The sequence below is a fragment of the Panthera leo genome, chromosome B2 (assembly GCF_018350215.1).
Source record: "Panthera leo isolate Ple1 chromosome B2, P.leo_Ple1_pat1.1, whole genome shotgun sequence".
NCBI classification, from domain to species: Eukaryota; Metazoa; Chordata; class Mammalia; order Carnivora; family Felidae; genus Panthera; species Panthera leo.
The window spans coordinates 100,728,426-101,016,783 of record NC_056683.1 but is presented as its reverse complement, the minus strand read 5'-3'; the positions used below and the strand labels follow the sequence as shown (position 1 = coordinate 101,016,783).

The 288,358-nt window shown below is 37.7% G+C and overlaps 1 pseudogene; it reads left to right on the top strand.

Annotated features, from left to right (window-relative positions):
- The first annotated feature begins 238,630 nt into the window (after positions 1–238,630).
- LOC122220743 lies at positions 238,631–247,366 on the top strand (annotated as a pseudogene).
- Positions 247,367–288,358: the final 40,992 nt, after the last annotated feature.

Below are 288,358 nucleotides of genomic sequence, written 5' to 3'. Positions count from 1 at the left end.
CAATACAAATTTTGACGGATAATTTTATGTGTCAGTCTGACTATGCCATCATTTGCCCAGACATTTGGTCAAACATTGTTCTGGGGGTGTCTGTGGTGCTGTGTTGGGATGAGATTAACATTTGAAGCGGTAGACTGAGTGAAGCACCTTGCCTTCTCTACTGTGGGTGGTTTCATACACTCCACTGAGGGCCTTAATAGAATAGAAAGGCTTAGATAAGCGCTCTCCTGCCTTACAGTGCCAGCTAGGACACTGGTCTTTTCCTGCCTTAAGGACCCGAACTGAAAAATCAGCTCCTTCTGGGTCTCAGCTTTCAGACTAAAACTACACCATTGGCTCTCTTAGTTCTCAGGCCTTTGAACATGAACTCGAACTAGATCATTGCCGCACCCCCGCCCCCTCCCCGGGGCTCCAGTTTGTTGACTGAAGATCTTAGGGCTTTTCGGACTTCATAATCATGTGAGCCAGACCCTTGTAACAGATTTCTTTCCATATATATGTACAGTCTATTGGTTCTGTTTTTCTGGAGAATGTTAATAGCAATAAAAATAATTACTGATATTGAGTGTTTCTTGTACTAGGTGATATCCGAATGCTTTATGTTTCCATATGTCAATCTACATAATCCTGACAATGACTCTGTAATGGATATTATTATGGTTATCATTTAAAGATTAGAAAACTGACAAAATTAGTTAAATGGCAAGTCTAAGACTCTCACTCATACAGTCTATTTCCAGCACTCACTCCCTTCCATCCTGCTCCATACGCCATAATAACAAAAAATAACTGTGGGTAGGAACCATAACGGAAGCAAAGATTATTACAAGGCTCTTGGCAGTCGGGCAAGAGAAGATGGCGGCTGAAACTAGGCTTAGAGCAGATTTTAATCATGTATTTATTGAAGGTACGGTGTGAGAGATACAAGTGCCAAACACAGTAATGGACATGTATCATGTGAAAGAAACTGAGATTTTTGGCGTTGACTTCTTACTCTAGCATACTTAAACTATCCTCACTTGTACAGTAAGCTTGTTTATAATTCGCCCATTATGATTTTGATTTTTCCACATCTTGTTTTAATGCATTTGAAATTTTATGTATAGATACATATATATGTGTGTGTGTGTCTGTGTGTGTGTATATTTTATATAGTTTGTATAGACATGTGCTCATATTTGTGTGTGTGTATATATATATATATATGTATACAATTTGAAGTTATTTCTATACTGCTTTGTTTAAGTGATTATGTGTATTTTATTGAGGGATCTATCATTACCAAATTATCAAAGAGGCTTGTGTCCTTACAAAAGTTTAAGAATGCAGGTTTAAAGAGTCCTCTATCAGGAGTTACTAGGGTACGATATAGACATGTGACCCCCACTAGAGCCATTAAACTCGTTGGTAATGTTCTTAAGTGGAACCTTGATTTCTGGGAGTAAAATTTGTTGGTAGCTTCTGAGTTAGAGCAGATATTGAATGGGATTGATAAACAGCAATTATAAAGACAAGAGGACAGGGAGAAGAGAAGGTTTGGACAAAGATAAGAGTATTGAGACAAAGAATCAGGATGTTCGGCTTTGAACATTCTAAATTTGAAAAGCCTTTATGCTTCTAAGCAAAGAGTCGAAGTGGTTGCCTGGCACTCAAGGGAGAGTTCAGTGTGGAGCCATAAATCTTAGACTTTTCAGCTTATGGGTGATATTTAAAGCCACGAGACTAGAAACCACGTGACTAGGGAGCGTGTTTAAATAAGGAACAGAACGCAGCTCAGCACCAAGTCATTCCAACATTTGAAGCTTTGAAACGGGATGCAAAATTAGCAAAGGAAACTGGAAAGGAATGGATAGAGGGGTCAGAGGGAAATCGAGAAACAGCAGTATTGCGAAAGCCGAGAGAAGAAAGGATTTCAAGGCAAGAGCTCAGCTGTGGGAAAAGGTGCTGCTGAAGAAGTAAAATGAAGGACAAGAAGTGACAGAGGGTAGGACGGAGGCTCAAAGCGAGCTGGATCAGGGCTGTGGAGGGAGCAGGGATGATGTTGCACTGAAGCAGGTTGGGGAGTGATTTGAGGATAGGAAAGCAGACAAAAAAGTGGAGACGGTTAAGCAAGCATATGAAGGATTAACACATGCATATTACTGGCATTATCTAATAAAACTCCAAATTCTCTTTCATTACGGATCTTAAAATTTTCTCGTATAACAGTCTCAATTGGAACATTGCGGTGTGTCTGTGTGTGTGTGTGTGTGTGTGTGCGTGTGTCTAATTCTCCTTTGCTTCTGTTCTTGCCATCTGTGTTTGATGTCTCCAGGACCACCACAGGTCTGGTAATTTACCAGGAGGACTCACAGGGCTCAGTATACAGTCACAGTCAGGTTGATGATTTATTACAGAGAAAGGATGCAAAGCAATATCACCAACGGGAAAAGGCACAAGGAGAGAAGTCGGGAGGAAATTAGACGCACATTTCCAATAGTCCTCTTCCAATGGAGTCACACAAGACATGCTTAATGCTTCCGGCATCGAATTATGACAACACATGTGAAATATCGTCTACCAGGGAAGCTTAGTAAAGACTCATTACCCAAGGGTTTTTTTTCTTTTTTTTTTTTTTGGAGTTGGTCACATAGGCACATACTGCTGAGCACATACCAAAATTCCAGACTTCCAGAAGGAAAGCAGGTGTTCAGCATAAACCACATTGTTTATACAAACAGTCCAGGCACAGTGAACGTCTCTCATCAGTTAGAGATTGGTAGCAACCTTCCCAAGATATGAGTTCTCAGACATCAGCCAAGGGCCAACCTTGCAAGCAGGACTTTGTAAGGATAGCAGTCTCAGGACTGCTATGCTATTTTGCATATACCTTTGTTATGCACTGTATCCTCCCTCCAGTAACATTCATATATTAAAGCCTTAACCTCCAATGTGACGCTATTTGGTGGCGGTGGCCTTTGGCAGGAAATCTCATTTAGATTAGGTCGTGAGGGTATGAACCTTACGATGAGATTATACCCTTAAAAGCAGAAGAGGAAGAGGGCACCTGGGTGGCTCAGTTGGTTGAGTGTCCAAATTCAGCTCAGGCCATGATCTCAGGGGGTTCGAGCCCCACATCGGGCTCACCGTTGCCTGCATGGATCTCACTTCAGATCCTCTGTCCCCATCTCTCTCTGTCCCTCCCCTGCTCGCATTCTCTCTCAAAAATAAACAAATGTTTAAAAAGAGAGGGGAAGAGGGAGAAATCTTTCTGCACACGAATGCAGGAAAGGCCATGTGAGCACGCAATGACAAGGAGGCTGTCTGCCAGCCAGGAGGAAGGTTCTCAACAGAACCCAAATCCGCTGCCACACTGATGTCAGACTTCCAGACCCCAGAAATGCACGAAATAAATGTCTATTTTTTAAGCTACCCAGTCTATTGTGTTTTGTCACAGCAGCTCCAGCAAACTAAGACAGCATCTAAAGTTGATTCGCTGCCCCTCTGTCTTAATACTTTTTAGTGGTATTCTGGCTTCAGTGCATAACCATCAAAGAGGCTGAGCAAGGTAAAAGGTAATTAGCCAGATTATCGGTGTGTCTGGCGACAGCTAACCAGACCCAGACACTGTTCTGAGGGCCAGGGGCACAGCTGTAGCTTAAGGAAAACTGGTAAGGGCATGAGAGGGCCAGAACTTAAAGCAAAAAGAACATCAAACAGCAACATTACTATTTTTCACGGGGGTATTAGTTTATCCCAGCTCCCACCTTTGACCAAGACACTAGTATTTCCAACTAGTGGAAATAAGGCCAGCCACGCCCAGATGATAGGTCACAAGCGGTAGAGTTGAGGTATCATTCACAAAAACAGACTTGCCCTGCTTTAGAACCAACTTGGGTTGCCAGCAGAGAAGTCTGTCCCAGTTATCTCTTGCTACGTAACAAGAGACCCCACAACTTAGTGGCTTAAGGCCACAAGTATATTACTATATCTTAGGATTTTTTGAGTCAGACATTGGGGCAGGGCTGAGTGATTCTTCTATTCCATGTTGTATTTATAAGCCTCACTTGGTGCTATTCAGTGGATAGGACCATTCTGGAGGCTCCAAGATGGCTTTACTCACATGTCAGGCATCTTGGCAGAGGCTCAACCAAGACTATCAACTGGAGAACCTGCGCATGACGTCTTCAGGATGGTGGTCTCACGGTACCTGAACTTCTTATAGACAGACCCAGATGCCCAGAGAAAACACTGTAATGCCAAAGAGGATTGAAGCCTTCTTACATAGCTACAAAAACCCCAGAACATTATTTCTACTACATTCTATTGGTCAAAGAAATCACGAGAGCCAGCTCAGTTTCAAGGGGAGGTCAGTTCGATTTTCCTTCTGGATGGGAAGTGCAGCAAAGAATGTGTAGCTATTTTTAAGCTACCGCATTCACTATTTCCAAATGTATTCTCAATTGTGGTAACGCATGGCTCCCTCTTGCCATGTTTTCTTTCCCATTTCATTTATAAAGGGGAGGCACTGATTTTCAAAAGAAGGAAATATTCTAGCTGTCTAAGAAGCTAGTAAGAAGTTGACTAACGGCTTTAGTTTTTACTTTACACCAAGGAAACATTGATACTTATTTTGAAAACCAAAGAATTTCCAAGAACTGCTCTCAAATCTATATACGAATGATAAATTTGTCTCACATATAAACACTAAGGTATGATAGAACTGGGTCTGTTCTCTCAATAGAATAGGGAATTATTTTTTTTTTTACCACTGGACTCTAAAACCTAGGGTTTAATTTATTGTAGGGTTATATGGCAAGAGAAGACAAAGCATGATTCCTATTTGGGGAATAACAAATTCCTATTTGAGGAGGGTGTTTAATGTGATTCAAATTCATGCTCAGTAGTCATAATAAATGAATATGTACAAGTACATAGCCATTCGTGGTTGGTTGGATTATGTTTTAGGATTGAGATACCATACATTCACTTGTATACATTTAGTAAATATTTTTTTTAAATATTAAAAATCACAACTTTCAAGAAAATGAAATTTCACTAAAGTTTTAAATCTTATTAAATCATTGACAAGATGTAATGAGAACCAATTTGCAACTAGAAAATACTTCTCTGTTTCCAAATGTCAAATCAAAATAAAGAGCATTTTCTTTCAATCTTATTTGCAAATGAGAAGTTTGTCTGCAGTCTACATCGTATAAAAGGTAACATCTACAGGTAAGGCATTGAAAGGTTTTAAAAAAAATATTTATAGGCAGTAATCTCTTAGACATTGGCCCTAGCAATATATTTCTGGATCTATCTCCTCAGGCAAGGGAAACAAAACCAAAAATAAATAGTTGGGACTACATCAAACTAAAAAGGTTTGCTCAGTGAAGCAAACCATCGACATAAACAAAATGACAATCTTGAATAGAAGGAAGTATTTGCAAATGATATATCTGTTAAAGGGTTAATATCTAAAATATATAAAGAATTCATAAAACTCAACAGCAAAAACATAAAGGATCTGATTTAAAAATGAGCTAGGACCCAAATAGACATCTCTTCAAAGAAGACATACGGATAGCCAGCAAACACATGTAAGGATGCTCCACATCACTAATCATTAGGAAAATGCAAGCCCAAATCACAATGAGATATCACCCCATACCAGTCAGAACAGCTAATGTCAAAAAGGCAAGAAATAATGGTTGTTGGTGAGGATATGGTGAAAAGGGACCACCTGTGCTCTGTTGGTGGGAATGTAAATTGGTACAGCCACTATCGAAACTGGTATAGATGTTCCCCAAAAAACTAAAAATAGAAACACCATATAACCCAGTAATTTCACTTGTGAGTATTTACCTGAACAAAACAAAACACTATTTCAAAACAAAATATATGCACCCCTATAATTCTTGCAGCATTAATTACAGCAACCAAGATATGGGAGCAACCCAAGTATCCATTGATAGATGAATGGATAAAGAAGTGGTGTATATATTCAACGGAAAATTACACATCCATAAAAAAGAATGAAATCTTGCCACTTGTGACAACAGGGAGGGACCTATAGGATATTATGTTTAGTGAAGTACATTAGACAGAAAAAGACAAATGCCATGTGATTTCACCTATATGTGGAATCCAAAAAGGCATCTGAGTTTTAAACATCACCCTAATTACTTACATAGGTTCCACTTTAATTATTACTTTTAATAATCACTGGCTCACAATACAAATATACCTCACATAGTTTTTTTGCAAGTTCATGGGAGGAAAAGTCATTTGCCCTTTTAAGAAGGATTTGTCTTTTCTCTCTTCCTTTTGGAGTAAAACTGGAAAATGGAGGAAGTGACCGCGCTCATACAGTAAAGCACCCATTTTTCAAGATGACTTTGGCTTGAGCTGGTCATTTTCTTTTTTTTTTAACGTTTATTTATTTTTGAGACAGAGAGACAGAGCATGAACAGGGGAGGGTCAGAGAGAGAGGGAGACACAGAATCTGAAACAGGCTCCAGGCTCTGAGCTGTCAGCACAGAGCCCGACGCGGGGCTCGAACTCACGGATTGTGAGATCATGACCTGAGCCGAAGTTGGACGCTTAACTGACTGAGCCACCCAGGCGTCCCAAGAGCTGGTCATTTTCAACCCTCAGTCAACACTAGGATGGATTTTAATGCCAAGTTTTATTTCAGGAGTGTTATCCACTGTCCAGTGTGAAACAAGAGTGTTATCTGTGCAGTTTTTAATTTCCAAGCTTAACTCCAACAGCTGCCATAGAAAATATCCTTCTCTTAGACTCCAGGAAGAGTCCTTAATCACCAGGAAGGCAGCTTCCTGTGTTTGAATATTCATTGAAGAGCCAATAGAGACATTAATAGTAGTTGATCTGACTTTATCCTTTCTGGACCCAAAAAATATTGCCAAGAGAACTTTAGTTGCACCACGTTGGTCCAGAGCTACCTCAGACCTGCCAAAGGGCCAGAACTGCCTGGTGGCACCATTTCCAGGGCCTCGCCACATCATGGTCAAGTCTGTGCCTCTGTCCCTGATTCTGGTGCTGTGTGGTTGGCATCAGGTTGCTATGGTTACCAGAGACACCAGTCACCGTGATAAAGTGACCCCTGTCGCATCCACCTGACAACCTCCGGTCTTCAGCAAAGTCTTTATATAAAGCTGGAAACCAAGAAAAATAGAAAAGGGGAAAAAAAAGAGAAGCCTTTCACAGGATATTTTGTTTAAATTTTTACATTTTAAAAATCACTCCTGCTCACACACCTTCTTTTTGATTGGGATTTACTGATCTAGTTAATGAAAACTCTGGTCATTTTTTTGTGAAATCAACCAGCCTTTGAGATAACTAAATGAGAAATGTGTCCTATCACATTAGGGCAATATCTTTCCTCACTTATCTTGTTCTGCAGGTTGAAATGTTGAGTCTTCTGTCAATGATGTTAGCGATCAGGTGTAGAGGTACCATGCCAATTTAGCAAATTGAAAAAAAGGGGGGGATGCTCAATTAAACTTTCTAATAAACAATGTGAATAATTTATAGTATAAGTACATACCATGCAATACTTGGGACACATTTATACTGAAAAATTATTCATTGTTTCTCAGAAATTTAAATTCAACTGGGCTTTTCATTTATCCAATAAATGCACTGCATTTCCATAACTGAACTTAGAAATCTCACTTAATCAAATAGGAGATAAACATTCGAAAGGAGGAAACGTTTAAATGAAAATGAGAGTCACTATATAATAAAAGTCCTTAAAGATACATTAAAATAGCTAAACGTCATATTGATTTGATTATCCTTTTGACTCTCATTCAATAACTTTAAGGTTGGCTGGAATATAAAAAGCAGCTCAGCGGCCTGAGAATTTTATAACACTGTCGAGAGATGAAGCAGTAAATTAGCAAAAATAACTCTTTACAAGAAAAAGTCCCAATTTTGCTGATATCATTATTTATAATTCACAGAAGGATACGTAGAAAATATGACAGGTGTTAGAGGAGCAGAAGGACCCACGGGATATGGGGTTCTTTTTTTTATACAGATCAGTGATTAGAAAAGTCAGACTGAACACTAATTTATCATTTCAGCATTCTCATATAATAGTAAAGAGACACTAACCCTAAACCACAACTCTCATATTCATGATACTTTGTATTAAAATACACTTTTTCCTTCTTATGATAAGTGGTTAACTGAACCAGTAGTAGACTACTGCATATATATTATATACATATATGTTTTGTGTGTATATGAAAGTCTGTATGTATGTATGGATGTATGGATATATATGTGTATATATGTGTAAGCATATGTATGCATAAATATATATATACATACACACACACACATATACACACACACAAAATCACCTTACAGAAGCAAGAATGGCTGCATTTTTCATAAATTTTCAATATGGACCTACATTTTACTGTTGGTAAATACAAAAGACAAAAACGAGATAAACAATAAACTTCATTATACATGTAAAGGAACCACAATTCCACATATGTTTGCCCTTTATGTTTTTAATGCTTACTTATTTATTTCTGAGAGAGAGAGAGGGGAGGAGGGGCAGAGAGAGGGAGAGAAAGAATCCCAAGCAGGCTCCACACTTTCAGCGCAGAGCCCTACGCAGGGCTTGAACTCACAAACCAAGAGATCATGACCTGAGCTGAAACCAAGAGTCTGCTGTTTAACCAAGTGAGCCACTCAGGGACCCCTATGTTTGCCCTTTAAATATTTACATATCAATCAGTAGTTGAGTGTTTTCTATAATCAAGGACTGTACCTCCTTACCTACAAAATAGGAAGTTGATAATGTCTTCCCTTCCTCTTCTATTTTACAGGGCATTACTTTTCTTTCTTTTACCAATCTTATTTTACGGAGAAAACAAATCATATTGTAATGAAAAATAACAGAAAAGGTTTTTAAAAAGCGCATGTGTTACTCTGGAAGTAGCTCATTTAAAGCAAGAGGACTCATTTCAACCAAGAGCCTTTCACACTATCAGAATAGGTTTATTCAAAAGAAAATACATTAAATAAATTAGTAGTATTAGTAATACTATATAAAAAAATTAACCTAGGGGCACATGGGTGGCTCAGTCGGTTAAGCATCGATTCTTGATTTCGGCTCAGGTCATGAGCTCACAGTTGGTGAGATCAAGCCCTATGTTAGGCTCTGCACTCAGGAAGTAGAGCCTGCTTGAGATTTTCTCCCTCCCTTTCTTTCTGCCCCTCCTCCTCTCTCTCGCACATGTGCACTCTCTCTCTTTCTCAAAATAAATAAACTTAAAAAAATTAACCTATATAAAAGGATGTGTGGTCTTAGAAGCAACCATTTGAAAACAAGAACACCAACAAAATTATTCTATTGAGTCTAAAGAGGTCTATTACATCTAAGTATTAAGCTAATTTGTTATTCTTGCTATGGAATGAATGAATCCAATTTTATGATGAGAATATTCTATAATTCTAACTTTATTAACTGAACCTCACTTTTCCTACAACTAGGTTGAATTAGTGACATTTTGATTTTATGTGTGTTTGTGCATGTATGTGTGTGAGTGCGAGTGTGTGTGTATGTGTGTGCGATACCCTTTTTATACCTCTAAATTACAATGGTTATCATGGTCCTATTTGTATGTTTGACTGAAAGGATTTGTTTTCATTGTTCAAATGAAGAAATGTATTACTTTTGCTTTTTAGGGAGTAACTTTCAGTCACTTTAAATATAGCTCTTTGCTTTTAAAAGGATCCATTTGCTTATTTCTGCTAACGTCACCTTATAGGTATGAGAAGACAAGGTATTTCATAAGCAATTAATTCTGAAGAGGATGAGCATTAGGTAAGTAGGTACTGCCTTGAGTATTATGGTTTTAGAAAAATTACAATTAAAGCAGAGGAGATGGGGTATGAGAGAAGGTGATATTTAACTAAGTGATAATTTATTTTGTTGCAAATTTGAAACCCGATTGGAGATTTCCATAAAGTTTCAAACTACTAATGATCCCAACTTTTTACGCTGAGGGAAAAAGTTCTTATTTAGATATTTGACGGTAGAGTGTTAAAAGGTCATTTGTCAGCAGGGTCACTAGCTGTACAACTTGTTAGGAAAGCTTGATAGTGCTTGGTCCCACATTGTTGCTGCCTAAAATCCCATGGGCAGCTAACAAGAGCAATTAGGCAAATTCTGGTTTCACTGAGATTGACCCCTTTCAATATTTTGAAACACACATAAGTGTCTGTCAAAGTGCATCAGCCAACTCTGTATTTAAAGATAAGAGGAGAAGCTGCTGGCAAAAATTTCTACCTCCTGCAGAGAACTGAGATTTAAGGCCAACCCACCCTCCTGCTAAAGCTTTGCCAGGAGAAAGATTATTAAAGGAGGTGGCAGATTGATGTTGGAAAGCTTGCTACTCAACTACACATTATACACATCTCTGCATTACTCTACCCTCTGTGTCCTTTTATGTTCTTTGTAGATCAGAAAGTACTCTAATGCCTTTCTATACTGAGCTCTTTATACATTATCTTATATATTTTAATGTATTCTAGTTTAAAATGGAAAATCAAAATTAAGTAGCAAAGTGTAATCTTGGAAAGTGAGTAATTTCACATTTAATATTGCTTTTGTATTGTCAAATGTTTCATGTGGGGATGAGAGAGAACGCAAGTATGATCAGATTTTTGTAATATCTTTCAAAAGAGATAATCAGATATTTATAACATCTCTCTGCTTGTTTAGGAAGTCAATATTAATTTTCAGGTAAAATTTGAAAATATACAATAATTGAGGTTCTATAAACGAGATCATTTATATTCTGTGAACTTGTTATCTCTTAGATGGTATCCCTAAGTCTCTACAAACCCAGTTGTTGTTGTTTTTTTTTTAAAAGAACTAACCTATATGTTCCTATTATTCATTCAACAAATATTCCTGAAGGTCTATGTGTTTCAGCCACAATCCACAAAAATCCATAAAATCTAGAAAAAGACTGAACAAAACAGAATGGGTCCCTGATCTCCTACAATTTAAAATCTGGTGAGTAAATCTTCGTATTACTGGATTGATCTCAAATAATTCAATATGTAAGTAGAACGTTTTCCTTTGGGTGAACCACGCTAGTTTAAAAGAGATACTCTTGGGGCACCTGGGTGGCTCAGTCGGTTAAGCGTCCGACTTCAGCTCAGGTCACGATCTCACAGTCCGTGAGTTCGAGCCCCGCGTCGGGCTCTGGGCTGATGGCTCAGAGCCTGGAGCCTGCTTCTGATTCTGTGTCTCCCTCTCTCTCTGCCCCTCCCCCGTTCATGCTCTGTCTCTCTGTCTCAAAAATAAATAATCGTTAAAAAAAAAATTAAAAGAGATACTCTTTGGGGTGCCTGGGTGGCTCAGTCAGTTAAGCGTCCCACTGGCTCAGGTCATGATCTCAAGGCTTGTGAGTTCCAGCCCCGGGCTTCGTGCTGACAGCTCAGAGCCTGGAGCCTGGAGCCTGCTTCAGATTGTCTCTCTCTCTCTCTCTGCCCTGTCTCTCTCTCTCTCTCTCTGCCCCTCTCCAACTTGCAGTCTTTCTCTCTCTCAAAAAATAAACATTAAAAAAAATTTAAAAGAGATACTCTTTAATGTCAGTGTATTGAAAGAAATCTTAGCTATAATTTTGTAACACATGTAACCTTACTTTGAAGGAACCAGTTTGTTAATGACTGAAAAAGGCACTCAAATGAAACAATTTCAGAAAATGGACATGTACATAAACACATGCACATACACAATGCAGTGTAAAACCTAAAGTCACAAAATGGTTAATGTTAAATGCCCTTTGACTAGTATATTATTTTTTTTATGAAAACAACCATCTGGACTTTTTCTTAAAAATTATATCCTCAGACAACCTCCCAGATATTATGATTTAGTAGGTTAAGTATGCATCCCAAGATTATATGTTATCAATTAGTCTAATCTGATTCAGATGCCCCATGGCTTACACTTTGAGAATCATTGCCTTAAATAATAAATAGACTGTATTTATGAGTTAGCAAATTAGACCAGGCTATAGGACTTCCATTCCTGTCCATGAAGACTTACCTGCTAAGGAACTTGTTCTCCTATCGTAAAATAACTAAAAAACTAAAAACAAAATTAAAGAGTAGCAGCAGCAACAACAACGAACAACCTCCCTGACCCAGAAAAGATATATAAAATGATGATCTTCATACATTTCAAACAGCAGTAGCAGACTATAATTCCTCAGAAAAAAATAAACGAGATGAGTTGTATGGTTGCTCCCGGTTAATTCATGGAAGTACTTCTCAGAACTAAGAGCGGTAAGAGGAACTTAAACATTCCTGAGATGAGAACATAGGAATTGGACTTTAGGAAAACCGAGCCAGCCAGAAATTGTGGGGTACCCTACAAGAGAACAGGGGAACTGGAAAGAGACAGAGACAGAGGGATGGATGTACATAGAGGGGTTCCTTCTAGTCTTTGGCTGAGTATTTAAACACATGTGGGATAAAACACAATAAGACTGGGAAAAAGAAACACCAAGAATTAGGCTGAATAGTTCCCCCATGCTCACAGAGGGCTGAAAACAATTCACACTCCTGATTCCTCAGTCAGAATAGAAAATATCTCATAATGTACTTATAAAGTATTGAGTAGCATCAGAGAAGGGTATGACCTTAGTAATGAGCTAAGAGAGCCCAAGACTAAAAACTGTTTGGATTAGCCCTAACAAAGTTTCAAAGAAAACTTTGAAAGGATAAACTTGGTCTCAAATAGCTCAACTGAATGCTAGAAAAAGTTCAACACTTTTTAAAGGCAGACAACAAAATCTAGTTACCAATAACATAAAATTCATTAGGTGGGATATTCACACAAAAATTCTGAGGCATGCAGAAAAGCAGGAAAGTATGACCTAGAAGAGATATAAATACCAGTCAATAGAAATAGACCTAAATAAGAGATTATGGAGGTACAAGCCAAAGACAATAAAATGGAAATTGCATATCTAATAAATATGCTCAACAGTGTAAAGGAAAACTTAAAAGTGATGAAGAGATAAACAAAAGATATTTAGAAATAGAACTGGTAGCAATGAAAAATGCAATATGTAAAGTGAAAATACACTAAAGAGGATTAACAGCAGATTAAACACTGCAGAAGAAAAGATAAGTGAACTTGAAATTACTGAAAGAAAAAAAAATCTGTCAACCCTCAATTTTATATGCAAAGAAAATGAAAATGTTCTTTCACAAATGAAGGGAAAATAAAGACTTTTTAGGACAAAAGAGAGATAAGTAGCTTTATTGCCACTAAGCTCTCCTAAGGCAGGAGGATAATACCGGATGAGAATTTGAATCTTCTCAAAGGAGTGAGTAGTGCTAGATGATTAGCTGCTTCAGGCACAAATAATAACAGTGTTTTGTGGGGTTAAATCATACATAGAACTAAAATGTCTGACTATTACATTAGCATCAAGACATGAGAGCAGAAATAGAAGTTTTTTATACCAAAAGGGAAGTGATATAATGCTAGTTAAAGTAATGGTGACAAGTTAAAGGTGTATATTGCCAACCCTATGGGGAAAACTAAAATATAAATTAATATATGCTAATAAACCAATAGTGGAGCAAAACTGTCATCATAAAATAATCATTAATGCAAAAGAAGTCGAGAAGAGAATTACCAAAAAAAATAGAGGAAGCGTTTAGGAAGATGCTAGATTTGAAACTGAACATATCAATGGGGTGCCTTGGTGACTCAGTCAGTTGAGCAGCCAACTTCAGCTCAGGTCTTGATCTCATGGTTTGTGAGTTCTAGCCCCACATTGGGCTTGCTGCTGTCAGCACAGAGCCCGCTTCGGATGCTCCACCACCCTCTCTCTCTGCCCACCGCTGCTGTCTCTCTCCCTCAAAAATAAATAAACATTAAAACTAAACATATCGAAAATCACATTAGATTTGAGTGGTCAATACACTTCAATTAAAAGATAGATATTGGGGTACAAGTGCCCCTATGCATCAGTACTCCTCTATCCCTTGGGTAAGTTCCTAGCAGTGCTATTGCTGGGTCATAGGGTAGGTCTATTTTTAATTTTTTGAGAAACTTCCACACTGTTTTCCAGAGTGGCCGTACCAGTTTGCATTCCCACCAACAGTGCAAGAGGGTTCCCGTTTCTCCACATCCTCTCCAGCATCTATAGTCTCCTGATTTGTTCATTTTGGCCACTCTTACTGGTGCGAGGTGATATCTGAGTGTGGTTTTGATTTGTATTTCCCTGATGAGGAGCGACGTTGAGCATCTTTTCATGTTTATAGCAGCACTCTCAACAATAGCCAAATTATGGAAAGAGCCTAAATGTCCATCAACTGATGAACTGATAAAGAAATTGTGGTTTATATACACAATGGAGTACTACATGGCAATGAGAAAGAATGAAATATGGCCCTTTGTAGCAACGTGGATGGAACTAGAGAGTGTGATGCTAAGTGAAATAAGCCATACAGAGAAAGATACCATATGTTTTCACTCTTATGTGGATCCTGAGAAACTTAACAGAAACCCATGGGGGAGGGGAAGGAAAAAAAAAGAGGTTAGAGTGGGAGAGCGCCAAAGCAGAAGAGATTCTTAAAAACTGAGAACAAACTGAGGGTTGATGGGGGGTGGGAGGGAGGAGAGGGTGGGTGATGGGTATTGAGGAGGGCACCTTTTGGGATGAGCACTGGGTGTTGTATGGAAACCAATTTGACAGTAAATTTCATATATTGAAAACAAAATAAATAAAAGATAGATATCACCAGATTGGATAAACAATTTTCAATGATATGCTGTCTGCATGAAACCCAAAGTATAAATATACAGATAAAAATGAGTTAAAAGTAAAGGGTGCAGAAATATATGCCATGCCAAAAAATCTTTTAAAAAGCTTCAGGATAAGAAATATTACTAGAGGAAAAGATGTTATCTCATAATGATAAAGGAATCAATTAATCAAGAAGACATAAAACCCCTAAATATGCCTGCATCTAATAACAGATTTTTAAAACATGGATGAGGCAAAACTAAGAGAAATCACAGAAGTAAAATTATAGTTGAAAGTGTCAACACTCTTCTCTCAGTAATAGATAAAGTGATGCAAAAATTAGACCAAAAAATTCAATAAGAATGTAGAAGACTTAAAATACACTTTCAACCAACTTTATCTAATTGACATACAGAACATTCTCACCAAAAACTGTAAAACTACACATGGTTTTCAAGTTCACAGAGAATATGGACCAAGTTATTTATACTCTGTTTTGGCCCCTAAAGCAAATTTGAATAAATGTAAAGAAATTAAAATCATACATATGATGCTATTTGTTCACAATAAAGCTAAAAATTAATACGAATAAATTAAGAAAAAGTGTATATTTGTGTATTTAGGAATTTTAAAATATGCAGCTAAATAACTTGAATCAAAAGGGTATAAAAACGAAAATTTGAATGTATTTTGAACGGTGTATCACAATGATACCACTCACATCGAGCACTTAAAGGAAAATTCATAAGATTAAATAAAGGCTTATATTAGAAAAGAAAAAAAGGGTCAAATAAAAGGCCTAAGCTTCCACTTAGAAACTTAAGAAAGCAGAGAAAACCACAAGGCAAGTAGAAGGAAATAAGTAATAAAAGTAATGCAAGTCGGTAAAACAGAAAGCAAAAAAATAAAAGAGAAAAATTAATGAAAGGAATAGTTGGGTCTTTAAAAGTGTCAGTAAGATTGTTAAATATCTAGCCAGACTGATTGAGAACGAGGTCGCAAAGTTGCAGTACCTGGGAAGAACAATGAATACTGAATACACTTTCTATATTGAGAATCTGTTAAGAAAGGAATATCGTGAACACCTTTATGCTTGTAAATTTGAAAACGTATATGAGGTGGCCAAACATCTTTAAAGACACAAATTAGAAGTTCACCGAATAATAAATGGTAATGTAAGAAAACCGTATGTATAAAAAATTGAACTCTTATCTAAAGCCTTCTTACAGAGAAAAATCCGAGTCTGAGGTAATGCAATGATGAAAGTCTGAGGTAATGCACTCCATTTTTCAATAAACAGTAGAGCAAATGGAACTCTTGCAAAAAAAGAGCTGTGAATGTTGACCCCTACCTTACATCATATGCGAATATTAACTTTAATGCATCATACTTCTAAGTATAGGGTAAAAGTTATAGAATTTCTAGGACAAAATAAAGTTAAACAGCTTTCTGTCATGGGGTTAGATGTTAAAAAACCGTAAGAGGAGAGTAATTAACAATTTGGACTTCATAAATTTTGTTTAAACCATCATCAAAATACATTATTAAGAACATGGAAAGGTATATAATGGATTGGGAGAAAATATTTACACAGCATATATCTGATAAAGGACTTGTATCCAAATACATAAAGGATTCTTACATATCAATAATTAGAAGACAATCAAATTAATTTTTTAAATTGGGCAGGAACTTGAACAAATTCTTTATAAGATAAGGTACCTAAATGGCAAATGAGCACATGAAAAGGTATTCAACCCCACCAGTCATTAAGGAATGCAAATTAAAGCTACAATCAGATGCAGCGCTTGGGTGGCTCAGTGGGTTAGGCGTCCGGCTCTTGATTTAGGCTCGCGTCATGATCTCATGGTTCATGAGTTCAAGCTCCGAGTTGGCCTCTGGGCTGACAGCCCAGAGCCTGCTTGGGATTCTCTCTCTCCTTCTCTCTCTCTTCCCCTCCCCAGTTTGTACTCTCTCTCAAAATAAATAAAATAGGCATTAAAAAAAAAATAAAGCTCCAATGAGATGCTACCATATATCCAATAGAATGGTTAAAACTAAACGTAATGAGAGTACTAATTAGTGGCAAGGACATGTAATAACTCAAACACATTGGTATTAACAGAAATGCAAAATGGTAGACATTTTAGAAAACAATTTGCCAGTTTTTCTACTGCGTAAATATTATACAACTACATTAATGTGCCATCTACTTGTACTTTAAATTGGTGAATTTTGCAGTATGCACTTACACCTTACAACATTTGTTTACAAAAAAGACATGCTGGAATCCATCATGCATGAATGTTTTTCTCGTTATGAAAGTATTCATCAAAGTCAGACAGCCTTTAACTACACATAGCTCTTCATTCACTACAAAGGAATGGCATTCCTCTATCCAGCTTCACGGAACTTGGTAGTCCCCGACAGTGCAACGTTATTGAAACACTTTGTTCCAAGAAAATGATTGTTAAGATTGTCATCTTCTTGTTTGATAAGGTAAACATGACTGGTCAAAAGCAGAAATCATTTATATTCAAATAAAGGAAACGCCAAAAGCATAAAGGCTTCCCTGTAATACATTTTTTTTCTCACTTGAAATCATTTCTGGAGGCACATGATATAGTGTGAGGGAGATCTGAACGCACAAATATAGAGGACCTGGTAAAAGCTACAGAAAAAAAAAAAATGATCCAAAGATGCCAAAAACCGCCTGGGAAGAATGATATCACTAGAACCACTTGAACGTCGCTGAGAGGGTGGGAAGTTCCTCTTCTGACCTGCATAATGGATCGTTTCACAACATGGCAATTTCATCTGTTGGTCATTTGGAGTAAGTTCCCGAAAGAACAGAAGGGATTTATAAATCAGGAATTGACAGTAGTTGTTACTTTGATGAAAATTGCGTGGTGGTGGGATTTTACATGTTAATGAAATGAAAATGACAGTGTTTGCTTCGCACTCTTATGAAACCCCAGTCATGCTCTCCGTAAGAATAGAAAAAGAAAACTTAGTTATACCTTTCATCTCAAAGGTCAAACAGGTGGTAAATTCGACCCTCACAGATTCCTTACCTGAAAGTATACAGAGGAAAGAAGCCATTAAATGCAGAGTTATTTTAAGTCTTTAAGTTAAAAGCTTGCACTTTATATCTTCCTCAGAAGAAATTTAGGGAAATGAACAGCATGTCAGCTTTTGAGGGAAACCAATCTGTGCTGGATTTTCAGTCCTGCTATTCCTATCTATAACCTTGGGAAAGGTGCTATGAATTTCAATTTACTTTTCTAAAACACCGGGGAAAGAATTCATGCTTTGCAATGCTCTTGAGGTGAACAGAGAAAATGTATGTGGCATTTAAAATTGCTATATATTGTATTTGCTTCTTATTTAATCTAGACACCTAGTTAGCCCAAAACCTTACCTACAGCAAATTGGAAGCAGCAAATAAGAAAACGAAGTATGGGCAGAAAAAGGGAAAGATCAAGTAGAACCTGTATAATTATATAATGAAGGAAATGATCATCAGAGACAAAGAGCAGAATTAAATTGTCACATTTCATGCATGTCCAAAACTGCCTTATATTATGTATGCCCAAAATGATAATGTACTAGAACTTACTGAGAAAATTATATTGCATTTCCTGTCCTCTGCATAGTCAGATATGAGACGTGTATAAGAATGTGGCAGGAGGCTGATGGAGGCTGACCCTCATGTTCCCAATCAAATTATCATTGAACAGTCAGGAAAATCCAAAGCAACTCAACAATTAACACCACTGGGAAGAAAAGAAGAAAAGGAAGTACATACACCAAATCTGCTCTGTGGATTAGAATGCATATTTTTGCACGACATACGATATGCTCCAACATATGAACTAGAACAAAGACATTGTAAATAAAGAGTAAGCAGGGGGAGCCTGGATAGCTCAGTTGGCTAAACCTCTGATTCTTGATTTCGGCTCAAGTCATGATCTCACGGTTCATGAGACTGAGACCCCTGCATCAGGCTCTGTGCTGACAGGTGGAACCTGCCTGGGGTTCTCTCTCTCACTCTCTTTCTGACCCTACCCCACTCACGTGCGCATTCTTGCACCCTTTCTGTCTTTCTCTCTCTCTCTCAAAATAAATACATGAACATTAAAAATTTTTCAAAAAATGGTAAGCAAGAGCTGTAAAAATAAGCATGAAGAGGGGGGAGGAAGAGGAAGTGAAAGAGAAGGAAGCAAAAGAAGAAAAGGAATAATAATTTTTAACATTTAAATATAGTTTTAAACTATTCCTGTATAATTACTGGGTCAAGTAGAAAATTAAAAATCATATTTCTTATTATTTATAAAATATGACTAAAATGTCAAATCTTATGAGATGCCAGAGAAATTATATTAAGAGATAAATATATCATTTAAAAATGATTTTATTACTAAACATAACGTTAAGTCTTCAAATAAGATTACAGGAAAAAAAAGTAACCTAAATGAGAATAATAGGAGTTAGTGAGCAAGCAGAACAAACTGATTATTACATACTAAAACTATAAAAGTACGTGCCAATATCAATTTTTATGAAAAAATGAATAAAATTTTAGGCAAATAATTTAAGGGTAAAGGAGAATGCACAAAACAAGAAAACAAAAGAAAAACAAAGAACAAATGTTTAAAATATGAAATATTTTCAGGAAGATAAGATCTCAAAAATGGATTATGGAAAGAAAAATTACCAAAATTCTTAGGAGTGGAAACATTTAACACAGCAAAAAAAAAAACTCAAAAGAAACAGACATTAACCTGACAAAAATCACCTCCAAAAAAATATGTGGATAATTATGTTTTATACGTTATCTCTGTCATACTTAAAAAAACAAAACAAAAGCAACAAACCAGGCAGTTCCTATTCTGATGATCTATTTCAGAGCATAGAAAGATATAAGCAGTTCCTTTTAGAAGTATGCAATCCCAGAAACATATACTTTGTTGTTTTAAATTTTTAAAAATTTTAAGTAAGTTGAACATGAAGCTTGAACTCACAATTCTGAGATCAAGACCTGAGCTGAGATCAAGAGTCGTATGCTTAACCAACTAAGCTACCCGGGTGCCCTAAGAAAGGTACACTGAAACATACACTGTGGTGCTTCGATGGCTCAGTCAGTTAGGTGTCCGACTCTGATCTCAGCTTAGGTCTTTATCTCATGGTCATGAGTTCAAGCCCTACACTGGGCTCCATGCTGGTGTGGAGCCTACTCAAAAATACAGGCATACCTCAGAGATATTGCACTTTTGGTTCCAGACCACTGTAATAAAACAAATATTGCAATAAAGCAAGTCAAATGAATCACTTTTTTTTTTCTGGGGCTTATAAAAGTTATGTTTACACTATACTATAGTCTAGTAAGTGTGCAATAGCATTATATCTTAAAAAACCAACATGCATACCTTAATTAAAAAATATTTTATTGCTAAAAAACCGGCTAACCATCATCTGGGTTTTCAGTGAGTTGTAATCGCTGATCACAGATCTCTATAATAAATATAATAAAAATTTACAAGTTCGAAATATTCCAAGAATTACCAAATGACACAGAGACACAAAGTGAGCAAATGTTGTTGGAAAAAATGATGCTCATAGACTTGCCTGATGCCACAAACCTTCAAGCTGTAAAAAGTGCAATATCTGCAAAGCACAATAAAACAAAGTGAAATGAAACAAGATATGACTGTATCCAATTACTTTATTTTTCATTATCAAATAAAACTTTTTGTGTCTCTATGGTGAGATGTGTAATATAAGACACAGGGACCTTCTGCACAGTTTCAGAAGAAATATGCTCTTCCTAAAACCCTTAAGGAATGGACTCTAGTTTCTTTTTTTTTTTTTTTTAATTTTTTTTTAACGTTTATTTATTTTTGAGACAGAGAGAGACACAGCATGAACGGGGGAGGGGCAGAGAGAGAGAGAAACACATAATCGGAAGCAGGCTCCAGGCTCTGAGCCATCAGCCCAGAGCCCGACGCGGGGCTCGAACCCGCGGACCGCGAGATCGTGACCTGAGCCGAAGTCGGACGCTTAACCAACTGAGCCACCCAGGCGCCCCTGGACTCTAGTTACTATTCCGTCATAGGGGACCCTGAAATGATCCTTGTCTAAGCCCATCTTGTCCATTCTAAGGCATGATGCTCTGTTGCTCAAGGCATCCAATTCCTGTCCATGTTATCAGAGAAAGACATCAACATGGCTCCCAAGACCCCGGCACTTGAGTTTAAGTTCCCCCCACTTCAGTGCTGAGGCACACATTCCTTCTCTTAAATGATCCAACCCCTTTTCTCTAAGAGTAAGAAAAAGGAAAGTATCCTTCTACTTTTCTGGAACAAATAAAGCTTTGATGTCAGCAAGCATTGCCTCTGTTTTGTCCTTTTTCTGGTGTGAGGTGACAATGACCCCTCACTCACAATGATGAAACTACAGTGGGGAAAAAAATGAGTTATTCTTCTGCATTCAAATGAATTAAATTCTAAACAGAAAATAAGGATGTCTTGTAAAATTATAAAAAAAATAATTTCCCAAAGTTTTCAACTACAGTATTTGATTGAATTAGTTAGCCAGGATTCTTCTACTAAATTTCAGTTATCAATACAGTGGGTCATCAACAAGTTACAAGTGGAATGAATATAATGCCATATATATGTATATACACACACAGTAAACAATATGGAAAATATTGCATATTTTTCAAAACAATAATGCTCAGCTATTAAGTATTTTGGAGATTGATATTTTAAATTGCACATGTTAATTAATTCCTTCTTTCAACATGTAGTAGACATTGCTGTTGCTTACCAACAAGTGAATGAACGTCACCTCTGTGTGGAAGCATTTCAAGCCAATGTGTGATCTCTCTCCCCCAGTTTGGCCAGCAAGTTCCACATCTTGCAGCTTTAGAACAATACAGCCTCTCTCAGCCTGGATCATGAAATTAGCCCGTGGAGATCAATTGCTGACAGTCTCCTAGACCCCCAGTACACTTGGCTTAAATGGGAGTAAAATGTTAATTGTTCCAAGTCACCTATGTGCTTTGTTTTTAATTATTGTTTCTGTTGTTTGGATTCGTTTTTGTTGTTTGTTTGTTTTTTAGTTACCCCAGCATAAACGAGTTTAATCTTACTAAGATGATATCAGTAACATACTAAACTCGGGTACTATGGAGACTTCTGTCCTCTAGAAAACTAAAGAGGCAAGAGCTCTAATCGGAGAAAGCTGATTAGTCTCTCAGACAAGAGGGCTGAGCTTAGCAAAATGACAACAATCACAGCATCATGCTCAGAGGTGGTAAGTTTCAGAAAACACCAAACTCATTTTTAATAACATAGAATGCTGATTTATGTATTTGTAGAGATGACAAGGAGACTAGCCAATCAAGCCCATGTCCATGATTGAGATTTACTCTTCCATTCAAGAGCAAGATGAATTATAATGAAAACTTTGGTTATGAGACATGAAGGCAGAATATAGAGATTTGGTCGCCTAATCTTAATGGCTACAGAAGATGGACACGCCTGTTTGGGAGACAAGGAATTCCTGGTCAGAGCATCTCTCTCCCAAATGGAAATAAAACACCGTGACCATCCTTATGGTCTAGAATTCCTTTTCCTGAATTCTGTGTAGACATATTCTTTGTTAAGATGTTAATGTCACTGATAAAGCTACAAATTGCTCGTGTTGTCAAAATAGGCTTAGATTCTCATCCTTTTTCAACATGGAATTATGAAGGCATTTCAAGTAATTTCTGTGGAGAATTTACATCACCCATCATATGTTAGTTTTGTTCTCATGCTCTTGGAGATTGAGTAATCCCTCACACTTCTCTCATTCACTGAATGTTTACTGGACATCCGATATTAGGCATAATTCACAATGAATAGGATGAAGCCCCTACTCATGAGACATAGTCTATGAGGGAGACAGTGAATAGATAAACATGTAATGGAAAGTGCCAGAAAGCACTTTAGTAATTAACTTTTCACCATCGCAAATATTTTATTTGCAACGGACATTGGCTTCTTTACTACAGTCCTTTAAAGAAAAATGGGGCACCTGGGTGGCTCAGTCAGTTAAGCATCTGACTTTAGCTCAGGTCATGATCTCACGGCTGGTGGGTTTGAGCCCCGCATTGGGCTCTGTGCTGACAGCTCAGAACCTGGAGTCTGCTTTGCATTCTGTGTCTCTGTCTCTCTCTGCCCCTCCCCCACTCTCTCTTTCTCTCTCTCTCTCAAAAATAAATCAACATCAAAAAAAAAAAAAGAAAAATCTTTCATTCATAACTTTTAGGAATATTAACACATTTAAGGAAAACAGTATGCATTTGCACTTTAAAATGGCTAGTTGTCAAAGGAAACCTTCAACAAAACAAAAAGACAGCCTACTGAATGATGGAAAATATTTGCAGATCAGATATTCAATAGGGAATTCATTTTCGTACATATAAAGAACTCATGCAACTCAATAGCAAAAACACAGAACACAAAAATCTTATTAAAAAATGGGCAGAGGATCTGAATAGGCATTTTCTCAAAGAAGACACATATGGTACTTAAAAAAATGCCCAACATCTTTAATCATCAGTGAAATGCACATCAAAACCACAGTGAAATACTACCTCACACCTCCTGGAATGACTATTATCAAAAAGACAAGAAATAACCAATGTTGGCAAGGCTGTGGAGAAAAGACGGACGGAGGTTCCTCAAAATATTAAAAATATAACTCTCATATGACGCAGCAATTTAATTTCTGGATATTTACTTAGGAAAATGAAAATACTAACTCAAAAAGATATATGCACTAGACAAAGATAAATACCATATAACCTCTTATATGTGGACTCTAAAAGGTGAAAAAAAAAAACCCAACTTCATAGATACAGAGAACAGATCGGTGGTCGTCAGAGGTGGGGAGTAGCCGCGTGAGCGAAACGAGTGAGGGGAGTCAAAAGTTACAAACTTCCAGCTATAAAATAAAGTAATGGGACTGTAATGTAGAGCATGGTGACTCCCATTAATAAAAATGTATCACGTATTTGACAATTTCTAAGAGAGAAATCTTAAAAGTTCTCATCAGAAGAAAAAAAAATTGTAACAATATATGGTGAAGAATGTTAACCATAATTATCGTGGTGATCAATTTTGAATATATACAAATATCAAGTCACCATGTTGTACACCTGAAACTAATATAGTATTGAATGTCAGTTATATTTCAATTAAAAAAAAAATCAGACTGCACAACAAAAAATCGATCCACTCTCATTATTATCCACAATATAAATATGTTGCACACAATGAATTTATCTTTTCCCCCAAATGCATGTGAGCCAAGAAACATTCTATAAATAGTCTAATAATGAACACATTGCACAAAATTAAATTCAAGACACTTACAGAAGTGCTGTCACAGCTCCAAAGCTGTTCCTGTGGATGAAACACCTAAGGAAGATGCCATAGAATGTAGCCACATTGCTTTTGCTTCCTATTTCTAGTTTTGCTGAGCTATAGATAGATTCAAAAAGAGTTTACAAATAGCAAGGCTGCAATGCCATGCTGATTTCTTGCGGAAGCACGATTCATTTTAATTAGCGTTACCTTAAGACAGGCGGTATTTGGATGACAAGAAATCATATCGCTAAAATATCTGCTGGAAAATCATAGGCTAGTAAGTAGTCCTATACCAAATGGCAATGCTGTATCCTAAACCACAAAGAAACAAAAAGGATGGGTCCTATGCATTCTAAGGGACCTCTGAAATCCCTGTGAGACTGATATGCTCTTCTCTAAATATCATGGAAGGTGTAATTTCTGACATCTCTGAAGCAATCGGAAGCAAACAAAACTACGGAGTAACTGACAAGACGTGGTGCATAGGTTACAAAACAGGAAATGGAGAGACATGTTTCACTTTTTTAAGAAGGAAGAAATAGAAACTGTTACAATAACTCAGGTGTGATTTAGAGTGTCTAAATGTGGATTTGTCTTTAAATCTCAGCTCTGATTCTATGCCCCACAAAAAAAGCAAAGGAAATCTGGCACCCTTTCTTTTTTTTCCCCCACGCATTCTTTTTGTTTAGTTTTGTTTTGTCATTATGACAGAACAACAAGTGGGGACATGAACCAACTCAAGAGAAATATGTCTAAGGAGAGAAAGACACTCTTATCAAAAAGTTAAAGGAAAAACCGCCAAAGAAAAGATGGCACACAAATTGGGAAACTGAGTGAATGATGCCAAATTAGCAGTGAGAGTCAGCTGTAAATAAAGGAGTTCACTATTTCAGGGACTGCCCAACCTTCTCTGGGAAGGACTAGTAGTAAAAGTTTTAGGTTTTGAAGGCCATATTGACAGGGTTTTGGAGTGATGGGGTCTGGAGCTGATGGTCCAGAAAGAATTCTCGAGACATCCTTCGTCCACAAAGGTGATTTTATTAAAGCACGGGGACAGGACCCATGGGCAGGAAGAGCTGCACTGGGGTTGTGAAGAGTGACTGATTACATACCCTCAGGTTGGGAGGGGGTTAAGGATAGCATAAGTCTCTAACGTATTTTAGCAGCAAGGTTTCCAGGACCTTGAGGGGTTAGCTGCTGCTGTTAGTACTGTTTTAGTAAAAACTCAATCATGAGACCCTTCAGATGTATATCAGGGGGCCATAAGCTTGAAGTATGATTGCCAGCCTATTTCTTGGGGGAGGTAGAGATAAAGGAAGTTTCCAAAGGAATTTTTGTATGTTAAAATAGACTTACAGGATGCTGGAGGTTGGGATAATGTTAAGCTAAGATTGCCTTTTGCCCTGAGCAGAGTGTCATCACCAGGCAGGTGAGCTCCTAGAGGACAGTCACTCTGCCTATTTCAAGGACTTGTCAATGGGCTTTAGACAGTAAGGAAATTTAAGTTTTAATTTGCCGGTGTTTCCCACACCAAAATGGCCTCAGTTGCAAGTAATCAACTTTCATTATAGTGTGGAAACAAACATATAAGTAATATCTAAATGAATGAGCATAGCTACGTTTCAATAAAACTTCATTTATAGACACTAAATTTGAATTTCAATTTTTTTGAAATTCTTTGCTCACAAGTCATACAGAAATATGCCATGGAGCAGATTTAGCCCTTAGTTTGCAATACCTATACTATCCTAAAGAACATAACCAGAATAAAGGTTATGTGAAAATTTCTGTTTATTTTATGATGCTCCGAATGTTTTATGTTTAATAAACGTGCAAAATACATTAATAGGTTTTTTTAAGGTGTGACTAGGAAAAGACAGTCCTATTTCTTATTTTGGTCAAGTCTGTGTGGTACGTACATCTAAAATCTTTAATCCCTTCATGGTATTAGATCCAAAATAGATTACCTAACTAGTAACCTGAGTCCTAGAGAGTCAAAACCGAACATCTGGGCCACAGAAGTAAAATCTTCAAAGCAATGCCAAAATGTGCATAAGAGAGAGAAATGGCCATTGTCGGTATATTTTTATTACGTCTGATATTTAACCACAGAAAATCTTCAGATCCTCAACAGCAGTTGATTACTACGTGTCCCTATAAATTTATTCATTTTGGATTTCTTGGTTTTCTATGTTTAAGTGATTCTTTTTTTCTGGAAACCACAGTCCTAGAGAAGGAGATCTTTGTGGTCATTCTTGTCCAACCAGGTGTAATCTGGGGACGTGAGTCCTGGGGCTTCATGCTGCTTTCCATGTTCTGACTTACCTAGTGATGGGACGTTGTTAGAAGACTCAACAGTGAAGGGGTCTTGTAAGAAACTTTGATGGCTCTTTTATCCAGGAAGATACTGGCAAAAGTCGTTACATTTAATTTGTACACGGGGGTGGGGGAAGTGTTTCTGGAGGCTTCACTGTGCTGCAGAGTAATCAAGAGCAAAGCAAACAAAGGAAAACCTCGTCCACAAGAAGTACTAGATATGTTACCGGGAGGCTCAGTGCTGCCTGAAATGAAATTCACTTGCATCATTAGTTTTTCCCTTTGTATAATTTTAATGTCAAATTCATTGGTTTTCAAACGTTTTTTGTTAGGTTTAAAAAAAAATTTTGTGTTTATTTATTTTTGAGACAGAGGGAGAGACAGAATCCGAAGCAGGCTCCAGGCTCTGAGCTGTCAGCACAGTCCATAGTGGGTCTGCTCAGGGTAACTCTGGATGAATCTATTGCTTATAATTCTCTCTTCTAAGTCAGTGGTTCCCGGGGCTCCTTAGAATACAATCTGACAGCTGTTGGTCTTTATTCTTTACTATTTTACCTTTGCTCTGCTTTGCTATGCAACAGTAAAAAATTTTTTCCAGCGATATACAGAAATGACAGTCTATTACAAATGTTCTGTTTCAGAATAAAAGCCCACACAAAGTTGTTATAAAGTTATGAAGGATTTCAAATTAAGACCTGTTCAAGTTCCTTTTCCCTTTCCCCACAAGAAGTAAGAATCCTGCAATATGGCCCACTGTAGATTACTGTGCGGTCTGTTTCTTCTTTCGGTTGCTTTTGGAAAGAAAGTCTACTTTATTTCACAACACTCAATCTTGGAAGTATCCACATAGTGTATTTTTCATGCACAGCACCTACAAATATTCCTACAGAAGGCAGAAGCTTCAGGGTGGGGGAAAGAAAGAGAGAGAGAGTTCTTGCTAACAGGAAGTATCTCAATGATTCAACTGGAAAGATTTCTAGAGAAGAGAGTGAAACTAGGGACAGAAAAGCAACCCCCAACTGTGAACAGTCATGGGAAATTGAAAGATAGGAGGACATGCATAATTTAGCCTGGCTGACAAATTAGCATTCATTCCAGTCTATGAATACACTGCCTTGGCCTGCCCACAATTAAAGTGCCAGCTTAGCTTTTAATTCAAGGGGCATTATAAGATCAGAAGAAAAAAATAACAGTTTCTAAAGTCTTTTATTCAGGGCACTGAAAACATCTTGAATTAAACTGAAAGAACAGCTCATTTACTTTCAACTACTTTTGCCACTTGTTTCCATAGACCAAGAGAAATGCAACATGGAGATTGGTTGGGACAGTCTTTGGGGCTCCAGGAATTATTGGTGTCTGCTCTTGCTGCTGCTGGTTATTTGGCCTAAATGTTTAAAATATAATTAGGACCCCAATTAAAATTTAGCCTGTCAGTGTTAAATGTCACTGAATGCAGCTATTTTCAAAACCACAAACTTTGAATTTAAGAAGTGGGGCACAAAGTATAATCATTTAGTAGCCCTTAACATAAACAACATTTTCAAAATTAGATACCTGGTCCATGTGGGCTTACAAATGCAAAAGAGGGCACATCTGGAGATGGAATTATATATTAATTTGTTCCTTGATCTCAAGCTGCTTCCTCAAGTTTGTAAGGATGTCATTTATTGTAGATTATTTGGACTTCTTTCCAAGCTGTTTTCTCGACCCGGGAGGTCAACGGAGGGAGGAGATGGTGAACAATAGTAGTCAGTTAGGGAATTGTTATTTTTTTAAATAGAAAACTTCTGAGGTTGCATATTTATCCCAAATTGTGTGTGTGTGTGTATGTGTGTGTGTGTGTGTGTAGGGTATAATGTAAATTCACATTTCTACAATATATTTTCTTCTAAAATCATATAATAGCATCTCCTGAGGATAGATTTGGGAGTAGAAAGAAGGAAGATTTATTTATTTGTTGACAGTTTCTTAAACTAAATCCAGTTTCCATTTTTCTAATAATTTCTCAATGTGTTAAAAACATATTTTACATGTATTTGTGTGTATATATGTGAATATATCTATGTCTATGTATCTCTCTCTCTCTATATATATAGATAGATGCTATATATATTTTTCTAATAATTTCTCAATGTGTTAAAACCATAGAGAGAGAGAGAGAGAGAGAGAGATACAGAAAGAAATATAAATACAGACATATATATCCTGACTGTATGCTATTTGTGCACCTTTATAAACTCAGTTCTATGTGAAGGACACTGAGAAAGCATCAGCTTTTCATGTAGCCTGTGGCACAATAAAGTGTACCAGATAATGAGCTAAAAATATATTTGGCTGTGATTATGAGGGATCAGAGCATGCTTGCTGAAGGGTCACCAAAATGGAGTTAATTCTGAAATAAAAGCAGGGTCTTCATGGTATGAAAACACCCAGATGACAAGTGAAAATCAAGTCAATCACCAAAGCAATTGAACAATGTTTTACAGCTGTAGTGTTGTTTATCCCAAGTTCAGAGCTTACACATCAAAGGAAGAGGCATTTCTCAAGCAAGCGGAAATTCTCACGATCACCTAGAAGATTGTTAAATGCTTCAGAGACAAAAATACACACATTTTACTATAAGAATCAAACAAACAATAGGTTAATAACCAAAGAACAATGATTAGAAAGGAGATTGGAAAAGCCATGAACCATGGGTTTTCTTTCCACAGCTTAATTTAATTTCAGTGAGGAAATGGTGATTTCAGCCTCTTTCTAAGACATTCCTTATTTACTTATCCTTATCCCTGATCTCCAAGAATCCTGTAGCCCTAATAGACAGAAGAGTTGGCTGGAGAGATTGATATATTGGTAGGAAAGAAGGCATTTTTAATATTAACGTCCCAATTTTAATCCTCCCAAACATAATTGTGTGTAAGTAAATATAGATTCACTGCTAACTATGTCAAGGTGCTGTGTTTGGCATCACGAGAGAGAAAGGATAAAGGTCAAGGATCTCCGTTGTGGGAAGCTTGCTGTCTAGGGTCAAGCTTCCAGGCAATGGACCACATACACGGAGGCTTGGAGATGCTGAGCCTTTCAGCAATTGGGGCAGCCATGTGGTCCTTAGAGAAGATAAGGCCCAAGGCCAAAACCTCCAGCTGTACTCAATCTTTATTTTGATTTCCTTGGAGATTATCCTAAGCTGGATGGCACTCCCTATGGTCCCCGTGATCCACTAAATGATATTGAAGAAGTTCTCTACCAAATAGACATCTACTTCTGAAACCAGCAAGGGTTTGTAGGCTACTTGGATGGGTTCATCTTCCAGTTATTTCATAGATCCCTCTTATCAGATAGAGGGAGTTCCACTCTTTTCCTACCTTTTGGGATTTTTTTAAAATTTATTTATTTTTGAGAGAGAGAGAAAGCGTGAGTAGGGGAGGAGTGGGGGGGAAGGGGTGTGGGGTTGGACAGAATCCTAAGCAAGACCAGCGTTGTCAGTGCAGAGACAGGTAGGGGCTGGAACGCCAAACCATGAGATCATGACCTGAGCCTAAGTCCGACTTTCAACTGACTGAGCTACCCAGGCGCTGAGAGTTTTTATCATAAATGAACATAAAATTTCGTCAAATGCTTTTTCTGCATATGCTTAGAAAATCATATAGTTTTCCTTATTCTGTTGATAATTCTGTTAATATATTAATATCAGTCAGCATTCGTTGACTTTCAAATGTTGAACTTGCATTTTCTGGATAAACCCCACTTGGTCACAATGTATTACCCTTTTTACATATTGTTTAATTCTCCTTGCAAAGATTTGATTTAGAATTTTTACTTCTGTATTTACAAAGAATATGTGCATGTAGGTTTTGATTTTGTAATACCTTTATCTGTTTTTAGTATCTGAGTAACATGATCCTTAAAAAATTGAGTTGGGAAATATCTCCTCCTCCTCAATTGTCCAGAAGAGATAAGAGTACAATTGATGTTATTTCTTCCTTAAATATTTGGTAGAATTCTGCAGTGAAGTGCTCTGGGCCTGGAATTTTCACTGAAAAAAATTTTGACTACAGATTCAAGTAAGGCTATCCACATTATCTGTTCCTTGGGTGAGTTTTGGTAATTTGATACTTGGTCTTAAAAAGATTTGACATATTTTATACATATTTTTATATTTACTAGCATAAAGTTGTCCACAAATTTTTCTCATCCTTACAAGATCTGTAGGATCCGATATCTTCTCTTTTCCCTGATAAGTTATTTGTGTCTCTTTTTTATTTTCCCAGTTACTTTGGCGAGAGATTTACCAATTCAATTGACCATCTTAAAGATTGATATTTTAGTTTACTGACTTTTCTATTGTCTTCCTTTATATCTGTTCTTATGTTTATAATTATCTGTAATTATTATTTAATTATATGTCTGATCTTTAGTAATTATTATTCTATCTCTACTTACTATTTCTCATTTCTTCTACTTTTGTTGGATCTATTTTGCTGGGTTTTTTACTTATTTTTGTAACTGGAAGCTAAGGTCAGTAGTTTGAGATCTTTTACCTTTTCTAATGTAAGTATGTAATTAACATAAAGTATTTAAATTTTTTTCTAAGCACTGCTTAAGCTACATTCCACAAATTTTGGTATGCTGTATTTTGATTTTTATTCAACTCAAAATACTTTTTTAATTTCCTTGTGATTTCTTCACCGGCGTATGTGTTATTTAGAGGTAAGTTATTTAGTTTTCAAATATTTATAACTTTTCTAGGTACCACTCTGTTGTTTATTACTAATTTAATTCCATTTTGTTCAGAGAACATACTTGAATTATTTTAAATTTATTGAGACTTGTATTATGGCCCAGCAAGTGATCTATCTTCATAAATATTCCATTTTCACTTGAAAAGAATTAGTATTCTTGCTGTTTTATGGACGGATAGCCTATAAATTTCAATTACATCAAGTTGTTTACACTGTTTTCCTCATCTTCTCGATCCCTATTGATGTCTTGTCTAGTGTTTCCATCAATTATTGAGAGAGGGATGTCGAAATCTCTGACTGAAATTGTAAATGTGTCCATTTTACTTTTCAGTTTTATCAAGTTTTGCTTCATAGATTTTAAAGTTCTGTTGTTATGTGAACATTTAGATGTTATAATTTTTTGATGAATTAGCCTCTTTATTATCAGAAAATGACCCTCTTTCTTTCATATAATATTCCTTGCTCTGAAATCTATATTTTATATGATTACAGTCATTCCAGCTTTCTATTGATTCATGTAAACCTGAAAACATTTACATTAAACATATTTATATATTTTATTTAAAATGGGTGTATTATATACAGCTTAATGTCAGCTTTTTTTTTTTTTAAGTTTTTATTTATTTTTGAGACAGAGAGAGACAGAGCATGAACGGGGAGGGTCAGAGAGAGAGGGAGACACAGAATCGGAAGCAGGCTCCAGGCTCTAAGCTTTCAGCACAGAGCCCGATGTGGGGCTTGAACCCATGAACCACGAGATCATGACCTGAGCCGAAGTCAGACACTTAACCAATTTGAGCCATCCAGGAGTCCCTGATGTAATATTATTATTAACATTTTCCTGCTACTAATATTAGACAAAAACAATCAACCTGAATCCATGATGTACACATTACCTTCAATTTAGGTAAAGGGAAAAATATCTTTAATACGAATGGGAAATTATAGTAATGTATATTAATAATTAATATCTCAGATAATTGGAATTTCCACAGTTAAGAAATGACTTTCTCTCCAACTCAGATCATTTTGCCTGTTAATTCCAAAGAATTTTAGAAATACAAGACAGTTCATTTGTTCCACAAATAATATCATAGTATGTCTTCATTTGACAGAGGAATCATCTCATAATATAGAATTAAGCTTGAAAAAAGTTGAAAATTTTCAAAATCTTAAAAATGAACTAAAATGTTTCTTTTATTTTTTTAAAGTTCATATTTTTATTCTATAACCACAATTAAATAGAAACTCCAAAGCTTATAACCACCGAGGACCGTGAGCTGGGTTTTTTTTGTAGTAATTATTTTGTTTGATGTACAAAATATATGATATGAGATATAATTAAAGTACTTATAGCACTTTGGTAATGGAATAAATAGCATGAGATTTTAAATGAGTTTTGGCAAATAGTTTTCTGTAACTGAATTTTGTCAATTCTACCCAAGTTCATGTCACCCTACTTGTGAATTTAATCCTAAAGCTTATTGAACGACAATAAACTTCTATCACTGCTGATTGTCTCACTGCATTTTGTAATTTAGTGTCACAGCAATACTCACACAAAGGCATTATTATCGGGCCCATTTTATATGCAATGAAATATAGATGCTAGGATCTCAAACCTCCTAGGAAACAAAAGGTAAGGAATAGTTTGGAGTTTGAGGCACAGTCCTGCACATAAGCTTCATTTTCTGAGCTGTGTGATTTTACAATTCACTTTTCTTTTTCTTTTCTCATCAGTAAATGAGGTGAGGATACTCTCTAACTTACACAGTAAGTGAGAAGTAAGTTACTACGAGGTTTGTGAAAGTGCCTATCCCATGACGGATGCCCAACAAACATGAATTTCCTATTCTTTGTCCCCAGTAGCACAAATAATAAATTCAGATAGTGACTCGAATCCTGATCTCTTGATTCCAAGACCAACTACTATATTCTACATGGTTGATTCATCCTCTACTCATATATTTCGCTAAATCAAAATACATACTGCATTCAATCAGAGCCTATCCTGCCAAACACAGGGGAACAGGGCCTATCATGTCTGCATGATTACACTTTGTGCCAGAAGCTGTGTGTGAAAAAAGCTGTCATTGCTTGACCTCTGGATCATGGGAAACTGTTTACATTTTACTTATCTTTCTATCATTCTTCTTGGTGGTATGTTAACCTTTTTGACACACAGGCTCTTCTTAAAAAAATTTTTTTAAATGTTTTATTTATTTTTGAGACAGAGAGAGACAGAGCATGAGCAGGGGAGGGGCAGAGAGAGAGGGAGACACAGAATCGGAAGCAGGCTCCAGGCTCTGAGCTGTCAGCATAGAGCCCAACGCAGGGCTCAAACTCACAAACCACAAGATCATGACCTGAGCTGAAGTCAGAGGCTTAACTGAGTCACCCAGGCGCCCTGACACACAAGCTCTTCTAAGTACATGTACGCAGCGAGCAGTCAGGGTACTTACCAACAGTACCCTCCTCTCTTCACCTCCATAGTCTACCAGGCTTAGATTTCAGGGTCCGTTATTTCACAAACTCTCTTGCTTTTACCCCAGATTCCCTCGACCATCTGTCTTTTTGGCACACGGCTCTGAAAAATCACAATTCTGTATCAATCCAATAACCCTCTTTTTCTGTGCTGGAGGAAATCACAGGAAGCAGAAAGACTAATTCCATTAAAATTCATGAACGCCAACATCGATTAGATCTTTACCAATTCACCGGACTTGCCACAACATGATTTCAAGGTCATTTCTGCGGACTCCTTTCATCCAACTCTACTTTCAGTAACCTGTGGGCTGCTACATTGTTATACTGGAAAATGAGGGAGTTTTTCTGAGCTGGTTAATATTCTCAGCCTTAAGTCTCTGTGATTCTCTAATGATCAATGATCAAATGGGCAGACATAGTTGTAAAAGGGCTTATGAACTGAAACTCTCTCCACACGTGTTAGTGATGGCATTGTCACCATTATCACATTTGTTGGTTTGCAGATGAATGGATGATTCAGCTTTTTACTGAGTCAGGGAAGAGTAAGGCTGAGTTTGGGAGAAGAGGTAGAAAATCTTAAACCCTGAATGAATTCTACAAGTATATTATATTTCTATCCCTCATATTCAGTGATCTTTCATCTCTAAAACTCATTTTGCTAAATGACAAAATACCAAAGACGATTTTGACAGATGCATTGAAAATAGTTGCAGCCAACCCCTGGTCTCTTCCTTTATCGCTCAAATCAAAAGGATCTTTGACCACAACTTAGATTGGAAAGGAACGTATTTCATTTTCATTAAATATCAATGCAATGATTGGTCAATGTTCTGATCTGTTTTGACAGCAACTAGGCAGAGTGCTATTTTTTCCTAAGATATGTGGAAGCATTATACTAATGATGCATTCATCCATGACACATGAAGGCTATTCCCCTTCAAAGATACTAAAAATGCTCTTAAGAGCAGGAGGAGACAGAGAGAGAAAGAGAGAGAGAGAGAGAGAGAGGGTGCATTATTGGTAATATTCAAAATATAACAAAAATTAAGCATAAAGAACTTGTATTTGATTTATCCAAAGATGCATGAAAAGCAGTTAGTGGATCTCAAAACAACCTAGGTTCCCAGCCACCTCTAAGAAATATTTTCGCTCTCAAATTACATTTCTTTTTGTGAAAACTGCCATTTTTGACAATGAAAAGTAGCTTCACGTATCTTTTTCTTTTTTTAAAGAGAGAGAGTACAAGCAGGGGACAGGGGTAGAGAAAGAGAGAGAGAGAGAGAGAGAGAGGGAGGGAGACGATCTTAGGCAGGCTCCACATTGATGTGGGGGTCGATCCCATGACCCTGGAATCAAGACCTGAGCCAAAAGCTAAACCAACTGAGCCACCCAGGTGCCCCATCTTTCATTTTTACGATATTTGTCTTCTCTTATATACTAATGAAGGAGATATCCTATTCTTGAGCAACAAGTAACACTTGCTTTTGACCCACGGCTCCTCTGCAGGAGATGAAAAAGGTCTATTTTCAGGGAGAAAAAAATGTCACTTATTGAGCACATATTATGAAAGATCAATCTGCTCTTCCTGTTTGCAATACACTGTCTTTAAATACTTACCAAACATGCCCATTTGGTGCTCCTCCCACCAAACATAAGTATAAAATATGGCATCGGTAGATTAGTTTCAAGGGTCAGGTATTCTCTTATCTGACTGTTTCAGATAGCTGCGAACACCAGAACTCTGCTTAGTGAAAACTCAAACACTCATTGTATATTCTTTTCATACAAGAAGCTGAGGGAAAGACACTGTTTGGACTGCTTCCTGCTTTCTTGCCGTACCATTTTTTGCATGGGCTGCCCACAGACGTCATCTCTTCCCTCTGTGAACAAAGGAAGAAAGGCAAAGAAGGCCTTGGTAGACAGTGGGCAGACACTGGCTACAGGAAGCTGCAAGGGAGCCTGGGAATTTGATGTTTCGCTTTTACTTGAGGAACAGGCAAAGAAGAAGGGGAGTGGAATAGATCGTAAGTGAGCAAACCCACACTTTCTGCTCCACATTCTCTCTACCGTCGCCCAATTCCATCTTGTCTAGTCAAATTGAACAGACAGCCACGGACTCAAGAGAGGAAATCGGGAAGATGCTGTGGGAGTATCATCTGGAAAACTTTCCAAAATTCGTTCTTAATGAATGGCTGTTCAGATTCTCTAGTTTCCAGAATCATAAATTGATTTTTCTCACAAAGGAATCATCCAAACATTGTGAAAGAATTAATAAAAGAGCTATGCAAGTTATACTAAAAAGCAAAGAAAAGTTCTTGTAATGGACTACCCAAGATATCCTTGATAAGGGGTATATTAAGTAGTTACTTGTGCTGCATTTTCCACACTCTCAGTTTGCCTACTGTGTGTGTATTTAACAATATGGACACCTGCAAGCAGCAAGGTCCCTGAGCCACCCTCGTGAGGATATTTTTATCCACATTTGTAAGATGACTTCCTCCTCTATTCCACTCAGGATTACCCTGCCTCCAGGAAAAAGACTGATGTCAGAATCATCTAAGCATGCTTAGAATAATACAGGATGAAGCTTGTGGCACTTGTCATGTGGCTTTGAACAAGGTACTAAATCTTTCTGAACCCTGCTTGTATCATGTATAAATGAGATCTTTATAAATATACCAGAAGGAAGCTATGATTGTCAAATAAACAAACATTTGTCACTGTAAAAGTAAGGAATTATTACTAAAGCACCATTTCATTCCCAGAGAACAGTTCTGGAAACTTAGTTAAAAATTCAGACGTATCGGGTTGGGGTGCCTGGGTGGCTCAGCAGGTTGAGTGTCTGACTTCGGCTCAGATCATGGTCTTGTGGTCCTTGAGTTCGAGCCCCATGTCCGGCTGTGTGCTGATAGCTCAGAGCTTGGAGCCTGCTTCGATCCTGGGTCTCCTCTCTCTCTGCTCCTCCCCTGCTTGCACTCTGACTCTCTCTCTCTCTCAAAAATAAATAAAAAACATTAGTAAAAAACATTAAAAGGGACACCTGGGTGGTTCAGTCAGTTGAGCATCTGACTTGGGCTCAGGTCATGATCTTGCAGTTTGTGAGTTCAAGCCCATCGTGGGGCTCTGTGCTGACAGCTCAGAGCCTGGAGCCTGCTTCAGATTCTGTGTTTCCCTCTCTCTCTGCCCCTCCCCTGCTCACGCTCTGTGTCTCTCTGTCTCTCAATAATAAATAAACATTAAAAAAATTTTTTTAATGGAAAAAGAAATTAATAAAAAATTCTGATGTATGATAATGGAAAGCCAAGAATAGACCTATTATTATTATTATTATCATTATTATTAACACAGCTTCTGTGTTTTCCTTTATGTCAGATACTTTGCTGCAAATATTACTTTGTTCCTCTACTTTACAGATGGGGAAACTAAGATTTGTGAGATAAGTAATAAGCCCAAGATCACCTTACTAGTAAGTGGTGGCCCTGGATTCATAACTACATTTTTAAAATTTTTTTTAACGTTTATTTATTATTGAGAGACAGAGAGACACAGAGCATGAGTAGGGGAGGGGCGGAGAGAGGGGGAGACACGGAATCTGAAGCAGGCTCTAGGCTCTGAGCTGTTAGCACAGAGCCCAACGTTGGACTCAAACTCAGGAACAGCGAGATCACGACCTGAGCCGAAGTCAGACGCTCAACCGACTGAACCATCCAGGCGCCCCCATAACTACATTTTTTAAATTGAGTCAAATGATTTTCTAGCACTTAATATATTACTCAGTAAAAGAATCTGAAATTATTCCATCCTGTTTTTTTGTCTGTGAATTGTGCGTCTCCCGATGTGGACTATGAGCTCCTTAACCAGCATACAACACGGAAATGTGGTTCGTTACCATATCCCTCCAACTTAGACAGTGTTCTCAGTGAATGAATGAATTTGTGGCTGAATGAATGTCTTGCTATTAACAATCAGCGTGCTTAGGCCTTTCTTTCGCTCTTCTGGAAAATGTACAACTTTTCACAATCTCCTCAACGTGTAGCAGAGATACTCACATATTGAATCATAGGAGTAGAAACATGTGTGGACTATTTCTTACCTTTAGAAAGAGTTATCTGAAAAATCTCCATAGCGTTCCCCATGTTATTGGTATTTATAACCAATATGGTGTTATATTAGACACTTTGGAAATTAACAAAATATTTGACTACAATAAAAAATCAGTAGGATCTAAAAATATTTATATAGCATAAACTCGAACGTGTACACTATTTAAATATGCGCGCATGATAAAAAAAAAAAAAAAAAAAAAAAAAAGGCTGGACCGGACTTTTCCCAGCACAGGAAAGGCAGCAAAGACATGGGAGACTTCTCGGAGAAGGAGCACTAACAAACATAAAGGAGCAGACGCTAGCAAATTGGAGGAAAGAACACCCAGTTTTGTGTGCCCAGGGGCCGGCTGCAAGCTTGTAATAAAAGACAGTATTTGAAATGCTGCTTATAGTCAGATGATAGAGTTACATGAATGTCAGCCCCAAAAGACCGAATTTTACTTTTGGAAGTTTTGGAAGAGGTTGGGTAGAAGACGGTGATAGCATTTGTGGTTAGCTTGAATTTTCACACATTCGAGAGGAGGCACCAAATGGCAATTGTAAAGATGGATTTGAAACTCAGTGAGGAGATTTGCGCTGAAGACAGAAATGTTGTGTGACATCAGTCCCTCAGTGGATGTGATGCCCCAGGGAGGCAGCACAGAGTGGGAAGAGTAGAATCTTGGAGCTGAATCTTGTAGGGCCACAACAGCTAATGACCGAGTACAGTGAGGCTCAAAGGAAACCCCTTAAGAAGCCGGTTAGTAATCCATGCAGTGTCAATGGAGATCTGATCTGGCTTGACGACAGTAGAATTGGAAAGAAAGGGAAAAATAAGAGGACACTTCTGTTATTTTTTTTCTTTAAATTTTTTTTAAATTTTTGTTTATTTATTTTTAATTTTATTTTTTATTTTTTAAAATTTACATCCAAATTAGCACGGAGTGCAACGATGATTTCAGGAGTAGATGCCTTAGCGCCCCTTACCCATTTAGCCCATCCCCCCGACCAGTACGTGAATGACCAGTTGTGTCTATGCCAGAGATTCCCACGGCCACCAAGTGGACATGCCTTTAGTAACGCAAACTCTTAACCTTAACTTTTCCCCACTCTTGCCTCCCAAATCTGATTCAGTTGGTTTGCGATGGGATCCAAGAGCTGGTAATTTTACATAGCTCTACAGTATATCAATGAGCAGCTGGATACAAGAACTGCTGATCTAAGAAACCACTTTGCACCCCATTCCAGCCCAGTATCTAAATGATCCTAACTGAAGTCGACATTGTTGTGTGAGCATGTTCCTCAATGGCATGAATAGTGGCCGTGGACTTGCTGAAGCACCCTTTATTGGCTTCCTTCTTTTTCTAGTCTCACTTTGTCTTTACCTTCAAATGGTTCCTTCACCTTTCACATAAATGACTTTCACTCAAATCTTTGCCTCAGGGCCTGTTTCTGGGAAGCCCAAACTAGGCCATCTGGTTTCGACGTGCAGAAATAGTATTCCGGGCCACGGTATGAAAAGAGGATGGGACATTACAGTCTAGAGGCTGGTGGCCGCAGATACAGTGATGGGACAACAGAAGTACCATGATCGACAGTGGGGACCCCCAGCTGGCGGAGCTCCAAACAGGTACCTCAGGTCTCTTCAGGTCTACGTTTGAATTCCACCCATGACAATTTTACTATGTGCACATACATAGGCACACACACACGGAGGCATACTCACAGTTCCAATGATTTCTAGAAGGAATAACTAGAGAATGGAAGACTACGGAAGGACTAGATTTTGTCAGTCAAGTGAGTTTTAGATTTTTGTGTGGTATCTCAAATAAATGCCATATGCTTGTTCTCCCCATTGGTAAGACCTGAAAATCACATGTTACATATATAAAATGTATATGCATACGGTAAGAGGTCAACATAAAATATGCTGAAATCAATGTAACTTTCTTAGGCTGATTCCATTTTTTTTCCTTCAAAATTTCTTGATCATAAAATGACAATAAAATCAGACCTACAGACGACCACGTGCACGATTCTTTACCTGGAAGGGAGAAAGACGATGTCTGAGGTTTGTGTTTGACAAATGATAGCAACTTCTTGAAATCTGTCAATCTCTTGACCCGGCTTAGATCTGGGTCAAGCAGACATAGTCACTCTGTGGGTTAAGTGAATTTCCTGCTTTTCCTTAGACATGCACAATTCCTCCACTGTGAAACAAGCTCCAATGGTTATAAATGCCCACATCAAGGCTTTTGGACCTGAAGGAGAAGGGATTGCATCTCCTGAATAGTGATCTCTCACCGAGCTGGCTTTATGGGCATGCAATCTGTGATTGTAGATTATGTAGTTGGTCCTGAACACCAATGTACAATTATGAATATTCCCAGTTATTTTTTTAAGTTATATATTTATTTATGTTGAGAGAGAGAGAGAGTGCATGAGCAGGGAAAGGGCAGAGAAAGATGGAGAGCGAGAAAGAATCCCAAGCAGGCTCCACGCTGTCAGCACAGAGCCCGATGCAGGGCTGGTACTCAAGAATGGTGAGATCGTGACCTGAGCCCAAATCAAGAAGTTGGATGCTTAGCCAGCTGAGCCACCCAGATGCCCCTGAATGTTTCCAATTACAGCGCATGGGCTGTTGCAAGAACATAATTGTCTATTAGAGGGAAGAAGCCCAAGGAAGAGGCTAGCTGAAGACAGCAGGAGGGGAACTAAGAGCAAAGCAAGAGGTGTAGTTTTTAAATGATAGGGGCGCCTGGGTGGCTCAGTCGGTTAAGCCGCCGACTTCAGCTCAGGTCACGATCTCACGGTCCGTGAGTTCGAGCCCCGCATCAGGCTCTGGGCTGATGGCTCAGAGCCTGGAGCCTGCTTCCGATTCTGTGTCTCCCTCTCTCTCTGCCCCTCCCCCGTTCATGCTCTGTCTCTCTCTGTCTCAAAAATAAATAAAACGTTAAAAAATTTTTTTTTAAATAAAAAAAAAATAAATTATATGTATACATTTCTCTACTTCATAATGTGAAGGCTCTGATCCACTGTCTCCATGATTGCAGCATGCTCAATACCATCATTTGGGAAGTGTGATTGGTTACAGCATTGACAGAATCTACAAGAGACCAAAGTGTAGTGGTCATGATATAGATTTCCAGCTGTGCTTGAATCAAGGAAAAGTCAAATGAGTTTTTGTGATGCTTACCTATTTTTCAGGAATTATTATGCTTTTTTTTTCCAGTCTTACCTGCTCTTTCTATTGAAAGGAGAGTTGTGCTGATTTCATGTCAAATGCGTTATGCAACCTATATTTGTCTCAGTCTCCCTGTGCAGAATAGAATGAAAAAGTCTTATGGGGATTGATCTGAGATTCATCCATCTATCCATCTATCATCCATCCACAAAGCCTTGTCAAATATGCTACTAGATTTACAAATATCTTTCTAGAATGAAAACTTGACACTTATTTTTAGAATTTTGGTAAAATGAATTAGAATATAATCAAGTACTGGATAAAAGCTTGAAAAGTACTAACAAACTTAACATTTTAATAATGATTATATTATTTTACTAGTTATTAGCCAAATATACTTTTCAGAGGCTCTTGGCATTTACTGTTGATTAACATGGTCTAACCTGAGATGGTAATGCTAGCTTTGGTTTCAATGGCTTTATAATTCTTGTATAATTGGTTAAAAGTGATGATTTAGCTCATGTTGCAAAATTATGTAATTGCTATGTGGGTTAGTCATTAAATCTTACTTTCTATGTGGACATGATTTTACCTTAGGTCACTAAATTAAAAACAGACAAAAAATAAAAGTGAAATTAACCACTTTATAAACTAGTTATTATTCAACTCTAGATTTACTGATTAAATGAATCATAGGATATTTGCATTTCTGATACAGGTGATTATAAGCAGGTCTTCATTATTGGCAAATTAAGAGAAAATTATCTATTAGACTACTTACATAAATGTGTGTATGCTTCTAGTATTGAAAATAGAAGATCTAATAGCAAAATGTTTGTTTTTACATGAAATAAAGTAATTATACAGTTTCAAATATTCATTTCAATTTGTATTTCCATGCCAATTCCCCCAAACAAATTGTGTTTATATGAGAATCCCTTTTGAGAGTGTTTCGTAGACAGTGTTTAGGGCCAAAGCAAAGGCAAAATATGTGTTATCCATTGACATCTGGAAGTCTCTGTAAACTATAGTCTGGCTGGAGGCAAAAGAAAAAAAAGAAAAAGAAAAAGAAAAAAAGACCCTTGACATAAGAAGGCCCAGCCCTAGCGTCACTGCAGCACTTGATAAGAAAATGGGGTTGGCAAGATGCCTCATTTTCATGGTCCCAGTTTCTTCACCCCAAAATTAGGAATAATCATGTCTACTCTAAAATTTCCGTTTCAGTGTTCATAAATGCTATTTAGAGAATTAATTTTATCAGTAACCTCTCATATTAGTGATGAAATATAAAGTATGCATAAATTCCAATGCTAAGAATAAAGTGAAATAATGAACAGAATAATGGCTAGTAAACCACTCACTGTATAGGGTACATATGATGTTAATATTATTATATTTGTGTAGTTAGCTTTTATTACCTTGCAAAAAAGAAAAATAGAAGTATCTGCAGACTCCAGACTAATTAATATATGTGTGTATTTCATTGCTATACTATTTCTGAGATATTTGTAACAGAAAACCGTGAAGTCCATTTCTGGTACAGGGCTGGCAACAATAGTGGGGCTCCTCTTAATTCATTTTCTACCACAGGCATTACAGTTTTTAAAGGGTGGCGTCTCTATAGAAAATGAGATTCAAATTCATCAATCTGGGTCACAGTTTATGGTATGGACAGGGGCTGAATCACTATTAGGCTCATTTGAATATTGTAGATTAACATTTGTCCAATAGATGCTTATTGAATGGTCGCTTGCCACTTAATCCTCCCAGAACCCAAGCTTCTCGTGTAAAACATTTCTTCCCAATAGTTGTTTCTAAATAATCAAGGGTGGAAAAGAAGTCGAGCAATTTATTTGATCTCCCAACCCCCAAGAACATTATTTGTCTCTATGCAGTCTAGATGATTAAATGGTCTGGTTGCTCAGAGTGAATTAATTTTCATCTATATCCACCTCTACATATTTTGAAGAATAATGATATTCAAAGAGATTGAGTACTCAAGCTGTAATTCATTTCAGGCCTGCCTTAAGATCTATACAATAATAGGTTTTCCGCATGGTTGATGGAGTAATTCAGGGAGGATCTGATCAGACTCTCCAATCATTCTTCCCTTTCCAATTTAGTTTCCTAGTACAAGGGAAAGTGGATTACAGTAAAACAAATATCAGAAGATCGGGAAATCTGTTCAAATATACGCCCTCCTCCAATACTCTGTTAATCAGTGCAGTGCTTTAAATATCAAAGATTCGTTACTTCTTCGTTGCACATTGCTCAAATGCAAATCAGATTTCAGGAAGTAGTCTCTTATTTTCTTAAAATGGAGGCTGTTCCATTATATACGGTGTTTTGGTATTTTGTGCAACATTTTGTGAAGTCAAAATTAAAATGCTTTGGTTAAAATATTTCTGTATATCACCAACAAGAAGAGAATATATTTCAGATAACTTCAAATAATATGAAGACAACCTATGTTCAACCCCCCCCCCCCCCAATTAGGACCATGATAATAGTGATGCAAAACAAAGCATGCAGAATTCATAGTATAAAACCCTCTCTGTAAGAAATTATTGTGATATCTCATTTTTTTAAATAATTTGTTAGAATTCTAGCCAAAACACAGTTTTTTAAAAAGCAACATAAACACTGTGTTAAGAGATCTAAATGAAATGTAAATACGTATAGACAATGTAAGTGAAGTGCTACATAATTGGAAATGCATAAAACAAATATGCAAAGCAAATTTTTGGGTCTCAAAAATGTCTACATTTTAATCAGTTTATTCCAATACTAGTATTTGGAAGCATTTAGGTCATTCATTCTAAATTGAGTAGATTTTAGCAGCACTCTCAACAATAGCCAAATTATGGAAAGAGCCTAAATGTCCATCAACTGATGAATGGATAAAGAAATTGTGGTTTATATACACAATGGAGTACTACATGGCAATGAGAGAGAACGAAATATGGCCTTTTGTAGCAACGTGGATGGAACTGGAGAGTGTTATGCTAAGTGAAATAAGTTGGGCAGAGAAAGACAGATACCATATGTTTTCACTCATATGTGGATCCTGAGAAACTTAACAGAAACCCATGGAGGAGGGGAAGGAAAAAAAAAAGAGGTTAGAGTAGGAGAGAGCCAAAGCATAAGAGACTCTTAAAAACTGAGAACAAACTGAGGGTTGATGGGGGGGGGGGGGGGGTGGGAGGGAGGGGAGGGTGGGTGATGGGTATTGAGGAGGGCACCTTTTGGGATGAGCACTGGGTGTTGTATGGAAACCAATCTGACAATAAATTTCATATATTGAAAAAAAATAAAATAAATAAAATTGACAGAATTGTTACATACAAAAAAAAAATAAATTGAGTAGATTTTGCAGTGTACAGTTAGACATATGGGTACCACAATGTTAAAACTTTTGGGGGTAAAAATACTAGCTCACATTTAGAATCATACTAATATTGGGACTGTAGAATTCAAAATGACTGTCCCTTTTGGAGGCAGAAGAAATACTTCTGAATTTTTATTTTAAGTTGGAAAACATTATAGCAAACTTGTGGAAAACTGAGGCAAAGAAGTCAAGGTGACTTATTTGTTTTGTTCAGTTTTGATTTTTCACAAAATTTTGTTTTTATCTGCCTACTAGTATCGTGTAGTCATATTTTTAAATTAGTACCACTATAGATAAATATCCTGTAAGTTTTTGTCAATTATCCTTTTGTGTACATGCATTATTCGATATCTCATCACCAAATAGTAAGCTAATAGGGTGAGTGTAAGGTTATGGCAGACATTATTGTTTTAAATATCTTATTATTCATCAAACTTGAAAAATAAAATACAGACGGTAGAACAAAATGTCATTTTTCTGTAGTCTGAAATGTTCAAATCAATATTTTCTTATCACATGGAATGTGCATTTTAGCCAGTTTCAATTAGAAGCATAGTTTTGTCCCCCTTTTATTACAAAATCCATACAGATATTCAAGGAGTAGTTCTCTAAATAATTATGGACCTCTAGATAAATATAGAGGACATACCTACAACTATGTTAGTTGCTTTCCTGTTTCTCATTTTCTTTTCCCTCCCTGATTTATCTTTCTAATTTTTTTCACTTTCTCTACCATAAAAAAAAATTTTTGTTTGCCACAAATCAAGGAATTCTAAGTAAAGTTTCAGAATCAAGTTTGTAGTTTGTTGTTCAGGACCAACATTATCTGTAAGTGAGCAGAGTTAGCATTCTAGATTCCTAAGAAATTCTCCCAGATCCATGTTCCCAATTTAAAACGGAGTCAGCTCATACTCAAATCACATGCAGGTTTAGGCGTGTAATGGAGAAAGCAAACAGAGGGAAGGCATTGAGGGCCCGTTCTCCCACCAAGTGACTTGCTAGAGTCACTTGGCTTCCTCCTTTCTTTTCAGTCCCTCTCATGGAATAGATACATAAGGCTAAGCATGTGGCTACTTCTTCTTCCTGTATCCTGCCCGCTCTTTTGTTCTACCCCCAGAACCACACCCCATCCCGCCCCACCCCCATCCCATGATCCTGATTTCATAAACAAAATCTTTTGGAGTAGCTTTCAAGAAGGCGGAAGGTTATTTGTTAAGGTCCCACAAAGATTGAATTGGTCATGTTGTGACATAGTTTCAAGGTCCTACAGTGTGGATGGGAAAGGTGCATTCCAGGTCAACAAGCCTTATATCTCTAGTAAGCAGTAACATTCAGAAAAAGTATGGCAACATGGAGTTCAAAGGGGTGCACATTTTTCATTTGAAGGGTGAGTGGAGCTGGATGGTTCACTTGGAAAGCTCCTTCTGCAATGTTTCATGTTCACCAATGTGCGTTTACATGCAGCATAACATAAGCAAATACAAACTCTTAAGATGATTTAATAAGACTTGGAGTATTTGCTATGTAGGGGTGCAGCAGTAAAGCATATACCTATGTTATTTTATAGCTACTCCCCATTCTGACCTCAGATATGGATTCCACTAAATAAAAGTAGTATCAGTTGGCTAATCTATTTTATCTCTATTTCCTAGTCGAAATAAGCAGGAACACATTTGCTGGTGGGACAGTGGATTAAGGGACACCGTAGTGTCTGACGTCTTCTGGCTTCATGTCACCAAGTCATTCATTAAAAAAAAAAAAAAAGAAAAAATGAACAAATCTGAAAATCAAGCCACTTCCATAGATTTCGTTGTGATTCATCAGGTTTGAATTTCCTGTGAAGGTATCTTTGAAGAGTTGCTCTAGGCCTTTTACTTAATGTTTAATAGCCACTTGATTATTGTTTCTCCCTTGAGGGATTCTTGCTGTCATAAAGCAAGCATTTCTTGATTTGTACCATCCAAGTGTACCCTTCTCTTTGGTGGTGTAATTCCCTCCAGCCATTACTTCTCTTCACAGTGGAAATTATCTGTACCTTTGCCTAACTTCCTGTGAAAGGCCCCTCCAAGCTCTTTCAATCTATGTGCAGGTACTGAGTGAATGTGTTCTGGATGTATGTTTTACAACTCAATTTAAATTAACTTTTGCTCAGGCCAAGTCTTTAAAATAGCAAAGTAGTTGAAGCAATTAAGCAATGCTCTTTGAACCATGACTCAGCATCTTGGTTTTCAGATGATAAGATAAAATCTACCTGTTTGGGCTATTGCCTTTGCAAAAATATAAAACCATCTGATATTCATTTTAACAGTGCATAAATCATGGCAACATACATAAATCAAAGAAATGTTTTCAATTTCAGACCCCAAGAGCCAAGAGAGATAAGCTGATCTTAAAAGATCCAAGTAAACGAGGGAAACAGATGTCAGAGACCTTGCATTTCAGACTTTTTTCCTCTGGAAGAATGTTAATTTCTCTGCTTGTTCATAAAGCCATAAAACAGGAAAAAGTTGCATGCTTACCTTGTCATATTAAGTGCCCCATCACTTGGAATTAAAGCACAAAGAAGCAGGGCTAAACTGAGAATATAGCTAAATGAGGGATCAGAAACATTATATCTCAGTTCTTCATTTGTACAGAATGCTCAAGAATATGGACCTTCTTCATGTGGCTTTCTTTTGAGAACTATTTAATAAGATGCTTTAGAAAACAGAATATAAACACACTATCTAAAAAACTAACTGTGTAGGGTGCCTGGGTGACTCAATACTTTAAGTGTCTCTCTCTGGATTTCGGCTCGGGTCACAATCTCACCATTCCTGAGATCAATCCCCATGTTCATGGAGTCTGCTTGGGATTCTCTCTGCCTGTCTCTTTGCCCCACCCCCACTTGTGTGCTTGTGCTCTTTCGCTCTCTCAAAATAAATAAATAAATTAATTAATTAATTAAAAAAATTTAACTGTATGTATTATAATATGTCACAGGTATGTGGTATACAGCTTAAGATAGCAGTAATAATAGTATGTTGTAAAAACAAACAAACAAACACTGGAATGTAAATCAGGAAATGTGGATTCTAACCTTTACTCTTTCACTGTATGAACCATGATCCTCAAACAAGTCAGGTAACACTTCTCTTCTGCTCCTTTAGCCCTTAAATTAGGATAATAATATCCCTGCTAGCTGATTAGGATGGATTTTGTGAGAATCAAACGAAGTAATTATTTAAAAGTGTTTGGGAAATGTAAAATATATATAGCAAATATTTTTAATACGAATTCATTTTGTGGTCACCACCAGCAATTGTATAGACGAGGTCAATAATTGAACTTACTCATTCATTTGTTCATTTAATAAAAATGGATTTTTCCTTCCTGTGTCGCAAGCATAATATATAATTTAAAATAATAATTTGGAGATTCTTACAACCTAGTACAGAAGGCAGGCAGGCATATAAGTCATTGTGTTACAGTTCAGTAATATTTCACGTTATATTCCATACTTCTATGAAAGTACGGATGCAGGATCCATGGTGTACTTTCATCAAAGAGGAGGCATTTAAGAAGGTCTAGAAAGATGTGGAGGGGTCTGACACAGAGAGAAATACAGAATCAACATGAACTAAAAGTAAAAGCCGAGTGAAGAACCTTTTGGAGAACTTTAAGAATTTCAGTGCATACGAGACATAGATTGAATACAAAAAGTGTAGTTGTTTCAAGGAAAGGAGTGAATACTGGACATATTGAATTGGGGTCGCTGTGGGATAGCCAGATGACCATGTGGTCTAGAACCCAGCGGGGAGGATGTCTAAGTGGAATAGAGGTTCCCAGTCCACAACGCAGCTGCAGTGGTCTGCATTATCAGAGTAGGTATGATGATCCAAGAGTGTGGGATGGCATCCCTAGTGCCTCTGTCATGCAAAACAAATAGTTTTTAGGGGCGCCTGGGTGGCTCAGTTGGTTAAGCGTCCGACTTCGGCTCAGGTCATGATCTCGCAGTCCCTGAGTTCGAGCCCCGCGTCGGGCTCTGTGCTGACAGCTCAGAGCCTGGAGCCTGTTTCAGATTCTGTGTCTCCCTCTCTCTGATCCTCTCCGTTCATGCTCTGTCTCTCTCTGTTTCAAAAATAAATAAACGTTAAAAAAAAATTAAAAAAAAAAACAAAAAAAAACAAATAGTTTTTAAAACTTTTTATTTTGAAGTAACTACAGATTCAAAGGAAGTTGGAAATATATAACAAAGAAGTCTTCCAGATCTATCATGCAGTTTCTCCCAGGTGCTGGAATTTACACCGCTATGGTGCAATATGGTGCAAAACCAGGCAACTGACATTGGTACAACGAATGTGTATAGCTGTAGGTCAGTGTATCACATATGAACATTGGTGTAACCACCATTAGAACCAAGATATAGAACTCTCCCATGACCGTGAAGATCTTCTTTGTGTTTCCATTTGATAGCCCCTGAGCCACATTATCCTCTTATCCGTAGGTTAATCAACCAAGGGGCATTTACTTCTTTTTAAAAATAATTTTTTAATGTTTATTTATTTTCGAGAGAGAGAGAAAGGGGGGGGGGGAGGGGCAGAGAGAGAAGGAGATACAGAAACTGAAGCAGGCTCCAGGCTCCGAGCTGTCAGCACAGAGCCTGACGCAGCGCTTGAACTCATGAACCGTGAGATCATGACCCGAGCCGAAGTTGGATGCTTAACCGACTGAGCCACCCAGGTGCCCCTGGAGTATTTACTTCTCATGGAATGGAAGTGAGCCTACCACAAACTCTGAAAAGTTGCCAGTTAGATAAATATGTTGAGATTTCTTTCAAAGAGATGAAATTGATGCTCCATTGTGAAGATCTGTCATACAAGCTCCATCAGGAGCCTCTTAAGTGAGAATCCGAATCCAGATATTTGAAGGGGAACACTTTAAAACCAAAATTCAGATTAACTTCATAAAGAAGAAAGAATTAAATTCTCTCTCTCACACATTTGTGTGCACGCCCATGCATGCGCACGTACACACACACACACACACACACACACACACACACACGGGTGCACACACATACACACAAACCACAATTATGAACAGTTTCTCATTTCAGCAATTCTCAGGAGAAACTGAGTGAAGGAACATTCGATTAAATCATATTGACTCTTTTACTAGGCCTGGTATCGCTAAATCTGAATAAACATTGTTTCCCTTCATGTGTCTCAATCTTACGACTTTCAGTCATCAAGATTAAATAACAGTGGGCAGATCTGACCGAGCCTTTTGCTTTTATACAAATATTATACTTTGTTTCCCTGATTCTACTACTGCATTCTATATTCTTTAAAAAACAACCAGAGCTATCATATGAAAATGTAAATCAGATTATAATACCTCATTTTGAAAACTCTTCAGTGGCTTCCCATTGTGCTTGAAATAAAATCCATATGTGCAGATGTCCCTTCAGGAACAAAGCCCTTATTTCATGAGCTGTTGGGAACATGGCCAAGCCAGCCCTCAGGTATCAGCCTTCCTGGTAGATTGTCTTGGCTGAAGAAAACTGCTTCTCCCAAAGTCAGGCTTCCTTTCGGGAGAAGCCCATATCCACTACCTGATGGATGTTGCAGGACCATTTGGGACACTCTAAAGAGCCGTCCCAGCTCCAGTGCTCCCGCGGAGTTGGCGAATACCTTTGTTGGAACTATAGTGCAGCTTATTGTCTCCTTTTGCCCTACCCCCAATCATCGCAGCCTTCCAAAGTTGATCCTAAGAGTACTCCTAACAAACTCTTCCATGAGGGTTTCTGTCTTAGAGACTGATTCCAGGGGAACTCAACCTAGGGGGCTCTGACCACAGCCTACAAAGGATCTGCATCGTCTGGGCCTTGCCTACCCCTCCTATTTATCTCACTTCACTATCTCTTTGCCTGCTGCTAGATACAACACCTTCTTTTGTTTCCCTAACTGCACCACTCCTTGAAGAATGCTGCATTTTTCTTCCTTAGCTGGAGCGCATGCCAGGCTCTTTTTGTGCCTGGGCATTTTTCATTTTTCAGGCATCTGCTTTTCAAACTCCTTTCCAAAGCACCTTATCTCTAGGAACCCCTGGAAATGTCTACTTCCCAAGTCACACTCTGCTTCTTTTTTCCTTCATTTTATTTATAACCTTGAAATGATCTTGTCTCCTTCCTCTTGGCCAGAAGCTCCAGGATAGCAAAGATCATGTCTGTGTGGCTCATCATTGTACCTATAGTGCCTAGAAGGGTACCTAACACATAAATGATCAGTACATATCTACTGAATTAATGGAGAACTCAAAATTGCCTCACGAAAAAGTTTTATTTTTATGATCTCTTAAGAAGGCTTTATTTCCAATTTTAAGTTTTATAAGTGGTATAATAGAGTCAGTAACAACGCACACCGCGTCCCCCCCTCCCCCCCCCACACCCTATACACAATCTATCTTGGTATCAGGCGACTGCATACAAACCCCCTTAAAATGTGGTAATATTTTCAGTGGAAACATTCTTAATTTGACTCATTCAACTGGACTCGTGTATTTAGCATTCTTTTGGAGTTCCTGGACTTTTTCGAACAGCCTGCGATCATTTTGAATTACGAAAACATTATTTCTCCGGATTGTGCCATTATGGAAAAGTCCTTCAATAGGTAGAACGCAGCTGTCTCCACCCACTTCTTTAATGTGAAGGGATTATGCAAACAAGTGACAGAGAGCACAACCTCTGACCATGAGAGAATGTGATACCTCCGGGGAGGCAGAGGACATAGAAGCATGCCATAGAATAAAACAGGTCAGGGACTTGAAACATCCACATGTGAGTTCACTTATGGGAATTACTTTTTTGATGAATCAGAGCGATCATCTGAGACACCTAGATTTAAGGTGAAAGGTAGGGCCTACCCATGAATTCTGTAGAATTATGTACCTCAGAACTTTCCTGGGGCCTGGACCAAATAGCAAAGATCTACCTGCCAGATGACTACAGCTGTGTTTCACTACCAGGTACCTAGCACGCACATGCACGTTCAAGTTGCTGAGACTCATCTGTGTCCACATGCTTTTTGATCTCATGCTCCCATTTTTTCGTGCATACCAACACCTGGCTCTGGTAGGAAAACAGAAATAGTACTCAAGGCAATTCTGTGCCATCAGTGCGGACTACAAAAGCGTAGTGATGGATATTTTACTTATGTTACTCCCAAGTTTGACTTGCAAAAGGCTGAATAAATCATCCTGACATCAATACACTAACATCCTTCAAGATGACTAATTTACTTTGCAACAGACGAATCTTCCTGAAAAGAAGGCACCTTTTGATGGAAAATAAATTCTCTCTAGACACATATTTCTGAAGTGTGAATATTAATCACAGTTTGGACCTGGAAAGAAAATATGATCATTTTTTGGTGAGTATCTAGTTTTATTAATAGAGACATACATGATTCAATTTTGGCTTTATTCCAGCTCTTCCTCGGCAATCAGTTCCTCTAACAGTGACAGGATATTGTTTTCCTCTAGGGTTCTAACATGGAAAGAGCTCTGTTCTATATAGATCTTATCATATTTTTTAAAAACCCACAATTTTTAAGTCAAATCAGATTATTGAAGATTATTACCAGTAAGAGATATATTTTGAAATTAAATCTCCTTTAGTTTTACATACTTGGAAATATTTTCATTACACGCTTCAAAATGCGTGGCTCTTTTTGATATGTCCATCAACCAATATCTCAGCACTTTTCATAAAAGTCAGTCATTGAACAATAAGAGGGGAAAAAATAACCTAATGTTTAAGATACCAAATGTTTTAAAGAACAAAAAGGTGGTCTTGCCCAGCGATTGTTAGAGTAATATATGTTAAGTCATGGAGGTAATATAATGCAAATGATCAGCATTTTATGGATAAAGTTCAGGCTTTTCTACACCGCCCCTCCCCCAGTTTTAATTAGTGCCTGATACAAGTGCAAATAGTTATTCAGAGATATTTCCCATTTATCTAGCTTTGGAAGCTCAGCTTATACTAAGTTTTATGTATTAGTCACAGAGAGACCTCAGACATCAAACTATAATGGGAGTGAAAACAGTGATGGAAAAAGATGCTGAAATGTCTAATCTTATTCATCATTGATGGAATGATAAATATATGCACACACAAATGAATCGATATTCCTTCAAAATATTGAAATAAATATTTTAAGAAAAATGAATAGTATTACATGTGGAAAAGGGCAATGTATATATATAGCAAATGTTCAAAAGCTGCAATTTCCTGTTGTGTATTAGATACCAAGGTAATACACAGTGTATTACCATGGTGCAAAAGGGATGTTGGAAATTTGGAATGGAGCTAATTCTCCAGACGGGGCTTAAAGTTTCCTGAGCAGTGTTCTGCTGTAGTGATTCTAAGTAATTTGTTTGCTACTTGATGTAGGGTAACTCTTTAATTTATTGTCCAGACCAGTATGTTATGTGGCACCATAATAATGACACTGTTGGAGTAAGTGAAAGCTAGGGTTTTCTCAGGTACCCTGGGATGGGGGGAACCCTACCGATTGCAATAAACCAGAGATCATCATGACAGCTTTTCCATTTCTGGATTATTATATTGCAGTGGCTTGAAGAAGAGATATGTCTACTCATATGGAAAGTAATCAATAACTTTTAGTTAAATTACAAATTACTCATTTTAGGGCACTAAAAGACTCTCTGGTATTAAAGATAATCAGTAATTGTTGCTGGGACATGATCAACCCCTAGGCCCCATCTAGGACACAGGTGCTGGCTTCTCTGCAGCTGATTGTGGCCCCATGACTAGCTCCAATAAATAAAATGTGAGCCAGTACAAGGGTATGATTTCTGATTGACCCGATGCTGAGCTTCTCTCTTCAGTAGATGGGAAGACAAAGAGTGGAACAATCTTGAAGTCATCCATTGAAGACAGCACATCTATCCTGAGACTGGATCTCTGAATTACCATCTGGAGCAGAGGTATCCACTCACCTGAAAAGTTCACTTCAGAACTATTACATGAGAGAGAAGTAAACTTTTAGGTTTCTCAACCACAGTATTGGCTAGGTATCTTTATTAGGCAGCCAAGCCTTTAATCTTATCTCAGGCAAGGCAAGAACTTGCACTGATCATCTTTCTTTGATTAGGAGCAACTGACTCAAAGCCAAAGGGCTGGAAACAGGAAGTTTCTTTTGGAAAACATGTGTGCAGTTATAACAACTCAAGCATATCCTTAGTCTATTGCTATGAGAGTCAGATGAATGAGACTAAAGATGACATTGTATAATTTGGGGAAGCACCTTTCACATAGTCTAGGTGAATAATGCCTCCTGGAATTATCGGAGGCCCAGCTCTGGATAGACATTTCCAGAAGCCCAGCTCTGTCAGGCATTTCAAATGACAAAATAATAGCACCATGTTGCCTATTCTAATTTGTCTCCTGGGAATGCCAAGCCAACCTGGATATTTTTTTTTCTCCTATTCCTTGACTGTGTATCTATAACCTATCACTTGTTTCATTCATTCTTGATTTGCAGCTTTTAGCAAAAATTAGTATATCCTTTAACCTATCTTCACACGCATCATTTCTGTTCCTGTTGTCTGAGCTTTATTTAGGCCTGTAGCCTCAAATTAGCCTTCCACCTTGCTTCCTGACCCATCCTGCCCCTGAACTACCTTTCCCAGCCAAAGTTGCTTTCCCCAGCACAATGGCTGTGGAAGACATGTAGGGATGATTAAGCTGTAAGGAGCTAGAGGAATTATGGAAACTGAATATCAAAGCAGTTGTTCTACTGAGTTGAACTGGAAGAACGAAAGACTGTACCTGAAAGCTCTCAAGGTCTCTTAGATGCTCTACATAGCATCTGAGGAGAGTTAGCGATGATCCTCGATAGCCTAGAGACTTGCTATTAATCCTAAATGTGGTCCAGCAGCATTGGCATCACCTGGGAGCTATTAGAAGTACAGAATCTCAGGCCCCAGAGCTCCAGAATCAGAATCTGCATTTTTACAAGATTTGTATTTTAACAGGTGATTTGTATGCACGTTAAAGTTTGCAAAGCACTGGTTGAGGAACCAGACTGGCTGGGATGAGACATGGAGGCAGAAGATGAATACAAAGCATAGACCCATGAAAAGATTGCCAATTCAGCACTAAATCAGCCAGGCAGTGACATTATAAGAGCAACTCTGTCATGTATAAGCCTTCCAGCTGGAAAGGATATGTTGCAAGATGATGGGTAACTCTTCCTTAAACACTGTAAGGACATAGTGAGACTTAGATCCTTGAATTTTTATTTCCTAAGTAATATATTTTTGCTTCTTAATAAATGATATTTTGATGATATATGGGTCAGCATGCTCCCAAAGTGGAAGGCAATTCTAGGGAATGATTTCTCCTGTTTATCCTAGAAGAAACCTTGAGCCAACTGAAGAAGGAAAACCTGAAGCTTAGTCTGGGACTGATTATCACATATGCCTCTAACGAGAAATAGAAGAGGCTTTTTTTTTTCCTGTCTTAATACTCACAGTAAAATGCTATCACTTCAGATACATTGTTAGACTGCAACATATTAGATACATAAGGAAATACAGCAATAGGAAATACTTATAGGAAATATTGTACCTATCAGTTTTGGTGAGAAAATACAGTAAAATCTTGTTTTGCAAGCATCCCGGAAATATGCTTGTAATCTAAAGCACTCGTATATCAAAGTGAATCTCAAGAATCATTGGTTCAGTTGTGATCATGTGATGTTCGGTGTCATATACTACTCGTATTGCAAGACATTGCTCATTTATCAAGCTAAAATTTATTAGCAACGTTTGCTCGTCTGGTGGAACTCTCGCAGAACAAGTTACTCGCAATCCAAGGTTTCACTGTAATTCAATCGAGACTAATTTCCTACAAAATCACTATTTGCCTGCATAAGAGGCACAATGACAGTAGTAGGAAATGTAGTTAGAAAGTCATTAGTTTCAAGTTTAATGCATTTACTAGGGCTTACAAATTTTCCAGTAAGGGTACCGTGGTAGCAGTATGGTTAACACAAAGAAATAACGTCATACAGAAAGTGAGGGACGGTTGTGAAAAGCATTACGTTGCTATCGAGAACCCCAGCTCCTCCTATGTTTATTACATGCACACAAAAGCAGATTTGAGAAGCTCTGAAACCAAATAAACCAAACTTCCTTTCAACCGCAACTAGACCAATTCCAGAATAGTAGACTCTGTTGGAAGGGTTGGCAACTATATAGAACACAGAAACAAAAGAGGGACGTTAGGGATCACTTCACGTGACCATAAATCAAAGCAGCTCACGCTGCAGAAATGCCTTTAAAGTAAAGCCAGTGAGAAAAACAGCAGGCCCACCAAAAGGGTTCTTGTGTGTCTTTTTCTTATTCCTCCCTTTCATGAAAAAGAGATGACTAATATTACTTTGTTGAAAGTAACAATAATTTTTAAATATCTTAGGAAATTTTAGCCATGCTACAGATACCACTCCACAAAAAGCCACGAAAGCTCGCTGGTGCTACATTGGGAGGAAGTTTCTTTCTTGGCTGGTGTAGAGAGTAGAGGATGTGAAAAGGTTTTATAGATAATTAATGTCACCCTGATACCAATCCAGAGGTCGGAGAATCGGACTCGTTAATTTAATCATACACTTGTTGAAGTTTCCAGCACTTCCTCCTTAAATGTATCTACTACCTTTGAAAAAGTTTTCAGCGAATGCCAATTTTGAGAATAAAGAAAACTTCAACACATCACAGCCCTGCCAACGACTTGTGGGATGCTATTTTGAGCATTTCTCTGCCTTTTAAGTGGAATCCAAAGGAAAATTTTCAAACAAAGGGTCTTGTTTTGAAGCTTTTATCCTCTAATACAAACACCAAAACAAGAATCCCAGACAACGGGCTCATCTTTCCAGCGCACATTCAAGTGCACAGAACGGGATAATGGATCTGCCCTAATGAAGGATGAGGGAATCCATCAAAAAAGTCTTAGGAAAGTAAGTGAAATGGTGTGGCGAATTCTAAATCCTAGTGCTTTGGTTATTAGGGCTTCCTGCTGGAGATGAGGAAATACTTTGGTGAGAGAGGTTAATGACGAAATTGCAGGCTGTCAGGAAATGCCACGGTCATAGACAAACATAATGCTACTATCATACTTATCTTGTTGGCATGATTATATCTTGCACAAATTATTTGAAAACAATACAATAACATTAAAGAGAAAATAAAAGCAAACGCGTTCATTGGATTTTTTGACTATGCAAATACAACTGTTTTGTTAGCAATGTTCCTTTACTTGTGCAGGTACATTCATAGAATGTGCAGAATGCAAATGTCCTTTTGTGTTTGATATTTTCATTTGAGAGAGCTGGTATAATGTTTACTTCTTTTAATTTTTACAATTTTAATAGGTATATCATACTTTTATTGAAATACAGTGTGCTAAGTAATTCCCCATAAGACAAATAGACTATTGTTTGTTTTCCCTTATATACTATAATTAATTACATTCGCATTTGTAGCTCATAGATTTTTTTCTTTTTGCTTATTCAGAATTATTTCCTTAGTATGAATGCCTCAGTCTTGAATTTCCTCAGTAAGAGATTTATTTATGGTTTCTTTTATAAAATGTCTACATTGCTTTTCTAGTTTTTCCCAATTACACTCCTTACCAAACAGTAAGGGTAGCACTCTCACAAGAATCACCTTAATGATAACTATCCTAACCAATTTACCTTATACATATGCACATTATTTTTCTTTAGCTTAGATTATTTTATTTGTTTGTTTGTTTGTTTGTTTAATTTTTGAGAGAGACTGCGAGTGAGTGAGGGGCAGAGAGAGAGAGACAGAGAGAGAGAGAATGAGTCCCGAAGTGAGGCTTGAGCTCATCCAATGCGGGGCTCAAATTCCTGAACTGTAAGACCATGACCTGAGCCAAAGTTGGATGCTCAGGTGGACTGAGCCACCCAGGTGCCCCAAAAAGGTGATTTTATTAAAGCACGGGTATAGGACTGGTGAGCAGAAAGAGTTAAATGTTTGAGACACATTAAACTTTTTCTCACACTCTTCCAAAAGTTATGTATGTATACAAATAACAATGAGTGAAATCAAATATTATTGAAATTATAATTATTGTATTTATAAGATCATGCATGTTTCCTTTTTATGAAGTGTTTATGTTCTCAATGCATTTATAATGAATATTAAATTATATTTGTAATCCAAATGAATTATTTTTATGCTGTGCTGTAATACCATCTATAATATTAAATCTTTCTATAATATTAAATGAGAATATTTTTCCTGATCTGTTTCTCTAGATTTCATTACATTTTAATATAGTTTTGCTCATTGTCTTTATTTAGAAAATCTAAAGTTTATGCACACTAATTTGTTAATCTATTTCATAGAGAATGCTTTTTAAACTTAAAGGTAATACAAAGAATATATTCTGTGTGTCAAAACATACAGTTCAAAGGTAAACAAAAAAGCACACAACAATCACAAGAACTTGCTTGATAAAATGCTAACATCTTTTTTTTAACTTTTTAAAAAATGTTTATTTGTTTATTTTGAGATAAAGGGAGAGTGAGCAGGGAGGGGCAGAGAAAGAGAGAGAGAGAGCATGTCAAGCAGGCTCTGCGCTGTCAGCACAGAGCCCAACATGGGGCTCAGTCTCACCAACCTTGAGATCGTGACCTGAGCCAACATCAAGAGTCGGTTGCTTAACCGACTGAGCCACCCAGGTGCCCCAGCATTAACATCTTTTCTGTCACATTTTCACACAAGTTGAAACTAAAAACCACAGTAGATAAAAAGACAAAGGAAAAAAAAAATCTCAAAAGGAGAAATGAATGCAAGCCAACAGGTAGAAATACCTTTATTTGTGCCAATAATCAAACAAGCAGATTTGAAGCAGAATTAGCTACCGTCCGTTGCCTACCCACAACCTGGATGTGACAGGGCAGCTGAACCCTCCAGGTCCACGTTGTCAGCCCCTCCCCCTTCTGCCTCCAGCTGTACTATTGCAGAGACCAGAGGACAGCACTGGCCAGAGACAGAAGGCAAGACAAACAGACTAGGTATGTAACTACCTCACTCCTGCCTTGTGGGAACCAACATACATAAACCGTGGGAAATGCAAATAACAGCCAGAGGAAAAGGAGGGGAAAATCTGGCAGAAAAAGTAAGGAAGCTCTGAGATGGAGACTTCATGTTGGATAAAGAGCAGAAGTTTCACAACTGAGCTGAATTCAAAACTGCTTAACTCTTCTGCTTCTCCGGATTAAAAGAAGCGTAGTCTTCCCATGCCCAAGAAGGGATAAAGAGGTCAAGAAACGTAAGCAGTTACAAGAATAAAGCATGTCCTATCAGTGTGGTCACTGTTGGGTTGTATCCTATATTTATATATCATTACCCAAGATTTTATTTTTTACTCTGAATAGTCAATCCTGTCAAGATGCAGTTGAAAGTGGGACTCACGTGCACCGTTGGAGAGAATGAGATGGCCGCCACAGTTCTCCGAGTTCCCAGCTTCCCCACTGGGCTCCATGGCCCCTGACTGCCTGACTGTGGCAAGGTTAATTTTTCATCCCATCCCAGATTTTCCATCATCTCTTGATATCTAGCCGATCTTCCCTTTGCCCATAAACAGCTCTCTCCTTCTCAGAGTTCAGTCCCTAACCCGCTATGTCTCCAAAAGGAGGAGATTCTCTCATTTCCCTCAGAGGTCCTTAATTGTCTGCTCTCTTACCACCATTGACAGCGAATCTATCCATTCTCTTGGTGGAACTCCACATCTCTGTACTAGAAGTTGGGTTTGTTCCAGGCTTCCACTAGGACAAGCGACCCCACTGTAGTACTTCACATCTTCTCCGAAGCAACTGTGTTTTGGTTTATTCCCCATCCTTAGGACTTCCCAAGACCAGCAAGCAGGTAATTGTCTCAAATCAACATACTCAATGACTTCCCTCCAGAAAGACAGATTCCCCCCAAAAAGTGAAATTATGATTTTATCCTAGATAATCAAACTTTTTAAATGATCAATCCATTCTTCCCTAATTGTAAAGGCCCAGTGTCTCCTACATCTCACGACATAAAAATTTCTTAAACAATAATGAAAATAGCTACCATTGATCTGGAGTGCTCATTTTCTGACAGGCAGAGTATTAGCCAGTTTTTACATAATTTTCACATTTCACAGCAAGAACTGAGCTTTAGATAAGTTCATATGTTATGTTTCTATTTCACAATTATTACTTCAGAAACTAAGTAGCTTATCTAAATTTCATAACATAAATTTGCGAGGCAGTGAGAAAGATGTCAGTATCCACTGTATATAGACAAAGAAATAAGCGGTTCGGAAAGATTTCAAAATTGAGTTACCAGATGTTGCCTAACTAGTAAGGGGCCCAGTTAGAATTCAGCCGATCTAATTGCACAGCCCTTACTCTTTTCTGTCTGTATTGAGGCAGTCTTTATTGGGAAGGTTATTTCTTGGTGCCTTCTCTGTGATGATTCCTTTGAGGAAAATATGTCACGTTTATTGAAGATTTAATAGTGGTTGATATTAATTAATTTCGTTATCAGGACTACCAAAGAAAGGAAAGTTCTAGAATATGCCTTTATTGTAGCAGGAGAAGCCACAGAATTCTCTACTGAAGGATTCCTGCTGAAAACTCACTGATTTTGCTAACAATGATGGTGATTCCAAGCTAAAATACAATGTGTTTACATTTTTTCCTTGGTTGAAAATAGATCTTTTAGAATCTGCGTATGGAAAATGTACTCAGTCTTTTTTAAGAGTCTATTTCTGTTTGATAGATCATTTCTCTTTCATAAACATAATTTCCATTTGAAATCAGATATCTTCCTTTGCACTAGAATCCTGTGTTCACATTCCTGGTCTTCCTGAGTGCTTAAAATATTCTCTGAGCAAAGAAACAATCCTAAATAAATAATTCACTGCACTGCTTTCACGAACACTAGATTTTAATTAGCTTTTTATTTGTTTGTTTACATGTTTGTTTATTTCTCTGCTTGCTCTTTGGAGGAGAGCCCAGTGCAAACAAGGGTTAATGTAAAACCTTCAATTTTTTGTAAAAGGAGCTTTCTTCTTTGGATCTGAATAACAACATATCTGTCCTGCAAAATAAACCACTCAACTGTCTCAGATATTTGGGAATGAATGCTTATCCACTAATTGGCTTCAGCTGTTTTTTCTCTTCATTATTTGAACTGAGAAAAACAGCTGTTTTGGCAAATGGTTAAGCCCTAAGTCCCATGGTTAGTGATTTATGCACTTCAACGTGCTAATGGATGCCTTCTAGAGCAGGGTTTTGTTTATTTGATTGTTACAAGCTATAGTTAATGAATCATGACTTTCTTTAGACACACAGTGAACCCAATCTCATGGAGCAAGCAGCTCTTAATCTGGGGGGGGGGGTTCATGTTCAGATATTTTTTCCAGCTAACGATAATTTGCTTGATTTTACCTCTCCAGCATAACAAGAAAAGGAGGAGAAATTGGAGACAAAGATTTATGTTTTTATGAAACCTGATGTGCTTCCAAGTGAGCGGGGAGTCGGTTATAACAGAACACAGTACAAGTGGGGGAGAAAAAGAAAACAACACAAAACAACTGGTCTTTTGAAGTGGGTGAGCTAGCCATACTTCTTGTGGAGTTTTTCTTTGAGCAGGCTCATTGGCATTGGGTTACATTCATCTCTTAGGGCACTGATTTAACTGGACTGGGATGAAATCATTACTTATCCAGAAAGGCATTTTCTTAGTACTATGATCAGAGGAGGTCAATCACAAATGCTGATGCTTTCTACAATTAAAATAACTTCTGTTATCCCAATAATAGTAGTAGTAATAATAAGAATAATAATATTTTTGACTAGGTTTGATGAGCTATAATCACAATCACAGTGAGCCAGAGATTAAAGCAATGAGCAAAAGAGGAAAATTTAAGATTAGAGATTTTATTTTCAAAATCTGAGGTCTTCAAGCAGATTTTTTTTCTTTTCTTTTAATGTTTTATTATTTATTTTTGAGAGTGAGAGAGAGCACAAGCAGGGGAAGGGCAGAGAGAGAGGGAGACAAAGAATCCAAAGCAGGCTCCAGGTTCAGAGCTGTTAGCACAGAGCCTGATGCGGGGCTCGAACTCGTGAACTGCAAGTTCATGACCTGAGCCGACGATGGCCACTCAACTGATTAAGCCACCCAGGCACCCCAAAGCAGATTTTCCTTAAATCATGCTTAGAGAGTTGAGATGATACTTTTCAAAGATTTTCGGTATAGGTCACTTCAATCGTCTCAAGTAACTAATTCTAGCCTTTAATCCTTGATGTCAGAAAATTATCATCTTCCCTGACAAGATTCATCTGATTTTTGAGCAGTTTATCTCTCATAGGAGGATACCATGCTACTATTTGACAGAATATTAGAAGTCTAATAACTCAAGGATGTTAATGTGTTGTCCACATATAGAAGCAGGCAAATTCGCTGAAAATTGAATAGTCCCAAGTTTTTAGAATATTTTTAAGGTTTTGGTTTTGCATGTATGCCGTGGCCCTGCCCTGCCCTTGTTTTTGCCTCTGCCCTAGTTATGCCCAGTCAGAACTGGTTGGGATGAACTTGCAGGCATACAGTTAGGGGAGCAAAGAGGAGAACAACCGAGAACTGGAGTTCACAAAAAGGACTGAGAATCACCAACCTGGAGATCAGAATCATCAGATGGTGGCTCGATTGTTATTGACTAAATATTAATGACATGGATGAGTCTTGGAGTTTGAAGGGGTTGGAAATGCTAATTTACATGACAATCACACATAAGGCAAAGATGAAAGAAGAATGAATGTGGCCAATTTGAAGAATGGAATAGATTTTCACGTGTTTTTATTGGTGGACATGAGTGTCAAGGGGCATTTGTGAATCTCATGTGTACATTTCCCTTCCTGCTCCTCGAGTTCCTCTCTTCATCCTTCATCCAAACAGAATGGAAATGCAAGTGTGCCATGGGACCAAAAGTAAAAAGTACAGGCATAAATAAGTACAGTAGGTCTTAGGATGCTTGATGAAAGAACAAAACTCCCTTGGAAGCAAAGGAAGAAACACATCATTGAATTCTGTCCACATAGCATGTTCTGTGTTGAACACTGAATCCTCCAAATTCATTTCATTTCTGGAACCTCAGAATGTGGCTTTACCTGCAAATAAGATCTTTGCAGATGTAATTAGTTAAAATGAGGTCGTTCCAGATTAAGGTGATCCCTAAATTCAGTATCCTTAGAAACAGAGAAGAGATGTGCAAACAGATACACACAAAAAGAAGCTGGCCATGTGACAACAGAGGCAGAAACTGAAGTGATGCTTCCACAAGCCAAGGAATGCCAAACATTGCTGGCAACCACCAGAAGCCAACAGATGCATGAGAGGACCCAGCTCCACAGCCTTCAGAGAGAGCGCAGCCCTGCCTGCATCTTGATCTTAGACTTCTAGGCTCCAAAACAGAGACAATAAATTTCCATTGTTAAGGCACCCAGTTTGTAGTAGGTTGTTATAACAGCCCTAGGACATTAATTCACGGGGAATGGCAGGAGGTGTGGACCTTCAGCAAGATTAAGTGATTCTTTGGTTTAGGCAGAGAACCCAAAAGCCTGAACAGTGAATGATAAATTCTTATAGCAAAAGACCTAGACTACACTGGACTCCTAATGTCAAAGACATATAAACAAAAGAAGGGACAAATTATAAAGAGGAAAATGTTCTTAATATGTAAGAGACATATAGAGATGTCCTCAAAACGTAAATATCTCTTATAAGAAAAAGTGAGTTCTCTAACAGAAACTTACAAAAAAATTTTAAAAAAGAAACTCAAATTAAAATGCAATATATTTTAGGGGCACCTGAGTGGCTCAGTTGGTTGAGTGTATGGTTTTTGATTTCTGTTTGGGTCATAGTCTCACAGTTTTGTGAGTTTAAGTCCCACAACGGACTCTGTGAGTTCAAGTCCCCTATCGGACTCTGACAGTGCAGAGCCTGCTTGGGGTTCTCCCTCTCTCTGCCCTCCCCTGCTCGCATTCTCTCTGTCTCTCTCAAAATAAATAAATGAACTTTATTTTTAAAAATGCAATATATTTTCTCTATTTAATTGGTCATCAAAGATGGGACAAATTGCTAAATCTATTATTAATAAGAGTGTAAGGAAACAGACCCTCCATACTGTGATTCAGAGTATGATTCCCCAGGTCTTTGTTGCTGATTCACAATTAGAAAGACACACAAATTGAAAGTTAAGAGTTTAGAAATGCTTATAACAAATCAATCTTGCTATCAAATCCCAATGAGCTATTGGTAGACATGTCTGCTTGGGAAGGGAGACAAGCTTGTCTGCTCAAAGTTACTTGGTAAGTCTCATGTCTTCTGAACTGCATACAAATCAGGAAAATAGGACCATCTTTCAACAAGCAATATTTTTCCCAGCTTTATTGAGATAGTACAGACAAATGGCATGTGTAGGTTTAAGGTGTACAATGTGATGATTTGATACATGTACATATTGTGAGATGATTACCACCATAAGGCTACATATCCCCTTACATAATTACCATTTTTTATGGTGGTGATAACTTTGAAGCTATACTCTCTCAATAACTTTCAAGTATATAATATAGTTAATTATAGTCCCTGTGCCCTGTGTTAGATCCCAATTCTTAGTCATCTTAGAGCTGGAAGTTTGTACCCTTTGACCAACATGTTCCCATTTTCCGCACCCCCCAGCCCCTGGCAGCCGCCATTCTACTCTTTTTTTTTTTTTTTTTTTGAGTTTGGCTTTTTTTTAGATTCTACAGATAAATTATAAAATATAATATTTGTCTTTTTCTTTCTGACTTGTTTCACCTAGCAAAATACCCTCAAGATCTATCTATCTATCCATGTTGTTACAAAAAGCAGGATTTTTTTCTTTTTAAGGGCCAAATAATATTCCATTGTATATATGTATGCATGTATATATACATATCATTTATGCCACGTTTTCTACATCTAATCATCTCTTCATGAACACTTAGGTTGTTCCCATATTTTGACTACTGTGAGTGATGCTGCGGTGAACATGGAGGTACGGATATGTTTCTGAAATAGTGATTTTCTTTCCTTCAGATAAATACCCAGCGGTAAAATTCCTGGATCATACGATAGCTCTATTTCCAGTTTTGTCTAGTTTCTCAAACATAACTCAGAAACATATATATAAAATATTAAAGATGTAAGTAAGCATTTACATGTTAAAACTTGTATATTTTACAATCAAGTTTTTTTTTTGAGAAATACTTATATCATTTTTTCTTTGTTTAAGTTTTTATTTAAATTCCAGTTAGTTAACATACAGTGCAATATTAGTTTTAGGTGTATAATATAGTGATTTGACACTTGCATACAACACTACCATCAGTTTCTTTTAAATCAAATCTATTTTTTAATTTATGGCTCAACATTATTAGCTAAATGAGAGAAATTATATTGATATTACTTATTTATTTTGTCTTAGAGAGAGAGAGAGAATGAGCAGGGGAGCGGCAGAGAAAGAGGGGGACAGAGGATCTGAAGCAGCCTGTGTGCCGACAGCAGAGAGCCCGATGGCAGGGCTTGAACTCGTGAAATGTGAGACCATGACCTGAGTCAAAGTCAGATGCTTAACCAACTGAGCCACCCAAATGCCCCTACATTATTTTTAATTCTAGTGGCAAAACAGTTTTCCTTTACTTTTTTGTAAAGGAAAACACCTTTTTCTGGATGTGAAAGGAGTCATAAATCAAATAATCATTGTGTAAATGATTTTGAACAAATAGAAACTGTTCACTCAGGTGTATGTTCCTTCATATACATGTTGAGCTTTGTAGCTTTATTTAATGATGAAATGTTAACACAATAGTATGTTCTTTATGGTAGTGTATTAGCTAATAAGTTAAGAATGCAATCCTTAAAACTTAAGATTTATATATAAAATATAAGGAAATAAGGTGAAAGTAAAGAATTTTTCAAAATGAAGAATATTGATTAATAATTTTACTAAAGCAGATGTTTAGTGTTTCACATATAAATATTAGTCCTTTTTAGGTTTCTTTCCTTTAAGTATGTATTTTTTTCATCATGATAAGTGTACTCTTTAATCCTCTTTGCCTACTTCACTCACCCCCTCCCTCCATCTCCCTTCTGATAATTATTAGTTTTTTCTCTATGGTTAAGAGTCTGTTTCTTGGTTTCTCTCTCTTTTTTTTTCTTTCACTCATTTGTTTCATTTATTAAATTCTACATATGAGTGAGATCATATAGCATCTGTCTTCCTCTGACTGACTTATTTCTCTTAGCATTATACCCTCTAGCTCTATCCATGTTGCTGCAAATGGCAAGACATCACTTTTTTTTATGTCCGAGTAATATTCCATTGTATGTATATACCACATATTCTTTATCTGTTCATCTGTTGATGGACATTCAGGCTTCTTCCATAATTTGGCTGTTGTAAATAATGCTGCATTAAACATGAGGGTGCATGTATACCTTAGTGTTTTTGCATTTTGGGGGTAAATAGTAGTGCAATTACCAGATCATAGGGAAGTTCTATTTTTAATTTTTTGAGGAACCTCCATACTGTTTTCCACAGTGGCTGCACCAATCTGCATTCCCACCAACAGTGCAAAAGTGTTCCCTTTTCTTTAGATCATTGCCAACATTAGTTGTTTCTTGTGTTTTTCATTTTAGGCATTCTGATGTTGTGTGAGGTAATATCTCATTGTAGTTTTGATTTGTATTTCCCTTGTGATGAGTGATGTTGACATCTTTACACATGTCTGTTGGCAGTCTGGATGTCTTCTTAGAGAACTGTCTGTTCATATCTGCTGCCCATTTTTTTAAATTGTATTATTTGTTTTTGGGGTGTAGAGTTGTATCACTTCTTTATATGTTTTGGATACTAACCCTTTATTGGATATGTTATTTGCAAATATCCTCTCCCATTTAATAGATTGCCTTGTAGTTTCATTGATTGTTCCTTTGCTCTGCAGATACTTTTTAATTTGATACAGTCCCAATAGTTTATTTTTGTTTTTATTTCTCTTCCCTCAGGAGACATATCTAGAAAACGTTGCTATGGCCCATGTCAGAGAAATTATTACTGCCTGTGTGATCTTCAAGGATTTTTATGGTTTCAGGTCTCACATTTAGGTCTTTAATTAATTTTGAGTTTATTTTTGAGCATGGTGAAAGAAAGTGGTCCAGTGTCATTCTTTTGCATGGAGCTGTCCAGTTTTCTTAACACCATTCTCAAAGCAGCACTAAAATTTGCAAAGTTAAATAGCCATATGAAATAGCTGACACAATTGGTTAAAAATTACATTAGTAGGAGATTGTTTGTGCATGTTGGGTAAATCGGGACAAAGAATTAACCTTAAGCACTACTTTGCAATGACACAATAGCTCTCTCTACCAATTAGAAAGTAATTAATTATATGGCAGACTGGCTCATAAAACTAATAAACTAGCAAAGCATTTTTCAAAGTCATTTGAAAAAAATACACATACTACAAAGATGGAAATTATTTTGAGTATATGGGTAACCTGAACATATTAGGGTTATAAAGGGAAAATCTTTTTCAGTTCATTGCTAATAAATACAAACATATCTAATTGTATAAACTACAAAGGATTGCACTGTCAAATAATATTTTAATTTTGAGTAGGAATACCTTCTGATGATACAGTTGCAAAGAAAGGAAATATTCTGAAGTAGAAGCCAGACTAAGATTTGAATATAAATTAGTATAATACTTCCTTCATTTTAGGAAAATCTTGTATAAAAATAATGTTAGATTAACTGAACAATATGCCTAGCAATGTAATAAAATATATGAAGTAGATAAAAAGTGTGTTAAATTCAAGGTTTTTCTTTCTATAAAACTATCAGTCTCCTAATCATAAACAACCGATATTATATCCTGAGGTATAACGATTATCAAAGGAAACAGCTCTTTGGGGAATTAGGGTAAAAAAACACAGTTTGGCCTCAACATTTTAGATTCATGAAATATTCAACCAGATTGACTTATTTGTCTATCTGGTATTTTTAATGATCTTAATACTTCCCTACAAGGAGGAATACAAAGTGTTTTTCAATGGCCGATCAAAAAGTTAAAACCAAAATGTGGAACTTTGGAAAAACACAATTTATGCACATGTGATGATACGTTACATAATTTCACAATTATCAGTGAAGTAGGTAATGATCTTGATATTGCACATCTGCCAAAAGTTATCACCAAACATCTTCTAAATTTGATATCACCTTTGATTTTATTTTCCGTAAAAGAGCAAATTAGTCTCTCAACTCAGGACACATCAAAATTAATCACAAGGTCAAGGTAAAAAGACTAAATTAGAGATATAAATAAAATAATAATGTAGCTATGATATCAATTTACACATTCTGAATACAGAGACTATATGCTCTTTTAACTGATGTTTATTACCTATCTATACACACACCCACACATCTACACATACATGCTGGAAATTTAAAAAACAAAGACAAAGTAGCTCCATGATGTTCTTTTTTTTAATTTCAAGTTTTTATTTAAATTCTAGTTAATTAACACATATGGTAAAATTGGTATCAGGTGTGTAATTTGGTGATTCATCACTTACATATAACATCCGGTACTCATCACAAGTGTCCTCCTTAATGCCCACCACCCATTTAGACCATCTCCTGCCCACCTGCCTCCATCAACCCTCAGTTTGTTCTCTATCATTAAGAGTCTCTTATGGTGTGCTCCCTTCTCGCTTTCCCTGCTTCCCCTGTTTTGTTTCTTAAATTCCATATATGAATGAAATCATATGGTATTTGTCTTTCTCTGACTGACTTACTTCACTTAGCATCGCACACTCTAGCCAGCCCTGTCATTGCGAATGGCAAGATTTCATTCTCTTTTATGGCTGAGTAATATTCCATTGTAGGCATATAACACATGTTTATCCATTCATCAGTCAATGGACACGTTGGCCCTTTCTGTAGTTTGGCTATTGTTGATATTGCTGCTATACACATCACAGTGCATGTGCCTCTTAGAATCTGTATTTTTTTAATGATCAAACATAAGTAAAATATAAGTCAAAAGCTGGCAAAATGTCTCAGGATTCTTTCTATACAATGCTCTAATTAGGAAAAGGAATAGATCCAAACTTTTGTTAAGGGAATTACGAAAAATCTCTCAATTAAGCAGTGGGCATTTTTTTTAAATTTTTTTTTAACGTTTATTTATTTTTGAGACAGAGAGAGAGACAGAGCATGAACAGGTGAGGAGCAGAGAGAGAGGGAGACACAGAATCTGAAACAGGCTCCAGGGTCTGAGCTGTCAGCACAGAGCCCGACGCAGGGCTCGAACTCACGGACCGTGAGATCATGCCCTGAGCTGAAGTCGGACGCTTAACCAACCAAGCCACCCAGGCGCCCCAAGCAGTGGGCATTTTATTTTGAGAGTTGATTTATAGAATAAAACATATCCATTGAAAAACCAGAAAGTCGCTGGCTTACTACAAATAGGAAACTAATGTGATAACTCAGATATGATTGTCTATCAGTGCTTCACAAACTATGGACCAGAAGCCGGCCCTGTTTTTGTAAATGAAGGGTCTATTGGATTATATCCATGCTCATTCACTTAGCTAGTCTATGGCTACTTTTGCACAACAATGCAGAATTGACTAGTTACAAGAGAGACCATCAAGCCTAAGATATTTACTATATGACCCTTCATAAAAAAAAAAATTTCCTCATCCTGGTCTAGGTTCAGTTTTTAAATTCTCACGCTATTTCATGCATTTTTAATGCTATATATTGATAATGCCACAGAAAGCTACTTTCTCATTATACATCATGAGAGAATATGCTGATCAATACTGCTTTTCAAAAAAATCTATAATAAAAGAAATGTAAATTTAAAAGTATTTTATGTGAATCCTTACATCACGAACATGATATTTGACATGAATTATTTTTAAATCTATATTTACAGGAATTAAATCATACTTATAGAAAACTAAAAACTATTTTTTTAAAAAATAAGACCATCTTAAGATAGATCCATGAGCAAATGCGTACGTATATTTTTTTTCTTCATCATCAGCAGCAGCAGCAGCATTATCATCAGCATCATATCACACAAGGAGATGGACTCTGATTTTTTTAAAGTTCCTTTTAATGCCCTCAGATTCTACTCTTCATGGATTGCCGTCAATAAACAAATCTCTGCACTAGGCAATTACTACACAAAAATTTGTAATTTTTTTTCTATGCCCTGCAAAGCTTTGCATTTGGTTTGAAACACAAAATATACACTTAAAAAATAAGCAGTGATACAGGGCAACCACGCTGAATGACATGTATCTTGCAACAGATGGAAGAACTCACCCCAAACAGGGAAAGGAGGAGAGGGAATCCCAAGCGGACTCTGCACTATCAGCACAAACCTTGACAGGGGGGCTCGATCATATGAACTATAAAATCACGACCTGAGCAGAGAGCACGGGTCAGATGCTTAATCGACTGAACCACCCAGACGCCCCTGGAATATTTCTTTTTTTAACATCTCATTTAAAATGTCAAATTATATATATATATATATATATATATATATATATATATATATATATATATATCAGCAGAGAAACTAATGCTCGACTAGAGTAAAGATGGGCCCAGACCACAAGGTTAGTATATGAAGAAGGCTGATAAGCTCAGCACTGCTGACTGCGATGTTCATCATACTAAATAAGATGGGTTTTTCCATAATTTGGCTATTGTGGAAAGTGCTGCTATAAACATTGGGGTACAAGTGCCCCTATGCATCAGCCCTCCTGTATCCCTTGGGTAAATTCCTAGCAGTGCTATTGTTGGGTCATAGGGTAGAACTATTTTTAATTTTTTGAGGAACCTCCACACTCTTTCCAGAGTGGCTGCACCAGTTTGCATTCCCACCAACAGTGCAAGAGGGTTCCCGTTTCTCCACATCCTCGCCAACATCTATAGTGTCCCGATTTGTTCATTTTAGCCACTCTGACCAGTGTGAGGTGGTATTTCAGTGTGGTTTTGATTTGTATTTCCCTGATGAGGAGTGACGTTGAGGATCTTTTCATGTGCCTGTTGACCATCTGGGTATCTTCTTTAGAAAAGTATCTATTCATGTCTTCTGCCCATTTCTTCACTGGGTTATTTGTTTTTAGGGTGTGGAGTTTGGTGAGTTTTTTATAGATTTTTGGATACTAGCCCTTTATCTGATATGTCATTTGCAAATATCTTTTCCCATTCCATCGGTTGCCTTTTAGTTTTGTTAATTGTTTCCTTTGCAGTGCAGAAGCTTTTTATCTTCATGAGATCCCAATAGTTCATTTTTGCTTTTAATTCCCTTGCCTTTGGAGATGTGTCAGGTAAGAAATTGCTGTGGCTGAAGTCAGAGAGGTTTTTTCCTGCTTTCTCCTCTAGGGTTTTGATGGTTTCCTGTCTCATATTAAGGTGTTTCATCCATTTTGATTTTATTTTTGTGAATGGTGTAAGAAAGTGGTCTAGTTTCATTCTTCTGCATGTTGCTGTCCAGTTCTCCCAGCACCATTTGTTAAAGAGACTGTCTTTTTCCATTGGATATTCTTTCCTGCTTTGTCAAAGATTAGTTGGCCATACGTTTGTGGCCATTTTTGGGTTCTCTATTCTATTCCATTGTTCTATGTGTCTGTTTTTGTGCCAATACCATGCTGTCTTGATGATAACAGCTTTGTAATAGACGCTAAAGTCTGGGATTGTGATGCCACTTTGGTCTTCTTCAATATTACTTTGGCTATGTGGGGTCTTTTGTGGTTCCATACAAATTTTAGGATTGCTTGTTCCAGCTTCGAGAAGAATGCTGGTGCAATTTTGATTGGGATTGCACTGAAATGTGTAGATTACTTTGGGTAGTATTGACATTTTAACAATATTTATTCTTCCAATCCATGAGCACGGAATGTTTTTCCATTTCTTTGTATCTTCTTCAATTTCCTTCATAAGCTTTCTATAGTTTTCAGCATACAGACCTTTCACAACTTTCGTTAGGTTTATTCCTAGGTATTTTATGATTCTTGGTGCAATTGTGAATGGGATCAGTTTCTTTATTTGTCTTTCTGTTGCTTCATTATTAGTGTATAATAACGCAACTGATTTCTGTACATTAGATTTATGGAGAGAGCCTAAATGTCCATCAGTTGACGAATGGATAAAGAAGATGTGGTTTATACATATGAAATGGAATACTACTTGGTGATGAGAAAGAATGAAATCTGGCCATTTATAGCAACATGGACGGAACTGGAGAGTGTTATGCTAAGTGAAATAAGTAAGGCAAAGAAAGACAGATACCATATGTTTTCACTCATATGTGGATCCTGAGAAACTCAACAGAAGACCAGGGTGGGGAGGGGAAGGGGGTAAAAAAAGTTACAGACAGGGAAGGAGGCAACCATAAGAGACTCTTAAATACTGAGAATAAACTGGGGGTTGATGGGTGGTGGAGGGGAGGGGAAAGTGGGTGATGGGCATTGAAGAGGGCACCTGTTGGGATGAGCACTGAGTGTTGTATGGAAACCAATTTGACAACAAATTTCATTCAAAAAAAAAAATAAATATACCCATATAAAAACCCACCAGGGAGAAATAAAAATAAAATAAAATAAAATATAAATAAAATATAAATAAATAAATAAATAAATAAATAAATAAATAAATAAGACGGGTTTTGTTGAAGGAGAGGAGCGTACTGTGAAATGGGTTTAGAAAAGTAGAAAGATTTGGGTCAGAAGAATCTAAAAGATCAAAAGTTTACAGTACAAGGTTGGAAAAACAATTGACAATCCTAGGCAAGAGAGAGGAACGTCCATTCCAGGAGATGAATCATGCTGCCATTGGAGAAAGTGCAGTCCTGTCTGAAAACCTTTCAATTCAAATGTAGCTTTTGTAAAAGGAAAATGAATTTTCATCATAATTCTTTAAGGAAAGTTTCTGTTTGGTAAGCTTGTACCAATACAATGATGACCAAACGCAGTGAAGAGACCACCTACGGTTTTATTCTGTCTTGAAAAGCTGGTAGCATGTTCATTTCACCTTAAGTTAGCTATTTGCTTTCTTACGGGTCCTGTGGGTGTATTTATAGCTCCCTCAGGCCCCATTTTGAAAAGATCCTTTCAGATTCTGTCAGCTTATTATGAGGATAATTCATGTTGAAGTGACCCTGACCTCTGATGTCAGGTCCTCCCTTGTCCCTTGACCCATCCTTTTCCAGTATTTGGGACCATGGGCCAAGCTTTGCCATAAAAGGAAAAAGTTAAGGAAGAAATAGCTCAACCACTTAGGGACTCAGCCAACCATTAGTCTTAGCTGCTAATTTTCCTCTGATCTTCTACTCCGTTTGTAGTCTCTGTTTCTTTATTTTCTTTGCTCTGATAGAACTGTGGTCCTGATAATCTCCTCAAGACCCTAGTCCTTTTAACTGTAGGCCCTCCAGTCTCATGCTTTATTCTAGTCCTTGCAAGGATGAGCATTCAGCGCCTATAATTGCCCTTCAGCAGAAGCCCCACTACGTGCAGTCAGGTCTTAGTGCTAACAGCTTGCTGCTAAGGTCTTTCTCCCATTCCTGGGTAAACTGCAAATGTGCTCTAGAATGATGTCACCCTTGAAATTTTATTCTGAATTTAATTCTTTGTGTCTTGTATTCTTAATCTTTTCCTATTATATTTATATATAACAAACCAGCCCACACTTTCAGGCTTAAAACAACAGACCTTTATTTCTCATTCATGCATCTGGGGATTGGCTGCGGTGAGTCTGCTCCAGGCGGTGGGTTGGGTACAGGTGTGTTCCATGTGTCTTTTCACTCTAGGACCTTGGTGAGGGGCGCCTGGGTGGCTTGGTCGGTTAAGCGTCCGACTTCGGCTCAGGGCATGATCTCACGGTCCGTGAGTTCGAGCCCCGCGTCGGGCTCTGTGCTGACAGCTCAGAGCCTGGAGCCTGTTTCAGATTCTGTGTCTCCCTCTCTCTCTGCCCCTCCTCTGTTCATGTACTGTCTCTCTCTGTCTCAAAAATAAATAAACGTTAAAAAAAAAAATTTTAGGACTTTGGTGAAAGAGTTGCCCCCATCTATGATGCAATGATGTCATGGCAGAAGGGCAAAAAATGGGGGCAGAAGCACAGACTGCCTTCTAATGCCGTGTTCAGAAAGTACATTGTCAATTCAGCCACTTCCATTTGTCGGAGCGAGTCGTAAGACCAGGCCAAAAGCCAGTGGTGTGAAGAAATATACTGTGTGCATGGGGAATGCTATCAAGGAAAGAGAAGGGAGGAGAACTGTGAACAAGTACCACAGTCTACCGCAACACATGTAAACTAAGTTCTCTAAAACCAGACGATGGTTGCTTGACGTAACTTGAGAATACATTCTTAATGCTTCGCTTTGCACATGGCCAAACAATCAGCTTTTTCAAATAGTCTGGAAATAAGCTTAACTGGAAGACATACCGTTCCATTTTATATGATGGATCTTTCCATAAGAATCTGTTGAATGCGAGTACAAGCCTGAAATTGTAGGTAGTATTAATGAAACAGTGATAGGACTGGTTGTGTGTGTGTGTTTTAGAATTGTTAGAGTTTGGTCTCAGTCTGCTGCCTTGCCTGCCAGTAACCGCATGCATCAGTGTTTCTCAATTCAGTATGCATTTCTTTAGTAGAAAAGGGTAAATGTAGAAAGGTAAAAATTCCTGGGATCATTTCTGGGCTTTTTAACTTAATAACACGATACTTCTTCCATTCATTTATTTTTAACTAAGTTCTTCTGCTAAAACAGTTGAATTCTAGGAAATCAACCTTTGCCTTTTAGCACTTTGCACCAAAATGAAGGGCAAAGGAAAGAGCCCTTTGGAATTTGCACTTTTTAAGTTTATTTATTTTTTTAGTATTCTCCGCACCCAATGCAGGGCTTGAATTCATGACCCACGTGACACGGAGATCAAGCGTTGCATGCTCTTCAGACTGAGTCAGCCAGGAGTCCTGCATTTGCATTTTTTAGCTTAATTCTTCTTTTTGTATGGTGGGGGAATTTAGGAGAAACTGTTTAATGATATAATGAATAATATCAAGCTAATCCACAGAAATAGACCCCAAAAGAACCTTAAGAGCTCACCAAGTTGATATCAAGCTTCCCTCCTTACAGCTTATTATCATGATCTCTTTTCCCTAGGACAGAGTTCACATTCTTTATGTGTTAGTAGTGACATTCTCCAATTTGCCAGCATTTAAAATCTTATCTTACTAAATAAAATAAAACAGAAGAACATAAAAAGAAATGCTTACTTAAAAAAAACCCACGTGCTTATTGGCTATCAGGCTTTTTTTTGTTTCTTATGTAATTTGGCTATAGTATAAGAATATTTCTTAAAAGCAAAGGACAAAACTTAAGCATGTTTGCATAAATTCACATATTTGCATATTTACCACCAGAATACTATAGAAACAGTTATTCCAGGAAAATATAAGAAGAACAAGAAAAATGTGTTTCTTTATCCAAAGATACATAAATATAGGATCTCAGGATATAACAAAAAATCCTTAGAAACCGAATTAAAACCAAGGGAAATTTTTCATTTAGGGAGAAAATTAAGCTAGAAATTGTCTTTGTGGAATGGTTTCCATCAACTTCCTAAAATAAATGGTAGACCTGGGGCGCCTGGGTGGCTCAGTCGGTTGAGCATCTGACATTTGATTTCACCTCAGATCATGATCTCACAGTCTTGGGATGGAGCCCCATGTAGGGCTGAGCATGGATCCTGCTTGGGATTCTCTCTCTGCCTCTCTCTCTGCCCCCACCCCTACCCCACTTGTGCTGTCTCCCTTTCTCTCTCAAAATAAATAAATAAATAAATATTTAGTTTAAAAAATAAACAATATACCTTAGTGTTTGCTCCTTCTGATATTCAAGATCTGGTGTTTTTGGTCTCGTATGTGTTAAGAAAGAAAAGGAACTTTTACTCAAAATTAATTCAGCTTCAGGAGATATCAATGCCATATTTAAGAACACACACACACATACACACACACATGCACACATGTACACATACACACATGTACACACATTGGAAAGCTTTTTAAGTCCTCTAGATTTTCCCAAACTCACAGGACAAAAGTTTCTTGAATGATAATAATTGTGATGAACAATATTTTTCAGAAACAAAGAAAGGTAAGCCCTCCTTACTCGGAACAGGAAAGTTATATAGTAGATTCTATAATTTAAAACAAACATAAAACAAACAACTAATAGCTGTTCAAAAGGTACTATTTGTTCTTTTATTTACAGAATCCCGTTTGATTTTACATTTGAAATTTTTCAAATGAGAAGTGGAATATGGACACATTTCCCTTCTATCTCTACCAAATCAGTGGACTTAATGAGATGGTTACAAAATCTATCAGTATGGCAAATGAGAACTGTGTAATTAAGGGCGATTAGTAATCATTTAAGTATTTAAAAATTCACATTTAATGATGATAAGTCTCCCGTTTGTTCATCATCTATTATAAAGAGGCACTGGGATAGATATTTTTTTCATATTGTAATCCTCACAATAATCCAGTAGGTAAATATTATTATACTCATCTTATAGATGGGGAAGCTAAAATAAAATGAGTGGCTTCTCCAAATCTTTTAGCGAATTAGTGTCCTGTGTTCTTTCTATTACACAATGAAATCTGTAAGGAAGTGAATTATTCATTCCCTATTCCAATTACTTGTGGAAGATTGTTATGGCAGCTTATAGTTGTTTTTGAGATTTGGTACCTCTCCTAAAGTGTCCATAAGCTCCCTTTTCATGTTACCGTCATCTGTTAGGTTTTCTACCATAGGTCTAGACGTTAACCTTGAACAATGGAAAAAACCTGTAAATTAAAGTAACAGATACGATGACAATTGCAGTTTTGCCTCCCTAGCTGTGAGAAAATGCTGTCTGTCAGTGTCAACCACTAATCCTATTAATTAAAAATAAGAAGCAGCTACCATATTTCATTTCAGATCATATCAAGTGTGTAAGATGCCCTTTACATTACCTAGTCTATAAATAAAATGTGAAGATGTTTATATTGACTTGTTTCCATAGTGATGGAAGAGTCTACCCTTGAGTTGTCAAGGCGATGTGCAGTAGCCTAGCAAATTGGACAAGCACAGGAGCTATTTGTCAAGTATTAGGTTTAAGAAAAGTCAGAATAATCCAATAAGAGGTGGCCTAGCTATAAATAGAAGCATGAATCTCAGAAAGTGAACATTTGTGACCCGCTAGCATCACTTCTTTCCGTGAAACAAATGTAGAGCCATAATAAGAAAGCATAAGACAACATGGTCATCCAGGTAGCCGTGTTATCTTTACATTAACAATGACATCGTTTCTCCAGAGTAGCCAAGCTTTTGTTGTAGAAGAGCAGTCAGAGCTCTCCTAGCTCTCAGGCTTAGTTGGCATGGGTGAAAAGCTGACCAACAAATTCGATACCCATTTAAAAAAAAAAATTTTTTTTAACGTTTATTTATTTTTGAGACAGAGAGAGACAGAGCATGAACAGGGGAGGGGCAGAGAGAGAGGGAGACACAGAATCTGAAACAGGCTCCAGGCTCTGAGCTGTCAGCACAGAGCCCGACGTGGGGCTCGAACTCACGGACCGCGAGATCGTGACCTGAGCCGAAGTCGGCCGCTTAACTGACTGAGCCACCCAGGCACCCCTCGATACCCTTTTAAAAGGATTTACTTTGAAATCAACTGAATCCTCAAGTACGAAAAATGAGAAAAATTCCTCGGGTGAGTTGTGGCAGGAAAATCATTGAGCAAACAACATGTATTGTCTCTCTGTTTTGATAGAAGTGTAAATTAAACAACGCACAATTAATTTTTCTATTTTTTGGCACACGGATGCTGGTTATAACTGCCAGGTTTGTTGGGACCTGCCACAAGAAAAACAAATGAACACAACATACCTCTTTGTTTAAGTTCTTCTAGTACTTTAATTTTGTTATTAATACATAAATTGAAACAATGAGGTCAAAAAAGGAAGAACCCCTTTTTTTTAAATTTACTTATTTACTTATTTATTTATTTCTTTTGAGGGAGGGAGGGAGGGGCAGCGAGAGACGGAGGGAGAATCCCAAGGTGACTGCACGCTCAGCCTGGAGCCTGACACAGGACTTGGTCTCAGGACCATGAGATCATGACCTAAGCTAAAACCAAGTGTGGGATGCTTAACTGACTGAGCCACTTAGGCACCCTTATTTTTTCAGAACCAGTGGGTATAGCAATTTAGTCCTGCCTGACTGACAGAATAGATGACACTCATCTTTAAGCAAATGTTATGGGAAGATGACTGTAGTTCACACGAGGAGAGAAATAGCAGACTAAGGAAATTACTCCGTTATTGGCAATAAAAACAGGCCGCAAAGGACTATCCAGCTAAAGCTAAAGCAGCAAGTTGCTTCCTAACAAAACTCAAAAAGAAAAAGAAACATGTTGGTGACAATGACTTAAACAACTACAATAACTAGAATTCTTGTTCAGTTTACAATAGGAGCACAGCCTAACATCATGAAGCCATTTCTGAAACATTTTCTTCAATAATGTGCAATAACGTAAATAATTTTTTAGTGACCAATTTCCTTTAGTTGTCTACTTATGCCAATGGTTGGGCATTGACATGATTAAGTAGTCTGGTAATTTACCATAGTCTGGTAATATGTTCCAATTTGCAAATGCAAATGCATTCAGTATTTGCAAATGCATTCAGTAGAAATGTAAAGGACATGGGCTGTTTTAGTCTGTCCAATATTGTGTCCTGTTTTGGGGGTGACAGCAAACACCCTGTCCTCATTTCTTTTGGAGAACTACTTGATACCAGATAATTCTAGGGGACTGCCACAGTTTCCTACCCTCCTGGCCACAATTGCCAAAGAAGCGTTGCAGCCATGACCCAAGCCAGACCAGTTAGAATCTTCTGGAATTTTCTATAGGATCAGTGAAAGAAAAACGCCCTCTCATGGCTCTGTGGACACTAGCTGAGGTAATGCTAACCACCATCACCACGCTCTTGTTCCTCTTGGAGAGATCCATCTTCAGTAGAAGAGAACGAGCCGATACTTAACAAAAACCAAAGCCGAGATGTGAGACAGATGGGGACACGAGAAGACCCAGTAATAGCATTTGAGTCCCTGGGTGGATTAGATTTAACTCTCTTTTCTTGGGTAACAAAGAAAATGAATTCAGTTATTTTCATTGTCAACACGGTTTTAAGTGCGATTTCTCTCATTTGCAGAGCCCTGTTACAAAATATAAAAACTCCCTTTTTATTCCTTCTAAGTACTCAAAGTAAAATCCATAAAAAATATATTTACATGGCAGCATGTAATTTCCCAAGGATATATCTTCCTTGGTTACTTTTATTTTATTTTGCACAGAATAATTTGCCTCGCTCCATCTTCAATCCTTAAATAAGGTCAAGAGATACTCGTGGCAAATGTCCTTAAGTCCATCAATGTTCTGTCTCCTTTGATTAAGCATTTAAAGATATTTGAAATAACTTGGCAAGGTGATAGACTGTTGTTATTTTTACCCACAGATTAGTTCTTAGTACAGAAGTTAAAGTGACTTTTCTTTGTCAAAATAATTTTGGGCTTCATAGAAGACGGTGACTTCAAGGGATAGGAAATTTTAACCTAAAGATTCAGTCTTCAAAGATGGGGGAGGGCTGGAAAGAGACAGGAGGGGGGGAAGGAGAGAAGTAGAAAGAAGGGTGGGGAAGAGAGAACAGGAGAAAGAGAAGACAAGAGAAGAGAAGAGGTCTTACATAATGATTGTATCCAATTTGTTTTCTGACATTCCCTATCTCAAACAAACAAGATCCCAACCCATGTTCTCAAGTCAGAAACCAGAACATCATTTTGGAGACCTCCTTCACTTCCTCAGCGTCCTCACTTAATCAAGTGCCAAGTCCTATAGCTCTAACTTCAAAACATCTTTCACATCCAATTGCTCACCTCTTTCACTGACACTGCCCAATCCAGGTCACTATCATCTCTTCCATGAACTACTAAAGAATTTACTGGCCGGTCCCACACTCTCCCTTTTGATTTCTGGTAGCATCCCCCAATACATTTCCCATTCTTAAACCAAAAGAGAATTATACAATGCAAATCTTGAATGTTTTCAACCCTGTGGTGTTCTACATCATGGTATAGGCCATCAGATCTGTTCTTTACCTTTCTTCCATCTCTTCTCAATGAGTCTGCTTAGTGCCACATGTTGCAGGAAATCTTTTAACAGTCTGGTCGTGGTCTAGGTGCTTTTCTGATTTGCTCATCTTCTAAGTAACCTATCACAATGTATTATAATTGTAGGTTTCCTTGTCCCTCAGTATACTATAATCTGCAAAATATTAGAGCAATTGTTTATTTGGTTTCTTTTATTTCTAGCAGTATCATTTCTAGGATATATGTTAGATTCTCAACAAATATTTGTGAAGTGAACAAATGAATAAATAAATGTTTTAGTTCTCCTTTTGTCGTTTCTCTATTGAAATGGACAACGCACACCAAAGGAAAGTTAACCTTAACAAAACGTTAACTATTTTTTTTTAATTTTTTTTTCAACGTTTTTTTTTAATTTATTTTTGGGACAGAGAGAGACAGAGCATGAACGGGGGAGGGGCAGAGAGAGAGAGGGAGACACAGAATCGGAAACAGGCTCCAGGCTCCGAGCCATCAGCCCAGAGCCTGACTCAGGGCTCGAACTCACGGACCGCGATATCGTGACCTGGCTGAAGTCGGACGCTTAACCGACTGCGCCACCCAGGCGCCCCAAACGTTAACTATTTTTGTGGTGAGCACCCTTGTTAATATGATGTTCCTACATAATAAATCAAAAAGCTATTGCATCATTTATGTGTCACTTGACAAGAGTGTAATGATTTAGCAGAGGTCAGTGTTTAGTATTAATCACTTTTAATTTTATTTTATATTTAATTGAATATAAAATCTAGTTTCGGTTCTGTGTTTTAAATGTTTATTTATTTTTGAGAGAGCACAAGCTGGCAGGGGGTGGGGACAGCCGAGAGAGAGGGAGACAGAAGACCCAAAGCAGGCTCTGCGCTGACAGCAGTGAGCCCGATGCAGGGCACGAACTCACGAACAATGAGATCATAACCTGAGCTGTAGTCAGACGCTCAACTGCCTGAGCCACCCAGGCGCTCCTATAATTTAGTTATTTTAATCACCTATTCACCTAGAGAAAAAACATACCTTGGGAGGAGGAAAAAGGAAAGTATATTCTAGAACAACAGATGATGACTTTCTTTTCTTACCCACATCTAGAAATATAGAGAAATGCTAATGGTATATATGAATAGCCAGCTGTAAATCCTTCAGAAGAAAATTTAATGCTGCCTTAGGAAACGTCTAACAATTCTGAGTACACCTGGTCTAAAGCTTATGATTTTCCAGTTCTCTTTTCTTTAATGACCACTTGACAATTAAGATAGATTGGATTTCGGATCTTTGATATCGGGTTGCTTCACTGGCACCCGATTTGCATTTTCCTCGGAGTTTCATTGGTTACTTTTCTTCCCACGTTTGTTTAGGAGAATTAGTCAAGTGTTTATTAATCTGTTCTTTATTGACCACTACATTACCAAGACCTGTCTGTACTTCTAAAGTGTGGTGACATGAATGTAGACACAGAGCATGAGCCTGCTCATGGGTGAATCTCCCAGCAGGATGTCCTGACCTGGAGCATGACTTTGGTCACACCCACCCTTCCCCTGGACAGTATTCAAAGATGCCCTCTCAGAGTAAACCTAAATTACTTGTCTATTGAAAAAAGAAAGACTAGTAGAAGTTCAAAGATGAATATAACATCATAACATAAGTACATGAAAAGAGGGTCACAAAGGAAAAATTCCCAGAAATCCAGAAATTCTAAAAGCCACAGAAAGTTCTTTCAGCTATGTTTATAATAAGAAAACAAAACAAAAGGAACCTGAGAAGTAATTTGCTAAAAGCAGAACCCCTCAACAAACAGTTTGTATATATCTTCCCCAGAAAGATTGGTTTTGAAATGGAAGGGTGGGACGAAAAGAAGAAACACAGAATTGAAATCCAAGCAGGTGAGGAGCATGTCAGCGAATACATACCTACATTAAATGAGTTTAAGTTTCCATCTCTGGGAAAACTCGATCTCAGGATATAGCAGTAATTTACAGGTTTTATCTCAAAGGAACTTTCAGCAATATTGAGAAAATATGAGTAGAGGAAAGTTTTCAGAAAACTAAAAAGGAGGGCAATTACCAGGTAAGCAGAGGAATCACAAAAATAGCACACAAATAATCCTGATGCTAATGCTTGGTTGCAGACAAAGAGAATGAAGGAAAAATTGGCTGATCAGATATCTACTTTTTAGTTGACACATTTAATGTAAATCATCAGTGTTTTCTGGTGGGTAAAAAAGCTTCTATAATCTTAGTATTAATTACAGTTTTTATGATTGTGTATCAAAAACTAAGTTCGCTGACTTTCTTTGATGGTTAAGACCAATAGAAAGGATTGTGTTCGATTCTCACCAAATGTTTCTAAAAGAAACATTCATAATTATGAATGTGTATAGATAAGGCAATCATGTTGGTAAAGCATTTAGAACCAGTGACAAAAGAAAAAGCGGAAAGAAATTATCTCTGAAGAGTCTAAGGAGAAATAAAATAACTTTAACCATCTATTCAAAAATTTCACTTGTAGGAGCACCTGGGTGGCTCAGTCGGTTAAGGCTCCACTCTTGGTTTCTGTTCAGGTCATGATCTCACAGTTCATGAGTTGGAGCCCCACCTCAGGCTCCACGCTGACGGTGTGGAGTCTGCTTCGGATTCTCTCTCTCCTTCTCTCTCTTCCCCTCCCCACTTGCTCTCTCTGTCTCTCTCTCAAAAATAAATAAATAGACGTTAAGAATCTTTCACATGTAGAACATACCATTTCTCTTATGTGAGAAGAAAGCAGAGAAGAGGCCAAAGGAGAGAGGGGGAGGGGCCAGGGGAGAGGGAAGGGGAGGAGAGAGGGGGGAGGGAGAAGGGAGGGAGGAGAAAGGAAGCAGGAGAGGGGCAGTGAGAGAGAGAGAGGAAGAAACCACTTCCTTTTAAGAAAAAGCCTCAGCAAGCTCTCCTACCAGAAAGTACCCTATGCCCTGTCCATTAGCAAAGGTGGTACTGTGCCCTGAAATTTTACCAATTAGATTAACATTCCCTTGTCTTTAGGGAAGACTGCAAGAGGATATGAGGAGAAGATTGAGAGCCTCCACCTGGATGTGACTTACAACGCTTGCATTTTCAAAATAAAGCGATGAGATTTTAAATGGGCTACTAATGATTTATCCATTCGACATAGAATTTTTCCGAGCATAAGTACATCTTCGTTCTGTCTTGGCGACAAGGAATGTGTGAAACTGCACTTAGATTGTCAGATTTATATTTTCTTCATACTCCATGTTCTTTTACATGTGATTCGTGTCATTTGTGAGGTTAGAAATTTAAAAAGAACTGAACCAGGAATATCCTAGTTCCACACTAACAGGAAGTATAGACAAGCCAGGACTAAGAAACACCTGGCAGAGTTACTAAGAATTGATTTCAGAATGATATGAGCACAGAAGGTATATCAAGGTTTTCTCAGGCTGTAAATCTGCCATGGCTGTGTGTCCCATGGCAACATTGTAGGCTGCGTGGCAAAAGCAAAGATCTGATTGTGTAACCATCCTGAAAGACGTGATCTGCTATAAAGGAGCAGGCTCTTTATGTTGGAAACCTCAATTCCCTGTTGTATAAAGCCTCCAGTGCTTTCCATCCAACCATCTGAAAATAAGATTTGAATGCAAGCAAGTTCAGGCATGCTAATTTAACACTAGAAAATCATCTTATTGAATGACCTGGACCATGTGATGAAACACAAACAAACAAGTAAACAGGCATGAGGTCCTCACACTTCATTCTGTTTTCTAGTGAGATCAAACTAATTTATCCTAATGTCTTGTACCCATAAGAATGCTCAGTGATTCATCATGCTCAGCACCAATTTGCTGTTCTCCTCAATGCTACATTTTACAATTACTTGTTCTAAATAACTTTGAGAAACACAAATTCTAAGGGGTAAGAGTTCATCATAAGCTATTTGTGTATCTGAGCTACAACTATAACATTTAAATCTATCATATTTGTCTGGAAAGACACATTATTTTTTTCAGAACTAGCATGATACTGAAAAGCCAGATCCCCTGCAGGAGCAAGACAGAAATAATTCTCTTTTGATAGCACCATCCAAAAAAAAAAAAAAAAAAAAAGAAAAAAGAAAGGAAAAGAAAAGAATAGAAAGAAAAGAGAAAAGAAAAAAAAGGACAGAACACTTATAATTCAGATTTTAACATTTAAATAACCTAAGTTTTAAAATATTACATTATTGGGGCACCTGGGTGCCTCAGTGGGTTAAGCGTCTGACTTCAGCTCAGGTCATGATCTTGCAGTTCGTGAGTTTGAGCCCCGCATTGGGCTCTGCGCTGACAGCTAGGAGCCTGCAGCCTGCTTCGGATTCTGTGTCTGCCTCTCTCTCTGCCCTTCCCCTGCTCACACTCTGTCTCCCTCTATCAAAAGTAAGTAAACATTAAATTTTTTTTCAAATAAAAATACAATGTTACATTACCCTTCCATCTGCTTATGGTATAAATCTCCTGAGCTAGTCTGAAGACTGAATTGTGATCTAATTCAATCTAATTTGTAAACTTTCTCTCCCATTATTCCTTTTCATGAGCTTGCTAATTCATCCGCATCGTAATGCACCAAGACCGTGAGTGGGACTTTTCCTGTTGCCCTGGAATCGATGACTAGGACTCACAGTTGGGGACAAGAAGCATCAAGTACTTTACCTTTTAAAGAGAAATTTAGACATGAACCGCCCCAGTCATAACCTGCACACCCTACCCCCACCATACACACACACACACACACAGACAGGTGCACACGTGCGTGCATGTGCACATATACATACACACGCACAGATTTCTAAATCCAATTAAGCAGGAATTGGGGGAAAGAGAAAAAGGGAATTGCTGGGGCTATGACTCCCCAGTCTTGCATGATACTTAGTAGGTTTTTCCTAATACATCCCAGCAAATTATCCACAGGGACCTCTAGAAGGCGGCATTGGCAACTGGTTCTTCTGTGGCATTTAGGTCGAAGTGGTAGTTTGGTTGGTCGGTCCCCCGTGCCTTCTACCAATACCTGGATTTGAGTTGACCTGTTGGTACCTCATGCAAATTGCAGGGTAAAAAGTCCGGCAGCAAAAGGCTGGGCAGGATAATATCGGGTATACGTGTGCGCAAAGGTGAGACGGTTTTGAAGCGGAGTTGTTGAGAGATCTCTCACCACACTCTTGGGAACGCCCCATATCCACAAACAGTACCTCCACCCCAGTCAATACCTCGCTGAAGAACTCCTTTATGTGTCCTGAGAGAGGAAGCATTTGAATGTCTGTTCTCAGAGCGCCTCAGGGCGCTGACGGGCACCCAGCAGTACCCAGAGCAAGAGCGGCAACCAGAATGCAATTCACACCAAGCACTTGGAACCAGGCCGGACACAGAGTAAGTGGTCCACGAACATTAACTATTATTATATCATCCTTGGAGTTCTATAATATGATATAATATAATATAATATAATATAATATAATATAATATAATATAATATAATATAATATATAATTAATATAGTATAATATAATAAATATAATATAATATAATATAATATAATATAATATAATATATAATATATAATATAATTCTTGGAGTGTTTTTTTTTTTTCATGATTGGCTCAGGAAGTATTTGTCAAAAAGGTAACATTAAATATAATTAATCGACAACTGACAGGTAAGGACTTAAAAGATCGGAGGCACACCGTGAAATACATACGTAAATTTCAACCCCTCAAGTGTGAGATTTACTGTTTCTGCTTGAAACTATGAAGCATATATGTTGTCACCACCAGACACAGATCACAGCATGGAACATATGACCGTTATTAAATTAAACGTAAGTTCCATCAGAGTGCTTAAAACCACGGCCTTTGAGTATGATTCCCTGCCAAGATTTATGGAGTCTTCAGGGTAAGTTATCTTGTTTTTCTCCTAAACCTAATTAGATATTTTGAATAAACATGGCGCAGAACTTCAGTCAAACCAAGTTAGTATGGGCCAGAGCTAATTTCACTAATCTGAAAGCTAAAATTTAAGGGGAAAAAAGTTACAATTCACTTCGAAATTTTAAAGAATTAACAGATATATCTTTTTAGGTCACAAAGAAATTGTTTTTATATACTTTAACAAGTGAAAATGAATAAAGATGCACTTTAAATCCTGTACCTCATTTCCTCCAATTGCTTTGATAGTTACGTACTTAGGTAATATAATCTAAAATTTCCCAAATAACAAAGTTAAAAGAGTATTTAAAAACTAGAAAGTAGACATCTTTTCATGTCATATATTTTAACAATGTTATTAATTTAAATATATTATGAACAAGAATGCATATTAATTCTCTCAGGAGTATATAATAATTTTAATTATCTTTTAATTAAAGTCTGGGCTCACTTTGCTTTTCTAGCCTCATGAGTGTTATGCTGCTAATTGCTAGCTCCAAAGATTGTCAATCAGTCTTAATCTCATCATGACACAACACCAAGCAGCGTTGGATCCATTGTCAAATGTCTTAAAAAATGTTTAAAAGAGTGGGGAATTTGGGGCACCTGGGTGGCTTAGTCGGTTAAACATCTGACTTCAGCTCAGGTCATGATCTCACGGTTCATGAATTTGAGCCCCGCCTCAGGCTCTGTGCTGACAGCTTGGAGGCTGGAGCCTGGCTCGGATTCTGTGTCTCCTCTCTCTCTCTCTCTCTCTCTCTCTCTCTCTCTCTCTCTCTCTCTCTCTCTCTCTCTCTCTCTCTCCTTCCCCAGCTCGTGCTCTCTCGCTCTCTCAAAAATAAATAAATAAAATAAAGAGTGGGGAATCTGCTCTAGAGCACTGCTGTATTGTGGAAGGCACTGAAGTTGGAGACCAGAGAACCTACTCTGTTAAATGTTTACTCTATCTAAAGGCATTTGGGGGGAAAGGGGGGGAATGGACACTTAAATTTTATCACCCAAGCCTCTCCAGGGTGGTACCTAGTTATGGATGGAAGTATTGGATGATAACTTCTGAGTAAGAGTCACATCAGAACTTTTGGAAGCTCCATTGCCCTATTTAAGCCCCGTCCTACAATATGAGGTCCCTAGTGGTTCTGCAAGTAGGCTGGGTTGAATATGCCGCATGGACTGCTTCCTCTGAGTCAGGTGTAGCTCATAAATCTCAGTGTTACCCAGTACACCTGGATGCAGGGCAATGGCTCAGCATGAATTATTCCTCATTTATTATGCTCACCCTCCCCAGGATAACACATCCCAGGCCTTACACTTTCCTGCATTTAGAGTTTCCAAATGAGAATAAGGGTCAGCCATGTCTGGGAGATACACTAACAGACTCTTAGACCCATGATAAAACTTATAAGCTTTCAAGGAATATTAATAAATACCTCCCTGGGAATTTCTCCATAGGCTCCTATGCTCTGTCTTCCTGGCTGGGGGGGGATGGGGGGGGTGGGGAGAAACTCGGAGATACACTGATGTTCTAAGACCAATGAGTTCACCGTCACTTCTACTTATGTATAATGAATAGGGTTTTAAAAATAAATTCTGTTTACATTCTTTCAGAAGCATGACGGCGAAGAAAAACAAAGTGCTTGTAACAATATAAATGACCAGTATACTGTCATTCTTTTTAAAAAGGCCTAAAGAGGCCAAATTTTTCTTGCCAAACTAAGATTCAGGCAATGGAAACAAATTATTTTTCACAGAACCACAAATAACACACATATAATACAAAGATTTATTTCATTTCAATTATTATTCTTGAGTTTTAATAATCTGAGACATCCTTAAAAATAGATCCTGAAACATTTTAAAGAATCGCACGTATGAAACCTCTGTGTGGTACAACTCTTTGTAAGTCATTCAAAACTATAAGCTTCATTGAGAAAATTCCTAAATTTTCATCCAGCAGGACAAAAGTATTAAGCGCCTCCTACATTAGATGTCACTTAAAATTTGATGCATTCACTTAATTTTCTGTACAGTCCTAATTTAATAGTGGTATATTATTCATACACATTCTCTCCACTAGAGCTCATTTGATATCATGGTTTGCCACAAAGCTGTTACAGGTCTAAGTAGTATATAAAATGCTTTCATTTGTTTCCATTTTATTTTTATAAAGGATAAACTCTTTCAAAAGCTCCATCCTGTAGGTCCTAAAGACCTGCCTTGTGACTGGCCAAAGATTTTTAGGTACAGAACCTTCTCTGCCATCACATCCGAATCCCCATCATACAAACGCAGCAACACCATGACAATGGCAGCTGAAGAGAAGAAGTAGGGCATATAAGCAAATCTGAAATAGTGAAAGAATGAAGGCATGGGAGAAGAAAAACTCAATGAAAACATTACTATTTTCATCCTGTCTTCTCACAACGTCCTGAAAAAGCTTCTGCCATTCAGAGGATTAACACAAGCTTTGATAATATCTGCCATATTCACGTGATCCCAGGGAAAAGCAACAAGGCTAAATATTTAATGAGAAAGACTAGAAATAGTATCATCTCTTCCTGCTTAGACACAAAAATAATAGAAATCTCTTCCTTTTCAAAGTCTTCGTGTTTTTTGTTTTTTGTTTTTGTTTTTTGGGTTTTTTTGTTTTTTGCCATGTAGGTAAATTCTACATAAGTAAATTATTTACATGCATTTCAGGATTGGGTCAAGACTGAGTGAAGGGATTTGAGCTAGAACTAGCTAGAAAACTATCTAGATGATTAATGTATAATACTTAAACTCATTTGTCTATTTAATCTGGTATCATAAAAGGAGGTGTTCCATGCACAGGAGACCAGCATCAGAGTACCTGGCTGGCTCAGTCAGTTAAGCATCTGATTCTTGATTTCAGCTCAGGTCATGATCTCAGAGTTCCCGGGTTCAATCAAGTCAAGACCTGCTTCAGGCTCTGTGCTGACAGTGTGGAGGCTGTTTAGGGTTCTCTCTCTCTGTCCCTCTTCCACTTGTGTGCTCTCTCTCTCAAAATAAATGAATAAACTTTAAAAAATGACCAACATCACTAGAGTTTAAATATTGGCAGTCTTAATCAGGATGTATCAATTCAGTCTTAGAACACTCTTAAAGGATAACCTGATTAGACACAAAAATAGGAATGAAAGAGGTTTTCCCCTTTTCCTAGATTAGAATTCTAGACAAGACTGTTCTATCTATAATAAGTTGATTTCAAAATTTATTTATGCTAAAATTATTGTATATTAATGTAAAATTATCTCATTCAAAAAGTAATTATGGTAAGCTTTCAGCCCATATAAGATGGCATAGGATCATTTCTCCCAGGTCTGTCCTGCTGAACGCAACTCTTCACCCTGAAAATAATGCTGAGGAAATCAAAGAAGGAGGCTGAAGAATGGGAAGAAGAAGAACTGGTTAGAGACCAAGGACTGGAGGAATAAACATAGCAACAGGTGATCTTATGACAGAAGATGGCTATCCAAGTCTATCCAGGCCTGATGTACCCTGACTGCCAACCTAGCAACAGAAGAGCCCAGGTAGACTCATCCCTCTCTGGATGGAGCAGAAATCCTGCTGAAAACACCAAGCAAGACCAGCAGAACAAAGAGGATTCACCAGGGACTCTACTGACAAGAAGCAGCCAAGGGCAGTGCTATCCTTCCCCATGAGCCTGAGTACCACCCACCCCAATCCAGAGAGGCTGAGTGGCTGGAGGGCAATGGCAAGAGGGATCCTGCCACAACCAGAAACCAGTACAAGAAGCCTCCTCACCCTCATTGGCTTCATTTCTCCCACCTAGAAAACTGATGTAGCCATGTGGCACCTGCAAGGATGATCTTGCTGAATACGTGGTCCAACCTGGGAAGCATACTTTTCTCCCCCAACAGGCCAGAGATTCCTTTCCCCAGCTAGAGGTCCCTGCAGCTGGGCCTAGAGAAACCCTTCCTCCTTGCCAGGCAACACCAATGAGAATCAATGGGAGCCCCAGGGCCACCAGATATATATACCAAGCAGACCAAAATAACACAACAAAGCCTCTGAAAGTTAAACTGTTGAACCATAGCCCACAAATGTAGGCCAAGTCTAAACAGTGTGACTGTGCTAAAATAAAAGATTAAAATAGGACCCGGAGTCTCCTTTCATCAAACACCTTCCATGTTTCTCCATGTACCCACTTTGATGGCTTCATGTTTCTAGAATGCTGTAAGAGGGTCTCATAGAGAAGACCCTTTCAAAGAAGCCAAGTCATTCTGAACTGTCTGCACAGATCAGGGAATGTGAATCTGATGGAGGCTTAAGAACGGTGTACCAGGATCAGTAGAGATAGGAGGAAAAGGAGGAAGAATCCTCGCATAAGCCATAGGAAGGAAGATTTTTCTTTCTTATTGTGAAATCATTTTTCAAATTGACTCTATCTTGCTAACTATTAACTGAGTGCAAAAGATACCTGGTTTACCTATTTGTGGTAAATTGTAGCATTTTTTTCTCCTCTCTTTCAATAACTTTTTGATCAATGATTCCATTTTCATGGCTTAATTCTTTTGTAATTGAAAATCTAGACTCTGTCTCTCTTAATGCTCCCTTGCTGAATTTAATATTTCCCTATTTCTGAGATATTTTATGCATAAAACCTCTTCTAAATCAAATGTACTTCGCCTACCTAAACATCACTCACAAAGCACATGCTAGAACATCACTCATTGTACAGGGAACATATGATTTCAGCAAAGCCACCGCTTTGCATCATCTAATAGCAAACTAATGAGATTTTTAGAAGATCGCACAATTTTTCACCAGATGAATTGATTTAAGTAGAAGCTTCATCACATCAAAGCAAACAGGATTTTTTTTTCTTTAATGTATCATGACATTTTAATATTTGGTGATTAATCCATTCACCAAAGTGTAGGATAAGCCATTAGCGTCTGTAAAACAGTGAGTCATTACATTGCCTTTTACTAGGAATATACATCACCTTGAATTCTAAAAGCTCAGTTTTGTCCTCAAGACACTTGATCCCTTCCTTCTTTATGTTAATAAATTATCAAGTAACAGGAAACAGGTATAAAAAATTTCTACTAAACTGGAAAAACTCATCTTGAATTTCATACTAAGATTACTATAAAAACTTAACCTTGTGCAAGCATACAAGTATCTGATATGCAGCGAGGTACATTGAACTCTTCACCCGAATATTGACCTGTATGAGAAATAGATGCATCCCTTTATGTAATTTAATTCACTATGAAATGTGTCATAAAGAAACGCTTAGCAAGATGAAGAGCCTTTAAAATCCCTGAAAAGCTTGCCTCACTGAATGAAAGCCAAGACACCCCTTGCTCTATTGATTTCTTTTATTTGGAATATATGATTCAAGAGTAAGTTCACTTTTTCATAAATGTTACGGTTTCAACTTACAGCCTAAATGACTACATTAATTCCTGTGTGTGTGTGTGTGTGTGTGTGTGTGTGTGTGTGTCTATGTGTTGAGGTGGAGTGGGGGATAAAGAGCCAACCACAGTAGGGCACCTGGGTGACTCAGTCGATTGGGCGTCCAACTTTGGTTCAGCTCATGATCTCGTGGTTTGCGAGTTCAACCCCTACATCAGGCTCTCTGTTGTCAGTACAGAGCCCAGAGCCTGCTTTGGATACTCTGTTCCCCCACCCCCTCTCTGCCCCCCCCCCCCCCCGCTTGTGTGCATGTGCTTTCTATCTCTCTTTCTCTCTCTTGCTCTCTCTCTAAGAAAGAGGGGGAAAAAGCCAACAACAATAACACCAACACAAGCAGTTGTAACTACACAATAAAACGTTAACGTATACTGCCACAATGAGGCTGTCTATGTAAGATGGCCACCTATGTTGGCAGAATACTATCCACATTCATAAGGTCATGTGTCTGTAATTCAAATTCATGGAGGCTTTTGTCTGAAGACAATAAGATAAATCATGGAGAAAACATGTCTCCACCTCACTCATGGGCGCATAGGTGAAGTTTGTTTTTCAGTCCTGGATCTGGGCAGGCAAGAGCTTCAGCCATTGCCATAAATAAGCAGCATGCCCTTGAACTACCTTGGATTAATTTCACAAAGTTCCTGGGTAGCCTTATGAAATAAAAACCTCATGTGGATTTTATATTTTGTAATGGTGTCCTGAATGGCTGTACGATATTGTCTTCTTTGTCCTCCACGCTGCCTGTCACTGAAGCAGGCTGTTGGACAGTTTCTTGTCCTGTAGTTAGAGTGTAAAAATCTTGCCTCTGCCCATGGGATGTAAGAGGAAAGCCATGGAGCACTCCTCCTTTGCCGGGGTAGGACCACAGCCCAGCGTATAAACATTTGGGTGTATGCTTGCTAAATTTCCGACCTTGAGTCAGCCTTGGGGGCTCAGTTGTTCATGAAAAGAGATGATGCAAATTTCCTTTATAGCTGTTCTGTCCACAGTTTTTCTTCTTTTTTTTTTTTAATTTTTTTAAATGTTTACTTATTTTTGAGACAGAGAGAGACAGAGCATGAATGAGGGAGGGGCAGAGAGAGAGGGAGACACAGAATTGGAAGCAGGCTCCAGGCTCTGAGCCATCAGCCCAGAGCCTGATGCGGGGCTCGAACTCACAGACCGTGAGATCGTGACCTGAGCTGAAGTCGGACGCTCAACCGACTGAGCCACCCAGGCACCCCCACAGTTTTTCTTCTTAACTGCATCTTCTGGGAAACTTTTATTTCTTTTAACAATAGTAAATAAGCTAACCTTTAGGTATCTGGGTTCATATCCCAGCCGTCACCACTCTGTGTGATCACAGGTAAGCTACTTAACCAGTTTGTGCTTCGATTTTCTATACTGTAAAATGGGAGTGTAATAGTAATCGCCTCATAGGTTTTCTCTTGAGAATTAAACAGGTAAATTATGAGAAATCCTTAAGATTTATCCCATTATAATCAGTAACCATTATTATTATCATTAAAATAGAGTCCCAGATCTGACCAATACTACAAAGATTTTAGTACAAATTAAGTAGAGAATCCATAAGCAGAAGAGGCATACAATTCTAAGTAATTTCCATGTGAAATTTTACTAAAATATCTTATCATTTCCCATGGATCCAATGTTTTAAAATTTTAAACAATTATTAAGTGTCGGATGGCATGGGAACTGCATTTTTCTTTCTACCATAAAACCCAAATAGTTAAGCACATGCTGTATACTGTTTGAAATAGTTCCTTTAAAAAGAATTATTAAAGTTTGATTCATGGTGTGTATGAAAAAAATAACAATCACTAGAAAACACATGGTTTTATTAAAAACAAATAAGTTAAAAAACAGAAAAAAATATTGGTATGAGGAGACTCAAGTTCAAAAATAATATGTGAAAGTAGTGGTGAAGCGTATGGTTGGGGAAATTTCTTTTCAAAGGTTTAGGTCTTGGGTCCCAAATAAATACTGCCTCACAGTACTGGGAAGCCTCACAGACTGTATCTCCTTGATGGTCTGCAGGTATGTGCATAGCAAAGGCAAGATGAAAGACATCAGATAACAACACCAATGTTACCAAACCCTCAGTCCGCGTTCCCTCTGTTACTTAACCCTGAGAGAAACATTGCGGTAGAAATGATGATCCCATTTGGGGGTTGAAGAAACCTAAATGATTTGCTCAAGTTCATACTGTTAGAATTTGAGGTCAAGACTGACTTTATTTAAAGAGTTTCCTTTATTTTTTTTTTTTTCAGTACAACATGATGCTGTTTATATATCATGTTGCCTGGGAAGATTCTAGACTAAATCATTTTTTAAAATGTCTCTTGGCTTTTGGAATAAAGACCCACTGATCCCTTGTTTCTAAGGAGAAGTGATTCCAAACAACTCTTACTTACTAACTTCTCAGGGGTGCTGAACAGATAGGGCAGAGGGACTCTTAGAAATCATGAATCTGGATACCAAAAAGGCATCATCTTTTATTATAGTCATTAAAAGGAATGTGTGTAAGTGAGCTAATGGTATAAATAAGTGAATCTGAAATTGTCTGAAGACTATAAACAAAATGTGTTTAATATGGATCAAGGCAAATCTTCAGAAAATTATTTAAGGACATCAAAGGTTTATCTTTAGTAGCACCCAGCTTATGCAGTATTTACCAATGATTTTGACAAGTATATTCATGGCATTCTGATTACATATGAAGATGATATGACCCTGAATGGTACAAGAAATAAACTGTGTGAAATAATTAGAATCCTGAAAAGAATTCAAACCATAGGAACGATATAATAGATCTAATTAAATAAAGCTTAATAGGGATAAATGTAAAGCGCTCACTAATAGCTCAAAGAAACTGACTTAAAAATTATAATTTGGGGTGCCTGGGTGGCTCAGTCGGTTAATCGTCCGACTTTAGCTCAGGTCACGATCTCGCGGTCCGTCAGTTCGAGCCCCGCGTGGGGCTCTGTGCTGCCAGCTCAGAGCCTAGAGCCTGCTTCCGATTCTGTGTCTCCCTCTCTCTCTGCCCCTCCCCTCCTCATGCTCAGTCTCTCTCTGTCTCAAAGATAAATAAAAACATTAAAAAAAATTTTTAAAAAATTATAATTTGGGAGACATGACAATTCAAATATAATAACTGAAAATCAACTCAAAATTTTAAAAGGAATTGTGTGGCTGAGAGAAATCTAATGTGATCCTGGGTTACATTAAAAATATACATAAAAATATACCTCAGTTGGGTAAGGGTCCAACTCTTGGTTTTGGATCAGGTCATGATCTCACGGTTTGTGGGATCAAGCTCCATGTAGGATTCTCTCTCCCTCTCTCTCTTCCCCTCCCCCATGCTCTCTCTCTCTCTCTCAAAATAAATAAAACTTTGTATCAGGTAGGTATTAGAAGTGGTGACAGTTCTAGTCATTCTATTGACCAAACTACATCTGTATTATTTAACTACTTTGTTTGTTTGTTTGTTTGTTTGTTTGTCTTAGCACTATTATTTCAAGGAACATAAATCATCACATGCTCAGAAGCAAGACCAGTAGTTATTTGAGGAGGCATATGCCATATCAGTAACATTTGAATGTTACACTGGATGAGAAAACTTAAAGAAAACTACGATTTTTCCATGTGTGTGTGTAACTTGTAAGGATAAGTGATTGGAAGTTGTCGAGAGATGGTTTTGTTTCCCTACAAGACTGAGCCATTTACCAACACAAGCTGTTTGATGAAACGGGCTTCCTATGATCATAGAACATCCCACTTCAGGGCAAGCACTTAAGAACACGATAGTGAATAAACAACGTATGACATATTCATTAAGCAGAATTCTACTCGCTAATTTAAAAGAAGGATTTGCTGACACGTACAGCAACATGAAGGAATCTCAGACACATTAGGCTGAGTGAAATAAGCCAGACTTGAAATATGACATACCATGTGATTCCATCAACATTAACTCTGGACTAGACAAAAATATTCCATGGTGACAGAGATCAGAATGGTGGTTATGTCATGGGGCCGATGAGGGTGAGTGGACTGGTTGATGTGCCTAACTGGGATGGGCACAAGAGGACATTCTGGGATGACAAGACTGTTCTGTATCTGTGTGAGGAGTGTGTGTTGCATGGGAATGCATCTCTCTCTCCCTCTGCCCCTCTCCCCCACTCACACACACACACTCACTCTCTCTAAAATTAATGAAATAATTAGTTCATTACTTAATTAAAATTAAAAAAAAAAAAAAAGAAAAACCCAAGGGTCAATCCTCATTCCTCCCCTCACTTGATCCATCAGCCACACTTGGTATGGTGGATCACTCCCACCTCCTTGAGACTCTCTTTCACTTCACTTCTAGGACACTTTCTGTTTGGTTGGTTTTCCTGACACCACACTGGCCACTCTTCCTTAGCATCTTTTCCTGGATCCACCTCTCCCTGATGTCTAAGTATTGGCACCTTTTAAGGCTCAATTCTCAGACTTCCATCTAACTACACTGATGCTCTAAATGGAAACATTGAATACTATGACTTCAAAAGCCAATTTTATAGGCCAATGATTTCCTAATGTATACTTTTACCCCTCACCCTTCCCATGGATATTTGACTCAGTTATCTAACTGCCCATAAAACATGTCTCCATAGAATTGGTTTCTCAATCTTGAAATGTACCAAACAGAATTAATGGTTCCCTACACTCTACCGAGATCTACTCCCTTTCAATTTCCTCCATCTTATTTATGCTCTGACCACTCACTAGGTTGCTCAACTATATATCACTGAAATTCTTGTACAGACATATAGAAACTATATACGAGTAATTACAGAATGTTTCTGTTTTATCCCTGAAGGCTGTCTTCTTTGACTGAACAGGTCGCACATGTGAAACTATAAGAAAAGGAGATACATTAAGCCAATCGAATTCTATCAAGCCAGGTCATCAATGGGGGAGCTATGTCTCAACAGCAGTTCTCTTCCACATTACCAAATAGTGAAACGTGTGCGCGCGTGCACACACACACACACACACACACACACATTTATTCTACAGGTGAGATTAATCATCCTTAATATCTAAACTTGATTTGGCTTTATAAAATCCAAGAACTTCTCCAGTTAGTAGTAGATTACTGACTTGGAGGAAGGAAGGGAAGGGCTACTGCATTCTGATAGTTGGGATTCCACTGCCTCATCATCAATGAATATTATATATATCCATTCTCAAATGCTCGTTTACTGCTGGGCAAAATGGTAAATGGTAATCAGCGCTGATCATATAACACTGAAAGAAAGAATTCCTTTAAGCAAAATTAATGGGAAATATGCTGTTTATGAGGTATTAGAGTCAGATATTTTTATTAATATTCTATACCTTTTGTGCTACGGTTAAAGATAGAATGAGTGTTTTGGACCTGCTGATATGAGTTGCAACTAGAGGTCTAAATGGAGAAAACACTTAGACTGTTGGACATTGAATACATAGCTTTGGAATTAGTGGAGAGAAATAAACAGAAGTATAAAGTTGAGAGCATCTTAACGTAGGGCTCCCTAGAAAATAAGCCTGAAGCAAAAGCATGGCTCGTTATAATTCACTGAGGAATAAAATCCGAGAAAAATGGTTTGAAACAGTAAAAATTGCTTGAAACCATAAAATCAGAAGAGCTTATGTCACTGAGGAAGATACACAGGGACGTAAGAATGGTAAAGAAAAAGCTTTAACATTTAACCATAGCTTTAACATTCATGAAACAAGGGCAAGGGAGGAAGTGGAGTGGAAGTAAGGAAGAATTTGCAAGAAGGATGCTGACTGTGATGCTAAAATCAGTTGGGAGGATGTTTTGAGTTAGAATTTAAAAAGAGTGCATCGACCTTGCAAGCTCGAGATTATCTTGGTTTCATCTTCTGCTCTGATTCTTCTGACCTTCAGATGAACTCCTCTATTCAGAGTGTCACTTCTGCCCATTAAAAACAAATACAAAAATAAAACCAAGTGAAACAAAGCAAACCCCAAACTGCCCTTATTCTTTTGGTAGCTTTTATGAGTAGACTGAAATTTCTGGAAATTTTAACTGCTTGCCTTGGGTCTTCAATCTATCACGGTTGCTTGTCCCCACCAAAAGTGGCAGCATGGCCACAGGGAACAGGATAGGGGACAAAATAGTTAGCCTGGTTTTTAGCGAGGGGTAGTTAGTTGGTTAGCATAGGTGTAACAGTGTAGAAAACAAAGCTTCTGATCACATAGACTTCACAGTCTCATTGGAAATATAGAAACTTGGCAAATAATCCAAAGCACGCTGAGTGCTACAAAGGACAAGTTTGGGATGCTCTGAGAGTTACTCTCTAATATAAATTGGAAGCTCATCAGATTCTTCTCAAAGAAAGAAGCATAAAATCTGAGACTTGGAAGAACAGTAAGAATTTTCCAGGCGAATGTGCTAAGGAATAAATATTCCAGCATGTGTGAAGGTACTGAGGTGGGATAGAGTATATTTGACCGTGAAAAGGAAAGAAGTTTGGTGTGGCTGGAGTACAGACAGCAAGAAGGACAGGAATGGAAGATGAGATTGAGGCTGTATGCAAAGTCCATGGTATACATATACGTGTAGGGCCCTGTACACCATACTAAGGATTCGAGATTGTATTCTAAGCCAAGGGGCAGGTAATGAAGGTTTGACAACGGGAGATACTGGATGAGATTCACGCTTATGGAAGCGTTTGGGGCCCCTGGGTGGCTCAGGCGGTTAAGCGTCTGACTCTTGATTTTGGCTCAGATCATGCTCTTGCAGTCCGTGTGTTCAAGCCCCGCATCAGGCTCCACACTGACAGTTCAGGGCCTGCTTGGGATATTTTCTCTCTCTCTCTCTCTCTCTCTCTCTCTCTCTCTCTCTCTCTCTCTCCCACTCTCTCTCTGTCCCTCCCCCCACCCACCCATTCTCTCTCTCAAAAATAAACTTAAAAAAAAGAGCAAAAAGCTTTTGTGCTAACATTTAGAGAATGAATTGACAGACACCTGGCATGGATTCGGGAGAGACTAGTTGAGAAGCTATTACAATTGTCCAGGTAAAGGCTGGTCATACTTGGACTACCATGGCAGCAGTGAGATACAAGTAAATGCACAGAATAGAGAGGTATTTGACAGATACTATTAACAGCAATTAAGGTCTAATAATATGTAAGAATTAATAGAAGGACAAAACCGTAATGACCCCCGGCCTGGAGGCCTGAGCAATTGGGTGTTTCAGGATGTAATTTATTAGACAACGACCCTGAAAAAAGAAGTATTATGGATCTAGGAGGAGCAGAAGTGTTTCGGATCTGCTGGTTTGAGATGCAGCTAGAAATCCAAGCGGAGAAACCAAATAGACAGCTGGATACTGGATATATGGCTTTGGAACACAGAGGAGGGAAGCAGAAGTACAAATTCGGCAGTGTCTTGGGTTAAGTGCCCCAGAGAATAAGCCCAAAGCAAAAGTGTCTGTCTTTACACTTCACAGGAGAATAAAACCCTAGAGACATATGGGTGAAGGGAGGTGAACAAGGGAGGGGAAAAGAGTAGATGTTGGAGGGCTATTACACAGCTGGATAGCTGACTCCTCATGGATGTCTCCAGAGAGCCCTACACGTCCTGCACTCAGGACAGACCAGCCAGCTGAAAACATTTATCTGATGGATCGCTACGCTCCATGGCTTCCATTGGCCAAAGTCCACTTATCGTGGCAGCATGTTACTCCTCTGCGCTTCCGATGATAAATAACATCTGCATTCTCAAGGAGCGTGGCAGGGAATCCAAAGGCCTTGGAGGTCACTGCAACCAGCCAGCAGGCCTGTGGGCGGGCCTTTGCCATTTGGCATTGCGCGCAGAACTTCGCGCTTGATCTTTACCAAGTGCGTAACAGCAGTAGCAGCAGCGCCCTGGGTTGGTTGCAGGAATCCAGGTGCGGCACGAGCAGATCTGGGCGCGGGGGGGGGAATGCAGCAGCTTGGTCTGCCGTGGGGAGTCTGGCAGGAGGATGGAAAGCAGAGGTGAGAATGGTGAACTCGCCCGGCAAAAGAAATAGATGGAAAGAAGATGGGACCCCGAATGGAGGACTATGTGACGGCAAAGGATACACTGGGGAGTAAAATGGTGGGGAATGAAACTGAGAATGTATCCATGCCTTCAGATTCAACTGGGATTTTAGAAATAAGTGGATTTCATTTTGGAGAAAACAGACCGGACTGAAACACAAAAACAAACGCACAAATAGGGCAAAAGCAGATCAGTCTAGTGCCAGCGAGTACGGATAACGTATCTTAGAAACGAAAAATGTTTGCTTGTTTATGGAATTCTAGGGACAGAAGCCCTGAATGTTTTCAAACAGTGAGAACAAAGTTAACAGGTCTTAGAGTTTTCCGTAGAGAACACATCAGAGTGAAATAACGTCATCAAGAAACCAAAACCTCCCAGGATTTTAATTTCATAAAAATTCAAAGAGGTCACAATAGTAAGCAGTATGGGGGATCACTCAGACCGCTCCCAAGAAGATCTAGGTGGAAACGTCAATATCAAAGAAAGACGGTCCTTGTATGATTCCTAAGTTTAAGTGTGTGTGTCATCAGTCTACAAAATTCTTCCAGGACTGTGGTTTTTAAATTATTTTAGCAGCACCTGATTGGGAAAACAGATAAAAGTGATACTTCTCCAGGTGGGAAGGGATGAGGTACCCAGGGAGCTTCAGGTAGTGCTATCATGAAGGTATATGCCCTATTTTTTTTTTAAATCTAGGTTTCCAAATTCTGTGCTCATGCAGAACAAAGCACAGATTAGATGGGTGTGCAGGAAGTCGTCGTTGATAGCTCTCAGGAAGAAGTTTTCTTTAAGATGCTTGCTCAAAAATAAGATTCATTCAAATTCAAAATTGGCTTTCATTCTCCCAGAAACTTCCAACCTGGTTTGCTGATTGAGAAAATACAGTTGATTGCGATATGAACAGGGAAGGTAACCAAAATAAAATTCAAGACCATTGCGGTCTGGTCTTCAAATGAATCATGTTCAAGTTGAAAGTAAAGGGATGTGACTCTCCAGCTATAAAAAAGCTAGAACCCACTTTTGCTAGAAAATGTGTTAATGGCCCAGCCTTCACAAAACACCACAGTGCTAAGCAACTGCCCTGAATACCAACAGGTTTCCTACTGAGCTAAATCAATTCAAGCAACTGTTAGCTTTTCAGAAGTACATTTGACCCTCCTGGAGGTAGGGTGTGACCGTGCAGATGGGAAGTGTGTTTTTCTTCAGTCCCTAACAAACTGAGGCTCTCTTCTTAAACACACACACACACACACACACACACACACACACACACAGGCTCCAGATTAGTATCTGATGGGTGTACCTGCTGTTCAACAGAATATTCTGACACTGCTGTGAAAGGTGATTTTTAAGAATGCTCAGAGTAAATCCTTTAATCAATGGGAACTCACTTTTAAAGCTCTGTTTAATCCTCTATTTAGTGAAGGTGGCCGATTTTCGAGATTTAATTCCCTGTGATAGAAATTGTTCAAGTTAATGTCTCGACACGAAGGCAGGGTTCCTCATCCAGGGCCTATTAATGGCAGGCCAACAATTGCAAACTGGGTAAGTGGAACAATGCAGAGGGGATGGCCAGTCAGCCTGTATGGCATTAGAAAGGGGCAAAAGTGGTTGGTCTATTGCAGGCTCCCAGATAAATTTCTGTGCACTTGGCTTTCTATAATAAAAGACTCTCTTAACAGGAGTATTTGACGAATCTGGTATGTGTATGGTGAAACTCCACAATTAATAGAATATGTACACCGATTGTGTATCCTTTTGTACTTTGTGACATTATCTAGTCCCTATGCTCTCTTGACAGCTGCAGGCATTAAAGTCTTAAATAATTTTGTGAAGAAAAAAAAAATAAGTGAGTTATTGAGAGGTAATTTCTGCTGTCTATCTAGATCTTAGAAACGTGAAAAATGGAAAATTAGTAGTGAAGGATATTAGTTAATTTTATCGCTGCCCCCTCCATTTTCCAGATGAGGAAACCAAGACAAATAAATTTCATCATCAGCATCAGGCACCTGCTTTTAATCTCCCTCTTCATGGTTGCTTTAGGTAATAAAGGTTTCAAGGAGGTTTGTCGACTAAGGTTCGTCAAAAAAATAGAACTAAATAAGCCATGGAAAGTGAACAGGTGATTTTTGATGGCATAGTTTGAGTTAAACCCAGATAAAAAGTATGATTCTGACAACCTTTGAAGGATCTCCTTCCATCCACACTAGAATCTTCTACTCAGGACTATTAAAGAAAATGGCCTGGCTCTCAGGCTCTGTCAAAGGTTGACTCCAGGAACCTCCCCTACCCTGGCCCTGCAACCTTTCAGCCCTGCCTTCTACTTCCTGTGTCCCCAGGCCATACTCACAGTGCGTCGGTTGTCACAGGGGGGAGGGTGGGGGAGCTTTGCTCTAGCACCTTCCTCGGTTAAAGAACTTCTCCTGGCTATTAAATAAATGGGTCCATCTCATAATTCAGAGTTCAGATTAAATGTCAGTCTCCTCAGAGACAGAAGCCTTCCCTGACCGCTCTCTGAAGCAGCCTCTCTCTTTCTCCCTACTCTCGTTTATTTTATTTAATACTTCTTACTTTCTATAACAATACCGCCTATCTGTTCAGTGTCTGTCTCCTCCACTTAAATGTAGTTTCATGAGGCCATGGACCTCTTCTATTTTGTTTTGTTTTTTTCCCTCCCAGCTTTATGCCTAGCCTCAAAAACAAAACATACATGTGTTGAGTGAATCATTGATTCAATAAATGGATGGGCTCTTCCTCCTCCCTACTCAAAATCCAGAATCTACTAGATCACATTTAATAATTGCAATTGCAGACACTGCTTAGGGCTAGTGTTGTCCTCTCTGAAACTCAGAACTTGTACAAAGGCAGGATAGCATAGTGGTTAAAGCAGATTCTGAAGTCAGTGTACTTAGGTCAAATTAGGTATCTGTCACTCGAAAACTAGGAGACAATTTCATCTCTCTGGCTCCGTTTTCTCATTTAAACAGTTCTATCCACCTCATGAGATTTTTTGTGAGGATTAAATGAGGGAATACATTTGACTCAACAAGTGTTGGCACATTGGCACACAATGTCATTATTTCAAGTACTATTATTGCTAGCGAATATTTCATACAATTTTTCTGTTTCTACTACTTTTCACTGTTTTGTTTATTCCAGGCCCCACAGTCAATACAACTCTCTTGTTCCCACCCCCCCGCCCGGGCTCCTAAAATGGCAACACCCTGTCTCTACCCAGCCTTTCATCCTTAATCTGGGAGAAGAGTTTGAATACTCCCTCGACAAACCTTGAAATTAGTCCTTAGAAATGGGTATCTCCATTATACCCATATTCATATTAGAAAATTGAGGTTTGAAAGAAAGTAAACCAGTCTCCCAAGATCACACAGCTAGTAAGTATCTGAGCTGCGATTCAAATCCGATTTTGCAACTTAATTTTAATTTTTTTTTAACGTTTATTTATTTTTGAGACAGAGAGAGACACAGCATGAACGGGGGAGGGGCAGAGAGAGAGAGGGAGACACAGAATCGGAAGCAGGCTCCAGGCTCTGAGCCATCAGCCCAGAGTCCGACGCGGGGCTCGAACTCACGGACCGCGAGATCGTGACCTGAGCTGAAGTCGGTGCAACTTAATTTTAACTACGCTTTCGTTTGAAGCGCCATTTCTGTACTATATGCCCCTGTGCCTTTCATATTATCGCCACTGAACACAACATCCCTAATGTTTCTGCTGCACTTACCCAGTAAGCCTGCAAAGATTTTTTCTGAGCATAATAACCCATATAAAGCAGTATTGTTTTTCAGAGGAAAGGGAAATTAGGATTTTACAAAAAATGTGCATATGTAACATAAGAATGATGTTACTTCAGAGGTAAAATTTAGAAAGGCCGGGTATTTGATCAGTCCAACACAAATTTATAGAATTAATTGGATCTGTCAAAACACAAATGACAATAAATGCCCATTACTGCAACATTTCAGGGAACTGATCTTTATTTCTGGCTCCTGCGATAAATAGAAAAAGACCACAAATGTGCAGTTTGGGTGGTTTTTTTAACAAAAGTTTTAGAGTAAATCTACATTTTCCTAAAGGGTTTTCTCTTATGCAAATAAGTTAAAAGTTCTTACAATTATGAATAATGTCATTATGTAAAAATAAGGTGCAATGCTTGTATTCTGCAACTGAGTGCCTCCATTCTAATAATCTCTTTGTATTATGTTATTTGTTAAGATTTTCTGGAGAAAGAGATTTCGTGCAAGGATCTACTCAGAGGAAAAGCTCAACCTCATGCTTCCTATGCAAATTTTGGGAGATGGAATTCATTTTGTGTTGCAAGAATTCTCAATTTCTATTAAACTCTGCTCCCGAATAATTGCCTACAGGTAAATTACTGCATGCCTGGGCTGTTTTTCCAGTGGTCCTCATTATCAAACTGCAAATGTATTTCCATGTAAAGTGTGTGCTTCACTAGGAGAATAAAAATCATATCTAAAAAGGCATGAAAAAGAATCACAGTTATCATTAATAAAATACTGAAAAACACTGAAACTACAAATACCAGAAATTATGATTAAAGATGTTACAAGTTTAAGAAAATGTGAACACTACATTTTCTAACCCTTATGTCATTAAAATCTGCAATGTAGGCTCTCTTATTTTTGGAAGAACAGTAATGAAAAAGATATGATTAGATCAAGACAATCTTCCCTATTCTTTCCTTCACTGCTCTAGAGAAGTCATATACAAAGTGAGGCAAACTTCTAACCATTTTCTTTTCCATAACCTTCTTCATTCTCTAAATATAGGACAAATGACTCTTGGCTTATATATCAGGTATCTATTGCCACCATCCTGCTGTGTAATAAAACACCTAAAATTGCATGGACTTAAGACAATAGCAAGTGATTTAGCCCATAGGTCTCAGGTCATCATTTGAGGCTATGGTCAGCTGGGAAGTTCTTCTAGTCTAGGCTGGGTTTGCTCCTGCATATCTGAGGTCAACCGTAGGTCAACTGTGGTAGGATGACCTTGGCTGTGACAACCAAGTTTTGCTTTCTACCTGACTTTGCTTTGCACATCTTCCCTTCCAGCAGGCTAGCCTGGGGATATTCTCAGTATAGAACTCCAGACGTGTTCTTGTGGGGATTTCAGAGATGTAAGAAAAAACAAAGCTAGATAAGCAAGAGCAAGTCACCTAAAAATGTAATGGCTTAAAATGACATCTGTTGCTTTTTGTTCATGAGATTAGGGATCTGCTGGGTAGTTCTACCAATCTTGTCTGGGCTTGCTCATGTGTGTTTAGTCAGATGCAGACTGAGTTGTATGATTTTAACTGGAAGACCTAAGCTCCGTTCCATGTGTGTCTCATCTTCCAGCAAGCTGGCATTCTTTCATGGTGATTACAGAGGAAAAAAGACAAGTGAAAACATACAAAATTTTTTCCAAGTTTTGCTTGTATCATATTTCCTAATATACGATTGGCCAAAGCAAGTCACATGTTTGAGCCTCAAGTCACATGTAGTGTGTGGCAGAAACTAAAAAAGAAAAATCAGATTAAATATAAAGGCAGAAGAAAGAAGAAAAAAATAATAAAAAGAAGAGCAGAACATAATGAAAGTGAATATGGAAAAACAATAGTGAAAACCACGTCTCTCCTGAACACGGATGCAAAATGTTCCGCAAAATATTAGCAAATTGAATCCAGACATATTTAAAGAGTATAATACCTGATGACTATGTGAGATTTATCCTGAGAATGCAAGTTTGGTTCAAAATTTAAAAATCAACCAGTATGCCTCACCATATCAACAGACTTACACAGAAGACTATAGAATCATCTCAACAGATGAAGACATAACATTTGAGAAATTTGATATGAATTCATTACAAAAAAGGGAAAAGTTAAGCAAGCTAGAAACGCACTGGTACTTCCTCAGTCTAATTAAATTTTGCATCTCTGTGAAACCCATAGCCAACCTGATGCCTGAAAGTGAAAGAATGACAAGGCCAGGATGTTTTTTCTTTCTTCTATTCATCATCACACTAGAGGTACTAGCCAGTATGAGAAGGAAAGAAAAAGAAACAGAAGGCATACAGATAGGGAAACATTTCTCTATTATCTGCATAGCAAATCTTGAAAAATCCTCAAAAATCTTACAAGAAATAAGTAAGGTTGGCATGGTTTAATGTCAGTGTAGGAAAATCCACTGTATTTTAATATACTAGCTTTGAATATTTGGTAATTTAGCTAAGAAACACAGGCATGGTAGCACCAAAAACAAGTTCTTAAAAAATATAATTCCAAAAAACCTATACTCTACATTATGAGAGATCAAACACAGTTAAAGAAATGAAGAGATGTACCATCTTCATAAGAGCAAGATTCAATATTGTCAAGCCTTACAAAATTACTTTTTGCAATTAATGTAATCACAGTAGAAAGTCTGAAAGATTTTTATGGAAAATGACAAGCTAATTCTAAAATTCAAATAAAAAAGTAAAGGCATTTGAGTAGCTGAAACAATTTTTGGGAGTAAAGAGTTAGAGAACTCACTGTAGCTGATTTCAATATTTACTCTGAAGCTGAAGTAATAAAGAGAGGGGGTTACATAGATGAATTAAAGAGCAAAACCAAAGTCCAGAAATCAACCTACACATGTGGACCCTTAATTTTTGACAGAAGTGGGAAAGCTATTCAGTGTCGAAGGATTCTCAGGTCAACAAATTGTTCTGAAAAAAAAATATAACTCAATCTCTTTTCCTGAAAAAAAAAAAAAAGAATTTTAACATATATTTTAACTACATATTTAAGTCTAAATATAGGCCTGAAACTAAAAGCCTTCTAAAGGAAAATGCACGAGGAAATTTTTGTCACTTTAGGATCAGTGATTTTGTTTTTTAGATACAATGCAAAGCATCATTCACAAAAGAAAGACATTTTAGCACTGTTTTTATCAAAATTTCAAACTTCCACTCTTTCAAAGATATTGTTTGGAAAAAGATAGGACAAGCCACCGACTAAGAGAAAACATTTGCAGAAAATATATCTGAGAGATGACTGAAATTCGGATTAAATAAAAAAACTCTTAAAACTCAATAATAATAAAATAGCTCCTTTTTAAAAAAGATTTTTGCTCAAAAGATTTGGTTGGGCTCCTCACCAAAGTAGACACATGGACGACAATTGCACACAGAAAAGTACTTGATACTGAGAACAAACTGAGGGTTGGTGGGGGGTGGGAGGGAGGGGAGGGTGGGTGATGGGTATTGAGGAGGGCACCTGTTGGGATGCACACCGGGCGTTGTATGGAAACCAAGTTGACAATAAATTTCATATTAAAAAAAAAAAAGAAAGGTACTTGATATTACTAGTCATACAGGGAAATGAAAAATAAAATCAGAACTAGATATCACTACATACTTACTACAATGGCCAACATTTTTAGAATAACAATATTCACTGATGAAGAGGGAGAGGAGCTAGATCACTCTTACTCTGCTAGTGGAAATGCAGGATGGGACAGCTGTTTTTTTTTTAAAACACTTGGAGAGATTTTCGTGAAGTTAAATATCCACTACCCTACAACCCAATCATCCCTGTCCTAGCTATTTTTAGCTCAGAGACATGAAAACATATTCACATAAAATCTTCAATATGAATATGTATATGTATAAAATTATTTCATTTAGAATTGTCTACAGTTGGCAATAATCTATCTGTCCATCAACCAGCAAATGGATAAACAATTTGTGATACATCTTTACAAGGTGATACTACTCAGCAAGAAAAAGGAGTAAGCCTCGGATGCGTGCGAAAACATGGATGAGTACCATATTTCGCTCAGTGAAAGCAGCCAGACTCAAAATGCTACATGTAATGTGGTCCCATTTCATACGCCATTCTCAACAGGGTAAACTCCAGAAAGACCGCAGTGGTTGCCAGTGGGCGCAGGGGAAGGGACTGGCTACAATGGTGCACGTGGGAATTCTTTGGAGTGATGGAAATGATCTGCGTCTTGGATGTGATGATGGGTATGTGACTCTGCGTTTGTCAAAATGAACCAGATTGTGAGTCTAAAAGGGGTGAATTTTACTCTATGTAAATTATACCTCCACAAACCCGACTTCCAAAAAAAAAAAAAAATCTATCAAATGTTTTGCACTATGGCGGTGCCTGGGTGTCTCAGTCGGTTAAATGTCTGACTTCAGCTCAGGTCACGATCTCACAGGTTGAGTTCGAGCCCCGCATCAGGCTCTGGGCTGACAGCTCAGAGCCTGGAGCCTGCTGCAGATTCTGTGTCTCTCTCTCTCTCCCTCTCTCTCTCTCTGCCCTTCCCCCACTCACACTCTGTGTGTCTCTCTCCCTCTAAAAAATAAATAAACATTACATTTTTTTAATTTAAAAAAAATAAAAAATAAATGTTTTGCACTATGAATCTGCTTACGTCACTCGGAAAAAAATGCTGTTACTGTGCCAGCATCGTCTTGTAATTAAAATGGTGTACTCCAAGATATATTGAAACTGTCTATTTCAATTTGACTAAAGTTAAACTCTTCAAGGAGAGAATCTGTTATTTACTTAAATCAATTAAGGGTAAGGCTGCTCTTTCCTTGTAATTCATCAACATGTAAATGAACTTTTCTTTCAGTGACTCAGTGGGTCCTGTAGCTCTTTTTCTCAGGAGCACACAACAGAGGCAAAAAGGAATGGAGTAAACCTGTTTTGTAATAAATTGTACTAGCGACCAATAATCTTGTACAAATTCTTGGTTTTTTTTTAAATATTTAGTTAATAGACATCTAATCCCAAAATTGAATAAAGAAGGAATGAAGGGGGTGTCTGGGTGGCTCAGTGGGTTAAGCATCCAACTTGATTTTGGCTCAGGTCATGACCTCACAGTTTGTGGGATCGAGCCCCATGTCAGTCTCTGCACTAACAGCATAGACCCTGTTTAGGATTCTCTTTCTCTTTTTTGTCTCTCTGCTCCTCCTCTGCTTTCTCTCTCTCTCTCTCTCTCTCTCTCTCTCTCCCTCAAAATAAATATTTTTTGAAGTACAAAAAAAAATACAGAAGGAATTAATAGAGAGAATCAAAGTATAATTTGAAGAATGTTTAGCCATTTTCCCCCTTTATTCTTAAGGATAGGAAATCCGTCAATACTCACTCAGAAATACTCAAGGTCAGTGCTATCCCTCCCCTAATTGCTGAGGATAGTGACCTATCTCATTCCTTTACTATTCTTGGTTTGTAATATACAGTCAGAATCGAGTATATAAATTAGAAAATAACACCAGGAAGATGGTAGAAAAATCATCTGTAAATACCTAGTTTGAAATATTAACAACAAATTAAACTAGTGAGCGCTTTAAAATAGAAATTTAAATATAAGTAGAGTTAAAATACTAGAGTTAAAGTAATACATTGTTGCAGAAAACACTTCTAATTTTAATCATGAATATTAATATGTGGTTTGAAGTACGACTTTCTACCCTTGAATTCAGGTAAATATAGAGAACGTAAGACTATTGCTAGCAAAATACAGAATAGTGAACCATCACAGGATTTTCTCAAAACTTTGTCAGCCTGCTCAAATTGGTCGTGAGATGGCAAAAATCAGTAAGTAATAGAATAAGTCAGCATGACTGATCTGCACAGCAAAACTGTACAAAATGATAATGAAAAAGGCTTGTTCGGCTCTTGCCAGGGCTTTGATAATCCATGCAGAACCGGGACAACATATTTGCAGCTTTTGAATCTGATTTACCACTGCCTTCCAGATCTAGCTGCCCAAATGAGATTCATGTAACCACAAGACCATCTGTAAATGTGAGTTTACATTCCAGTTATCCCCTGGTGAGGTGCAGTCGATGAACCTCACCGCCCTAGGCAGATGATTAATCTCATTATAATCTTTTGGTTAGTTTCAGAATCTGCCCTCTGCTTTCCAAACTTCTCTCAAGAAATGTGGAAAGTATTTCCATCTGCCTAGGTGAAAGCAAATATTTTTACCATCAGACTTACCTTTATTAAAATATATAACTTTACTAAAAGTATTTAGCAAAGACTACATCTGACTTGTTTCTTCCAATAGCAATGTCTCCTCTATTTAACTTCCTTCAACATTTTAAAATAAAACACTATATGACTAGGAAGATATCCAAGTACAGCAATGGTCTTTAATAAAACTTCCAATGATAAGCCTGGTGACTCTCAGTTCACAGAAATTCTGACACAATTCTAATGTTTAAAGGACTACTGATGTGGAGTCCCAACCTCAGTGGAACAAGTAGAGTGGAAGTTTCTAGAAGGTTAGCTAAATGCATTACTACCTAATTCATACCAATCTTTATATATTTTCTCTGGCATAATCAAAGAACAATGACTGAAAAATACATCAGAAAGTTCTTTTTATTTCCTAAGTTGAACTAGAATATAATAATTTAATTGAGTTTCCCATATCCATAATAAATTTTTATGTAGTATACAGACCCAAAGAGACCTCAAGTATCTTTGGAAACACTGTGTTAAAACATAAATAAATGAATGCATAAAAATGAATGCAAGAAAATAGTTTTTGAAATAGACTGGAATGACCATGTATTAGCTGGAAGCATCTGGCTCTTGACTTCAGCTCAGGTCATGATCTCACGGTTCATGAGTTCGAGCCCCGCGATGGGCTCTGTGCTAACAGTGAAGAGCCTGTTTGGGATTCTGTCTTTCTCTCTGTCCCTCCCTTGCTCGTGGACTCTGTCATTCTCCCTCGCAAAATAAATAAATAAACTTTACAAAGACACACTGTTTAAAAAAATTAATAAATAAAAAATAAAATAGATGGGAATAGTCCAGTCTTAACCTTTTTCAAAAAATATAAGATTTAGATAATATTAAATAATATAAAAACAGGGAGGGAGACAAAACATAAGAGACCCTTTAATATGGAGAACAAACAGAGGGTACCTGTAGGGGTTGTGGAGGGGAGATGGGCTGAATGGGTAAGGGGCATTAATTAATCTATTCCTGAAACCATTGTTTCACTGTATGCTAACTAACTTGGATCTAAATTAGAAAAAAAATTAAAAAAAAAATCATCGAAGGGGCGCCTCGGTGGCTCAGTTGGTTAAGCATCTGACTTCAGTTCAGGTCATGATTTCATGGTTCGTGGGTTCTAGCCCCCTGTGGGGCTCTGTGCTGACAGCTCAGAGCCTGGAACCTGCTTCAGATTCTGTGTCTCCCCCTCTTTGTACCCTTCCTCCGCTCATGCTCTGTCTCTCTCTCTCTCTCAAAAATAAATAAGTTAAAAAAAATTAAAACATGGTCAGAGATGCACTAAAAAATATAAAACATGCTACAATTTGTGACTATTTTACTTCGTGCATACCCTATTAATTGCATACCGAGATGCATTTCAAGTAATTCAAAAAGTCAGCATCAAACTATCATAATATACATTAGCATATTTATTAACATGCATTTGCATATTTATTCTGTGAGTCATAAAGACAGCTATAAAAACAGGATCTATGCAGAATCTGGAAAAACAATAAACAGTTAGGGAGCAAGGGTGTGTTTTACTATACATATTATTAGTGGATTTAGCTATAAGGCATGTTCGCTGAAAACATCTGTTTCTCAGTTGTACTCTGTGTTCAATGCTATGATTATTAGTGGTCTTGTTACTTCCAAAAATATAAAGTTAGTTATTAACTTTGATAAGTATATAATTTCACTTTGCTCTTTCCATATGTGTTACTGACATAAGATGTATTGTTTGTTTCCATTTCAATTTGGCACCACTTACCATTGTTTTTGGTGAACAATTGAGTTACATTTTGAATGTTTCCCATGCCGATTGTGAAGTACGCAATTGTAACTAAAGTAGACCCCCAGCAGACTTTTGTCATATCATATAGCCCATAAAATAATAGCTAAAAACAAAGTAGTGGCTCTGAAGACAATATAGAAGATTTTTACCTCAAACAAAAGTAGGAAACTGAGGGTTGATGGAGGGTGGGGGAGAGGGGAAAGTGGGTGATGGGCACTGAGGAGGGCACTTGTTGGGCTGAGCACTGGGTGTTGTATGGAAACCAATCTGACAATAAATTATATTTTTTCAAAGTAGGAAATAATTTTTTAAACATTAATTTGTTGTAAAGTATGTAGATGAATCATAACATGGTTGGTGTACATTCATATGCGTCAAGGAGTTGAGATAAGAAAATCTACGTGATCCTTACCATTACTCATACAATTCTCATTTTGTAATAATCAGTAAACACCAGGGAAAGAAAATGGTTCCTTGAGAAATGGGCTACAGTTGTTAACAACTTATTTTAAGTATTTTCTTATTTTAAAATAACACATAGAGGGGTGCTGGGTGGCTCAGTTGGTTAAGCATCCAACTCTTGATTTCAGCTCAGGTCGTGATTTCACGGTTGGTGAGATCGAGCCCTGTATTGGGCTCCACACTGAGGGTAGAGCCCGTTTAAGATTCTCTCTCTCTCTTTCTCTCTCTCTCTCTCCCTCTGCCCACTCTCCCACCCCCTCAAAAATAAATAAATAAATAAATAAATAAGTAAAATAAAATAAAATTACACAAAGAAATATTTATTAAATATGTCCTTTACTGAGTGCCTCTGTACTGAGGAGATAGCAGTTAGTGTAGTTAATAAAGACTGGAACAAACAGTACACGTTAAATTCAGAGGGCTCACTGATCCTAGAGTAGTTAGAAATGTTCTGATAAAGTGTTATGTAGCCTAAGACTTGGGAATGACCATGAATTAGCTAAACAAGGAAGTGTAGAGGAGGGACAAAAATATATGTGGAAGAAAGACTAATTCTGAACTTGGCAGTGAGAAGAGCACAGCACAGCAGAGGAGCTGAAATAAAGCATGAGACTGTGGTGTAGAACATGTGATGACTCAGTGGTAAAAGGTGATGCTGGATGGGACAATAGGGGACATAATGTACAATGACTCTCAGATGAGTCAGATATTTAGAATATGACACACAGCGTGTTACTTGTGGGGAGATGAAGGCATTGAGGAGAGAAAGAAGTGATCAATGGTTGCCTCATGGAGAATGGATTAAATCAAGGCAGGCACGAATTGGGAGCAACAGATTATGAGTGTGTTTCAGAGGCCCATTCAAGGCACAGTAATGACTAGACTTGAATGGTAGCAGGGGATAAATAAATGTGGGTGGATTCAAATATATGACAGAGAACCTACAAAACTCATTGGCTACCTTTAAGGATAAGTTAGAGTAAAGATAATTAATGATGGTTTCTGGGACTCTGACTCTCAAAACTCAGATGTTTTAATTTTCTACTGTCGCACAACAAATCACTACAAATCCAGTAACTTAAAACAACACCCACTTATTAATGGACAGTTTTGCAAGTTAGAAGTCAGGGATGGCATGACCGCAATCCCTTCTCAAGGTATCACAAAGCTGAAATCAAGATGATAGTTGAGTTGAATTCTTGTTTGAAGTCAACCAAAAAAGTCCTCTTTCAAGCTTACTCTTGTTGGTGAGTTTGTAGGACTGAGTTTGTAGGACTTTGAGTTTGTAGGACTGAGGTCTTCTTTTTTTTTTTTTTTTTTTTTGCTGCTCTCAGCTACTAGAAGCCACTCACATTCCTTGTCAGTCACATGGTCTTTTCTATCTTTAAGCCAGCAATGGTGTGCCAAATCCCTCCCATGCTTCCAAACATTGACTTTCTTCTCTGCTTTCAAAGGACTCTCGTGATTAGATTAGTTCCATCTGAATAATCTCCCTTACTGAAAGTCAACTGTGCCAGATAACATAACTCAATCATGAGTGCGAAAACCAAAAATCCCACAGGAATTGCACAGGGTGGACGACACCATAGAGCCCTGCCTAACACAGACGGTGACACAAAGGAGGTGATGGATATGGAGTGGGAAGAGGCTGGAGAAAAGAAGCTGGGCTGAAGTTTGGAAAGAGGAGTTGAGGAACCCGTGAATAATCAGGTGGAGATATGAGTATCCCACTGGACATGCACCTCTGGAGTTTATTTAGCAGGATGATATGGACTAGAGAAAGATAAATGAGAGCACTTGGCATCTAGTTAATAATTGAACCTATAAGAGTGGATTATATCAACTATGAGGAGATATATATGTCCTAGGACCAAGCCCTGAGGAGCTGCAATATTGACAGGATGAGTAGAAACAGAAAATTGGTGCCCATGAGGAAAACTAGCACAACCTGCTGACACAAATTCTGAAAAGAGAGATAACTGAAGGAAGCAGGATTTGTTATCTGTGTTAAATCTTGCTAAGAAATCTAGTATGAAAAATACTCAATATACTCCTGGGGGTGTAGTGACATGGAGATAGGGGTTACTATGAACAAGGCTATTTCTACAAAATGGTGGATTCGGAAGCCATACTGTCTGAAGAGTGAAAGCAGGGTGAAGTCTGGAAATGGAATCAATGAGTTTTAGACGATTCTTTAAGTAATTGGCTATCAGAGAAAGATTATATACAGAGATTTTGTTTTGTTTATTTGTTTCTTTCTTTTAAGATGTGAGAGACTTCGGCAAATTTAAGCTCAAATGAAATGAAAAGAATTCAGCAGAAGAGGCTGGAGAGGGCAAACAAAACCCTTGGAATAGATAATTAGAACCCAGTTGGGAAAGTAAATTTTCTAGAAACACCTCTATCTTTAAAATTTGACCAAGAGAGGGAAGGGTGGGTGTGGAAGCAGAAACATTGGTGACATAATGAAGATACTCCCAGCTCCTTTCTAAGTAAAGTTTCTGAGAGTAAATAAGAATGGACTAAAGCAAAGGACTGAAGGTTTGAGGAGAAGAAAGTTTAAATTTGCCTTTGTGGTGAATTGGAGAGGAAGATGTACAGAGAAAGCACAAGATCACCTGATAGGCATTAGGACCTGAATAAAGTCTGATTAACAGAGGAATCAATTGGTTTGCTTGCACATTTTCTCCTGTAGCATGTAGCCACAATTCCTTGGGCTACCAATGGAAACTAAAACAATTCTATTCATTAATCCAGAGTCGGGTCTTTTGCCAAGGGGCCAAGGGGCCAAGGGGCCAAGGGGCCAAGGGGCCAAGATGGAAGGACAGTGGAATAAAGGAATTTCAGGTACTCCCAAGAAAATGGCCGAAAAGATGGATCCTGAAATCCATAACAAATAAGAGAGAAGGCATGACAGAGATAGGCAATGTGTAATGCATAGGGAGAAAATGAAATCATTTTGCTAAGACCCAAGGGCTGGTTTAGTAAGAATAATTGATAATTCTAGCTGAAAGAATGAATACTGATGGACTGCAATGTGTGCATCAGTGATTTCAGGGCAATACTGGCTTTCTATCATGTCATTATATTTAAGCTTTATTTACCCTTCTTTCTATGTTTATATGATTTCAATGCTCACTGCATTTTCCTTTTATACTGAAATTTTCCTTTTTTGAATTGGCAATTTTGTTTCATCTCTCAATTCTCATATTCTAGTCGTGTTTAAAATAATTGTGTGTGCATATATATATATATATATATATATATACACACATACATATATATATGTATGTGTGTATATATATATACAATTATTTTAAACACGACTACAATATGAGAATTGAGAGATGAAACAAAATATATATATGTATATATATATATATACACACACACACATACAATATATATACATATATATCTTAGAACATTGCAGTCACTTTACTAAAAATGTGCATTTTCTCATTTCATCTTCACAACAAAGAGATGAGGGTGTTAATTTAACAGATTAAGGAATTACATAACTAGAGAGTTTAAGCAACTCGTGCTAAAGTAGTCTGAAGAGCTTGTGGTGTTAAAAGGAGAGCCTCAGAAAGATTTGTCCAAATTCTAACTTCAAAATTTTGTTCTTAAACACTAAGCTACAATTGAGTATATAGTCTTGAGCCTTTATATATTTGAGCATCTTTCTGTTTTTTACATATGAATTATAGATAGACTGGTATATAATCTGGAAATATACTTAAGCGTTTCTCAATAAGCAGATTGAAATAATTGCTAATAATTCCTACAAACCCAATCTCTTATTGTGAGGTCCTTCAAAAATGACAAAGGAGTATTTGAAAACTAACTTTGGAAAATTGACAGGGCTCAGTGACAAATTGGTTATATCTAGATAGACATTAACCATTCAAAGGCAAATTCAGGGTTTCAAACCATGTCAATGTTGATGTGGAATATTGTTAATCACCCCCAAGTTCACCAAAACTCTTGGTTGTGTTCAGTGGTTCTTCACTGACCCCTGGTCAGATGACCCTCCCACACCCCAGGATTGCTGCTTCTCCAAACATTCACTTCCTTTTTCAAATCTCTGATTCATGCCTCACTCCTCACTCTCCCTCTCACTCTCAGGTCTTATTTCAGAGAAGGAAGTCAGCAGAACAGTTTCTTTCTGCTTCTTCCTGTATCACTTTTAGATTTACTTACTTACCTTAGTACCTGTTCTTCCCTCCTTCTTTTTGCCTCAAGTCAGAAAATACCTATGCTGTGCAACATTATTCTCTCGCCGAAAATATGGATTTCATCTCCTATAGTTCAAATCTGTAGTTTCGGTTAATTGTATTCTATTAATTATCGCTACCTTCCTCCCATCAGTATTCCACGAATTCCCAATTCCTTGCCCTCAACCTACCCAAACAAAACACACAAGCAAACAAACTAAAAATATTTACAGTGTCCCCTAGGCTCCCCATTTCACTGTCACCTGTCCCTTTATCATATCTCCAAGGCACTGGGGCATGGGGGAAAATGAAAAAGTTTTGAAAGCAGACCATGACATATTTGTGGAAACCACTCCCCCAGTTTTGCACCGTTTTCCACGCTATCCCTTCACTTTCTCTGAGACTCTTCTTCTGAGATCAATTTCCTGATCTTCAAAACGGGAAATAACAGCTACCATTCGATAGCATTATCTGCAAAGCCTAGTAGAAAATCTGTTACTGTCTTTTCCAATAAGAGTAGAAGGTGGATAAGGGAAATGGAGATTAGCAATGGCTTTTGGATAGCCAACTCCCTATATTTTCATGGCCAAAATTCTTGTTTTCATTTCTAACTCTTTAATTCCTACTTGTTCCCTAGTTTGTAATTTATTACGCTTTGACCTCTGGCATCACCACTGAGCAGAAATCATCAGAACCATCTGATATTTAAATCCAAGATCTCTTTAGCAGTCAATTTAACTCTCCCTCAGCTTTTGTGCTCCCCTGCGTTTCATCCTTTGTCTCATAAATTTAGAGAATCTGCAGCATCTCTTTACCTCTAACGTTTCAATAACAGTATCTCAGTTTCAAATCTCTCCTCTAGCCAACTAGAGATTCATATTACAAATTGCCTACCAAGTATCAAACATGAATTCAAAACTATCCAAAGGGTAATTTCCCATAAAACCTTGTTCTTCTGAATTCTTGAATTTTTTGCTTAATGTTGTCCCAAGTCACCATTCCCCAAACAGGAAACCTTGAATTCCCTCTAGGTCTCCCCGTTCATTGCTTCCCTCTGCCAATTGCAATTTGGCACAGTGTTCTTACAAAGTCAGTTTCAAAAATGTAGATTAAGTTTGTAAATTCATTATGTTCTAGCAACTTGAAACTTTGTCTAAGGCAAAGATTTCTGTTTACTGGTTCTGTAATCCTAGCCACAAGAACAATACCTACAACATAATAAATAAATGTTTCTATCAATCAAATCAATTGTGATGTATAATACAATTATCATTCACCAACAAAAAATTATCAAGCACTCCCAGGATTTCTAGCACTGTTAGATACTAATACAATTTTATATTGAAATCAATCCTTGACTTAATGTTTATTTTTTTGTGAGACATGCAAATTAGAATATTAAATGTGCATATTTTAATAAAATATAGACCCTTCTGAAGTTGACAAAACTATTTTTATTTTTCTTTCATAGATTGTAAACAGGAAAATTTCTGATGCATAAATGAAGACATTTGTGCAGAACTGACATTTAAAATTTATTAACACAAAAGAAATTACATTACTACATGAGTAAAAGTGAGTTCTTTGTTCACTGATAACCAATTGAATGCTTGGGGAAGTCCCCGATTATTCATACATCTGACCTCATTTAAATATATGGCAGTCTGTTAAGCCATTTCAGGAATTGTTAAACTTGGATATCTTCCTTATTTTTTCTAAATGAAAGTATATTTATACAATATTATGTGACAAATGAATACACTGTACTTTATTCTTTAAATTTCAATTCTCCTGTTACTTGAGAAAGCAAAGTATCTTTATGAATTCCAAATACTGAATCTGGAATTCTTGTCTCTATTGACATTTTATAGTGTTTATAGCATAATGAACAAAGCAAAGAAAGACGGATCAGACATTTGGGAATTTTACCAAAGTTAATACCAACTAGTTTTATGTCTTTAGAAAAGTCACTTCACACTCTCGACTTGTGCTTTTTCATTAGCTCTGGTATAGAAAATTCTATTTGAAGCCTCACATTATCTAGAACTGCTAGTCACAGTCCTGTCCTCCATATAATATGTTGGCTGAGATTTTTAGTTTCAGTCTAATAGCGCAAATGTAGATTTCCCTTCTTCAACAATCACCCAAACATAAAAGTGAAAATGAAGAATAGAAACTCCACTTTCCTTGAAACCATGGGGTTGCTAAGACTGCAGTATGAGTAGTAACAAGAAGGTGGCTTCCAGAAGCTCTGAAAGTCTAAATGGTGTAAGAAGACGCGGTTCAAGGAGGCCTGCAGCTCTAAATCCCATAAAAACCAGACCAAGTGCACTTCTGCAAGCAAGCACCACAAAGATGTTCATTCCAGGTAAACTTAGCAGTTTATTTTTTTTTTTTTCAACGTTTTTTTTTTTTTTTTTTTTTTTTTTTTTTTATTTATTTTTGGGACAGAGAGAGACAGAGCATGAATGGGGGAGGGGCAGAGAGAGAGGGAGACACAGAATCGGAAACAGGCTCCAGGCTCCGAGCCATCGGCCCAGAGCCTGACGCGGGGCTCGAACTCACGGACCGTGAGATCGTGACCTGGCTGAAGTCGGACGCTTAACCGACTGCGCCACCCAGGCGCCCCAAACTTAGCAGTTTAAAACAACAACCATTTTATTATATCTCATGAATTTTTGCTCAACAACTTGAAAAGTGTTCATCTGAGTCATTTTTCTGTTCCATCTGACCTTGACGGAGGTTATTCAACGGTCAGCAATTGGTGGATGGCCTGGCATGTCTGAAGTAGCCTCACTCTCCTGTCTGCTGCCTTTGTTGACCGGCTGCAACCATCTGCACTTGTACCTCAGGTGGCTTTTCCACTATGGCGACCTCAGAAGACCCAGCCTTCTTACATCTCAGTTCAGAAGTCTAAGAACAAGTTTCCCAGCAAACAAGGCAGAAGACACCTGGTCCTTTATGATCTGGCCTCAGAAGTCACATAGCCTCGCTTTCGCTGTACTCTGTTAGTCAATAGCAGTCACAGACCCGCCCAGATGGAAGTGAAATCTCCAAGTCCGGATGAGAGGAGTCTAAAGAATGTGCAGCCATGTTCTAAAACTGTTACAGTGCAAAACCAATAAAATGTTATTGGCCACATGGAAAACATGTGAGCAGACTGCTGCTGTTGAGAGCTTCACCACATCTGGTTTGGTTATGAGGAAAAGCTGAGTCGGAGCTGAGCAGGAAAACCCACAGACAGCCCTTCTGGCGGAGATGATGGAGGAGCCAGATGCAGCAATATGAGTAGCCTTGAAGCTGCTAGTCCTGGCTGGACAGTGAGGAATAACCTGAAAATAGTGCACTAAGAACTGTTCCTGTAAGGAAAATATTTGTCCATAAGATGGTCCTCATCCTTCCTCACGTAGCTAGTTCAGAAAGTATGAACTTCATTTAAAGATGGCCAGTCAAAAGAACCAAAACAGCATAGTAAAGACAAATAAAAAGAACCGGAAAAAGCCAAACAGTAAATGATAGATGTTAACGTTTTTAAAGTTGCTAAAATTGGTATGGTCCAGAAGAAAACTGTACCTGAACATACAGGCACCTGAAAAGTTACAGAACAGTCACTTCTATAATAGAAGAATAGAAGATAGAACTGAGAATGATCAGGACAATATGGCGAGGTTATTGAAAGGAAGAATATATAATCTGGCTGAACTCATTAACGACATGGAAGAGAAAAACGAAACCATCCCAGAAAAGAAGCCCACATCGGAATCTACTCTGAAGAAAGAGGTATTACTGTCAACACAGGAAGAGACATGCAGGCCAGGATTTGACTGAAGTTAACAACAAGAAATGAAGCCAAGTGTTTAAGTGGATTATGGTGAAAATATTATATGTGGAGCGTACATCCAAGAAATGCACAAAGTTCAATAATTGGAGTCGTAGAATACAGTTGAAAATAATGGAACAGAAGAAAATTATTCAAACATATAATTCAAGAAAGTATTCCAGAAACAAAAAAGAACTTGAATCTGAAGATTGGAAGGGTATACTGTATCCCCAAAATGTAGAATGATCACTACCAAGACATATCTTAGAATATTTAATGGATATCACAGGTAATAAGGAAATGTTTCGGTTGAACAGGCAAATGATTATGGGATCTGTTGTGGAGAAAACATTGTCAAACTGGCTGGTGTCTGGTTTCTCCACAAAACAGTCAACTTTGAGGAAAATGGAGTAATTCTTTACAAAACCAACAAAAAACAAAACAAAGCCCAAGAATTTTTTTCCCAGAAAAAAAAAATGTTTAAGACTCGAAGGCAAAAGGAAAACATATTTAAATAAGCAAGAGCTCATGTATCAGATTCCAAGTTCCCTCTTGAAGAAAGTACTGAAAAACACACTTCAGTCAACCAAAAACTGATAAACAGTTATAAAAGGAATGATATTAAATACTGAAACTATTTAATTCTAAGATTAAGACAAAATCAAATGTAGTGATTATGGTGATAGGAACAGAATGTAAATGGTATAAAACCTTTGTAGAATTGAAATGGCTGACCAAAGTCAAGAAGGGAATAGGCAAGAAGGTAAATTAAGTGTGCCAATTTTATAATTTTTTATATCAAAAAGAGGATCAATAGATAACATTTAAAATTATTAAATATAATAATAATATCAACATAAGTTTGTCTGAAATAGAAAATAAATATGAAATATATGAATTAATGAAAATATTCTGGGAAATGGAAAGGACAGGAAGAGGAAGAAATTGAAAATGTACCGACTTCATCATGGTTTATCAAAGTTTTAGTAGGAAGTCAGTAGTTCCATGACTAAAAAGTAAAAATGAAAACATCATAATCATTAGACCAAGAGAAAGTTTGAAATTATTTTTTAAAAACTCCTTTACAACCTACTCACACACCAGCTGGGAAAATAGAAAGCATAATATAAACTATAGTAACATAACTAAAACCAAGCCTCTTATATAAAAATATAGAGACATTAAACACAGTCGTCAAATAAAAAAAGCTTTACAACTACATATTACAAATAGGCAGCAAAGCAATTTTACTTAGAGGTTTCTTACGTCACTGTGGATCTGAAGGAGGAAGTTACTCGAAAAGATTGAAAACTAAGGAACTGAGGGGCTCCTGGACGGCTCAGTTGGTTAAGGGTCTGATTTTGGCCCACGTCATGATCTCATGGTTCATGAGTTTGAGCCCTGTGTCGGGCTCTGTGCTGACAGCACGGAGGTTGGAGCCTGCTTCAGATTCTCTGTCTCCCCCTCTCTCTACCCCTCCCTCACTCATGGTCTGTCTCTCTCTCTCAAAAATAAATAAACATGAAAAAAGAAAGAAAGAAAGAAAGAAGGAAAGAAAGAAAGAAAGAAAACTAAAGAACTGAAAAGACATACTAGACAAACATAAACAGAAATCAGAGGCTGTGATTTTAATAGATGAGCTTGAATTTGGGGGAAAACCATTAAACCAGACGGAGGCTAGACTCCAGTTTCAAACCTCATGAATATCTAACCATAGGAGTATATCCATACCAAAGAGCACTGTGTTAGTAAACATAAAGAAATAGAGAAGAAAAAAAAGGAGAAATTGAAATATATTAATAGTAGAAAACCTTAGGAGTGCATGGGAGGCTCAGTCGATTGAGCGACCAACTTCAGCTCGGGTCCTGATCTCGTGGTTCATGAGTTCTAGCCCCACGTTGGGCTGGCTACAGTCAGCACAGTGCCAACTTTGGATCCTCTGTCCCCCTCTCTCTCTGCCCCTCCTTCCCCAATGCTCTCTCTCTCTCTCTCAAAAATAAATAAATATTAAAAAAAAAGCAGGAAATTTTAATTCATTTCTCACAGTCAGTGATACTTCAAGTGGACACAAAATTAGTAAGAAAATAGAAGACATAAATAAACAGCATGACGATTTTTAAGGTAGATCTAATTAACATATATCAAGCTGGTTATCTTGAAAACAGAAATGACAATTTATTTTTAAGAGCACATGGAATATTCACAGAGATATTTATAAAAGGTAAAAAAAAACAAAAAACAAATTAGGGGCACCTGGGTGGCTCAGTTGGTTAAGCATCTGACTTTGGTTCAGGTCATGATTTTGCTGTTTGTGAGGGAAAGCCCTGTGTCAGGCTCTGTGCTGACAGCTCAGAGCCTGGAGCCTGCTTTGGATTCTGTGTCTCCTTCTCTCTCTACCCCTCTCCTGTTCAAGCTCTGTTTGTCTCTCTCAAAAATTAGTAAACATTAAAAAATATTTTAAAAAATAATAAATATACGCATATATATTTGTATGTATTTATGTGTGTGTATATATATATGTATATGTGTATGTATATGTGTGTTTTATATATAGAGATATATGTATACACATATGCATCATTTTATATATATATATATATGTATATGTATATGTATATGTATATATCAGCTTTCCCAATTACAATGCAAAAAGACTAGAATTTTAAGCCAAAAAAAACAAAAACAAAAAAAAACAAACAAACTTACTATCTACAGGTTTTACTAACATCACCCTCTACCCACCCACAAAAATCTTCTCTTAAACAACTCTAGGGTCCAGAAGAAAATAAAAAGACAAAATAACAGAATATGTTCTAGTTAGAACAAGGCTACAAAGAAGACATTCCATATCCTTTTAAATAAGTACACTAAACATCTAAATAAAGAGCATAGAGCATGAGCAATCAAACAAATTTATAAAAAGAAGAATTTAGAAAGCAGTTAATTGGAAGCATTAAAATGGTAGAATTATTTTTAAGAGTAAGTATGTTGCATTTAAAGAATAACAAAACAAGGGGCACATGGGTGGCTCAGTAGGTTAAACGTCCGACTCTTCATTTTGGCTCATGTCATTATCTCACAGTTGGTCAGATCTAGCCCCACTTTGGGCTCTGCAGTGACAGTGTGGAGCCTGCTTGGGATTCTCTCCCTCCCTTTCTTTCTGCCCCTCCCCCACTTGTGGTTGCTTGCTCTCTCTCTCAAATAAATAAACTTAAAAAAAAAAAACTTAAAAAAAGGAATAACAAAACTCAAGTAGGCTTAACCAAATAAGATAAAAAGGAGAAAAGGCCAACTTAACTGTATAAAAATGATGAAAAGGAAATATCAACAATGAAAGAATTATAGAATCCTAAGTATCCACTTTGATTAATTCTATGGAAAAAAAAAAAAAAAACCCTGAATGGAATGGTTTTCCAGGAAAATATATATTAGAAACCCCATAAGAACTAGGAAATATAAAGATATCAGTTAGTCTGGAAGAAGCAGAGGCAGTTATCATAAAATGACATCTTTCCAAAAGACAGTTGGCTACGCATCTGTATTTGGCTCAGGTCATGACCTGGTCACGTATGATTGTTTTACAGGCAACGTAACCTTTTAAGTATAACCCCTAACCTTTTAAGTACAGATTTCAATGCTTTCACAGTGATCCAGAACATAGAAAAGAAAGGAAAGTGTCTAAAATGTCTTCTTAAAGTAATACATTTATTGCAAAATCCAATAAGAGGACACCAAAAAAGAAAATTAATAGTTCTCAAACTGTGGTCAGCCAATCTCTAGAGTCCCCCATGACACTTCCAGGGAATTCGGATGGTCAAAACAATTCTCATATAGGGGCACCTGGGTGGCTCAGTCGGTTGAGCATCTGGCTTTGGCTCAGGTCATGATCTCGCGGTTTGTGGGTTCGAGCCCCAAGTAAGGCTCTGTGCTGACAGCTTGGAGCCTGCTTTGGATTCTGTATCTCCGTCTCTGTCTGCCCCTCCCCTGCTCACACTCTCTCTCTGTCTCTCAAAAATAAATAAAGATGTTAAAAAAAGATTTTAAAAAACAATTCTCACAATAATCCAATGAAATTGTCACTTTGACCATGTGGACAGTTACACTCACGGTAACCGTGCTGGCAGCTTCGCATGAGTCAAAGCAGCGCAACCAACTGTATTCTTCACAGCTGTGCACTTGAGCTAAAAAATGAGCCAGTTTCACTTAAGAGTATTATTGAGTAAAGATTATTAATTCTATTAAATCGCAAACCTTGAGCACGGTCTTTTTAATATTCTGAGTGAGAAAATGGGAAGAAGGCATAAAGAAATTTGACTGCAGTCAAAGCACAATGCTGTTTAGAGGAAAAGTACCTGTATGATTGAATTGAGAACCGAACTAGCTGATTTTTTTTTTTCCCCACGGAACATGCTTCAGACCTGCCAAGGCATGAAATGCCCAATACTGCCCCACCTTGAGTTCTTCCCCGTCAATGTGAATAAAGGGCAAAAAAAAAAAAACTAAGAAAAGGGACTCTGTAATTCTTTATACTTTTCATGGAGTCACTTTGCAGGGCATAAGAATATTTCAGTAGATTTCTAAATAAATCATGTCTTAAAATTTGTTGACAGTAACATATATAGTTAAATGCAGAAGAAGGACATTTTCACCACTTTCAGAAAATTTATTCTGTGTCCATATCATGGCCACTATGCCAGAAAGTCTGGCCTCAGAATTTCTTCCACATATTTTTTTTAAGTTTACTTATTTATTCTGAGAGAGAGAGAGAGCAAAAACACAAGTCAGGGAGAGGTAGAGAGAGAGAGAATCTCAAGCCGGCTCCACACTGTCAGCGTGGAGCCCAACACAGGACAGGAACTCATGAACCATAATATCATGACCTGAGCTGAAGTCGAATGCTTAGCCAACTGAGCCACCCAGGCACCCCTCCCATATATTCTTAATTTTCAGAATGTGTTCAAAATATCAGTTATGTTTAGCTTTCAATAAAAATATTGCCTAGGCATTCCATGATAAAATTAAAAATTAATATGTTCAAATATCTACATGTCACCCTTTGTACTTCAGCATGTTGCCAACAATCCAGCCACATACAGTTTCTCTTGAACTTCCTAGTTATAGAAGAATATGCTGCTTTGAGAGTAGGCTGAGAATGGCCAAGTCTGAACCACCCCCTGGAGGTTGCTCATGAGGAGACTGAAAAGGGGTGTTGTGGTTCTGTTAGTGTTTTGCTTTAGGTTTTTGTCTTAAACCTCCAGGTACAGGGCAGATGATTCCATCTACTTGTTATCAAGGTTTGTAACCTTTACAGCTCCAACTTTTCAAATCTGTGAAAATCACTTAATCAGGGAATTGACTCGAATTTAGTATCATTGCATCTCTGTCAGTTTACAAATGGGAGCTGGGAATTTTCAAGGCGTCCGAGGACTGCCCCAATATTACAGGTAAGTAACGGGCCAAGTAGATGCCAGAATTTACGTTCTCACATCCGGAAATCGAGATAATTGGAACAAATGATCATAAACATTCATAGCCTGCCTCTCCCTCCACCATCTTGGGACAGCAAGAGTTTGTATCCTAGAATACTCAATTTGTGTGTGGGGGGGAGGGCAGGGGAGATTGCATATGGATAGTAAATATGCATTTTTACAAGAGAAGGCGCCAATTAAAAAATTGAAGTTATTATAAACCTCAAGGAAGGAAAACTTCAGTTTATTTAAATGCAAATACTGCAGGACAGCAAGGTCTGCCCAAAGCCTCTGTGTGATGACTTATCTTGACTTTAGGAAAAGCCCTCTTCCCCTTGCTCTTTAAAGAAAACTGTTCGGTGGTTTTATACAAGTTGGAGTTACATTACCACGCTCTAGTTTATACCGTGACTTTGAGATCAAAGAAGGAAAAGGAACTGATGCTTGCTAGATAGATAGATAGATAGATAGATAGATAGATTATATAAAATAAGCAGTTCAACAGCTGAGAAAGATAGCATATGGCAGTAGAAGCAAAAGTTGCTTTGATTTGGGAGAGAGAAGTGAGAATTACTCCTGAGTCAAAGCTCAATGCCACCTGAATGAGATGATTTATTTTTGTGCAGCAGGATGAACTTTGTGTGGGTACAGATTTATGGCAAATACACAAACACCTACACAGATCTCATTTGGGGTTTGAAGAAACACCATATTCCCCTGACAGAAATGATTACATGTGCAATAATAATAGCATTTTCATTTAATGAAAGTGGGTTTCTTCAAATCCCTAAAAGCATAAAGCATTTGTTAAAATGAATTAGCTTATTTTCAGTAAGCTTTTCAGCAAAAGACGGGATAGATGAATGATAGGTAAGGTTGGATTGACGGGCTTAAACTCTAAAAATAATAGAGCTCCAAGTAAGCTAAATTTACTCCAAGCAATCAAATAAAATCACACCAATGGCTCTCTTCCAATACCTCTTCAGAAGTTTTCTATCCCAGCAACTATTTTTTCTTACAGTTTATAAAGTAAGATTTGAATGACACTCTCTGGGGCTTCTCCAGCACTCCTCAAACTGCTTTCAAAATTTAAATTCTTGATTAGAAACATTCTTTCCCTCCTGGCTTACAAGAGAAAGGGAGACACTATCACCCACATTTGTGTGTTTCACATCATCCCTTGTTCAGGTTTGCTTCATTTTAGTGTTCGAAAGTCGTGCGTATGAACTTTCAGTATCTCGCGAATGGCCACAAACCTGAATGGATCAGCAGAGTCAGGAGGCGACTTTTGCTACGCTGGAGGGGAGATGTCTGTCTACTGCAACCCAGAGAAGGAGTGGTGACTCCACTAGTAAAATGACGGCACCAGTATCATGAGCCAGGACCCAGCAAAGGTGCCTATGATTGAAACCTGACATTAATACTGTCCTCATCCATTGTGACACGATACACAGAAGTGTCAGGATTCATCACAACCTGGTCACAAGGATAATCACAGACTACCTTTCCTTACAAACTTGTGAGTGTGGATGAAGTGACCTTAATGTTAATAGTCAAAATTCAATACTCAACATTCAGTGGGCATCCGTTCTTGTTTTTGCCTATAACAATCTCAGCCATCTCTGCTACATAGTCACCCCCACTACAAAGTGGGTCTTTCCAAGAGACCCCCAAGGGATATCACATGTGCTTCCAGGATTTGTGCCATAGCCATGGCATGGCATCTACAACGTCTGTTTGCCTGACTCTTCGTTGATGTCAACTGCCCATAAAGCCATGGGGGGAACTTCATCAATGCTGCTGCCGACAGTACCCCCTCAGAACAATGTCAGAACTCCTGCCAGAAATGTTTCCAAAGGCACAGACTTCATCTTCCCCAGGGGTATGTGTTCCATCCATTTTGTTCTCCAGCCTACATTCAGCATCAACCAAACTGCCCGCAATAAAGTAGACAATATCCAATGAATAAAAGAGGAAAATCCTCAAAATTAGGTGCTTGTCTTAAATCACCATGTTTTTGAGGCACTGCAAAATTCCCAAGTGAACTTACTTGGTCTTTCGTGTGACACACTGAGAATTTATCTTCCGTTACAGTAGGAAAGACTAATTCACTAACCCTTGGTAAATGCAGTGATGCATGAAATCCTTTATAGAAGAGCCCCAACACGATCATTTGGATGAGTAGGGTTTGCTTATTGTATCCTCTCATGGTCTGTTGCACAAATATACAGATGTGCTTAAGCTTCTCTAAGTGACCTTGGAATCATTTACCTCCTTTTATATGTATTTGGATCACTGGCCCCTTTCATTATCGTCCTTTTGATGAACTAACCTGTAGCCTTCCTGTAAAGTTATTTATCCTAGATTTTACCCTCTCACAGAAGTCTTCATGACCTTTTCTGCCTTTCCAATGTGCTCTCACAGCATGCTTTATTTGGCAATTTCTTAGCCAAATATGGTTCACCTGTGTTTCATGATGTATATCCTCCTCTAGACTCTAGACACTAGAATATGTTCTTTGAAGGAAGAAAATGCTTCTTAGTTCTTCATTGTATTCTCAGTACCTGGAAATAGCCCAGGAGATGTTTGCACTCCAGGAGTGTTAAGAGAATGACCTACAATGCATCACTGAGAAAACGTCCTAAACATATTAAATGTCTACAAGACACTTAAAGTTAAAAATTAATTTCATTAGTCATAAGGAACCATATTGATTGAATCCCATTCAATTAGAGAGCAATTTATTATTACCTCTGGTCAATGCAAAGTAAATTACACTCTTGAACTACTTTGTTAAGACTTATTTAAACGGCTATTGTAGCTCATTTTGTACGCCAGCTATTTTCTCTTAGGTCTGGTGTGATTCAACTAAATAGAGTTCATCCTATTCAGTCACTATTGCTTCCTTGTTATTCGTTCTTTAAAAATACAGTTGTTGCGGGGAGCGGTGGGGAGCACCTGGGTGGCTCAGTCGGTTAAGCGTCCGACTCTTGATTTTGGCTTAGGTCAAGATCTTGCAATTTGTGAGTTCGAGCCCCACATCAGTTTCCACACACTGACAGTGCAGAGTCTGCTTGGGATTCTCTCTCTCTCTCTCTCTCTCTCTCTGCCCCTCCCCCACTTGCTCTCTCTTAGTCGAAGTCTTTGTTTACTTAGTACTTACATTCATGTGGATGGCAAAAGACAAAAAATAAATAAATAAGCAAGAATATAAACACATAGTGATAAGTACTAACGTGGAAGGTACTTTGAGAGAGTGACACTAAGGGACTTCAGTTTAGGCGATCAGAAAGGTTTCACTGAAGAGGTGACATTGAATTTGAGGCTTGCCAGCTGAGGAAGCAACTAATGCAGGAACTCTAAGGTGGGACCCAGCCTGGCACATTCCCAGAAGGAGAATGTCTTCCTTCCCCTCATTCTCACACATTTAAGGTGTGGGTATGCTTGTCTCCGGCATGTAAATATCTGTGTGTGACATGGAAAAAATACAGAAGAAGCCTCAGGTAGAAAACAAAACTTTAAATTTTATGAGTTAAATTTTAGAAAAGAGTTTCTGAGGAAAAGTTTTTATAAAAGGCTGGGGGTTCAGACGAGTGGCCTCCATTCCTACCCTATCCTTCTTTTGGTTTCCTTTAATATAATGGGGACAAGCCGACATAGGTCTAAGTGTTCCCAGAAGGTTGGCGTCACCCCCCAGACACCTGGTTGGCCTATCTGATCCAGGCTGCCTCTGGCCAAAGTTGATTCCTTCTGGTCCCCAATCTGATCTAAAGCTATGCCTTGTCTCGTTACCAATAGATTAAAAACATTCGTCTTTCTCAAGTTTTCATATTTTCCTGATTTGAAATTACCAGTGAATGCCTTCCTCTAAATCAATGTAATCTGTCTGAGAGACAGCTTTATTCAGAACTGATGAACAGGACTATGCTAAAGTCACAGCAATTCATATCTACCCACTCTACAATGCCCCTGAGCTGTGACATGCCCCACTCAGGCATTTCTTATAGGGGAGTTAAAGAAGTATTTTCTCAGCTCTCTTTATTTACTTAAGGAGTCTAAGTAGCCTAAACACATTCTGAGTAGTCGAAATGTCTTTTTAAAAGACCTACTTTTAATCAATTAATCTCTTTGTACAACTTTGTCTTATTAACTTATTTGGTCAAACCAATGAGAGTGAGGAGAAACTGTACTTGGGAAGGAACATTATGAACCATCCACATTTATTATTATTATTATTATTATTATTATTATTTCCCCCCAAAATCAAAATGTGAATAGAATTTGAGTGAGGAAAATAGGAACAAATAAAACTACACTTCTTCCTCTTCTTCTTCCCCTTCTCCTGCTCTCCTTCCCTTTCTCTTCCTTTCATTTCCTTCCTTTTTCTTTCCTTCACTTCTTTTCCTTCCCTTCCTAAACAATTCATTCCCCAAGTATTAGGTAAGGAAGGGCAAGGTCAATGTTGGAAAGAAGAGGGAGAACAACTCAGATCAGGTAATAGAGGTTGAGAGGGATGGAAGCTCACACAGTGGGGCAGGCTAGCACAGAGTGTCGGAGCCCATGGGGCTGAGAAGGATATCAGAGTGAGAGAGTGGCCCAATATGAGGCCTCAGGGCCCAAACAGGGGAAGGAGAGCATCTGTGTGGGGTGGGTATGGTCTCAGATTGCTTCCACACAGGGGACTGATCAGTAAATAAATACACCAAGAACATTGAAAGCCAAGTGTCTCACTGTTGGAGATGAGAGTTGAAATTATGGTAAGGGAGAAAACTCAAGTAAGTCTTGTGACTTTGGATTGAAATTGAAGGCACTAGTGTGAACATGTCGTTTTCAATATATACAGATAGATGTATCAATAGAGTTGTAAGTGTGTGTGCCTAAACGCATATATCCACAGGTACACATATATACATATATCCACAGGTACACATATATACATGTATTATTTTCATGGTCAGTTCAGGCCACTGTAACAAAGTACTGTAGATTGGGTGGCTTATAAACAACAGAAATTTATTTCTTACAGTTCAGGAATCCAGAAGGCTGAGACCAGGATGCCCACATGGTTCAGTTCTGGTGAAAATCATCTAAGTTTCAGACTGCTGACTTCTCACTGTGTTTTCACAAGATGGGGAGCACCGGGAAGCAACAAGCTCTGTGGTGACTCTTATAGGGGAAGAAATCCCATTCATGAAGGCTCTGCCCTCATGGCTTCATCTAATCCTAATCACCTCCAAGAACACCACCTCCTAATACCATCACATAGGGGGATAGGGTTTCAACATACGAATTCTGGGGGACACACATATTCAGTTTGTCACAATTATCTAGCTCTAGTCCCTGAGAGATCCTGGGAACAATAAATTCCAGGTAACAAGAAAGCACGCCTAATGACCACATCAAAGTTTCTGAACAACATTTCCACCTAAAAAAACTGGGGCTTGTGGGAGAAACAGTTGATTCTAGGACTGGGGCAGGGAAAGTACAAGATAATTCCAGAACGTCTGTTTTGTTCCAGAAAGTAGAAAAAACAGAGACATTCAAAGAATAATGGAATCTTATGCAAGTTCACAGGAACCAACTTGAAAGATTCCCCCTGGCCAAATATAGGACGATTTAAACATCAACTAAATAATGATAACTAATGAATTATTTACCCATTGGGTAAAACAGAAATCTATACTTACACAAATAAATTAAATACACTGAAAATTTGATGAGAAAAGGGATATAAACATGGCCTCAAACTATCTTCCTGCAAATACTCATTAACTCAATACCCACTAACTCAGAGGAAAAAAGGAGTAACTTCACAGTGGAGAAGCTTGTCAGATACCACTTTGATCAAGTTCACCAACCTTAATGTCAGTGGTATCACGGTAACAGTACAGATCAAAATTATAGAAGTGAAAACATTTCTGAGTTATTTCTGTCAAAAATGCATAACCTGAATCTCATCATGAGGAAACATCAGACAAATCAAGTTGAGGGATGTTCTATGAAATAACAGGCCTATAACCTTCAAAAGTGCCAAGGTCATAAAAGTCAAGGACAGACTAAGGAACCACTCCACACTGAGGTAGATTAACAAGCTATGAAAACTAAATACAGCATGTGATACTGGACTGGATCCCTTGACTATGAAGGATGTTATTGGGACAACTGGTAAAACTCTAACGGAGTCTGGCAGTTAGATGGTAGTGATATGTCTGTGTTAATTTCCCGATTACGATACTCCGAGGGTGGTTATGTTTGTAGGAAATGCATGCTAAAGTATTCAGAGGTGATGGTGCATCATATTAGCAACTTACTCTCCAGTGGTTCAGGGAAAGAAAAAGATTTTTGTACTAGCAACTATTTTGTGGGCTTGAGATTTTTTCAAAATAAGAGAAAATGAGTAAATAAAAGGGACACATGCGGCTCGATCCTACTTTTTTTCACTGTCTTCTTCTCTCTTCTAAGGGTAAGAAATGCCTAGAATTAGAGAATTTTTTTGCAACTGAGATAAGATGCCCACCTACCAACCATACTGGTGCATAAAAATGTAAGTGCTATTTGTTTAAGCTTCCATGCCAAGCCCATCCTGAGTTCTTAGCTTGGGTAAAAATAAGATTCCATTGATTATGGAAATAAAGAAAAAGAAAGCAAGGAGAAATAAAGATAGGAACAAGTATTTCTTTCGCCAGGCACATATGTCTTCTTGTCTAATCTTCTCGGTAACCTAGTTTAATAAGTATTATTATCACTGCTAGCTCTTAAATCATTAAACTGGGGCTCAAATAAACTTTTTGGTGAAAGCCACACACAATAAGCTGGTAATCCATCCTGGTTCTGCCCATTGGGGGAAGGGCTGGTTGATGGGCACGTGTCCATATTTATCCATGTGAACTTCTCATGAAGGGTATGGAAATCTCCCAGCTCTGAGAGAAGCGATAGTAGGGATTCCCACCTGCCAAAAGCATGATCCCACCTTGATATTTGAAATGATGTGCTGTTACTGTTGATGTGATGGGGAACGGGAAGCCTGGAGGAGGAACAGAGGAAGGAAAAGTAACAAATTAATAGATGCACTACTGGAAAAAGCACTGCCTACTGAAAAAAGATTTGTGAAATGACATTTTTCATGCCCAAAATGAAGACTGAAGGCAGGGCAAAAATAAGGAGTTTCTCCTTTTTATTTATCCAAAGATTAAAAATCGGTGATTTTATTGATCTTTAATTTAAAAACACTATGCTCTTTTTTAAATATTTATTTATTTTTGAGAGAGAGAGAGAGAGAGAGAGAGAGAGAGAGAGAGAGAAAGAGGCAGCACGAGTGGGGAGGGGCAGAGAGGGAGGGAGACACAGAATCTGAAACAAGCTCCAGGCTCCGAGCCGTCAGCACCGAGCCCAGCGTGGGGCTCGAACCCACCAACTAAGAGATCTTGACCTGAGACGAAGTGGGACACTGAACCCACTGAGCCACCCAGGCGCCCCAAAAACCGCTATGCTCTTGAGCAGAGTAAAAAGGAAACTATCCGTTCTTACATTATCATCAATGACATTGATTAATCAGCCACAGAATGCAGGTTATTATAAGACCTTACAACCAAAATATCTTTTATTTCAACACAATCACCGTTCCATCCTCAGTGAGTAGGGGAGGCAAGGAGTGTGTGTGAAGGTGAAAACAGGTTCGTGTGCAAAGGTGCTCGGACTTGGCGTCCCTATCATGTTACACAGAAATAGCAGTGTTTAAATTATTTATGAATAAATGAAGGAATTTAACTCACAGTTCGCCCGTTTTCAGCTGAATGCACCTCCACTTAGTCTGCTTTACTGGGGTCAAGTGCCTCAGCATGAATGCATTCTTTGTCTGATCTATTTATAAACACTCACATACACCTGTAGCAGTTTATTTGTGTGTTTCACAGCTTGGTTCAAGTTGAGAAACATTGTATAGAAAAGATGCCTAATTGACTTGGCCTTACCAACCACGGCCAACGAAATGGGCACTACACTTTTATTGTGTGAAACAGTTCTAGAGCCCTTTAACACTGTGAGGAACTAACTTCCATTTCAATGGTTTGTCAGGTACTACTACTTTGATTTGTAGCAACAAACACTGACATTTTCATACATTACACAATGCTAGACAGTGTCTGTAAGTTAAAGAGAGCAAAGGGATTAAGGTTTAGAGAGGTTAAGGGAGAAAAATCAGCTACACAAAAGTTTTTTTTTTTTTTTTTTGCATGTTTTAAGACTATTTTAAATTCCAATTGGCCTGGAGTCATTTTGCATCTGTCTTTCTAACAAAGGAATCTAAAAATTTCAGTTTTAGAGGGAGGTTAAAAATAACACCTTGCTTTAAAAAGGACAAATTTGCAATTAGTTAGCAAGTAGATTTATGCTTTAGAATTTCCTAAACCAAAACTCACTCTGTGTGTGTGTGTGTGTGTGTGTGTGTGTGTGTGTGTGTGTGTGTATTTAAGGCCAGTTGCCACTGTAATCAAATAAGCCGCCCTGGGCCCTCTCACAGCGTCACTGTCAAGCTGATCACGTTTTTATCACCATCATTTTTCAGGGAGGTACTTTAATGAAAGTCATATTATATTTCACTGCAAGTTAATAAAGATCCAACAGCCATTAATTTCCCAGCAGTTGTTTTTAATGGTTATGAATTTCGTGTCAGAATGTAAAATGCCAGGATACCATCGTCACGGAGCCCTTTTGGGCAGAGCACCCCCAGCTGCAAGAGCAGTATGTTACTGCCCTTCTTAACTGCGAGGTTCATAACTATTAACCTCTTGGTGAGAATGGCCAGAGCCGCCATGTGGGAAATCCTGGCCCCCTACGATCAGGCAGATTGAAAAGAGCCCTAGGCAGGGACAGCATGGCATCAGCAGCCCAGCTCAGCCCAGCCCAGCCCAGCCACCGAAGGCTTCCTCCTGGCTGATTCTTTGGACTAATTTTAAAACGAAGTGCTTCAACTCTTTAATCAGCATCACACAACTCTGAGGAACAACTCTAAAAATTGGGTTTCCATGGTAACAACGGGAGACTGATTCACAAGTCCTCATATTGCCTACCTAACCTATTTAATTACGCAGGAACCATTAAACTGTGTGTGTGTGTGTGTGTGTGTGTGTGTGTGTGTGAAAGTTATATATACATATATATTCCTGCCTGGAATTAATGCCGCATGGAATTAATTGCTAAGCCATATTTTAATAGGATTTAAAAATACGTATGTCTGGGAAAACCTTCAACATTTATGAAAAAAGACGCAGAGAATGAAATCCCAAATATTTGTTTTGGGATGTCATCTCAATTGATTTACAAGCTCTGCATAAGCTAAACCTTGTATGATAAAAATTACTTCGGAATGCTTGGTGTCAATATACCTAGAAATATTAAATTATTTACCTGAAAAATAAGGACCAATTATCCTTCCTTTCGATTCACCTGAGTTTAGCACTAAATAAATACATAAATAGAGGAGATGGGCAGGGCAGGGCAGGGGGAGCGATAGGTTATCTGCGTCTCTTTCCCTTTGTCTCCGAAGCGTTCATTTACTCTTTCAGCACACATCAATGTGCTGATCAGTCAGTCAATGTGTGGATATCATGGAGTCTCCTGCTCTGCACACGGTTCAGGGGATAAGTCAGGAAAGACAGACAAGCAAATAGTTCATGCTAAAATTGATGAACATGCCGTGTGCAGTCTGTAGGGGTGAGCCAGGAAGACTTTCTGGAGGAGGTGAAATCTGAGCTGAATTTTGATGGATGAAGAGGAATCTGTATTCTTGATACATGGATGATGAGGGAAGGATCAAAGGCATCAGAAAATAAACAGAAAACGCCAAGCAAAGAAGACACTTCAAGGAAGTGCAAGCGGTATGCTGTGGCTAGAATGTGGGGTGCACCAGGAGGGCAGGCGGTCTGGCTGGAGGGACAGGCAGCCATCACTCAGGGTAAGGAGAGACATGAAAGGGTTTCTAGAGTATCTCCATTTTAGAAAGGTCATGCTGGTGGCCATTGAACAATGTACTGAAGGAGGGCTACAGTTGAGATGTGCTCTGTAAAAATCCAGAGAGAGATGGTGAGGGACGTATCTGGAAAAGAAGAGGTAAAGACGCCAGGTTTGGTGATTGATTTTATCTGGGCAGTGAGAGGAGCAGTTTGGGGGGTCATCCAAGTTTTGTGTTTGAATTACTGACTTCTTCAAAGAAATATTGGCCATTATTATCTCCCATTTTCTCATATTACCCCAATTTCTCAAGCCACTTAATTCAGGATTCTGCCTCTGCCAGTCTACTAAAATAATTCACACTTAATACATCTGACTTCAATGTTGCTAAATCCAAAGGATCCTTACACTGTGGGATAAATAGCCAATAATGCAGCATGAGGGTAGGCTCCCCACCTGTAAGCTTCAGAGTGGGTGTATGCTGTCCCTTGCAAGTGTACTTTTCAGAATCAGACCATTTTTGCAGTCTACATTCTCTCCTGCCTCAGTGAGAGCACCAACCTCCAATTTTCCATGACCGTCATCACTGAGCAATCTTGGCCCTCCTGCCATCCAGCTGCCATTCTGGCCTGGACAACACGCAGGAGACAATTAAGGTCACCCATTCCATAATTGGAGCCACAGAATGCAGAGCTCAGCAGCCAAAGAAGAAATGAACACCAAGATTGTATCTGAAGAAAGACTAATGAGCAATATGTTCACTGAAAATAAAGACCAGCCGTGCATTTAAAGAGACAGCTCCAGTCCTGAATTACGAAGTAACTTGACACGTTTCTTGTCTCCCAAACCCCAAAGCATATGGCTAATGCTCCAAGCAGGGAGTTCCCATTCTGAGTGATCTAATCCACTTTCCATTTTGTATTCCCCTGGATCAAGAAGAGTCCTTCACCAAACCTAATTCTTGTGTGTAAATTAGTGTTGATTTACTGAATGGCTTAAATTATTTTCTTTTTGAAATCAACATTCAGGTGAAATATCTTCAAATTCACTATGTGTTGAAGGTTTCCTGATTCTTCGTTTTATGCTTGTATTGTTTCTGGCAGTAACACCCAACCCTTTGCACTTGGAGAGCCACTTAATCCAACCAGCATGGCTGTGGAAAAGTGACATGATAATGCTGTCTCAATAAACTTTCACTGATACGCTGACATCATGTTAATGAGGTTCCCTCACGAAGAGATTACAACGGACTCTTATGGACTTTGTAAATTAGGTGATTGTTTCTTACATTTTCTATTTCATGTTCAGCTATATAAAAATAAGTAGCCGGTAGCAATAAGGAATTTACTGCTATTTTTTAGTAACAGAATAACAGATTGCTCTCTCTCCTGTTCCAGATGTGTCATATTTTCACACAAATCTCTGCATGCAGAGATTCTGCAGTAATGGCTCCAAGATATTGGCATATCCCATTCAATTTAAGGCCCAGCAATATGATGGGAATAGTCTTCTTAATTCTCTTTCTAACCACCTAGCCCAGGAGAAAGAGAGTTATAGGATTAAAGCCACTGCTGTCACATAAGATTCATATATCCACACATAAATTAGATTCAGAACATAGATCTCTCCTATACTCTGGGCTGTACCGAAAAAATAAATAAATAAACAATAAAAATCTCCCCAGTGGTCAGATAACTGGACATTACACAAAATAGGTTACAGAGAAGATATATGAAAACAAGTTGTTGTGACACATCTTAATGGAAGGATAAGACTGTAGAAAAAGGCATAAAAAAGGTCATACAGGCATTCCTTGTTCTATTGTGTTTCACAGATACTGCATTTTTTTTCTTTTACAAATTGCAAGTTTCTGGTAACTGCATCAAGCAAGCTATCAGCTTCGTTTTTCCAACAGCATTTGTTCACCTTGGGTCTCTTTGTCACATTTTGATACTTCTTGCAACATTTCAAACGTTTTCATTATTAGTATATTTCTTACGGTGATCTGTGATTAGTCCTCTTCGATGTTACTATTATAACTGTTTTTGAGGCACCATGAACCGTGCCCGTTTAAGGCAGAGAACTTTATTGATGCGTGTTGTGTATGTTCTGACTGTTCTGCCGACTGGTAGTTCCCCCATCTTTCTCCCTCTCCTTGAGAAAAGGAAAAGACAAGGGGGACCAGGAGTTGGCAAGGGCAGAGGTTATGAGGCCTCTAGGTGAAAGGAGGAATCAAAGAAGCAACAGAAAGATGGATAAAGGGTAGATTTAAGATGCTTTACCATGGAAAAGGATCTTCTCCATCATAAAACACAAATAATGAACCTGTCACCTTCGGACCTGTTAATCTATAAAGACAAAAGTAGCCTACTAGTAGTAATATAACTCATTCACAAGAAGAATTCTAGCTAGCTAGCCCTACTTCAAGTATCTTTAAGTTTTGACATGCAGCCATAGAGCGGCAGGGAAATAGCATATTGAGAATAATTAATGATGAAACAGGCCAGCAGTAAAAGGTTCCTAATAATTGAAAGCAAGCTCCATTGGAAAAAGGGCGATATATTTTGCTACTTTTCTGATGTGATGAAGAGGAATTAGCATCTAATGAATTTCTATGATGCCGTGTTTTTTCTCATGGCATTATCTCAGTTCCTGAAAAATATGGGAGGAGACAGTGGGACAGAATTGGAGGTCAGGCTTTAGCTCATTTAGATTTCAATGTCTGGAGTAAGAATTTTTTCTAATTAAACGCATCATCACAGGGGCGCCTGGGTGGCTCAGTCAGTTAAGCATCTGACTTCAGTTGAGGTCGTGATCTCACAGTTTGTAGGTTCGAGCCCAACGTCAGGCTCTGTGCTGACAGCTTGGAGCCTGGAGCCTGCTTCGGATTCTGTGCCTCCCTCCCTCTCTGCCCCTCCCTGGCTCATGCTCTGTCTCTCTCTGTCTCTCTCTCTCAAAAGTAAATAAACATTAAAAAAAATTTTTTTTAAATAAATGTATCATCACAGGCCAAACAGTGGAAATTCTGAACAGAATTCCAATTCCATTGGAATTCAAATGCAAATTATATCCAGAATTTCCATTGTTTGACTAAAGAAACATTAAAAATATATTAACTGCAGGCCTGATAAAGTTGAAATTTTGCTTTCCTAATAAAACATTTGACGTGAGAAACATTGAAGACTCCTTGTCAACATGGATCTGTAAATGCAAACTCTGGCTTAATTTTCTTTGTTGTTGTCATAGTGATGATGGATATAAAATAGGAATTCCAGAATCAAAACCTCTCCACTGTCCAGAATAGAACAAAAACCTAAAATGATGAGCGGAACAGAAGGCAGAGACCCATTTGGCTCCTCATTGAGGAGTAAGCTCTTGGGGCCAGGCTTTGGGTTTTCCTGGGTAGAAAAAGTTGAAGGGGTTCTGGGTGAGTGGGAGTTTTAAGAGCTAGAAAACGAGAGCCAAAATCTACCTGAAGCCAGGACCTCAAGAGTTACTAGAAATAATCTGCTGTGGTTTGTAGAAAGATACCGGGCCCCCAAGAGACAAGAATCATAAATTCAGGAAACTAACTCAGTTGCCCATTTGTTTGGTACCAGGATCATCATGATCCCATTATCCATGACGGTGAAGGATCACAGATGCACTTATAGGGTCTGATTCTGGACCGGCAGCCCTGGGAGGCTGGGGGGATGCAATCACAAAACTCAAAGCCAGAGAAGTGTCAGCAGAGGACAAGAATGAGCAAGAGAAATAAAAATAGAAGAAAAGTAAAAAGCGAACACATTGCATTTTTTTCTACTCAGAATAAGACTTGAAAACCAATATTCTAAAATGTCTAATGTTAAATTTTTAAAAAATCAACTACCAGCTCATGTAATTCATGAAATTACATTTATATAACAAGCAAAATTTCTTATAATATTCAATCGTCATAAATTAAATTTTAATAAGTATAATCAGAACACACACAAAGTAGGAAACTAGAAAATAATTTCAGGGGCGCCTGGGTGGCTCAGTCAGTTAAACATCTGACTTCGGCTCAGGTTGTGATTTCGAAGTTCGTGAGTTGGAGCCCTGTGTTGGGCTCTGTGCTGACAGCTCAGAGCCGGGAGCCTGCTTCGGACTCTGTGTCTCCCGCTCTTTCTGCCCTTCCCCTGCCCATGCTCTGTCTCTTTCTCTCAAAAATAAATAAACATTGAAAAAATTAATAAAAAAAGAAAAGAATTTCAAAAATTATACGTCTACTTTAAAAGGTTGCATCTAGGCAATTAAAACACAGAAACACTATTACATTAGTAACTTTTTGAAATTCTGCAAAGTTATTAGTGAAATAGTGATTTCTCTTTCTTAAATACTTGGAGATCAAAGTATATAAATAAATATTTGAAGCTTTGGATGTGACAGATGGGCTCGCTTTTTGTGTATTAACTTATCAAGTTTGGAATTACTCCTCGCAGGGAGTAAAGTAATGCACGCTAAAATGTTTCATGTATTTTGTTTTAATTACATTAGTAGTAGAGAAATTAAATTCACAAGAAGTCTCAGGATGTTTTTTTAGCTTTTATCCAAAATGAAGCAAATAACTGAATTTTCAAATGCCGTATGCAATTCTTCACTGCTATGCAGATTGAACAATTTACATCACAGAGTTATACCTAGTTTTAAATTAAACTCTGATGGAACAAACTGGGGGTTGCTAGAAGGGAGGAGAGTGGGGGATGGGCTAAATGGGTGATAGGCATTGAGGAGGGTACTTGTTTGGGGGCGTCTGGGTGCCTCAGACTCTTGATTTTGGCTCAGGTCATGATCTCACCAGTCTTGAGTTCAAGCCCTGCATCAGGCTCTGCGTTGACAGAATGGAGCCTGTTTGGGATTCTCTGTTGCCCTCTGTCTCTGCCCCTCCCCTGTTCATGCTCCCTTTCTTTCTCTCAAAATAAATAAATAAACATTTTTTTAAAAAGGAAGGTACTTGTTGGGATGCGCACTAGGTGTTATAGGTAAGCGATGAATCACTGGGTTCTACTCTTAAAACCAATACTACACTGTATGTTAACTAACTTGAATTGAAAAAATAAATTTATATCAATTAATTAATTAATTAACTAAAATTAGTTAAACGCTAATGAAAGAAGTAGACCTAGAGCCATGATTTTATTTCTACATATGATTTCTTATGATAAAAAAGGAAATAAAAATATTCTACTACAAAACCTCAGTCTAATCCTGAGAAAATTTGAGATGAACTCAAACTGAAGGGCATTGTACAAAATACTGCCCTAACTAATACTTCTCGAAATTATCAGAGACATGAAGGAAGGAAGGAAGGAAGGAAGAAAGGAAGGAAAGGAGGGAGGGAGCAGAAGGAAGCAAAAGAAAGGAAAAAAAATAATTCAAGGTAACACCGAGAAACTGTCACCAATCTGAGGAGACTTAGGAGATATGACAGTTAAACGTAATGTGATAAACTGGACTAGATCCTGGAACAAAAAAGAAACATTGGTGGAAAAACTGACAAAATCTGAATATAGTCGGGAATTTAAGTTTAAAATCATACCAAACCCATAGATGTTCGGCGATAACTTTTTATAGATGTGCAATAGCAAAACAATACCTTATTTGTTTGGCAAGTGACATTAATTTATGAAATTTATAATAATCTGTAGAAACTTGTTTTGCCTTCTATCTCACCTGAAATTGAGAAATATGAATGTTCCTTCCTTTGCATGGAGGTATGGAGATAATTAAAAGTAATGGGTTATGCGATGATTAAGCAGGACTGACTGTCCAATTCGCATGTTTAAAAAATTAAGGCCAAATAGATTTCTAATGTTTTGGAAACAGCAAGAGCTCATGCCACAGTTCTAACATTCTTAACAGAACACTTCCCCTGGAAAACAATCATCATTACCAAGCACAATGGTTATTTATGACTGGCTATCATATTATTGCATAATAAAGAGAATACTTTTAATTAACACATTAGCCTTCATCTAATCCATAATTCTATGGCATGAAGCACAGAATTCCCTGATATTACCTCTCAAAAACCATTGAATCTAGCATACAATATCAGTAATTCATAATAGTTCTTTTTAAAAACACATATGACTGAGAACTTAAATATACAAATATGAATAAGTTGTTTAATAAAGGTTAAATCATATTGGTCATGAAAAAGCATTTCAAATTGAATTTAAAAGGACAACATATAAAACCATGTTAATTATATTGAAAGCAGTCCAAATAGAACAAATCTACCTTGAAGTACATATATTTTTAATTAAGAAAGATTTAAAAAGTGATTTCAGCATTTAAGTCAAGCAGCTAGCAAAAGAACAAGAGAGGCAACACATAAACAAAAATAAGATAAGAACAAAAATTAGTAAATAAGATAACAATTGATACAATAAATTTGGTATTATCTTTAAAAAGCTGAGACAAATACAGATGCTGATCAAGGAAAAAATGACTTAAAACATAAATGAAAGGAAGACCCAATTTTGAAAATTTTTAAGGATGAAAAAATTTGTAGAAGCACCTGGGTGGCTCATTGGGTTAAGCTCCTGACTTGGGCTCAAATCACAATCTCCTGGTCCATGAGTTCAAGCCTCACATAGGTCTCCTGCAGGGACTGCTTTGGATCCTCTGTCTGCCTCTCTCTGCCCCTCCCCTACTCATTTTCTTTTTTTTTTTTTTTTTTTTTTTAATTTTTTTTTCAACGTTTTTTATTTATTTTTGGGACAGAGAGAGACAGAGCATGAACGGGGGAGGGGCAGAGAGAGAGGGAGACACAGAACCGGAAACAGGCTCCAGGCTCCGAGCCATCAGCCCAGAGCCCGACGCGGGGCTCGAACTCACGGACCGCGAGATCGTGACCTGGCTGAAGTCGACGCTTAACCGACTGCGCCACCCAGGCGCCCCGCCCCTACTCATTTTCTATCTCTCTCTCTCTCTCTCATTCTCTCTCTCTCTCTCAAAAAGAAAAATAAACATTTAAAAAATATTTAAAAATTTGTATATAAATTTCCAAATAAGGGCAAAATAATTAACCCTAAATATATGAACTGTGCAATCTGCTCAAGAAAAATCACAAACTTAAACTAATAACCAGTGAATCATTTGAACTGATAACCAAAAATCTTACTCCCAATGACTTTGCTCTCCCCCGAAAACCTCCAGGTTCTCACTGTTTCTATGCATTTCTTTGATAAAGTAGCAAAGAAAAAATGATAATTCCTATCACAACAAATTGTTTCAAAGAATTTCAAAAGTGGGTAAAGTGCCCATTTTATAGGACTAGAATAACTGGAATATAGAATCAGAGAAAGTATAAGACAAAAACCATACAGGCCAATCTCACTTTTGAAGAAAAGCAAATATACAATATAAAACTCTCATATAAGATGTATAAAAAGGACGATGAATCATAAGCAACTTAGTTGTTAACCAGGAATGCAGGGAACAACATCAGAAAATTTAATAACAGAATACAGCGTTAAGATGGCAAAAGAGAAAATCCATAGATCATCTCAGATGTCGCTAACTGCACAATACTGCAAAGAACTCATTCAATAAGGAAACCTATTGAACTCATTCAATAAGGACTAGAGACTCCTTGGACAGATAAAAACCACCTATGAAAAACCTAAATCTAAAGGAAAAGTTAACGATGCAATTCTAGAAGCATTCCTTTTAACATGAGAAAATAAACAATGCTTCTAGTCAACATGATACTGGAAATGTTAGCTATTGCAGTAAGACAATAAAGAAATAGAAAGCATACGAATTGATGAATGAAATTAGGCCCAAAAAAAAGCTTTTACCTTGAAGATGATATGATTTTTAATGTTTTTTTATTTACTTTGAGAGAGAGAGAGAGTGCAAGCATGGGAGGGACAGAGAGAGAGGAAGAGAGAGAGAATCCCAAGCAGGCTCTGCACTGTCAGCTCAGAGCCTGATGCAGGGCTCGATCTTACAAACTGTGAGATCATGACCTGAGAGGAAATCAAGAGTCATATACTTAACCGACTAAGCCACCCAGTTGCCCCAAAGGTGATATGATTTTACATAGAAAATATGAAACAATCTCTGGACAGATTGTTAGAACTGACAAAGCTCAACACGGTTTGCAGATGCTAGATGAAAATTAAAAAATCAAGAGTGTTCTTATACATCGATAGTAAATCTTTGGAAACAGCCAAAGAAAATAAAATCGCTTTAAAATAGCCACAAAAATCTTACCACAAGTAGAAATCGATTTAACATAAAATGAGAAAATTCTTTATGGAAAAATTGCAAAGCCTTAGAAAGGTTATAAAATAAACTATAAATGAGCAGAAACATATTTTATATTATGATGATCGAAAGATATCATTTCTTTCTGAATTGTAAATTCAATGCAATTTCAATAAAAATCCAGAGTTTTTCTTGGAACTTGGTATATAAACCTCAAAACTGAAATAAAAATGATAGGGCTAAATATAGACAATTTTGTTTTGACGAAGAATTATTTGGCTTACTAGGGATTCATTCTTTTTTTTTTTTTTTAACGTTTATTTATTTTTGAGACAGAGAGAGACAGAGCATGAACGGGGGAGGGGCAGAGAGAGAGGGAGACACAGAATCGGAAGCAGGCTCCAGGCTCTGAGCCATCAGCCCAGAGCCCGACGTGGGGCTCGAACTCACGGACCGCGAGATCGTGACCTGAGCTGAAGTCCGACGCTTAACCGACTGAGCCACCCAGGCGCCCCCAGGATTCATTCTTGATACAAAGATAGAAGAATATGCAAGTGGAATGGAATAATGTGGTAAAGTCAAAGATGCTCCATGCTATCTGCTTTCTTCAGAAAGGACTTGTCCAGCTGACGCTAATGCTACGTGCAGATATCTTCCAGAGTCAGTTCCTTCAGGATTTGCCTCAGCAGAGGCCTGCTTTCCCAGAGTGACCCACATCCAAGGACTGATTGTGGAGGATATAAAGCCAGAGATTTTCAGCCATGGGACAATTTTTAGGGCTTTGAATATTCAAAGCCCCCACAGTGTTGCTGAGTCTTTCCTGAACCTGTGTTGGCAGGTTGACTTCCCATCTGTTTAATCCTACTTTCTCTTCCTCCTTCCACCGATGTCAGTCCCTAATAAACAACCTGCACACCAAACTCCAACTCGGCACTGCTTCTGGACCTCCCAACCTGTTATACAGAGCCAGAAGCCACACAAAGGAATCCTGATAAATGACAAGGGCCGCACTGCAAATCAGTGGAGAAATATTTTGTTCAGCATACAGTGCTGGGACAATCGACCGTATGGGAAAAATTAATTATATCCCACATTGTATACATTGCACACAGCAATCTATTGATTCGTAAATTTGAAAAGCAAAAACTTAATATGTTAGGAGACCGTACAGGAGATCATTTTTAAGATCTTGAATAGAAGCTGTGTATGACAAAAGGCGCTATAAATAAAGTTGAAAGAGAAACCACAAGCTGAGACAACATATTCAATGCACATGTAACTGAGAAAGCTCAGTACCTGAAATTTATAAATAACCTCTATGAAGCATTAAGTAAAGGCAATCAAATCAATATATGAGTAAAGGCTATAAATAGTCCATTCACAGGGGAAGAAATTCAAATTGCCAATGACCTTGGCAGAGAGATGTTCAAATTCATGAGCAATCAGGAGGAAACAAATTAAAACAAAAGAAGACATCATTTCTCTCCTACTAGCTTGGGAAGAATTTAAAAATCTGATGGCATCTAATGATGGAGCAATTGGATTTCACATACACTGCTGGTGGGACCGTCTTTATTAACCTTTGGAGAGTGATTTACCAATAATTCCTCCATCGAAGTACATGCCCTAGTGATACTCTACTGCATTTTCACAAATAAATCCAAACCAAACCACTCATTTAGCATCATTTAGGAAGAAAAAGAAAGAAAGAAAAATTAGAAACGATCTACAATTGACCCTTGAACGAAACGGCTTTTAATTGTGTGGGTTCACTTACAGGTAGATTTTTTTTTTTTAAATACAGTACAGCACTGTAAATGTATTTTCTCTTCTTTGTCATTTTCTTAATATTTGCTTTTCTCTAACTTGCTTTATTATAAGAGTACATTGTATTTACAAATATAACATAAAAATATGTATTAATTTACTGTTAATGTTATCAGTAAGGCTCCCAGGTAGCAGTAGGCTGTTAGTAGTTAAGCTTCTGGGGAGTCAAGAATTATGTTGGGGAGGGGTGTTCATGCCCCTTACCCCATGTCGTTCAAGGTCAGTTGTACAGGTCAATAAATAGGAAATGGATAACTATATTTGGCATGTTCACAAAGGAATATTATATGGAAATCAATCTTCATGAAGTAAAATCTCTTACATGCTCAAGAAAAATGATCACAAAATTACTGTGAAGGGAAAAGTTACAGAAATATCTGTACATCATATTACCATTCATTTAAAGTTTTAAAATAATCCAAACACTAATATATACTGCTTTTGGGTACATATAGAAGTAGAAGTAGTATAAAAACATAATGTAAATAACAAATACCAAGTTCAGAGTGCAGGTTACTCTTGGGTAGGAAGGGGAGTGAGTGGGATGAGAGAAAGGTATAGCGTGGCTTCAACTCTATCAGAATGACTTATTATTTCAAAATCTAAAGCTGATGGCATTTTTTAATGCTAACTATAATGCTGATATGTACTATTTAATCTGAAGCTTATATGGCAAAAAAAAAATTAAGCGTTAAATGAGTATCAAGTTGTTCTCTAGAGTTGTTTCTTTTTAACAACAAAAAAATAATGTCTAAAAAATATAAAGAAAGTAAGTTTAATAGTTACAACCTACTTTAAAGTAGATTGAAACACTCCTAACAGTCCTCAGTGAGTCTGTGCTGGGTCATGTATTATCTTTAATTTTCAACAGTCCATGATTCTTTTTTTTATTTATTTTTTTTTTTTTAAATTTTTTTTTTTCAACATTTTTTTATTTATTTTTGGGACAGAGAGAGACAGAGCATGAACGGGGGAGGGGCAGAGAGAGAGGGAGACACAGAATCGGAAACAGGCTCCAGGCTCCGAGCCATCAGCCCAGAGCCTGACGCGGGGCTCGAACTCACGGACCGCGAGATCGTGACCTGGCTAAAGTCGGACGCTTAACCGACTGCGCCACCCAGGCGCCCCACAGTCCATGATTCTAATCCCATGTATCACTGGTTCACTCCAACAATAATTTTAATCACCTTTACCTACTAAAACTGTTCTACATTGGGGTTGAGTCCTTATGTAAACCCAAAACAATATTCTGTGTTTTCAAACCTGGAGACTTTTGGCTGTAATGAATTGGTAAGTGGAAGTTATTAGGTCAACTAATCAATATATACTAAAAAAAAAAGGATCTTCAAATGTTGAGAAACAGCATACTGGCTGCATGCACACAGCTCAAAATAAAAATTTTACCCTTTTTTACATAGTGTTGATATGGTTGCAATCTTCATTTTAATTTCAAACACTTTTCTTAACTTTCTTGAAGTAAATGCTATTTACTAATTATCTGGTATTGAAACAGAGCAAGATATGATTTTGGGTATGCTTGGGTATTCTCTAATTAATTTCTTAAGTAAATTCAATATTACAAATGCTTTTTCACTTCTTGATAAATTGTTCAATGAAAAAGAATTCTTAGGACATGTTCTTGGATAAATTGGGTTTAAAATGAAATATTTCTGCCAATCTGGTGGCATTCTCTAAATATATAGCAAACTTTAACTCAAGCGATTCTTGTACTTTATTTATTCTGAATTATATTTTCCCTCTTCTCATTACAAAAAAAAAAAAAAAAAGGGCGGGGGTGGGGGGGGGGGGTGGGGTGTGGTGCGGCGATCCGACATGGCAGAGAAGTAGAGGGACCAAAGTTCCCTCATCCCTCAAACACAGAAGTGTTGAGGCCAAACGACTTTGAATTCCAAGGGTCCAAGCTGCAGAGTGACACAGACGTCTCCAGGGGCACACGGGGACAAACTGGCAGGCCATACGTGGGTGATTGCGAACTGGGAGAGATAAAACAGGTGGTGTAGGCATGGATGGGAAGGATCCCCTTCCACAGAGAGATAAAGTGAAGAGAAAGAAAGGTTGGGGAAGTATAAGACTGTATCTGGACAAAAGAAAAACCACGGACCAGGACAGAGAAAGATCCAATCTCGAACTGCTTTCTCCAGACTGGAGATGGCTGCCCTCTTCACGCACCTGCAGAGGAGGGGAGCCAGCCCTGGGCTTGGTAACTAGTTCAGAGGCACAGTCAGCAGTGGGAGAAAACAATCCCCTTCCTGGAGTGTTGTCAGAAGAAGGTATATAACCATTCAAAGGACAAAGATTGCCTGTGCCTGCCAGCCAGAGGCCATATATTGGTGGTGCCGAGTGGCACTTCCCTGGAATAGGGGTGCACGGAGAGAGACCTTTTAAGACATCAGGGTTTAAATCTCAGGCGAGCACCAGGGAGGCACAGGACTTGGCAGGGTGGGACAAACCATCTTGTTCCTGCCCACGGCACTGGGAGGTTTGGGACACCCAACAGAGTGGTTTGGGACACCCGGTGGGTAGAGGAGAGACTACAGTGTTGCTATTTTTCTTCCCATCACCAACAAGGTGAGGCATCAGGGAATGGACACGGAGTCCACAGTGGAGGCGGGACCTGCCTATGGCAAACCACGCCCCTCTGCGCCTGGTAACTGCATATCTACTAGAGTGGGATTGACGCTGACCAGACAGCCCCCCTCCAGACCACCACTGCCACTGGTTCCAAGGCACCCAGCAGTTTTGTATTTCCTGATTTAATTCTTGGACAATTCTTATTTTGTATATATATATATATATATATATATATATATATATATATATATACATACATGTATATTTGTATATATATATGTGTATATATACATACATGTATATTTGTATATATATGTATATATACATACATATGTATATATATGTATATATATATATACTGTATATATATATATATACATATATACATATATATATATATATATATATATATATATATATATATATATATATATATATATGTTGGGGCTTTTTTCCTTCCTTTTCTTCTTATTTCTCTTATTTCTTCCCTCCTCTAGTCTGGTCATTCTGGTGGTTGGTTTGTTAAGCAGACATATTTAATCTATTCTCTTTATACCTGTTCTATATCTCCTTCTATATTTTCCTCTCTCCCTTTCTCTCTCTCTCTGGATTGGGCCATATAGTTTTCTGCCTGGTCAATTTTCTTTCCTTTTTTTCTCCCTACCCCTATCATGTCTCTCTTTGTATGTTATAAAGCCTCTTCCATCAACACTGCCCCCACCCTGTTGTTTTGCTGTTGATGGTGTTTTTGTTTTGTTTTGTTTTGTTTTTATTCTCTCTGTTCTTTTTTGTTTTGTTTGTTTTTGTGTTCTATTTTCCAGGGCTACTTCAAGGAAAAAATCAAAGCATACCTGGTGGAGGGTCCAAAACATCACTATGAGTAGGGAGATAAAGCAACCAGTGTCCACAACAACAGAGACCAAGTAACGCACTCCAAAAAACACCTTCTGAAGGGCCAGGCCCTGGACAGTGTATGACCCCTCTTTAATATGGTAGTGCTCACAGGTGCAAGACACCTAACAAGCTTTTAAAACACATAAGGGACAGAAACAGAAAACTAGCCAATGTGATGAAATAAGAATTCTCCTCAAAAGAAATTCCAAGAAGAAATGATGGCTAAAGAATTGATCAAAACAGATATAGACAATAAAACTGAGCAAGAATTTAGAATAATAGTCATAAGACTAATCACTGGGCTTGAAAAAAGCATAGAAGACTGCAGAGACTCTATTGCTGCAGAGATCAAGGAACTAAAAAATATTAGTCATGATGAAGTAAAAAATGTTGTAAATGAGGTGCAAAATAAACTAGCAGCAGTGACAGCAGGGATGGAGGAAGCAGAGGGGAGAATAAGTGAAATAGAAGATAAAATTTTGGAAAAGGATGAAGTTGAGAAAAAGAGAGATAAAAAAATTTTAGACCACAAGGGGAGAATTAGAGAAATAAGTGATTTAATGAAACATAATAGTATCCATATCATAGGAGTTCCAGAAGAAGAAGAGACAGAGAAAGGAGTGGAAGGTGACTTGAACAAATCATAGCTGAGAACTTCCCCAATCTGGGGAAGGAAACAGACGTTGAAATCAGAAGCACAGAGACTCCCTTCAGACGTAACAAAAATGGATCTTCTGCATGACATATCATAGTGAAACTGGCAAAATACAAAGATAAAGAGAAAATTCTGAAAGCAGCTAGGGAAAAACGGGCTTTAACCTACAAGGTAGACCATAAGGGTAGTAGCATAACTGTCCTCTGAAACTTGGCAGGCTACAAGGGAGTGGTAGGAAATATTCAATGTGTTGAATAGGAAAAATATGCAGCCAAGAATCCTTTATCCAGGAAGGATGTCATTCAGAATAGAAGGAGAGATAAAGTCTTTCCCAGATAACCAAAACTAAAGGAGTTCATGACCACTAAACCAGTCCTGCAAGAGATCCCCCTCCAAGGGGGACTCTGTGAGTGGAATGCTGCAAAGACTACAAAGAAGCAGAGACATCATCACAAGCATGAAACCTACAGATAACACATTGACTCTAAACCCATATCTTTCAGTAATAACACTGAATGTAAATGGACTAAAAGCTCTAATCAAAAGACACAGGGTATCAGAATGGATAAAAAAACAAGACCTATCTGTTTGTTGTTTACAAGAGACCCATTTTAGACCTAAGGACACCTTCAGATTGAAAGTGAGGGGATAGAGAACCATCTAAAATGCTACTGGAAGTCAAAAGAAAGCGGAGTAGCCATACTTACATCAGACAAACTACATTTTAAACTAATGGCTATACCAAGAGATGAAGAAGGACATTATATGATAATTATGGTTTCTATCCATCAACAAGAGCTAACAATTATAAATGTTTATGCACCGAATTCTAGAGCACCCAAATATATAAAACAATCACAAACATAAGCAATCTTCTTGGTGAGAATATGATAACTGCAGGGGACTCTAATACTCCACTTATAGCAATGGACAGATCATCTAAGCAAAAAATCAATAAAGAAAAAATGGCCCTGAATGATACATGGGACCAGATGGACATGACAGATATATTCAGAACTTTTCATCCTGAAGTAGCAGAATACACATTTTTCTTGCATGCACATGGAACATTCTCCAAGATAGATCACATACTGGGTCACAAAATAGACCCCAATAAATATAAAAAAATTGTGATCATACCATGCATATTTTCAGATAACAATGCTATGAAACTTGAAACCTACCATAGGAAGAAGTGTGGAAAACCTCCAAATGCATGGAGGTTAAAGAACATCCTACTAAAGAATGATGGGTCGCCCAGGAAATTAAAGAAGAAATTTAAAAATATATGGAAACAAATGAAAATGAAAACGAAAACATGACAGGCCTAACTCTATGGGATGCAGCAATGGCAGTCCTAAGAGGAAAATACATTGCAATCCAGGTCTATCTCAAGAAACAAGAAAAATCCCAAATATAAAATCTAACAGCACACCTAAAAGAACTAGAAGCAGAACTGCAAAGAAACCCCAAGACCAGCAGAAGAAGAGAAATAATAAAGATCGGAGCAGAAATAAACAATATAGATTTTTAAAAAAGCCAGTAGAACAGAACAATGAAACTAAGAGTTGGTTTTTTGAAAAAAATAAACAAAATTGATAAACCCCTAGCCAGACTTCTTGAAAAGTAAAGAGACAGGACCCAAATAGGTAAAATCAAGAATGAAAATGGACTTATCACAACCAATCCCTCAGAAAATACAACCAATTATCAGAGGATACTATGAAAAATTATATGCCAACAAACTAGACAACCTGGAAGAAATGGACAAATTCCTAGACACCCACACATGACCAAAACTCAAATGGGAAGAAATAGAAAATTTGAACAGACCCATAACTAGTGAAGAAATTGAATCAGTTATCAAAAATCTTCCAACAAATAAGAGTCTTGGGCCAGATGGATTCCCAGGGGAATTCTACCAGACATTTGAAGCAAAGTTAATACCTATCCTTCTCAAGCTGTTCCAAAAATAGAAACGGAAAGAAAGTTTCCAGACTCATTCTATGAAGCTGGCATTACCTTGATTCCCAAACCAGACAGAGACCCCACTAAAAAGGAGAATTACAGGCCAATATCCCTGATAAACATGGATGCAAAAATTCTCAACAAGATACTAGCAAATCGAATTCAATAGCATATAAAATAATCACTCACCATGATCAAGGGGATTCATCCTAGGCTGCAGGTCTGGTTCAATATTTGCAAATCAATCAATATGATACATCACATTAATAAAAAAAAGGGATAAGAACCATATGATCCTGTCAATAGATGCAGAAAAAGCATTCGACAAAATACAGCATTGTTTCTTAAAAAAGCCCTCAAGAAAGTTGGGATAGAAGGAATATACCTAATCATCATAAAAGCCATATATGAAAAGCTCTTGGCTAATATCATCCTCACTGGGGAAAAACTGAGAGCTTTTCCTCTGAGATCAGGAACATGACAGGGATGTCCACTGTCACCACGGTTGTTTAACATAGTGTTGGAAGTCCTAGCAACAATAATCAGACAATAAAATGAAATAAAAGATATCCAAATTGGCAAATAAGAAGTCAAACTTCTACTTTTCACAGACGACATGATACTCTACATGGAAAACCCAAAAGACTTCACAAAAAGCCTGCTAGAACTGATGAATGAATTCAGCAAAATCATAGGGTACACAAGCAATGTACAGAAATCAGTTGCATTTCTATACACCAATAATGGAGCAACAGAAAGAGAAACCAAGAAATTGATCCCATTTACAATTGCACCAAGAACCATAAAATACTTAGGAATAAATCTAACCAAAGATGTAAAAGATCTGTATGCTGAAAATTATTAAAAACTTATGAAGGCAACTGAAGAAGACACAAAGAAATGGAAAAACATTCCATCTCATGGACTGGAAGAACAAATACTGTTAAAATGTCAATACTCCTCAAAGCAATCTACACATTCAACGCAATCCTAATCAAAATCACACCGACATTCTTCTCAGAGCTAAACAAATAATCCTAAAATTTGTGTGGAACCACAAAAGACCCTGAATAGCCAAAGTAATATTGAGAAAGAAAACCAAAGCAGGAAGCATCACAATCCCAGACTTTAGCCTCTACTACAAAGCTGTAATCATCAAGAATAGACACATAGACCAATGGAATAGAATAGAGAACCCAGAATTAGACCCACAAATGTATGACCAATTAATCTTTGACAAAGCAGGGAAGAGCATCAAATGGAAAAAAGACAGTCTCTTCAACAAATGGTGCTGGGAAAACTGGATAACAACACGCAGAAGAATGAAACTAGAACACTTTCTTACACCAAACACAAAAATAAACTAAAAATGGATGAAGGACCTAAATGTGAGACAGGAAACCATCAAAACCCTAGAGGAGAAAGCAAGGAATAACCTCTTTGACTTCAACCGCAGCAATTTCTTGCTGGACCCATCCCCAAAAACAAGGGAATTGAAAGCAAAAATGAACTATTAGGACCTCTCCAAGATAAAAAGCTTCTGCACTGCAAAGGAAACAATCAACAACACTAAAGGCAACCTACAGAATGGGAAAAGATGTTTGCAAATGAATATTGAATAAAGGATTAGTATCCAAAATCTATAAAAAACTTACAAAGCTCAACACTCCCAAACAAATAATCTGGTGAAGAAATGGGCAGAAGACATGAATAGAAACTTTTCCAAAGAACACATCCAGGTGGCCAACAGACACATGAAAATATACTCACCATTCATCATCAGGGAAATACAAATCAAAAGTACACTGGGATACCACCTCACACTGGTCAGGGTGGCTAAAAGTAACAACTCAGGAAACAATAGATGCTGGGGAGGATGTGGAGAAATGGGAACCCCCTTGCACTGTTTTTGTGAATGCAGACTGCTGTAGCCTCTCTGGAAAACAGTGTGAAGGTTCCTCAAAAATTAAAAATAGAACTACCCTATGACCCAGCAATAGCACTGCTAGGAATTTATCCAAAGGATACAGCAGTGCTGATTCATAGTGGCACATGTACCCCAATGTTCATAGCAGCACTTTCAACAATAGCCAAATTATGGAAAGAGCCTGAATATCAATCAACTGATAATGGATAAAGAAGATTTGGTTTGTATATATAATGGAATACTATTCGGCAATGAGAAAGAGTGAAATCATGCCATTTGCAGCAACGTGGATGGAACTGCAGGGTATTATGCTAAGTGAAATAAGTTAGAGAAAGACAGATACCATATGTTCTCACTCATATGTGGATCCTGAGAAACTTAACAGAAGACCGTGGGGGAAGGAAAGGGGGAAAATAGTTATAAACAGTGAGGGAGGGAAGCAAACCCTGCAAGAGGGAAGAGACTCTTAAATACAGAGAACAAACTGAGGGTTTATGGGGGGGTTTGGGGAGAGGGGGGAATGGGTGATGGGCATTGAGGAAGGCACCTGTTGGGATGAGGACTAGGTGTTGTATGTAAGCGATGAACCACGGGAATCTATCCCCCAAAACCAAGAACACACTTTATATACTGTTATGTTAGCCAATTTGACAATAAATTATATTAAAAAAAGAAAAGGTCAATATCCAAACTCTCCTCAGTATGAAAATGATGATATACTTTGCTAGAAATGTCTGAGAAATCTATCTTTGCCTTAATCTTCCCTAAATTCTCATCATTTACCCTACTTCTGTGTTGTATGTGATCTCCGTTCCTGTGCTAGTTGATCTCTGCTTTCTTGTATTAGCATTTGGATGTCTCCTGCTGAAAATTCTCCATATACAGTGTTCAGATTTTGAGCATAAAGTGTTCATCAGCTATCCTTCTACAACCCTCATAAGCCCACTCTTTATTTGCATTGCAGAACTCTTTGCAACCCTAGAACATAAGGGAAGCTTGTTGCTGTTACTGAGTTCTGAAAAATGCCCAGAGCAGCGTCCACTTGCCAGAAGCTGCTGTTCTCCTTCATATAATGTGTTAGTAAATGGGTTTGGGATCGCACAGTCCTGGCTTCAAACACCAGTTCTTCCACAAACAATTTGCATCACCTTGGGAAATAAAATTAACCACTCTGATCTTCAGCTTCCTCACCTAAAAAAATGGAATAGTTAAGACCTTACGAATTTATGGTGACAATGAAATAAGGCAATGAATAATATTAAATATTGAGCACAGTGGTTGACTAAATAGCATCTCAAGTACTGTCAGATATTATTGTTACTTTTGATGATTATTGTTGCTACTTACGTCTTTGTCACGACAGCTCCGGAAAAGTGTGTAGATAGGCCATTTTAACTTTGGCAAGATGAGAATGGTTTGTAGCCAAGAGACTCACTAAAGAAGCCCACAACATGCTTGACTCTGTGAGACACTGTGAGTATAATATGGTAAGCAATTCCCTGGCCTATAAGACCGGACAAAATTTTACTCTTTGACCGCTATTTGTTACATGTAAGGAAGAAAATGAGAGAAATAACATGAATCGGAACTGTGTATGTGCCTGCCACACTAAGAGGAACTTCACACTTTAACTTAACCTATCTGAGCCTCAGTTTCCTTACCTCTGAAATGAGGATGAGAGGAGCACAAACCTCAGGACACCTAGGTGGCTCAGTAGGTTAAGCATCCAGCTTCGGCTGGGGTCATGATCTTGTGGTTCTTGGGTTCAGGCCCCATATCAGGCTCTGTGCTGACAGCTCAGAGCCTGGAGCTTGCTTTGGATTCTGTGTCTCCCTCTCTCTCTCTGCCCCTCCACCTCTTGTGCTCTCTCTCTCCCTCTCTCTCTCAAAACTAAATAAACATTAAAAATTTTTTTAAAAAACAGCACAAATCTCATTGTGTTACTGTAACAATTAAATGATATAATGGATTTAAAATATAGTACTTGAGTAAACAATTACTGTTGATAATGAGATATAATTAAGGTAGAAATATATATATAATATTATATATCTTAAGGCATAATATATAAGGCATATATATGTACGTACATATATACACATATGTACATATATACATATATGTACATATATACATATGTATATACATATGTACATGTATATATATGTACATACATATATATGTATATATATATATCTCAAGAAAATTACAAATAAGTTAAAGTTCATTTGTCAAGTTTTAGTGAGCCTGAGGAACTAATTAGAAAAGTGAGTAATTTACATAAGGTCACACTGCCTCTAAGACATAGAGCTTTGACTCAAATCTAAGTCTCCCTGTGCCTTTTTAAATACACTGCTTCCTCCCATGGATTCATATTTTAATTATTTGTTATTAGTCAGTGGCAACTAGCAGTTGAAAACTTTTAGTCTCAGGACTCTTTAAAACTCTTAAAAATTACTGAGCATGTAGTACTTAGATCTTGGTTTCTAATACTTTTCTCCAGTAAAAGGAAACAGGTATTCTTAGAGAAATGGCTGATTCCAGGATGGGGCAAGAAATATACAAGTTGGGCCTAGAGTATCTTGGAATGCCAGAAAGTAAGGGAGTGATAACAAACAAATAAACAAACCCATATTTGTAATAGTATTTCCTAGGTACATAAGAGCCAATGGAAATATTGGTCAATGATCAAAATTGGAACCATTTTAGCAACAAAAATAAATAAAATAGGAAGGAATTATAACTCAGTATGAAAAATAAGTATTCATGAGTAGTGCTGATATAAACAAACAAACAAATGGAAAAGAGACAAATCTGGCATGTAGTAGAATTCCAAATAGTTTATGCCTTCAAGGATGGGGAGCCCTCAACTGTGAGCTGCATGTAGACTTTCTTCCAAAGAAAGTCCGGAAAGGTGAGCGAGGAAAGGATAACTTTACATAGAAGAAACCTGACGAATATCACCCCAGCCAGGTGACCAAGGTCAACATCAAAGGTGATAAATTATATTGATGGTATGTACCTTGGTATGATGAACATGACACTTCACCTCTGTGTTCTTCATCCCCAAAATATGTTAACTGTAGTCTAACCATGAGAAAAACACAAAGCAAATTCCAGTAGAAGAGTATCCTACAAAATATGTCACCAGTACTCTTCAAAACTGTCATGGTCACTGAAACCCAGGAAAGTCTGGAAAACTGTCACAACCAAGAGACACCTAATGAGACATGAAAACTAAATGTAATGTAGTATCCTTAATGGGATCCTAGAACCAAAAAATAGCAGTACATTAGGTAAAAAAATAAGAAAATGTGAATAAAGTATGGACTGCACAAAATAATAATATATCAATATTGGTTCATTAATTGTGACAAATGGACCATAAGATGTTAATAATAAGGGAAACTGGTACAAAATACATGGGAACTTGTTCTATTACATTCTCAATTTCCCCGTACATTATAAACTGTTCTAAAAGATCATCAACGAAAAAAGACCTGAAGCAAATATGAAAGATATTTATTAGAACTGAGTTGTTGGCATAAGTCTATTCATTACATTATTTTTGTACTTGTAAGTGTATTTGAAAAATTTTCTAGTAAATATATTTTTAGAGTATATTTTTTATCAGAAATTCCCAAAAGGAAGCTAATTCACTAAAAGTCACTTGACTGAAAGAAAACAGAAATCTTAGATTCACAAACCCTAGCAATAAGAACTACCAGAAACTTCTGGATGTTATTTAAAATTAAAAAAAAAAAAGATTTTATAATAAGAAAAAATATTGAGGACTCCAAAGAGCTTTTGTGTATGTGTGTTATTCCTACCAGTACGGTACCTTACTTACAGGTACAGTACCTTACTGTAAATTAAAACCAAGAATGTTTTAAAACATGAGAACACATGGGGCGCCTGGGTGGCTCAGTCGGTTAAGCATCCGACTTCGCTCAGGTCACGATCTCACAGTCCGTCGGGCTCTGGGCTGATGGCTCAGAGCCTGGAGCCTGCTTCCGATTCTGTGTCTCCCTCTCTCTCTGCCCCTCCCCTGTTCATGCTCTGTCTCTCTCTGTCTCAAAAATAAATAAACGTTAAAAAAAAAATTTAAAACATGAGAACACATGAGCAGCACAAATTTCATTGGCTATCAAAAGTACATTGTTGTCACACATCATGTAGTCTCTGGAAACACCACTAAGCATTCACAAAAGAATAAAGTGAAAAAAGAAACCAATAAACTTTGTAATTTGGGGATAAAGCCCAGCTGGTCATGAAGTATTTTTTTATTTTATAGATTGTTGGATTTGATTTGCTAATTTTTTTGGCATTATCAGAAATACTGCAATAATCATCTTTTTATTTCTGATGAATGGTTTCCCAAAAGTGGGCTGAATGGTGTGAGCCTTTTGATTATCAATGGATTCTGTCAGATTGCAGTCCCAAAAGTTTATAGCAATTCATTCTTTCCTCAGTCTGTGAAAGTGTTTTTCCATAATCTTAACAACATTAAAGGTTATCAATATTTTTATCAATTTTTATTAAAGAAAATTAAATCAGGAATCTCTAGTTTTGACATAGTGATGTTAATACGTTTTTATGGAACAATGTGTAAACATTCCGTGCTTAGAGCACGTACACAACTATGAAATAAAAATCAAGATTACAAATTAAATATAAACTAAAAACCCAACACAATTAAAACATGAATTGAAAGTGACAGATGCCATTGATGTGCTAAAACAGATAGCAGAAGTTGGAGTTAATATTAGAGAAATGTAGCCTCAGGTCTGTTTCTACATTTAATCTGTTTCCTTGTTTTCACTTCAATTATACTAATGTAGAGAATGAACGCCTGTTCACATTAGCATGCTTTACAAAATGACATTCATAACTTGAAGGCTTTGTTGCTGGTTTATGATAATCAAACTCCACACTTAACTAAAATTCTGCAGTAACCCATCTGCAAAGGCAATTTTTATTGTAGCATCATTTAATTCCTTAACTCTCATGTGAAGGTAAGGTTGTCATAAGGCTCCACTAACATCTGCATGAAGTATTACTAACTGGTGCTTTCTTGGTTTTGTGCCTTTATCTTCTTATTAGGTTGCTTGTTCTCTGATCCTTTTTTTCACTCCCACAATAGAATATAAACTCCATGTTTACTGCTATATCTTCCCACCTAACCCTAGCCCTGGCCAAATAAATACTTAAATGAATGAACAAATATGCAATTTAACTATTGCTGAAATTAGGTGCAGAAACGGCCTCCTTGCGTACTGGCTAACACAGTCAGAGGCAATGCATTAAGTAGTGGTATGTACATAAACATAGTTCATATAATGCATTTTTTTTCAAAATTTAGTTTTAGCCCCAACTACTTCAGCACCGAGAGCAAATCTAACCTGCCAAATTCAATCTTAGGTAGATATAAATAGAACAACTGAAATTGCCTAGCCTTGCTCCATTATAAAGGCGATTATTTAAATGACTGAGAATTAACATATATTAAGGTGTTATTAGAGATGAACATTGAGATGAAAGCTAAAAAAACAAATAAATGAAAAAGAATTCTCAAAGACAATAAATTTAAGAATTTGCTGAAGGTCATTCCGTCTGTTTAGGAAACACGAGTATACAACGTATATGCATATTGTCGTTTGGTCTCTGTCGGAGAATTCTTTTTTCCTCCAGAAAATGTATAGATTCCATATTCAGCAGCAGTTGCATTCAAACTGTGGAGAGGGCTCGCGAGGTCAAATTAATTTGAGCAATTATGGATGGTACAACTCAGGTAGAGACAAGGGCCAATGGTGACAACCCCAGAGTTCAGAGCTGCACGTAGAAGGTCAAGGTCAACTCAGTCTCCCAAACCTGCTGCTGGGAGTCAAAATCCTAAAGGAAGATTTTTTGATATAAGGATTAAAGGTAGGCGGCTTCTGGAGAATATCTTTTTCTTCTTTTCACATCTGTGGAAATTAAATTTCTTGACCTGTGAAAGGTGTTTGGACTTGATAAATCCGCAAAGCCCATTCTAACTCTATGGAGTTTATACAAAATTCTATCTATTTATAGACAAAATTAATGAGAACTGTCACTTGTAAGTTATTTTGCTACCTATTTCATATTGGATGAACAAGGTCTCAAAATTATGCGTAAGAACCTCAGAACTATTTATTAGATATTCATTTTATTTGAGTGTTTATACAGTATATTTCTTTTCATCTTTATAAGTTCCATATAAGCTCCACAAGTTCCATGTAAGCAAAATCTTAGTTTCTTCAAGAATTCTAACTAGATTTTTAAAGTAATCATCACTAACAAATGTAAATTTCATCTCATGGAAGACAATTTATTTTCTACCACTTTTATACTTGTACAATGTAAATAGGCCTAAATTGCAATTCATTTTAATAAAATTATTTTTAATTTTCTTATATGTTTTAAAGAGTCATCCTTGCTAATACTTTTAAAACAGTATCTTCTAATACCTGTAAGCTGGCTCATATTTATAAAATTTTCTAATATCTCAATTTTTATGGCACTTTGATTAAATATACATTCTATACTTATCATTGTCATCAAACTAAGTAAAACCATTAGCTACCAATGACTCTTTATTAATTAGAGAATATGCATTCCAAGCTATCATTTGATCACCAATGTAGAAACACTCAACTCCGGTTCTGCCTTCTGTCTTCCAAATGGCTATAGGAACACATTTTCCATATTAAAAATTAGTGGCTCAGTCATTAAGTGTCCAACTCTTGGTTTCATCTCAGGTCATGATGTCACATTTGTGGGTTTGAGCCCCGAGTTGCAGTGGGTTCTACGTTAACAACGTGGAGCCTGCTTGGGATTCTCTCTCTCTTCCTCTCTCTCTCTCTCTCTGCCTCTCCTCCGCTCATGCTCTCTCACTCTCTCTCTCTCAAATAATAAATAAATAAACAAAATAATTAGAATACCTGGTCTGAAATGAACATTTGTATTAAGTTTATAAAGGAAAGTCTTGGAGTAATTTTGACAGTATCTATGACATTTTAATGTTTCAAGACGAATAAGATAAAATAAGTTGCATTAAGTTAAAGACCGTGACTGGCATGTTTCTCACTATATCCCCAGTGTGTATATATTATAGGATATCAATATATTTGAAAATAATAAATGAATGAATGAATGACAATGAGAACAATAAGGAGGAGAGAGTACCAATGCTCGGGAACTATATGCCTTCCAGGAATCACGGATGGAAGGTAGAGACTCAATTTTAATGGATCAAAAAGGCAGAATAGTACCCCGTGACCAGCCAACTGCGAACAGGGTCTGGGCAGTGGTAAAGAACTCACAGATGCTCAGCCGGACCCCATCAGGAATTTCTCAGATAGAGTTCTCAGTTTCTCAGATAGAGCTGTTGTGACCCATCTGCAGATCCAGCCACTGAGCATGGAAGACAGAGATAGAACTGATAGTCCGAGCTGATTCACGAAGAGCAAATAGCATGAGGAGAAGAGGGATAAATGGAAAGACAATGTGGCTTTTGTCAAGAGAGATTTCACTCCTTGCGTTTAGTTAGAATGCCTGTATAAAGGAATTTTAGAAGGCATGAAAAAGGGCTCATATTACTCCATTTGAACATTTCTCACTGACTGATAAGTTCTACCTTTCTCCCTGCCTGGAAGGACGATTCATTTAGAAAATGTCAACATGCTCCCTTGCTCTCCAGCCTCCACTTGTCTTTGGCCAATGGGGAGCCCAGGAAGACTGAGAGTGGACAGGGAGGTCAGGGTGTTTTTCCCCTCGGCTCCTTCCCTGCAAGTTCTCCTACAGCTGTTAGTATCCCTTCACCAATCACCCTGCTCCTCTCAAGACAGTCTCCTCTACCTGATGTCTCCTTTCCAGGTTCTAGTCATCCCTTTTTGTCCTTAATGCTGGACTGTGCTTCTTATTCACTTGACTCTTTAAATGGGAACTTTGTGAAAACTTTCCTCAAATTGTCCTATTCCAGGTCAGCCCGTGTATCCTTATTGGTCCTGGATTGACAGAGCAACATATTGCTTTTTTCTGACTTTAGCTAACTTCAGTCTATCTGCAAAGTTCCACCACTTCTCCATCTCCTCCGTCTCTAATTTCTAAGAGAAGACGAAATAGTCCTTGTAGCCTGCATCCCATTGGAAGTCTCATAATCGGAGTTATCACTTAGATCACGGATTTCTTAGGTTACACTGGGATCAGAAAGCTTAGGTTTGAATACTTTCTGGGTTGGGAAACCAAAGCACCTGCGGAGAAAGCTCATTTTCTCTTCAAAAGTACGTCTTTTATTTATTTTTTTTAAATTGAGCCGGAATCTATCTTCTCATAGCTTCTCTATATTGGTTTCATGCCTAGTTCTTTGGAAGTGTACAGAATATGCATATTACATTCCCATATGCTCTTAATGACAGGAAGAAGATCAGTATTTGTTGAGGGCCTATTAATTGCCATATGTTTGCTCTCCGTTCACCACCGAGCATGGGGCTGTTACTGAAGAGGCACTGGTTAGGTCATATCCCCTGTGTGTACGTCACACGTCAGTTGCAGATCAGTTTTTCTGCCTTCAAATCATACACATCTCCCCTGAAGCCATACTAGTTCTCTTCAAATATCTGAAAACCTCATATTTTTCTTGAGTTAAAAGTGTACAATTGCTTAACCTTTCCCGTATAATACCATCGTTAGTTGCTTTTCCACTTGGCCACTATATTCTCTATGTAGTCACAAAAAATATATATATTCCTCTCCACTTTTTGTGTCTAGAAGGGAATGCAATTCATCGGGGACAACCACGCTTTTGTCCTGCATGCTACCCTCTGAACGTGCTGCCCATAAGTACCTGTTCTTTGAAACCCACATCACACATATAATTCATGTTAATCAAAATCTTTAATTATGTCTGATATTTAATACAACCTATAATGTTTCACTTGGAATTTGAACCTGAACTCTGAACAACAGGCTGTTTTTCCTTTCAGCATTCCCTCTAATAGTCCGACCTGTCCTCGTGACTTCCGGAGCTATTTGCACATTCTGAATCAATGTGCTGTTAATGTCACGAAGTCAAACAAATATGTGTCACCAAATTCAAATAAACACCAGCATGACCCCAAGAGCCTTGAAGGAAAAGCTCTTAAATATATTAGGAATTATATTATATTAGCATTATATTAGGAATACTTCTCTAAAATCATTATCAAAAACATCTCCCTTTCCCCCAAATCTCGCCCTTATGGCAAGTACAGAAGTCTCATCTTTTATCCCTTAAGAATTTACTCATGGCCCTCAGACCATTACGATTCACTTCCAGAAGGTCCCATCCTCTCTCCACAAAGTCCTTTACCCCCAACACTCCTCAGAAGCCCATCACCTGTTATGTGACCTTCTTTCCTTCCCACTCTGTTTTTCTCCCAGTGGTAGGTCTCTGGATTTCCGAGGAATAAATGCTCTTTCTTTCTATCCAGTATCATCCTAAATACAGCAATGTTCTTGTCTAACTTCTTATGTATTGAGATGAGCTCATCTTTCATATCTTTTTTAAAAATGTTACTTATTTTTGAAAGAGAGAGCACAAGCGTGGAGGGGCAGATAGAGAGGGGGACAGAGGATCTGAAGCAGGCTCCGAGCTAAGGCGGAGAGCCCCATGCGGGGCTCAAACTCAACAGACCTTGAGGTCATGACCTGGCCCTAAGTCAGACGCTTAACCGAGGCACCCCAGTCTTTCAAATCTTTATCCAACTCAGAGCTAGAAATCTTTGTCTAGTTATTTACACCCATGTCGCTCCGAAAAAAGCTTAAGAGGAGTTTAACCTTACAATAATATCTATCCATTAGTAATAAGCATATAAAGTCAAGGCCATACAAAGGAAAGGAAGCAATTAGAGCTTATGTAATTATAGTCTGTGAATGCTACACTTGGTGCTAAGCATCCTGGCAGCAAAAGCAAACAAGAGAAAGATTCTAAATACTATAATTTCCAATATATGACAAAAGAAAACATTCCAATTCTTTGGGAGAAATAAACATTTCCTCACAAAGTGAAGCTTAACAAATGTATTCTTTGTGACAGCCAAATAGATTTTAAGCTCCTTAAAAATGGGGACTATTTTTAGTGCCCTCCTCTGTCCCCATCTCTTTCTGACTTCTGCTTGCTGAAGAAGAGCATGATGGTAATACCCGTTGTTTGACAAGAAAGCTAGGCAAGTGGCTCTTTCCCATGTGTGATATAAACATGGGGGGAAGTGGTTGTGGTTTATGGAGACGTCCATTGTGAACGAAGTAAAAAAGATGACCGGGACCATGAGATATTCCAGAGACTAAATTCATCAGTCAGTGCCAGAGATACAAAAAGAAGGAGCAGAGTAAAAAGGAAAGATACAAAGCTAGAGTGAGAAGAGAAGGGAAATGGGTCCTGTCAAATTTGGGGAATAGCAGAACTTATACTGGGGCAGAAGCAAGTTCAACTGCAATGTTGGAAGGTCTTAAATGGTTACGCATGGCCAGCATCCATTCATGTTGTTGGTAGCTCCTGTTTAAAGAGTTAATTTGACCCAGTTACCATGGTGTTCGACTTTGTCCGACTTCCCACACCTAGTTGAAATTCTTTTCTTTCTGAAAGCTATGATGTTGGACAAAACAACACATCCTTGTAGGGTACTCATTGGATTTTAATGAGCATCTGGGCAGATCCTGGGAGAGAGCTGTGTTCTCACAGTGCGAGGGCAGGCTTGATGCTTTCAGCTGTTGGCACTTCTCACAGTAGATAGTGTTCTCAGGAGAAAGAGTGTTAGTAAACCTTCATTTGTGTGTGTGTGTGGCTGAAGAGAATTGGCTGCAAAAAGAGAAGTTCAATTCTCTTGTTTCTGAAAGCAGTAAAGAGGTTTCCAAATGACTTCCTCTAATGCATTTGGTAAGTTGCCCTCAAAGACTATTGCTTAAACATCTCAAAATACAGGCTTAAAAAAATCCCCCCAGTGTCTATCATTACCAGTAATTTGTTTAATATTTAAAAAGATGAGTGTGTTAATAAATTTCACCACTTTCCATATCTGGGAATAATATGATATGCTGAGAAATCCTGGAAGAAGAAGATGAAGAATGGGAAATTTCAGTGAGAGTTGATATAATTTATCCAATATAAGAGCTATCCAGAAAAATTCCTTTGACTACTCCACCATGCAACAATGGACATGCCAATGGTGTCCATGCTGCCTACTCAGGAAGAGAAGAATCACATACAGCCAGAGGTAACTACAGATATGGAGTAGCTCATTATGTAACTTCATATACCCTACTCCATTTACCTAGAATATCTTCCTTACCCTAGGCCCTGTTGTTGTTGTTGTTGTTGTTATTGTTGTTTCACAAACTCTTACTCATCCCTCAGACTCTAGCTCAGTTTCTACTTCCTCCATAAAGCTTTACCTAGGCGTCTTAGGCAAAACTTGCCTGTCCCATTCTTGGGCTAAGTCCTATGCGTTCCCAAAATAATTATATCATACCTCAACAGAAGGCCTTATATTTTCTACTCTTTCACTTAAAGATCTTCCCTCTCTCAGATTGTGAAATCGTTTAGAACATTTCAGTTTTCATTTATAGTACAGTACATAATATTGCTGAAAGGACGAGTGAATGCATAACTTAATTTCTAAAAAGGCAGGACAGAAAAGGGCAAGACAAATGAAACTGAAGAGAGGGGACAAATGAGGAAGGAGGAGCAAACAGCATAGACTGAAAGTATGTCAGACTGAAGAACCAGACCAAGTTAAGAAAAGATAGAAAGAAGAAGTTTGTATGATGATATATGTTAAAGGGCAGTCAGTCTATATCATAAACATAAAGAACAGAGAGAACATGGAAATTTCCTGAAAATCCAGAAATTGAGAGGCACTGGGCTACCGCAAGACAGAGCAGAACTGTCAAAAGAACTTAGCTCCTTACTGGAAACCAATCTGGTGACCTACAAGCTGGAGCACTGGACCCAGAGACCCTGGCAGCAGTTAGAGCAGTTCAACTTGACATCTAGGGGAAAATGAGACCATGAGAAGAAAGCAGTTACTTCTAAGGACAAGAAGAGATGTACACCAAATCTTTATCCCATGCCTACTCTGCTTTAAATAAAGGATGAAGGGGCCAATGAGGCTGTTGCTTAGTTCCTGAGTACCAGCCTGCTACAGGGAAGTTCACCCAACTCTGAAAGTGTGCTCTGTATGTGTGGGTTATAGGCCAAGCCCTGCTTTACATGGGGTCTCCTCCAAATTTGGGGCAGGGGGAACAGTTTTTCTATTTCTATCTTGATTTTCCATCAGACTGTATTTTCCTCAGGAAAAGCGACTCGGTGTGTTTCTGGAATTAATCCTGGCATGACATTAGTAGCCATTTCAAAAATTGGTTGGTTCAACATCATGCCGGTTTTGTTATTGCTCTAATTTGGCCCTATAAGTTAACATTTGATGTTTCAGTCTCAGCCCTTTGAGAACTCCTTTTCTCATTGCTTAGTCCCTGTCTCTAATCAGTCCGTAAAATTTTGTGCCTACATCATTATTCTCATTTTTTTCCAAGCTCTCCATGCTACTGTGAGTTCTACAGTCCCATTTTCTTCTGTAGAGGCCTGCTTCCCAACACCTCCTTCCTTCTCTTGAATGCTAGCCCTCCAAGCTGCCATAAGCCAGTCATGCAAATTCTCTTTCCTTTCATTGCTTTCTGGTGTACAAATAGTTTCCTGGGTCATTCTTTGTCTTAGTCAACACCATTATTTTGTTAATGTGCATCCTCAGATTTTTGAAGAATGAGTATTTGGCATATTAATTTTCTTAATTTTATACAGGCTACACTTTGCCACTGCACTTGAATGGTATTCTGGCTATGTTTAGGATTCTCAATGGGAAATGATATGTCTTCATTTCTTGGAGGCATCATTCCTCTATTTTCTACTGCCATAATATAAATGAAATATCATGGACCAGTCTGTCATTCCTTTGTAGCTTAACTGCTTTTTTCTCCCTAAAATTTTCTAAATATTTCATTTCTTTTTTTTTTTTTTAACATTTATTTATTTTGGGGACAGAGAGAGACAGAGCATGAACGGGCGAGGGGCAGAGAGAGAGGGAGACACAGAATCGGAAGCAGGCTCCAGGCTCTGAGCCATCAGCCCAGAGCCGACACGGGGCTCGAACTCACGGACCAGGAGATCGTGACCTGAGCCGAAGTCGGCCGCTTAACCGACTGAGCCACCCAGGCGCCCCTCATTTCTATCTTTGATGTTTTAAAATTTTATATTGATATGTCTAGGTAGGGGTCTTTGGCAGTTTATCAGTACTCAGAAGTACACAGGCCCTTTAATGATATATCTTTTATCACTCTGATAAATATCTTTGCATTTTTTCTTCCTCAGTTTCCTTTATTGTCCTTTTATTCTACTCTTACTATTCAGATAGTAGATCCTACTATTACATTCTAGTTGACTTCCCAAATGTTATCTTCCAATTCTTTTTTTTTTTTTTTAATTTTGGCAAGTAAATTTTTAAATTACCAATAGCTCACCTTGTTCTCTAAAAGTTCTTTTTCATAGTACCTTGTTTTTTTTCATGAATATAAAATCTTCTTAAATCTCTCTAATTCTACTAATTAAGGTAAATGCATATTAGCGTCAAGCAAGAAAAAAAATCACTAAAAATTTAGGCATACAGTCATTTATTTGGACAACTAGAATTGCAATTTGGGAGACACAGATTCAGGCAGAAACTTGACTCATGTTCTCAGGAAGACAAAGAGGGGACAGAATTTTAAAGACAAAAGGTCATGAGCACAGTTCTCCTTTAGGTCCTCTATGCAAAACAGGGATTGAAAATAACTTAACTGGGATTGGTTGGATTAATATGCAAATGAAGGATTGAAACTTGTCAAATTCTACGGACTCTGTTTGAAGTGAAGAATTCCAACCATTCAGTTTTATGGTAAAATGGTAGTTAAATCCAGGGCTTGCAGCTGCCAAAAAGTTCACAGTTTCTTCTGTGAGGGCGTGCATAAATTCCTTCTCCTTTATGGCCTCCCAGCACTATTTTAAAAGAGACTCTCAGACACTGGGATGACTCAGTGGGTTAAGTGACTGACTTCAGCTCATGTCAGGATCTCTCTATTCTGGAAGCCGAAGCCCACATCAGGCTCTCTGCTGTCAGTGCAGAATCCACTTTAGATCCTCTGTCCCCCTTTCTCTCTGCCCTAACCCCTACTTGCATGCATGTGCTCTCTCTCAAAAATAAATAAAACGTTAAAAAAAAAAGGAGAGAGACTCTTTTAGCCAAGCTTGTTTATTCCATTTTGAAATTTCCTTTTATGTTAATTTATTGCTGAAAATTGTTTTCCATTGCTTGCATTTTCTTTTTCTACTGGGACCCGTTTTTTTTTTTTTCAGGTTGTTTAGCTACATCTTCATCTTTTCTATTGCACAATTTCCTTGACGGTTAAATGAACCATAGTTGGGGGCGCCTGGGTGGCTCAGTCGGTTGAGCATCCGACTTCAGCCCAGGTCATGATCTCGCGGTCTGTGAGTTCGAGCCCCGCGTTGGGCTCTGTGCTGCCAGCTCAGAGCCCGGAGCCTGTTTCAGATTCTGTGTCTCCTTCTCTCTCTGACCCTCCCCTGTTGATGCTCTGTCTCTGTCTCAAAAATAAATAAACATTAAAAAAAATTTTTTAAAAATGAACCATAGTTGACTATATACTTAAAAATTAAAAATATGAAGAGTAGTGGAAGAATTTGTTAATGAGACAGACTTCATTTTAACATGAACTGGTAGAGGGCTACCTTCAACACTGCAGGGATCCTAATCACCAGAATGAAAAGGAATTAAGCAAAATTCAATTACTACAGGGAAGTCTTATGAGGACGGGGTTTGGTGTGGTTGTCTCTTCTCTCCACAGACCTTTAACAAACAATGGAGACTGAACATAAGGATCCAGAAAGATAGAGGGCAGAGGGAAAATAGTGTTTAGGAAGCCAAGTGAAGGATGAATTTCAAAAAGGAGGAAATGGTCACCCCCGCCAAAGTAACTTGTTCCATGACCCTCTCTCATGGCCAGTACTGATTGTTCTATGGGTGGGGCATTTCACCAAAACTGGGCCAATGAGTAGTCCCTTTTCTCTTTTTGATCTTTGTCTTTGCTTATTATTTATTTTAGATAAAGGAAAAAAGAATTAGTGCGATATTTCTCTACTGGCTTTGGCCATAAAAGGCAACATTTAAGATGCTGTCATTGGTCATGTTTCAACCATGTGATTAAAGCTAGTCTGCAGTGAGAGAGAACACGGAGCCAAAGAGCAAAAACAAATGGCAATGAGTGGCAGAGAGCATCCAGGCATTCCTTGAGACCCTCTGGATTTTCCCTTCTCACCATGCTGCCATTTTTAACCTCTGGTTTCTGTGAGGTACCCAAGCTAGTTGTTAATACATTTCCCTTTGCTTAATCAAGCCTCCGCTGTATTTGTGTCATTTGCAATTGAAAGAGTCCTGATTAAAACAGCAGTATTTGTCTATCACTTTTCTCAAATTTAGAATTTCTTAATACACTAGAATATCTCTTTAAAAAATCCAAGTAGGGACGCCTGGGTACCTCAGTATGTTAAGCGTCTGACTTTGGCTCACGTCATAATCTCACAGTCTGTGGGTTCAAGCCCCACATCAAGCTCTGTGCTGACAGCTCAGAACCTGGAGTCTGCTTTGGATTCTGTGTGTGTCTCTCTCTCTGACCCTCCCCCACTCAGGCTGTCTCCCTCTTTCAGAAATAAATGAACATTAAAACAAACAAACAAACAAAAAACTAAAAGATGCCTAAGTGAAGGAGAGAAACTTGAAATGGCAAATGAAAATATATATGACGTTTTCCTAAATGTGGAACATGAGATTGTAAAAGCAAATTTTCAGAAAGGTACCAACCTTCCAAGATGATAGAAACATTATAAATAAGTTATAGGTAAGTACATGTTGGGGTTTCATATTTGGTATAATTCTAAGCTAATAAAAAACCGTACTTTTTTGGGGCGCCTGGGTGGCGCAGTCGGTTAAGCGTCCGACTTCAGCCAGGTCACGATCTCGCGGTCTGTGAGTTCGAGCCCCGCGTCAGGCTCTGGGCTGATGGCTCGGAGCCTGGAGCCTGTTTCCGATTCTGTGTCTCCCTCTCTCTGCCCCTCCCCCGTTCATGCTCTGTCTCTCTCTGTCCCAAAAATAAATAAAAAACGTTGAAAAAAAAAAATTTAAAAAACCGTACTTTTTAGCTTCCAATATTACATAGGACATGATGTGTGTTTAAAATGGACAGAATTTTGCTAGGAAAAATATCTGAGGTCTATTCATTAAGTCTTAAGAAACTCACAAATAGTAGTTCTCAATGTTGACCACTTGTTTTTTTTGTTTTTTTTTAATGTGATTCATTGCCTTTCTCAAAAAACTGTGTTTGTAAGATACCTACAAGAGCAGAGGAAAGGCATTCTTTAGTTGCTGTGGCAACAGCAGACCAAGTAAAGCAACATGAAAGTTAAATACTTAAGCTTCATCAGGAGCCAAAAGAGTGGGGGGGGGGGGTGTTTCATTTATATTCTGATGCACACACCAGCTAAATGATTATTTCTGCTAACATTTTGGTTCCTCAGGATACTTATTTATGGACCTCATCAGTTACTATAAGAAAAAACCCAAGAGGAAACCCCACGGCTTCATTGTTTACTAGCTAGAACTAGATTAAATCTATGTTTATGCTTCTATTTATCTATCATCTATCTATCTATCTATCTATCTATCTATCTATCTACCTCTTTTTATTTCTCTCCATATTCATACAGGAAAAGACACAGTACCTATTTATTAATAACCCCTCTATGCCTGTGTTTCCTCTGGTATAAACTAGAGATAAAACAGTAGCCACTTCATAGGGTTATTACAAAGATTAAATTTGTTAACGTATATAAAGCACTTAGAATTGTGTCTGTGACATAGAAACTGCTTGTAAGTATTGACTTTTATCAGTAGCAAATCAGACCATAGCCATTGATAATGTCAACCTAAAGAATAGAAGGATAGAAGGAGGGCTGGCAGCAAGTAGCCTGACCCTGAGAAGACAGTGCTGACTACTGCAAGCTTCTGGGGGTTACTGTGTATTCAGTCTACAAATATATATGAAACACATGTCATAGAAAAGTACAGTTCTGCGCAGCAGAGGAAGTATAAAGATGCATGTGACATGATTCAAATATTCTTTAGGGACAGAATAATAAAAAAGCTGAAACCATAAAAGAAAATAGGGGGAAAATGATGACATATAAGAGAAGGCAGGAATACATAGCATGAAGAACACAGGTGGAAAAATTGGCCTTAAACAGAAAAATAGGCATTTAATCATTGGTGTCTGGACAAAAGGCATTAAAGATGAGAATAGGCTTTGCCAGGGTTGTAGGTTGGCTGGACAGGCCAAAAAAAAAAATGGAAATGAGATCCCACCTGATGGGCTCAATTTTCCCAATTATGCTTGTAAAATAGGTGAGTTATCTGCAGAAGGACAAGTGGAAGAGAGTCTTATGGTAATTTGAAGACAAATGGTCAAAGTTTGAAACAGACATCGAGGGGAGTGGAAGGAAAAGTTAAAACAGGAGAAGTAAAGATATAGAGAACCCCTGGGGATCCGGGTGATGTGAAGGTCTTGATTTTATAGGGACACCACTCAACAGATTTACATTGTTTTCCAAATAGTTTTCTACTGATTGGATAGAGTAAAGATAATGTGGATAATCACACTGACCCAGGGTTGGGAATTTGCCTGGTATGAGGAAAGAATAATAATAACACTTATATAGAATTTGCCATATGCCAAACATTAAACACTAGATGTGTATTAGCTCCTTAATCTTGTCTCCAAACATTTACCCCCTTCTAAGTAAGAGGCTCATTGACCTGTGACCCATAGTGCCTCCTGTAAATCTGTGGCTCTCTTAGGCCAGTTGAATGTGAGAAGTGGCAATGTGCCAGCACTGAGCAGAAGCTTCAAGGGGAGTCCTGATTCAGCTAGAGCACTTGTTCATTTCCCATATCTAGACAGGATTGGTTCCTTTGTCTGAGTCTCAGAACGAAAAGGCACATGGACCAGATCCATGGCAGCTGACCCACAGCTGCTAAGGTACAGCCTGAGCAAAAGAAAAAAAAATGTTCTTTAGAAACCACTGAGACTCGAGAGGGGAAAGGTCGTTTATTACCCCTCTATTACATGTAGATACTAGACATCCCTGTTTTACATAGTGCCTCTCTACGAAACTGAAATGTAGAGTGTTTTTTGACAGGCAGCATGTCAATAAACACTCTGGGCACTTATGTAACATGATAGGAGGGATAACTAAGATCAATCCTACTTCGTGCCTTGGAGAAGAGACCCTGACACCACTTAGGAGACGATTTCAATTCACTGAACAACAGGTGCAGGGGGTCCTGGATTCTGGCACGAGCAGAACAATGGAGAGATGAAAAGAAATTAGAATGCATATAAGAACAACTTTGATATTTCAGTACAAATAGTATAATCAGCTTAAAGTAATCTCAGAGCAGAAATTGTATCACGAGGATATTTTAAAAATATTATTAGGGGTGCCTGGGTGGCTCTGCCGGTTAAGTGTCTGACTTTGGCTCAGGTCATGATCTCACGATTCATGAGTTCGAGCCCCGAGTCAGTCTCTCTACTGACAGCTCAGAGCCTGGAGCCTCCTTCGAATTCTGTGTCTCCCTCTCTCTGCCCCTTCCCCACTCACACTCTGTCTCTCTCTGTCTCTCAAAAATGAATAAATTTTAAAAAAAATATATACATAGATTATTAGATCTCTTGACCAATTAAAGTTGATGCTGTGCCATTATATCTCAGTTGCGGAACTTATGGCTTTAGAGTTCTTTTGAATTAATTCTCTGCTGATGTTTTCACCAACTCATTAGTTCTTATTCTTCAAGGAGAACCATAGCCAGGAACAAAACTATGTGAAATAATGAAGAGAAGATCACATGATTTATCCTAAACTCAGAGTAACCCAGTAAAAAGTTTATTTCGCGCAATACAATCAGAGGTTAGGGTGTGGATGGCGGGTCCAAACTGTGTGTTTAGGGAAAACTTGGCCTTTTACCTAAAACCAGCCTGAAGGGTGGTGCCAGTAGGATGTGGGACTCAAGGAGAGACGGAAGACTGAAGGTGGGAGGGAAGGGAAGCACACACCTTCTTACAATCTGGGACTCAAGGCTCAATATTTTCTAGGAAGTGCTACAGATACCCAGATGCAACCAGCTTTGTGCATAAATGCAAAGTAATTCCAACATTAAATAAATACCTACTTACAAGCTAAGCATTCTCTTTATAATGTTCTGTTGCCTGGAACATTCCTCTCTAGATATTCATGTGACTCCGTCCTTCCCTTCCCTCATGTCTTGCCTCTGTGTCACGCCACAATAAGACCTTCCCCAAGCAAGCCCTCGCTCTCATTACCAAACTCCCTTCCCCTGCTATAGCTTTCTTTTCTCCTAGAGCTACCTCAGTCTGGCTTATTATATTTTTACTTGTTATTTATTGTTTGCTCCCCAAGAACGTCAGCTTTGTGATGGCAGAAACTTGGTTTTATTCACTGTTACATTCCCAGTGTACTAGAACAGTGTTGGGCATTTGTTGGACACTTAACCAATATTTGTTGAATGAATGAATGAAAACATCCACAAACCAAAACCTATAGGCTTGATAATAATTCTGGATAAAACTACTTTATTCTATGTTAAAGGCAAACACAAAAAGAAAACAAAACAAAACAAAATTTAACTCCTTCGTGAAGGTCACCATGAGGAGTATAAGGAATGTAAAATGTATTAATATGATATTTAAAACAATTAAAACTTTGGGGTGCCTGGATAGATATGTCGGTTGAGTGTCTGTCTCTTGATTTTGGCTCAGGTCATGATCTCACAGTTGTAGGATTGAGCCCCACATCAGAGATTGAGCACATCTCTGTGCTGGGCGTGGAGCCTGCTTAAGATTATTTCTCTCCCTCTCCCTCTGCCCCACCCCTGAGTTCTCTGTCTCTCTCTCTCTCCAAAAATAAATTAAAATTAAAATTAAAAAATAAAAAATTCAAATTCTAGTAATATGTCTTATAATTTCCCATCTACTTTTGAATACACCTTTTTTTTTTTTTCTGGTGAACTTTCCTAATTAGTTTTTTGTATGCATTTATTTTGTTTTTGCCTATTCAATTGGACCAAGACCAATTTTTCTCATGTTCTTTATCATGCCTTGAACTCTTATTCTGTAGAAAGGTTGTTTGAAAACATGAACGTTAGGGGCACCTGGGGGTCTCAGTCCGTTAAGCCTCTGACTATTGATCTTGTCTCAGGACATGATCTCATGGCTCGTGAAATAGATCCCCACACTGGGCTCTGTTCTGACAGTGTGGACCCTGCTTGGGATTCTCTGTCCCTTTCTCTTTCTGCCCCTCCCTCGAACTCTCTCTCTCTCTCTCTTTCTCAAAAATAAATAAATAAACATTTTTATCAAAAACGAAACAAAACATGAAGGTTAAAGCAAAATGATCTTTTCTGTATTATCATCCTTTTAGTAGAATTATAAGAATTTTCTGAATTTTCAAAAGAATTGTTTTTATTTGAAATAAATGACATTTCTATGGCTAGTAAAAAATATAAATATAGCTGAAAATATAAAAGATATGATTCTGTTTTTAGGGTGAGTCTAGGCTATAATTAAACTGTTCCACGGAATCAGTGAATTCTAGTAACAAACACTTAGTACATTCTTTTTCTCATGCATGAATTTGACCTTTGAAAGGAATTGGCTATTAAAGCTAGTAAAATAAATTGCTTCACTAAATCCACCATTTCTTCTCTCAAAACAGCTCCTTCTCTGTATCAATCTGTATTCAACCACTGTCCAGTTCAGGCCATTTCAGGTGCCTTCTCATCACTAAACCCACATACATTCCACCAGGTCCCCGCCCTGAAAATGTGTTCCTCACCTCCCCCATATGTCTGTCTCTCTCCATCCCAATCTCCAAGATGTTAATTCACATACTGGCCATTTCTCCCCTAGATTCCTGCCACAGTTTCCTGACTGGCGTTAGCCTCTGCTCTCGCTCTCCATTGATCAAATTCTTTTTTAACACCAGAACCAGGTAATCTTTCCAAAACCCAAGCCTCATGATATACCATTTCCTTGCTCCAAATTCTGTAATGGTTTTTCATACCTTTGAGAATAAAGTTCATACTGTTTGGTTCTCTCAGGAAGATCTTCATTGAAGATCTTCAGATCTGTTGAGGTTTCTAACTCTAGAATCATCAAGTATGATGCCCTCACATTCTTACTTTTTAAGTCTACCCATGAGGATTGACTTGGGTGTTCTGAGTACAAAAAAAACCATGTCCTGGCACATTTTTTTTTTTCTGTTGTATTCTTACTTGCCTCACTTCCTTCAGGGGAATTATTTCCATGTTCCTGTCTGTCCTTCCATGTGTTTAGAAACCACAGGCAGTCCTAGTTGGGCGACCAGCAATGCTGCATTTGCTGACAGAGAGGCAAGCTGAGGGAAGAGTGAGATTGCTTCAGACAACAGAAAAAAGGGGGAGAAAACAGCTTTTCCAGAGAGGAGGTAGAAAGAAGGTGCTTTTAAGAAGCTGTCAGTCAAATAATAAACATATCAGCGATATTTAAAGATGATTTACAAAAAGCTTGTTGTATGGAAATGATGAAATCACTGTCACCTCACAAAAATCCTTCACCGATAATATTCTCCTTTAGATGGTGTTTTTAAAACATTGTATTTGATACATTATGTGGGTGTGTACATGGGTATATGTGTGCTCTGAGAAAGAGCTAGGGCCATCTGATTCCCACTGCTTGAGACTCAGCCCCCTTATATAGGATTTCTAACAAGCAAGGCCCAAGGGGTTGAATAAGCATGCTCTGAGGTGAGGCCCCCAAGTGTCCTTCTAGTGGGAGAGGACAGATCCCAGGAGGAATCTGGAATCTCTCAGTCAGCCCGGGTGCCTCGCAGGCTTCAGGACAGAAGGCTAGTCTGGTGTCAAGAGGAAGCCAGAGCAGATCAGAGGCCACCCACATGAAACATCTCCTGTGGTCACTGGTCTAATGAACTGCCTCACTGCATATATCATAAGTAGCTTCAATTCGGAGTCAGCATTACAGTCATTTGATATCCAAGAGTTCAGGACAAAAAAATATTTTTTAAATGAATAAAGTATCTAACCTGGCCTGGAACCTATCATTAGTAGTATCAGGCTTAGTTTATGGAGAATGGAATTTCCATAATGTTTACAATTTTAAAAGCTTTACCTAAGAAATGACAAGTATAATATGACCATCCCTGGGCCCCCTTTCAAAGGCTCAAGGTCTAGAAAGTGTAACTATTTTATGTTAAATATCCAGACAGAATAAATATGGGTTTCTTTAAATTTCATGAGGAACCAATGCCTGGGTTCCTAATGTGAAAGCCCTTTGTTGTTGCTTCCATTAAAATTCCGAAATGATTGTCAGGTGTTCTTTATTTATGCAATACCCTGAAGGGGTGAGGGGAGACATGGTTCACCCTGACAAAGAAGAGAAGAAATTGTATGACGCTCCTGTGAGTTAGTACCTACTTCAGACATGGAACAAAGAACCTCTTTGAAATCGCTTTGACATTGAGAACCATGGTTTAGTCTCAGAGCTGAGATTGAACATTATTAAGCTCTTGGCTTCCATTTCTTGGTTCAATCCAAGATTCGAGGTTATCTGCAATTCATTATCACAGTTAACCTAAGTATTACAACATACTTCCAGTTCTATGAGGGAAGACTCTTAAACTGTATTCACTTTCCACTTTCCATCATAACATTTTTTTTTACTTTTGATGACATTTAATTCATCTATCCCATTCTAACGCCTTTGTAAAATCTGGAGATTTTAAAGCTAGTCTTATTTTGCTAATTCTTGCATTAAAAAGCGATTATAATGTTTTCAAAACTTGTTACTTATCTTACATTTCTATCTTCACGATTTTTGTCATGTCAACGTGTAAGTGGTATTTGCTTCTGGTTTTCCATAAGTGAAATCACCTTTACCACATTTATCTTAAAAAAAAAAAAAAACCTTTATTTCTGTAAAACTGAAAAACCTCTATTGTTTATTGTAAATGGAAGATAAATATAAATAAGATTAAAATAAATGTTATCAAACAGGAATTAAATTTAGAGTATAAAATAAAATGCATGTAATATTGAATCTTATGAATTTTAAAGCAGAACTGAGAATGTGTTTCTCAATAATAAGAATAAAACACTTTAAGATCACTCAGTAATGGAAGGATAACAGCTAGATATCATTCAGTTTAAGATAAAAATGAGGTTTTATATCAATCGAATAATTCCATCTTTAGTTTTCTTGTTATTTATCACTGAGAATTTCATCTCACATGTGTATATTCTAAAATGGTAGAAGGTATTTCACTGACTTTTTTGATAGGATTGGACACTGAGAAATCATTCCTAACCAGACTGTTGTGACTGCCATTCAACAAACTGAAACAATATCTTGAATCTGTCTTATGAATATGCCAAGTTTGGATTTAAAAAAAAAATGGTAAAAACAAACACAGCTTCTTAGCCACACACAGATATGGTCTTGTTAGGGAAAATGACTAGAAAGTTTGTATATTGTGTGTTTTTTAGCACTTCGTCAGACTCAGGAAGTGTTTTCAAAAATCTCCCTGGAGGTTTTCAAGGAAGGAGAGCTCTCTTACACGTACAGGATTGAGTGGGATTTGTTCCGGGTATGCCCTCTTGAATTCAGAGAAATGCCCTCTGAGCAGAGAATTCAAATCACTCACAACCTTTTATGTTGTAATTCATCACAAGCTTACCAACAGGTTAAAATTCTCTTCTTCAGGTGTACGAATTATCAACTTTGGCAAAACAACATATGCTAATGGATGCTCTTGTATTCAGCTTGTATTTGAAAGAAAAATATTACACAGAAGGCTGAGTTCACAAATACATGGATCCATCAGTCTACACTGACTTTATGGCATAAAAGTTTATATTTGGCCAGAATTATCAGGCTATCACAATCTGTGTTAGTTTATAAAATCCCCAAGTCATCTTTTCCAACATTTATTTTCTAGAAGTTTTGGTAAGTGTCCCACCAATATTATTTGTGAATATAGATCAAGCAGCAATTTTAAACAATCGGTTCTGAAGATTATGCTGGTTTTAATAATTTGCAGTCTGGGGCGCCGGGGTGGCTTATTCAGTTAAGATTCCGACTACGGATTTTGGCTCTGGTCATGATATCAAGGTTTCGTGAGTTCAAACCTGTGCTGATGGCATGGAGTCTGCTTGGAATTCTCTCTCTCCATCCCTCCCCTGTTCATGCTCTCTCTCTCTCCCAAAATAAATAAATTTAAAAAATAATAATAATCAAATCAAATAATTTGCAGTCTTCCTCTCCCACCAAAACAAATCAACAACATGCACACACACAAAATCCTGTAACAAGACAGAGAGTGTATTTCCAGTTTTTGTGGGATTTGTGGTCTGAGCGAGTGGCTCTTGCCTTAATTTGTATGTTACACTATAAATAAGGCTGCTCTTGGGGCGCCTGGGTGGCGCAGTCGGTTAAGCCTCCGACTTCAGCCAGGTCACGATCTCGCGGTCCGTGAGTTCGAGCCCCGCGTCGGGCTCTGGGCCGATGGCTCGGAGCCTGGAGCCTGTTTCCGATTCTGTGTCTCCCTCTCTCTCTGCCCCTCCCCCGTTCATGCTCTGTCTCTCTCTGTCCCAAAAATAAATAAAAAAACGTTGAAAAAAAAATTAAAAAAAAAAATAATAAGGCTGCTCTGGATTTTGTCCTTCTATCCTCCTCATATTGTGCATTAACGATCAGAAAGCTTGATTATCTATCCTTTCACTTTGCTAAGAAAAATCCCATAGTTTTTCCTGGTGTTCATTGTGTGTTTCAAAATTACACTTGACTCTGGACTTATACTAGAATTTGAGAGTGTCCCCAAACAAAATGGAACATGTTTACTCTCTTACCAGTTAGAGAGCATTCACATTTCAAATAATTTTCAGCAGATTTGTCAGAATTTCTACTTTCCACTTGGTAGGACGATCAGTAAGATTCAGACCAGTTCATTTATTTTGTCCTCACATCTATCTGAAGGCATGTGGCTGACTGCATCACATTTGCCACTAGTTCTAACATTTATATCACAACTGTCACCTTCTCCAAACTTGAAAATGTCTTCTCTATAGTGGATAATATAAATCTATCATAGAGCTCTGATTTAAAATTATGTATATTGATACATTTTCCCCAATACCTAGTAATTTCCAACATGTGGAAATGAGATGCCAATGAGCTACACAGATGTAAAACTGGGTGATTCTGTCTGGGTACGTACACACAAAAAGGCACAGAGCACCATTCTTTACACAGAGATTGGAGAGCAGACTGGTTTTGCGGAAAAAGTGTCCATATGGGCTCAGTGGAAGGATATGAGATACTACATGCCTTGGACGCAGACAACTCTGTAATTTCCAGTTCTTATCTTGCCTGAGACTTGATGGCACTTTCCCCCTTGGGTTCTAAGAGATAGTTTAATATCCTAACAATAAATCCCCCATTTTTTACTTAAAATGGTTCAAGCAGATTACTCTTATAAGCAAAGGAACTTCTTCTAAAGTAATTGTTGGCCGACCTTTGTGTTTGGCTAGGTTAACTGAATGGCCATATACTCTCAATCCAAAATTAAATCTGTTTTTGTATATTCAGGGTATGAAGCCTTTTAAGAATTGTTGGTATGAGGGGCGCCTGGGTGGCTCAGTCGGTTGAGCGTCCGACTTCGGCTCAGGTCACGATCTTGTGGTCCGTGAGTTCGAGCCCCGCCGTCAGGCTCTGGGCTGACAGCTCAGAGCCTGGAGCCTGCTTCGAATTCTGTGTCTCCCTCTCTCTCTGCCCCTCCCCCATTCATGCTCTGTCTCTCTCTGTCTCAAAAATAAATAAACGTTAAAAAAAATTTTTTTAAAAATTTAAAAAAAGAATTGTTGGTATGAAATTACACTATTTTCAATAATAAAATATTTTGACAGAAGCAGTAGCACTTTCCACCCACCCCCCCCCCCCAAATAATAACGAAGTAAAAGATATTCTTCAATGTTGTGTTAGATTTGAGGCTGAGTCTGAATCAGGGAAACAGACATATAAAGTGAATATGGCCAACATTTGAGTTACGGAACTTTCTCTGGAGATGTGGCCTAGAGGAATCTCAAGAATCCTCTGATAATTTTGAAAGACTGATGTAGATTTACTACACAATATTCTTAAATTCACGGGAAAGTTAAAAGCCAAAGACATCAATTCTTATAATCAATGCAAGATTTCACTATAAATTCTTTAAAGCCCTGGCAGAATTTACAACTGCCTGTGGCCATGCATCCCTCTGACTGTCCAAGAATTCGAGGTAGATGTACACCATGTGTTCGGCTCATTACAAAATCAGGCCTACAAGTCTGTTTTAAAAGCATATCATTAACCACTGGTACATTTTTTTTAATCACAGCAAATGTCTTAATACAAGGAAGGAATTCTAAAATAATGGAATATACAATGTATTGGCTTAATTTCAGCAAAGCCAAAAAAAATAAAACTAGCAAAAACCCTAATCATGTTAATATCTCAATGCAGAAATCAGTGTCCACATCCATTCTCAGAGCTAATAATGATGTTATATAAAACCTCTCCATTAAAAAAATGTTCTCAAATGACCCACACATGTTAGACTCAAATAAACATTACTTTATTTTCTTTTGGTTGAGAGATTAACAAAATTCTTTAAAGGATAGAGATTACAATTTAAATTTTCCCACTATGAAAAATACACTTGAATGGTGAAAGAACTGGCAAAAATAAATAAACAAAAATCCAAATTTATAAACATGGCTTTGTAATTAAGTTCCTCTCTTAAAATAACCAGATTGTTTTAATTTTATACTCTCATATTTGGATTTAACTCATTTTCATCTTCATGGAAACTGAACTGAACTCCAAAACTTCAAGGTATGACTGCATTTGCATGTTTTATTTCTTTCTTTTTTTTTTTTTTAAGAGAGAGCGAGCCATGGAGGGGCAAAGGGAGAGACAGAGAGAGAGAGAGAGAGAGAGACAGAATCTCAATTAGGTTCCATGCTAAGTGGAGAGCCTGACACAGGGCTCTATCCCAAAACCCTGGGATCATGAACTGATCTGAAATCAAGAGTCAGACACTCAACCAACTGAGCCACCCAGGTACCCCTGCATATTTTCTTCTAATAGCACTAGTCCTTTTTCCTTAGTGATCATCCCTAATGCTAGCTGGAAGAAACTCTCCAAAATAGAGCCTTAGGTATTACTTAAATAATTATGTTAATTCACAGTTCTGATTTTAATTTAATTCTTTTTTAATCTATAATCACAATACTCATTAGAAGTTATATTACATCCAAGAATGTGATTTTGAGAAAAACTCTGACTGAATACATGGAGAAAGGGTTTCTTTAATTTGATCCTTAAGAGCTCAATCTCTGACATGTATGTTTTGAAGCAGTAAGCTTTTCCTTCCCTGGACTCCAGCTATAGAGATATGTGGTATAGTACTCATTTAGGTCAGGCACGTATTTTATAATGTAAAAACTAATCATGGATGGAAGAGTCCGAGCTAGGGGCAAAAAAAAAAAAAAAAAAAAAAAAAAGTAAACTCTATTGACCGCAAATATACATTTAAAGCAATTCCAAAGATTTGGAAACCATCCCTATATTTTTGCAGGAAGGGTTCACCTGGCCATTTTACCACCTGAGAATAGCTGAGTCATTCGGAACAGACTCATCCAAAGGAAGTCCTGGCTCCTGGTTTACAGTATTACCCTGGATATGGGAGGAAATGGAATAGGGCTGATGAATGAGTTGAATGAAACTTCATCAAGTTCAGTTCAATGACAACTCAGAAATTCCGAACACTACCGCCATTCCCAAGCCAGCTGCTCTTCAGTCTGTTCTGTCCCTCATCCAGTGGGCCTGCTTCTGCTCAGAAAGCCTGGATATCCTAGGAACCCTGTACACCAGAGTCTGCTAGAACCACAGTAGATTTCACAAAACTTCTTGGACCAATTAGCCTGTATCTGTATGTTAAAGAGCAGATCCGATGCTAGTCTCAGGCCTCTGGAGGTGCCCTGCACACTAAAACAGTAGCTAACATCAGCTCCAAGAATTTTATTTGCCTTAGCAATTAGTTTATGAAATAGGTAGCAAATGTAAATATTCTATTCATATTTATAAATATACTCAGGACACAAAGGAAGAAACTTGCCTGTTCTTGTAATCTAAATTATAGTAATATAAATTCTAGCATACTTTCTAATACTTCCAAAAGGAAGCTGTCATTTGTTCTAATTCAGAACACATTATTTCTGGTCCTGGTAAGTCATTGAAACCATATTTCACATGGGTTGAATGTGCCCCCACAAAGTGAGATCTGTTTTTATAAAATGCAATTTAAACAACGACCCAAATTATACCCTCCCCTGACTCCCCACAGTGTACAATGAACCTTTGAGTTGCCCTGGATTCTTGCCTTATTAAAAAAAAAATTGAACAAAACAAAACAAACTACTTCCATGTTATACAATTCAGTACACTTTAATGAAAAACCCACTTTATTGAAATCAGCATTTATTTAAACTACTATGTTCATTTCCAATGATTCACTTTATTTCCTTGTGAAAAATGAAATCATAATTTGGGGCTCGTTTTGGTGCTTCCTCTAAGAACTCAAGTATTAAGACAATCTCATTCACTCAAGCAAGGCATGTATTTGAGTCAAATGTTTTTGCTATAGTTTACTATTAAGTATTGCCTATTAGAATCAAGACCATGTCCTGGGTGATTGATTTCATGCCACTCATCAAAGAATGTGAATAATGCTTCTAGAGAATGATAATGATGGTCATAAGAAAGTAGCTCTACTCAGTTACTGAGTGGTAACTTCATGATGAGAACCGTATAAAAAATTTAATTATTTGAAGCTGATTCTACCATATGACTTATTCAGGTGAATATTAAGAATATTTCCTTGGTCGTTCAACTTGTTAGAATTCCACGCTAGTATTATTTTATTTTAACGTGGATTCTTTGGACATACAGATGTGTAGAAGTTAATTACACTGGTAGAAAGGCAACCTGGCTTGAGATACAGCAGTTCTCAAATTTGAGCATTCATCAGAAGCACCTAGAGGGGTTGTCAAAACAAAAATTGCCGCATCAAGTGTGTTTTTCAATAGGTCTGAGATGGAGCCTGAAAGTTCTCAGAGACTGTACCTTGAGAATCACTGAGGTAGAGAGCACATAAAAATTTCTAAGAAAAACCCAAGGAGGAAAAGTGAAATTTTTTTTAGAATAGAATTTAAGTAAGTTAACTAAATGTTAGGGTTGCCAGATAAACTACAAGATGCCCAGTTAAATTTGAATTTCAGATAAACGACAAATAAATTTTGGTATAAGTATGTCCCATATATTGTAAGGGACATACTCATACTAAGAAATAGTCATTATCTATCTGGAATTCAAATTTAACTGGATGTCCAGTATTTTTTCCTCCTAAATCTGGCAACCCTAACCTATACAAGAGTTTAGCAATTTGTTTCTTTATTGTGAAGTCATGTATTAAGAGATGTATTAAGATCTCATGCTGCTTTTCTACATTGCTTTGGTGTATACCTTAATTATGCTCCTATTTTTCCATAGGATACAACAACAGAACCTTTGACACCTCAGAGAGGTGTAAGGTCCCGTTAGTCTCTACTCCTTAGGGAAGGCTTAGACAAAAGGACTTACCACTTTTTGAGTAAGAGGCATTTATATACTCCCTGGAAAATGCTCAGGGGCACATATTTATTCCTAAAAGCTGTGCAGAATGTAGAAGAAACAGAAATCTATAGAGTTGGAGAAAATGTTCCATAAGAAGTTTGTACCACACACACAAAAAGAAAAGACTCCATTTTCCCATGGCTCTATGTGTCAGGAGCATGGGGTCACATGGTCTCTCCAGGTCTCCTCTGGTACCAGACAGAACTAGACAACAGGAGGGAGAGGGACAAGAGGGGAACAGAAGGAATAAATGAAAGAGGCTGAGAGAGATAAATAAATGAGAGAGATCATGAAAAGATTTTTTTTTTCTTTGTGGTCTGTAGATATGAAACTTTGGAGAAAAGTAATAACATCTAGAAAAAATCTCAGGAACCTTCTGTAAGATACACCATGTAAAACCACAGGCAGCTCCTTTGAAGAAAACCAGTTGCAGTGATGAACATTATACATTCCATTTGCCATCCGTTCTTCTTTATATATGATTTAAGCCAGAGTCTGTCCTAAATTGATTAAAGGTAGGATTGAGTATATATACATGTTATAGTCAGGAAGTAGCAATTATAAGGAACTTGCATCTAAATTTTCTCATTGTGCTGCATCTTGAATTAAAATATGTGTCCTTAAACTTGGTTGTACGCTAGAATCACCTGAGAAATTTAAGTATATAAAACCTGCATCTTCAAAGATAATGATTCAGTCTGGAATGGGACTTGGGGAGCCTGAGTCTAGAATCAATGAATTTAAATTATCAGACTGCCCAAGAGTATGTTTTCAACATGACCATTACGCTGGTGGGATAACAAAAACTGGGTGCCAGGCAAGCCCCAACTATAATGATAATTGAATAACAGCAGTAATTCAAAGGAATGTCACAGAGATGATTCTAAAATTGGGGTTACAACTTTTGGGGCATGTTGTCAAAATTGCAGGACTAGCTAGAGAACCACACTTAGGCTGTGGTATGTGAGTTTATCAAGTGGAGGAAATCTATAGAAATCCATAAAAAATTACCCATGAAATCGTTTCCCCCATTTTCCATGGTTATCTGGTTTCTGTAGAAATTGGATGATGCAAGGAAATTAATTTCTGATCTGCTGATTTGCTAGAGCCTTCTACCCACCTCTACCAGCTAGAATGGATCCCCCAGAATTAGTCACAACCCAGAGTCTAGAATTAAGGAGGCCTTCAATCTTCTGCTATAGGTTAAGTATAACCATAAACTTGAACAACGCATGTATAGTATGGTGTCAGAGGCAAGAGAAAAGAACATGAACCGCGTTGTAACATGCCATGGAAACAGTACAGAGATAAATAGATTCAAAGGTCAAGATGGACTATCATTTATGTAAAAGGCCATGCACTGAGAGTGTATGTGAATTAAAAGTCCTGAAGACAGGTATTCCTGTGCAGAATCATCTTACTGTCCTAAGAGGGCATAGTCAGAAGTTCAAGGACAAGGATTCATATCCTTGTGTAGTGAATATGAAAAATATGTTCCCTTTTCATGTTCAGAGTAGAACTATTTCAGTAAGCTGTTTTCTCCAGGTCAGTGGAAAGAGACATGGAGGCTCAAAAGTTTAGTTCACATAAGGTAGGAAGGAAACTTTCCTTCATAAATTTTTAAAAATGACTGAAAATAGCCAAGACCCATATATAAATTCTCCAAAGACCTATTGTATCACCTGAGGGGAAAAAAATCCTGAAACTTTTATGTAATTATCTGTTCGCATTTAGAAAAAGTCTTCATAGAAGGTATGACTTAATGCCTATAAAAGAGGCCTTGAATAAAATAACACTACACATTATAGGACAAAAAAAACTAGAAAGTTCTGTAAAATATGAGAGGTTTTGTCTACAAATAGTATTAAACCCAGTTCAAAGTGATTTAAAAGTAGAGAGTTTGTTAACTCATGGTATCGGAACTCTAGAGGGAAGACTTTCAGAGTTGGCTTAATTTAGTGGATCTTGTTCAATTTCTTTGTGTTCTCCCGACTGAGCCTCCTTTATCTGTTGACTCATCCCCCTACTAATTTCCTGAGTAGGAAAATTTGGTGTAGCGTTCCAGGCCTTATATCTACAGAGGATGGCACTCAGAGGAAAAGAACACTTCTTTTCTGATACCTCTCTCTTAACAATGATGAAACCTTCAAGAAGCCCAAGGAAACTTTCTTCCCATTTAGCTGGATTGGATCACATACTTGGTTATGAATCAGTTTGGTGGGGTGGGGGGGGGGGGGGGGGGGGGGTGGGGGGAGGGGATTAGAAACACCATATGTTGAATTACTTACTGTGGAAAGGAATATGTGATTACCCTTTAAACAGGTCCATTCATCCTATCCCTATTCCACTAGGGAAGGGATAGAATTCTCCTGAAGCTTCTGTGCTGCATGGACAAGGATTAGGCTCTGAATGAGCACCAAGACACCATAATGAAGGGGGAAGGAGGAATTGATAATTAACAGGTAACAAAAATCCACTTCAGGAAGTCTCCTTATCCACAGAAATATCACCTGGTATTTTCCAAGTGAAGAAAAGGCAGGAGCCATTTGATATCTCAGCAATACATTTGACCCCTTAGATGTTCTGCATCATTTGATAAAAGTGCCTTATTGACAAGTTTGCACTCCATAGATTTCATGTTTCTATGCATTCTAATGTAATTGTGTTAATACTCTACAACTAAGGTGCAGTGGGTTCAGTTGCTAAGTGCCTTTCTCCTTGATGTATCAGGAACGAGAAGTTTTGGAAGCTCACTTGATTTTTTTTTTTCTGAGTATGGTTATTTATTTATAATGTAAAAACCTTCCTGGTTATAGCAACACTAATGTTATCTGATAGGTAGCCCCACATGAGAATTGTACTCTCTTAAAGATTCAGGCAAAGTTTGGTAACCTCACTGCATATTAATAGACAGAAATCATATTCTGCAGGAAATTCTATAGTAACTCATCCATGTGACATTTATTACCAATTTCAAATATTCCGACTGTTATTATAGGGAAACGTTAAGAGAAAGTTGCTCTGTCAACTATGTTCATGGATGCTACAATACCATAACATTTTAAGATAAGTCAAAATGAAATTTATTGATAGCTTATAGCTTGAGGATGCCTACAATAAAAGCTTGTTATTTTTTTAAATAGATATTTTGTATAAGACCAAATATGCCTTTGAGGTGAATACTGCTGTAAGAACTGACTTGTGGCCGAAATCTTAGGCCTACTACAGGTATTAATTTGGTAAGTAAATGATATGTTTATTTATTTTCATTTTTTTAACTGATGCTTTTACATAAATTAAGAAGACATTTCTTTGTTAATACATCTAAATAGGGGCGCCTAGTGGCTCAATCGGTTAAGCGTCCGGCTTCGGCTCAGGTCACGATCTCTCAGTCTGTGAGTTCCAGCCCTGCGTCGGACTCTGTGCTGACAGCTCAGAGCCTGGAGCCTATTTCAGATTCTGTGTCTCCCTCTCTCTCTGACCCTCCCCTGTTCATGCTCTGTCTCTCTCTGTCTCAAAAATAAACATTAGAAAAAAAATTAAAAAAAAATACAACTAAATAAAAATATTAACCAATAATTGCAATCAGTATATTACAAAAGACTATGCAAACAGAACCAAATTAGGGAAACTCAAGTAGCTGGTTTTTTTTTTCTTTTTAATCAATCTTCAATTATAAGAAGTCATTGCTTACTTTAACTGTTGTTTTCCCCATGCTTGAGTGCTTTTATAAACTTTCCCAGAATATTTATTTTTCTATTCATGCCTCCTTTCAGAAATATACATACTTCAATGTTTTATTCTCTTTGAATATAATTTAGTTTTTACTCCTTGGTACCTTGTCTTAAGGTTTCTCATTTAGAGGGTGTTGTTTGAAACAATGTCTGCCTAAGCAGCCATTGTCTTCCTATATTTCAACAGTGGAGAGAAATCATCTTTTAAGCCAGTTTTCTGATAAAAGAAAGGGTTCTGATAAATATCTGTATTGGCCCAGGAACCAGTAGACTTGTATCCCAGCCACATGTGATTGTGCATAATGGGGGGAAGCCAAGAATAGGATGGTTAGAATTACAGAGATTGGTCATTTTAAGAGGAGCATTTCTTGAAAAGCATATGGTAGAGACATGTGATGAAATAAAAGAAACCATTAAAATAATGATGCATAGCTAGATTTGTTAATCTACAGAAAAGCTAGGACATATCAAGTAAAATAAGCTTTAAAGAACCATATAAGGGGCGCCTGGGTAGCTCAGTCGGTTGAGCAGCCGACTTCGGCTCAGGTCATGATCTCGCGTTCCGTGAGTTCGAGCCCCACGTTGGGCTCTGTGCTGACAGCTCAGAGCCTGGAGCCTGTTTCAGATTCTGTGTCTCCCTCTCTCTGACCCTCCCCTGTTCATGCTGTGTCTCTCCCTGTCTCAAAAATAAATAAAATGTTAAAAAAAAAAACCATATAAAATATGCCTCTGTTCTTATTTAAACCCACACATATTGTTATACAAATATTTTGTTAATAGCATTTATCCCTGGAGGTGATTAAAGGGGATTTTTGTTTTCTTTACACTTTTTTATATTTTCTGAATTTTTAAAAAGAACATGTATTAATTTTCATTCCAAAAAAAGGTTATAATTCTATTTTCTTTTTAAAGTACAGTTTAAGGCTTTTAAGCAGAAACATAGATAAAGTTTTTTAAACAAACCTAGTAATTATGAAATCAATTACATGCTGTTGATCTCCCATCTCACCTAAATTCCACTCTCTTTATTAACAGTTGATATTTTTGTGTTTTTTTATCTGGTAACAAAGGATAACCACTATTCTGGGCAACAACTCTGTATCATACAACAATGAGTCTGTAATGCTTTTCTATCCTTGAATTAAAATCATCCTTGGTTAGTCTCAAGCTGCCTTTCAAATGAAAAGACATGTTCTTTACCTAATGCGTGGACTGTTATTTTCCAGAAGGCTGACTTGGCTGATGGGTCAGCTGCCTCAGCTTTTTATTAGCTGCACTCGGTCTCTTTCCTTCAGATATAACATGTTTGCCTCAACATAAGGAGCAAGCAGAGGAAAGAGCTTCAGTTTTCTGTGCCTGTGACCCTTCAACCATGGGGTCTCTAGAGGTTCCCGGCTTTCAATCCCTAATTTAATGGTTTGCTTCCTAGGAGTTCTAGGTAAATCTATAACATTGAGTAACTGTTTCTAAACTCTAAAATGCCCACAGTAAGTCAGACTTCTGGGGTTGCTGCTAGTAAAATAAATATTTTGCTGTATTTCTTCTAGCTGGACATTGTATTTCTTTGTTCCATATTTCATTTCTTTTCTTTCATTTAAACCTTTAACTGCTAGATTAAAAACATTGACATTAACACTCCTGTTAATGTGCCTGGCAAGACAAAGCAGCACAACGTTGCAAAGGCAAAGTGTACCCCCAAATATGTCTTCCACTCTGGAGTCAGATGGTCTCAGGACCCCCAAAGACAGTCCTGTGTAGTGTAAGGGAAAGACATTTCAGGGAAGGACAATCACTGCTCTTGGGAATTCAGCAGGGATTCAGGTTAAGATGCTCTACCCCAAACGATAAAAACTAGATCCTATTATAGCTTAGCAGGATTATTGAAATGTTGATTTTGTATCTTCTCCTATAGAAAAGTAAAGACTACTAGGCAATACCCTGTAATATGGACCAAGAAGGAATCAGAATATATCACAATGAAAACCCTCAATGCACTCCCCTCCCCAGTTTTAATGATGATTGAATTAAGAGTCCTAAAACATTTCACAGTAATTTTTGAGAGATATTACCAGAGTTTCTTAGGAAAAATACTAGGATATCTCTTATAATGTGCTCCCTTTTAGAAAAAAAAATTAACTGATGTTCAACCTTCCCTCAGCTTAGGTTTCCCAAAGATTCTTTGTGTGTATAGATATTCTCAATTCCTTTTTCTCATCCATAAAAGTCACAATGAAGCTAATAAATGCAGGACTTGTTTTGCCATCTTTAGAACTGAGGTGGCAGTTCTAAAGTGTTCTACAAAACACTCAGTTTTGTCAACTTCTTTAAGAAGACAGAACCCCAAACGTTCCAGCCATGCCTAACATTCCAGTGTCAGTCTAGAGACCCCATAGTACAACTTTCTTATGAAAAACTCCCAACTTCCATAAAGAGCTTTATCTAAACTACTTCCCTTAGAATAAGAGGGCCAAGAAGAGAAAAGGGCCTTAAATGAAACATGAGGTGGGGTCAAGAGTCTCATTGATCATTGGCAGAGTGCAGCTCCTTAAAAATTAGGAGACAGATCAGTTTCTGATAGAGAATGGGCAGATGGCTAGAGTTCACTGGAGGACTGCATGAGGAAGGGGAACATGGGTAAGACAGAAAATCCACTTGTGTGGAATGAAAAGTTGATGAGCTGCCATTGGTTCTGTCCCTGTCCTCAGTACAGGGGCTGCCTGATTCAGCTAACAGTGTGGACCTAGAGGGAGAAGGAGCATCAATACACATCAGCCCTTGAAGGGAGGGTGAGGTCCTGAGCCTGTGCCAGAAAGTAGGAGTAGCTGAATGTGTTCCTCTCTAATTGAGAAGTTAAGTGAGAAGTGAGTAGGGACAGGGACTAGGAAAAAAGAGAGTCGTTTTCTGAAACACTCCAGAAAATAGTGTGTTTACTGGTATTTTGTTCTCTAATGTAACCTGAGTATTGTATAAAAATTTTGGCTGGCTTTGCTCCTGATTCTTCTGAGGGACCCATTAAACCTTTGGGATTTTTTGAGTGACAAGGATATGTTTGTTATTCATGGTGCCCCCCTGGGAACTCAAGGGCTTATGCTAATGAGGTGACTCATGGTGGGTCCCTAGTTTTAAGATAAGGGGCTGGCTATGCTGGAAGGACCAACTACATGATCAGAAAGTTGAAACTTTGATGTAGCCCAATCTCTGGGGACGAGAGGGGTGTTGGAAACTGACTTCAGCCACATAGCCAATCATATCTGTATTGGAACCCTGATAAATCTCCAGACACCCAAAGCTCCAGTGAGCTTCCAAGATGGTGACCTGTATCCATCTTCCAGGAAGGTGATGCATCCCTAGGACATGAAAGCTTAGCATTTAGAACCCTCCCAGGGTGAGGTCTGCATTTCTTCTTTTGGTTAGTCCTGACTTGAATTCTTTTTAATAAAATAAAGTACATACAGTGCTTTTCTGAGTTCTGTGAGTCAGTCTAGCAAATTATCAAGCCAGAAGGGTAGTGAAAAGCTCCAAATTTATAGCTAACTGGTCAGAAGTACAAATGGCCTAGGAACCCCAAAGCCTGCAGCTGGCATCTGAAATGAAGAAATATTTGTAGAGGTTATACCCTTAACTTATGAAATCTGATCTAACTCCAGATACAGTCAAAATTTCTTAGCATGAGAAAGTTTTTGTTACTCTTGAGTGGCTTCAAGATTATTTTTTCAGAACTAATGTTTACAAATCAAAGCCACAATGAGCTACCACCTCACACCTGTCAGAATGGCTAGAATTAACAACTCAGGAAACAACAGATGTTGGTGAGGATGTGGAGAAAGGGGAACTCTTTTGCACCGCTGGTGGGAATGCAAACTGGTACAGCCACTCTGGAACACAGTATGAAAGTTCCTCCAGAAGTTAAAAAATAAAACTACCCTACAAGCCCACAATTGCACTGACAGGTATTTATCCAAAGGATACAAAAATACCGATTCAAAGGAGCTGGGGCGCCTGGGTGGCTCAGTCAGTTATGCATCCGACTTTGGCTCAGGTCATGATCTCACGGTTCGTGAGTTTGAGCCTCGTGTCGGGCTCTGTGCTGACAAGTCAGAGCCTGGAGCCTGCTTCAGATTCTGTGTGTCTCCCTCCTCCCTCCCTCCCTCCCTCCCTCCCTCCCTCCCTCTCTCTCTCTCTCTCTCCCTCTGCGTCTCCCCCACTCACACTCTGTCTCTGTCTCTCTCAAAAATAAACAAACATTAAAATTTTTTTTAAAATACTGATTCGAAGGGGTTCATGCACCCCAATATTTATAGCAGCACTATCAACATTAGCCAAATAATGGAAAGACCCCAAATGTTCATCTACTAATGAATGGATGAAGAAGTTGTGGTCTATATCTTTCAATGGAATATTACTTAGCAATCAAAAACAATGAAATCTTGCCATTTAAAACAACATGGATGGAACTTGAGGGTATTATGCTAAGTGAAATAAGTCAGTCAAAGAAAGACAAATATCATGTGATTTCACTCATATGTTGAGTTTAAGAAACAAAACAGATGGACATAGGGGAGAGGAAGGAAAAACAAAATAAAAACAGAGAAAGAGGCAAACCATAAGAGATGCTTAAATATAGAGAACAAACTAGGGGTTGCTGGAGGGGAGGTAGGTGGGAGGATGGGCTAAATGAGTGATGGGCATTAAGGAGGACACTTGTTGGGATGAGCACTGGGTGTTATATGTAAGTGATGAATCACTAAATTCGACTCCTGAAGCCAATACTGCACTATATGTTAACTAACTAGAATTTAAATTTAAAAACAGTAATAAATAAAACTAATGAATCATAGCATAAAATAAAGCATCTCTGCATTAAAAACTAGAGATAATGTTTAAGGCACTAGGCTCTTGAAATATCATCCGACATTATATTTGCTAAATTTCTTAGTATCCAATTTTCACTTGAGTGTTCACAAATTAAACTCAGCCTACTTCTATAGTAACTAACCTACACCCTTTGCAGGCTAACAAACAATTCATCTTGGTTCCCCCACTTTTGGTCACCCCGCAACATTCATTATTTCTCCCATTTATGTTCAAATATTTCCAAAGGAAAAAACATAGAACTTTCTTCTGTATTTACTCAAGTTCTTATTGAACCTCTGCTCGTGGTGTTTAGAGACAGACTAAAGGGCGATCCTCACTTTAGTGTATAACCTTTAATTCTGTCCTTAATATCAGGAAGGATGGGTAACAACAGGCCACGACTCAAAAAGAAGTCTTGCCATTTGACTTTCTTACTACCCTTGAGGCCCAGGGGTTGTGTTAAACATTTCTTTATGTTGGCTGTTGAGTAAGCACTCAACTTGGGGGACCTCATTCAGACGGACATTCAAAAGTCCCTTCCCTCCCTGATCACCCCAGTCTTTTCCCTTCTCCTTCTCCTCCAGCATATCCTATGCCCCTTTCAGGCTCCCTGGAGAGAGTAGAGAAGCAGACCCACCAGTCTTCCATTCCACAGAAGGTGACTTTACATCCTTCAGTTTCTTCAGAGATAAACACCTGCAAGAAAAAACACACGTCCTGGGGAGCTGGGGTGGCTCAGTCGGTTAAGTGACCGGATCTCGACTTCTACTCAGGTCGTGATCTCACAGTTCATGGGTTTGAACCCCATGTCAGGCTCTGCGCTGACAGTGCATAACCTGCTTGAGATTCTCAATCTCCTTCTTTCTCTGCCCCTCCCCTGCTAGTGCGCCCTCTCTCTCTCCTTTCAGTAGCAGAATGACTTAAATTAACAGAGTCAGTGTCTCTTTCTCTCTTTTACCAAAAAACAAAACCAAAAAAACCCTCCAAGAGGAGGAGAGGAAGAAAAAGAAAGAAAGGGATAAGTAGGTAAGAAAACCCGGTAGAGTGTCAGGACTGTAGATTAAAAAGGTCAGTAGTCACTGCATTCACTGCTTCTGACTCTGGCCCTATCATAAAAATTACACTGCACTAGCTAAAAACACTCTCCAGGATGTAGCAGAATGGTCAACCATACACAGAACCCTCTTCCTTCTCAGGATTTAAGGACTTGGCTTGGTGACAGAAAAGAACAAGTAGCCGCAAAGACAGGCAAATACAGTAACTATCTGAATCTTAGTTCTCTCACCTATAACTTGAAAATAATAATAGTAACCTTCTAGTATTATTATAAGAAAAAAAAGAGATGTGTATAAAGAGTATTACCCACAGTGGGCTTACAAAAAAAGAGTAGCTTTTTCTATTGCTACTTGTGTAGCAATACACTGTTTGTGTGGATTTTTGTTGTTGTTGCTGTTGTTGTTTTTTACTTTTTAAAAATATCCTATTGCCATAGCTAAAATTCTCAGTATAATGTTGAATAGAAACAGTTTGGTCTCTCATTTAAAAAAATGTTTTAGGGGCGCCTGGGTGGCTCAGTCGGTTAAGCAGCCGACTTCGGCTCAGGTCATGATCTCGCGGTCCGTGAGTTCGAGCCCCGCGTTGGGCTCTGTGCTGACAGCTTAGCGCCTGAAGCCTGTTTCAGATTCTGCGTCTCCCTCTCTCTGACCCTCCCCCGTTCATGCTCTGCCTCTCTCTGTCTCAAAAATAAATAAACGTTAAAACAATTTTTTTTAAATAAAAAAAAGTTTTAGATTTGCATATTTAGAAAATTATATTAGGATAATATTATATTAAATACCACTATAAAATTAGAGTTTTATATAGCATATTTTTATCTGTTCAAAAGTGAGAATGGTCTAAACATTTCTTATCTTGTACTATCTCTGATTCTAGTTTCAAGTCCTTTTGGTCCTATAAAATGAGGCACTGTACCCATTTGTAAAATTTTTTGAAGCAATTTGTTGTGATAGGAATTACTATTTTTTCCTTTGCTGGCTTGGCAAAAGAAATATATAAAACAATGGAAGCCTGGAGATTTGCTGGGGGAGAGTGAGATCACTGGGGGTAAGATTCTTGATTATCAACTCCATTGATTCACTGGTTATTAGTTTATTCAAGTTTCCAAGTTTTCTTGACCAGATGCTCAGTGGTTATAAATATAAGCAGTATGCTTAACAGTTATAAACAGACTGCTCTTGAATCTGGCAGCACAAGGTTGAAGCCTGTCTTTTCCATTCTCTAGCTATTGACATTGACCAGTTTTCCAAGCCTCTCTAATCTTTGATTTCCTCATCCATAAAGGGAGGATAATAAATATTGCCTATTTCATACAGGTGTTTTAAGCATCAAACGAGATAATGCATATAAAATATTCACCATAGTGCTTAGAAGATTGTGGACATTCAGTCAGTGCTAACTACTATTAGCAGTGGCTGTGCTGTAAAAAAAAAAAAAAAAAAAACAGTGGATTTTGGAAAATAAATTCATTTTGATTAAGAACTCACACATTTTGCACATACAGCCATTTAGCTGGGTAATTTGGGGGAAGGCAGGTGCTGGCTAGACAAGGCAACCTCTCGAACTGGAGACATTCTGCTTCTGAGCTGCTTACTTTGCATTTTAAAAACTAGTTTCTTTCCTTCTGATTCTAACTCTTCTTCCTAGTTATGACAGAGAGACACATACCCCTCTATTCATGCCCATCCAAATTCAAGTACACCCAAGATACGATTACACGAGGACTTCTCTTTCCTCTGCATGGAGGCCCCTGGTTGTACAATATGGATGTTAAGTGGCTGTATTCCACTTCAGCGTATATCCAGTGAGGACAACTGACCAAGGCAGATTCCACTGTTGATCCCAGCGTTCCCTGGATTCACACAGAGCCAGGCCTGGCTCTGTCACCTACCACTCAGCCTTGGGCAGGTTACTTAAGTCCTTAAACATCAGTTTTCATTCCTAGAGAATTTGAGTACCGGTTGCAATCCTGTATTGAAAACTCTCAGGGCCTAATGTATTCTGAAGCTGCGACTTGCCCAGATTTTAAAAAGTTAATAGGGCACACATACCATATAGGACGTACCATTACATTAGCCGGGGTCTCAAGCGGTTCCCCATAATCACACTAATATTTCAGAAGAGAAATGCAGGGTTATTTCAATAAATCAAATAAAGATAACAAACAGCTTACTACTAGTTCAGTTCAGGCCAGGTCAGATTTTGCTACCAAATGAGTCAGGAAAAAAATTTTCCATGATCAGTGCTTTCTTGGATGTCTGTACAGCAGGAAAGGAACTGTGCACCTGGAATATCGTTACCTCCCCCATGGTGTTTTTGTACACACTGAATAAAATTGTACACAATAACGTGATCCTAAACCGTATTTCCATCATTGGGTAGTGCTGTTCGAAGAGTATTTATAACCCCAGGGGCACTCAGTGCCATACAGCATATCTTCCTATGATTGATTTTCATATAATTATCTTTTTACAATCTTTCTCTTTATATATATGTATGTATATAATGAAATATGAAATATATACATGAAATATATACATATATACATGAAACATATATATGAAATCGTTTTCTAGCATTCTAGCTTGACCATGAGTAAAAGGAAGCCTCAGTGTTCCATTTGCCATAGACCACTGTTTTAATCTCCTCCTTCCCAGAGAAGGACTAAAGACAGAGCTTCCAACCAAAGTGTGTTCCATGAAAATGCTGTTTCCTGTGCCTTTTCACCACCATTGATGGAAGGAAGAAAAGGACTTCAAATTCTGCATGCTGCCAATAAGACCCAACCCTGGCCTGCCTCCCTGGCACACCTAGTCTCACCACCGTCTACCTTGGCACTTTCAGAACTAATCTTATGATCAAAGCCTAGAGGGAAGACCAATACTTCCAGGCCATCTGTCAGTCCTAAGACTCTAATGCCCATATATGACTCTATCTCCCAATCCCTTCTCCAACTCCAACTCCTGAAACTCAACCACCGTCCCCTCTGACACTCCTGGTCAGTTATCCACCATATTCCCTACATCTTAAACATTCCCTTCACATTTTTTCTAGCTCCAACTGGAATCACAACATTGCTTCCCTCGTAATTTCTTAGAAGGTGATTTCCACTTCCCCAAACCTAGTATTTCATTGCAGCTTCCACATCTCCATTCTCTCCTTTCTAAAAATCCCAGTTTTGAATCCCACATTGCCAGACTATAGCATTCATTCATTCTTGTTATAGTCATGCCCAGAGCTACAAGTTACTCTGGCTCATGCCTTGAGGATATTAGCTCCTGGCTCACTTTTTCTCTCATTTAATTATTGTCATGACTCATAGAGATCTCAAAATGTTCCTGTGTAACGTCTCTCCTATCCTGTCATCTCAGCATCTTGACCATTTTCCCTCCAAAGATCTTGTTCTTTACCCCACTAAGCCATGAACTTCTATCATTCCCTCTTGGATTATTTTGTTATCAATAGCTGCAACCCCTCCAAAATTCAATTACAAGCAACACACTTCCTGTATACCCAGAGTATTTCAACAATTCTCCAACTTACTGAAACCTAAAACCCATTTATTGACCTATCTTTTCACTTTCTGTAACTACCTTGACATCTAATTCTTCTTTACTCGGCTTAAGTTCCACAGTTCTTCATAATAATCACTTCCTTGAATGATCCCAGCTGCCTTGTCCCTTCCTTCCTTCAACATCCTTACCTGACAAAAGCCCATTGCTGTTGAATCCGACTCTCTACTCACTTTGTAGTTTCACACAGCTGAGCATCACTGGAGTAAGCAATACAACCACACTGAATGGCTTCAGGTTAAATTCCTGACCTTGAATTCTGACCCAACGAGTCTCTTGTCTGAGCCACTTTGGTCCCAATACCATCTCACTGTTCTAGACGGCTCTTTCCTACATCTCTTCTCTCCTGAAGCCTCCATTTCTACCGTTATCACTCTCAGATGATATCCATGCTTCTTACTTCACTAAGAAACAGAAATACTTGGTAAGAAGATTTCATAAGCTCCCACCTACATCTACCTAAGTATCCACATCTAAATTCTCTGAAGTCCTCTGGTTATGAAGGAGGTAAAGTGCCACTGAGCTCAGTTCTTGGAACATCTGTTTTCTCCAGCAGGTCTCACTCCCTCGATGAATACAGATGGCTTCTCAGCATCTCCACTTGGATGTCTAACAGATGCTTCAACTCAAGCCACCCGAATCTCAACCTCTCACTACCCCTTCCCAATAAATCTGCTCTTCCTTTAGTGCCCCTCATCATAGTAAATGGCATCCCCATTATTACAGTTGTTCAAACTATAAAGTTTGTGTAATTCTTAACTTCTTTCTTTCCTCTCCTACCACACATCTGAATCCATCAGTGAACCCTGTCAATTCAACTCTCAATATGCATTCAGACAATAAGTACTTGCTGACAACCCCAAAACCCTACTCTAGTCCAAGCCGCCATCATCTCACCAGTAATGCACTAGCCACCCAACTGTTTGACAAGATTTCTTCATTGCCTGCTACTGTTTGTTTTTTCTTTATAGTTGCCAGAGTGATGTTTTCAAAGCCTATCCAAAATACAGTAAACCCTTAAAGAGCTTACTTGGAGAAAAAATAAGTTTCCTACAAGGCCTGTACAATCCAAACCCCAATCCTTCTCTCAGCTCTGCCACTGTTATTTTCCCTTTTGCTTGCTGCTCTAACCACACTTACCTTCTTGTTATTCCCTGACCACACCAGCCACATTCCTGCCCAATGGTCTTTGCACTGACTGTTTCCACTCTCTGGAGCACTCTTGCCCCGACAATAATGTCTCTTGGTTCCCAACTTCCTTCAGGTTTTTAAATGCCATCTTCTCAGAAAGTCTGCTTTGATCCCTGTATGTTAATTGTAACACTCTTTCTCATTAAACTGCCTCCTTTCTATGCACTTTGTCTCCATTTATTCATCATCCAATACACCATGTATTTTACCTATTTGCTTACTATATGCCTTTCCCCAGTAGAATAAAGCTTCACAAAGGGTGAAATCTGGGCAGTTTTGTATACTTTTTTACCCTGAGGTCTTGAACAATGCCTGGAAATAAATATTTACTGAGTGAATGATTAAACTGCAACAGCTCTGTTAATTTTTAATACAAGCATGAGGTTGAAAGAAATGTTCTGTCTCTAGAGTACTGAGTGCCTCTCTTACCTCTCCAGGCCCAGCCTTGGTAGATTCATCTTCCTTGTCTTCTGCCACCAAGCGTTCTTTGCTAGAAAGTTCTGAGGAGGTTCCATGTGGTGCATTCAATCCCAATACTCATCTCAGGATCACTCGATAGAATCCTTACTCAGACACGAATAAGGACTGATGTACACAGAATAGATTTTGGCATCCAACTTCATTATTTTTTAAAAATAAAGCAACATATTTTACTTGAGGGCTAATTAACACTATCCAACATAGAACCAATGAACTCTTATTTATGTACAATTCCTACAATTGTACCCAGCCTCTAACAGAACAAAAGTAAAGTGGCTGTAAGAAAAGGCAAACTGGCAGGGGGGGAAATATGTGTCTAAAAATTTTAGTAAAGAAGAAAATGGAAAAATTCTTTAATCCATTAAGCATGGGGACAAACTAGCCAAATGGATACCCCAATAGTAAAACAAAGTACAATATCTGATGTTAATAGTTTCAATTCTGGGGGTACCTGGGTGGCTCCATCAGTTAAGCTCTGACTCTTGGTTTTGGCTCAGGTCATGATCTCACAGTTCATAAGTTCAAACCACGCATCAGGCATCCACTAACATTGTGGATCCTGCTTGGGATTCTCTCTTTCTCCCTCTCTCTCTGTCCCTCCTGAGCTCTCTCTTGCTCTGTCTCAAAATAAATAAAGAAACTTAATAGTTTCAATTCTGAATTACTAAGAAAGGTTGACATGAATGTCAGCAGATTCTTTTTTTTTCAAGACCAAACATTGAACCTATATTTTTATATAACTGCTTTAAGATAGAGTTCACACAGCATGCAATTCATTTGATGTATACACAGGCACCCGGGTGGCTCTGTCGGTTAAGCATCTAACTCTTGATTTCGGCTCAAGTCATGATCTCACAGTTCATAAGTTCAAACCCCATTTCAGGCTCTGCGCTGATTGTGCAGATCCTGCTTAGGATTCTCTCCCGCTTCTCTTCACTCTCTGCCCCTTCCCTGCTCTCTCTCTCTCTCTCTCTCTCTCAAAATAAATAAATAAACATTTAAAATATGTTGAGTGGCTAAACCTGTGAAAGAAGGTCTTTCCAGCAGAAATCTAGCTGTTTTACAGATACAGAATTAGCTAGTATAGAGTATGGACTGATAAGTGGGGCTAAAAACTGGAGTTAATTGGAAGTTTTAGAATAAGATAATACCTCTCCATACTAAAAGTGGGGTCACTCAAGAATTTATCCCTGGCAAGAATGCATAATATATACCTACATAAGAACAAAAATTGAGAGAGAAGATAAGAGTCTTAGAGAATCTATGAAGAATGTCCCACATCCAATCATTACGTTTTCCAAAGAGAGAAAACAAAGAAAAAAGAGAGAAGAAATTAAACAAAATGATAAAAGAAAAATTCACAGATGTAAAGCCATGAGCCTTCAAACTGGGAGTACCCACTAAATGCATGATTAATTTTAAAAGATTTCTTTGGCACATATGATGCCCAGGAAATGTTGGAAAGAAACACTATTTAAACAAAGTGTTACAATTCATCCCTTCCCTTCCCTCTTCTTCACAAAAATCAGGCATCAAAAGTAAATTGTTCATTATAATTGTTTATACAAGTATGCTATCAAAAAGAAGTGGTAAGTAGAGCATTTGCAAGTCAATGAACTTTTAAAATTAAAATTCTTAGGCTATAGGACACAAAGAAATAATCTTTAAATAGAATTTTTAGAAAATGTATATGAATATGAAATTAGCATTTTAAAGAAAGTAACACAAAATACTATTATGAGTTCTGGTTCTGTGTAAAATGTGTCCACGCATAAAGGGAGACACAATGTTTTCTAATTTGAGAATGAACATATATCTGCCATGAACAGAGTTCGTTCTTTTAAAAAGGGATTCGAGATTATCTCTATCATGTTTTCAACCTCAAGTTATTCTAGAGACACTAAACAGTGTACTAAAGAATGAATCTATTACACAGAAGACCCAGAGCTCTAATCTGTGTTGTCTCAGCCATGTGACATGCGGAAATAACGCAGTTTGACTCTCAATTTCTTCAGCTGTAAATGGGCATAAATCTCTGTTCTACTTATAACAGTATTGTTACACTGTGTTTGTTTATCAGACACATATTTATCCAGTGCATATTACATGCACCTAGTAGACAGGCTTGCTGCTATCCTGAGTCTAGTGGAAGGAAATAATGATAAAATTCTCATTGAAGTCTTCTTAAATTGTTTTAAAATGTAGGTGCCAGTAAAATAATAATTAAATTTAAATTAATTTCTAGGTTGATTTTAGGCTTTCCAAAGCTCTTGTGCTATGCTATGCTAGGATTTTCAATAAGCATATATATTTTAGTGTATGCTTTCATAGGTACTAGGCAGCCTAAAGCTATTTACATATCAATCTGGCTTAGAAACTTTTAAGTAAACCAAGGTATAAATTAATAATCATAATAAATGTAGACATTTTAACAGCACATTAATGTTAAAAATAACCAGAAGTAAATTATCTTTGAGAGATTTTGAGAGATTGTATTCTCTTGCTTTTATCTCCCAAGTAAGCATGATATTTCTAATGCTGTTCAGTTTAAGGTTATAAAAAGAATTGATTTGCACATTAAATTTCATCTAAAATGTACTATAATTCCTTGGGTCATAAAACATAGACATTCCATTCGGTTTACAATGCTTAAGCAACTTGGAGGCTGATTTTTTTCCTTTTGACCAAGGGAGTTTGTACTTCACCCTCCCCCCCCCCCTTTTTTTTTTTTGAACAATAGATCTTTTAAAGACAAGAATCCAACGACCTTTTCAAGGGTCATTTGGAACCTTGGGCAAAATGTAACAGTTCTTCCTGATGGATTTCTACACAAAGTTACTGGAGACTCAAAGTCTATGGTAAATAGAGTCTAGGGAAACACAAACCTGGATCTGTCTGCCAGCTCATTATTAATACATCTGAATGGCCTGAACCCCTGACCTATGCACTGAGTCTCTAAGCAAAATTTCCCTTCTCTCTCTCTCTTCTCTATGCACTGTAGTCTTACTGGTTTTGCTTATTTCCTTCTATACTATGCATTCATGCAACCCCATTCCAATACCAAGTCAGATTTATTTGGTTTCCCACATCTGTTCTTCTCAGCCCTAATGATAGCACTTCATGGCAAGATGAGCTAGGGAAGGAAAATAAGCAGAACGTGTGGGGTTGTGAGAGTAAAAATGGAGCTCTCTTTGATCCCCAAGCCATGTTTTCCCTGCAGAGTTTCCTCTGCACATCTTGGCAAACATTAGCTGCTGAAGTCACACTACTGTGAACTTTGGGAAGAGAGAAGGAGAAAGAACAGACCACTGAAGTCTCTGGAATTCAAAATAAGGACCTTAAATATTAACCTCAATATATACATATATATATATATATATATATATATATATATATATATATACACACACACACACACACACACACACACATATACATATATATGTATATATGTATATATGTATATGTATATATACTTAAAAATCCTCTCTCTCTCTCTCTCTCTCTCTCTCTATATATATATATATATATTTAAAAAAAACTCAAGTGAATGTGTAAACAAAAATGTTGACATAGCTATGACTCAGAATGTAAGAACTATTCAAATGATTATCTGACAGAAAAATTAGAGTTCTATCATCAACAGGAGCACATTCATATTGCTACAGAATTTGAAATCTTCTGATATTCCCTATTAATATTGCAATATCAAAGCTTCAAGAATTTGTCTATGATGGTTTATCTCCACAGACTTCATTATTGACTAAAAAAAGTAATCATCAGTAACAACAGAGACATGTTCATTGTCCAATTGATTCATAGCTCTTTGACTGGCTTAACTGTGGAAAACTATATTGTAACCTATATATTTTCCTAAAAGAATGAACAAAAGTTATCTGGGCATTGCAATCTGTACCCAAAAGTGATTTTAATTCTGCCTCACTATTATTTTAGTCCCCATTTTCCTTCAGGTGAAAAAAAAAAAAAAAACTATCAAATTGTAGTTCCAGTTTTATCCAGTTATTTTGGCCCTAAAGAGATTATAGTGAATCATTTTAAAAATTTAATTACATTATTGTTAGGCAAGAACAGTACCACTCCTCCCCTACCGCTCCCTTCAAAAAAATCCAGAAATGAGTTCACGGCTGTGAATGTGGACGAAGTTGTGCAGAGTGTTCAGAAGTGTTAAATCTGAGCTGAGAGAAAATTAGTCCTTTTGCAAGCAGTGAAAAACCAGGGAATCATTTCATTGTCACGACCCAGTGGCCACCAGATGCTTAGAATTCCATGTATTTTAAGGACAAACCATTCAATGACTCCTTTGACACCCAAAGTATGCCAATAATTCAATGTATTAGTTGGATGCAAATTTTATACAATAAGGTATGGAAAGCACACTGTAATTGGGAGTGCCAGAGTGAATGGAGCTCTATCCTTCGACAGAGCCCATTGTTGAACTCCAGCCTGAACCTCCGACCCTTTACTTTGCAGGGATACAATAGCCTTTGATATGAGATGGTGGGAAACGGACTTAGAGACTCATTTCACATTCAGTTGCAATTCATCAGTTTGGCGAGGACTTTTAGCAGCTTTAATGACCACAGCAATTGATGGTTAAATCAATTTGTGCCGGTGACAGCATGGCTGGCCTCTAGACTGTAACAATCCAGGATTGCACCAGGCAGAAAAGACTCTGTTATTCAGATGTGCACGGCTCCTACTCAGACCAGAGTGAGAACGACGGGGAGACAGTCTCTCACAGGGCAGGCCCTGGAGAATGCACACATTCACTCCAGTTGGCTACACAATGCCGGGGCTTCTTTGTAAAGTGATGCAGTAGATTTTTTTTTTTTAAAGTATTGTTGCAAGTAAAAATATACAGTAGAGACAAAGATTTCTAATATTTAACTATATCCTAAGAGAAAGTAGCAAACCAGAAAGAATTTAGCCTTTGTTTCCTGGATCGAAATGGGTGGTCCTATTCCCGCCACCACTAGACACCCCTCCCCCCATTAAAAAAAAAAAAAATATAAAGAAGGGAAAAGAAAATCCACAGCAGAGATTATGACAGAGGAGGTTTACATTTAGGGGGAAAAGAAGGTGAAATAAGAATTTTAAAAACAATACTCCATCCCGCGTGGAAAAGGAGGAAATACTGCTCCCTCTTCTGTTTATCAGAGGGATTTTTTTCCAAGTTGTTGGAACACGTATTTTTTAAAAATGTTTAAATATAAATATTTATAATAAAAAATGGTAGTGTCAGCACGGTGGGATGACTGGCATGGCTTATCTGATTTATTTAAAATAAAATATGTTAAGTAAATAAATTCTTTGCTGAGCCTACTTTTTAATGTTTGAGAAATTTGTAAGCAAAATTGACACTTTTCAAGGTGGGGGGCAGGGACAAAAAAGTCATTTCGCCAACAAAATGTTTTGTGCCAGAATAAATGAGTGTAAGAATGACTAATTAAACCATAGGCAATACTTTACATGTCTGCATAAAATGTACTAAGGCTTCTAGGAATAAGTACACATAACAGGAATGTCAATATATTATTTAAGCATCCGACTTATAATGATTGGGATAACCTAAAGGCCACAGATGTACTTCAGTGGACCTCTAAGGTATGAGAGCTAACTTAAATAACTGTTTTGGATTTAATGCTACAATTTTTGCAAAACAGATATTATCTCCCAAATTACCAAAATAATGCACGCATATTAAATTTAGAATTCAATGAAACTGACGACAAGGATGAAATTCTGTGATCCTGAGGGTTTTTTTTTCAGACCTTATTAAAAATCAGACCAAATAATGTAATATTTTTTAAAGCTATTGTAGGAAAAGGGATCTCTTTTAGAACACGGGTAGATCCATGGGAAATGGATTGCACAAAACGTGCCGCTATAGCACGGCGGAAAAAATGTAAACAACATTTTCCACCAGATTTGTCTAAACGTTGAAAGAATATTGAGGTTGTACAGAGGAGGTCTTGGCACTGAGTCCAGAAGCTGTACTTGGTAACTGGGGAGGGGGAAGAAAAGGAGGCTAGTTTCCATGGCAACGCTGGTGCCGAGAGCAAATGGAACAAGCAAGCATCTTCCCAAGGGAGGAAGGGAGCATGAAAAGTGGAAATGGAGGGGGAAGGGCAGTGGCAGCTTCTGAAAGGCTAGTTTATGCTGAATAAGTGTTTTGTGTAAAGCTGTGACGTGATCCATAACAGAGTGTATATTCTGAGAGATCTGACATCCTCTGGTAATGCACTGCTTCAGTGATTAAAGATCACTTTGCCTGGGAATGTATGTTTGGCTTACAGTTTTCAGCTTAAATGTATAAAGATATTGAATTCATCTTGATGTGTACATTGTCTTCTGCCTTCGCAATAAAATAATATGAGGTGACTAGAACTTTGCGTGCATTTCTCCTTATCATTGTACTCAGGAGTGAAGCTTATGGGGGGGGGGGATGGAGGGGGGAATTTTTATTTCCTTCTCTTAAGAAGAAGAGAAGGACATGTAAAGGCAGATACATATGGTTTCTCATACTTTTGACTATACACCTTGGTTCACAATCCTGACAACAGTGTTTCATGTGTCAGAAGGCAGTATATTGTTCCTAAGGAATACAACTATATAGAACTGTATTTATCTGATGAAAATGATCCTTATGAGTATTTTCTTCTGATTATAAATGGCTTAGTGTAAAGAGTAAAATAGTAATGGCACCAAGAGGAGGTGACAGGTGGCTGACTAACTCTCCTCAATGCTCTAAAAATAAGCACATTACCACTGAAGAAAAGCCCTTTTGTTAAAGGTCAGATTATATTGCAAATTAGCACTAAGTAGAAGTGCCCTGATAAATTATGGGCTTGGTTGTATAGGAGTTAAACTTATGCCACCATCCAATGATTTAAACAGAAAAGGTCTGGATCAGAATATTCACTGGTCTATATACTGTGAGGCTGCCAGTTATGTCCACCTTTCTCACATAATATTCCCAGCACCCCCACAGAGCCTGCCCATAGCAGGTGCGCAGTACCTATTTGTTGACTTTTGAAAGAGTAAGATGAACCATTTTTCAAGACTGTGAGACACAACTTGTAAACGCACAGGAAAGGAATGAACCTTTATTTGCCATCTCCAATATAACAGGCAACATGCTCATGTTGTCTGATTTAGCACTCACCAATACCTGGGAAGAGAGATGTTATCATTCCCATTTTATAACTGAGAAAAGTGAATTCCTGGAAGGCTAAGTTACTTGCCCAAATTTACACCACTGAAGAAGCTGAGACTCAAACCCAACCCACTCATGATTTTTCACTTTTTCCATATTGCTTACTTTATACCAGAGAGCATTGACTATAACTCCCACTTTGTTCTAACCTAAAGAACTAAAATGCAAAGGATTTGTCATCATCCTCGTACTGTCTTTGGGACCCCTCTAAAAGCCCAGGGAACAGTGCTTCCGATTTCCCTCAGCTCTGCTCTTTGGAAGACCGTGAAGGCCAGGACCTGAAATCCAAAATTGGATTAACAAATACCACGCTCAGCCCTTCATATGTAACAGAGTTAAAACTCTGTGGAAGTAAAAGTAACTGTGCTCCTAAGTTCTAATGGAATCTTGGTGCAGCCCACATTTCTACTTTCTACTCTTACCTGCTGCTTCCTGCATTCTGTGATCCAGACTTTGCCAAGACTGATCCATTGCAACCCCTACCCTTTCCCATCCTCCTTCTGTTGACCCCATTAAAAAATCGATTTCAGTGAATCCAATGGTACCACCATTTCTTTATCAATCAATGTATTTGACTTCAAAATTTATCTCTTCATAGAATAATTTTTCCACTACCTCTTCATGATCTTCTCTTTCCTCTGAGTAGAAGCTGTTTGTTTTTGTTTTCCCTATATTCCAAGGATCATAACACTCCCAATTTCCCACCAACATTTTCAGGTCATTACTCTTTCACCCTTGTTTGTTTGTTTGTTTATAATTTATTGTAAGTTAGCTAACATACAGTGTATACAGTGTAGCCTTCACTTCAGGAGAAGATTCCCATGATTCATAACTTACAAACAACACCTAGTGCTCATCCCAACAAGTGCCCTCCTCAATGCCTATCTTCACCCATATTTAAAAAGGTGTTATGAGCAGCTACTAACATGACAGGCATTGTCTGAGGACATTGTTTTGTTTTCCATAAATCTCACTTCACTTCATTTTTATCTCCAAATAACACTCCTTGAAGGTAAGTTTCAAACAGCTTAGAGATCTGACCTCATTTCTGAAGTGGACTGGAAATTGAACACCCATTGAGATTCTCTTCACAGCATCATACTTCCTCTCTGTCTGGTTAATCCAACCGACTTCCACTCTTACTTCTACCACCTACCAATTTTCATATACATCCACCGTCCCTGAAGACTCTCAGTTGATTCATTTTGCTCCTCTCCATTGCTGACGTCTTAGGGCATGCCAGCATTCACCTTGAGCACACATCTGAGTACCTCTCTAAGCTCTGCCCTGTTAACCTTTTCCTATATTTCAGAAACCTACTCTCATTGGTGTACCTTAAACTGTTTCTCAAAATGTGGCCTGGAAGACCTTTGATGATCACCAATGATGTCAGCAAATGTGTGGCAATTTCAAGCAAAAGACAATGAAGCTATCTTGTTGACTTTCATTTCACAAATCTCATTCAATTTTTCCATAAATACTATGCGCCAACGAATTGCCAGACCCTGAAGATATAGCAGTGAACAAGACACACAAGATCTTGTTTTCATGGGACTCATGATCTTAGGGAGAAAGAAATAATTATAAATCATTACCAAAAGAAAGAAAAAAAGCAACACAGTATCAAGTAGTCAAATGTAATATTCATCTATTCAACAACTATTTCCTTGAGTTCTTACTCTGTATCAGTCACTGCTATACAGAGTGGGGATGTAGCAGTAACCATAAAATGTTAAAGCCAGAGAAATATTCACTCCCAAGAGAGATAATGGTATAAAACCTATCATATGACCTCATCGTTAGAGTAGAAATTATTTTAGACAGAGTTGGTCCATGATGTTCAACGTATTGCAAAAACTTGTCCTTTATCATTGCCAAGGTGTCTGGGATTAAGACATGCAGGTGTTTGTGTAATCGTCTGTATAAGGATCGTTGCTCAAGTGTTCAGCTGAGAACTCCTTAGCCATGATTCTCCTTAGCCATGATTCTCCTCAGCCATGAAGTTGAGAAGGTCTAGGGTTTCTTATCTACTGAACAGTGTGGTGTTTTTCATTTGTTTTCCCCAAAATGATCAATGCTCCTATTCTCTTGGAGACTCCTTTTTAGTGGAGGAGATCATCTATAAGCAAATAGTAATAAATAAATTTATTTCAGAGGATAGTGCCTGAGGAAATAAAACATGTGATAAATAACATGTGATAAATAAATAGGTATGTGATATGAAAATAATGTGATACAGATGAGGGTTAGGGTTTGAGGTGTGGGAAGAAGAGAATAAATATGTTGTTTAGGGAACCCTTCAGAGAGAGAAGACCTGAGAGCTGAAAAATGAGAAGTGCCAGAGATTCTATTGTTTTTAATAATCATCATATGTTTAAAGGACACACGTGTACAACAACTGAAATAGTCTCTATGTTTTATCCAACATTCAAATTTAGAGTCATCTTGTACCATCTTGTACCAGAGTCATCTTGGCTAATACATTGTTCAGAACTTGTCTGTTTCTGTTTGCAGTTGTTATTATGCTACAAAACATCTCAAAGTCAGAAAAAAAATGGATCAATGACTCAAAAGTTGTTTATTAAGGCATAAAAGTGGCAAAAATAATCAACAAATCACTACAACCAAGAAAGTCATTTATAGTATACCCAATTCCAGGATATCATCTTACGTGAACCTCTCTGTGCAAGACAAGGGAATCTTGAAGTGTAATCACTTCACATAAATAAAAGAGGACGAAACAAAAATACTCTACATAATAATGAATATCTAACAATTCAATTTTATTGAACCAGTGATCAATTAGTCTCAGTGCATTTCCTGGTGAAAGTACATCCAATAATGGTACAAAACCATAAAAACTTTTACATTGTTTTCAAAAAAGCACTGTGACCTCTCTGGTAAGCCAATTGAATTTTTCCAGAATGAGGAACAAATATTGGTTTCCAGTATAGAATAGATGAATTTGCTTGCCAGAGACAGAGGAGGAACTAAAACAACAGATGCAACATTCAAAGTCATATGCCTCATAGCACAAACAAGTATAAACCTACTATTACTGGGAAGTTTATTAGACTATCAGCAGAGTCAATTTAAGAGAGAGAGTGGGAGAGAGAGTAAGCGTGTATATTGGAAAGAAAGTCAAAAGAGTTACACAAAAGACACCAGCATATTTTGCACATATAACAATGTATAATTTAAAGAGCAATTGCTGTTATGTTTGTGTGCTAACCAGTATTTTGCTTTGTAGTTCAACAAATATCACTAATATGTAGAGTATGAATTAGGTCACTAATATGTAGGTATGTGTGGGATGTGTATGAGAGAAAAGTACTAGGTGATTATTTGTTCTGCTTATCATTGAAGATCTACAATGACGAAGATGTGGTTTTTTTGTATATAACGAATATTGTTCAAGCCGGATGTAGACTGGCAAAGTCCATTTAGATCAATGCTGACAAATTTCAACCATGTGTACAGCAACAGGATATGTTGCTACACAAATAAAACTAATTGCACCTGCGTATCGAGCAATACACATTTTCATTCACAGAGACTGTTGGTAATGAGCACTATATCTCTTGATGTAGGTTCAGTATTGAAAGAAACATGAAACTTTGCGAACACAATTAAATGAGATTCCTGGGTTTATGATTTTTTTGAATACCTTAAGGAGAAATAGGTTGGGCAGCAACTATACAAAAGTTCACTGGTTGTTGATGGGAAAACTATATCTATTTTTGAACTAGGGAGTAAGTTATAAACACTGATACCACTCACAATGATTTCCAGTGGAATACTCTACTTTGAATAACCTGCACTTAAATGTAAAAAATCACACATTTTAATGTTGAGAATCGTTTGAAAAAACTACCAGGGTTTCTCACCAAGATGGAATCGCTGTATTAACAGCTTGGTTGCTCAAAGTTTCATGCTTTCCCAACCTTTCATCATTTTTTTTTCACTCACTGGAGAAAGTGATATCATATAATCAAGCTTTTCTTCAAAATATGTGGTAAAAAAACCCACAAAACAAAACTGATCATCCCAACTATTTTTAAGTGTTTGGTAGTGTTAACCATATTCATATCATTGTGCAACAGATTCCTAGAACTTTTTCATCTTGTGAAACTGAAATTCTATACCTATCGAACAACTCCCCATTTCCTCCTCTTCTCCCTTCTTGGCAACTATCATTCCACCTTACATTTCTAGGAGTTTGATTACTTGAGGTACCTCATATAAACAGAATCATACAGTATTTGTCCTTTGGTGAGTGGCTTATTTCACTTGGTGGAATGTTCTCAAAGTTCATCTGTGTTGCAGCATGTGACAGAATCTCCTTTTTCAAGGCTGAATAATATGTTAGTATAATGTTTATCCATTCATCTATCGATGGACATTTGGGTTGTGTCCACCTCTTGGCTATTATGATTAACACCACAAAGAACATGGCTATATAAATCTCTTCAGGTCCTGCTTTCAATTCTTTTGAATATATACCCGGAAGTGAGAATGCTGGATCACAGGGTAATTGCATTTCTAATTTTTTGAGGAATTTCCATATTATTTTCCGTAAGGGCTGCACCATTTTATATTTCCACCAAAAGTATGCAAGGGTTTCAATTTCTTCACATCCTCACCAAGCCCTGCAACTTTCTGGTGGCTTGGTGTTTTGTTATTGTTTTGATAGTCATCTTGATGGGTATGAGATAATAACTCATTATGGTTTTATATTTTCCTAATGATTAGTGATGCTGAGCATGTTTTCTTGGCTTGTTGGCTATTTGTATGTTTTCTTCAGAGAAATGTCCATTCAAATCTTTTGCTCGCTTTTTACTTGGATTGTTTGATTTTTGTTGTTGTTGAACTGTTGTTCTTCATATATTCTGGATAGTAACGCTTTATCACATGTATGATTTGCAAATATTTCTTCTCACTTCGTAGGATGCCTGTTCACCCTGTTGATTGTTTCTTTGGATGTAGACAAGTTTTTAAGTTTGATGAAGCTCCATTTGTCTATTTTTACTGTTGTTGCCTGTGCTTTTGTTGTCGTACCCAAGAAACTACTGTCAAATCCAATGTAATAAATTAGCATTACTCCTGTTTTCTTCTGGGAGTTTTACAGTTTCAGGTCTTACATTTAGGTATTTAATCTATTTTGACTTAGCTTTTGTATACAGTGTAAGGTAAGGGTCTTACTTTATTCTTTTGCATGAGGATATTCAGTTTTCCCACCACCATTTGTTGAAGAGTCTGGCCCTTCCCCATCGTGTGCTCTTGCCACCCTTGTTGAAGATCATTTTACCATATATGAAAGGGTCTTATTTTTAAACCACATTCAAATTCTTCAAAATGAAAATCTAGTTTCTAGAGATAAATGCAACTAAAGAATGGATTAGAAATGTTTTTGCATGTATCTCCCAACTTCTACTTTGAGTGGGAAATGTTTACTAACAGCACTGAAAGTAGTTTAAGTGAGGAATTTCTCTCGATTTCTGAACACGTCCAATCTGAGTAGTCAACGCTATGTGACAGCTGCCAAATAATTATTTCCATGCTGCAAACTCATGATTGTGAGGACAGGGGTAGGATCAATTTCATACAAATAAAGACTGAGAATAGAAAACTGTTGAGCATAGTTCCTGATCTGTGCATAAAGCTATAACTCAGCTTGATACCAAGACTTTGGCGAAAAGCTAGGAAAACCCCCTCACTAATACTAATCAATAATCATCATTCTTCCCCCCCCCAACTCCATTTCACTCATTTTGCCCATCCCCCAATGATCATTATTCTTAATACACATTAAAATGTTGTTTACTCTTTATGTTTTATACTGTGATAACTTTTCTACTTATTTCCATATATCAGTCTATTGTGTTTCACGTATCCATTAAATGATGTTAAGACTACATTTTGAAAAGCTCTGTCTTAAATCTTTGACTATACGACCGCTTTCAACTACTTTCAATAGAAAATCAATATAAGCTGCCTGTGTAATTTTAACTGTTTTAGTAATCATGTTAAAAAAATAAGAGATAACAGGTGAGATTCACTGAAATAAAATCCTTATTTTTAAATGCCCCAAATATTATCATTTCAACATGGGATAAATATTTTTAAATATTTTAAAACATTGAGATACTCTGCATTCTTTTTTTCATACTAAGTCTTCCAAATCTGGTCCATATTGCACATTTACAACACTTCTCATGCTGACATCTCAATTTGGAGCAGCTGTCTGTGACACGTGGCTGCTGTACTGGGCTGCACAGTCCTGAAAACTTAACCTTAGAAATAAGATTGTCCACGGGCGCCTGGGTGGCTCAGTCGGTTGAGCGTCCGACTTCGGCTCAGGTCATGATCTCACACTTGTGAGTTCAAGCCCCGCTTCTGGCTCTGTGCTGACAGCTCAGAACCTGGAGCCTGCTTCGGATTCTGTGTCTCCCTCTCTCTCTGCCCCTCCCCTGCTCATGCTCTGTCTCTCTGTCAAAAATAAGTAAACATTAAAAAAAAATTAAAAAAAAAAATAAGATTGTCTGGTCTCAATCTTCCACCCGTTTACTCCTCCCAATATTTTTTTTCTGTCATTAAACCTAAAGGTAAACCCCAAAGAGACCCTTTACTTTGATGCTACCCTTCTCCAAGTCCAATGATTCCCTTTAGCCCTATGTTAGGAAAGCACTCAGTTAGGAAAGCTCTCTAGCCGATGTGCTTCGCTTGCCAGAAAATTCTGCAATGCCAAATCAGTTTAAGCATTCACTTTCCTATTTCTTCTCCAGACCCTGGGCACTACTGAAGAGAGTACACAGCCATGTTGGTTGGCATCATCTCACATTTATCCCTTTTACCCTCAGCAGGTGTGAGTGGGTCTTCCACTCTCCATTATATATTGTCACTGTAGTCATTCCTAGCGGGATTGGTTTTTCATTCCTTCAGCAGACAGTCCATATGTAGGTAGATCCCTCTTCCAATGCCCCATGCTATTCTGCACCTCAACCCCCAAAATCTTAACAGACCGTCTAGCTCCTTATTTTGCAGGAAGTAGAGGCGACCAAGCATGCACAACAGGCAGACACGTGCCTCTTCAAGGCAAATCCCTTCCACCTGATCTCTTCAACCCATCCCCTCCAAGATTTCTCAGTGACTTTGTGTTAAAAAACAAGAGCACCAGATGACATCCAAGTTAAGTATTGATGTAATCACTCAGCTCCTTAAGGAAACTTTACATTATTGTTCCCATTCTGGCACTAGATATGTGACTTTAAGCAAATGTTCCCATACCTCGGTGTTCTCAGTGTTCTTTAAAGTCAGACTGGGTGAGGGGCATCTGGGGGGCTCAGTGGGTTAAGCGTCAAACTTTGGCTCAGGTCATGATCTCACGGTTCGTGAGTTGGAGCCCTGCCTTGGGCTCTGTGCTGACAGCTCAGAGCCTGGAGCCTGCTTTGGATTCTGTGTCTCCCTCTCTCTCTGCCCCATCCCCGCTCATGCTCTGTCTCCTCCTCTCTCAAAAATAAGTAAACATTAAATAAATAAATAACAAATAAATAAATAAATAAATAAAAATAAAAATAAGGTCAGGCTGGGTGAATTCTGTTGTTTCTTTTAGTCCCAGTGCTTTAAACTCTATAGTTCTAGCATAATACAAAATGAGCTTTGAAGTGCTGAACAGATACAGAGGAGAGGAAAATGAGTATGTGTAGAACCAGGTGGCCTCTGTTCTTTTCTGGCTGTGCAGCCTCACATAGACCTGAACCTTTTCAGGATTCTGTTTGTTTCATCTATAAAGTTGAGATCGTAGTAGACAATTCGCAGAATTGCTCTGAAAAGTTAAAGGCACAGCCCCGGGTGGGCAAGTCTCTCTCCGAGGACGGTGCCTATGCCAGAGCAGGGACTCAACTTCCGTTAATTTTTTCCTGCACTGGCAGAGGCATCATGGTGCTTGTTGCCTGTCTGCACACATATGCAAGTGTGCCCTGTTCCTATAAACTACATTTCCCAGGCTCCCTTGCTAACTGCCTTTAGCATATTTGGCCACTCAGAGGCACTAGTAGATGACTGAGGGTGGAAGGAGGGAAAAAAATAGAGAATTTCTCCTTCTTTCTCCATGTCTCAAGGCAGCATTTTACATGATTCCAGCTCCCTGCCAGACATCCCGTATCTTTATGGTCCTGTGTCCTTGGTCACAGAGATAGTTCTTAATTCTGGGTTCTGCTAACACCACCTACTGTGCCCCTCTGCCCTTGCTGAGGTTCATCCTTTTGTTTAAAATATTTAGTGAGTCCTGCTTCTTAGCTGGACCCTGGCTGACACTGCCATGATAGGTGAGGATTTTAACACTGAGAATAAAAGAATGAGCCAGGTAACTTATTAAGACCCCTAGTCAGTTTCAGTCATCTAATTCTTATACTTTGTTACATACAAGTATTCATTACACTCATTTCACAGACTAATGCTTAATTTCAAAGTTTGTGCTGTGAGGGTTCACAGAAGGAGCAAAATTTGGGGATATAAAATTTGCCCAATGCACCACAGCTGGTCTTAATAGCAAAGCCACAGGGTAGAAATCTTAAGCCTCAAGCTACGCTGTGCCAGACCAACTGTATTTTATGATCCCAGGTCCGGTTTTCCCACAGCATATCCTCCCACAGCTAATGGCTTCCATGATTTGAAACTCTTTCCCCGTTCCTGCAGGCCTTGCTACATTGGAATGTTGAGGTTTCTAATGCTAATCTTAACCACATTCTCCCCTCTGTGTGCTGCACTAGGATGGATCAAAGCAGATGCATATATGAAAAATAAGATTTTTCGGGAAATAAACCTCAAACTTTTCTCAGACTAAATGAGAATTCATTTCTTCTACATCACATTATTTCTCAGAAATAATGTCTTGAGCTAACAGTGAGTTGCCTTGCCAAAAGTTCAAATCTCTTAGAAAAGTCACATTAATGTTTTCCCCTGACCTAACCTCTTTGCCTCTGTGCTCCTCTGTTGCAACATCAAACATTCCATCATTGTATCTAGTTGCTTCTCCCTCCACTAATAATTTGTCTAAGTTCCTATATAGCTGACAATTAAAAAGCTTTATATAGAGCTTCTCACCTGGAGATAGAATTAACAGTATCGTATCTTATTCTAATATTCCTTGTGTAACAATCCCCACTGCACAGTTTTCAGAATCCTAACCAATATTTTTATTTATTTATTTATTTATTTATTTATTTATTTATTTATTTATTTATTTATATTCATTGAATCAGGTACTTTTCTAAGCTCTTTATACACCTTAGTTCATTTAATATTCGCAACCACACTACAAGAAGCATTATTGTCTCCTTTTTACTGGTAAGGAAACAGAAGCATTTAGAGATTGATTAGTTGGGAAGTTAAACAGTTAGCAGGTAATAAAACTGGAGTTCAAACCCAAGAACTGTGTTGCCACAATGTGCATTTTCAATCAACTACCCTAACGGAGATCTAGGTTCTTTAGTAAATGTCTCCATGGCTGTAATGCTTTTTACCTAAAATTTTTTGATTTAAATTTTAAATAATTTCAGACTTACAAAAAAGTTACAAAAATTATATAAATCATTTCTATATTCCCTTCACCCAGACTCCCATAGCGCAATTACCTAGATGAGGAAATTAATATTAACACAGTACTAATTGATTAATACCAGTACTAATCTATGAATGTTATTGAAATTTTGCCAACTGTCACATTAATGACCTTTTTCTGACCCAGGATCCAATCCAAGACCAAACATTACATTTAGTTGTCATGTCTCCTTAGTCTCCTTTATCTGGAACAATTCTTCTATTTTTCTTTGTTTTTCATGATCTTGATACTTTGACCCCATTATTTTGTCAACTGTCCATTTGATTACCCAAAACAATCTTAAGGCTCAGGAAAACTGGACTTTCATCAGTGAGAAATGCTCACAACATCACACAAAGATATAGCACGGATATACATCTGACGCCATATCTGATGGGGCACAAGACCTGGCCTCTCAGGGAGAATCCATGGGTGCATCTTTGTGGCAAGTAGGATCAGCTGCCCTCTACTGCAGGCACCCTCCTGAGCAGCGATCCTTTTTCAGAGCACTTCTGGTTTGAAATGAATTAGAGACATATTTCATTCTACTGGGTAATTTGTATGAATATGATCTCTCAAGCATTTTCTGCCCTAAACCAATTATCTTGAGAGGCCTACAAAGGAATTTAGTTTGTTTTCCTGTATATGTTCTTCCTGAGCATTTCCAGATAATTGGCTCCAGATGAATTCCTTGCATGGATAAAAGCCATAAATACCACATTTCTATTATGATCTAGGTATGACATGCAGTGTCCCCACGTTTTATAATCTAAATTAAATACAGTTATTTTCCAGTTTTATGTTATGACCTTTTTAATTCCTTAGATGGTCAGGGCAATAGAGCAGTTGATGTTACTTAGGCTAATCCCTGAGTCAGCTATAATTATCACACTGGAATTTTTCACAGAGGACATTCTAAACCCTGAATGTAACAATATGGGGGAAGGGAAAAGATTCTTTTACATGTTATATAATTGATGTAATATAAAATAGGTATGCTTAAAATTGGCGACGGCTGAGGAGTGAGGACTTGTCATACAGTTCAATAAAAAATGGCTCATTTCACCACTATGACTGCTCTCGGTTTATATTGTCTCTTCTTGGACTTGATCATGAAAATTATCATTCATTGGTCCATGAGCTTAACTCTATACTTTTCCATATTGATAAGTAAGACTACATGAATACTTTGTAAAGCAACAACAGTTCTAATGTTTATTGGCTTTAGGACCCCTGTATGCTATAAGTTTTTCTAAAATTATGGAGAACTCCAAAGAGCTTTTGGTGAATTGGGATATCTCCATTACTATTTACCATAACTGGAATTGAAACTGAGACTATTTATCAACTCACTTAAAATAATTATTCTTCTTTGGTCATCCAAAGATGAGCAATACCGTGAGTTCATAAAGTCCTTAAGCAATCTGTGTCATACTTTCCTGTTTCCAAAAGACATCTTTTATTTCCACGTTTAGCACATGCACTTGGAAGATATAACATTTATTGGAGGAAACAATAGGTTAGGACCCACAAAAAAACTTTCAAAAATAAAAGTAGGACTAACCTGATCAGGAAACTTTATAAGCTGCCTCCAAGTAGCCAAAGGGTGGCAATGTTTTGGATTGTATCCCACTGCTCTGAAATTTGTTACCAAGATTTATTAAGTCATCTTCCTACTGTATTTTCACTTATCAAAATCAAATCCTAAAGGCTTTGCTGCCACTCGGTTCAAATACTGTGTCATATTGTAATTTCTTATGTATTCCTAAATTTTAAATTAATATCATTTAGCTTTGATATTCTTCACCTATAACATATGACTACTTAATTGTCATAAACAAAGCTTATATCTTTATGAAAGTCCTTTAGAAAATGAAAGAAAGGCATATTTAATAGTTTACTTTTTATTATTTTTATTTTAGAGAGATAAAGAGAACATGCATGAGTGGGAGAGGGCCAAAGGGAGAGAGAGAGAGAGAGAGAGACAGAGACAGAGAGAGAGAGAGAGAGAGAATCCCAAGCTGGTTCCATGCTCAATGGAGCCCCAATGCAGGGCTTGATCCCATGACCCTGGGATCATGACCTGAGCTAAAACCAAGAGTTGGTTGCTCAACCGACTGAGCCACCCAGGTGCCCCAAAAGAAAAGCACATTTAAATCTCCAAGCCACAGAAAATAGATGAAATAATACTTTAATCACCACCATTCCACTGGTCTAAAGCAGCAGGCCTGCAGAAAGTTCTTAGCTCTGCATTAGCCTGGCTCCTGACCCAACCATTTCTCATTAGAGACTCTATGTAATGTTTGAAGTAATTAAATAGGTTTCCAGAGCATAACACAACTCGATAGAAATAGTCTGAACCAAAGCAGTGTTTTTAGTTGTAAAGTTATCAAATCTTATGAAAGATTTCATAGTTATTTATGGTATATTTCTTCCAGAAATCACCTTTTGTATCACCACTACCACCACAGTTCCCAGACATTTTTAATAATAGACTGACAGGGCAAAGTCTAGGCCTCTACTTCTGTATCTGTCCTTATAATTACTGCCCCAAACATAAACTGTTTATAGGTTTCAAGTCAGATTGACATACGCACAGATGCATCATTTCCAATTAATAATCAAAGCATACGTTTTTAGTTTTTCTAATAATCTTCTCTCAACCTAATTGGGAAGTCTCCTAATTAGAATTCTGGTTATAAATGACAGAAACCCAACCCAAACTCTCTTACAAGAATAACAGAGTTCATTGGGTGTATACTGGACCAATTCATTAAATTGAGAAGGAAATTCAGAAATGAAGACAGTTTTACAGACTTTGGGGACTACCATCAAAAATTCAAATGATGAAGGTATTATCTCTATCTCTCTTGGTCCCTTTCTGGCTCCTTCTCTCCCTCTGTGTGTGTGTGGTGAATGCAGACTCACCTCACCTTGACTGCCCTCCGTTTATCAGCTCTATTTTCCCACCACGTTTCACCTTTGCCAGGAAACATGGCCACCAGCAGCTCTGAGGTTCCATCCTTGAAACTCCAACAACAGAGAAAGAAGGCCTATCTAGTGTCTTGTGCCCACCCTTTAAATCAAACTAGCTCAGGGGTGCCTGGGTGGCTCAGTCAGTGAAGCCTCCAACTCTCCATTTCTGCTCGGGTCATGATCTCACAGTTTCTGAGTTTGAGCCCCACACTGGCACAGAGCCTGTGTGGGATTTCTCTCCCCACCCTCTCTGTGCCCCTCCCTGGCTTGCTGTCTCTTGCTCTCTCAAAAAAAAAAAGAATAAAATAAACATTAAAAAATTGAAAAAGCAATCAAGCTAGCTAGAAGCTGAGAACCCCTGATTGCACAAGCATAGTGTGACCACCCACAGGACGCGACGTGGAGGAAGTCCAGTAGAGCTGCCCCCCAAACTACTTGGTTGGAATCAAGGATGAAAACGTTCTCAAGAGAAGATTTAAGGTAGTTCCAGAAGAATAAGGGAATGTGGTGCTTTTCAGAGGAAAAAAAAAAAGATATCAACTATAGATGGCTTCTTTTATCTCCTACAAATACTGACTCTGGAATTACCATGTGTGCTTTAGATTCAATTAATCACTCAGTTCCATCAACTTTTGTTTTCCTTAAAATAACCCATCTTTTTCCTTTACTCCTCATATCACAACCTCTACCCTAGTACAGTCCCTCAGTGTTTGGCCCATTCAGATGTCCCCAGACTAACAGACTGAATTCTCTTCATCTCTTCATTCGATTCCTTAAAGCCTGACTTTCACACATATCCCGCCCTCGTCCAAGAGGCCCCACCAATAGCTCTTCCTGACAAGGTCCTAGTTCTTGCACTTCTCATACCCTAGAATACCTTTCCCTCCCCTACCTCTGTTTTCAATCTTGAACTCTTCCTTTAGTTACATCTATCAGGTTCCAGTCCCCTATGAAGTTTTCCCGTTTAGTCAGCTCTGAGTTTCCCCCTCCTCCTGCCAGCATATATAATTGAGGGTGTATTATATAAATCTTTACTGTTGCAATTCTTGTGTATTAGGCCAGCAGCCCGAGGAAAGGTGCCATAGCTTTATATCTGCTGCTATATCTGCTTAGCCTACAACTCTTCAAGCTCTTATGGATTCTGAGTTTACTTTCATCATACTTTTCTTAGGTTTTATGTTTGCCTTATATATCATTGTTACAGGTTTTATTATACTATTTCAACAGAATATTCCCTAATCAGTGCAATCAATGCGTTAGTAAACCTTGGATAGCTGACTCTAATTCCAATGCAAGACTTAAAATGCTCTACTTTTTAAATCACATTTGCATTATTTGGATTATATGTGCTTTGCCTTACTATAATGCATTACTAAGACTTCAACCCTCATTTACTGAATAAGCAAAATAATGTGTAATAAAGGAGATAATTTGAGGAAGAAAGAACTGGAAATATGCAATAGTGGAATCTCATAGTACAGATCTGGATTTATTTCAGACCTAAGAATATGGAGGAAAATGAGATAATCACTAAACACAAAATATATCAGTTGTGGGGGAAGGTAAGAGACAACATGAAGTAACCAGAGAAAGAAGTAGAAAGGATTATAAAGCATCATCTGTCCTCCAGCTTCCATGATGTATCTGCTTTGAGCTTTATAACTTAATGGTTTTTTCTTCCTAGAGCAACCATCCCACCTCCAGCAGTTTCTGGATACTACATTTAAAATAAAAGTTAGCATTTAAAAAAATTTTTTTAATGTTTATTCATTTTTTTGAGAGACAGAGCATGAGTTGGGGAAGGGCAGAGAGAGAAAGAGCCACAGAATCTGAAGCAGGCTCCAGGCTCTGAGCTGTCAGCACAGAGCCCGACGCGGGGCTCAAACCCACATACTATGAGATCATGACCTGAGCTGAAGTTGGACACTCAACCACCAAGCCACCCAGGCACCCCCAAAGTTAGCATTTTTATGTGTTGCTTATATTTTACCTCAAATTAAATTGTAGCTATCAGGTAATAAATAGAATCCCTCCATGCCTTTCACACACTAAAATAAAAGTTAAACAGTCAGAGTAAATTAAACTACCTCACTTTTATGGTGTGAACCCTTAGTACATACAATTCTGATGACTGTTGCTGTTTGGTAACTAGTCTGGTGATGCCGCACGCTTACAATTTCCCAACGTCTGTATGCTTTTCTCTGTGCCATTGGATAGGTATGCCCCAAACTCTAGCAATAGGATACGTGTGAATATGTTTCATGTTGGACCCTCGACAGCAAGACCTCCTAAGACTCAAGCAAGCACATCAAGTGTTCTTTCTCTTCCTCTTCAGCCACCACGCTAACCCAACCTGACTGATATTCAGGGCAGGGCAAACCATCAACTTTGTTTTGCTTTTTATAATTCTCCCCCCTGCCATTTAGGAAACTAGGACAATACTTGGCATGATGAGTTGGTGGCATTCTTCTCTTTTTTGAAGCAGAAAGCAGCAGATGACACTCTAGCTCTCGTCGAATTGTAATATGACATTATTCAGAGTCACAGCGACACTTAGATCATTTAAGTCTAGAACCTGTCCAGGATTTGCCTCCAATAACAATCACTGCTCTGCAGAGCAGTTTGTTAGGTGGGGGAAAATATATTACACCCATTATTTCAAATAGCACTCACTGATGTGAATAAATTAGAAAAGGAAAAAAAAGGAAATCTTCTCGTGAAGAGATCTTAATGCGATACTCTGCTAGTTTAGGATGCTGTGGTCTATAATGCGATGATAGATTTATGAAGTATATAGTCTACAGAGGTGATAGTGTGAAGAGACCCTTGGTATAACACTGTTAGGTGTCTTTAAAATAATTTTTTAAATGGAGTACAGTTCTTGCAGCACCCTGCTTGAGTAGAAGGAAAAGTAGAAAAAAAAAATGCCTGATACTGGTTGCTATGGCAGCAAGTGCAAAAAGTGAGTCTGCATTCTGTGTCAAGGTAATGAATTTAGCATCTACAGGAAAAGAAATGGATTTCCTGTCACACACTGTAAATCCACCACAGGAAATGAACACATTGTAGTCATTTTGGGATGTTTAAAACCCATTTAAGATGTGCAAAAGTGGTAGAAAGAGTGCATCAGATTACCTCAAGGGGCTCAGTTTTTCCCCATCAGTGTATTTTCATCCATGTCTGTGATAGGGAGAAAGAAAGAATCTTCCATGTGAGTCTGGCGGTTTGTATGTAGCAAGTCCCAAAGTGAAGATGCCATGGCCACGAGTTTTCCTCAAGGCCTTAATGTTGCTCTGGACTGCTGAAAATTTCTTCTCAAGGAATACTCTTCCCTGAGGGAGGCATTTCACCCATTCCTTGACTCTTGACGATTCTCTAGTTTTTACTCCTGTCAATATACAAGGTCATCCTTTAATGGGCTTTCCTAGGCCTACTCCTAGGCTCTCTTCCCCCCTCACAAAAGCAGTGTTGTACTATTTTTGTCACTGCTCTGCTAAGTTGGCAACTGAATAAGCATTTTCAATATAATAACAACAACACCAACAATAATATGTGTGTGAACATAAATTATGTATCCTATTAAACTGAGAAATAGACATAGATTAGGGAGTGCCAGAGATTCATGGATAATCCCCTTGAAGTAATGTTCACTCTTGTAGATAGAATGATAACTACTAAACTAGAATTATACCTTATATGTAGTAATGGAGGAATGATTTAATATGGGTTCTGCAACAGACTTACATCTCAGACACTTAATACTAAAAGTCTTAATTTTTTATCGATGGCCTGCCTGATATGAGTAGAGCAACCCCCTTACTGTGTAGCTCTGCCACCTAAAGTACTTGATCTCCAAGGTTGACCTGGGAGGGAAAGAGAGAAGGTCGAAGGGACAACCCTGGAGGTGGCATACTACTTCTACCCATATCTCATTGGCCAGAAACCAGTCAAAAGACAATCAGAACTGCAAGAAAGCATAGAAAACATATGTGAACATTAGCAGTTTCTACAACTATGGTTTGCTAATAGAGACTTTGTTAGGCAGTATTTTGTATTTTGGAAATTGGAGTCACTGTTGTTATTGGCTGAAGAATACACACCAGACTTGGGTAAAATGATATGGCGGTTTCAAAATCTACATGACAAACAAATGACCTGTATTGGTAGCTGCATTGGGCCCTTTTATGCCAACATTAGTCCTTCTCCATGATTTCTTTATGCCTCATCTATTTTTTGCTAAAACATAAGGGTGCAAAAAATTATCTCTAGACTTTATTAGAAAAATATTTCTGTATTAGACAAAATATTTCTGCAAGGAACAAGAGACAAGGATAATGGTAATGATAGCCTTTCATTGTACATTCAGACAAAATTAAAAACTTGCAATCCTAGGAGCCTCTTTCCCACCTTTCAACTACCCTTAGACTTAATCTTCAAAGAAGTCCTCACAGAACAGCCATTATCACAAAATATCTTCACATCGCTTAACAATTCAGTAACAGCATACTGATGTCAGTGTAATTGTAATAAAGTACCTTTGCACCACTTTTATTTCTATTATCTTTGGGGATAGTGCAGTCAGAATAAAGTAAAGCATAAAATCAAGTACTTTGTTAATTGTTGATATTGCTTTATCAAATACTAAGTAAAGACCAAAACAAAGCAGAAAGTATGAGTTGTCTCAGTCCACTTAGAGATGGAAAGCAAAGACACAGAATTCCCAAGTATAAACTTGGCTGAACCATTTGGAAGCCCAACTTGCCTATTGCTTTAGAAATTAATGGACTACAGATGTTACTATATTTTAACAGCATATTGTACCCAGATCAGAGACTATGCATGATCCCAGTAGGACAGATGTTTTGTGCAGTCAGTGGAAAATTCAATCAAATAAGCTGTAATTGCAAAAGTAATTAAAGTTCATTACTTACAGTAAATATATTCAGAAAACTTCAATAGTTAAGGAAAAGCAACTTTCTTCTTTTAACATCATACGAGATAAAATTAAAAATGAAAGAATTTGATCACTAGGACAGGGCAAAGAATTCTCTTCCAGTCTAGAAATAAGTAAATATTTACAAAATAATAAAAGTTAAGTTAAAATAGTCAATGATGCTTCGTATAAAAAATAATCGAGTTGAAAAAATGATGGGCATGAAATATCATCAAATACAGTTGAGAAAGATTTAGGCATATAATAAATTTTAAAATAGTTACATAATTTCAAAATTGTACCATTGGGAATATTACATAAGAGGTTAAAAATATGATAGATCTTGCCAGTTTTCCCCAAGTTCAATATCTGGTCTTTTAGAATAGTTCTGAAGAGTTGTGGAAGGTCTTTTTTTGGTCCTCAAAAGTTCAATGAAGTGTCACCAATTATGCATATTATAATAGTAAAAAAAATAGCATTTTTACCTACTCGTTGTGTGCTTAGCATTGTGCTAAGAACTTTACAATAATCCAATAAGATAGGCTTGTTATTTCCCCATTTTACAGATGAAAATAATGACCTTTAAAGAAATTAAGTAACATTCTAATATCACACCTAAGTGGAGATGTGGTAACAAACTGATGGTTATACTCCAGAGGCTACACTCGATTATATTGCCTCAGAAAGTCAGGGTTCTTATTTATTTAAATGCTGTTTCCGGGGTGCCTGGTTAGCTTAGTCAGTTAAGCATCCGACTCTTGATTTCAACTCAGATCATGATCTCATGGTTCGTGAGTTCAAGCCCACATCATGCTCCATGCTGGATTCTCTCTCTCTCCTCTCTTTCTGCTCCTCCCCTGCTCATATGAGTGCACTCTCTCCCTCAAAAATAAAATTAATAAGCTAAAAATACATACATACAGACAGACACCCATACTATCTATTTCCAATAGTTATTTGAGGTAGTCATAACATGTTTAAAAATCACAAAAGTCATTTATGAACATTTAAAAATCTTTCTTGAACTTACTTACATTTTCACTCTGTAATGATCATTATATTGTTATGTAAAGTGTCTTTTTTGATACTTACTACTACTTTAAGAGGCAGAGAGCCCCTTTATTTTACATGCTCTGTATTTGATGAATTAGGGATCTTACTCACATTTTCCATTAATTTAAAATTTTTAGGTATGTCTTCATTTACTCTTGTGTTTCTTTTTAATTATTTTTATTAAGCTCTATTTTCTCCCCATTTTGTACTAACACAGAACCCATTTGTCCACTTTATAAAACTTATTATTATTCTTCAAATTATTCTTCATGAGTTTTCACTTCCTTTGTCTCTTAACAGATAGCACATTGGAAGTACAAAAATTCTTTAACTTTGAGTAAGGCCAAGCTAGTATTTTCCATTTTGTTCTTCCGTGGTAATGCATTTTTATTGTAATAACACACTGGGTTAGGAAATTCAAGAAAAAGGCAGCTACTTCTTCCTCAAAATTTTTCCTGGGCTGTAATTAGTAATACATTAGTTTTCGGTTATTTTTCATTTTTTCTAAGCATCTCATAATTACCAACATAAAAGTTTTAAAATTTCCAATAGTATTATCCTGAATTTTTTAGATGCACTAATAGCAACAAGTTTTTTTGTAGTAGAAATTCTGGTTTTTGATGATATTATTGATTCTTTTAAATTTATTTCTGTACATGGTAGCTTAGGTAACATTGAGGTAACTGCTTTCAATTATGTTTTCCTAGACATAATTTCCCCCCATTGGAGATAATTTACAAATAAAACAAGAGAAAAAAAACCAAAGTGCAAGTTAAGAAAAACAGCCTGAAAAATTAACCTCCAAAACTGTTGAGATATAGATGTTGGGTTAATCCACTGCTTCCTAAATTATGGCTCTTGGAACACTAGCTCCATAACACTAAATGAAACAGCTCTATTGTTTGGGAAATCAGTAATTAAACAAGTTAAACAAGTTTCTATACCCCAGATCTCAGTTCTTAAATTTTACAGAAGTTCATTATGAATTTCCAGGGGAAAAACATAATACGAAATATTTCCCACATTCCTTTGGCTTCAAAGCCCTTGTATTTATGCAGTCACTCTCAGTTCTAAAGTTCTATGGAACACACACTGGAAATCCAGAGGTAATTAACATGTTCCACAAGCTGCAATTATAAACTAGAATGATTCCTACTTCTAAAATGCCTAGCAGTGGATATTTTAGGTACCGTTATTATATAAGGATTTATTCCAATTGGAAGGATCTTGGAGATGGTCAACACAGAAGGGACATTGCTGAGGAGAGGCGAAGCATTGTTGACGGGCAACATGTACTATTTATTACCGATATAACCTCAAAACTTAATTGACTTTATTGACATTTCTCCTATTTTCAGTTTTTCATTCCAATGTATTTGAAATCACCAAGATGTTTTTTTTCACTATCAACATTTAGCTACTTCCATTATTCTGTAATATATATTAACACAGAAGTGAAAAATATATAAAAAGATTGTCCTTTCCATTTAAAGTATTTAAATTGTTAAAGCACAATGTTAGTAGTATCTGTGACAGAAAAAAAAAAAAAGAACTGTGGCTCTTTTTCAACAGAGTCAATGTCCAACTAGCACCTTGTTTTGTTTTTTTTTTTTCTATCAAAACTTATATTTCCTAAGATTCTTTTAAAATCTACTGGGAAACTGGGTACCTGCCAGCTTTATAAAAACATATCATTCTCAAATATATTATATCAAATTGTTGAATGTGTATGGAATTTGTTTCCACTATGTGCCAAGCAATTAAAACGGGAACAAATGTTCGTCTCTTGGTGACGGACTGAAGGAAGTTAAGAAACACAAATTATTAAAGGTTTGTAACTTTTAAATGTTGATACTACTAGCACTTTTTCTTATATAATATTGAAAATGCTGCAGGGTAAATGCCTTTTCTTGTCCAGCAAGGTCTCAGCTTCAATAAATATCCTCGGTTCCTAAAGTAAACTTTGATGTACTATCTTTAAAAACATTTTTTTGGTCAAAGGGGAGAGAGATATCCAGACTTAAGGTAGGATTTGAGCAGCTTCTGAGCAGGACCAGTACTTGGAATTTGACCTTCTTGCCCATCTCTTTACCTTCATAAACAGCATCATTCCCTTTGATATTAAAGAAGATTCTCTCTTGAAGCAGATACTATTATTATAAATACAAATACCCTATAGTAGAAATAACGTCAAATGATAGGAGTCAACTAAGAACAAGTTCCTTTGCTTAGAAACGATGAGAGGGCAGAGGGGAGGGAGAAAAATGGTATGTATGGAGAAAAGGTTTACCTCCTTAAAAAATATCTTCCTAATGAACACAGAATTTTTCACCTGCAGAACCCCTAATGGCAAATAAGATTGCAGAAAAGATCCTGGAGAAGCAGGTGATGGGACCCAAGAAGAGTCCCATTTTTTTACTGTGTCCAGCATTATTTTGCATGTTTAAACAACAGCCTTTTTAAATGAAACAATTTATTAAATTTGAAACATTTTTTTTATGTTTGAGCGTTAATATATCAACCCAGGAACCAGAAACTAAAGCAGAAATAAGACCACAGAGCTGTCCATCTCATGTGGCCCACCCAGAGGTGAGTTGTTGGGCTGATTCAGAAACCAACACTTGACCCGTGGGGGCAGAAGTAGACCCAATCCCTGCTCTGCCCCACACAAAGATCTGAAGGAGGATCTCTTTTTCTGCCTAAATTTAGTGGAAATTTCACAAGGACACCAACGGTGAATGAAATAAAATAGGTAAACAAAAGTACATTATCAATCGTCTCAGGAATGGAAAACCCAAAGGAAATACCTCTGAGTTAATGCATCAGCACTGAACGTAAAGTGAATACAGAAAATCTTTGTTAACACAACATTAAAATATTTCATACAATTGATGGACCTTAAAGATTAAGTAATGTGGTGAATATTTTTAAAGAAAATGCTGTCACTTCTTGGGGCGCCTGGGTGGCTTGGTCGGTTAAGCGTCCGACTTCGGCTCAGGTCATGATCTCACGGTCCGTGAGTTCGAGCCCCGCGTCGGGCTCTGTGCTGACAGCTCAGAGCCTGGAGCCTGTTTCAGATTCTGTGTCTCCCTCTCTCTGACCCACCCCCGTTCATGCTCTGTCTCTCTCTGTCTCAAAAATAAATAAACGTTAAAAAAATTAAAAAAAAAAATGCTGTCACTTCTTAAATTACTAAAGTGTTATCAGCAGAACACTTAAAAATGAGATCAATTACTCCTTTTTGTAATGTACATCTTAAACCACCACACTTTTATTACCATCGGTTTTCTCAAGGTACGAATGCTGTTCAAGGATAAAAATTCACTTTTTCTTCCTAATTTGGGGAAAAAAAAATATATATATATATTTACACACACATACATATTTAAATAGAACAACCATCACCCATGGAACCACCACTCATAATTGAGTCTGCCACATGTGACACTAAAATTTTTCTTCACTGGAGAAAATAAAATATTAAAATTAAATCAATATTTCCCCAGTTTTATTCCCTACCCCTTCTCCATAACCCCCCCCCAAAAAAAAACATTAACCAGAATATCCAGGCACTCAAAAAAATAATCACGCTTCACATGTATATATCCATATATAATTTTTTTACTTTTAAATTTTACTTGGAGGACATCATTGCTAAATGATTTTGTGCAAGTTGGACTCTTATTCAATATTATTTTTCATCTTATCTGTCCATATTGGTACATAGATCTAGTTTATTCATTTTAACTGCAGCAAAATACTCAAATTTTATTTTTGATTTATTTCTCAACGAATTTATTTTAAATGAGTTTTAAATCATGACTCTTACTCAATATTATTTTTCATCTTGTCTATCCATATTGGTACATAGATCTAGTTTATTCATTTTAACTGCAGCAAAATATTCAAATTTTATTTTTGATTTATTTCTTAACGAATTTATTTTAAATGCGTTTAAATCATGACTTTTTCTGCCTCCTTGTTTTCCTCCCTTCCTGTCCTCTGATCCCAACGTACACAGACACACCGCACACTCACTCATTCACTCACTCACTCACAGTTTTTATTTCAGTCCTCCCAAACCCCAAATTCTGTTGGTGACTGCTCTGGAATCATCCCTCCCTGGCTTTAAGGATACAATAGCCTGAGATACAGAGTTTGGCCAGGAAATACCTGATCTCTTGTCAAGTTTTGTCAGTTCCCGGACGCAGTAATTACATGTAACTCAGAAACTTTCTGCAACTGGATGTAAGCGAGTGAAAACTTGGGGACTATGTTTGGAATGTCCTGTTAGTTTTCCCAAAGGGTTAAGAGGTAAAATGGCATTTTAGCAACAAAAACTAACAGATAGGGTGTATGAATCACTGACTTCACAGGGTGTTTCCATTAATAATGGTTTTCAGCTGTATACTTTGGAAAGGGAAGTGAAAAGGAAGGGGTGCTCATCAGCTCACACAGATAACTGAACTCTCTCATAAAGCTTTGCTGTTGGAGTTGACATTGTTTTGGATGAAAAAAAATGCTACAGCTTCCCTGTCCCTAGTTCCCATTACTTCCATTTCTGGATTTAACTAGTATTACATTCTCTTCTTTCACACACACACACACACACACACACACACACACACATACACAACGAGTACCTACAAGGTCAAATGACAAACCTGGATGTTCCAAATAATTTATATTTTTATGAGTAAGATTTTATTTGTGACAAATCTGTTACTTCCACCTATTCATGCTTCAGTACTAGATGTCAATCAATTAAAATAATTAAGTGCCTGGGAAAAGAGCAGCTCAAGCTAGTTTTCATCCCCTCCCCTAAAAAAAAAAAGATTTACTTTTTAATTACCCACAGGCTAATAATTATATTTACAGAACTTCCTATATCACAGTGATTTTACATTGCACGATTTATGGGAGCGAAACTGTCCTACAGAACCTGTACAATAAAACAAACAACAACAAAAAGCAAAAATGAACCTTGTTCTCGGGGAGTTTACATTCTAATAAGTGAAATGACACAGCCAGATATGAAAGTAGCATGGACCGTAAACATACTTTAATAGGGAAGAAGAAAGAGTTCTATCAACTATACTCATCAGGAATAGAAGCATCTGGACACAAGATAGGATAGGAGACTCAGAATTCTAAAACTTTAGTTGCTATCCTGGCTCTACTCTTACTGATTAGCAGCACACCTGACACAAGTGAACCCCTGTTGATTTGCTGTATAGACTTGAGAACATCACAGCCTCTCAGACTCTTGGTTCCTATCCCACAAAAGGGATAAGAGATAATTCATAAAATTCTTGTGATGATCAAATAAAATAATGTGCATGAAAGCCTATTATAGTTAGTTTTAAGGTACTAGAAATATACTGCATATTCTCTGAGTAATTTAAAAATATTAGTCACAGAATTATTAAAGCTTGTGCTTCATAATATGAAGCTAACTGTCCTACGAATAGCCTATGGTTGAGAATTTTTTTAATGTTTATTTATTATTGAGAGACAGAGAGAGACAGAGCATGAGCAGGGTAGGGGCAGAGAGAGGAGGAGACACAGAATCCAAAGCAGGTTCCAGGCTCTGAGCTGTCAGCACAGAGCCTGATGCAGGGCTCGAACCCACAAACCGTGAGATCATGACCTGAGCTGAAGTCAGACGCTTAACCAACTGAGCCACCCAGGTGCCCCTATGGTCGAGAATTTAAAAAAAGAAAAGACACAGCTCATTGTTATCCTCTTTCTGTGGCTGCAACCATTCCCCAGCCCACCTCCCCACACTCCCCTAGGGGTTAAGAGGTAGCTGACCTTCCAATCTTGCAGCTTCCCTTTCCCTGGGTGAGTAGGACTTTTCCAGGAGAACATAAAGTACAGATTACTTCGATGTTTATAATCTGACCCTAAATTCAAACCAATCAGTGTCTCCTCTGTCAGCCCCAGTACCATGGCCTTAGAAAGGAAGATTTAACAACTGGATTTTGTAAAGCTGTGGTGTCATCTGTGATTTTAAATATTCATTCTAGACCAAAGTTCTTACTAGAAACAATGGTGTATACTACCTACAATTTCCATGTTGTGTGGTAGCCTAATAGATGCAGAGAAAGCATTTGACAAAATACAGCATCCTTTCTTGATAAAATCCCTCAAGAAAGTAGGGATAGAAGGATCATACCTCAAGATCATAAAAGCCATATATGAACGACCCAACACTAATATGATCCTCAATGGGGAAAAACTGAGAGCTTTCCCCCTAAGGTCAGGAATAAGACAGGGATGTCCACTCTCGCCACTGTTATTCAACATACTATTGGAAGTCTTAGCTTCTGCAATCAGACAACACAAAGAAATAAAAGGCATCCAAATCGGCCAGGAGGAGGTCAAACTTTCACTCTTCGCTGATGACATGGTACTCTATATGGAAAACCCAAAAGATTACACCAAAAAACTGCTAGAACTGATTCACGAAGTCAGCCAAGTTGGAGGATATAAAATCAATGCACAGAAATCGGTTGCATTCCTATACACCAACAATGAAGTGACAGAAAGAGAAATCAAGAAATCAATCCCACTTACAATTGCACAAATACCATAAAATACCTAGGAATAAATCTAACCAAAAAGGTGAAAAATCTATACACTGAAAACTATAGAAAGCTCATGAAAGAAATTGAAGAAGACACAAAAAAATGGAAAAAGATTCCATGCTCCCAGATAGAAAGAACAAATATTGTTAAAATGTTGATACTACCCAAAGCAATCTACATATTCAGTGCAATTCCTATCAAAATAACACCAGCTTTCTTCACAGAGCTAGAACAAATAATCCTAAACTTGTATGGAATCAGAAAAGACCCTGAATAGCCAAAGCATTCTTGAAAACGAAAACCAAAGCAGGAGGCATCACAATCCCAGACTTCAAACTATACTACAAAGCTGTAATCATCAAGACAGTATGGTACTGGCACAAGAACAGACACTCAGATCAATGGAACAGAATAGAGAACCCAGAGATGGACCCACAAACGTATGGCCAACTAATCTTTGACAAAGCAGGAAAGAATATCCAATGGAATAAAGACAGTCTCTTCAGCAAGTGGTGCTGGGAAAACTGGACAGCGACATGCAGAAGAATGAACCTGGACCACCTTCTTACACCATACACAAAAATAAACTCAAAATGGATGAAAGACTTCAATGTAAGACAGGAAGCCATCAAAATCCTCAAGGAGAAAGCAGGCAAAAACCTCTTTGATTTTGCCTGCAGCAAGTTCTTACTCAACACGTCTCTGGAGGCAAGGGAAACAAAAGCAAAAATGAACTACTGGGACCTCATCAAAATAAAAAGCTTCTGCACAGCGAAGGAAATAATCAGCAAAACTAAAAGGCAACCGACATAAAGGGAGAAGATATTTTCAAATGACATATCAGATAAAGGGTTAGTATCCAAAATCTATAAAGAACTTATCAAACTCCACACCCAAAAAACAAATAATCCAGTGAAGAAATGGGCAAAAGACATGAACAGACACTTCTCCAAGGAAGACATCCAGATGGCCAACCGACACATGAAAAAATGCTCAACATACTCATCATCAGGGAAATATAAATCAAAACCACAATGAGATACCAACTTTACACCTGTCAGAATGGCTAACATTAACAACCAGGCAACAATAGATGTTGGCAAGGATGTGGAGAAAGAGGATCTCTTTTGCATTGTTGGTGGGAATGCAAGCTGGTGCAGCCACTCTGGAAAACAGTATGGAGGTTCCTCAAAAAACTAAAAATAGAACTACCCTACAACCCAGCAATTGCACTACTAGGCATTTATCCAAGGGATACAGGTGGTCTGTTTCAAAGGGACACATGCACCCCCACGTTTACAGCAGCACTATCAATAATAGCCAAAGTATGGAAAGAGCCCAAATGTCCATCAATGGATGAATAGATAAAGAAGATGTGGTATACATATAATGGAGTATTACTTGGCAATCAAAAAGAATGAAATCTTGCCATTTGCAACTACATGGATGGAACTGGAGGGTATTATGCTAAGTAAAATTAGTCAGAGAAAGACAAAAATCATATGACTTCACTCATATGAGGACTTTAAGAGACAAAACAGATGAACATAAGGGAAAGGAAACAAAAATAATATAAAAACAGGGAGGGGGACAAAGCATAAGAGACTCATAAATATGGGGAACAAACAGGGTTACTGGAAGGGTTGTGGGAGGGGTGATGGGCTAAATGGGTAAGGGGTATTAAGGAATCTACTCCTTAATGAAATCATTGTTGCACTATATACTAACTAATTTGGATGTAAATTTAAAAAATTAAATTAAAAAAAAAAAAAGAAAGAAAAGATATCCAGATCTGGAAATAAGGCACAGCACCATAATGACAGTGATCAAGAGATAATGAGAAACCTGTTCTCACAGTTTAAATATCTGACTCACACCTTCAGAGATAACATGTATTGTCCAAGAATAGGAACATTCTGAGCATTATGGCATTGACCAAACTTTCTATACAAGTCCTCAAAACAGGCATTGTGTGACTGCATCATGTCAGTGGACCATACTTCATGTACTAGTCTATAACATTTCAGTAATGGTATAAAAAAGAAGAAATGTGACTAAACCTAAAAGGAAGATGGCAAGGATTATCTGAGAAGGATGGGACGGGGAAGGGGAAGGGGAAGGGGAAGGGGAAGGGGAAGGGGAAGGGGAAGGGGAAGGGGAAGGGGAAGGGGAAGGGAAGAGAACGGGAAGGGAGCGGAACGGGAAGGGAGGGGAGAGGAGGGGAGGGGAGGGGAAGGTGATGGGATGATCCTGAATTGAGCAGGTAAAACACTTTAACAAAAAAAAAAAAAAAAAAAAAAGAAAAAGAAAAAGAAAGAAAGAAAAAAGAAAGAAAGAAAGAAAGAAAGAAAGAAAGAAAGAAAGAAAGAAAGAAAGAAAAAGAAAAAGAAAGGATAATATTTGGTGATCAATCCATCTTGGCATATATAAAAGACACTATTTTATTAGGATATTTTACTATTGACAGACTTTCATTTAAGTGGAAATTGTGACCATATTAGTAGTCACCCTCCACATATAAATCAACCTGTTTCCAGCTACATGCAATTCTGCTCAGGCCAATAAAATGCTGGAATTTCAGCAAAAATTGAAAAATCAGTACGGCCTCGTGAACAATGTCATTCATTTATTATCACTCCAACTATTTAGAACTTTTTCAATCTTTGGCTTAAAATCTTGCTCCTCATATATAGCATGCATCTAATCTGTTTATCATTATGACATTTTGCACAGTGCTCAACCCACAGTGTTTGTTCTCTTCTCCTGGTGCTCATATCTTTCTGTGGTATCTGCCTAAACTGGTACGTTTGTGGTGCCATAAAACAAAATAGCATAGATAAGAAGTGATTATGAAGAATAGGGGTGATTTTAAAAATATAAAAGTTCTTGTGTCGGTAGTTTTGAAATAGTAAACGGGGTTTCTGATAATATATAAGTTGTTTTTCTGAAAGTACTTTCCGTATTTCACCTGTCACCAAGCTCGCATTTTTCTGCCTTCTTTCTGTCTCTACTCCCCTCTACTTTCAGATGACCCTTTTTTCCTTTCTTTCTCTACTATTTTTTTTCCTTTTTCCCTCAACATTGGAGACCACTACTTTCAGATTGTTTTCTCCCTTCTTTCTCATAGGATCTTTCATGGGAAGTCTATTTGTGGGTGAACCCCAGCTTGGTTAGATGTAAGCAGAGGAAGACAGTCCAGATTCTCACCACAAGCCACATCTAAAAGTGAATCGCTCTCAAGCAGATGGAGTTTCCCATAGGAACAATGTACTGTTTAGGGTTGTCATTCCAAACCAGAGTCAGCCACAAAGGAATCATAAGCATGACCAACAATATGTCTTTTAAGTAAACATACAATAATTATCAACTACTGGAAAAGATCATTAAGGTCCAAGTCCCAAGAAATAAATTTTAAACGCATAAATTATATTGGTAGTTATAATATGGATCCCTATTATAACGTGAGCATCCAGAAAAGACAAAGGGCTGTATTTAATTTAGTTTGAACCTAATGTGCTAGGTATGAAAGAATTACTTTAAGTAAACAAGTGGAGAAAAATTAAGCAGTTACTCATCTGAGTAAAAGGCATGTGTGTGCGTGTGTGTGCCCACACACACACGCACACACATACACGCACTCAGCTTCTCTAAAAGTTTGAAATTACATACAAATTTAAAAGTATATAAAAAAACACAGGTCACCATCAGCACTCCAAATTACCAACCATCCATTTTGTCCAGGAATAAGAGGTATCCTTGGGTGTAAACTTGAATCATTGGAACCAGGAAAGTTCCCGGCAAACCAGGGCAAGTTGGTCACCTTATTCCCCAAATACAGGATGAGAATTTACATTGGACATGGAAGAGAGGAGTTTCCTTGCTGTTTGGTTTGAATGCTAAGAATTCCTTGTGCATTTACAGAAGTATAAAAAGAAGACATGAATTGCACTGTTAAGAGTGTTTGGCACGCTGGAGTAGTAACTTGTTAGGGGAAATTATGGAAATTGATATTTACTGTGCACCCTCTTTTAAAAGAATGACATTTAGCTTATAAATGTGTAAGTTCAATCATCAGAAAATACAATCAATATGCAAAACTCTGTATTTGCATATAAAGAGATTGCCTCTTTATGTGAAAGACTAAAAGAAACCAATTTCCCTCATGCTGCTGTTTAGTATCTAATGAGGGATTTCAACCTATTTGAACTGAGATCACTCTTTAGCATCCCATCCAAAGCAAAGTATCATAGCCGGCATGCACGATACACTGATTCTAAAGGGAAAACAAATGAATAGCAAAATTGTATTTTCAAAACACTTTAAACAGCTTTGATGCTTAGAAAGTCAGTTCATTTTTGCCAAAAGTAATGCCCATTTTTCTTTGATCTTAAAAAAAATTCATCTTTAGGGGCATCTGGGTGGCTCAGTAGATTAAGCATCCAACTTTGGCTCAGGGCATGATCTCATAGTTCATGGGTTCAGGCTCTGCATCAGGCTCTGTGCTGACAGCTCAGAGCCTGGAGCCTGTTTCAGATTCTGTTTCCCTCTCTCTCTGCCCCTCACCTGCTTGCACTCTGTCTGTCTGTCTCTCTCTCTCAAAAATAAATAAACATTAAAAAAAATTAATGCATGTTTAGAGAAATGTTCTCAGATTAGTATATATTTCAGTTGAGAAAATTTTTGAAAAAGAGAGGCCAAAATCTCATCATATTACTACCATAAGTTCAGCATAAACCCATCTATAAATACACGTGAAGCTAAACGTAAGAAATTCTGAAAGATTTTTCTGCAACATGTCTCAAATACCTGCCTTAAAATTCTCCTGCAAAAGAAGCTAGTAAATAAGCTGTTGAATTTCACAAATATCTTCACACAGATAGTTTCTCCCTGCCAGCCTACAAACTACACCTCTCAGACTTTGGGACAAAATGTAAGGAATAGCATCCTTTACTTCTCAAACTGTAGTTTTGCTTTTGGAGATGCAACATTGACTAGAGGAAAGTAATTCGGATCAGTGCTTTCAAGGAAATAGATGAAGATTTCTAAACCTGGGATCCACAGATACAGTCTCAAGTATCAGGAGAGTACTGAGAGAATTTTGTGCATACGCATTCTTTCATTTCAGAGATAATGTCAATTGTTTAAACGAAGAGTCAGCACACTCTTTCTCTAAAGGACTGGATGGTAAATGTTTCAGGCTTTATGGGCCATACAATCTCTATCAACAGCTACTTGACTCTGCCATTATAGCAAGAAAGCAGCCACAGGCAATAACAAAAAAAATTGACGCATGACTATGTTACAATAAAACTTTATTTAAAAATCGTGCGGGGAGGGGGGATTCAGATTAGGCCAGTAGACCAAAGTTTGATGACCTCTTATCTAAGTGAACATTTTACAACAGAATACCGTTATGAAACCTCACTGGTGTTTAGATTGTGTTTCGGAGAAGAATAGAGCCAAATAACATCAAGGCACAGTGTGTGAGTACGCCTTTATAAGTGATTCAAAAAGAGTAAGGTAGTGGAATAGGGAGTTCATTACACAGAACATGGCCTTAGAGGCATGCCAAACTAGAAAGCTCCTGTGCTCCAAGAGAGCAGTTTCACGTTCATATTGCTTTGTGGAAATACTGTCCCTATGCATGGCAACTTTCAATAATTTTCCGTCGGTAAATATATAAATGCAGTGTAAAGGACTTTTTTCTTTACCAGTATTTTTTTTTTTTTGGCATCATTTCGGGGAATATATGTTTATATTGATTTTCTCAACAAAACAGTTGAGCGGTAGTTAAAAGTAACTTTACTGTCACCATCATCACCGTCATCATCATCATTATCATCAAAGTAATAAAAAAAAAGAAAGTTTCATTACATAGGCATGATTGATTAATCATTGGCTAGGTGACTGAATTCATTTTCTAACCTCCCTTTCCTCCAACAGTATTGGGCTGAATCAAAGTTCCCACCTTCTAATCTGGCGCTTGTTCTTTTCAGTGAGCAGTTGTCTTCCTGAAGCTATCTAGTAGCCCACCTTGACTCACCTCAGTAGCATAATGAAGACAGTCCTATCACTTAGGAAATGCCAAGGGTTTTCCTGTGCCAGGAAATGAGGACAAAGACCATATATATTGTTTCTTATGCCAGAAAACCTTTAGGAAATGAAAAGAATGCCAGTGAAAGTAGAGCCTAGGAAGCAAGGGAGAATGGTGTAAAACAGGAGTTGCCAAACTTTGCTGCACACTGGAATCATGTGGGTATCTTTAAAAAATAATGATGTCTGACTGCTACCTTCAGATATTCTCATTTAAATAGCAAAGTGTAAGACCAAGGCATCAGGATTTCTTTTCTTTTTTTTCCCCTTAAAGCATACCATGTAAATCTAATGTCAAAAATGTTTGGAAACCACTGATATAAAGTCAGGTTGAAAGATAGACAAGGACTAAATCAGACATAACCTTATAGGGCAGGGTATAAATTTCTTCTAAGTGCAATGGGAAACCACTGGAAGTCTTAAGTAGGGAGTGATAGAACTCAATTTATTTTTATAATAGCTATATGATATACTGTGAAACACAGTGAAATACAAGAATAAGAATGGGACAATGAAGACCAGTTAAAAGGGATGCTAATGTTAGAGTAGACATTGAGGCTCTAACAGGCTACCTGGAGGGCAGCAAGGAGGAAGTCATGGCCAGCCAGGCAAGGTCAGAGGCCTGTCCTGGTAGCACTCCACAAGAAGCTCAATCAAACCAGACAGGCCCAAGATGATGGATACTGTGACCACATTAGGAAGAAAAAGCTTGAAACCCTGCTTATCACTCCAAATAATGAGTATTCTACCCCCTAGTTAACAATTGCAGATAAAAAGACAGAAACTCACGTCCCAGAGACGCAGCTGTCTCCCTCTCTTGAATTAGCCCACTCTCTTAGCTTGAAAGTGTACTTTTTGCTTTAATAAATTTTCCTGCTTATGTTACGCATCTGTGCTGTGTGTCTGTCCTTGAATTCCTTCTCTTCTTGAGACAAGACCAAGAATCTTCAGTGACTCTTCCGAGTCTGGCTGGGTTGAGGCCCCGGGGCCCAGGTCTCCCCAGTTCACCCGATGACACTAAGAGGATGAATCAGAAGACTTGATTTATATTTTTAATGTTTATTTATTTATTTTGAGAGATAGAGAGCACGAGTGGGGGAGGGACAGAGAGAGAGAGAGAGAGAGAGAGAGAGAGAGAGAATCCCAAGCAGGCTCCATGCTGCCAGCACAGAGCCCAAGTGGAGCTGGAACTCACAAACTGTGAAATCATGACCTGAGCCAAAATCAAGAGTCAGACGCTTAACCAACTATGCCACCCAGGCGTCCGACTTGATTTATATTTCTTGAAGCATGGGTGATACAGAAGACTGGTGTCTGTCCCAGAGCTGAAGAATTTAAAAGCCTGGAAGTGGGTAAAGTGGATGATGGTAGCCAAGAAGATGGCTTCAATGTGGGATATAATCTTTTCTATCAACAAGTCGATGTGCGTGTTTTTCCTCTGAACTAGGGAAAAGTGACCTTGTGTCATACCTCAGTCAGACAAAGGGACTTTGTCCAGGAAGTGTGGTAGAGACCCAGGTATAGACGGACAAACAAGAGTTGAAAATTGTCAATGGGAAAATGTCAGAGAACTACCAGTGAGCAGTCTTCAGTAATGGGAGAACCTCCAAAGAACCTATGCAGCCCACAACAGAAGAAAGAATCCATTGTAAAACACTGGCCAAGCCAGACAGTGTTTCACCAGCTCACAACAGTCCCAGGAAAGTAAGGCCATTACTGCCCCTTACTTTCCCTTCTCTTCTTCGTTCCATCTTGGAGGAGTAATGGCATCTATACCTTGATTTTATGAACTGTGGGGGTAGAGGATCAGGGGCAGAAACACGAGGCAATAAAATAGAAAAGAAGTCTCCCATATCTCCTATTCCTAGCAGGCGCAAGCAGGGAGAGTGGTAGGGCCCCCAGAAGTAGAACTCATCAATATCGTTCTAGTTTCTTTTTCTAATTATGAAAGGCACAACTTCCAGACCCTTTCATTTACATGGGGCATGTGACTATGTGCAACTGAAGAAATGGGACTGGAAATGCCATGTGTCGCTTTCAAACGGTAGCAGCGAGAAGACTCTGTGTTACCCTTGCACAGCAGCAGTAAGGAGGTGCCATATCAAAATGGCAGCATCCCAAGATAGATGGCTTTCGTTGCTGAGTTACTGCAAAGAGGAGTTACTACTTTGGTCTGGAGAGGACTTAGGGTAAGTAAACAAACAAAAACAAACAAACAAACAAAAACCCAAAACTACTGGGGGTTTGCCTGTTACCACAGTATAACCCAATCCATCCTAATTAATACAAGGATGGAAGAGTTAACCTAGAATAAAATTTGGAGTTTCTATTACTACTTGGGACTGAACATACCAGTTATTGGTCTAAAACTGTTTTAGGGATCAAAGAGCCTAGAGGGCTTTATTATCTCGGAGCTTCTTTGAGATTTCATCCAAGGGCAGGGAAAAACTAGCACACAGAGATCTGCAGAGCAGTTGGGAGACAAAAAAGCATATTGCTTTATTATTTCAGCCTCAAAATGCATGCTTCTATTAGGCTGATTATGGAAGGTTTCTGGAAATTCTCACTAGCCTAGATCAACCTATTTAAGAGATCACTCCATGTAACAAGGAAAATATTAGTGCATAGATTTTTAAAAACAGGTTTACTTCCTTTGAGCTTCAGATATGGATAAGGTTAATTCACAAAGGAATGGAAAGGACTACCACCCTCCAGGAGTTAAGATTTTACGCCTCTGGAAGATTTTTTATAACTTGAATAGGCTGTCATGCCATCAACTAATTAAAAAGACAATTTTCATTGCCTTAGATTACTGTTGGCCATCTCTGCCATGGCAGTTGGGATGGAACACCATCACTGCCTCAGTTATGCTATTTGAATATCCATATGCATTGTTTAATTGTGGTAGATTGCAAAAATGGCCACAATGCTCAGCTTTTGGTCTTCTCTGTCCCTTCAATCCGGCCTAGTCTTTTGAGTTGATTTGGACAACAGTCTGAGGTGGAAGGAACAGAGTTCAAGTCCTAAGCCTAGGCTTGGCCTGGCTTCTTGGAATGCTGGAGTTGCCATGTAAATAGCTCTAGGCTAGCCTGCCGGAGGGTGAGACGCGTGCAGCCCAATCACTTTTGTTGTCCCAGCTGGTGACCAGCCACCCTCCAGAGAGACCTCTGCCAGGCAGACCTTTAGGTGGCTGCCAACACATGTGGAATCCCAGCTACGACCAGATGAACTAGAAGAATAGAACTCCCCAGCTGAGACATGTATGCAAGACCCACAAGATTATGAGCAGAGTAAATGGATGTTTTGATTCATTAACTTTTGGATGATCAGTGAAATGATAAAAGTGGTTGAAAAAATAAGGATGGAATACATATTGTTTGTAAGGAACTCTGCTAATTAATTACAAATGGTGACAGAAAGGAAAGGCTTATTATTATGGAACAAATGCCAGGTGTCATAAATGCTACATTTAGGCAGAGAGGGTTAGGTTTTATGGCTGTGCATGTTTAGGTCTTGTATTAGTCAGCTTGGGCTGTCATAACAAAATACTATAGACTGGATGGCTTCAACAACAGAAATTTATTTTCTCACAGCTCTGGAGGCTGGGAAACCTAGAGTCAAGGTGCCAGCTCAGTGGTTCCTGGTGAGAATGTTTCCTGGCTTGCAAAGGATCCTCTTTTCATTGTGCCCTCACATGACAGTGTCTCCTCATCTTATAAGGGCACGAGCCCCATAGGATGAAGGCCCCACCCTTATGATCTCACATAAATACGGTCATCTCTGTCACATATATGTCTGTATACCCATGCATCTGCTTCTGGGCTCTCCATTTTATTTCATTAGTCTATCTCTGTACTCACACCACATTATCTTAATTATCATAGCTCTGTAATTGGTCTTTTTGCAAGTAAAAGTAGTCTTTAAATCAAATCATATTTGATAAAGCAAAATAGAAAATTAATTTTCAAAGTGCACATACACATCTTACTTGGCATTTTTATTATTTCCCTTCTCACATATTTTTATTTTTATGTTTTAGAAATAAATTGTCAACTAGTAATATTATTTGAATAACAAAATAGAAACAGTTAGATAAACTAAATGGCAAAGAATGTTTCAAGTCTATTAGATATTCCTACACTAAAGTTTTACTACAATGCATATACAAAGGCCTTTATACAAATTTTGTATTTTTCACTGCGCAATGCTGAGGAAGTATTGCTGTTATACTGTTTTACATTTGAAGTGCTTTATATTTTCTTCATGAAACAATGCTTTAAAGTATACATATTAAAACATAAAAGTTACATGTTAAAACACAAAAGAATGAAAAACTCAATTCTAAGAATATTACTGGTGGACTACTAGTATATTTTTTCATAATTTATACTCCAGCCGAAGCCAACAGATATAGATCATTTGCTCCCCTGACATCATGAAGATATTTTCCTGTATTGATAATTTTGTCTTTTCCACTCAGATCTTTAATCAGCCCAGACTTGATTTTATGTGTGTTGTAAAATAGTATTTTGATTTGTTGTTCAGATGGATACATTTGGTCTGAACAGTATTTTTGGAAGAGATTGTTCATCGTCCACCAATCTTTCAGGCCATCTCTGTCACGTGTATGTCTGTATAACTATGCGTCTTCTTCTGGGCCCTCCATTTTATTTCATTAGTCTCTCTGTGTACCCACACAACATTACCTTAATTATCATAGCTGTGTAATGAGTTTTAATATCCAATAAAGCAAGTCTTTGCACTAATTCCTCTATTTCAACACTGTCTAGTTATACGCACCCTCCGACTTTACATATAAATTTTAGAATCAGCTTGTCAATTTCCATGGCAAGAACATGCTATGATTCTGACTGGAATCATTTGGGGGGAATAAATTAATATAATTTATCTTTTCCCTTACATGTTGGTTAAAGTCTTTTAATAAATCTTAAAATTTTTCTCACAGAATTCTTGAACACATTCCGCCAGGTATGTTTTTACGTAGTTTGTATGCGTGGTGTTATTATAAATGTTACCTTTAAACTTTCTGTTTGTATTCTTACATTTATTACTGTAACTTAGGAACATAATTTATTTGACTATGCAGATTTTTATTTAGCAACTTCTCCTTACTCTTGTATTGATTGCAATAATTTATTTGTAAGTATTTTTGGTTATTCCTTTGCAAATGATTTGCAAATGAGTTTTTATTTCCTTATTCTTTCCAATCCTTACACAATTATTTCTTTTTCTTGTCATTCTGCACTAGTTAGAAACACTGGTAAAATATCAAATAAAAGAGGTATTGCTTGGAATCTTGGTCTTCTTTCTGAACTCAGAGGTAGAGGCTTCAGTGGGTTCTCACTGTGTATAAAGTTTACCATTGATTTAGAGTCATATTAAGGAAGTTCCCTCTGTGTCTAATTTTTCAATAACATCAACATCAATGAATTAAGTGCTCTTTTTGTAATTGTTGAGGTATCTTATGATCTTTAATTTCATAATAGGGCAATTTATATTAATTAATTTTTTCATATTGATACAACTTTATCTTCCTGAAGTAAAATCAACTTTGTCATCATGGATTATGCCACTTACATTTTATATATATGTTCTAAATGCTTTTTGCTAATCATATTACTTATGATTTTTGCATCTATGTTTCATAAATAAATTTTGCTCATGAGTTTCTTTCTTTACTATCTTTGTTGCATTATGGTATTAAAATCACACTAGCCTCATAAGTAAGTTTTCAGTGCCCTGAAAAAGTTTGATTAAGATTGAAATAATTTGTTACTTGAACACTGGTTTGACTTGATAGAGACTCTGTGCTTGGGATTTTCTTAGTGGAAATATTTTTGACTACTGATTCAATTTTCGAGTAATTACAGGACAATTCAGCCCTTCTAATTCTTCTTTAGGGACATTTGCTTATATATATTTTTTTCTGAAAATTGGTCAACCTAGTTGAATTTTTTAATTTATAGCATAAAATTTTTATAAAACTGTTACAAATATTAAAAATCCCAGAAATACCCAAATGAGTTATAACTTAAGTCCACACAAAAACTGCACATGGATATTTATAACAGCTTTACTTATGATTGCTAAAACTTGGAAACATAACATGTCCTTCATTAGGTGAATGGATAACAAACTGTGGTGTATCCATGCAATGAGATATTTTTCAGCATTAAAAATAAATGAGCTATCAAGCCATGAGAAGACATGGAGAAAGCTTACATGCATGTTGGCAAGTGAAAGAATTCAATCTGAAAAGGCTGCATACTGTATAATTTCTATTATAGAACATTCTGGAAAAGGTGAAACTATGAAGACAGTAAAATATCAGTGGTTGCCAGAGGTTGGGAGAGGCAGAGGTAAGGGTGTATAGAGAGCACAGGGGATTTTTAGAGCAGTGAAACTATCCTTCATAGTACTGTAATGTAGAGATATATATTACACATTTGTCAAAACTCATAGAATACACAGAACAAAGAGTGAACTCTGTTAACTTCAGATAATGATGTATCAACATGGGCTCATCAATCGTAACAAATATTCACATTAATGCAAGGTTTAATAATAAGGAAAACTATGCTCAGGGGAGAGAATGGGTGTATGGGAATTCTCCACATTTTCTGCTCCAGTTTTCTGTAAACTAAAACTAATAGAAAATAGTCTATCAACTTAAAAAATAAATAAATAAGTATTGTATTAATTTTCCTCTTCTCGTAAGATGTTTCCTAGTTCCTTTTACAATTGCATCAACCTTTAAACATATTTTTCCATTAGTATATTACATTTTTATAATGATGGAATCCACAGCTGTCTAAGTCTTGGACCTAGTTTCTTCTTTTACAAACTCTTTATGTACCATTGAAACACTACATTTTTTCCTAATTGACTTATTTTTATGGGTATATTACTTTGAGAGACAGTTTTAAGAAATGTTCTCATTAATGTTGATTTCCTTCCTGAATAACCATTTTTTAATTAGAGCTTTATTATTGTTGGCAAATTGCAATATTTTTCAAGGTCAATAACATTTGCTAAGCACCAGCTGCACCAACTCAGATAATTCTTAGCTTGCCTCAGTGTATTTTTGCTTAAAATGGTCAATTTAATAAATTTATTTATTTACAGTAACACCGCTGGTCACATAAATCCATCAGAGCAGATATTCTGCAACTTTAGACAAGTTCCATAACCCTGATATATTAATATTTTCCCAATGACCATGGGCAACAGAAAAGAACCAATTTAGGCAATTAAACAAAAGTATATGTCTCAGGACACCCTATTTCATGTTCTCTTTCCTTTTGAATGTAACCCATCTGCACAAAAATGAAAACTTATGTATATAGCCCTCTGGTTGCCTAAGAGAATCTGGTTTTGTTTTACTTGAGATGTTAGGTTAATATGATTTTCTTGAACTTCAGAATTCAATCCACCCTTTTCATTTTGGACAGAAATTTTCCCCTTAAATTACAAATGATCTACAAAGTTAAAGGAAGTCATAAGTTTGATTCTTTTGCATTGAGTTAAACAGCAAGTTGAAAATATCAGGCTTATTTTATAATATTCTCTGTAATTTAGCAGAAAATTTATATTCTGAGATTAGTTATAATTTTTTCTAGTATTTGATTCATATTTTTTCTTTTGTTTATTAAATTTGTGGGAACTACATGCATGAAAGTCACAGGAAAAAAAATCTATCGTAATACACACATTTTGAGGTTTAGTTTAGAATTCAAGTTCTTTTATTTAGGATAAACTCAAAACGAATTAAATTATTCCTGCTTAAAATTCCAAAATATTATGAACTATAATACTAACAGGAAGAAATTATGAAAATAATCTTTTCTTCTTTGATAATGTACTCATGCCTTGGACTTCATTGTACATTTTCACCGATAGATCTTGGGCACAGAATTTCTATTTAGCTAGTCTGGAGCAGGCATTTTTTTAACTTTCTTGAATAAAAAAATAAACGACTCATAGTTCGATACTTACCTTTTAAAAATGACCTCTGAGGTGCCTGGGTGGCTCAGTCAGCTAAGTGTCAGACTCTTGATTTCAGCTCAGGTCATGATCTCACAGTCCTGAGATTGAGCCCCCTGGTGGGGCTTCGGCTGAGAGTGTAGCCTGCTTCAGATTCTCTCCCTCCGTCCACTCTGCCCCTCCCCCGCTTTGTGAGGGCACTTGCACACATGCATGAGTACACAGGCACATGCTCTCTCCCTCTCTCTCTCTCTCTTTCAAAAAAATTAATAAATAAAATAAATAAAAATGACCTCTGAAATTCAAATTCTATAAAAAATTCTAAAAATCAAATGTCTACACTAGGTCAGTTGATGAGAAAACAATTGTGGAATTACCATCATTGAATCTGTCAGGGTTAATCAAGGGGAGATTCCAAACCAAGTAGTTTAATTGAGGACATTAATACAGACTACTAGCTACAGAGGAGGAGGAAGGTCTACAAGACAATCAGGGAATGGTGAAGACACCCAGAATTTCACATCAGCAGCCAAAGATTAGTGTCAGACAAAAGTCATTCTATCTATCTATCTATCTCTATATATCTATATCTATATCTAATATATATACATATATATACATACACATATATAAATATATATTTACATATATATATGTGTGTGTGTGTGTATATATATATATATATATATATATATATATATATATATATATATTGAGATAGGGAGGAGAAGAGAGAGAGGGAAAGAGAGGGAAAGAGAGGAGAAGCCCAAGCAGGCTCTGCACTGTCAGCACAGAGCCAGACACAGGGCTCGAACTCACTAACTGTGAGATCATGACCTGAGCTGAAATCAAGAGCCCGACACTTAACAGACTGAGCCACCCAGGTGCCCCAAAAGTTATTATAGAGTTGGAGAGACATCTAGAGTTGATGCTTCAAAGGCCCAAGAATACAGAGCATCTAGACAGAAGCTGGAACCACAGAGAAACAGCCACTCATGAAAGTAAGGCCCAGGTGGGGACTGGGATCATGGCAAGGATTGGCTCAACAGAAATTGTGGCCACAGAGAGAAGGTCTGCTAGAAAGGGATGGGATTATGGAGACTCAGTCTATGGTAGATATATAGCCAAAAGCCAAGAAAAAAGGCAGTGAAGTAACCTGGCTTCTCTCCCTTAGTCCTCCTCTTTTTCTATTTGGTCTCCCATTAGCCATATCTATCCAGAAAACAAATGGCAAAGGGGGTATGGAAAATCAAGTTTATGGAAATCAGGACCCTGAGACACTGAACAGAAGAGTAACAAATTAATCTTTTCTCAGAGTGAAATAGTCATGATCTGGGGGAATTTGACAGAATATCTAGAAGTAAGGACTAGGAAAAGATTAAGAAATGCAGGGTTAGGATATATATATGTATATGTATATGTACATGTATATGTATGCATATGTATAATGACTATCAGTAATGTAAGAGACAAATATTTACAGTATTAGCACTTATATTAAGTTTTATGTCAAAGAAAAATTCTCAGGGATGTTTTTAAAACATATACAAGTTCTTGCATCAGTAGGAAATCTTGTTTTATGAAGTTCTTGGCAAATTTCTTACAAGGGCAACCTCTTATTGACTGCATATGATGTGCCATCATGCACAGGGCTATACATGCACTTTCTTATTTCATCTTCACAAGAACTGTATGAAGTAGACACTATTGTTGTCATTTTGCAGATGAAGGGAGAAAGACTAATTGTCTGAGGTCACAGTGGTGGTACGTGGGAGAATTCCTATTCAAAGCCCTGTTTCCTGATCTCCAAGCTCTGTCTTGTTCACCATGTAATTCTGCCTCAGTCAGTGCTGCTTGAATGAAGTTTCATTATGTGTTATTCATAATCACCTTTCTGAGCAGATGGCTCTCTCCCACTTCCACAAAGCTGGATCACAATAATGATGGTTAAAATTAAATAGGTGTTTTATATTCAACCCACACACAGAAGATGAAACCATTCCTGCTTACATGAGATTTTAAAGACTATCTATGTACAGTTTGATCTCTTTAATCATCTGTAACTACTCTGTTATTCTCTAAGATGGCTAAGGGGATAGATAGACTGAAGCAGAGAAAGAAAGCATTCATCTACAGGCAGGGACTAACCTTCACCCAAAACAGCCTCCAAAGTTGCTTAGCTTCCAGGACCTTGCTGGTTTTGCCTTGCCAGTCCTAAAGTGGAAAAGCATTTGGTGGTCAACACTGACCCACATTGCTACCTTTCCCTGGTCAAAGGAGGCTTAGCTGATGACCATGTCCTCATCCTGCCCATTGGACTCTATCAGTCAGTGATGGACCTTTCATTCAGCAAGATGGTGGAAGAGGTGGAGGAGTATAAGACTACACTGAGGCTTTTCTCTAAGAGTTGAATGAAACGGTGTGTTTTATTTTAGAGAAATTATAAGAGCTATCACCTCCAGCTACAGGTCATTTTTGTGTGCCACTCAGCCACTGCTCCGTGAATGGCATTAAAGATACCTTCGTTACCCAGGCAAAGGAACAACAAATAGAACCAGCTGTTGGAAATCCAGAGCACTCTGACATCAAGCCCATTGCACAACCGAGAGCAACATATATTTATGTTGAACTTGACAGAGGAGAGAAACTTCTCCACAGAATTAAAAAAAAAAAAATTTCCCTTGCAGTTGAGAAGGAAGGTGCTGGCCAGTGAAGCCATTCTTAATATCCCTGACTGGTCTGACTGGAGGCAGTGTCAGACAAGCAAGGTAAGAGGTGACCCTGGCTTATAGCTTCTGGAGAGACTTTGAGCCTTTTGACTTCATTCTGGATGACTAAGCAAAAGGAAAGCCACTTTATGAGTTTCACAGGAAGCAGTAGCAACCTGTTTTTAAAGAAACTAGTTTCTCAGGAGACTCTCATGGAAACTGTCTGCAGCAAAAAGGCCTAATATTGAATTTTTTTTTTGAAAAAGTCACATTCTAGGTTGAAAACCTTATGTTAAAAGCCTGTCTCTTATCCAGCTCCAAGTACAGATTGTGTTTATCAACATTAAAAATAAAATCAAGAAAAAAAACCATTTAAATTATAAAATAAAATCCAAATGCTTTACCATGAAAAAAAATGCATCTGGAGTAGGGTTAACACAAAATCTGATATTTTTGCTTTATACTAAATTAGCAGGTATCTGGTTGACTATTTATTTATTATTAATTGCTGATACAGTGATACTGACAGGGTGTGTGTGTGTGTGTGTGGGTGTGTGTGTGTGTGTTTGCTGTAGGGAAGGGTGTAGCATGCTATTCCAGAACTCTTTCTCAAAATTGAATAAGACAATGGCATTCTAGAACGTGATTTTTAATGGGTATCAGTACTCAGAAAAATAAAAGATACGCTATTTACTAACCAAATTTCATCCTTATATATTCCTTTACAATGCTACCCAGATGACAAACTGAACATGTTTCTTGAAAAAATGTCCCTGGGGGAAAAAAAGGAAGTAAAGAGAAGAACCTCACTCTTCAGTTGCACCCATTCGGCATCATGAAAATCTGTGGGGCCAGCATGGCATTGGGCAAAGGGCACTTATCAAGGACTCAGGGGTCCCACCTGTGCTCCTCCTTAACTCTATGACCTTGGACATGTTACTTGGCTTCCTCTGATCACAGTCATTTCTCCACAGGGGGAAGCGACTACTTCCTGCTTTTCTACCTCAAACACAGGTGAGGTAGGGAAATGTAAAATGAGATGATTGATGTTAATATACTTTGCAAACTAAAATGATATAGAAGTTTAAGTTATCTTAAAAATTCTCCTGAGTTTTTCTATATTTGTCTAGATATATATACACTACTATAAATGTTTTTATATACAGACACACACACACACACACACACACACACACACACACACACACACACAGGTCTGAGAACCAAGTGCCATGCCATGTATATGATGCACATGTCCATGTTAAAATGCATGAATCATGAGGGGTATTGGTGGGGTGTGGAAAAAAGACCCATAAGTTTGATGGACTGTAGCAATTGCCTTGACCTCTATCTTACTGGTAATCTCTCTTAGCATGTCAAACAAATAGCAGAGGGAGGAGAATGGTGTGCCTTTCATTCAATGCTACAAAAGGCACATATGGCAGAAAATCAAGCTAAATTATCAAATTATATTGTAGTCCCCAAAAGATTTTCCTTAGTGAGATAGAGGGGGAAAAAAATCATCATTTCATCTCGATTCTCGATTTAGAAGAATATGGGATGGTACCATCTCGTAGAAATCACAAAATGAACTTTATCATGATTGACTTCTAGAAAAATAACAAGAAATGTGAAAATTATCACAAAGAACAGAATTGAATTCACTATTATTTTATAATAATATAATAATACACGATAATTTTACTACCGGGGGCATCTGGGTGGCTCAGTCGGTTAAGTATCTGACTCTATTTCAGCTCAGGACATGATCTCTCCGTTTGTGGGTTTGAGCCCTGAGTCGGGCTCTGTGCTCACAGAGCAGAGCCTGCTTGGGATTCTTTGTTTCCCTCTCTATCTCTGCCCTTCCTCCACTCAGGTTCTCTCTCTGTCTCAAAAATATATGAATAAATATTAAAAATAGATATAATTTTACTACTGAAAATTAGAGAAATAGGAATTTTATGACTTGGAGGATTTAATTCCGGCTAATTTACTTTCCTTTTTATCCAACAACAAAAGCTTAAAATGCCATACCCTGTGGTTGAATCATTGGATCATCTTTTTTGTAGTTATTGACAGCTTTATCATTACTAACTTTGCTTGTTTTCTCATGGCAATTAAACTTATTCTTAAACTTTAATTCCAGTATAGTTAACACACAGTGTTCTATTCGTTTCAGGGGTACAATATTGTGATTCGACAATTCTATACATTACTCAGTGCTCATCATGATAAATGTACTCTTCATCCCCATCACCTTTCCACCAAGTCCCTAACCCAGCTCCCCTCTGATAACCATCAGTTGGATCTCTATAGGTAAGAGTTTGTTTTTTCTCCCTTTTTCTTTGTTCATTTGTTTTGTTTCTTAAATTCCACATATGATTGAAATCATATGGTATTTCTCTTTCTCTGACTTATTTCACTTGGCATAATACTCTCTAGCTCCATCCATGTCGTTGTAAATAGCAGGATTTCATTCTTTTAGGATTAATATTCCATTGTACATATACACACCACCTCTTCTTTACCCACTTATCTACTGAATGGACATGGGTTTCTAGCACAATTTGGCTATTATAAATAATGCTACAATAAACATAGGGCTGCATATATCTTTTTTTTTTAAGTTTATTTTGAAAGAGAGAGACAGTGCATGAGCATGGGAGGGGCAGAGAGAGAGAGAGAATTCCACGCAGGCTCCACAGTGTCAGCACAGAGCCCAAAGCGGGGCTCGAACTCAGAAACCATGAGGTCATGACCTGAGCCAAAATCAAGAGTCAGACGCTTAACCAACTGAGCCACCCAGGCACCCTGCATATACCTTTTTAAATTAATGCTTCGTATTCTTTGGGTTAATACCCAGTGGAATTACTAGATCCCATGGCAATTCTATTTTTAACTTTTTGAGGAACGTGCATACTTTCTTGAATACTGACTGCACTAGTTTGCATTCCCACCAACAGTGCACAAGGGTTTATTTTTCTCCACATCCTCACCAACGTTTGTTATTTCCAGTGTATTTGATTTTAGCCATTCTGACAAGTTTGAAGTGATATCTCATTGTGGTTTTGATTTGCATTTCCCTGATGATTAGTGATGTTGAGCATCTTTATGTGTGTCTGTTGGCCATCCACATGTCTTCTTCGGAGAATATTGCTTGTTTTCTAGTTGTCTCTTTAGACATGCCAGAGATCAGTCTTTCTGACTGTCTTTATTTTAGGAACTACTTTAAGGAAAAGTAGTTTTTTATGCCAATCTGCTCATTTTTATGCTGGTCTTAATTTTCTTCTTGATTTCCTAAACAGTGTTAGTTATTCTTTTCCCTAAATTCTGAAATAAAATATGTCACACACTAAGTAAGGGGCATAGTATCAGAAAACAACTGTATGTGAATAGACTTAAAATCTTGGACTTCAGAATATCTCTCATGCATAATAAAGAAGCAGAGTTAAATAGATTTGACTACATGAAAATAATAGCTACTGATTTGGAAGAGTTCATTATCATATTTTGTTCTGGTTTATGTCCTAAAGCGGCAGTGGTTTGCATTTGTCTTTTGTAATCAACCGAAATTTATATTACGAATAAAAACTGACAAACTTCTGTGCAGAATAACATGATTTACTTGGTACTGATACTAGATTTCTAGACGGTACAGACGAATGTGGACAAAGGCTGGCAGTAGGGCTTGGAGTGGGATGACCAGAATGTCTGGGATGAAGCACAGGTGAGCCATTATTTGTTCTAAATACAGTGCTGTCCCCTATTTAATTAGTATGATAAAAAATGCTCACAGGTAATCTAATCCTTTTGCGATTTTCATTTTAGGTTTTATTGTGGGTTTTCATCTTTTTCTATATCTTCATAGATAGTTGCATTGCCAGAATGATGGTTTAAGTAGAAATTCAAACCCAAATTACAGAACAGAGAGTAAAATATTCTTAGAGAATGCAAAATGTTAGTTATTGAGATATTGAAGTAATAATTTAACTTTAGGCTCCAGTGTTTCTGTCTGGTGGCAGCATGGCCACGGGTGTGACTGAGGTGGTGGCAGCCATGATGGAGGTCAGCTCGGCTAGGCAATTGGAGGAGCTGCCTCGCTTCAGAGCCAAGTCCCTCCTCGGTTCATTTCCGGGCACCATGGGATGAACGAGATAGCAGAGTTAGCTAAAGAAACCCTCAAGTTTCATTCGTGAAGTTGGAGGCTGAAGCTGCTCATTAATGTAGAAGCTGCTTTTAGGCAAACAGTCTTGGGCAATGGAATGTGGAAAGGGCCCCCAGTGATCACCTGACTGAATATAGACAGGCCCATCAGGCAACCCATCTGAAAGTATCCATAGGCCCTAGTTAACCAATGGGCTACTTACAACCAGGCACAGTTACCAAAAAAGGGAAAATTGCTTATGTGCCCCTAATCTTCACCTTTCCCTCTTATTTTATATTTTATTTTATTTTATTTGTTTTGTTTTATTATTTTATTTCATTTTATTTTATTTTATTTTATTTTATTTTATATTTTAATTTGAGAGAGAGAGCAAGAACAGAAAAGGCAGAGGGAGAGAGAGAAAGAATCTCAAGCAGGCTCCACACTTAGTGCAGAGCCCCAGGCAGGGCTCAATCCCTCAATCCTGGGATAATGACCTGAGCCAAAATCAAGACCTAGAGGTTTAACCGACAGAGCCACCCAGTTGCCCCCTCACCTTCCCCATTTAAACAAAGCCCCCACCCACTGCCTCCTTGCACACAGTCTTTCCTCTGATTTCCTGACCCCTCCCCCTCCTATAATTAAGGAGCTGGAATTGAAGCAGCTGACAAGCTACATTCAACTTGCCCCAAAGCTCCCAAATTAGAAGAAAAGCTCAAAGCACTGACAAATAAAGCTTCTGTGATGCTCTTTATGGAAGGAAACAAACAGGAAGCAAGATGTGGATTCAGCAAACAAATTCTGGAAATACAAAATAATACTAGTGTTCAATATGAGACATTTGATAGATTGGAGGATGAATAATTCAACAGGGGTTAAAAGCTTACTTGAATTGGCCCACATATCCTTAGCTGTATGTGAAAGGGAAGATTGTTGGAGGTCTGGATATCGTTAAGGAACTGAAAGACAATGGGGAGTTGCTGTCAGTACTGAAAGGAGAGAATTAGTGAATGTTACAGTTGGTGCCCAATTGTTGCAGAAAATACTTCATCACAGTGGGACAGCTCACAACTCAGTTCTCAGAGGAGGGTGAGGGCCAGAGACTGCTTCTTACCCAGTTATGCTGAGTGTATTTCACAAAATTGTACTAAATACATATTTGTTTCATTTTTTTTACCAAACACAAAATGCAATAAATATCTTCAAATCCAATTAAAAATAGTTGTGTAAAACAATAATAGTAATAATAATAATTTAACTTTAAAATAAAATAAGAAATTAAAGTCTGTATATCAGTTATCTGCTGTGGCATTTCAAAGGAATTAAAACTGAGGCTGAGGCACCTGGGAGACTCAGTCAGTTGAACGTCGGACTTCAGCTCAGGTTACGATTTCACAATTCATGAATTCAAGCCCCACGTCCGGCTCTGTGCTGACTGCTGGCAGCTTGAAGCCTGCTTCAGATTCTGCGTCTCCCTCTCTCTCCCTCTGCCCCTCTACAGCTTGTGCTCGCTCTCTCTCTCAAAAATAAGTGAACATTTAAAAAATAATTAAAAAAATAAAAAATAAAACTGAAGCTTAAGACAACATTTATTTATTTGTTCCTAATTCTGCAATTTGGGTGTACGCCATTGGATAGTTTTTCTGCTAATCTCTCCTGAAGTCACTCATGTAACTACTCACTTTGAGATTTCTTCTGGGAATGGACGGTCCAAAATTGGCTTTACTCATGTGTCTAGTGGCTTTCCAGGACAGCCACCCAAGGCACCTCAGTTTTCCTATTCAGCAGAATATCCAATATTTCCTATAGGATGAAAGCAGGGATCTTGGGCCCAGGCATACAAATCACACAAAGTCACTTCTACCCTCTACTGGTCAAATCAAGGCACAGGCCCACCCAGATCCAAGAAGTAGAAGATAGATTCCACTTCTTGATGAGGACTGAGAAACTCACATTGCAAAGAGGCGTGAACACAGGCAGGTATGATTCACTGGAAGGTCTTAGTATAATAACCCAACAGTCTAGACCTAAGACTATTCTTACGGAATAATAATTATGACAACTGATAATGAGTGCTAAAATATTTACAAGTGTCAAACAACTGTTGTACATAACATACATTAATTCTCAAACAACTCCCTGAGATAGGTTCAATTATTTTCACAGTTTTATAAATGAGAAAACAAGATCACATAAACATAAATGTATTAAAATCGTTTCAATAATTAAATATTAGTAATATGATCTGGATACAGAAGTAGATAGACGTAGTTAGAACAAAACAGAGTCCAGACTGAGACTCAGCTGTATGGGGGCATTCAATCTAATATAAAGCAGTCATTTCAAATTACTAAGATAAAGTGTACTGCGCGACAAATTGTTAAGTTCTGTGGTAATTTTTTAATGAAATGAGTTACAAACAAAAGAGCCATTTGGAAAAAAAATTAACATTTGGTATACAATCTCATTCAAAATGAATGCGAATAGATTGGATGTGTAATTATATAACTATTAATCCTATAGAAGTACTGAAATAAAGTATGAGTAGATATATTTAAACTTTTAGAGTGATCACAAACTCTTAGGTAAGGCTGGATGTGAAAAACAGAAATTCAAAAAATACATAGATTTGGAGGGGGAGGGGGGCGCCTGAGTGGCTCAATCTGTTAGCTCAAGGGTCTGACTCTTGATTTCAGCTCAGGTCGCGATCTAATGGTTGGTGAATTCAAACCCCACATAGGGCTCTGTGCTGACAGCGTGGAGCCTGCTTGGGATTCCCCTTCTCTCCATCTCTTTGCCCCTTTCCTGTGTGCATGCTCATATGTGTTCTCTCTCTCTCTCTCTCTCTATCAAAAATAAATAAATAAACATTAAAAAATATAGATAGATTTTTATTATATAACAATACGCTAACACTTCTTAAGGACTTATAAACAATATTCTAAATGTTTTACAATTATTATAACATTTCACATTCATGCAGTTTCTATGAGGTAGTTGCTAGCATTACTCACACTTTATATCTGAGGAAACTGAGGCAAGAGTTGCTCATTATCTATAGTTATATAGCTTCTAATTAGACAAGCTAGGCTGGAACTTCAGTATTCTGACTCCACACCCTGTGCCCTTCCATAAAAATAAAATATTTTTTATGTTTATTTACTTTTGAGAGTGAAAGAGACAGAACATGAGTGGGAAAGGGGCAGAGAGAGAGAGGAAGACACAGAATCCGAAGCAGGTTCCAGGCTCTGAGGTGTCAGCACAGAGCCCAACGCAGGGCTTGAACTCACACACTGCGAGATCACGATCTGAGCCAAAGGCAGCCACTTAACCAACTGAGCCACCCAGGTGCCCCCAAAATAAAATATTTTTAAGTGAAAGACCATTAAAAGGAAATATATGTTATAAAGTAGAAGTTGTGAAAAAATAAGAAAGAGCTATAATGGAGATAGCATAAAAGATAATATGGCAAATGACAAAGAACCTGACAAACAAACAATAGAAAAAAATAGGCTAAGAATAGAAATGGGAAATTCACACAGAAAAAGAGACACAAATATTCAATAGAAACAAGAAAACATGTTTGAAAGCGCTAGTAATCAAGCAAATACAAGCAAAAGTAGGAATTATCAATGCCAGTTAATAGTCTGGGAAACATGAAAGAAATGAACAATGCTTGAAGCTTATGAAAATATGAAGAAATAGCTATCCATACGTGTTGATGGAGGGGTTGTAAATTGGAGGACTATAGGACAAAATATTCGCCAAATCAGAATGACCACACCCTGAAAACCTTAATATTTCCCTTAGAAATTCATCCTGCCAAGATTCCTAACAAATGTGCTAAGATGTACATTTATTACACTGTTGTTTATAGAATGAAAAAAAAAAAAAAAAAAAAGAGGAGGCCATCTCAAAATTCCTTAATAAGGGACAGGGTAATAAATTTTAGAACAACATGTCATAAAATGGACTCCTGTGCAGCCATTAAAATGGCTGATATAAATCTATTCACACTGACAGTGAAATACGCACTACCCCGTTGAAAGAAAAAAAAACAGGTTGTAAAACATTCTGTAATGTGTGGTCCTTTTAATATGAAATTGTATGGTAATACATTAAGAGTATGAAAGGATATTCGGATTGAGGTTAATAGGAGTTGGGGTCAATAATAGTTGTGAAAGTACAGAAGAATTTATTTTTATTCTTTATTCCTCTATGTATTATTTAACTTTTTTACAAGAAGCATTCTCTTTGTAAAATAGAAAGTTTGGCTTTCTGGATGTGGCAGCATAAGGATAGTGGAGAATCCTCCCCCCCCCCCCCCAAATACAAGTATCAAAACTGGACAAAATTGGGAAAAACAAACATTCTAGGGCTGTAAAAAGTGGACCATAACAAACAACAAAATTAAGAAATTTATTTATGAAAAATGACAATGCTTTGTGTAGGAACACTGAGAGTCTGCAGCCTTTTTTACCTGCTTCCTTCTCTCTCTCTCTCTCTCTCTCTCTCTCTCTCTCTCTCTCTCACACACACACACACACACACACACACAACACATCCAATTAGTTGACATGGTAATTTTAAAAGAGTGGAGCTGCCCAGCAAAGCCCGTGTCTTTGCTGCCAGCTGAGGCAGACGTGATTTGGAGCAAAGGGTAATAACTCAGGGATAGCAGTGTTGTCAATGAAAGCAGTAAATTCATTAGGTAATGAGCAGGGAAAACCTTATGCTCTACTAACTTGAGTTTGTAATCCCAGCTGTAGGGAAACCCTAAAACTGAGAAGGCCATAGACCATCAGAGGAAAAAATGGTAGTACTGTATTATTTAGTTCATTACATATATAGGCATAAAATATATGACAATAATACCACAAAATTAGGAGAAGTTGTTATATTTTACTGGAATTAAGTCAATATTAACCTCGCCTAGCTTGTGATAGTTAAGATGTAGCATGCCTAGAGTAACCGCTATGAAAATAACACTAAAATATAGAGTTAAATAAAAATGAAAGAGGAGAGATTATTATCAGCCTCAGAAAGATAAAAAAGATTTATAAGGGAATACTATGAACAACTGTATGCTACCAAAGTACATAAATTAGATGAAATAGACAAAAGCCAGAAGGGATAAAAACAACCAAAACTACTCAAAAAGAATATCTAAATAGACCTATAATAAGTAAAGAGATTGAAAAAAATAAGCAAAAACTACCTACAAAGAAAAACCCAGGCCCAGATGCCTTCCCTGGTGAATTCTACAAAACATTTAAAGAATTAATGCCAATTCTTCACAAACTCTTCCAAATGGAAAAATAGGAATTACTTCCCAATTCATCCTATGAGGTCAGTATTACCCAAATACCAAAACCAGAAAAAGATATCACAAGAAAAAAAAAAAAAACCACCAACCTATAGACTAACATCTCTGAGTTTTATAGATGATAAAATCCTCAATAAAATACTAGTAATCTGAATCCAGCAACCTCCAAAAAGGACTATATACTATTAATGGAATTCATTCCAGGAATGCAAGGTTTGACATCCTAAAATTAATTACTGCAATACAGCATAACAACAGACATTAAAACAAAATCACATGATTATCTCAATTGATGCAGAACAAATGTTTGGCAAAACTTAACATCTTTCCTGATAAAAATACTCACAAATGAGGAATTGAAGATAACTTTTTCCTTAACCTGATTCAAGGCTTGTATGAAAAACCCATAGCTAACATTGTGCTTAATGATGAAAGACTAAATGCATTCCTCCTAAGATCAGAAATAATACAAAGATATCTACTCTCACCAGAATAGGCAAATCTCTGCAGACAAAAAGTAGATTTGTGGCTGCTTAGGGCTGGATAGGGGCTGGGGGTAGAGGGTGGGTTAGGGGGAAATGGGAAGGTCTGCTAATGAGTATGGAGGTTCTTTGGTGGTAACGAAAATGTTCTAAAATTTATTGTGGTGATAGTTGTCCAATTCTGTGAATACACCAAAAACTATGGAATGCACATTTTAAATGCGTGAAATGTATTATATTTGAATTATATCCTAATAAAGCTGTTATTTTTAAAAGAAGAAAACTTTAAAATATACTAAAATATTGATTAAATACAAAAACTATAGTACAGGAAGAACAAAGGGACAAAAAAAAGACATGAGACATTATAGAAAAAAAGAGCAAAATGGCAGAAATAAATCCAACTATATTTCTTTTAATTTGCTTTAACGTTTATTCATTTTTGAGAGACAGAGACAGAGCATGAGTGGGGGAGGGGTAGAGAGAGAGAGAGAGGGAGACACATAATCCAAAGCAGGCTCCAGGCTCTGAGCTGCCAGCAGAGAGCCCGACATGGGGCTTGAACTCACAGACCGTGAGATCATGACCTGAGCCTAAGTCGGATGCTTAACCAACTGAACCACCCAAGTGCCCCTAAATCCAACTATATTAATGTCTTTTCAAGTGAATGAATTAAACGATGCAATGAAAAGGCAGAAATTGTCAGATTGAATTAAAAAACAACGTCCAACTATGTGTTGTCTAAAAGTGACACTATTTGAATTTAAGTATACAACTAGGTTGAAAAGGAAAGGGTGAGTAAAGACATACCATGTACCCAGGAGCCATAAAAGAGCTGGGGTGACTATACTGGTATCAATGTTTTAAATACAGTTTAAAGCAAAAAATACTACTAACAACAAGAAGGGCATTTTATGATATAAGAGTCAGTATATATGGAAGTTATACTGGAGTATACCTAGAGTCCCAAAATACACAAACTAAAACGAAAAACTGACAGTTCAACAATTAAAGGTGATTTCAATACCCCACTGCTAGAGCAAATGGGCAGAAAATCAACATTGAAACAGAAGATTTGAACACTATCTAACAACCTAACATGACAGTTATAGAACACTCCACCCCAAAACGGCAGAATGTACATTCTTTTCAAGGATAAACAAAACATTCCCTGGGATAGACCATAGTCTTGGCCACACAATAAGTCTCAGTAAATTTAAAAGAATTGAAATCATGTAAAATATGTTTTCTGAGCACAAAAAAATTAAATTAAAAATTAACAATAGAAAGAAATTTGAAAGATCCCAAACATTTGGAAATTGACCATTTGTAAATACCCCAAAAGTCAAATAAGAAACCACAGGGAAAATAAGAAAATCTCTAATTACTTGAAGAAGAAAACACAACATAAAAATTGGGAAACACAGCTATAGAAGTGCTTAGAAGGGGGCACCTGGGTGGCTCAGTTATGCATCTGACTTCAGCTCAGGTCATGATCTCATGGTTCATGGGTTCAAGCCCCACATCAGGCTCTGTGCTGACAGCTCAGAGCCTGGAGGCTGCTTCAGATTCTGTGTCTCCCTCTCTCTCTGCCCCTCCCCCACTTGCACTCTGTCTCTCTCTCTCTCTCAAAAACAAATATTAAAAAAAAGAGAAGTGTTTAGAGGGAAATTTAGTGGTTTGAACACTTACATTAGAAAGAAAGATAGATCTAAGGAAATTATCTAAGCTCCTACCACAAGAACAAAAGAAGAGATCAGAGTGTGGACTGATTTAAGTGTCTGATTATTGGTTTCAACTCAGGTCATGATCTCACAGTTCATGGGTTCCAGTCCTGCATGGGGCTCCGTGCTGGCAGTGCAGAGCCTACTTGGAATTCTGTCTCCCTCTCTCTCTCTCTGCCCTTCCCCTGCTCACTCTCTTTCTCAAAATAAATAAATAAACATTTTTTTAAAAAGAAAATCAAGAGGGGGCGCCTGGGTGGCTCAGTCGGTTAAGCGTCCGACTTCAGCTCAGGTCACGATCTCGCGGTCCGGTCCGCGAGTTTGAGCCCCGCGTCAGGCTCTGGGCTGATGGCTCAGAGCCTGGAGCTTGCTTCCGATTCTGTGTCTCCCTCTCTCTCTGCCCCTCCCCCGTTCATGCTGTGTCTCTCTCTGTCTCAAAAATAAATAAACGTTAAAAAAAAAAATTTTTTAGAAAAAAAAAGAAAATCAAGAGAACAAAAAGCTGGTTCTTGAAAAGTCAACAAAATTGATAAAGAGTTAGAGTGACAAAGAAAAAAAAGAGAAAGAAGATACAAATCAATAAAATCAGGAATTTGAAAGAGGGGGCATCAGTAATTTCTCTACAGAAATGGCAATAATTACAAGAAAATTTTACAGTCCACTTTATGCCAACAAATTAAATACATTAGATGAAATGGATAAGTTGATACAATATGCCCATTATCAAGAGACTCAAGAAGAAACAGAAAATCTGTATAGATGTATAAATAAATGAAGAAATTAAATTAATAATTAAAAATCTTCTCATGCACACACACAAAAGCTCAGATACAGGTGATTTCACTATGCATTCTATCTAACATTTAAAGAAAAAAACATAATAGTCCTGCTGAACGTTTATCAGAAGAGAAAGAAACACTTTTCAACTCATTCTGAGGCCAATATCACTCTGATACCAAAGCCAGACAAATATATCAAATGAGCTGTAAAACAATATCCTAAATGACTATAGATACAAAATCCTTAACAAAATGTTAGCAAATGTAGTCAACATGTCAAGAGGATTATGTATCATGCCCTTGTGGGATTTATCCTAGGAATACAAAGTTTCTTGTGTTCAAATACGCAATATCAATAGAGTAAAGGACAAAAATCACCTGGTCATCTCAATAGAATCACACTATCATTTGAAAAAAATCCAATATCCACTTATTATGAAAAAACAACTTGCAATAACCTAAGAATAAAAGAGAATTTCCTCTATCTCAGAAAGGGAATTTAAGAAAAACCTAAAATTAACATCATGCTTAATAGTAAAAAATTGAATAATTTCACATTTAGATTAGGAACAAAGCCAAAATATTTGTTATCACCACTTCTATTCAATATTGTGCTAGAGATTCTAGACAGTAGAATCATGTCATAAAAATAAATTAAAAGTATATACTGGAAAAAAGAAATAAAACTCTATATGCAAACAATATAATCCTATGTCTAGGAAATCTTAAGGCACCTCCAAAACTCAAAGCAAAACAAAGCAAAATCTAGAATTAGTAAACAAGTTGAAAAGGCACAAAATACAAAAATCAAAAGTTAAAAATCAACTATATTGTGTAATACAGCAAAATAATCAAAATTTTAAATTAAGAAAACAATTTTATTCACAATAGCATCAGAAAGAAATACTAAGGAATAACTTAACAAAAGAAATGAAAAATCTGTATAGAAACACCTACAAAAGATTGCAGAGAGAAATTAAAGTAGATCTTTAATAAAATGGAAAGCCATTCTGCATTCATGGGCTGTAAAACTTATTATTTTGAAGGTGTCCGTTCTCCCCAAATTGATGTATATATTTAATCTAATCTCTATTAAAATCTAGTAAAATCCCTGTAGTCTTTTTTTTTTTTTTTTTTTTTTTTGGCAAAATTGACAAGGTGATCCAAACAAAGAACCTAGAATGTCAAAGAATCTTTGGAAAAAAAAAAGGTAGTTGGAGGACTTATACTACCCACATTCAAAGGTCTCTATGAAACTACAGTAGTTATGATACTGTGGTTTTATAAAAGGAGACATCTAGATCATGATCAGAAGAGAAAGTCCTGGAGTGCCTGGCTGGCTCATCTGGTGGAGCATGTGGCTCTTGATCTCTGGGTTGTGAGTTTGAGCCCCAGGTTGGGTGTAGAGATACTTAAAATCTTTACAATTTTTTTTCATTTTATTTATTTGAAAGAGACAGAGAGAGAGAGAGAGAGAGAGAGAGAGAGAATCCCAAGCAGGGTCCAAGCTCAGTGTGGAGTCCAACATGGGACCTCGATCCCACGAACTTGGGATTATGACCTGAGCTGAAATCAAGTCAGATGTTCAACCAACTGAGCCACCCAGGTGCCCCCCAAATAAAATCTTAAAAAAAAAAAAAAAGACTAGAAAATCTCCAAATAAGTGTTTCTATTTATGGTCAATTGTTTTAATTCATTTTCTGGGCAACAGTATTTATGTAAATTTTCCTGGTTATATTAACTTTTCTCAAAAGCCTTTAAAAAAAACATGCAAAATTTTGTTTTAGAGTAGTTTTAGATCCGCAAAAAAAAATGCAGAGTTTTGTCATACCCTGCGCTCAGTTCCCCCTATTGCTAACATCTTGCTTTACTATGGTACACCTGTCATGACTAATGAACAAATATTAATACAATATTATTAGCTAAAATCCATACTTTATTTGGATTCCCTTTGTTTGGACTAATGTTCTTTTTCTGTTCCAGGATTCCATCCAGGATACCACATCACATTTAGTTGTGATGTCTCCCTAGGCTCCTCTGGACTGTGATAGTTCCTCAAACTTTCTTTGTTTTTTGTTTGTTTGTTTGTTTGTTTGTTTGTTTTACGTCTTTGATAGTTTTGAGGATGACTAGTCAGGTGTTTTATAGAATGTCCCTCACACTGAGTTTTCCTACTGTCTTTCTCATTGTTTAGACCATGGTCATGCATGTCAGGTAAGAAAGACCACAAAAGTAAAACATTTGTCTTATCACACCATTGTCAAAAGGATACCTGTTATCAACTTGACATCACAGAGGATTTTGACTTTGATCACCTGGCCACAGTAATACTTGTCAGGTTATTCTAGTGGAAAGTTACTCTTCAGCACCTCCCCAACCTATTCCACACTGTACTCTTTCTTTGGAAGGGAGTTACTAAACACAGCCCTCACTTAAGGAGTATAGAATTACACACCACCTCCTTCAGGTAGTCATATCTACACAACTTATTTCTGATTCCTTAGAATGGGATATTTGTCTCTTCTTACTCTTGCATTTGTTTGATCATTTATTTATATCAGTATGAACTCATGAGCACTTAGTTTGTACTTTGGGTTATAATCTGATATACATTATTTATTTTGCTCTTCAAATCTTCGCAGATTTGGCCATTAGGAGCTTTTCACATTGACTCCTGTGTCACTTTCACATATTGCCATCATTTTGTCTTCAAGGGCTTTTGTACTTTCCCACAAGATCTCTTGGCTCATCTTATATTTTCCCTGACCCAGACCTAGGATCTGCTATTTCTCCAAGGAGCCCTGGTTTCTTTCACTGGAGAATGGTATTAAAAACGAAAACCTAGGGGTGCCTGGGTGGCTCAGTCGATTAAGCGCCAAACTTTGGCTCAGGTCATGATCTCACGGTTTGTGGGTTCGAGCCCCACGTCAGGCTCTGTGCTGACAGCTCAGAGCCTGGCGCCTGCTTCGGATTCTGTGTCTCCCTCTCTCTCTGCCCCTCCCCTGCTTGCACTCTGTCTCTCTCTCAAAAAGTAAATAAACATTAAAAAAATTTTTTTGACATAAATAAATAAAAATGAAAACCTAACTGCCAATCTGCATGTTGCTTCTAAGGATGACATTGTTTCTAGGCCCTCTCAGAGGACAAAGCTAGGAGATATGTGTATATATACTAACCAACATACACACATCTATAGTTATACAAATTTATATATAATGGTATGATTAGATAGATAAATAGATAGATCATTATTTATATGAAGGTAAACATGAGTTTATACTGATATAGTGTCTCCATCACTAACTGGGTACCACATGGTTCATTCTAGCCTCCCTCTTTAATTGTAATAAACAATTGATTTTCAAAAAAAGGTGCCAAGAAATTCAGTGGGGGAAATGAGTCGTTTCAACACATGGGGCTGGGGCGATTAGGTAACCACAGGAAAAATATGTATCTGTTTGTTTGTTTGTTTGTTTGTTCATTTGTTTGTTTTTGAGAGAGAGAGAAAGAATATGCAAAGGGAGAGTTAGAGAGAGAATCTTAAGCAGGCTCCACACCCAGTGCAGAACCCCATGTGGAGCCTGACCCGGAGCCTGACCTGGAGCCTGACACCTGGCTCAATCCCACAGCCATGAGATCATGACTGGAGCCAAAATCAAGAGTTAGAGGGAGTCTGATTCTCAACCAACTGAGCCATCCAGGCGCCCCCTACAGGAAAAATATTTAAAAACTAACAAATTCTTACAGCATTACAACAATGAACTTAACATGGGTCATAGACATAAGCGTAAAAGCTAAAATTATAAATATTCTATAAGATAACATAAGATAAACCTTTGTGCCCTAAAAGCAGGCAAAGATTTCTTCAATGTGACACCAACTGTGCAATTCATAAAAGAAAAAAATTGATAAATTGGATTTTATCAAAATAAAAATCTTCTGTTCTTCTGAAGTTACCATTAAGTGAGGAAACAAGTAAAAGACTGGGATAAAATACTTGCAAATCATATACCTAATTAAAAAAAAACCTCATAATGCAGTATTAAAAGGGCATCAATTCAATTAAAATATAGGCAAAAGATTTAAATAGACATTTCAACAAAGAAGATATGTGAATGGATAATAGGCACTCATCATTAAAAATTATGAACTGTGATTTCATGCTGAGACATAGAGGAACTTCAAGAATATTATACATGCTAAGTCATAAAAGACCACATATTGTGGTCTGTGTGTATGAAATTTCTACAAATGGCAAATCTGTAAGGGACAGAAAGCAGATCTGTGTTTGCCAGGGGCTGGGGATGGGGTGGAGATTGGCTGCAAACAGGCATAAGGAAACTTCTGGAGATGACGCAAATGTTCTAATACTGGGGCCGTGGTGATAGTTTCACAGCTGTATAAATTTATTAAAAATTATTGAGATGTACACCTGCACAGAATGAATTTTATGGTATTTATGTTATGCCTAAATAACCTAAGAATATATAATAATGGTATGAAGCATAGTGTAGTTATTTAAACAAGAGAGTAGAGAACCGGCAGTGGAAATATACAGAAACTTGACGTACGGTGAAATGGCCTTATCCATTGATGAAAAAGGGATATACTATAAATGGTACCAGATCAATTGTTGTCCATAAAAAAAAATCAATTATTTTTATTTCATACTACATAAAAAGATAGTTTCCAGATGGATTAAACCCTGGAAAGTACAAAAAGAAGACTAATATTTTTGGGAGAAATTACGGGAGAATGCATTTATAACCCCGGGGTTAAGAAGATTTCCTAAACAAAACAAACAAACAAAAACCTATGAAAGAAAGATAGGTAAACCGCGAAAATTTCTGATCTTAATACAGCACAGCATAATATAAACAAGGAAAATGATGACGTCAGTGGGAAAGAAGATGGGCAATGCTGATTTCAGTTAAATCTGACAAAAGATTAGAAGGTATCAAGACCTGCTGAAAATCAACAAGAAAAAGAAAAACCCAAAAGTGGAAAAACATATATGGCCAGCTGATTTAGAGAAAAGCGAATACAAACGGGCATCATATATATTGAATGATGCTAACCGTCACAAGCGATTATGAAAATGCGCATTTAAACAACCATGTGATACCCTTTCAAACCCATCCAATTAGCAAACATGAAGAAAAGTCTGATCATACAAGGCTTTGGCAGGCATGTGGAGAAATGGTAACATTCAAACACCAATGGTAGGGGTATACAAGTATTTTCAAGAGGAATTTGACCATGTTTAGTTAAATAAAACAGCAGTCTTCAGAATACAAACTTTAGAGAGATGTGAAGCCTTTCTGAATGGTACATAGACGTGAAGAAGTTTTAAAAATTAATTTCCACACTGAATTCTACACCTGAAGCTAGTATTGCACTCTATCTTAACTAACTGGAATTTAAATAAAAAATTGAAACTACAAAAAATAAATGTATACATACATACATATATACATACATACATATTAATTTCCAGAACTATACCCTCCATATATACATTCACAAAAGCAAAGAAAAAGAAAATTGTAAAAAAAAAATGTTGCCTATGGTTTTGCCTTATTTAATCCATAGGACACACTCATGCCAAAACTTTATGTTTTATCTATTTAAAATTAGAATATTAATGATAAATGAACAGCATGCTGGCAAATACCAGTCTGTCATTAAGTGTGTTCTCTCCACATGTGACCATTGTCTGTGCTGAAGAAGGACTTGGTAAGCATTCTCATTTCCTTATGATGTCTTGATTCATGCCTATGTCTCCAAGATATTAACAAAATTATTTTTTTTAACTTTAAATTTATTTTACTTATTTGGAGTGAGGGAGAGAGAGAGAATCCCAAGCAGGCTCTTCATTGTCAACTCAGAGCCCGATGTGGGGCTTGAACACTAGAACCATGAGATCATGACCTGAGCTGAAATCAAGAGTTAGTCGCTTAGCTCACGGAGCCACCCAGGCGCCCCAACAAAATTATTTAAAGCATATGATACGGTAGAAGTATTTCATGAAAACTACTTGCATTTTCAAGACTTATTGAAAATAAAAAATTCTTATTTTTCCCAATCTTTACTAACTAATTGGATTAGGAAGGGTAACTTTTAAGTGAAAAATTAATAGGTAATTAACAAGTATTTGTTAAGTCTTAGAAAAGTCTTTTTGGCACGCTTCCCAGAAATTGATAAAATTAATAACTTGGATGAAACAACAATACCTTTCAAAGTGAGATGACTTCTCCTCATGGGCCACATATGTACACATATTCTAGCCCTCCTGCAGCCTCCGAAAAACCTAAGTTAGTCCCCACTGCAGGTTGACCGTTGCAAGCACTGCGGCACTGATCACGCAAGCAGATTCGCAGCGACTTCATGCCAACACCCTGACAGGAGCCTAGTTCTCGGAAGTTAATGACCATACTTGTGCGTGTTCACGATGGGATAATATTTTGAGGGCTGTGATTTCATTTTTGGAGTGCCATTCTTTTAGAGTTGCTCAAGGAATGTTCCATATGGGCTTTTAAGTTTTTAAATTATATATTAACAACTTTATGGTGAAATATAAGCAGAATCAAAAGAGAAAAACCTCAGCCTTTTTCACCATTGAACCTCAGTCGGTTAAGTGTCCGGCTTCGGCTCAGGTCATGATCTCACAGTTTGTGGGTTCAAACCCCTCGTTAGGCTCTCTGCTGACAGCTCAGAGCCTGGAGCCTGCTAAGGATTCTGTGTCTCCCTCTCTCTCTGTCTCTCCTCTGCCTGTGCTCTCCCTCTTTCTCTCAAAAATAAATAAATAAATAAATAAATAAATAAATAAATAAATAAATAAGATACAATGGTCTCTCTTTGCTTTAATATTATACAGGTATAATTTTTCATAGTTGCAATCAACGTACCCATATTATTTTAAAGTTTTATTTTAGTTAACATTACAGAATCTAGATTTTTTGCATCCCTACCTCATTTACATATTTTCAAAGAGCAATGTGATATTCAGTTTGTTCATATAGCAGATTATTTAACCAAAGAACAAAAAGTGAGATGGCTTCTAATTCTTTACATTCAACAAAACTAAAGAACTTAATTAATTTTTTGGCTAAAAAAAGCCTGTTAATAATTACTATGCCTTATCATGATTTTAATTTCAGTTTAAACACAAAAGAAGTTTAGAGAAATATATCATGTTGTTACAACAAAAGACTCCTGTTCTCATCTTGACATCTATATGAATAAGTGGGAATTAAGTTGATACTGAAATGTATTTCATTCAACTTTGTGTTGAATTCATATTCATTTATATGAACTAATTAACCAAGTCTATCTCATTTAGAAATATATTTCCAATATAATTTAACTTTATCAAAAATTTTAAGATATTTTTGTGGTCTTGAGCACTTATGTGATAGCTATAATTGTAATGCTAACCCAGTACAAAAAAATTTTAGAGCCTAATGTAACAAGAAAGTAAAAAGTTCTGTTTCAATATATCTATATATCATTGGTGAAGAAAACTATGGTCGAATGATCAATAAAACACTTTCAAATATAACAGTATATTAACATAAAATCCCTTGAGGAAAATGGGGTAGAAATGTGAATTTGCAAAGTAAAAGTTACAGTGCAAAATTACCAAGTGTTAAAATAGAACCTGTTCATGTATTTTTAGAAAGATAATAGAGGGTAATATTGCTGATGTTTGTATTTCATTTAATAAATTTTAAAGACTACTTTATGGACTTTGCTTTTAAATGTCAGTACAGATCTTCCTTGACTTACCATGGGGTTACATCCCAATAAACCCACTGTAGGTTGAAAATATCATTAAGTCGGGGCATCTGGGTGGCTCAATTGGCTAAGCATCCAACTTCAGCTCAGGTCATGATCTCATGGTTCATGAGTTCAAACCCAATGTCAGGCTCTGTGCTGATAGCTCAGAGCCTAGAACCTGCTTCAGATTTTGTGTCTCCCCCTCTCTGCCCTTCCCCCACTCTCACTGTGTGTGTCCCTCTCTCTCTGTCAAAAATAAGTAAACATTAAAAATTTTAATAAAAAAAGAAAATATCACTAAGTCAAAAATGCATTTAATACACCTAACCTGCCAAACATCATAGCTTAGACCAATCTATCTTAAACATGCTCAGAACACTTACAGTAGCCTACAGCTGAACAAATTATCTAACACAAAGTCTAATTTATAATAACTATTGACTATCTCATATAATTTATTAAATATTGTACTGAAAGTGAAAAACAGAAAGACTGAATGGGTACAGAATGATTGTAAATATATTGGTTATTTATCCTTGTGACTGTGTGGCTGACTGGGTCTGCAGCCTTCTGCCACTGTCCAACATCATGAGAGAGTATCCACTGCATATTGCTAGCTGGGGAAAGATCAAAATTCAAACTTCTTAGTATGGTTTCTACTGAATGCATATATATTGCTTTTGCACCATCGTAAAGTCAAAAATCGTTAAGTCCAACCTTCATACGCCAGGGACGGTCTGTACTTGCAAGTTACCAGCCTTCATATCTTTTGCGATTCAACTCATGTCCAAAAATTTTACATAGGAGCTTAAGATGTGTGAGGGGTTTGGTTTTAGTTTTTAGTGTAGCTTTTTAACATTCTTTGGGTTTTAAAATTCTTTTAGGGCCATGCAACCAAAAATGTGTTAGGACTACTAAGGAAGAAGATGATCATTTCTTCTGACTAAACAATTGCATTCTGGGCACAATGCCCCCTGTACAAGGAGATACCATAGGTCAGGATATTCATCATAGCACTGTTGGCAATAACAAAAACTGGAAACAAGTACTTACCAAAAGAATAATGAATGAACAAATGGTTCAAATGCAGACAAATATATGTATATCGTGGTGAAAGTAGATGATTTAGACCAATGTTACTCAAGGCACATTCTACGGACTAATGTCAGTTCGCAAACTATTCGTCACCAATCTGCGTCAGGATAGTACCAAAGCTGAGAGCAAGCATTTAGAAACTTTTATAGCAACTTGGCAGAATAATTTGTATCTGTTAAATATAATAATCAAAAGTGCGACTTGTATTTAGTACATGTTTGTTTTATTATATTTTCTAATAATCCATTTTATTGTATTTTGATTAGACAGATGGCTGATGATAGGCTGAAAATTAAAAAAAAAAAAAATCTTTACCAGAGTTGGAGAAGCAGTGATCTTTAATCAGGTGAATAAACATGAATATGTTTGAAAAACAGAATATTAAGTGAAAAGAGAAAACTTGAAAATTATATGTACACTGTGTGGTCAATGATTTTATACATAAACATGTACATAGTCAAATGTATATTTCTCAAATAATAAAATAAAATAGTAAAATATAAACAACTCATATAGTAAAATTTGTGAGTATGTACTGAGAAGCCGTGCATAAGAATGACATATACCAACCGCTGAATAGATGCAGGCTTTGCAGAAGATGGGTGGGGAGGAGAGCAGAATCGTGAAGGGGTAGGGGCTTCACTGTATCTTCAGTGTTTTGCTTCTTTTTAAAATATCTCTAAAGTAAACATGACAAAACTTTAAGATATTTCTTAAAGCTTGTTTGTAGGTATGTGGGTGTTCATTATATTGTTCTCTATATCTTCTTTTGTGTCTGAAATATTCCATACTAAAATACATAAAAGTAAATCCAAGTTGGTTTTTTTTTTTCAAATGCAATATAAACTGTGGATTGTTGGAAATTTTCCACAAAAGAAAAAAGAAAGAGATCTAAGAGAAGATCAAAGCTTTCCTAAGTATCTGGCAAATTTAACAGATTATGTGTCTTTCTAAAATCACCCATTGAATATCAACTGTGTGTGAAGAACCATACAAGGTATTGAAAATAGGAAAAACTATGTGTTGGGGATATAAAATAAACTATTTGGAAGAAACCTGAGACTAAAACGAGGGCCTATTGGGCCAGATGTCTTGAGATGTACCCAAAACCAAAACTGGATCTCTATATCTTAGATGGACAGGAATTTACCTCAAAGGGGATAAGATTCTTGCTGTTACTACTTTATTTTCCCACATTATCATTCTCTCATATTATACTGGTCTTAGCAGTATCACTATTTTATTTTATTTTATTTTTTATTTTATTTTATTTTTTAAATTCAGAAGTTGGGCAAGCATGATCTTCATGGTGTTGTTTAACTCTCCAGGCCCAGCTGCTTCTACAGCAGCCCCAAAACAAGTGCATTTCCTTTGTGTGTCTGAAATCATCTAACACCAGCTGTCAGCCTAGAGGTTTCCATCGCTCAAGAGTACTGGGCTGCCCTATCACTGAGAGCTGGAAACGATGGGCCAAAAACAGTGATTTCCTATCCTGTTTCATTAAATTGAATGTGAAGTAAAGGGCATTTGACCTCCTTGAGAGGATGCTTTCTTTGACTTATGAGAAGTTTGTTGTTATAAAATGAAAATGCCCTCATTGGAGAGATGTAAAAAATGAAACTAAGCTGGACAGCTTGCAAATCACTTAACAGTGTGCATGTGATTTAATAATCATAGGGTCAAGGTTTCCAGAGAAAATAATTTGATACCGATTACATGATACTAAAAAACAGAGATGCTTCTGTGTGTCACTGAACAATGAGGACACAAGAAGAGCAACAAACATTCTTCATTATGGCTCTGTCCCTCTGGGGTCTGGTCACTTCAGATATCCTTCAGTGGAAGCTTGAGCAATTAAGATGGCTGATTTCCCAGGGAAAGAGCTTTGTTAACTTAGCAGGACCAGCACAAAGGCTTAGGAGATTGTCCTAAAATACCAAGCCCTATTGGAGGGTCTGAGATTCCTCTTGCCTTAATGCACAGCCTAAATTAAAAGAGACTGTTTATCAGAACTAGGAATCCGACTGTTAAATTAATCTGAAAGAAAATGAAGATATTCTCTTGAATTGTTTTCAAGGATTTAGAAATTTGCCTCAAAGACTTTTGCAGAGACCAATTTAGAGTCGCTTTTCAGATCTGAAGAAAAGATCAGAGTCGTTTTACTGAGAAAAAGAAAATGAAATGTGCCTCTGGTAGGCTTTTAGTTGTTGGCGAAATCCTCTCTTTCGTTCACTATTGTGTTTAAAAAATAAAAACTGAGGCAAAAACTCAACCTGATGGAAACATTGAGATTCAGGGTTCTTAAACTGTTTTTGTAGCACTACAGCGTGCCTTCAAAGAATCTCAAGGGCGCCTAATTCATTTCCGCCACTTAAATGTTTATGTTAAAACAATTGCAGGAGCAGAAGAGGGTTTCAGGGAATTCCTATTCCAAATCCACGTCCTGTCCACTCACCCCACCCCCGCAGTGGGCCCACAAGGCTGTAAGAGCAACAGGGCTCCAGCAGGCCCAGAGTCCTGTTTCCACTGCAAAGTAGCAACAAAACCACTCAAACCCTCTGCACCTCCTTTCTTCATCAATTCAGTAGGAAATGGTAAAGTATCTACCCCACTATTTTGGAGAGTAAAAACCTGAGCATACGTCAAGCACATAGTGCCTAGTATAAACATTTAAATGGTAGCTGCTGTATTGTTTAATTTAGTTGGATCATAGTTCCAGCTAAAACACCTGGGTGGCTCGGTCAGTTAAGCATCAGACTCTTGATTTTGGCTCAGATCATGATCTCACGGTTCCTTGCGATCGAGCCCCCAAGTCAGGCTCTGTGCTGACCGTGTGGAGCCTGCTTGGCATTCTCTTTCTCCCTCTCTCTGTGTCCCTTTCCCGCTTGCGCTCTCTCTCTCAAAATAAATAAACTTAAATCAATCAATCAATCAATCATCTTAAACAGTAATGGTGTCAACTAGAGTGACTCCCATAATTATTGGGCTTAAAATTTTGTAAATATGTATATGCATTTCAACAATGACATATAGATATGCACATTTTAAAACAGAAGGGAATTACCACAAAATGTTGAATGATTGTGAATACATGATATTTTCTCTTTGATTTTGAAAAACATTTCCAATTTAAAAATAATTTGTCTATTTTCCAAAACTTACTTTGGTAATAAGAAAATAGAATTTCAAACAGAAATAAAAGAAAATCAGTAAGTTAAAGTTCCAGCTTTTGGTACCTATCCCTGGAATGCTTTCATTCCATGCCCCCTTAAACACCCCGGACTCTGATCTCTTTTTACAAATCCCTAGTTGAAGGACAGCTTTCAATTTGTGTATCTCAACTTGATTTCTCTAAGAAGAAATTTCCAGCTACTTCAAGACTGAAGTCTGTTCACAACAGTTCCAGGAATGGGTTTCCCATTTAATGTAACTATAACCCTTTCAAGTTTTTCTCTTGTCTGCATTAGCAACACCAACAAATACTAGAGATTAGTATTAAAGCAGCCCATCCTAGCGTTTGGTATACAAGTCAGAGAATTTGCTTTATCCACTCCATTTCTAAAGGAGTTAAGGTGCCGGGCTAACAGGTGGCCTAAGAGAGGAGATGGGAAATTTGGTTCCTCTTCAGAAACACCAAGACATTTTTTGAAACAATGGCTTCTTAGGACCCTCTCCAATCCTAATGAATCAGAAACACCCATGAAGGAAGTGAAGAGGAAGGAAGACCTGCATTTTTAAAAAATATTTATTTGTATTTTGGGGGGGTGGGGGTGGAGAGGGGCAGAGAGAAGGAGACAGAATCTGAGGCAGGCTCCAGGCTCTGAGCTGTCAGCACAGAGTCTGACACGGGCTTGAACTCACAAGCTGTGAGATCAAGACCTGAACCAAAATGGGAAGCTTAACCAACAAAGGCACCTCGACCTGCATTTTTTAATACCACCTAAATGACACTAGTAATTGGACAACTTGGTGTAGTTACAGTTTAGGACCAGGTAATATTAGGAGAAAGTATTTGTCTGAAATTTAACAGTTTTATACAGCTCTATTTTATATCATACATGTTATTTACTGTAATATGTATATACTACATCTATATATATGTTCTATATGTGTCATGTATTTTTAAATCTACTTGGTTGTCTCTCCATCACCTTGAGTAAATTGGAATGTTCATAATTGTTGGTAGGTGAAATAATCTTCATTCAAAAAGTTATCTTAGTTTTATTTATTTGCTCCAATATTTGGGTGGTAAGTCCTTCACAATTTCCCTTAGAAGATTTCTTTGTTTTAAGCCTATTGGTTTCCAGTAACAGAAATGCAAAGAGATTTTCTGGCAGGACACCCAGTACTTTTGGCTCCTTTCATTGGACCAGTTCTGAAGTTGAAAGGTGTTTGGAAAAGGGTTCAGAGGAAGTGGAAAGTGACTCTCTATCAAGGCATTATTACATCAGATTTATGTGAACAGCAAATGAATGTTCAATTATTTGTATGTGAATTGTTTGGCTATCTTCCAGATCTTTCAGTCCAACTATAATATCAAAGTGCTATAAAAGTATGCCCTGATCCAACTTTACTGATTTTAGGAGCTTTAATTTTGCCTTAAAGGCAACTTTTCAATCAAGTTACAGACACTAGTGTTACTTAAGGAATGGGTAATATAATAAGGAGAAATTCTCAAACACTTTGCCAATCCCTTTCTGAACAAATAAGTTCTTCTGATTTTTCTACCTAAATTATGTAAAATTTGTGGGTCTTGAAAAATGAATAAAAAATAAAAATGAAAGCAATTTTTTTTCACTGCAGGGGGAGAGATATTGTTGAAATAGAAACTAATAGTTTCCTGTGCTCATTCTGTACTGTAAGAATGATTTGACCAGGCAAGTAACTTGCTGGACTCTGTCTCCCTGCACCTTGGAACTTGAGAAGCATCAATCCTAGTGATTCAAGTCCAGCATATTTGTTTCCAATCTTCATATTTAAAAGGTCATGTTCACTCAAATAAAAAGAAGATTCTTGAAGTATTTTATCATCCACCAAAAAGAACTCCATGGCTATATCATCGTTTTGTCAGTTGAGATTGCTCTTTAACCAGCTTCCCCCAAATTTCCAAGGTTTAAATTTGAACATTCAACTTTTCAAGTAACATATCAGTATACACTCCAATGTCACATTCTCGAAATTGTAATGTCAAAATTTCAAACAAAGGAATCATTTGAGAAAAATGAATGGTGATCCGTGGTGCCCTGGTTTGCCAGTTTTGATCGCTGTATCTTAAAAGTGATTTTAAGAGAAAAGTTTAGTTTTTTAATTACAAGATGATTTATCATGTCACTAAAGATGAGCTTTTTTCACAAGAGGAACCAAATTTGAAGAGATTCCAAGTCAATAATTGCAAAAAACCAAGTCTGAATCCAAAGATATTTTGAGTCAGAAGTATACTTCTTTGCTAAATCTCACTTGAGAACCTTTTAGAATCTGAGGATCTTGAGACAAATCAGCAGTTTATTGTAATTCCTTTCCAAGTCACATTCATTGGAGAATAAGTGACTATCCAAGCTGGGAGAGACCAAAAAGGGGACCCTAATAGCTTCAAGGCAAATGAGGGAAGGAGCAGATCAAAGAAAGTAATATAATTCCTTCCTTGATAAAAAGCTGTTACTTTTCAAAGTTGCCCCAAACCAAAGGCCTCTTGTGTTCCAATTTATTTAGAATTCCTTTTAGTACCATGCATTCAAAGAGTTCTTTCCTTCTCAGGGAAGTTTGGCTGGGGGGCGGGGGGTGGGGGTGGGGGGAATCATATTTAATTAACTAGTCAAATGAATGAAAATTTCATTTGAAGTTAAATATTTTTGAAATATTTGGCTTAGCCCCATAATGCAATGCCCAAAGTGCCTTCAGATTTTTATTCCTAAGTGGGTTTTCAAATTCAATTAAATTCTCTAGCTTCAAAGCTACTTAAGAAATATTCCGGGCCAAAGATATTTCAGTTACCTTTAAGCCCTCTGGGGAACGCCCCTCCAAAAAAGTCAGGTCATTTATTCTTGAAACTCATAAATGTCAATGCAAACATACCCTGAAGGTTCATTTATCACATAGAGGTTGAGTGAACCTATGATTGGAAGTAAAATGAATAGTAATAACTTCTGAATATGTTCCATATTTTTGCACGCTCTGCAGTCTCTGGTATCAGTTTTCGTTTGCTACTCCAGAGCTGGAATTTATTAAGGTATATTAGGGATAGAACCCAGATTCATATTTCAAATATTTCTGCCAGTCTCCTGTGCAAAAGCAAAAAATAAGCATTCATTGATACTGATAATTCCCACCACTGCTGACAAGTTTCACTGTTTTTTTCTTCTTTTTCCCAGCTGAGAAAATATTTGCTGTTGAACATCTGGCTAAGGAATGTTGAAAGTCCAAAGGCCTGGTATATCATCTGAAATGGACTTTTTCAAGAAAAGTAACATGGAGTATTAAGCAGCTTCCCAGAAACTAATTTTCAGAGAAAATGCATCGTGACATTTCACGAAAGTCAGAACATCCTAAAAATAGAAAGGTGGAATAAAAGACTTTGATCAGTATCGAGAGTTTATTGTAGTGTGGACATCATACACCAACATAGGAAGTTCAACTTAGGGCTGACAGATCTGGATAGTGACTGTGCCAAGCTGGCACCAACAATGGCATCATCTGCTCATGCCTCTGCCTGTCAGGGAACAAAATGGAAAAGCTGTCAGATTCAGGATGAGAACGCTCTTCCCCACCTGTGTTAGCACTCCACTTGGGAACCAGGAGGAAAGTACACAGAGTCTCTCTTACTGATTCATCTGGCCAACCATCTAGGGTTGAGTTCAATAATTTTTTTGTGCTGAAAATATGTGTGTGGGTGGAAGGAGTGGTTGTGAGTACAATTCAGCATTGGGAGAGCTCGCGGCAAATGAAAGAATAAATTTGTACATGTTTGTGCAAACGTGTACAAACAAGCCCCTACAAATTAATATCTCTTGAGTTCCTCTAAACTTCATCTCTGGCAATTCAACAGCATAAGCTGAATCAACTCGTATAACCTCACATCCATGTGCCTTATACCAATGGGCCATATTGATTTCCATCTACTTATATCTCAATGCAAATCCTGTGTATTGATTGTATTAATGTGTTTCAAAAACAAAGAGCATAAATCCTACTCATTTTACACAAGTGAGAACCACACATAGTGTAATGTGAACTCTGCAAAAGTATGGATCATATCCTAGTATCCTAAGATCCCCAAAACCTGGCAATAGCAATATTTACTGTTTGAATTCAAATGTGTCCACTTAACATACAGAATTTGGGATCTGAAAAAGAAGAGAGATCATCTAGCCCAAGCTTCTCATCTACCAGAGTAAGAAACTGTGACAGAAAGTGGGATATTTTTCTAAAACGATACTAATAGCAGATTCAGAGCCCCTACCTCTTTCTACCACACTGCAAAGATGCCTTTTGGATCACTGTCATGATGATTTCTTGCCTTGTTAGCGAATAGTCTTCTTTTAGAATTTCTATCAATTTCTGAAAGTGTTAAATTTTGCCACAGTGCATTTAGTAGGACATTTATTTGTAAATCCTGAAATGCTAATAGGGAGATCATGAGATACATGTTAGAAAACTCAGGCCAACATAAGGGACCGATAATGGCCTGGTGCAATCTGGAAAGTCCCATCCCTGAAAACAGGGTTCCCAGGGAGCTCTTGCATCAGACTAAGCTCGTGTATTCTTCTATTTTCTCTTTTTTTTAATTTTCTTTCTTCCTTTTGTTTTTGTTTTCTCTTTGTAATAGTTTGACAGAAACAGTTACAACACGACCAAGGAAAACTATTGTTTCAGAAATGCACAGCCCGATACCCATTATATTAGAAATAGGAATTTTAAACCTTTCTCTTGAAAAATGATCATTTCTGTCAGAATGGTGACAATTTTCTCATTTAGTTATTGCTAACTTGCAGGGCGGGAGGTGGGGTGCTGGGTGATCTTTCTCATTTTATAAAGGTAGTCAATAAATTTCTCCCATAGTGCTCAGCGGTTTGGGTTGGTTTGCGAGCTCTCCTAGGGGAGGATAAAGGCATAAACTACCACCTTAGAAGCCCCATTTATGTTGTCCTTTCCCGAAAGGTCTTACAGATTATTCACAGCCAAACAGGAGAACCACAGCAGGCTGATCCAGTTCCTGTTTTATCGGTCACTTGAACTCCTGGATTCAATTTTCCTTGGTAAGTCCTGTTTGAGACCCTGCATTCCTACACACGGGCTCCCATTTTCTCATTTTCAAAATGAACATAAAATGGACGATTATTAACAGAACCAAAGAACTGGGAACGATGTTAACCTCTTCCATGTAACAAAACCAAAAGCAAATAAGCAAACAGAGGCCCCAGCCTGTGGGAGGAGGGTCACTACCACCACTAGATGACAGCCTTCTATCCCCTGGAGTCCTGTATTATTCAGAGACTTCTTTGGACTATAATAAATTAGTTTGACAAATTATTCCTCTCACCAGACTTATCCATTCTCGACCTTTCTGAGAGGGGTTTTAGTAAAGGAAGCTTTGTCTGCAAGTGACATGCTGAAGGCATCTGTTTAACAGATTCATTTCTTTAAGGGTCTGTGAAGGCTGCTTTCATCAGGATAGAGTGTGGGGGGCACCACGTTCTTCACTCTCTCAGAGCTCACACACCATGTGTCACCGTCAGTCTTTCCATCACATTTCTGATCTGTCCTTTCCCTGCCCTCTGGAGTCCCATGTCTACTCCCAGAGGGATGGCTCAGCCTCCATCACATCCTGTTTTGCAGAACACCTACCTGCCACTCAGATATTTCACAGTTGCATTTTTCTTCTATTTCGAGGAAATCCATTTCCCCAAGATGATAAAACAAAAGCTAATACATTTTAATCAATAAACGTGTTACCATATTTCCCCTCAGCATAATCACTAAGATTTATTTTTCATCCTACAGGAGATGAATCGCAAGCACATCCATTTAGCAGACTCTTCAAGAAGGCATTGCCATAAATACTGGGCGGGGTGGGGGTGGGGGGATAAAAACTGGATTCTATTTGTCGACTTGCCCTCTTCAATCTGTTCCTCACAATGCAGCTAGAGTCATTAGACCCCAGCTGAAAATGCCTGAATAATTCGCCAAACCTCTCATAATAAGCCTCAGTTCCTTAGCAAGATGTGTCACACATCTTATGATCTGGCTTCTACCTCCCTCCAGGACCAGTATTATCCTTCATGCACTATCCCACCTTCCTTGCAATTTGTGCATCAACCACACCATAATGCCTTTAGTTCATCTCAGTTTGCCTTACATAATGACATACCCCTCTAGGGTATGTCACCTAGGGCTGCCTCTAGCCCTGCCACCTCTAGGGCTTTAGGCACACAGAGTCCTCTGCTTGCAACATTCTTTCCCCCTCTGCCCTCCTCCTCCTCTGGGTGGTTCTTAATTTTTTTTTTTTTTTTTTTTTTTTTTTTTTTCCATCTCAGCTACCATTGCCTTGGGAAAAATCTCTGGTCCTCCAAGACTGGACTAAATGCCCATCGCTCAATCAATTCCATTGCACCAATCAATTCAATTACAATGATCTTTTTTCTTCTCCTATTTTCCCTCCACCACTCAGTAGTCATTATAAGTAATCTAATAAGCCATTATAGGCCCGGCATCTACTAAAATATGTAATAATTTATTAAATGGTGAGTCTATTACTGTAAAATAAAAACTTTACCTAGTGCCCTACTTATTATTCTCAAAGAGTTTGTAATTTAGTTGGAGCACTGATAATTCATCTGAAAAATCATTCAAAAAAGAAATGAAGCCCATGAGAATGAGATGCAAATGATACATGCGTTTTTACAAATTACTATTGCAGTTCATAAGGATAAGGCATCACAAACTATTGGCCAGGGGGGCTTGTGTGGAGGTGAGATCACACCTAAACTGTGAAAGCTGAAAGAGAACAAAGGGAGGCCTGGAGTACCAACAAAAAGGTCCAGGTGGAAAAGCATACCTTTAAGACACATCAACAAACGATGATTAGCTGGTTAAATCTAGAAAGAAGGAAAGGATGAATTTTATGGGATAGTTCATTAATTTAAGCAACACACGTGTGTTAGATGCCAGGCACTGCTCTCAGTGCCTGGGGTAGATGGGCAAATCAAAGACAATGAACTCTGGCCTCATGGAGTTTGCCCTCTAGGGCAGGGATGAGCCCAACAAATATATACAGGTCCATAATCCCTTCATTGCAAAACAAAATCTAAACAGGTTTAATTATTGGAATTTTTTCCCTGAATTTATTTGTCAGTAAACCTGGTCTGAACAGAACAGCTGTGTGTAGTCTTTATTCTAGTTGATACGCATATTGCATATTTCTAGGTATTGCTTCAGAAATAGTCATGTATTTGATAACAGAACTTTGCTAAGGATGAGATGTAATACATGGTGTGCATTGCATTCTCTAGTAAAATCTGAAAAAGGATAAATTCTGAAATGCATCTGGGATTCCCAAGGGTTTGGGACAGGGATTGTGGATCTCAGTGTTGTTAGGAAGAGTGTCATGGGAAAAAGGAAATGTGGAACAGGGGAAGGGAAATCCAGAGGACAGAAAGGTGGGAAGGGAGCTGGGGCAGTATTGAATAGGGTGGTCAGGGTACACCTCATGAGGAAGAAGAGGCCCCTTCACTTACAGAGCTGACAGAGTCAGCCAAGCAGATATCCAGGGCAGGAGTGTTTCATGCAGCAGAACCAGGACACCAAAGGCCCAGGAATCTCAGGAACACCTGGGACAGCTGAGGAACTGTGAGGAAACACAAAGACACAGAGACACAGAGCAAGATTAGAGGAGTGCTAGGTAGTCAGATCACATAGAATCGCTAAGTCACTTCAGGGCTTTGAGTAGAAGAGTGACATGATATGACCTACTTTTAAAGCACCATTCCACTTCCTGTATTGAAAATAAGCTATAGAAAACAAAAAGGTAGAGTCATAGAGACTAATTAGGAGGGTTTTGCAGTCAGCCATCTAAGGTGATAGTGATTCAGACCAAAGTAGTGGTAATGGAGATGTTGGGAAATAGATTCCGGATAGATTTTAGAGAAAGAGCCAATAGGGTTTCTTAACAAATTGGATGTACGTATGAAAGACAGGAGTCATGGGTGACTCCAGAATTTGGGGCCTAAACAATCAGAAGAATGAAGATGTTACCATCTAAAATGAGAGAAGATCAAGTTGCAAAGGGTTTTGAAGGGACTATTGGGAACGGTTTCACTTATGTTTCGTTCGAGACAGCTGTTGGACTTCCAAGAGGTGATGTGGAGTAGGAAGTTGAACATACAAGTCTGTAGTTCAGAAGAAAAATCTGGCTTGGGTATAAATTTGGAGATGATTAACATAGCATTGGCTTTTGAAGTCATGTGACTAGATGAGACCCATAAGGAAGTAGATGTAGCTAGAGAAACGACATCCAAGAACTGAACCTTGAGAAAGGCAGAAGATGAATACAGAAAAAAAAAAAAAAATACTGGTAGGGAAGACATACATGTGTATCCATACAATTGAGAATTTAATCCCAATACCAGCCTTTGCAAGTAGTATAGAACTTAAAATAGTGTAAATGAGTCCAATAATCCCTAGACATCGGGTTGAGAGATGTAAATAAGACATCTTAGAAAATGAACATACATTTCCTGATTCTTAAAATATTGGCTGGGAATAGAAACAAGAATTTACGAGAGTAATGCAGCTCTCCAATGCCTAATGTATTCCTGGCAGGATTCAAATCAACATAAAAGCATGTCATTCAGACCTAATTTTTATTCCCACAGACATGAAAGAAATATAATAAATGCTTTCCATTACTATAATAATAAGTATCAATTATGGTAACAATGGTGTTTGCTGCTGTGGAGAGAGCTAATATGCAGGCTTTAAAGGGTTTCAGGCAGTATTCCGAGTGCTTTATGCTTGTTAAATCATAAACTCTCACTGCAGCTCTATGAAATAAATAACATTATTACCAAAGAGGCTAAGAATGCTGCCCAAGACCATACAGCTGTGAGTGGAAGAACTTGGATTTGAGCTCCAGCACTTTGACCCCATAATCCGCTCACTTTACCATCATGTTAAATTTCTTCCTAGAATAAACCCTTGTACTTTGGCATCCAATTGCTATAATGACTTCTGAATGTGAAACTTTTCCACAGTAATCTGATGTCAAAGCATACAACTAAGGACATCTAGGATTGGCATCAGAGAACACAGACTCAGCTTTACCCTCTTCCACTCTCCAGTCATGTGCCCTGACTTAACAACATCATAGCCTTTAACCTGATCTTTCCTATACAAGCATGTCTAGGATGACAGTGGCACCTGCTTCAAACCACTTGCAAGAGTTTAGGGCAAGTATATATGAAAATAGTGCTCTGTGTTATAAAGCGTACATACAAGTTATCTTCTAGCGTATGACATATGGAAGGAAATTTGGGGAGAAGAAAATCTCTTTTGTTGTAATGACACTGGCCCAACTCTACAAAGTGACAAGGTGCAATTCCCAGTCTTACAGTGGGGAAGGCTCATTTTGTTATAGTTCTCCCCAGGGGCCACATTTTGGTCCCTTCCCTTCCCTTCTTCCCACTCCCCTTTACTCCATTCACAAGCTGCTCTAATTATCCATTATGCCTCTGACCTGAAAAGGCAAGGTGCCAATTTTGCTTAGCTACCTATGCTCAAGATGGCTCCGATGACAAGCCTCTGAGCTGGAACCTGTGAAGACTTCAGTGTTAAGCTGCTTGCCTAGATTATGTATCTTAAAATCTTCCAGGCTAACAAGAGCACAATGATTTTTGAGAAAGGGAAACTGTGACAAAGAGTTCCTTAATACGCCAACAAATCTTTGTAAAGTTGACTTTGGGCATCAAGGAATTTCTTCTTCTTTGAAAATTTCACCTGAAGGTACTTCCTATTTGTTCTGGTTACCAGGTCACTAAGAAAGCTGTGTGCCATTGCTTCAAGGTGTGAAATGGGAGTGAAAATGTCCTCTTGTTGAGAGCCAAGATGTTTAATAAGGATTTTCAGAAGCCACTCTGCAAGACTAAAAGCTGTGAAATTGACTTAGACTGACAGCCAATGACTAAACTTTCATTCTCTGCTCTGATGAAAGTTAATTCATTTTTTACAAGATTAGCATGGAGTGAAATCTCTGGAGATAAATGTGCAAAGCAACCAAGATTGCTTAACTATCTTAGTCCTGCTTAGTCCTGCTTAACTATTATTAGTCCTGCAACCTGTGCAAATACTGTCCATTACTCCCAACCTTACACCATGATCCGAAATTCTGCATTACTTTTCTGTATGGGATCGCATCGGGGAAACTCTTAGACACAGAATCACAGAATACAGTGTCACTGCTACTGAAACGACACTGGCTTTTGGTTTTATCCAAGGCTGTAGTCCACATCACCTTTGCCATGAGCACCTGTTTGAGGTCTCACTGATATCACAAATTCATGCCATTTCTAAGAGAACAGTCTAGAGGGATAGGAGAAATTATACAGGAAAGAAACATCTTTTTTCTGTCTGAAATTGCTGGGGAAAAAAATTAAAAATAGAAGTAGAGCTTGGGTTTCTGTTGATGAGGCTTTGAAACAGGCTAATATGTTGAGGGGCAATTCTTTCAGTAAAGCTCCTAAACACTGAATTTGAGAAAAACAAATGATCCAATTATCCCAACCAAAGCTTTAAGACACCATCTGGCTCAGTTGGTGGTAAGACATTAAAGAATCCTACCAAAAAAAGCTGAGTATGATAAAATGCAATCCTATGAAGAGGAAAGGGCTGCTAAAAACTTATAAGCTCCTTTTCCATATTTATCAAGCTTGAAAAAATCAAATCATAAATAATCTTTAAACTGTTCCTCAGAGATCTAATTGTTAATTTCTTAACTAGCCATCAAACATTTCCTTCCTCAAATACAAATTTGGAGCGTGCTTTTTCCAATAACAAACAGAATGTTCTCAGACATTCACTGGAAGGCATGTCAGTAAGAGCAAAGGCAGGATTTTAATAAAATAATTGGAGTTTTTGATATCCACTTAGGCCTATCTTTGTTTCATTGACCTATTCAGATTCAGATCTCTAAAAGACTTTGGAAGTATTCTCTAGCCCTCCAGCCCCACCTTTCAACCCCACTTTACATTTATAAATTTAGTGTGGTGATCCACTTTTCTGCCAAAAGAGAATCTAGAATCCTCTTAAATTCTTCTTTTTTTTTTTACTTTTTAAAACAGCTTTATTTAAATATAGTTGGCATACAATCAACTGTGCACAAAATATACAATTGTATAAGTTTTCAAACATATATACACAAAGAAAACCATCGCCAAAATCATAATGAAAATTTCTATTCCCCCTAAAAGTTACCGTGTGTTTCTTTTTAATTCCTACCTTCTTCCTTACTATGTACCTCCCTGTCCTGAGGCAACCACTGATCTGCTCTCTGTCACTATAGATTCATTTGAAATTTCTAGAATTTTATATAGACAGAATAATACAGTATGTTATTTATTTTGTCTGGATTCATTTATATATCATAATTATTTTGAGATTCATTCATGTTGTCAAGTTCCTTATTTTATTGCTGAGTGGTATTCTATTGTATGGACATATTGCAATTTGTTTATCCATTTACCTATTTCCAAACATTTGAGTTCTGTCCAATTTCGGATGATTTGAAATAAAACTGCCATAAATATTTGTATACAAGTCTTTGTGTGGACCCGTGCTTTCATTTCTCTATGAAAGAAACAGATATCTATGTTAAATATGTATGAGCAGAATGGCTAAGTCATGTGACAGGCATATGATTAGGTTTTTAAGAGACTGTCAAGTTATTTACCAAAGTGATTGTACAATTTTATATTCCCACCAGTCGTGTGTGAGAGTTCCAGTTCCTCCATACCCTCACCAACTCTTGGTATGGTCAGTATTTTTTCACTGGAGCCATTTTAAAGTTTGTGTTAGTGTCTCATTATGGTGAAGCGTGAATATCCTACTGCAATAGACATAACTTTGTGTCATTATCGAGTTGGAAAATACACCCATGCAAGTCCTTTGAGTATAAATCCAGCTGCCATGGGTACATGGCACCTTCAGGGCATTTGATCCCTCTGCTATAAGACCTCCTAAAAGCTTTTCTCTTCTCATATTGTACTTACCCTGCCTCTCAGCTGCTGTTCCCTTTACCCCGCTGTTTTTCTGTCTCTCAAATGGAAAAGTGCTTTATTTATTATCCTGCTGTTTAATCTGTGCTGGGCACATTTCTGCATCAGCATATCTGGATTCATCTTTTTTCAGAGCTGCATAGCATTTCATTCTCTGGAGGTCCTTTAATGGATATAATCACTCCCTGTGGGCATTTCAATGGTTCCCATATTTCTCCTACTAGACAAGTCTTATTTGTGCCTTTTTCCATACAGGAGCATCTTGTTAGGAAAGCACCATGCATTTGTTATTGGTACTGTTGTTGCATGTTCTAGAGAGCACTTCCTTTTTAGTTACGTCTTCACTTTCCTAACCTCTCATTCCATGTATGTTCCCCACATATAAAGAGACACCACTTAAATCCTCTAAATGAATGGCCAATCTGCTGGGTGGTAAGAAGAAAAAACATCCAACCAAAGGGAAATGAATAATCCCTGCCATACCCTGAATTTCTGTAGCTCCTGCCCTACTTCCATGAGAGGCATTGTAGCTTAATGGGAAATGCTTAGAATCAGATATAGGCTTACAATTCATCCCAGCCTATAACTATCTTTGCCTCCTCCAGTAAGTCACTGTAATACTCAAAGTTTTGCCTTCTACATTGTCAGTGGGATAATTGTGTTGCAGGATTTTTTACCACAATACCCTGGATTTGTTGTCTCTCCACTTTGAAGAATGAAGAGGTGGACACGAAATGAACAGCAGGCAAAAGTTTATTAGAGTATAAGATTAGAAAGGAAGAATAGTAGGAAAGCTCTCTTTACAGAGAGGGGACATTTGAAAGTGAATGTCCAAGGACAATAGGCAAGGGTCATTGGTTTATAAGGTTCTGGTCAGCCCTCTCCCTTCCCTTCCCCCTTGCTCCTTCTTAGGTTCTACCCTTATTTGCTCGATAGCTCTAGGCGCTGGTTGTCCATTCCTGATTGGCTTGTTTCCATTGTATGAGGGGTGGTTTATGACCGTACTTGGGTCTTTTGCTAAATTCCTGAGGGGAAACCTGAGGGGGAGTATGTGGGGGTCTGTTACATTCTTAGGAGGAACCTTACACCTGAGAGGGTTTGCTGTGGTCGGACACTCCCAGCATTGTTCCAAAATACGTGTTTTTTTTCCCCACCCAGAGACCTCACATTCGAATCTTTCCCACTCTGCCTACTGAATCTTATCTTCTCCTATCATAATTGGGGTGATATTCAAATAAAGAACATCCCGTATTACCCAGGTACAGAACGATCACAAGAGATGTTGATGTGGGTACTAGAATAAGTACTGGAGGCACTCACTGAGGTAGGCATCAGCCCTTTGGTGGCCAGACCCTGGAAAGTTGGAGGGATACCCAAGTTCTTAGGAAGTTGGATGGAAGAACATATGCGAGGAGCTCAGGGCAGCCGTTATATCTAACTGGTACAGAATAATATTTTAATGACAGTCCACTCATATCCAACTTCAGAAGAACATCAATGCAAAGCATTGTACCTGAAACTCGGTAGGAGCTTAAACATTACTTCTTTCTCTATGTATTTTAAAACTCATTTCTTCTATACTTCTTTCATTAGTTGTGTTCTAGACATAAAATTTGGGTTTGTCATACTTCTAGCATAGAATCGTGGGAAATCAAATAGCTATGTCCTGGTTAAGGAGATTATAGGGAACACATTACACTGCTTTCTGGCCATGCTGCAAATAGCTAACCAGTATCTAGTTAATGTGTATTTAGGGGTTGGGTCCTGCCTGTGCTCATGAATTCCTTAGACCATGTTATTTATGAAATATTTTATCTTGTTCTCCACCCTACTTTCAGCATCTGCTCTTTTGTAGTGTTGGGAACACGTTTTTTTTCACGCTTTCTATACATTCTTATAGGCATGTAGCCACAGATATATTGTGCAACGTTTTCCCTATAATGTATGCCTAACAAATAAGGGAGATTGAGAGCAGCTCAGAAAAACTTCCCTTGGCCTTCTTTTCACCTCTCTTGACTTGCATGGAGTCTTGAGTAATCCTTTCTGCTGTCTTCAGCTTTGCTGGACAGAGTTGAAAGCTGAACCTGCATAGAATAGTGTCTTCATGGAAAGCATTCTATTATCTTTCTGATGAAAATGTTAATATCAGTTTTTAATTTCTATAGAAAACCAAATCTATTACCCATGCAAAAGAAATTATATTTGACCCATTATCTCTCTTTACTTCTGTAATCAGTAATACTCATGAATAACTACACTAGGGTCTTATATTAGGCCAGTGTGAGCACCCTATGTCTTTGTGTCAGTGAGGAATAGTAGCTATGACAAGCAGAGTGGCCAATTCCAAGGTGAGAAGAAGGTCCTTGGGTATGGTGCAGTTAAAATGAAGGCCCATTTATCTCTGCATCTCTCAGCACCATGCTTGGGCAGAAGGGGGCACTCAAGAAAAGACTTGGTGGGGGCACCTGGGTGGCTGTTGGTTAAACATCTGACTCTTGGTTTCAGCTCAGGTCATGATCTCACAGTTTGAGCCCCGAACTGGGCTCTGTGCTGACAGCCCAGAGCCTGCTTGGGATTGTCTGTCTCCCTCTCTCTCTCCCCTTCCCCACTCATGCTCTCTCTCTCTCTCTCTTTCTCTCAACAATAAATCAATAAACATTTAAAAAGAAGAAGAAAAGAAAAGACGTGCTGTACTGAAATGAATCTAGAATGAACCTTGGTAGAGAAAAGATACTAATTGGGATGACACTGCCTATCTCTCTAGCTACAGAGGGGCCAAGAAAAACTGGAATGAGACCTAGGCAGAAAAGAGCAGTAATAAGAATAACACAGAACAAACTAGTAAATCATCGTACTGCGCTATAAGGTCTATGTTCATCATGACCTATGAAAGCAGATGTCCAGTTGAAAACCTACTCTTGCCAACAAATCTGCATTCACATTCCCTCTCTTGCATTGTCTATGTCTTCATAAAATCAAATCAATGCAAAGATCCAAGCCCCACAGATACCCTTGAAACTCAGTGTTCATCATTATGGTCATAGGAATGGCATCAATAGTTAAGTATCAACATAGAAACAAAATGAGTGGTTTTATTCATTTAACCTCTGGCAATGCTCCTGTTATAATCACTTTCCCCTTGTAAGGAGTTTTTCTCTTATTCCCAGTAACTCTGACTCCTCCTAATAGCTCTTGCTTCTCTAATTAGGCACGTTTCTTACTTCATGCCTAATGTGGGCTTCCCATTGTCTCAACTAATAGGTCTTAATATTTGAAATTCTCAGTTATGTTTGTTTTTCTTGGCCTTGTTCCACAAAAATCAATCTTTCCTTGTGTTGTGTTTGCTGTTGTAGTAAAGGCTGAGGCAAGACCCAGGTCGCCACACAGAGATGAGCCAGGCTTGGGATGTGGCCTCTGGCCAAAGGAGTCCAGGTGTTTTGAATTAAAAGTGGAATGAAGTGTACTCCTGGCGTGGGATTCTCAGATCAGAATGAACTTTGCGCTAATGAAGTGAGAAATGACTGTGTCCAGAAAGGTTAACTGAGTGGTTTCTGCCTCCAAGATTGCTGTGCCTGACTGGAGAGCCCCTCATTGTTGGGCATCCAAATGACCTAACTCTCTTCTACTGCTATGAAAGTGATTCTCCAGGCCTCCTTCTCTAACCCCTTTTCCTGGTTCTCAACTCACATGACCTAAGGGATGGGAATGTAATAGGAAGCTGGCTACTCTCTAGACATCCCAAACTCCAGGAAAGGGATAAAAGGTTTTCAAGCACTTGGAAATAAAACATGTGGATATAAATGGTCTTCAAGGAGAACATGTTGAGTACGAGCATATGCATTGTCTCAAGGGTATCATTATGCCCATCTCATAGCTAACAGAATCGAAACCGAAGAGATTTTCCCAAGGTGATTTTCCCAAAGATGATAGTTAATTGATGGTTCAGCTTAGAATAAAAAACAGATTTCCTAGTTGCAAAACTATGGTCTCTCATCTTCTTTCCCCTCCCATTACTCCTCAAAAACCTTTCTGATTTCTCTGTTCTTTAATTCTCAAAACAATAACAATATGAAACGTGCACATTTAAAATCACCCTAATTTCCTCGTGACAATTTTTTTGGCATAAGCTTTTGTAAAAAGCTCTACTGTGTGTAGGATACAAGTAGTTATATAAAAGATTGTCATACCAATAGTAAATATGACCCATACCAGAATACGGGCAGCAGAGTGCCTTTAACCACACATCATATAATTATGAAAGTTCCCGAAGACCTCCAATGGGACAGGCTCCAAGGGCTCCATATATACTAATTTGCTTACTCTTAAAAGAACCCAGTGGGGTATGTACTGTTATTCTCTTGATTTTATATTGTACCATAAGTGAGTCATAGAGCTGGGATTTAAACCTAATTGGCCAATTTCCAAGTTTGCATACTAAGCATTCTACTTTATGCAGATTTTTAGTATTTTGTAAATAAAAATAGACACCAATGTCCCTTCTCCAGAGAAACACATTTTCATTTCTTTCTATCC